We start from the raw sequence: 207,596 nt of genomic DNA on the forward strand, positions 1-207,596 counted from the left end.
TAAAGAAAGCACTTTGTGCAAAACACACCTACTGGATTCACCAGTCCAATTAAAACTGCTGATTTAGTCAATAGAACAAATTTTGGTCTTGAAAGTATTTGCATAATTTACTAAAAGCTGGACACACAGTGTTGATCACGGAGTTTATGGGCCTAATTAGGAAACTAAAGTCTTGATATGCCATGTGGCAAATTTACTGCACAGATAATTACCAAACTGCACACACTACTGCCCAGTGATATAGTAGAAAGTTAAATACAGTAAATAATGTTTATGCCTTCATAAAGTATTTACCTTTATGATTTTAACTTTGCTGCATTCTTAGGTGTTACATAGGAGAATACATGTTGGAGCTCTGCCATGGAAGGACTTATAGGTAATTAATAGGATTTTTAAATCAATTTGAAATGTGCTGAGTGTTAAGAGGCTTAAAGAGGACAAATACGAGTCTTAGTAAGGAGACTTTGCTTGGAGCCTGCCAACTGAAGATGATTTAAAAATGACTGTGTTATGCGAGTGGAAAGTGCATCACAATAATCTAAACAGGATGTGACAAAGGCATGAGCAAGAATGAGAAAATCCTTGAATAACCCGACTAACGCTCTGAATACCCAGCACGACTTAAGAGATACTGCAACTGATCACAGTCACTCCCCATCCATCTCCACTGAGCTTCAGCAAATCTGCAACAAAGAATGGGGCAAAATCCCAAAAATCAAATGCACTAAGCTGATACAGACTCGAAGCTGCAATCACAGCTCACACTGCATATAAAGACATTCAGAACTGTTTATGTATGTGGATGAGTACGACTTCTAACAGTTATCCTCACTGCCTTACTCCTTAAAAGATCTTACTGAACATTCATATAACATAGAGTTTAATACTATTTGCTTTGACGTACTTATTACTGAGTCACCAACCATGGGCCACTGAGAATTTGTATTCAACTTTTTACTTCAAAACACCCAGCAGCTGCTCTGGTTGGAGTGAAAATCTGCATATCATACAGACAGTTCTGCAAGAAATAGTCTTGTACAGTAGATACATACAGATGTACGGTGGATGTCTGTCAGGTACAGTGCTTGAAAAATTAGCTCGGGTGGCTTTATCTGCCCCCTTACATGTCTTTTTACTTTATCATCAGCACTAGCATTAGCATAGCTGCTGAAAGAAGGGAAGCTCAAGGCAATGTGTTTATGTAGAGGAATGGATCACAGTACTTTGAAATCATTAGGCTTATTTCTTCAAGTCAGAAAGTGAAAGGTATTTATTGTTTGCAGATGGCAGAACTGCTTCAGTGTACCACCATTTCTTTTCTTGTTGACATGATGAAAAACTATGATAATACATAATAGAAAAGAGTTTATTCCACTGGGGAGAAAAGTCCATTTGTCCATTACTATATTGAGTTTGTAATTAAACTGTCACATAACGGTCCTCTCAAACAAAGTGTCTTTGGAGGAAAGAGCAGCAACTGAATCAAAATGATATTTCGCAGAACAGATTGTGCGCAAATGGAGAAAATGATGAAATGAAAGTCTAAAAATCTGGTAATTAGGAAGCCATATTTGAGCAGCATGTTGGTAACCAGGGGGGAGCTAAGGTGCAGCAGCACAGATGAATATTAATGGCAATTTGATTAAACATTCCCATGTCTTTAACTGAATATCCCACAGGCAAAGCGCTCACAGAACAAAGCAAATGAGCCTGGCAATTTTAATTATCAATGTTCTGTTTTCTCAAACATTCCGATGAGATGTCAACAACAGATGTTTTTAAAGGACAGAACTAACATTAAGACTTTCTGCCCTTTGGCTGACTTTCAATTGATGCTCTCCATAGTTCACATTACCTCTAAAAATGTGAAGCAAAGCTAAGTCCATACACACTCTGCAGGATGTTTGATGTGATAATTTAATATTTCACTTTTATGTCAAATATTCAGTTAGGATTTTCAGAGAACTAAAAGTGTTTTTTTCCCATTTTGTTATTCTGCTTATGCAAGTTCTGCCAGTAGAAGCTGATCCCAGGCTAAATTGCTTGCAATCACATTCAACAGCAAGGCACTCTTTGAAAGCAATGTTTACTGCCAACATTTTACTGTGACACAAACACAAAGAAACAGGGGGGATCTGATGGTTTTTTAAATGCATATTAGATGTTCATCGAGGTCTGCATTATTTGTGTAAGCATTATTCTATTCTGACTGAGGGATTCACACTATTTTCCTTATTAAGATCTTTAAAGGTAGGTGTTATCTCAAGAGCAATAGCCTCAGTTCACATTTCTTATGTAACCATTACCAAAACCAGTCCAGGCCTGGCTTGAAACTTTGGCAGCTAACAGCTTAAGAAAACCTGTGGCACTCTTGTGTAGGCGTTGCTCTTGACATAGGTTGACTTGTAATGGCTTAGTTTGCACCCACAGTGATGTGCATAGTCACTACTCATAATTTTAGTGGAGTGATTCCACCTCCTTCACCTCATTTTATTTTTTTAATTATTATACCATTTTTTTAAGAGCAGGTAAATCATATGCAGGCCAGGAGCCCTTTTGTGAGTCACTTGCGCTGTGGTAATAACAAAAGGGTGAATATCCTTCACAACATTTGTTCATTCATTCACGCATCTAGTAAACACTGCCGACATCTCAGCGCCGCATTCCAAATTACACTGATCATCCCAAAGGGGAAGTGCAATTACAGCTCCAAACAAGGTGACTGATTGGCACAGGTGGAGACTTCATCATGCATGGAGAACGACATGTTTACGGGTGCTGTTTCGGAAAAGAGACCATGTGTCGATTATCAATTTCCTTCATTTTCTATAGACGTCTCCTTGAAGTCTGGCTTCGAGCTGTTGTTTTATTGATCTAAAACATTAAAATAAATTGATAAACATCAGAAAGGTAGACCTGCTTGTACTTGGCTTTGACTTAAGTATGATAGTGATTATTAATATAGGTTATAATTTTTCAAAGCTTTTCTAGTTATGATTTTCTTCTGTAACAAATCTTGATACATGATGCGCTGAGTCAGAATCCTGAGTGCATTTTTTCATCTATTTTTGTCACTGTTCAGAGGTCAGTACAATATATCCCTTAGCCTGCAGCAAAACATACACCAAAAGAAGACTAATAAAAATCTGCCTCATTTAAACCCACTATAGGAAAATAGGGTAAAGCATTGCAGTAGCAGTAGTTTCAAGACACTTTAGTCCACTGCAACCCTCCACCCGCCCAAACAATGCCCCACATTGCCTGCATCTATAAATAGGGTTACTTGGCTGCCTTTCCTCGCACTGCTCCTCCATGGCTGCTGTTCTACCCTGTAGCATGGCCTGCCACAGCAGCGCATAGCCATCCACCATGCTCCAATGCAGCATGCAGCACTGGTGGTCGACACCCCTGACTTACTGGATCACATCAACCTCAGACACAGATCCAAGTCAGCCCTGACCTCCAGCCCACAGGAACTTAGCAAAGATGTGATGCTGTTTGTTTGAAACAGTTTAATATCCAGTAAATCTAAAATGTTGTATTCATGTGAGGTCTGAGGATGTGATGTTCCTTGTGGCTTGTAATCCTGTAATCTAATCTAACAATGGTGTAGGAGTAAGTACTCAGGAGTACCCATTTTACAAGTTACTGAACACTAGGGTCAGCAAGTAAAAGGGCAGATTACTGGGATGTGCTAAATAACACATCTGAGGAGCAGTTTGTCCTTGAGAGAAAATGCATTTGTAGTAACTGACCAGTTTTAGGGATTTGTGCAGCGTATTCCAGTCACTGGCTGTAGCAAACCTGAATGAGGACTAGCCCCAAGAGGACTCCACTTTGAGGACATTAGGCAAAGTGTGACAGAACATATCACAGGCAGAGGATAGTTTCCCAACATTTCAGACATGTTAAGTCTGACTTTGGCTATGGCCAGCTAGTAAGGTAGAAACACAGTTTGTTGAGTGAGCAACAAGCTGTGCACAGTGCGCTGTATCCGTATTACTTCAACATAATCTAAAGGAAACTGATCATCTGGACCACAGAGAAGTTTAGCAAAGAGCGCTTGACCTTTTGGTTCCTTTTTGAGTCTCAAGATATTTGTAAAAATATGTTTCTGTGTTTCGTGTCATAAATATTTGATACAATTTTTTATAATAATAAGGTCATTAATCATTACTTGAAAATAAACCAATACTGTTGAGCAAAAGGGCAGAGTTCTTTCCACAACATCCAAACAGTGGAGAGAAACCTGCAGGTTTGGGCATTCTGATTATACCAGAAAAAGACGTAGGGCCTTGACGCAGACACTTGATGACAGGCAGGGCCGATGACGGCAGATGTTCTGATTTGACACGCTGCACTCTGACGGCACAGCATCAGCCTCACAACCACAGAGAGGAGGGTTCACACATACACACACTACAGTGCTTGCACAATCTATCAATAAAAAAAACAGCGGTCAGTGAAGCCAGTGTCAGAGAACTGGTTTATGGTCAGTGGTAATGTTACTACAAATATGAAAACAGCACTCTGTAAATATAAATATAAAATCAGGTGGCAGTCATTTGTTTGTTTGAACCATTTATTCTATATGCCGTTCAATGCTCAGAATTGTTCGGGAGCTTATCGATTGGTTTTTATTACGTCATTTATTTCATGTCTTGTCTGGATTGCAATGCTCTGCTAAATTATTCATCAGTTAACCACAGTGTTGTCTGGATGCTGTGCTACTCTCTCCACATTGCTGAGGCAATGAAGATATACACAGTAAATGCATTTACTCAGGCTTTATACCATAACTGTAACATTCTTCAAACACCCAACAGAACAACAAGTTTTGCATCTACCTGAGAGCTTTCCACCAGAATCCTGTTCTCATGTTTGTTTGCTGTTTGTGGGGAAACACAGTACAGCATTAAATTGTTCTGGACAGGTTTCCTATTCAGATTCATTTGCATTAATTAATCTGATAGATACTAAAATCCTTGTCTGTGCACATATCCATCCTCACTCACTTCCTCATCTAAAGTTGCAGGTAAGAAACACCTGCATAACCTACTGAAATCATATTGTTCTTCACTGTCTCCAATAATATTCCAATGAAGGAGCTGCCTTTTACAAAGTGTAAAGGCAAACAGATGATGGAGATCACTGTATGTGCTGCTCTCACCTTTGACAACATCGCCCTCTGCTGTTTTCAATCTGCACATGATTTGCTTTTAATAATTTTTGTTTTTTGCAGTCAGCCTACTTGATTATTTGCTGTCATGACTCACAATTATTAAAACTAAAGTGATATTAATATGATTGCTTCAAACATGAATTATGTAGGGTAATGCATGATGTGATCTTAAGTACACCTCAAAAAGGTAAAAGCAGGAATATTAAATTTGCAGTTATCCATCATGATGTATGTAAATTTAGACTACATAATTACTTCACTGTGTCATCAATGAGATTATTGATTTTTATATTAGAGCCTTGATATACAGGACAAATTAAAATATTCTCATGCAGTAACTGGCTGTTTTGTAAACTCTCAGGCACCAAATAATAAGCAACAGTGAACTACTGAAATCCAATAATATTCTTTAAAAAAGTAAATTTGCTGCATTAATCCTCTACTTGCCATGATGAATCACCTCTCAGGCCGCGAGTGTGTCCCTGCAAATTATTTTTGATGCTCTTAGAAAATAGAGTCGAAAAGTCTAGACTTTATTAGTATTTTCACCCGGCTCTCCCTCAGTCGCCCACGAGGTGTTTTTACCTAGAGGCTCCAAACTTTCAGCTACTGCAAAATTTATTAGCACTCATGACAACATGACAAATAGCACAATTATCTGGTTCATCATGATGTTTATCATCCTCCATAGGATGGAAAGTCATTTTAAAATTGACCTCTATAAAGGAACTTCAAATAGAAAATATTGATTTTTTTCAATATGAAATCACATGGGTCTTCCCAACTGTTCATGTGTTCTTTAGATAGAAACAAAGCAGGCTCACCAAATCAAATTTAAATCTGCTTTACAAATGTAACTTTCTCAGCTGACTCTATACACCTGAGAAACTCTTGTGTTTTTTATTCTTTATGCAAAAATCTAATTTTATTTTAAAAATCTAACTTATTGTGAAACTCTGACATCAGATGTGTTAGTTACTCTTCTTCATTTAGGTTTTGATGTCACTAATGGAAATGCCATTTACATAAAATCACGAATTTCTTCATCACTATTTCCCCTGAGACCATACTGTTGAAGACTGTGGAATTTGCACTATAAAAATACTTTATTATAGGTCACACTGAAAAGTAAAAAAAAAAAAAAAAACGAAACACTCTCTGCATGGCAAAGAAACACTTGGACCATCAAATTTCAGCAGTACAGACCTCTATTTACATTGGCAGGACAAGTACTGTGTCAGCTATATCTATATCTCTAAGCCTTCTCTTTGCTATCTGAAACTGAAAATGACAAATCTAGTCACATATTTGCATTTAATTAAGTCATCACCATCTGTGCAGCTATTTTTCATAGACATAAATTCTATTACTTTATCTGTAGTCATATATATATATATATATATATATATATATATATATATATATATATATATATATATAGTTTCTGCTGAACAGTTTTGCCTAAGTGTGATTTTAAATTTTAAGGCATTTCATGGATTCAGTGGGCAAAAATCAAACTATTCTCGGACTAGTTTCATGGGGAGTATCATTTAAAATGGGTAAAAGAAAGTGAAATGTGGAACATGGTCTTAAGCAAGAGGGTGAAAAACCAGACTCTGGAACTTAAACTGTGGATATTCACATAAACATCCAAATCTTTCATTTCACTTTGATTGAAGAGTGCCTGTGCAGCACAAGCATTTCTATGTTGACCAAGTTAAAAACTTTGTCCATTAATAAATTTCCAGTATTCTCTGTAATTAAAAGTCATCCTGAAGACATATGCAGAAGATGTATGAGCTTGAATTTAAATTTGTGTTAAATTTACGTATAATGTGTCTGCACTAGATACCTATTATTCTTTTTATGCACCCAGTAGTAATGTGACTTGCATGCTTTCTGATGTTTCACTCCAACAAATCGTTTCCAGTGACTGCATTTTCTAGGCTCTCAAATCATTATCACTGCCCACCTTTTGTACAAATTAAAGGTGTTCACACTGCCTTCAGTGACTCATCTTCAGGTATCAGCTGTGCAGACTGCCTGTGGATGGTCCCACGCTGTCATTCTGTCCCTCCTCCTCCGCAGAGTCCTCAGAGCTGTTTACCACTGCGGCACTGAGACTGTGGAGCTCCTCCAAAACAGACAGGAGTCTCTCTGACAGGATACAGACAGCCCGATGGTCAGATCAGTCATGGCTGTGTAAATGTTAGGACTTAAAAAAAGCATCTGATGCATGAGGGGTTGGGACACTTCTTACCATCTGCAGGTAGTTGGGCTTTTGCCCCCACAGAGCGACACCTCTCTGAAGGTTTTTGTCGTTGTTCCTTAGGAGCAGCAGAGTTCTGTGAAGCAGCTGTGTGAACTCTTGTATACTCACTCGCCAGCCCTCGCTCAGCAACGGTGGCCTGGAACAGATTCAGGTCATACGAGGTCATCCACTGAAATGAAGACAGAAACAACATTTTTCACAACTGTCATTTGCTTTAAAAAGTCTTACCAGCAGTAGGGTTTTGTCCTTCTCCATCTCCTTCAGTTGTTTATTCTGGACTTCTCTCTTTGTGCGTGCGCCCCCCGAATACTGAGTTTCTCTTATTTCGTCCTGTTTCCTCGCTGCCTCTTTCTCAAACTGCCGCAAAGTCATAACTGCAAGAGGCAATACAGAGCCATTGGGAAATGCTGCTATATAATGTGTAAACAATTCCAATCGTATTAGATCAAAGTCTGTGTTACAGATATGACTTCAGCCCCCGGTGTTAAGCTTCTGTTGGGCTGAGGTAGCATGGTGCTAATCCTGCTACCTGCTTTGGTGTGCTCTCTCCTGGCCGTACTGACTTGAACCTCCATCTCTCTCAGCTTCTCAGCACAGCGGTCCTCAATCTCAGACACCCTCTCCTGCAGGGCTGAAGGAGAAAAATAAATGCACCATTCTTGAATACAGTATCTGAGACACTGTGAAACAGAGTCTAATGCTATTTGTATGTATCTTGGGGGATAAACTAGTTCCTATTGCATCTGTTAGCAAAGACAGAAACACCTCTACAAACAGAGCTGATTAAATAAATTCCAGATGTATCAATTATTACACTGAGACCATGGTAGCACATATCAAAGTGGTGCACAGCAAAGTGGTGGTAGCATAAAGGTCGGGGAAAAAAATCTCTTTTTTTAAATTATAGCTGGTGGCAAACATTTGTTCATCTTATGATTCAGTGAAGGCAGAGATACAGTGGAGCATGTTAAGACCTGGTATTTAAAAGGAAATCAATCCAAAAGTGTTGGATCTGATGCTGGCATCATTAAAGTGGCTATAATCAGTGTTTTTTCAATTAACAATTAATCACATGAGAACATGTATATGAAAGGATTCACTCATAGTGACAAGCCCACAGAGAAAATTAGCACTAGACTTTATAGTTCCTCTCAGTTCCGTGGACTTTATCATCACTTTAGTTTTCTAACCTGCAACTTAACTGGTTTGGTTTACTCACGCTGTCCTCGTAGCACTGTTTTCGGCCATAGCAGGCAGCTGTTTTCAACGAGAAAAAACACCAGCTGTACACTATATGTCCAGCACCAAATGGAAGACAAGGTTGGGGGCTAGTTGGTGAAAACAGTGGAGCATTTAGCAGCTAAAGAGCCAGATATATTACCCCAGGAGGAGTTTTTGGAGATTGTCCCTGATTAACTACAGTCAAGGTGCTCTTGAGCATGTCACTTAATCTCCAACTGTACCAGCGAAGCTACTGAGCAGAGAGGAGTGGCAAACTGATCACAGGTGTGAATATAAGGAGACCGTGATGAAGGGCATTTCTGAAAAAGAGCAGGAGCGCTCAGCTTGCTTTCCCTGGGTGAGCCAAGGCTGAAAAACAGTAATGCGGCTTAAGGTAGCTGCTGCCTCACCCTGCTCGCTGTGCTCCCGCTGGATGAGCAGCTCAGAGCGGAGCTTCTCCAGGTTGACCTTGCTCTCCCCCAGCTGGGCCTGGATCTGCTGTAGGCTCTGCTCGGCCTCCTGCCTGCCAGCCACAGCCTGCCGGACCTCCGCCCAGCTCTGCTCCAGCTCCTGCTGCTGCCGCCTGTGTTTGTTTTCATCTGAGGAGGAGGTACAAAGTGAACTGAGAGGCACACATTGCCAAAACATGGACAGCCAATAGATGATGCATTATAATAAGTTGTCATGAGTTATAAGCATGCTCACACTGTTCTCTCAGATCAGTCAGAGCTTTCTCGATGAGCTCTGGGGTTCTTTTGAGCTCCTGTGTGAGCTTGTCTCTCTCTTCACACACCAAACTAAGCTCTGTCTGGAGGTTTGTGATGCTGCAGGGCAACACAGACAAGATGGCAGAGCAAATAAAGGAACAGAAAATCAAGCAAAGTAACTGAGAAGCAACTGCACAGTGTATAAGGAAGCCGGAAAGTGACTGCTTTTATCTGTACACTAATATAAAACTGTCATATTGTGATATATTGATTCTGTATGTGCCAAAATGTTTCTTAGCAATATCGTAGTATTAATTCCACCCATGATACCCTGCCCTATTTCCAGCCAAACAAAGTTGAAAGATATTTTCATTTATGTCCACTTCTTTTTTTATGTATGTTTTGTAGATAAATGTGCTGTTATTTGGACAGTGTATACATTAAGCATAGAACTGTAATTAGCAGGCTTGAATTAGCTTACTAATTATCTGAATTAGTGCTGAAAGATGTATTCAATGAAACACTTCTGACTAACAATGATTTGTTTAATTTTCATTTAATCACTGAACTAGTAAAAGAAGACCTTCTTCATTATACATTAAAAATTTAATATTTTGGATTTTGAGGCTGTTGATCAAAATAAATAGGCTCTTTCAAAGACATAACATTCTTCACTGGAATAAGCGCAATGTGCATTTGGTTTTACTTTAGGCATTACGAAGTAAATGAATGTGATCACTAAATTTAATATATATGAAGAAACCTCATATTGTACCTGGCAGCAGCCTGTTCTGCCTGTTTACTGGCCTGCTGAACTTTCTGCAGAGCCAGCCTCCTCATGATCAAACCTGTAAAGTAAAAACATTGCGGTGTGGTGTAACCTGTTTACCAGACACACAAATATACACTTAAAAGTGAGGCATCACAATCACCCCATCAACCTCCTATATGACTGCACCTTGGATTGTCTCCACTCGTCTTTTAGCGAAAGTTAGCCTCTGGGTGCAAGTGTAGAGGCTTGTTTGAGCTGCGTCCACTTCTGCCACCTTGCTTTCAAATGCCAGACTGAACCTGCAAGGTACAACCAAAACGTGTTTTATCTGTGATGAAACTTTCAACATTGGCAAGAATAGTTGTTTTGCTTTTTTCCTCTAATCTAATAATTTGTTTTACCTGCGCACTGCGTCTGTCAGGATTTTAAGTTCAGCCTCTGATTTCTGGCTCTGTGATTTAAGATGAGTATTTTCCTTGTGAGCCTGGGCCAAGTCCTGTTTCAATGTCTAGTGAGAAAAACACACATCTGCATGATAGATTATCTTGAACAAATCTCCGATGATGCACAGTTCTGAGCTTGTCTTCGTGGCCAGCTGCAGTTCTTAAAACCTCAACTGCTTTTGGAAACTAGCAAAGTTTTCATATAGTCAGCATCCTCTGCTGGGGTAAAAATGTACAAGTGTTTATCACTTTCCTAAGCAGCCCCATATTTATTGTGCATCATCAAAATTTCAGACAGCCACGTAAATCACATCACTTGCTCTGGTGCTAACCTCCTTTTCCACTCTCTCCAGGTCCAGCTCAGCTATCCTGTCATCCAGACTGTGTTGAAGGACACTAGTGCGGTGCTGCTCCTGCTGGAGCTGCTGCTCCATGGATCTGAACTAAAACACAGTAATACAGTACCACAATTTAAAAACTGTTTCAAACATGCTAGACATGTTTATGCCAAAGTATAATTACAAATGATTGTCATCGTACTTTTGAAAGGAGTTGATCCTTTTCTCCTCTTAATTCAATGTCCTTCGAGCGAAGCTGAACACATAATTTAAACACTCTCTCTCTCCAGAGCTGAATCATTTGAAGGCCTTCAGATCCATTCTTCACAAGCAGGTCTGTCGAGGTCTAGAGAAATACACACACACCATTTCAGCAAATACTCCATATGAGCATGGATAATTATTGCTTACAAATTAGCCATGATGTTTTCTGAATGTTAATAAAGCTTTTTTAAAATGATGAGTGCTTTTTCCCCTCCCTACAAATATATTAGCACACCACAGAGAGGAGTTTTCAAAACAGTCTCTGGTCTCAAATGCATCACCATGCAACAGCTGTGAAACCTCTGCCAAAAACTAAATAATACAAGTTGTTCACCTTTATGACTTTCTGCCTTGAGCAATGTTTTCAAGTTTCTGCAAGATGGTTTTTTTTTCCAAACTAACCAAAATACACTTTTAAAAAAAAAGAAAAAGAAAAATGAATTGAAAAGTGACACCTGCATGTCACCTGCAGAGTCATACTGTATGTGCACATCTAAATAGAGCACCTCAGCTGTAGTGTTCAGCCAACTGAATTACTCCTGCAGGGCTTTGCCATCCTGTCATCAATCTTAAACCCTATGTGTGGAACATGGTCGACATAAGTGCCTTCAGGATCCATCATGTGCGTGCATCAACACTTCTGAGCTTTTTTTTTCGGCTCATATCTTGCATTGTTATGTGAAAACAACCCACCTTTTTCACCATTTTCTCTTCTTGGAGGGCGAGTATTTCATTTACAGAGTTAAGCCTGACTGTCAGAAGCTCTGTGGTCATCTGAAGAGTTGCCTTCTCTTTGTTCAGCCTCTACAAAATGTGCAAGATTAAAATAAAGGGTGAATTATTATAACATGCATGTTCATTTGTAAATCCCGTACTCATTTCCTCCACTGTTCTTCCTTTACTCCACTGCGAAGAACAACATTTAAAAGTGTTTTCCCAAGCAAGTACTTTACAGTGGGCTGATGGCAGTCAATACTGTTTATAATGTCTCCACCTCAACAGCTTCGTTTAATTGTTCCTTCTCTCTTTTCTCTGGGGCAAGCTGGCCGATGTAATTTCTGAGGCTGTGCAGTGTTGCAGATTGTGTCTCAAAAGCTTGTCCCATTTGGCTGAAAAATAAACAACATTACCCAAAAAAGAATCAGTGAAATCTGACTACAAATGTAGATAGATGTTTAGCTCTTTAGCAGTTTCGGATAGAATGTGGCACCTTAAATGTTCTTTCAGCCCATCTCTCTCTGTAGATACCTCCATCAGAGTGCTTTTTAGCCGCAGCACTTCTGAGGTCATTGATTGAAGTCTGTCCTGTAGTTCACTGTTTGTTTTTCTTGCCGCTGCCAACTCTGCAGAGTGGGAGGCGTTCAACTGTTGCAGCTGAAAGTTAAGAGAGGCAAACAGTGGAAATTTTAAGACACATACAAATAATGATGTAATATCTTATTGATCCCCAAGGAGAAGTTCTCCTCCTGCTAGTTTCACTCCTGGGGGAGGTCAGAAAAGCACTGAGGTACGTGCTCAGTGTTCAGCTCAGAGATACTTCAGCAGAGCAGCTGCTTGCTGACATGGGCTCTGGGATGCTGGGCTTACAGCTTACAGCTTACAAAAGGTCACCCAAATCAGTATTTACAAGATTTATGATAGTTTAAATTTCTTTGCACACATACCTCCACCTCCTGCTTCCTTTGCATTTCCTCCAAATGTTCTGACAGTCTCAATGTCTGCTGTTTGGCCTCCTCCTCAGCCTGTAACCTGCCCATTTCAGCCTTCAGAGCAAGCTCCTGGGCTTCCTCCTTCCTCCTCTCTACATCTCTCCTCAGCCTTGCAATTTCCTCACCAGACTCACTCCTCAGTCTTTCGAGCTGCAAGAAATAGAACTGTTAAATATAGAACAATATTCATATGTGAAGCTAATGTGAATTTAAACTGTGAGGTGACTAGAAGCTATTATGAAGACTACAAGACTGTATTAAAAACATCAGACTACAAACTGCCAAAATGAGACACCAGTAACTCTCAGGTGAACTTAAGTATCAAAATGAAATGTTTTGTCAGTAAACAGCATTACCTGTGAGCTTATTTTCTTCGTCTGTGCACTGCTGTGAATGAGCTCGTCTCTGATTTGGCTGAGTTCAGACTTAGCCTTACACAGCTCCTCACGCATTGCTTCCAACTCATGGCTCTGTCTGTCGTATAAATAGTTATGTCACATTAAGCTTAATCAAAAATGATTCATCACTAAACCCTGAAATGTTTAGCTACATATTGAATGTCAAACCTAACTGTAAAAAATGGCTTGACTGCATAACAATAAAAGCATATCTCCTACCTGTTAAGGGTGCTGTCTCTGTCTCTCATATCTTCTCTGTGTCTCCCTGCACTCTCCTTCAGGGCCTCCACCTGCCCCTTCAACCTCTCAGCTTCAGCCTTGTGCTTCTCTATTTCCACAAGCCACTCTGATTCCCACCTGGCCCACTGCTCACCTCTCTCTGTAGATCTGTGTTTGAGGAAAAAGCCCATTTATGTACCCAATATGTCACCCACCTGTATTTGTGGCCATATATATAAATCAAACATATTGTGGGATACCTTGCCCTGAGGTCTGATGGGCAATCCACAGGAATCCTTCTCCTTATGCTGTTTTCTTGTAACATCATAATCTGCTGATTTTCCTTCCTCAGCTCCAAAATCTCCTGTTGGGCCTGAGTGATGGCGAGCCATGGATTGGCAGGACTGGGATCCCCTGACGGTAGTGATGTTAGACCTGGGTTTATCCAGGAGACGGATGGCGACGTCCCTGTGATTTGAACGCCTCTGTGTGCCCCAGCAGGCTGGACACTCGATGCAAAATGCGACGGGGGGACAAGGTCCTCCTGGACAATCCCTACATAACATGAAATCATGTTAACGTATGTGCATGTGTTAGCTAAACTAGCTGTCTGATGTTTCCTGCATAAAGCGTTTTCAAAAAAGTTACCAAGTTGACAACTTTCCTCCCTTAAATGCAACCTCTTCTTCTTATCAATTATTAGTTAACACTAGAGCATGCAGGTTAGCTGGGTTAGTGCGTCAAGCTAACTAAGTTACACTGTAGGCTAATGTCAGCTAACATTATCCTAACTCGACATTTGTTTGAAGTTATGAAAACATTTAAAAATGCGACCAGAGGAAAAAACTTACTTGAACCCGGCGGTGAGGTGAAGTCAGTGGGAACGATAAGCCTTTCCTTTCCCAAGTTATGTCTCTCCATATTCCACTAGGAACATTATAACCTAAATCATGAAACTATCCGGGGTTGTTTGGGTGCTCTTTTAACGTTTACACTCCCCGCGAGTCACGTCATTCCTCGTTGCCTTAGTTACGGGTTACAACGGAAACCTCCGGAGCTCGCATGGGGTATTTTTGCTAGTCAATTTTTAAATGCTCAAACTCCACGTCGGTGAAATCACACATGCCCACGGCATTTCGACAAATATATATGTTTGTGAACTTGATGTATTCAAATGATTTATCTAACATAACTGTTACACGCCCGCGCACTGCACCACGGGAAAGTGGAAAGAACCTGAAAAGACTCAGCAGTCCTTTTCCCTGAGTCAAGTCTTGCAGGGTGTTCCTCCTCTCAGACTGCCTTCAAATCTCGCAAGAGCGTTTCAGTGGTCTCAGTCATACATGTTGGTTGATGCAGAGTACAGCCTATTAAACCGACTGTACTTCAAAGCAGGGGAAATAGACATTGGTTGATGTTAGATATTGACAATGAACAACTGACACTGGTTGGGGAATCACAGTGGAGAGAACAAAATATGCCACTTAAAATGATCTGCCAACCTGTCCCTGGATGTGGTAAACTCCACTGATAAATACCATTCAGAGGATCTATTTTAGTATGTGAAAGGGGTGTCAGGGGTGTCCGACAACAACACCATTTCTGCAGGTTTTCTCCAGTCTTGCAGTAAAAGGAGCACCAAGCATGCTTACAGAGCAACAACCAAGTGTAGATTTGAGTGGTAATTGGTGACAATTTGGTTATGTAACTGCATTATGGGGTTGAGTTGCATCTATTAAAATGTAATCCCCAGTTGAAGAATTATAATCATATGAATCATTTATTTGCATATTTTGACAGGTTTCTGTGTGCTCACTTTCCTCCATCTGCAGTGGCATACATTTTGCACACACTGCATTTGTGCTGTAAATCCACAGCCTTACATGCACTCACCTGGAAGTGAGGGACTGAATCCGTTGCTTGTTGTGTAAGTGGCTTCAGTGAGCAATATTCACTATCACCACCATATTTTTATGTATCCTGTTATTTACTCTCCTCTGGTATCTTCAGCAGCCATTTGTGTTTGCTCTACAGTACATGTATATCCTCCTCTCTTACAGCTACATGACCCACTTTCCCCTGGGGTTCATTAAAGTTTCATATAATATCATCTAATCGAATCTATTTAAGGTGCATTCAAAGAACAAAGTAGACGGTGTTGTTTGATTAATTCATGAATAAATACATACAGTATATCAATGCAACTTGACAATACAAGAAGATAAAATAAATGCAATAAATGATCGTGAAAATGGCTACATAAATACCTCAACAAATGACAAAAAAATATATATGGGACACTGCCAAAAAAGACAAGGTATGCCAGTGAAGCATCAAAGACTGTGGATCTAGTATCATATCCATAATGTAGTGAAGTGGTTCTTTGAGCAGAACGATGGGAGTGCTGTGCATTACTTGGGCATGCTGGTACTGTATCCTCTTAGCTCACAGCAGACACTGCAGTAGGTCCTGATGAACAAAGCAGGGGAAAAGTGGGATCGGACGGGGCCACTGGGAATCCAGTAAACAAAGACAACACTGACCCTTATTTAAAAAGAGGTCAGAATTAAGATGCAGCACTGTTTCTGTTTTTAACGATAGCACAAATCAAGGTGGATCTTCACTGCCTGTAGTGCTTGAAACATATACACAACAGCTAAAAAAGAGCATTTTGGAAAAGGAAAACAGCAGATTGAGACAGGTTTGTGAACTGTTACCAGAAATGTTTGATATGGCAAATTGAAACTAGAAACAGGTTGCAGCAACAGCAGCAAGGTAGCTCCTCAGCTGTTTCCCTCCACGCCTCCTGAAGGATCCCGAGGAGTTAGCAGGCCAGATGGGATATGTAATCTGTTCATTGTGTTGCCCCAAGGTCTCCTCACAGTTGGACGTGCTAGAAATACCTCCATATGGGAGGAATCTTTGTCAGATGCCCAACACACCTCATCTGGTTCCTTTCAATTTTGGGAAGAGGCATCTCTACTCTGACCTTTTTTCAGATGTCTGATGTCCTTACCCAGTACAAAAATTTGGTGAGCCCAGACTTCCTGCTTGTGCTTGTGACCGAGATCTTAATTTTTAACACATGCTTGCAGTCACCGAGGCCAGTTGTAAGTTAGATACATGAGTTTTTCAAAGTTCTCCCTGCACCACTTGATTACAGTTAGTGAGGGTCAGCGCTTCAGTACCACTGCTGAAAACAGCTCAGACGTGACCTTATTTCCCCCACTGACCTATCTGACAGTTTTCTAGTTTTCTGCAAGGACAACTGAAAGTATCTCTGCGTGGCTTCACCAAACTCCTCCAACACACTTGAGTTTGCCGTCTCTAAAGATCTGAGTGGTGGCCCAAGCCTGCAGCTACAGGACTCAACAACACATGGACTCATCATGACAAGTTAAGTTTATTGCCATTGCATTCCCATTTGAGCCATTAGGAGACAATGGGGACTCTAGCAGATTGATCTCTGCAATTTGGTACATACAAGGCAAATTCTGTAAACATGCCAAAACTGAATACATGGTGCCTGTCAGATTGATATGAATTTGTATTTTGAGGCCTGTAGCACCATGGCAACAGTTCTCTGAGTACAACTGGTGACATGTCAATTCAACCCCAGATGTGAAGCTTTTCATTATGAAAGAAAATGAAAAATATTCTCTCATTTGTCACCAAAGGACAATGGATGTCCTGGTACACCCATGGCCACAGAAGCTGTTTTTTCTCTCTCTCTCTCTGTCCCTAATCAAGCTGATTCAGCCCACACTTAAGCTTCCTGAGGAGAAACTGTCCACGACTGCAAATATCTGAACTGGAAATTGTGTCTTTAATTAAAACGTGTTCCTTCCAAAATGAACTTGTTGGACTTTTTACATGCCACAAGGGTAATACTGGTGAGCCCACTCCACAGAAAAAAAAACTGTCCTTAGTACTTGTGGAGTCATACCACCCAGCTAAAACCACAGATGACCTGAAATGCATCAGCTAACTTGTATACAAGAGGGTAATAATGCACATGCATTTATGATTCAACCTGCATCTGATATTCACCCTTTGTTTCCTTCTGAGGAAAAACTAAGATTGTTCCCTGCTTGAGCCACACACAATAAATGCAGGACATTGTTTTTTGGATTTTTTTTTTTTTTTTTTTTTTTTTTTCTGTGAAAGGCTTTTCTCGCTTCTGTAACCCAGCTTGAAACAGACATCATTAGGCAGTATCTCTCTGAAGGACTGCAAAGACAATCCCTCTGCTCTACACAAAAAGCACAGCATCACAGCATCACAGCTATGGCCACTGGGCATTTTAAAAAAAGCATATGTGGGGAAAATGTTTGCTCTGTCAGCAACTATCTGGATATCGCTTCATACTGTATACTGTATGTTAGTGGATTTATGGTGTGTGGTTAAAGCAGACTCCAGTGTGGCACTCACATTTTCATTTTTACCTAGAAAAAAAAATAAAAAGCTTAGCAGGCGGTGCATTATCAACAACCTCAAATCCCTAAATGAAGATTGCTTAAAATAAACACATCTGTCCAATGATATCCAGCAGTACTTTACTTATTCTAAGAAAGAGGCAAGTCCCATTTTCCTGTCCTGGAGTAATTTCCTGCCACCTGTGGTCATTTTGCCACACAGCACTGCCTATCCAGACTGCTTGTCAAACATGGACCTGATGTTTGAGGGCTGTCATTACAGGGCTCTTCAGCACTGCTTTTTCCCCCTCCTTCCTTTCTTTCTTTTTATACAATTCCCACAGTGGGATGAGTGAATTCATATTGTTTAGACTTTGCCACAAGGAGATGAGCTTATTAGGAATCAAATTTAAAACATATTACAAAGAAAACTAGGGGGGCACATTGGAGGACGGTTGGCAGTTTTTCCAGCGTTTTCTTAACCTACCCAATTTTGCCACGGTTGTCACAATTTGCTAAAAAAAAAAAATTTGTTTATCCCAGTGAAATGTATAATCTACTCTAAATGCACATCTTCTCCCCATCACGCAGGCCTGCACACTTCTTGAATAGCCACTTGTTTATCTGGTCATAGGTAGATGGGTTTTTGCCCGAGCACAAAGCGTGTGAGTAGGTGAGTGCTGTCCGGGGTTAAGGTGGTTAGTTAATGGTTTCTAAATTGGGATTTTGTCGGTTGTTGGAGGGTGAATTTAATGCACTGGCGTATCCCGGCGGTTGCCTAGTAACGCGCTGGCAGTGGGCGCCGTAGAGAGATCTCTATGGTGGGCGCTCCATTAAAACCGTTGGCGCTCCTGACCTTGGCGTCGTGAATGCGCAAAGCACACAGACTGTGCAAAGCAGGAGATAAGAGAGTAAAGATCTGTGTGTTTGATACTGAAACCGGGGACATATTTCACACACACAGCCCCCCATTGTCTTATAGCGAGACTGACGGGCATGGTATGGAGGAAATCTCGAGATGGAGCGCGTATCAGCTTCTGTAAAAGCAGGTGAGTTAACCCAATGATTCTGTTTTTTCTTTCTCTCTCTCTCTCTTTCCATGGGACGAAATCTTTGTTCAGATTGATCACTGGGCTAATTGTTTGATTTAAAGCGAATCCTCAGCGATAGATTCTGTTTGAACATCGCCAGTCTTTTTTTCCCCATTTTATCCAATATTACACCGTCCTAGACCTAGATTAAACAAGCTTCCCAGTCACAACGTGAGGCAGCGCACACACACTACAGCAGTTTGTCGATGCTATCTGGGCTGTGGCTTGGTTTTCTCTGTGGCTCTGGATCCTTGCATTAATTTACAAAGCGCGGATCATGATGTTGACCGCTACCTGCATGTTCTCTACGAGGTATAGTCTCCTCTGCATCAACCTCACCCCCTCTTTATTGCACTCCTAAATTAGGGGGGGATTTGGGGGAATCCACTAAAACGGTTTTGATTCATACCAGTCGAATTACAAGGGCATTGGGAGCCCAGTATGTCTGACACACTAGGCTCCTTCTCAAACTGCTTTCATGTCAAGGGCCCCCAGGCTACCAGAACCTAATCGATAATGTTGTACCAGAGATTTTTATTAGTGGTGAATTGGTGTTGAATTGTGTGCCTGTCAATGATGTAGGTGTAGAGATAGTAGCCTAATGGAGGGGGTGAAACATGATTACAGCAATCATTCTAATAGCTCTGCAACTGGGATCAAGTCAGTCAAATGGGAATTAAAGTATTTGGGTCCAGGAAACCCAGGAGACCCAGGTCTTTTGACCCAAAATACCACTGTGATGCATAAACATCTGACCAGTGCAACACTGTCTAATAGAATGATGTGTTGTGGTTGTAAAACATTCAGATTTTTGAACATATCACTCAGTTGCTGAGTTATTGCAAGCGTTTAATTGATAAGAAATATTTTCTCCATGTTTTTTTTCCCCCTGTTGCCGGGCATGTTGCCAGTCTAAATGCCCCCCCCTCCAAAAAAAAACAAAAAACCTTGCAGTATATCAAACTTGACTGAGTGATGGCTCACTTTTATTACATGGCCCATTTGGTGTAAGCTATAAAGCTTTTATCCACATCTGTCCCATCGCTGACCATAAGTTGGGAAAAAAGAATACTCTGCAGCCCAGCTGAAGGCAGTATTCAGCTGCTTTGACTGTCTGCAGCACAATCACTGAAACAAAATGAAATACTCTGTATCAGGTATGGCCATCATAGAGCTACTTTGCCTTTGTTGCTTTGGATTAAATTAGACGTTTGATTTGATGTCAAATAGCAAATAAATATGCTAATGTATCAGTACTAATATCATGAATGCATGTGTAATTTAAAAGGAAATGCCGCTCATTTTAAGAATTCATGTTATGGCTTTGATCTACAGCAGCCCCAGCGGTGTCTTATTTCTTTCTTTTTCTTTTTTTTTTGCTGCCAGGGCTGCTTCTTAAGCTGGAGACAACTAACCAAGTCTGACTGGTGATGCCCACTGTACAGCCTGTTACTGCTAATATGATAACTGATATCCATTTCACAGCAGATTTTGTGAACAGATGATTTTTGCCAGATGATTCATTATCAATGTCAATTCCAGAAGATGTGCCCACATCTACAGGGGAAAAAAAAGAGAAAATCAGGTTCTCTGTCTTTTCCATTTTAATGTCTTGGGAGCCGTACATCATTGTCACATAGCAGATGGGGATGGAACAAGTTTTGTCCTTTTTTTGGCTATGGGGAAGTGTTAATTAATACAGACAAAGCTGGCCTAGGGCAGAGATGTACAACATCTCTCAAATGAACCTCTGTGATACCACTGTTTGAGAATATAATGTGTCTGATTTGTCTCATTGCTTGGAAATTGACAGTGGAATGATGTTCACAGCAGGTAATGTGCTGCATCTGTGAAATGGAGAGCGAGCCGCCTTTATTTGTGTTTACGTTCCTGCTAGGGTAAACAAAATGTTGCAGGGAAAGAGAAAAGCCAATGCACCACATCTGTGGCTAATTAGTTTCTCAAATTCTGAGGAAGAAATCGTCCCCCGTCTTAACAGACAGGTGCGTCACATTCAAAGAGAGCTGTTTAGCTGCAGTCTTTCACAATGCTTGAGGTAGTACTCGTCAATAAATCTGATTAGGTTAACAAGCTTGTTTTTGCTTTGTTCATTGACAAGCCAGCGAGAAGCTTGTGTTGAGTGTATTATACTTAATGCTGTCCTAGACTATGAGGAGTTGTTCTCTGTAGTTTGCCATGAGTGAGCCTACATTTGATACCTTATTTGACCAACAGCATATCTAATTACGCGTGAATGTGTATTCTTCTGTATACTGAAGCGTGCACGCGCTGATAAACCAGTTTCCTCTTGTCATTTGCGCAGAAGCTCTGGTGACTGCAGTTGGGTTCAAACAGATTATGCGTAGGTAAAGGAAAAGTTTGGATCTTTGCATCAAGCAGCCCAATATGACTGGAATGACTAGCAGATCCGAGATCAAGGAATTCTTCCACTTAGAAATAAGAAAAAAATTAAATCAAAAGGATTTCATTTATTGCTTCCATTACATCTATTTTGTAAATAGGCAGTTATGCGGTATGTTGTGAACTTATTTGCTTAAAGAAGTGAAAAGTGAGGAGAAAAAGTGGATTGCGGCTGACGTAGACTGCAACAAATCTGAGTCTCAAAAAGAAGTGTCTGACGATCCTTTTCCTCTGCTACTGAACTCAAATGGTCCATTGCTGCCTATAAGCCTGCCTCAAGTCTTTCAGTTAACCTGCAATTACTTTGCTTTATGAGGAGGGTTTGGTGCTAGTGTGGTCCCATCAGACATGTTTGTTCTGGGGATGCTCAACACTTCCATTATGCATCTTCAAGTCAGCTGCTGACAACTGTTACTCAGATTTAAGCAACAAAAAAGTTCCCTATTTTATATTATATATATTATATTAAACACTGAAAACATCACAATGAAATCAGAGGTTTCTCTCCCAGTGAACGTGTCTTTCTAATCTCTCTTCAATAAATATTAAAGATTTGTTGTTGCTATTCACTTTGTTGCTTTTACATAAGAAAAGGGATGCTCAACACCTTTTATCTTGAGATGCTTTCACAGCATCACTCCAACATCACAGCAGATGGGTTTTTCAGATTCCTCCCATTCACCTCCTCCACTGATAAACAGAGATCAGTATTCAGTGATTTGTAGATGTAAAAGCATAAATTTGCTCTTTTAAGACAGCAGTTTGTCCCAAAAGCTTATTAACATTAAAGTGTTACTGTGGATGTGGCATACTGATATTAATCTGATATAAATATATGTATCAAGAGCCCCAAGATACTGGCCAATATTTTTTTTTTCTAGTCAGCAGTTTTGATATTCCATTGATGATCGTTTTTCTAATCATGTTGTTTTCAGATCTGTGTGCACTGCAATGAAAAGAGGAAGTGGAGGTGGTCCATACCTGACTGAGGTGTATTTGGATTTGAAAATCATCGGAGTCAAACGCGCAGTGAGTGATGTCTGTCTGACAGGGTTGGTGCAGCGGGACTGAGCAGACACTACAGTGTGCATTTGTGTTGTGCAAAGGGCACTGTCTTGCCCAGACCATGTGGCTGGTTACATTCAGAGACCATCTGTTGCCTGCACACCTGCTACATCAGCAAGGGACTGTAACCATCACCCACTGTGCTCTTCTTTGGTGGATATTATGTTCCTGCTGGTCATTCACCAAGGCTACAAGCCAGAAATTCTACCCGACAGTCACCACCCAGTTTGGGAAACTGCGGGGCCTCAGGGTTCCTGTGCCCAGTGAGGTGCTCAGGCCCGTCGATCAGTACCTGGGGGTCCCCTACGCTGCTCCGCCCGTGGGTGAGAAGCGCTTCATGCCCCCAGAGCAGCCCTCCTCTTGGTCAGGTATCAAGAACGCTACCCACTTCATGCCTGTGTGCCCTCAGAACATCCACAACACCGTGCCAGAGATCATGATGCCCATATGGTTCACCTATAACCTGGACACAGTAGCCACTTACATTCAGGATCAGAGCGAGGACTGTTTATATCTAAACATCTACGCTCCGACAGAGGATGGTGAGTTGGTGTGGTGAAATGGACAGCAATGACCTCCCATGTCCATCGATCACCTTTATCGTGGCCCTGATGTCGTGCTGTGATTATCATAAAGCATGCGTGTGATCCCTCCCCCTGCTCATGTCATTGCTGCCACCAAGGGCTGATTTACCATCCAAAGCAGTGTCATCATGGACTCACGTGTTGCAATCATATTTCATTTGAAATAACAATCATGTCTCCACTGATAAGCAGGAAATTAGTCTTGTGTTGGTAGTCATGGCGGGTTGGAGACATTGCCCTGATGCCAATGATTGTGTGTAGATCCACACAGAGAAGCGTAAGTAAACATAAATGTATGGAGGCATGTGTTTTTTTTTTCTCACTAATAGACCTCCAGTAAAATATTGCTGAGGTAAGGTGTTGTTCAAGTATTGGTACACCCAAACTAAGCAATAAAAGCAGCTTTAAAATGATGAGCCTAGCATATTTGGCTGTCACCACCGGGCATCAAAGGTAATCATGAAGAATTACTTAGGAGATCTAGTAAAGCTAGAAGTGCCACCTTTCTGTGTTTGTTAAAAATGACAATTTCCTTATATTTTACAGAATTGTTGCTTTGCTCAGACAGTGTGTCTGCTGGGGGCCAATTAGTGAGGTATAGGAGTCAACTGTCTGTTGCTTGCTGAATCCTAACCTATTTTTGCATCTAACAGAGCTGTGAAATGAACCAGCAAGGGATCACTTTGTGTCTCTGCTGTGAATCTGTAGATTAGCAGAACAATGTCAACACCACAGTGATGCTGTATCTTCCCTGAATCAGGTGTTAACAAACAGATTTCTCTAATTCAGGTTGCTTCAATACACCGGTTGAACATGGTCCCAGAGAATATACTGCCACCCTCTCAGGCATTCAGTGTGATACAAAACATTCGGCATTCAGGGTTTAACCGTGTTCAGCTCGTGTATGTAACACGCTGCTCTTTGACTGGCTTTTCTGTGGTAGCGTAGCAACAGCAGATAAACAGCCTGCTCGAGAGGTAGCTGTCCAAAATGGTGTAGCCCACGTTTTACAAAGCCCCCCGGTCTGAGTGCTGCCCAAAGGCCTTGTCACCCGGCACACAAACAGGTTAATTAAATTTCACATTTGCATCCATATTTCAAGGGACATAACTTAACCTGTTGGTCCTACACATTTTTATATCTTCAGACTTTGCCATTGTTTTTTTTTAAAGAACACCTCGGGCATTATGTGACTTTATTTTTTTGTCTAACTGATGTGAAGCCTTGGCTGTTTTCACTTTTGCTCATCTCCAGCAGTCTTTTTGCCATGTCAAATTAAAGAGTGCGTTTTTGAAATTCCCACTATTAAATATTTATTTTGTGGCTTAATACCCACTCAACTCAGAGTTTATTAAATATTCATTAATAAACTATATCATCCTGCAGTGGTTCACCTGAAGAATGAACGTGAAAGTTTGTGTAAATATATAGCTGTAAAGAGAGAGAGAATGTGTTTCTCCAGTCAGTGCGGAGGCAGCTGGGTCACTACGAAGATAGAGATAATCAACCATTCAAAGGTAACAGTGTGTGTATGCGCATGCTTGCGCGCACATATACCCACACTGTGCCACTTTTCACAAATATAACAAAAGACAAGAATTTGTTTGCTTGACTAAAACAGAATTACACCACTTATTATTTTGCAACTCTAACTCATAATATAAATGTGTGTAATTGTGTCATACATCTCTAAAGATTTCACATAATGTCATCTACATCTTGTCAGAAAGCAATTACAGGGGGAAAAAAGTGCAACATACTGCATGTAAATGGGCTAATCTCCTTTTTGCCTATAATTTATGGGTCCTTTTTCTCCTGATTCTGTCAGTTTGATTGGGCCGAACATTAGATAAGAAGCACAGTCAACCATGCTATTTTGAATTCTGTACTTCTTTTTTTTTCCTTATGTGAATCCCAGGGAGCCAACACAAGAAAAAGGGGGCGGCTTTCTCACATGCTGAGACTCATATATCTGAAGGTATTTTTAAGAGCTTAAAGTCTTGCTGCATGGATTCTTTTAGTTTGAGTTTGGTAGATAAAGATCTTACAGTTCTTAGTGGTTACTTTCCTGAGGAACCATGGGGGGGGGGGGGGGGGGGCTTTTGTTTTGGGTGGAATATGAAAACAGCTGTTATCTGATTTCTGATTACATAAATTTGCTGTTACTGCACCTCATGTCTTGAGTTGAGCTCTGTTGCGATGCTTTCAGTAAGTGCTACATTTCACATTGATCCAGAGATTGCATTAAATACTTATCTGTCTTATAGTACCTTTTAAAGCCAGTCGTTAGTCTGTGTAACAAATTGGTCTGAAAACATGAAATTAGAGATTTTCTACTGTTTCCATTTTAGGTTATGCTAGATAACAAGAGCTCAGTGGGTTACTTTTCAGTTCAAGCCTGCACATATAAAACTTGTTTTTTGTGCTTGTGCATGCATATTATATGTTGAACTGTAAAATTTGGTGATTACATAATTTCCTTCTCAACTGAGATCAAATCACAAGTCAAATCAATAGTTTTTTTTTTCCCTCTCTCTATTTTGAGAATTTCAGATGTGGTGCAGAGCACAAGTATGCTCTGTTGAGCGCTTACACACGCTCTAAAACAGTTGTTAATTATATTTGATCATTTTATTCATACACCCCGTGTCAAAATGTATTTACCATGCATTTTCTGAATGTCATTACAGCTTCCAAACCACAGGCTACTACCACTGCTTCTAAGCATCTTTTCTAAGCAGTCTTTACCCATACCTCATACTGAACAGTTGGGATATAAAGTTTTAGTAACAAGTGCTCCATTAACTCTCCATTTCATTGCTGTTGTCTCTGCAGTTGTTTGCTCAGCGTGTGTGTGTGTGTTGACGTTGCAGATATAAGGGACTCTGAAGCCCGACCTGTGATGGTCTACATACATGGAGGCTCCTATATGGAGGGCACCGGGAACATGATGGACGGCAGCGTGCTCGCCAGTTATGGGAACGTTGTTGTCGTCACACTCAACTACAGAATTGGAATATTAGGTGATTACAGAGTCTCAGTGTGGTAGCTTTTAACAGTGTTTCAAATGGGGGTATTTAGCCCTTTTTAATCTGGGGGAATAAAAAGTAATATTGGTCATTAATTTCCACTTATGTTGCTGTAGTCAACCTATAAAAAGAAGCAGACATGACAGAAAAATGTGAAACAGTAGGAGAAAATATAGGTAACCGAGATCTCAGCAGCATGGCATTTGCATACAAATGTTGTCCTCAGAGGTAAAGTGATGTAAATAATTATCATGCCTTGTCCTTGTTGCGTACAAGCTGTTTTATACCCATTCTGAAAACACAATTTATCTTCTTTAGATGGATTTATCTAATCTGTACAAGATTATCAGCCTTTGCCATTCTTGAAAGAAAAAAAAATGATGTAAATACAGTATTGGGGGTGGTTCAGCACTCACAAGGTCAAGACTTTTTCGTTTCACCATGTTTAACATTCAAAACAGTATGTTGTTTAGATGAGACTAGACAAGGGAATAAGTTATAGCATCAATTGTAAGAGCACCAGTGACCTCTGTGTGGTTTTATGAAATTCATTTAAAGAAATTGGCACAAGTGAAAGATTTATTTATGCATGCTGAATCTTATGAAGTCACCTCTGCGAGGAGAGCATTCAGATTTGATGAGCAGAGCCCTGATCACTTCCTGAGGGGCACCGCTGCTTGGAGACTATTACAAGGAGTTGACTAAAGTAGTCGAGACACAGCAGGAGAGAGCAAAGGCATATTTGCACCTGAGGGAAAAACGGTGTCGGTTCATTCGGATGCCCTGCTGGGCTACAACTTTAGATCAAAGCTGTGACATATACTGTAGATCTCTATTTCAGAACTGGCTGTGTTGTGTCTTTATGTACCTCAGGCTTCCTGAGCACTGGCGACCAGGCTGCAAAAGGAAACTATGGACTCCTGGACCAGATTCAAGCTCTTCGCTGGATCAGTAAAAACATTGGTTACTTTGGTGGAGACCCGGGCCGCATCACAGTGTTTGGATCTGGGATCGGTGCATCCTGTGTCAGTCTGCTAACGCTGTCCCATCACTCAGAGGGTAAAAACCTGCCATAAATGATCTCTGATATTAGTGATTAATGCACGTAGGAAGTAATGCACAGGAAAATACAGCAATGCAAAAGCAATGTCAAAATCCACAAACTCCAGATACAGGATTCCATATTTTCTCAATCAAATTCATTTCCTATCTTGAAACTGTCAGTGTTACTTTTTGAACATTCATTTTTAATCATTTTGGAATCCGTTCTTTGTTTCAAGTGCAGCTCTAAATAGTCTTTCCAAGAGATGAAGTGTTATGATATGGGAATAGGGTAAAGGGGGTATTCGTTATGTAAGTGATTGCTTTTGTTCCCCTCTACTCAATCTAATCAGCCTAAAAGCTTTGCCTCTTAAAATGTGAAGCTCTTAAAGAAGCCTACTGGCATTATAAAGTTTTCAGCATGTCATCACGTTCACCTGTGTCCATCGTTTTTTTACCATTCCAACTGATCAATATTATTGTTTACCTTGCTGCACTGTGTGGTAAAAGTTTGTCTAAAAAATATCAAAATTACCATTGATTTTGGCATATTCTCATATGTAAGATTATTTTTAAATAACAATATGAAACAATTTAAATGAAATTATATACAATATACAGTATCACAGAAAACTGGTATCTGATACCTGAAAAATAAAATAGGCAACATAAAAACATGCTATTTGGTAAACACTTAACTAAAGCTCCTTGGAAGAATCAAAGGTGTGTATTTCAATAAGGGGTGGCCCAGTGGGAATTGAACCTCTTATCTCTGTGGTATTATTGCGCTGGTCTTCCCATTGATGCTGGACAGAATCACAAGAAGGGTAGAAATTGTGTGGGTTTTTTTTTTTTTTTTATCAGTGCCAGGGAGGCTGCGGCAACTGTCCTTTGTGAGGCTTGTATTTGATGCCCTGGCCCGGCTGCAGCGAATGCACAAAGATCTCCGACTGTCTTTGAAGTAGACTAGCTAGCTGCTGCCCAAAAAAAAAAAAAAAATTGAAATAAATGACAGCAAAGGAAGGAGAAAGTGACACTGTCCCCGCACTCTTTTTCCAGCGACTGCAGTGCCTTAACCTCGGCAGAGTATTTTTGAGTTGATACGTATCACTTGTCATTTTTAGGTTTAGATGCAAAATCCCTAGAGACAGAGGTGACGCACTGCATATAAACAATTCAACAGAGCAGCGTGTTTACTGTATCAACATTGAAGGATCAGGGTTACTGCATATTCAGCTCCCTTGCACAGACCCTCAACCGCACAGTTGGCATCAGCAGTGTAAGCTATGCAGCTTGTTAGACGCACAGTATTAACAATTCTACAATTACTGTACGTCAGTAACTGGTGTGGAGAAAGCCACCTCTGCATAGAAACAGTGCCGCAAATTGATCATTAATTTGACATGTGTTCACCCTCATCTGCATATAGCAATGACACCACATGAAACAACTAAGAGGATCAACAGAGAAAGCAAGTATTTTTGTCTTTTTTCATCATTATGATAACAATAGTAGGAACCAGCATCCTATTACCAGTTCATTTCTTCTGCCAGCTGCTTAACTGAGCAGCTTCTCATCAGCAAGGCTCAACTATCTGGCTTGTTCACTATTTGTACTGCTTTATCTTCCTGGCTAGTATGCAAAGTACTTCACACATGTAGGCTTGTTTGCGTTTGTCTTCTAGCAACCCTTTGATTTAATTGTTAATCGCAATTAGTGTAAAGTGAGTCATGCATTTGCTTAGGACAGTTCAGAGAGATCTTAATAATAATGATTTGGTGAGCTAAAGCACTAACCACCATTCTCTGGGCCTTTGTCCTGTGTCTTTTTGTTCTGTATTTTGCATCCCAAGGATTGTTCCACAGAGCCATCATCCAGAGCGGTTCAGCCCTGTCCAGCTGGGCTGTCAACTACCAGCCAGTCAAGTATACCCGCATGTTGGCCGAGAGGGTCGGCTGCAACGTGCTCGACACCGTGGACATGGTCTCCTGCCTGCAGAAGAAGAGCGCTAAGGAGCTAGTGGAGCAAGACATCCAGCCAGCCCGGTACCGCGTGGCTTTCGGCCCCGTCATCGATGGAGACGTCATCCCGGACGACCCAGAGATCCTGATGGAGCAGGGCGAGTTCCTCAACTATGATATAATGCTGGGGGTCAATCAGGGAGAGGGACTGCGCTTCGTGGAGAACGTGATGGACCTGGAGGACGGTGTGTCTGGCAGCGACTTTGACTTTGCTGTGTCAGACTTTGTGGACAGTTTGTATGGCTACCCAGAAGGGAAGGACACCCTGAGGGAGACGATAAAATTCATGTACACAGACTGGGCTGACAAGGACAACCCGGAGACCAGGAGGAAGACCCTGGTGGCTCTGTTCACCGACCACCAGTGGGTTGAGCCTTCAGTGGTGACGGCTGACCTACATGCCCGCTACGGCTCGCCTACGTACTTCTACGCCTTCTACCACCACTGCCAGAGCCTGATGAAGCCTGTGTGGTCAGACTCGGCGCATGGAGATGAGGTGCCTTATGTGTTTGGCATCCCCATGGTGGGCCCGACTGATCTGTTCCCATGCAACTTCTCCAGGAATGACATCATGCTCAGCGCTGTGGTTATGACTTATTGGACCAACTTTGCCAAGAGTGGGTGAGTAGCAAATCCAAAGTACATGTTAAGATGAATGTGCCTCATTGACACATATTTACCATGCAGTAGAATCAGCGCTTGGGTATAACTAGTCTCGCATAACCAAACCTATAGGGTATAACACAATTGGCCTTACTTATGCAGATCTGATTTGTGTTGACATGTTCAACTTCCTGTCTACATTTACCCTTCTCTTATTACCCTGATTAAATGACCGTAGGATTCAGTAGTGTCTCCTAATTAAGTGCAGCCCGAACTCCCACAGCCTTATCTCCTTTTTTCCTTCCTCACACATAAAAGTCTGTGCTTCAGCTTTTGTCAATTAATATGAATTCTTTAACAAACATCAAAAGGCTATAAATTGACATGTCTCACTGTATGCTATGTGTAAAAACAGTTTGGTTTTGCACCCATACTTTTGACAAATACTGGCACTCAATGCCAAATGCCAAAAAAAAAGACAGGTTATGCTCCACTGTTTATGTGATGTTAACTGAAAAAACTGCAGAGTCCACACAATCCTGTACAGGCTATCTAATGAAAGCTGTGTCTTTCTAAATGCCAAGTTGTCGCTTTTTTTTTTTTTTTTTTTTTTTCATAAAGAGCCAGTGTTGTGTTTAGGCCTCTGTGAAATCTCTCTTTATGCACATAGCAAACTTTCATCACTTTGGGCAGACTTCCTAAAGGTGATGGATCTTAAAATTTACAGCTTAATTCACATAAATGTTTAGAGCAGTTCCTCACTGTTTAACAAAAAGGTTATATTTAAGAGAAAGTTTGAAGAGGCAGTTAAGATGCACTCCATAAACCTTGCCCGACTTTTACTGTGAGTTTTGATTTCAAGTGGGGTTGGCACAGATAATCAGTACAGAAATATACTGCATATATACTGTGTTTTCTTGTAATATACAGTATTCGTACACTGGTATCAAATAACATTGTCTTTATTGAAGGTACTGTATAGATTTGATTATGAAGCCTTCAAGCTGCTGGTCAGACAGAGATGAACAATTCACTGTGGAGATTTCTTTCCCTCTGGCTGTTGAGTATTTATTTCGGTTCTACAGAGAAAACATATCTATCTGTATCTATCAATAGGTTTCTTTTGTCATTTTAAAGTATTTTAAGGACAAAAGTAGACTTTTCCAGCTTAATAACATTTTCCAATTTTCAGCAAATGAGTTTATTATATAAAGACAAACCATGGTCTGATGTTGACCTGATATTACACAAACACTGACTCAGAGCGGGAAAAAACATCCAGTTGAAAGTGCAACAGAGTAAAACTCCACGGCTCTCCTCCTGACAGCTTGCTTTACAATTTGTGATACAGCGACAAAGATTTGCTGTGTGTGTTTTTGAAGATAAGCGATTTGTACGTGAGCCGCACTGTAGTGGAGGACTCCACTGCTGCCCCAGTGGAGTCTTCCTGCATATTGAATGCACAGCTGCAGTGGTTCTTTGTGCACAGTGACCCTAGCAGTAGGAGGAAGCACAGCACAGGTCACTGTAGGCTGCTGTGTAGTGTCAGTGTGTAGGAATGAGGGAATGCTGAGCCCTTGAGGAGAGATGGTGATATTACATTGCGTTGACCTCCTTTTTTGCCCTTATATTGGTGAAATTCCTCTGTCTCCACGTGTTTGGAATGGCAAAATTACAATTATACCATGCAGGGCCGAGCAATGTGGGAGAAATCATCACAACATTAATGCAGATATTTCCTGACAGCAGTATACATTATGGTATGGCAAACGTCAGCAAATTCACATCCATCCATTCATTATCTATACTGCTTATCCTTATGGGACACGGGGGGCTGGAGCCAATCCCAGCTGCAAAATCACAGTAAAAAAGCAAACTAACTTCAATGCAACAAACAACTATGTATAGAAGAAAAATAATTAATTCTGAATCGTTCATTTGAACAACAGAGTCTGAGAGTTGATAAAAAAGGTACTCATTTATCAACCGCTCGTAGTTTTCTTCCCACACAGTTATTTTTTATGACCCAAGATTTCTGTGATATGTCCATAGGGATCCTAACAAGCCAGTGCCCCAGGACACCAAGTTCATCCACACCAAGGCCAACCGCTTTGAGGAGGTGGCCTGGTCTAAGTACGACCCCTACGACCAGCTGTACCTGCACATTGGCCTGAAGCCTCGTATCCGTGATCACTACCGTGCCACCAAGGTGGCCTTCTGGAAACACCTGGTACCCCATCTCTACAACCTCCATGACATGTTCCATTACTCCTCCACTACCACCAAGGTCACCCCGCTGGATCCCACCCAGTCCAACGGTAGGAGGTCTGGCGGCACCGGGCGACCTCCTGTATCCACTGCGCACAGCGACGGCGAAGGGGGGAGGGAGATGGGTCCTCTGATCATGCCAAACCCAAGAGATTACTCCACAGAGCTCAGCGTCACCATTGCTGTAGGGGCGTCACTGCTCTTCCTCAACGTCCTGGCCTTCGCCGCTCTGTACTACCGCAAGGACAAGCGCAGTCGGCAGGACACATCCCAGCAGCCCAGTCCCCAGCGTGACAGCAAAGGCAACAATGTGAGCCACACCACCACTGTGGACGAGACCCTGTCTTCCCAGCAAAGGAACCAGTGTGAAGCCCTTCACAATCCTCTTCACGTCTCGCCCAGCTTGGACTACTCGCTCACCCAGCGCCGCTCCCCTGACGACATCCCGCTGATGACCCCTAACAACATCACCATGATCCCCAACTCCCTGATGGGCCTCTCCAATATGAGTCCTTACAGCACCTTCCCGGCCGGTTACAGCTCTGCAGGCCTGCCCAGCACCCATTCTACCACACGGGTATAGCCTGGCACGAGATGGAGATGAGAAATATGACGTACGTAAAACATGGAAAATGTAAAGCTGTATTTAGGATGTGTAGGTAAAATAGGATTGAGTATGTTTGTTCTGTCTTTTCCAAAGGTGTACAACGCCAACATCCTGCCTTTGCTCTCTCATAATAGGAAGTCTAACTGCAGAGTCATTTTATAATACTCATTTTAAAAGGCAGTCAAAAAGAAAAAAAAGTGCATTTCATTTTCCACTTTGGCTTTTTTGGAACTTTACCTAGCAAGAACTTAGTATAATGTTTATACAGTTGGATTTGTATGGGAAGCTTTTTCTTACTCTGTGATATCTATTTTGATCTCGTGGAACAAAGTGACATTACAACTCGTGGTGGACAGAGATGAGATCTGGGGAAAAGCCGAAAAGCAGTATTATTATTACTATTATCAAGCTATTTTATACATATTTCTCATGGTACATTGCTTATTATGAAAATGTATTTTTACTGTAATTACTTTAAAATGCCTTGTAACTCGCTCACATAAGAAATTACTGTGGAATCATAACAACAATTGATCAAAAATTTACTCAAATATTGGTAAAAATGGTGGTAAAAAATGTCCAATTTATCCAAAATATTTCTATCTGGTAGTGCAAAATATAGCACCCCTGTGTGTGTGTGTGTGTGTGTGTGTGTGTGTGTGTGTGTGTGTGTGTGGGTGGGTGGATGTGTGTGTGGGTGAGAAATGCGCTACAAAACATGTAAATTAGGAAATGTTTGAAATTAACCATTCAGTTTTGCATATGTAGTGTTGTGTAATCTATTGTAGTCTATTTGAGTATCCTTGCTATATTTTTGTTTCACGTGTCCATAATTTTTGCTTAATTCATTGTAGGACTATAACTAATGCTTCACTATAAAAAAAGAGAATCGCTTAAAATGTGTTTTCCTACTCTAACCAACTCATGGTTCTTTTGGCTTGGCTTGTTTGTACAGAATAAACTTAGACCAACATTTTATTTGTTGTTTGTTTATGAATACTGTAAGGTCTTCAGAAAGATAACTGTAATTACATTGTAACTGTATGTATACCAACTTAATTATTCACATTTAAAAAGGAGTTTCATGAAACTTACAGATTATTGCTCCTTCTTTAAGTGGTTTGGACCCTGTGCATACCAAGTTATATCCAGGGGTCGTCCTTTACTGAATGGACATGATGGACATCAAGCTTTGAGATTTGATTTCTTTGAACCTATCATAATGTTGTTTAATCTAAATGAGACAACTATTAAAAGATTTTTGGAACTAAAGATGAGTCTTGTCAAAAGGTGGGGTTTCATTACAGTTTATTTGTATAATAAGTGTCTGTAATGTGTCCTTAAGAGTCTACAGTGTCAAGAGAACTTCATAAGCTTTATATAGGTCTTGGGGAGTTCTACTACATATGTGGAAAAGTTGTCTAGAGCCTTATGTGGCTCTAGAGGAAGCTGTGTGAAATCTCATATATTGGCTGTAAATATGTTTGCTGGAGCCCACATGCCCGAAAATGAAAAAGGTCTGGGGGTGTGGAGTGAGCTGTGGAGTTAGGCATGACTATGCAAGACTAGAAAGAAGTGGGCTTACCAGACCTCTGTAGTCCACTCATCTCTGCATGAGACAAGTGACTCACGGCTATATTAGCAACTATTAGCATAACTCACCCCAATGTCCAACCAAACTGTCAGTGGTCAAGTTGCATAAAAAGATGATATCTCTGGTTCTGCTGCATCAGTTTTGTGTGTAATGCTAAAGAGGTGGAATATTCTTTTAAGGTATAAACAGAATCTGATTGGGTTTATTTGGGGAATTAAATGGCATTGGGTGAGGTTTAGTTTTTAACGTCTGAGTTGAAGCAAACTATTTAACTTTTGAAAAAATAAATTACACAGACATAAAGTTAAATTCATAAGCAACAAAGTGAATCTTTGTTCAATTCCATACCCTCAAGTGTTTTACCACTATGGTCTTGCCTGGTGCGGTATGACCAGTAGCTGGTGGCTTAGATTAGCTAATGTTAGTAAACTATACACAATTTTTGCTTGATTAGATTGTCAATGTGTCAGATTAGGCATCTGGAGTCACAAATTCTTCTTGTGACTTTGCCATGAGACAATACAGCTGTGGGTGTATTGCTAAGCGCTAAATTCCCCAGTGCTAACAAAATCATTCCTATTTTGCTTCACCACATGCTCACTATGTTCCTATTGGTCAGTGTCAGGCTGGAAAATGTTGAGGCTTCCCTCAAAGGAATTGTGATATGCTACTTTTTTTGTTGGGATATTGTGAACTGTCCCAGATGCTGCATCAGTTGTCGTCCTCTATGATAAACTTCACAGGATAAAATTTTGCCTGCTTTCATTCCCAATGCCCTACATCTGTCTGGTCGGGCCATTATCGGGCTGTAGCCTGAACACACAAGGCTATCAGACACAGTCATGCACCGAGTAGTCATGTGATACTGTTGAACATACACTATTGGTCAACTTCTTCTATGGTGTGGTCAGAATAATGTCACTATCCAAATCCCATGTTTTTGCTCATCACCCACAATTTTATGTGCAGCTACCTCCAGCAACAGCACAGTCCTCTTTTTCCAGCTTTTCTCAGTTGTTCCTCTAACTGCTGTTGCTCTGCTCCTCCTGCAGTTGAGGGGGTTTTCTTTAAAAATGTTGAAACCCAGTGGCTGGTTGCAGGTCCCCAGGTTTCAAACACACAGCAGAGCCAGCAGAGTCTGAGATTATCCTGAAAGACAATCAAACACGCAAGCAAGTAAACACTCGGCTAGAGAAGGGCTCAGTCCGTCCTCACTTAATCATGCGGTAAAACAAATAATTTAGGCACTCACCGTGGGAGGTCATTGCCATTGAATTCATTTTCAACTGAGCCTGACATGTTTTTTTGTCCTCCAAGTGCTTGCTTGTTTGTTCGATGGCTGTTTGTTCATTTTTGTCACAAGATAACACACATTACCATAACAGGGATAGGAGATGGTGCAAATATTTTTACAGGGCTTCCTCCTCCCTTTTTATCAACACATGCATATTATCGCGTTCAGTGCGTAAATATTGGCAAGTCTATCGACCATACAGCAAACAGTTATAAAAATGACTCACAGATAGATCACTGTGCCATATCACACATGCACACTGCATACACAGTCACATACAGGGCACTGATATATATAGCGCACTCACAGTGTTACCACTGCTGTCCATGATATACATACCATTTTCTATCTGATTATGCAAAATATACTTTGATATATGAATCCTAATAGCATTTGTAACTTAGCTGAAAGCTTGTAGGGTAATGTGTTTGTTCAAAATCAGTTCATGCATTAACAAATGACTGTTAGGCAGTCTTATTAAATGTTACCCAATAATTCATCATCTGAGCTGCTCACATCCCTGACCACCATCTGCACCCGGTTTTGCGGAATATAGTTTATTCATAAATTCTCTTTTCATGTCACCCAAGCCAGCGAGCCTCTAAGACTTGTCCTCCTACCTCATGCCGTCCTTTGATTGTCAACATTCTTGCTTATTCACGTTACACAAGCAAAGCTGACAACCATTATACACATTCACATACAGTGCAGAGGTTAATTAATGCCTCTCGTCTTTCTCTCTCTTTCTCTCTCTTTCTCTCTGGCTTGGTTTTCTTTGAGATTTCAAAGGCATCATTCCTCTGCACTCTTCACTTTCAGCTGAACAAAGCCAGTGTCATTAATCCGTTCTACATACTAATTACTTGATCTGTTATTGCTCAGGGTTTTTAAGAGACAAAAGGCTGGGACTGGGAACTCAAACCAAACAATTTACCAATCCACAGGGCTATTATATTTTTAAACCCACCATCTTAAGAGGAGCAAATTCACATTCAACAATAGATCAGTCCCTCAAATGTCCTGATGTCTGAAGGGATGTTTAATGATTATTGTATGAATGTTTATCTATAGACCAGTTGGTAAATTGGCAGTGTGTCTGTTGCTCCCAAAATAAACTCAGGGTTAGTGATGGTAAAGAGTAATCTGTTACAAACACTGTTAGCATTTTATTCAAATTAATGCAACATAATAATGTAATATAATGACTATATTATTAACATCTTTTTTATAACATTCAGTTATGTTCAGTTGTTTGTGATGGGTGTAAAATGGCAAGTAAAAAATAGGATGAGGGCTTCTCCAAAAAAAAAAAAAAAAAAAAAAAAAAAGTGGTGTTTTCTCCTGCTTCACACTGGCCCCTTTGTACTGAACCCAGCTTTGACATCAACTGGGTCAAACATGAGGGAGGGAGGGAAGGAGGGCAGCAGCTGGACCCGACCGTCAATGTCACCCTTGTTGGTCAACTTCATCAATGTCAGTCACTGGCATTTCAATCTATTTCACTCTTTTGTCTGCGCATTACCTCTTATCTCTGTGCGTTTCTAAAGATGCTGCCCTGAGTACCCTCTGAGATGTTTATTGTGACGCGCTGATGTGCCGCGTGTGTGTGCAGACAAACGATACATGCATGTCGACTGTGAACAGATCAACTATTGAAAGTTAATGAAAAGTAGAGCACCCTTCAAATGAATGTGCACAACAATTTAAGAACTATGTGGTGAAAACTTGCTAAAATCACCGAATAGTTGTGTGAGTTAATTTGTACTGTGTAGATTTAGCTAAAGAAAACACATTTTTGTTTTTAAAAAAAGAGGTGAAAATGATTTTAGACTTGCCAAAGTGTACAAAATTAATATATTTTCTAGCTCATATATTCTATGAATTTTTGCATCCAAAAACTCCTAGTCTTTTAAAATTATTTGAGTGTAATCAAAGTATTAGTCAGAACAGCTAAAATAAACCAAAAAGCATCACAAACCAAGAAAACAAAGTTCATGTTAGACTTTGTGTCCCACTCTCTGTCCTCAGTCCTGAACCCATGGCTCCATAAATAATGACTGGCAGCTGAAATGGGACTTTGTGACTTTAAGATGTGACTCGGGGAGATGTGGTCTATCTATTGTTGATGAGACAAAAGCGCGAGTCAGATTCATATAGGAGTGGCGGGGAATAACTTCTCATATCCTCAATATCACAGTCACAAAGCCACCCAGCAAAACTTCAATAACCCCCACACTTCTCTCTGGACATGGGTGAGTGCACAGAATTTTTAATAACTCTTATCATCTATTTTTAATGTGATTTGAAAATGTGAATTTCAATAACTTGCTAATGTTGCCTTTAATATGTCCTTTCTGCCCTTAGACATCATGTTGCCCTCATGCACTGTGGGCAAGATTTGCTGCAAATGAATCATTTATCAAAAGTATTTTGATATCCACATATAGATTATTGATCATTTCATGTGGATTGATTGGATTATTGACCATCAGTGATTAACCCTTTGCCCTTGTTTTTAATATATACCATACTTTAACATGCAATAATGATTTCAGGGCACTGAAAAGAAAACAACAGATGGTCTCAGCCAGGATTATTTACTTTTCAGTAAAGAGAGAAATGCTCTTACCTCCCCTAACCCCTTGTAACCATAAGCCAGACTGGAATCAGAGTGGCTGACAGAGATGGGCTCTCATCATGCCAAGGCCATGCCAGGTCACTCATGTGAAAGAGGTCAGAAACTCCCACACGTGTCACGGGTATAAATTAGCAACTTTCCATGAGAACTGTGGACTCAAACAACTCGTGCTAACAATTTTTTCTCACTTACACACAACTTATGCACTAACTTTAACATTTATTTATTTATTTATTTTTACAAAGCTTTGCAATCTAAATAGATTTTCTGGCACCTACTGCAAACTGCAATGATGCTTTTTGCACTGACTCTAAGTGGAGGTTAAGACGGCCTGTATCACTCTTCCACTGTATCACTGTTGTAGCAGGGCACAGCTGAAGCGTGGGCGTCTGCAGGCACTATCATTTTTAGGACTCTAGCAGTCTTCCTGCTGTTACTATTTATACTTTAGTGGCAGTTTGTTTAACTCGCAGCCTCTGTTCCTTCCAACTAAAATCCAACAATTTGTGAAATTATCAGACTGATTTCTCACAGTGAGATAGTCACCTAAGGCACTTAAGGATTTCACAGTGTGTAGCAACATAATTTTGAGTGGGGTTGTTGTTGTTGTGAAGATATTCAAATTGCCCCCTCTCGTTCATTATGCTTCCACCCACTCTTTGAACACTTGAACCCAGCCCCCGCTGGCATTGACACTCAGTGCCATGGTACCAGTGTCGTCCAGCTGTGGATGGAGGATGGCCTGAGTAGTGACATTGCCAGTGGTGTTGAGACGGTCCTGGTGATGGTCCCCCCACCCCACCCCACACACCCTGCCAGGGCATACTACTGTGTGTATACTGTGGCACTATGGTCTTTGTTTGTTTGACATCGCTGCCCTTTGTTCCTCTCTAATCATGGCAAAGACAAAGGATATTGTATCTGCAGCCACAAAGAGAAGCTCTTTCTTCGGGGCCCTGAGGCCAGTGTTTCACCACCATCTCTCACTCTCCTGGTGACGCCTGTGTCCGCTGGAGAAAGAGGGCTGGACCAGAGTTAGTATAGGGGTTGAGATGTGAGGTGTTGGTACGAACAGAGGAGATTTCACATACGGATGAAATCAGCGCAGAGAGGCTTATTTTTACAGTAGCAACACCTTTGTAGGCAGCACTGTACATCACCGGTTGGCACTGGGATCTTTCTTGTTGTGGAGTACAAGATCAGAGGCAGCAAATGTTTCCGGTCAGGCAGCCTTGGCTTTGCAAAGCCTTAGGTGCTTTCCTCTATCCCATTTCTGCCAATGCTTTTATTAACACTGTGGATATTTGCTACCCGCTTCCACAGCACAGCTTACATTGGAGGAAGTGCGTGAGATTGTCGTGAAGTCAGTGGTGACTGCTTTTGTTTGGACGCTTTATTGGGAATCGCTGCTTGAACTCTTGTTTATCCCTGCTGTCTAATTTTTTTTCTGTTGCTTTCTTGCCTGTTGGTGGGGTTTTGGTGTATGCTCATGGATTTGCAGACAGAGCGAGGCCTTTTTCATAGTTCTCCCGACGGGGCGAAAGAGTTCCCCACCGCGGCGTAGATGTGTTGTGTGGTTATATGTGCGGTGTGTGCCGCCTGTTTGCTGATATATTATGCCCCCTCAGGTTGTTATGATTGCTGTATCCGGTGCATTGGGGCAGTGCCCTACCCATCCCTGGTGGCCACCTTACTGTGCTATGCTGGCATGGGATTATTTTGCGGCTGTGGGCACGAAGCGTTGGCCCAGACCGCAGTCCTCGTCGAGACTTACTTCGCCCGCAACGTTCAGGACTATGAGATCATGGCTTCCTTGTGAGTGAATCTGCATTTAATTCTCTTAAATTGTGACTTTTGACCTCTCAAGAGTCGCTTCCTTTTGCTGTTTTACTGACTTCTCCCCCACCCTGTGACTATCCCAGTATCAAATACTTCCAGTATGTGATCTATGGCCTGGCATCATTTTTCTTCCTCTACGGTATCCTGCTGCTGGCTGAGGGTTTCTACACCACAAGCGCCGTCAAGCAGACCTTTGGTGAATTCAGGAGCACCCAATGTGGCCGCTGCCTCAGCCTGACGGTAAGGACAGGGGGTGGGGGAGGAGAGTGGAGGAGAGTGGAGGAGGTGAAGAGGGAGGGGAAATATGATGTCAGGTCACTGTTAAAATGCTGAATCCTGGTTTGCTCCTAACCTCAATGAAATGTTCCTTGTTTCTGCGATTTCTGCACAGAATCATGAATTATGGTTGATAGCTGATTTAATGACAGCACATTTATCACACTGAGACCTGAGCTTCCGCGCCACGTTTCTCTGACCTTATATACTGCACTTGTTATCTCAACAGTTTATCATAGTGACGTACATCTTGGCCTTCATCTGGCTGGCGGTGTTTGCCTTCTCTGCTATCCCGGTCTTCTTCTTGTTCAACATGGAGCAGACCTGCCACAACATCAACATTCTGGCCGAAACAACCCCCAGCATTAATCAGCACGGCTGGATTTGCATGGACGCCAGGCAGTATGGTGCGTTGTTCTTATAATGACTGACCGCATGTCCACCTGATGAGAATGTTAATGCGTCCTTGAAAGCAATGAATTAATCAGTGCGGAGTGGATGCAAAACCAGCTGTTGAATTAGTTATGAAATAATGAAGATAACTGTGCCCGTGTCTTAATTCCATCACTGCTGTTTCCCCCTTGACGTGCTGTATGCAAGCAGGAACTCAAATGCATCATAACTCATCATGATTCAGCAATGGTAAGGGACACATCACTTACGTCATGTCTTCATTTAAGGTCTGCTTCCTTGGAATGCAATGCCAGGCAAGGCTTGTGGAATGACCTTGGCATCTATTTGCAAAACCAGTGAAGTGAGTACAAGAATCCAATATTCCTTCACTTTCAAATCAGTGTGCAGTTCTAACTTACAAGCGGATGGCTGTGTGAGTGAGTGTTTTTATATGATGGGATGACACAATATATAAAATACAGAGAATTGGTTCAGATCTCTGAATATAAGTTAAACTGACCTGTGTCTCTTACATCTTACAGTTCTACGTCACCTATGACTTGTACATAGCTGCATTTGCTGGTGCCGGAGTCACTCTCTTAGCACTGGTGAGCGGTTGTTTTCTGGTCAGGTTGAATATAGGTTCATTTTATGTATTTAAGCTCCTTGTGTTAACTACCAGCAATGAAATCACATTTAAAGCATCTGTTCACCTAAATTATAAAAAAGGGATATTCAGTGGTATTTAGCCACCCAGATTTGGTTTTGTTTAGTCACATTTCACAGTATCTGTCTCTGAGATTTTGGCTGCCGTCCCAAGACAATGGAAGCGAATGAAATTTAGTTTATGGTGCTTTGAAAAGTGTTGAAAAATGACTCAAAATCTCTCTCCCAAAAACACAGTGTCCCTGTCGCTCTTTATGATCCACAGGCCTTGCTCTGAACAGTCTTCAGCAGTTTGTAGCAACTATTTTCTACTGAAGAAGTATTTCCTACCGACACTGTTGACAGCAAAGTATGCGAATTATCTAGAGTTGCAAGGATGCTGTCAAAGTCAGTTTCCATTGTGAGCACCACAAACAAAATCCCAGTCGCCTCAGTTGCATTGTAGTGGCAGCAGAAATACCAGACACTGATATCTCAAATCCTGGACAGCTCTAAACTAAAACTTTCTGTATGTCTGCCACTAGGTAAATATATTATATAATATATAATTTTTTATAATTTGGGTGAACCAGCCCTTTAAAAAGATGATTCTTAACCTTTGTAATGGAGCCAAATGAATGTTACCTGTTTGCTTTCCCATGCTGTTTCTAATTATCCCAGCACAAATCTTCCTCCCTCTATATCAACATTTTCCTCTGCAGTTTCTGTATCTGGTTGCCACCACCTACAACTACGCAGTCTTGAGGTTTCTGGGCAGGAAAGGCATCCGCTAAGTACAACATCTCAACCCTGTCTTCTGGCTATGAGATGGACACTCAACACATTTCCAGCACTAGATCTCCTTTTATCCTCTTTGGAAACAGCGACTTCCAAACCTGGATCACCCGCTAGTATTTCTTTAGACCTATACCAATAACAGACATATGTTTCTCATCACTATTTTGTATGAACAACAGGCAGAGAGATGAAGATAATTCACCAACCTCAGCAGCTCTCTCTGGCCTTCACCTCAAATCTTCCTCTCATATGATTCTCTTAGCTTTGTTGTTCATTTTCCTCTTTCCCAGGTTGCATTCGTCATTTTACTCTATTTTTTGTCTGAGGCTTCACTGGTGCCGATGCTGTTGTCAGATTGTGATGCATGATGTTTCATGAATTATTAAGAGTAATGACAGCTTGCCTTGCGAATTGTAACTGCATGCACACTGTTCCGTATTTACTGATGCATACTGTATATTGTCTCTGAATATGATTTTGTTGCTGCCTCATTTTCACCATCTCGTGTGGACTAAAGCAAGTGAAGCTGAATGTACCAAAGTCTCTCTGCAAGGGTTAAATGCATCCTCCCATCTCCCTGTTTGCGTTCACTTACAACACATGAACTTTGCATTTGCTCATAACTCATTTTTGCTTTGTTTAAATGCCACTTTGCAGGCGGGGGAGGGACACCATACTTGTACCATTTCATCCTGGAGGTTTTTCAGTTACTGCTTAAGATGAGCTGTTTTTATGTCACTGAGGTGTGGATGCTTCAATAACTTGCCTCCAGGTGTTTGATATGTAGCCATGCTACTTAGTGTTGTTGTGCTCATTTGAAATTTAAATCATTCATTCATATAAATCTGAGGCATTAAAGTGTGGTTTTATTTTAACCATATGCAGTATGTTGCAATAAAATCATTCATGCTTATTGTGAAGTACTTCATTTAAGTGTCTTTGGCAGTTCGAGTAATACATTTCTTACATACATTATGTCCTTCAAAAAAAACCTTCAGTAGAGAAATTGGTTCAAAAGACAGAATACAGAGTCAAAGCAACAGCGGTGAGATTCTCAGCCTGTACAACACATTAATCACTGTATGCATTATATCTCCTGACAACATGTTTGTCCCAGTTAGGCTTCAGATCTTGTGAGCTATTTCAAAGCAGCACCCACAGTGGATCACTTGGTCATGCAGGAATATGGGGTTGAGCATATCTCCCAGGACCAGGGCACACACACCACACTGCAAAAACATACTCAGCATTAACGTTATGCAGTGACAAGGGCATGTCAATCAATATACATACACAGTACATGGACAGTATGTCTCCTGACTGACACAACAGACCTTCAGACAGTCGGGGTGGCAGGTCACTGGAGGTTCGCTGAGTGTGATTTTGACGTTTCCATCAATTACTTGGTCACAGAATGAACAAACAGCCCTGCTCTCTACCTCTCTGAGGTAGAGAGAAAGTGAGAAACAGATTATCACCCCTGTAATCTTTGTGTATCAACTTTGGATGTGTACCATAAAAATGCAACTGACTTAAACTGCTTATTTTTGCATGACTAAAAAATGTTTGAAATTCCAAAATTATGTTGTCTTTAAAGTGAGATGTTACCTGGTCACTTTCAGAGTGTATGTACTTCGTACTTCCTCCTTGGGCTTTTGAAAGATTTCAGTGCTACAAAAATACAAGTAAAAAAATTCAGTAGAAAGTGTGAATATTATATGGAAAAGTGAATGTTCAGTTCAGTTAAATAAGAGCTCACTTACGTGTTGGTGTCATCAGACTGGTTCAGTTTTGACTCCTCTGAGTGGGATTGCTTTGGATCTTCCACAGACTCAGGAGCAGCTTCAGTTGTGGGTGGCTCCACATCTAATGCATCAGTCAGTTCAATGGCTCTGCCTGATAACTTTTCCTGAACCGCTCCAGCTTCTGAAGCGGGCACAGGTTCAAGAGCATCCTCGATGTTCAGCTCCATCCCACGATCTGCTGCGTTCTCATGTGCTGGCTCAGCACTTTGCTCGACAGCAGCATTGTTAACAGGCTGGACTTCACACTCAACTACCTCTTCAGCTCTGGTCTTCAAAATCGGTTCTGCTGGAGCTGCAGACTGAAGTCCAGGCTCTTCAGACTCGACCATAGTTTTGGCAGCAGATTGAGCAGGCAGTTCAGATACAGCATGTACAATTGTTTCCACAGGGCCTTGTAGAGCAGCCTCTTCTCCTGGTGTTGCATTATTTACAACAGGGGCCTCAGGTGATGACTCCACCACAACCTCACCTACAGCTTCAATAGTTTCTTCTGCACTTTGCTCTGGAGGGCATCTCTCACAACTCCCCTCTTTAGAAGTTTCAGTATCACATTGTGATTTGGATTCTGCCTCTACCAATAAGTCAGGGACTAATTCCACACTGTTTTGGAGAGAGGCCTCTTCTCCTGGCGTTGAATGAATCACATCATTCGAATCAGGCATTTGTACTGACTCCACCACAACCACAGGTACGGCTTCATAAATTTCATCTGCAGGTTGTCCAGTTGAGTCTACCCCAGCATCCTCCAAATGCATCCTCCAAATGAGTGCATTTGCTGGCTGTGTTTCAATTGGAGGTTCCTCTTCAGGCTTCGGTTTAACTGCAACAACAGCAGAAACTTCAGCAAGGTCTTTGCTCTCCCCTGTACCAGCCACGGCAGAGGTTTCTGCTACAGGATCTTCCACGTGATCACCTGCAAAGACCTTGGCTTCACTGTGTTCTATGTGTGACTGTTCAGCTGTTGTATTGGCATGTTCTCCCTTGTTTTCTGCAGCTGTGCTGGCGACAGTTTTTTCTGGTTGTGCCTCACCATTTTGGATGGGGTTTTCTGTGGGTGCCCAGGGCCTGTCACAGAGGAAGTCACTTATCACCAGCTATACATTAAAAAATCCCAACACTCAGCATCTTTAAATTTTCTACTTGCATTTACAGCATCATATACTAACTTTGTATTGTCTGCAGTCTCCACCGTTGACCCCTCAGGCTCTGGACCTTTTTGGGGAGGAGTAACTTCACCATTTGTCTGATTAGCTGAATCACTAAAGTAAAGAGCAAAAAATAATAAACTTGCAATATAAATTCATCTGGTATTAGCATTCAATTCGATGGTTTAAAAGTTCAGGCTTAACTGAGATTAATAATGCAAACCTTGAAACAAGTAGATTTGCAGAAGAGTAGTAAGTAGTGGCTTATGGTTTGCTCAGTTATTTTCAATTAAAATTCAGCACATACGTACCCTTCAGATGAAGCAAGCTGTGTCGTTTTCAGAGGAGGACTCACTGGAGAATCTACTGATCTACCGGGTAAGAAAAAGAAGCACACCTTGAAAAGAACCTTGGCATTTATAACCTTATCGCAGACTACAAAACAGTAGCAAATAATATCTCGCTAATGAATTCCACACTACCAATGAAAGATTTCATCAGCTTAGAATTTCTTTGGCTTAAAATTGCCATCAAAGCCAAATGTTCCTCATTAGGAGAGTTTTCAATTTCAATGATGCAGCTGGGATCTGACTTTCAGGTTTGTGCAAGGGATAAAGAAAATGTACTTTAATTGTACGACAGCTAACTTGTCTTTTTTACTTTCAGTTTCTTCTTTTATTTACATGAGAGGTTCATCTGTGTCTTTCACCAAAAAAAAGTTCATTCTAAAAAATCTGACCTGCGTTATAGAGGATGAGTACAACTAGTTACACATGGGTCTACAGGACACCAGCATGTGATCTGAGTGGTTAAAATCAAGCCAGCTACTTTGATTGATGAGGCAAAGCTGACAAATAGAGCCTTAAATGTCAACACAATGGGTATTAACAATGAAAATATCACCAAACACGTTTCACTGAAGTGAGGGGGTGGAGCTGTTCAACGAGGAATGTGATCCAGTTACATGCATGAGTCAATTTATTCTCAGTTTGTGCTTCTCATCTATTACTATTGCTGTCAATACAAGAGAGGCACCCAAACATGGACTAGAGTTAATTATGCATCCTGATAATGATGTAACTCTTAATTTGTCTGCATTTTGACAGCAGCTAATGGTCCACCTGCAGCTTTAACACTGAAAGTAAGGAACATCAAGTGTCACTCATTATTAAGAAAATGAGCTAATGATTCAAAAATGATAGTCATGATGTCTACTACTCACATCACATGGTGTCCTCATAAATGGCATATACATATTTGTCCTAATTGGTCCATCAGTGTTATTGTGTTAATGTCATGCCGTGTTATTAATTATAAACATGGAAATGTCATATAAAATGCTCTATATATCTAATGCTGTGGGTAACATGGTGTTAAATAACATTCAACACTAAAAAATTTGGAACAATACAAATAATGTTTTATAAAAAACTTTAAATTTAATTGTTTTATTTTTCTTTTTTTTCTCGTTTTTACAATTTTCACATGATCTTTTTTTTACATCTTTAGTTCAATGTCATTCGAGCAGTGTAATACAATTTATTAATTTTATCTGCACATAATGTACAATTGGACACTTACTTTGGTAACAGGAACTTTAATACTTTTATTTTGAAGACAGCTTCACTAAGCTTCCGGTTCTGTTCCGCTCTCTCCGTTGGAGGAGCAGCGCCTCATGCTAGTCAGAGAAATGCCTGGTTTAAGTAAAGTGTAACCGCTTAATTTCAATTTTTTGTTACCGACAGTCATGTAACAGTGAGTGTAGATTAAACACCGCCATGTGGTTTTTGTGTTTGAGCGTAATTTTGTCTCAAAAACATCCAGCCGTCACGTTATTGTAGCGTTAGTTTGCAAACAGTAGCTTTATGGTGCGCGGCGTCACAACAAACAACTACAACCAACACACTAAAACTTAGTGCGACGACTCCCCAAGACCAGTAAGTCAGTGGGCGTTTTAACAGTTTCTCTACGTATGAGGACAGTTTTGTCTGTGGCAGAAAGTAAACGTACAGTATCATTGTTAGTAGCTAAATTTACCGGTGCTGCCATCAGGAACCCGAGGTTAAATCAGCTTCGCGAGTTAAGGAAAAGCTCAAAGACCCTGTTTTACATTTGAGACGATTCCTCTTTGTGAGAGAATAAAAAGTTCAGTTTTTCTACACCTAGGCAACGATCAAGTGCAAATCGATGATTTAAGTGAATTTGGACAATAATAATATGGAAAGTCAATAAAGCCCCTTTGTTTTAATAAATCACATTTTTGTCTAACAGATCTGAACAGGCTCTAAAACAGTTTTCATACACGACCTGTTGATCCAGCTCTAGTTTGACTTGTCTGCATTGCTGGTACTTTACATCTGACATCTGTGGCCTGGATGAAGAAAATGCAGAAAAATCATATTTTTGATTTAGAGCTGGTTTGTGTGTTATGGAGGGACTAAAAGTAAAGCGCAATGATTGCTTGTCTGTCTCCATAAACTGATAAGACATTCATCCAAAACGGGGTCCGGATCTTAATCCCTGTTTGACAACTTTGACTGGTGTAACAGCAGAGAGTCAGCTGAGAAATGTTCCCAATAGGTTTTATTTAAAGTCCCCTTAAAACAGATGCCAACTTCAGCCTTATACATCCATCCATCCATTATGCAGTGAAAGTGAATGCTGGGTGCAGGATATCCTTGCCCTGGTTCTTTCTGTCTGCATTGCATCAGTGAGCCACAACAGATAGGACAGCCATCTTGTTAACAAAACTTGGATCAAAATGAGGCAGTGACATAATCCCTTTGCAAGACAGGAAAAATGCCAGACGGAGCTGATAGTTTTTTGTTGCTGGCAGGGTGAAAACATGGGCATTAGTTTAATTAAGTGATGTGGATTATTATATATATGTATTATTGGTTACATTTGGGTTTGTGCTTTTGATAATACATATTTATTGGTTTGTTGCTCTCATACTGGTTTAACACCTCATTCATGCCTGCATTTCCTGTGCCATCCTAGACAAAATGCCATCGAGAAATCATCTTGACAAAGTTGGGAGGAAGAAGAAGAAGAAATGGACAGAGGAGGCCATGGAGCGTGCACTAATCGAGGTGAAGTCAGGGAGGTGCACAGTGAGACAGGCTGCCAAAGAGTTTGGAGTCCCTAAATCTTCACTGGGGGACAGAGTCAGCGGAAGGGTGACACCAGGGAGTCGCAGCGGGCCAGCTCAGCTTATAACATCTGCCGATGAGGAGCTGTTAGTGGAGTTCTCCTTATACATGTCCAAGCATGGATTCCCACTTACCAAGCAGCAGCTGGTGTCCTTTGCCTCATCCATTTATAAGCGGCAGCATCGGAGGGTGGCATTTTCCAAGCTGGGCCAGACCTGGTGGCTCAATTTTAGAAAACGGCAAGAAAAGAATATTACCATTCAGCCAGCAGACAATGTTGTCCGTGGGAGGACAGTATGTGTGAGGAAGGAAGCAGTGGATCAGTTTTTTCATTTGCTGAGCACGGTCATCGACGCTCATGGTCTCAGAGACAAGCCTCACCAAATCTTCAACTGCAATGAGACAGGCTTTCAGCTGGGCAGGAAGAGGGTGATTCTCCCCAAACCTGCCAGTCTGGGCTACAAGCCAATGCCAGGCTCGAGGGACCACATCTCTGTCCTGGCTTGCTTTAGCGCAGCTGGAGAGGACATTCCTCCATTTATTATCTACTCAAAGGCCTATCCAGGGGGAGTATGTTACAAGACACAAGGGCCACCACATGCCCTCTACGGATGGTCAGATTCTGGGTGTGTCAACTCTGACCTCTTTAAGAAATGGTTCCTCAAACATTTTCTTGTGCACGCACCCAAGGAGCGTCCACTGCTGCTGATTTTCGATGGCCACAAGTCACCTGTGAACCTGGAGGTGGTGGAGGCAGCTCGTAAGGAGGACGTCATCCTTCTGTGCCTTCCTCCTCATTGCTCCCACATCCTGCAGCCGCTCGACGCCGGTCTCTTTGTGCTCCTGAGGCAGCGTTTCGCTGCGCTCATTGGTGATGGCTGTGCCACAGATACGCACTTTGCAATAAGCAAGAAGGAGTTCTCTGGTGTATTTAAAGGGACGTACTATGTAGCAAAGGAAGAGGAGGGTGTCAGGGTTGTCAAGGAAGGCTTTAGGAAATGTGGCATCTATCCGCTGAACCACTTTGTCATTAACGAGGGTCATTTAATGCCATCGCACAGCATGGGCCCAGCAGCTGATCCATCCCTGTCCGCATCAACGCCAGGAGTGCACACCGTAGGAGACCTCACAGCTGCTGGACCCTCCTTGTAGCTCATTACTACCCAAGACTATCAATCAGCCATCAGTACCTCTGAGCTAAGAGCCTTCATGCAGAGTGCTCTGCTTGTCAGCTCGCGAAGAAGAAAGGGGTGTGCTGATATTAATTACTTGTCAAAGTTGTGCACAGATTTAGTAATTGAGTAATAATGTTTTAATGCTGCACAACAGTGGTTCCCAGCCTGTGGGGGTGCCAAGTTAAAACTAAGAGTCAAAACAAAAGGATTAATAAAGAGAATTATAGGCTGTGTTTCTGCTTTACAAAAGTATGCTTTCTCTTTTCTGAATATTTGCTAATTGTTGGATATGTTCACCTCTTAAGACCTCAATCAGTCCTTTAGACTCAACTATCTGAGAAGGAAAAAACACTTTTGCTTTGAACTTTTCTCAATTCATGTTTGCATAAAGGGCCTAAGTTGTGTGTCAGAGCCTTTCTCAACAGCATGTCATGAAGCTCGCTTCTTGTGTTTAGATAAATCTTGTAATTTTTGAGAAACAATTTAATATCATTGTTTATTTAATATTTACATTTTTAGCTGCTTTTAACACCATTTCCTGTAAGTTCTAGACGTTCACAAGCTAAATGTCACGTGTCAACAGAGGGGCGAGCCCATGAACGAGTGGAGGGGTCACAGCTAGCTCAGGCATGTCTGTAATAACAACAGGACAGAGAGGAGTGAAGGCTGTACAAGTTGTTAGATTTCAATGATTTCAAGAAAGAAAAGAAGAGAGTTGGTGAGTTTTACTGATGTGGAGAAAACCAAGTTACAAAAGCGTAGTACTTTTTGTGGACTCACAAAATAATCATTGAACTTTTTTCAAACTATGAAGGTCTTGGTTTCTCATAGCAAGTGTTTTAATGGCTGATGCCGATTCGTCTTAGAATATGGAAAGTAAACCTCAGGAATGAGAGATTGCATTTAGTTTCAGGAGCTGTGTGAGGCTAAGCCAGACCTGATGTCGGGACTTTGACTCTGTTAAGGCCGTAACATGTCACGAGGGAAATCACAAGCCAGAAAGGATAGCAACTACTGCTGTATGACAAATTTACCTTCAGCTCTGTCATTTCTCTTGTATGAGAATGGTGGTGAGCCAGCACGTTAAGCTAACTAACATCAAGCAATATAAATACAGACAATGCTTGATTTCTATTACGTCTACAAGCTGTATGCTCTGAACTAGCTTTTTAATTCTTTACTGATCAAACAAGTTGTTTACCCATTCAGTGTGTATTTATTGATCCAACAGATCTGAAATATGAGAACAGATTCACCTCATTTCCCTTAAAATACTTACTAAGATAAAACCTTATCCACAATATTTAGTGTTTTTTTAGCTTGAGACACTTGTGTCACATTTATTATGGTCCAGTATTCACGCAGAAGTTCCAATTAAAAATCGTGATTGTGATATGTGATTACTCCTTTGTAGTGTTCAAGCCTGCTGTGAAACACACTGACAGAACAGAGGAGTAAACATGTTTTTTTTTTTACCCTGACACTGAGAGGAGAAATGATAACATGTCTCTGAAACAGCTAACTCACTTCAGTTGTGAATCTTTTATTCCTTTGCTGGAGTACTCTACATGCATTTGGTCCATTGGATAGTTACAAACGGAATATATTGTCTAAAATATCTAAGCGCTATTGAAGAAAGTCAAGCCCTTTTATGATTTTGGGCAGCAGTGTCTAAATACATAAGTATGTTCAACTACATAATGTTTTCTATTCTCTCAGTAGAAAGGAGCCTACAGTGTGACCTCAGGGAGAAAATCCACAATAAAGGATTTTTTAAAAAATATTTTGCAGCATAAATGTGTCCATACTCTTAATAATTCACTAAAGGGGGCTGTACTTGTGTGTATGTGTGTGTGTCATGTACGTGTTAAAGTCAGGTGATGTAATACCAATGCAATGCTTGACAACAATAGCCAGGCAGGGATCGGCAATGTATGTATTAATAATTATAATTAGTGTTCAAACAGTCAATGAATGTTTCAGAACATCTTTACGGTCTACTTAAACATAAAGTAGATGACTCTGAATGCAGCTTTATTCATTTATGATTATTGAATGCCATTTTACAGAAATTGATTGATCTTTTTTTATCCTCCGCAAACTAATGAGATCAGTGTTAAACACAACTGTGCCACGATCACTAAGAACTTAAGGCTCGTGAAATATTTGTGCAGCTCACACTGGGGATTCTTATTTTTTATGATGGTCATTAGGAAGCTAAAAGGAAACTTAAGAAAGGAGACAGTTAAATCAGTTGTGTGTTTTTATGTGCCCTGAGGTGAAATACATTTACTCGTTTGCTCAAATACTGTGGGTGAGATTTGTATCCAAATTAACAGCACTTAGTCAACCTGCTAAAGCACAGGTCAGCCTGCAGCATGCTGCAGGTCTGTACGGATACAGCAGAGCCAAGGTAATGTTTATGTATGTTAATATCACAGATGGTGATTTGTGACTGAAGCCTGAAACATTTTTAGTCATTATTCGCCGACACAATAGAATCAAAAGACAATTTCAGTTTGACTTCCAGAACTGCCACCATGTTGTGTCATGTCGAAATGGGTCTCAGCAACATATTTCAGAAACACTGGAGATATGTATGTCAGACTGGGGTCTGATATTTAATATTTATTTATCACATGGTTTCATTTTTTGTTCTTTTGTTGCTTCATTTTATCTTGTTGCCATATTTGTCAACCCAAAAGTCAGGGTTAATTAAATCTTTAAAAGAATGACTGCTGGTCAATCACTTGTGAATTTTAGTGTACCTACATCAGACACAACTGTTAAGATTTAGTTTGCTAAATATATTTGATATATTTTACTCATATATTTATTGGTTTTTATTCATTTACTTATTATCTTTTTTTTCTCATATTAAAATTACTGGTTTTTACACATTCTTGCACCTGTGGTATCTCAAGTATGTTAATCACTTCTTCTCTAACACAATTTTGATACATTTTTGTCCTTTTTTAAAGAATTTAAGATTTGCATTAATGTTCACATTTGAACATTTAAACTGTAACACTCACTCAAATATCTTGGCCGTGGACAGGACGTATGACTTCTGCCTGACTTGAGCAGGTTTGGTCTCCACAGCGTGGTCCATCCTGTAAGACAGAAGTTGTTATCAGTGTGCATGTGCAGTTATGAGTGTGCAGCATGTTGCACCATTTCTTTTGTCAAAAAAAACAGTGCTTGTGATGTAGTATTATTAGAAAAAACTAGACAGATCTAAGAGGGACCCCATAGCTGTCATGTTGTTTTTATGAAAAATCAGTAGGAGTGATTCCTTGCGACACCGCAGCACATCAGTAAGACTCAGAAAAAAAACATGACGACTTCAGCTACTGCTTTAAATGAACTCTCTGTTTTTGATGTTGCGCCTTAGCTGCTGAGTATACCGTGCTTTGTCTTGCTTCTCTTTTTCCTGTGTAGATTTGTGGATCCAGCTGCCATCGTTCTTCAGTGCAGTCCGCACCCTGGTGGTTTTAAACACCTGGCTTCTGTCAACATCTACAACACACACACTATGTCAGGGTATTCTTAGACACCAAGAATGCTTGCATGATATATTTAATCTCACAAGATGGTGAAATATTAGATTCAAGAGTGACTTACCTTTTGACATGATGCTAATATTTTCTCAGATGTTCAACCTGATTAAATTATTTGTAGATGAAGTTATGTCAGATTTGTTTTTTTAAACATCAATTGAAGCAGCACATTACTCACTGTGTGCAGAGCTGTATTTGCTTCCTGTCTGTGCATTTTTCTGTCTGTCTCTCTCCCCTCTCTACTGACTTCAGACCTGTTTAATGACCCTGCATCTCACACACAACCCGTAAAACTGCATTCTGCATGGAAACAGCTCACGCAGATTGTAGAAGTGACAAGTGACAAAAACTATTTATCTTTTGTCACCAACCCCACAGGACAACTGTGTTCTGTTGAATCAGAATTTAAAGCATAGATAAACAATGAAATGACAGAATGGTTAATCTCTCTCCCAGTGATAACCACATTTTATGTGAAAATAAAAGCAGTATATATCATCTTAGTGTAAACAATGTCATCCTGTTATGTCACGGTGCTCAAAATCCACTCTTTCTCTGAATGTTAACCCACCTTGTGTTTACAGTGTCATGTCCTGTCACACTGTGCATCTCATCTGTGTGCTCTTTGAGCTCCTGTTAACATTTTGACCTGCACTGAGTGTTTTAATCTCTTATGATGAATCTTTCTGGAGATGTGCCAGTGCCAATTAACCAGGTCAAATTCATTATGCACAGAAAATGAGAGCAATTCAGACTTTGTAATGAGCCCTCACCCGGCACAGTCATTGAGCATGAAATCAGAAACAGTGCAAAGTCCACTCCTGATCCATTTTGTGTTCTCACCTGTTAAGTCAGCTGCGTTAGCACCGTCAGAGCGGAGTGGTGTCGAGCCCCCTCTGGATCTATGTCTGGCACAGTTGGGCAGGTAGAGACATTTCAACCTGAGCCCCCACCCACTGTCATTTCAGATTCCACCCGTTTTTAGTCTGAAGTGCTCCACCTGGATGCTGCCATGCAGGTCGATCAAGTGGGTGGGTGGCTGGGTTGCTTTTCACGCCATTGGTTTATTGTTGATGTTTCTATGAATGTGACATGACACATTCCACAGCTGTTTTTGAGCAAGACTTTCACAGTTGCACTTTCCTGAGAACCAGACTGAATGAAATAAATAGCTTTCAAGCATTATTCTTCCTGCTTGTCTGTGTGACAGGCTTACACTCTTTAAACCAACCCTACAATTTTGTACATAGTGGTGTTTTTCTTCCAGTGACTTAAGCCTTCTACACTACACTTACTACACTTTAAATGTGACTAGAAATGAAAGCAGCTCATTAATTAAGGACATTTCATATGAAACTGGCTGTTCCAGCTGGGATGATGCTAGGAATCAAGAGAGACCTGATCTTTAGCTCCTTGGAATTTAATCTACCACCTTATCAGAACCTTCCAGTGTCATTTACACTGAAATTCATCTGAGCGAAGTGTGCATCTTCACCAGTGAAACTGAAGCAGGCACACACACATTAAACTTAACCATAGTCTTTTATGTTAAGTGACTGAAAATTTAAGTATCAGGGACATTGTCTGTCAAACAAAGAGGTCAGGAAATCATAATCACTCTGCCAATACCATTGTTTGTATTTGGCAGGGGTTTTGCATCGTGCCATCACTTTTCAGGGTTTTATTCTCAAGTTTACACCTGGCAAATAAAATAAGACCTTTTAGAAAACATGATATTTGAATGTTGTTTGGAATCCAGCAGAACCTCCTCCGTTGGTTTTCCTCCTTGAACCTCAGCCAACATCTTCAGTAAAAATTCTTAGTAGTCCCACTGCATGTTATCAAAACAAAACAGAGGCTTTTAAAGTGATAAATCACATACAGTACACACAGAAGTGACATGGTGGAATGAGAACAGGTGCATTACATGATAAAAATTGTTGCAAAGACACTTGTGGTTTTAACAGCGTTTTTGTTCTTCATTAAACTGCATCCTGTATACACTGATATGTGCTAAAGTGAAAAGAGGAAATTTAAAATGATATCATTCTGTAAATCAGAATATCAATATCAATAAATTTTCCAGATGTGATCAAATCTGAGATTATCATACAGTCATTGTGACTTCATGGCAGAATTAATATATAACAGGCATCAAATGTTTAATTGTGTGTGCTTTGATTTGATTAACTTTCAACTTTTTCTGTTTTTCTTTTTTGAATTTTATTATGATTTATGTAACTTATACTCAAGTATGCATGTGTTTGGTGTTTCACCTCGCTACATGACCAATTTCCCCTTGGGGACAATAAAGTTTAAATTGACAGCTGAACAGCCTTGTTTTCCTGAGGCCATTTTCGTTCATGGTTCGAGGTCATTTATTGTCATGCTAGTTCTGAAAACTGGTCATGATGATTTGATAATGTGAGACCTCATGTTAAGATATTAACACTGGCCTAAGAGTGCAATAAATATAAAGTATTTAAGTCTCCAAAATCCATGGAAATTTCCTTTACTTTGTCCCTGGCCTATCTCCACCTCAATGTATTACTCACATGTGTACTGCATTGCACCTTATGTATAATTTGATCATAATACAATCCCAAATACTCTGCAAATTAAGGATGCAATGCAGCCAAAGTGGGTCTACTTTCAAGGCGTCTGAATGAAAAACTGCTGCCATGACCGTGTACTACACACAACCCCACAGACTGAACTTGAGTACTGTATGTTCAACTTAACTAACAATGGCAACATGCCAGCTTTTAACTCACTGTGCTATAAGATAAAAGAAAAACATCCTGACATGTAGGAACTGGCAGGTCTTTTTTTAAGGACTGAATGCACCTCCTCACTCAGCACGGGACGCAGGCGTTAGGCAAAGGGTTTGTTGTGGGGGTTTTTAAATGCGTCGTCTGATACCATGTGCCCCCTACCTTCCTCACAACTAAACTGCACATTAATGTGAAGGCACTTCACTTGTTCTCACTGGCAAAGGTGAAAACAAATGAAGCTATAGAACTGTTCGCTTAACATGTTCTCCATACCCTGATCACAACAAGACATGTCTCGAGTATTAATAAATCTAATATCTTTTAGACTGATACGAACAACTACGAATGTATTGTAATGTAATTAGTGGGTATAATTATAAGAGTGTTGTCTCAGTTCTGAGTGTTTGTGAACGCACCTTTTCTACAGGAAGTGACGTATATCGTTATTCCTGCTCTTCATTTTTGTCGTGTGGTGTTAGCAGCTTCGTGAGTATTTTTTGTTGTAAATTAGTTTTCTAAATTGCCAATTATTTGAACTTTGGTTTTATTTAAAGATATATAATTTTCTGTAAGAATTAGAACTTTGACGATATACAGTCGGTCGCAGAGGTGAAATAGTTTTGTTTTTTCTCCTCAGCACCGTTGTTAAATCTGGTTAGCCTGGTGGTTAGGCTAGCTCTGTAGCTGTAATGTTAGCAAGCTAGCTTGTGTTGTGTACTCAATTATTCACAAACAGTCGTATCTGTTTAATATTATAAATTATATGTCAACCAAAGACATGATAACAATAACCTGGGTGTTGTTTTGATGCGACCCCTTAGAATTCTTATTTACAGAATTAGTTGCTTAGCTTGGTAGTTAATGTTCTTCTGTTATTTCATGTCTGACGCTTGATCAAATTAAATTAAGTTACATTTGATTATTAGTTAATGCATTGACTGGGAAATTGGTGACTTCAGTAGCATAATCCCTTATGTGATTTTATCTCAACTGCACTGGTAGAACTGCTACACTGCAACACAATCAAATTACTTGTAAATTATAAGGGGTGTTCCCCTACTCCGATTTTTAGTCAGCAGCAGAGTCTGCTTAGGTTCCACTGTCTAATACATAGAAGGGGAATGCAAGATAAGTTTAAATGAAGAGATGGGGATGAGGATACTGCCACTCCATTATGGAGAGATTGTTTGGTTGCAACTAAGGAGTACTTGCATTAGCTTTCATAGCTTTTCTTCTTTCTTTTTTTACAGTGATGTTTACATGTTTGTTTTCTTTTCATGTGTATGCCTCAGCAGAGCCACCCAAGATGACTACAGCTGCAAGACCAACGTTTGAGCCGGCGAGAGGAGGGAGAGGTAAAGGTGAAGGTGATTTGAGTGCTTTGTCTAAGCAGTATTCCAGCCGAGATCTTCCAGGTCACACCAAGATCAAGTACAGGTCAGCAAATCAAACATGAATGGAGTTAAATTTTGGGTTGAAATCCGTGTGTCTCTGAGAGCACTGCTGGATAGCGATACACTGATTTACATCCTGTAAGATACTCTATGAATTTTTATCTCTTATCTGCTCACTCTGAAGGTGGATATATGCTGGAAGTTAAATATTTGTTAATTTTGTCTCTGTTTTTCATCTTCCCAATGCTCTCCCATCCTCAGGCAACCTACTCAGGATGCCCCTGAGGAGGTGCGTGCCCGTGACTTCCGCAGAGAGCTGGAGGAGAGGGAGCGTGTCGCTGTACGTGAAAAGACCAGAGAGAGGGGACCAAGAGGTTGGTTTCTCTGCAGATGTTAAACTTGATGATTATAAAAGATGTCTCTCTGTGTATATTTCTGACCAAGTCCCTTATTTTTATATTAAGTTTATACACATGGAAACCAGTTCTTAAAATACTGTACTGACCACATTTTTGCAGAGCACACCACATCATCATCATCTTCATCGTCATCTTCAAAGAGGCCCAGACTGGATCAGATCCCAGCAGCCAACCTTGATGCGGACGACCCTCTCACTGATGTAAGTGCTTGCACTGCAAGTCTTCGTGAACGCACGGTGATTAACTCTCATTAAACTCCCTCACTAATGATGTTTGTTTGTTTATAGGATGATGAGGATGAGGACTCTGAGGAGGACAGCGATGATGATGACACCGCAGCTCTTCTGGCAGAACTGGAGAAGATCAAGAAGGAGCGGGCTGAAGAGCAAGAACGCAAAGTAAGTTATTTCAGACTGATGTGTTTGTACCTGCTGTCTAATGAATGGCTGACAGCCAAGATCAGCAGGTTCTGGCATGTGTCACATTTGAGAGGAGCGAAATGTTACCCCATTTTGTTTGGTGAATTTACATCTTTTCCCATCTTAGGAGCGTGAGCAAAAGGCAGAGGAGGAGAGGATTCGCATGGAGAATATCTTGAGTGGCAATCCATTGATTAACCTGGCAGGGCAACAACAACAACAACAACAACAACAACAGATGAACCAGAGTCAGACTACATTCAGAGTCAAGAGAAGGTACCTCACATACAGACACTTACACATGCATAGTACAAGTGTTGTATTTGAGAAAACAAAGTTCTCTTCAACAATGAATTTGTTAATATCTTTTCAGGTGGGATGATGATGTTGTGTTCAAAAACTGCGCCAAAGGAGTGGATGAGGCACGGAAAGAGAAACGCTTCGTCAACGATACGCTGCGCTCTGAGTTCCACAAGAAATTTATGGAGAAATATGTAAAGTAAAGGACTTGGTTTGTGTTTATTTTATTGTTTGTATTTTTTAAATTTCATTTCTTTGGTCTCTCCCTTCCAGTTGGTAGATGGCATTCAAATACATTCTGCATTTCAATTAATTAGTCTCTGTACAATCAACAGGTAAAATTTGTATATAAATAAGTTACATCTTTTGAATAGCTCAAAACAAGATGGATTTAACTGTTAAATGTGATTCAGCATTTGAGTCTTTCTGCAGCTTTTTTCTTTTTCCTTTAATTTCAATAAACAAAAGTTTGTGTTTGAAATGGCTCCCAATTTCTGTGAAGAATGATCTGATTTTCTAATATTTATTCTACATTTTGTTTAATTTTATCTTGACTGGGCAATGAATTTGCTTATAGTACAGTTAGTGAGGAACATCTTAGAATAAATATCAGTTTTAACAGAATGGGTTTGATTATATAAATGAAAGCTTTGTGAACCTTGGAAAATTACGTTACTTGAACCTGGGGATAGAATAAAAAACGGACTTCAGAACCATATTTTTGTAACTTTTATAGAATACAAATGATGCTGTATATCCACAAAATTAGAATGAATATCCATTCTGCATATATGATTACTAGCATAACCTGATGCTGTAGTGTAATAATTACCGTGCAGTAAATGCGGTCTGTTTTATTAAATCATTTATTTAGCAGCGAGTAGATGACACAAAACAATAGAGATACAAGATATATGACATTTATGGAACTTTATGGGACAGGGAACTTGGAGACATGTAAAGATGTACAAAGTAATGTATGTGTATACACCACGGTTTCACAAAAATAGTCATTTATACAAATTTCTATTTATAGCAAATTGTGGTTTCTTTTATTACTCTTAGATTTTCTGGAACAGCAGTCACAGAACAAAAGAAAAATGCCAGAACGTACGAAAAACTGTGAAGGCAACATGCCACTGGTCGACATTGCAGATGGCCGATAGGGGGCGCCATGTTAAAAATCCTTTTGACAAGGATTGGGAGGCTGCTGGGAAAAGATGGCAGCTTCCTTTTGTTTGTACGGATTTGCAGTACTCCGAAAAGGTCTTTAAGGACTTTCTTCCGTAGATACACGGGCTTCTTTCGCTCACTCGGGGTTCACACAACCAGTTGTCTAGACACTTCAACCAGGAGAACATGGAGAAGAGCGGGAGCATCGACAGTTTGGGCTCGAAGCGCTCCTCTTCCCGACAGCCAAGTGTTGATTCATTGTCCAGGTAGCTAAACCCACCACAACACGTCGCTTTTTAAACTAGCAAAGTTATGAAATAAACGAGAGGTTTAGAGATTTATAACTAAAGTTAACGTGTTTACTCAGATTGCACTTTTTAAATAATTCTTCAGAAGTGACAGCTTTACCACTTATAATGTTGTCCGGGTTACTAACTGCCACGAAACGACCACTTCGTTCGTTAACAGTAAATAGGGGCACAGTTCAATGGCTGTAGTCACTATCGGTTAATAGCCATGTACAAGCGATTAATAGGATATTCGTTGAAACTCTGTGAAACATTTTGCAAATGTCAATCATAAGTTACAGTGTACTGAATAATTGCATGCAGTATACAATTTGCTCATGTAGTCTGACCAAAAGCTAAAGCACTGAAGTAGCTTCATTTATACATTTGCTTACTCAGTCTGACCAGCAGTTAAAAACCCTCAGTTTGCTACTCAGCTTACACACATATTCAATAAGTTAGAACAAGCTGAACCAGTATATGGTTGGTATATTTTCCAGGCAAGTATCTAACAAAAAGATGAGTAATTATTTAATCAAATAATGGCTTCATTACCACTGCAATAACACTGAAAACAACATTAGGGAAATGAGATAAGAAATGGCTGCAGTGTTTTGTCTTTATCATTAATCACCACATCTTTCAACAGTACGTCCACCTCTCGCTCTGACCGGTCTGCCCAGGCCAAGCCGCCCTCTGCAATGTCCTCTGACTCAGTGTCCACCTCTGCAGAGTTTTCCCCAGAGCTCAGGGTCAGTAGCCTGCACGTAGTACAGTACAGATCTCTGATGCTTCATTACAGCAGCTAATAATAATGACTGAAGCATGACTGTCCTCTTTTCTGCACCCCTCAGGTCAAACCCAAAGCTTCTGCCAAGGTATGCCATCTCATGAAGTGCTTACCGCCCAACAAATTACTAACCTTCACAGCCCTCATGGGTTTAAGTTAAGAAACTGCTCCACATTTAGTCTAATTCACATCTTATGTCTTCAGATGGTGCTTAGAGATTCAGACAAAGAAGAACCACAGTTAATTCCAAATGAAACTGTGCAAGACATGGGTAGGTTTTCTCAAGGCTGCAGTCAGCACTCTAATCAAAAGAAGCACCTTTTTCAGCTCTCCACATCAAAACAGTTTGTAATATATTTGATGTATTTGGCTGTTTTGTTCTGCAGCCCAAGATGTCACCTACTTCTGTCCTTTCACTGGGGCACTGAGGGGAACAGTGATGATTACAAACTACAGACTATTCTTCAAAAGCATGGACAGGGTATGCTTTGTGAATTTTTTAAATCAGTTTATGAATATGTGGAGGAATCATTTTGTTTTTGTTAACGTGCAGTCGTTTTTTAGGAGCCAGCATTTGTGCTGGACCTTCCCCTTGGGGTGGTGAGTCGTGTGGAAAAGATTGGAAGTGCATCAAGCCGTGGTGATGTATCCTATGGGCTGGTTTGCAAGGTGAGAAAGCTGTGGAAATGGTGTGGAATAACTGCATTTATTTTCTCAGACGTTTACAGATGAAAGATGGCAAAGCAGATGACCGTTATAAGGTGCATTGGCTAAATCGCAGAGGACAAACCTCTCATCATTGCTACTGTGTAAACAGTCAACCACTGTCAGTAACACTGTCACTGCAGTATATCCACAATAGCATACGTGGTAATAACTCATCTGTACATACTGCTGTTGACCCCTGAAATTGACCATGACCCGCTGCTGTGACTTTCTGCAGGATATGCGTAATCTACGATTTTCACACAAACAGATGGAGGACACACTCAGGAAGTCCATTTTCGAAGTGCTGATAAAATTTGCGTTTCCTGTTTCCAACGGGCTGGTGAGTGATTCTCAGCCACAGTCTCTGACACTGTAGCTCTGTGCTGACTACCAACTGACAAATTTCTTCCCCACTTTCCATAGCAAATCTTTGCCTTTGAATATGGGCAAGTCTTTCCTGAAAATGGATGGAAGGTGTATGACGCTGTCTCAGAGTACAAAAGACAGGTACTTAAAGATGACTCTGACTTAGCTAAATGTTAAAGGAAGCTTATAACATTGGTTGTTTTTGTGTTTCTTTGAAGGGTATACCCAATGAAAGCTGGAGGATAACAAAAATAAATGATCACTATGAGATGTGTGACACCTACCCATCAACTCTGGCAGTGCCTGTCAACATACCAGACGAAGAGCTGAAGAGGGTAGCGGCCTTCCGAGCAAAGGGCAGGATACCTGTGAGTGACCACTCCTCAGCATGAACGTAACCATCCTTTCCTGTGCAGCTGGTTTGTGGGACTGTCTGTGGTAATATTGTGCTGCACTCCCTCTGTAGGTTTTGTCATGGATCCATCCAGAGAGCCAGGCGACAGTGACGCGCTGCAGTCAGCCCATGGTGGGGGTAAACGGGAAGCGCAGCAAAGAGGATGAGAAATACCTCCAATCCATCATGGACGTTAATGCTCAGTCCCACAAACTCTTCATTTTTGATGCCAGGCCCAGCGTCAACGCTGCAGCGAACAAGGTTAATTCTCTAAATCTGATTTTGTAAGCAATGTTTACAAAGAGGAAAGGAAATGTCATGTCATTGCCCCCCCATAGGACAACATACTGGAGCTGGTAGAAGTTTAGGTTTTGCTGATCTGTGCCCAGTGGATCTTAATAACCCACCTGTTCTCCCCTTGTTTCCTACAGATGAAAGGGGGTGGATATGAAAGTGAGGATGCTTATCAAAATGCAGAGCTGGTGTTCTTGGATATTCACAATATCCACGTGATGCGGGAGTCACTCCGCAAGCTTAAGGATGTGGTCTACCCCAACATCGAGGACTCCCACTGGCTTTCCAATCTGGAGTCCACTCACTGGCTTGAGCATATCAAGGTGAGCATAATGATTCATCACTGTAGAAGGAAAGAGGTCAAACTTCCCAGGCTCCTGAGTAAGTTGTGTGTGTTTGTAGCTCATCCTGGCGGGAGCGCTGCGGATTGCTGACAAGGTGGAGTCTGGGAAAACATCAGTGGTGGTTCACTGTAGTGACGGTTGGGACCGCACGGCCCAGCTCACCTCCTTGGCCATGCTCATGCTGGACGGTTACTACCGCACCATTCGCGGCTTCGAGGTGCTGCTCGAGAAAGAGTGGCTGAGCTTCGGCCACCGCTTCCAGCTGGTAAACAATCTTTCACACACTTTTTGCACAGCATAACGTGTGGTGGCCTTTCCAGTTGCATCACTGATTGTCCTTTTTGCTTTCTTCCATTTCTTACAGCGAATCGGTCATGGTGATAAAAACCACACCGACGCAGACCGTTCACCTGTTTTTATTCAGTTCATTGACTGTGTCTGGCAGCTGACTCGTCAGGTAAGCCATAAATGGTACTGATAATCTACAGAATAACATTGTCTTTTAAGGATAATAACAAAGCGGTTTTTGTCTTAAGTTTCCTGCAGCCTTTGAGTTTAATGAATACTTCCTGGTAACCATCCTGGACCACCTGTACAGCTGCCTGTTTGGGACATTCTTGTGTAACAGCGAACAGCAGAGGTTGAAAGAAGTAAGAGGATTTTGTTCCTCTAAGCATTTTAATACTATGGTTGCTGCTGCAAAATGAGAAGTTTGAAAGAGTGTGGGGTGCAAAGTCTGCTACCAGTAAGAAGGGTTGTTGTACATTTAGTGTTATGACAAATACATCTTTGTCCATTGTTTTTCATTCTCTTGTAAATTTCCCCACTGTGGGACTAATAAAGGATTATCTTATCTTTATTTTACAGGAGATTCCCAAGAGGACAGTATCGTTGTGGTCTTATATTAACAGCCAGCTGGAGGAGTTTACCAATCCTCTGTATGTGAACTACTCCAACCATGTGCTGTTCCCTGTAGTCAGCCTACGCCACCTGGAGCTTTGGGTTGGCTACTACATCCGCTGGAACCCTCGCATGAGACCTCAGGCAAGACCCAGACTCTGCATTTTTTTTTTAAATTGTTAGCACACTACACATACTCTAACATTTTGAGCTCAAGCTTTACACATTGCTTTTTTCTTCCTTCTTTTGCCAGGAACCTGTTCATCAGCGGTACAAGGAGCTGTTGGCGAAGCGAGCGGAGCTGCAGAAGAGAGTGGATGAGCTACAGCGAGAGGTGACCAATCGCTCAGCTTCCTCTTCCTCTGAGCGGGCAGGCTCCCCCACACGGTCCATTACCCCAGTGCAGACTTTTGTTTGACACAACTTGACCCTCATTACAGTTTGAGAAGCTGAATCCTACCTGTGAGAGGGTGCTGTACAGTTGTAATGAGTAGGTCACACCTGGCTCCTTGAAGGACCTGTGCACCAAACTGCCTCTTTGGGTGACACACCTCATTAATACACAACCACCAAAAGTCTGATTAAGCAGATTACTGTATTTGCATCTCTCACAGGTCATGTAGAATCTGCTTGCAACAGAAGAGTGTCTGTCTCAGACGACTAGACTACAGCCATATTGTACTCCTCCTCTAGAGTCGAGAGGACACGTAACCAGAATATTGGGGACTGTTTAGCACATCAACCTACCTACAATCAGTGTTGATAGTATCTGAAGTACACTAAAATATTATACTCTGGTGAAATATGTATGCCTTATACACATCATATGAACACTCACTTCATTCCTCCACACTGCACGAAGATGTACAATGCTGCACATTTTATTTTGAGTTCAAAACTCTAATCCAAACACCAACTAAAAGTCAGTAAGTACTGATTTAAAAATGTAGCTGAAGGGCTGTTATATTAGCTTCTTCTAATATTAAAAAATAATCATAGACTGCATTAAAAAAAGTTGGCAGGTTGTCTTCACAAGTCAGTACTTTTAGACTGTTGTGACCAAATATCTACTTTTTTTTATATAAATAGAAAACGTGTCATATATTACATTCCTGTCATTGTGCGATTTAAGTTTTGTAAGTTTCATTTTTCTAACTAGTCAAAGTTATTTATTATCTTTTAGTCCACACTTGTATTTATGGCTCACAAACACACTCTGTCTCATGTCATACATTTATTAGAAATGTTCCCGTGTCATGTTAATAAGCTGCACAGAATATGCAATAGTTCAGTAGTCCCAGATAAAGGTCATCTACTCAGAATGTTTATGTGTGAACATTTCTTGCAAATGCTTTTTAAAGCTAGTATTAGACACGTTTTTTGGGATTTTTTTAAAATTAACAGCAGAAAGTGTAACAACTAATAGTTTCCTTTGGGTGATTTTTTTAGTTTAAGAAATATGAAAGAATATCTGTGCCTTGCAATGAATGATTGGGAGAATAAGAAGAAAATTGTGTGCAAGGTTTATAAATGCCAAGGTTAAATGCTAAATACAGTGTTAGTAGCCTTTCCACTGTATATGTGAATACATGCAATAAACACAGGACTCGACTTCAAGGAGTCAGTATGGTTTGTTACATGAGCATGATGTGAACACATCACCCTCCAGTCTATTTTTTGGGTTTAGCTGTTTGAGTTTGAAATGATAGCACAGTCTCAGTGACATTAGCATTAATTATCTCTGGTTATGACAGTGATCTTGCCATTAAATATAAAATAAAGAGTGCCTTTCATTATAAATGAAGAAATATAAAAGTCTTAAGACTGCAGTGGCTCTGAAAACATTATCATGGCTGTACTCAGTCTTTTTTATTGTTGTACCTAAATATTAGATGATTAGCCATAAATTGGCTTAAAGGCATTTTTCCCCATTAACAGACTTACTCCCATGACTTAATGTATTTCTATGACTTAAAATACATTTGTATTGCCACTTAAATTAAATGACTCTCCCTTTAAAAATGTAAAGCTATTTAAATAAGACCATTTTCCCACACAGTTGAAGTGAGGCTGTAATACTTACTGTCAAATGTCAGAATGTATTAAAATTATTAATCGATTAAAGTGCTGATGCTATGTAGTCAAATTTTGTGAACTCTGGGTTTTTTTTATTGTGCTAGTAAAACAAGGGTTTGGATTAAACACTATTTACATATGTTCTGCATTGGCTTCTTACAACTTCACAGTGTGATCCAGCAAGGTTTTATGAGAAATCAATCTTCTCAAGCACCTCACGCCAAGATGTCACAGGAAGCCACACAAAAGTCACATTTTCTCAGTTGTCACCCACATACGCATCATGATTCTTCTGATGTTGCACCAAATCGTTTAAGTTGATTTTCAACTTAGAAATCTAATGCTAACCAGGAACATCTTCACTGGATACATTACAGAAAACAACAGTGTATTCTTTTTACGTAGAGCTATCCAGCACATGTAGGATGAATGGCCATGTCCAACAGCAAAGTCACAGACAGGGTGCACTGATAAAACTAGTGTCTTCAGTGCTGTGTGACTGAAGTGTCAATGATGGCAGTCAAACTAGCTGAAACAGTGTAGGTTGTTGAGATGATTAGACATGCTGAGGAGCAGACCTGAGCGATAGCAGACACGTGATTGGCTCGGAGCATTTCAAACTGTGAATCCCGCGGACGGATGTTGTGTCGCGATAGGTTTCCTTTCTTCTTCTGGAGCAGTCTGCCACTTCCGGTTACATGACGACGACGGCATTGATACAAAAAAGAGAGAAGGAAAACAGGAAAATACCTTTCTTGGCGAGAACAGTGGAAACTTGATACAAATAGCCAGATCTGTGTAAACGGATCGCTTATGCAGCGGCGTAACTAACGATCGATCTCAAGTCGGTCTGGTCGTATAACGTACGAGCAGCGAAAGCTCCGAGATATTTGGAGTTTATTGTTCTTCGCCTGCTGCCTCAAGCTAAGCTATTTCTGTGCTGCCCTGCGCTGCCTAGCACAGCCAGCTAACGTTAGCTAGCGCTGGATGCCAGCACAGTGCGTGTGTGTGTATATATATGTGTGTGTGCTCTTAGGTCTTAGCAAGCGGCTAGAAAGGAAACGGCGCCGTTAATCCGTTCAGTTTGCAGCTGGACTCCGCCAACCCTCCTCCGAGCTCGGTGACATTAGTTTGGGCGAGAGAATGGCAACGTCGGCTCTGTACGCCTGTACGAAGTGTAACCAGCGGTATCCTTTCGAGGAGCTGTCGCAGGGCCAGCAGCTGTGCAAGGTTTGGGAGTGACTGTAAACAAGACACAAACAACACTGAGATTCAAAGAGTGTGGAGGTGTGCGAGTGTTTTTGCCGTCGGGGTGTGATGGTGTTAACGACAGGCACCAAGTTAGCCAGGCTCGGATTATGTAACAGCTTTTATCTTTTCAACCTGGACACGCTAATACAGCCACTGAAACCTTGTTTATCATCACTCCACACGACCATGCTGTTTATTAAAGAGTAATGGCACGGTCACAGTGTGTATTATATGTGTGTAATATGTCATGTTAAAAATCACCATTGCTGTACACGCTTGTCAACTTGTTGCTCCCGTAGAGCTTCACATGTTGAATCGCACTGTACAGCTGGGGAACAGACATATTTGTTCTGTAAGACAATAGTGTTGTAATGAAGGAAGAAGGAGCCCTCTGTTCCCACTGTTATTCACCTCACAGTCTGTCTGCTCTGATTCATATTTTAATAATGGCAAGGGGAGCAGACAAAATGGATAGAGTTATAACTGTAAACCTCAGGCAGGACTTGAGAGACTGTTTTCTCCCTGAATATGCAGAAAAGTTTCCTTTGCACAGGATAGTTAAAGGTCAGCTGATAAACACCAGGATGCATGCATTAAATTAATATTCAAGAATAACTGCTTAAAGTTTTATGAGCTTATTTCCTCCTATATTGCCAAGCCTTACTGTGATAATGTGCTGGGCTGACTTGAACAAAAGCAGTGATAATACATAGCAGTCTTTACTTGATATATACAACCAGATTGCAAGGCTCTGGTATTTCCACAGCTGTTGCAGCCAAGAGTTGTCACACAACAAACAGTTCAACAGGCGGTCTTGTTTCTGAAGTGTCTTATGGGACATCATGTAAGAAATATTTGTCAGCTTTTGCCAACAAACGCTCAGGAACATTTCTTTTCTTGCTATCGTAGGAGTGCCGCATCGCGCACCCAATCGTGAAGTGCACATACTGCAGATCTGAATTTCAGCAGGAAAGGTGAGACGCCACCACCTAATGATGGATTTACGCTTTTATTTATGCAAATATAGTGAATTTCTTTGAATGTCATGTTATTTGTTTTGGATGTAAGCTCCCTGTTTAATTCTTTACAGCAAAACCAATACAATCTGCAAGAAATGTGCCCAGAACGTCAAACAGTTTGGAACTGTGAGTAACAAGTTGTTACTTGTATTCACTTATTCAAGTCGGACTTAGTTGTTTCAGGCTGCATCATGTTATGCATGATATATGACAAGAACATCATCACTGTAAATCAGAAAATACTTTTCCAGTTTCCCATCTGACCACAACACTAACAAATAAAAGGCATTTTTATAGAGAGCAAAGAAAAAGATTCAGTGCAGTACTAAAGACAAAAGGACACAATGCAACACTTGTAATGCAGTCATTTGTAAATACACTTATAACTTTGTCCTTTTTGTGCCTTTACAGCCCAAACCCTGCCAGTACTGTAACATCATTGCAGCTTTTATTGGTACAAAGTGCCAGCGCTGTACTAACTCAGAGAAGAAATATGGACCTCCACAGACCTGTGAGCAGTGCAAACAGCAATGCGCCTTTGACCGCAAGGAGGAAGGCAGGAGAAAGGTATAAACCACACACACACACACACACACACACAGACATCCAGTTTAATTACACAATGAATGTGTAACAGCGAGTCTTACTGGCTGCTATCTCCTGCCTGTCTTACAGGTGGATGGGAAGCTGCTGTGCTGGCTCTGCACTCTGTCCTACCGCCGTGTCCTGCAGAAGACCAAGGAGCAGAGGAAGGGCTTTGGCTCGTCCAACTCCTCGTCCCTCAACGAGAAAGACCACCACTCCAGACCGCACCACCACCACCACCACCACCAACACAGGCACAGCAGTTCTCACCACAAGTATGTTCCCTCTGTTGTTGTGTCGCTTCTCCCTCCTGCGGTCCTGTCCCCCGGCTGCTCAGCCAGGCTGTTGATTTTTGTGTCTGTTGTATGCGGTCATTTGCTAAACTTTACCCGTCTTTCACAGACTGAGTGGGAGCTTGAGTCCTGAGCAGGAGCAGGGACTGTGGAAGCAGAGGTAAACCTTAACTTGTCATTTCACCCACATAATGTACCTCAGAAAACTGTGTATTGGTGGAGTATTGAGGCCCTGACTGTACATTACCATCTGATTTTCTTTGCAGCCATAAATCGTCTTCAATCCAGAAGGAGACTCCAAAGAAGAAACCAAAACTGGAGATGAAGCCATCCAATGGGGACAGGTATGATTCACATTGTTGTCTGCAAAAAAAGTCCTTCCTTTTGGTTTAAATCCGTAGTCTGTTCATCTCAGCATCAGGCTGACGCTCTTTCCTTTCTCCCATCAGTAGTTCCATCACCCAGTCAATGGACTCTGGAGGAACAGACAACTTCATTCTCATCAGCCAGCTGAAGGAGGAGGTGATGTCACTGAAGAGACTTCTGCAGCAAAGGGATCAGACCATCTTAGAGAAGGACCGAAAGGTAGGACGTGGTCAGCCTCACCTGACCTCCAGCTCTACTGAGACATACTCTGCATCACTGCTGTTTGCTCTGATTAGTTAGAGTTATTGATCTGTAAAACTCTCCTCTAGCTCACAGAGCTCAAAGCGGACTTTCAGTACCAGGAATCCAATATGAGAGTGAAGATGAACCAAATGGAGAAAGCGCACAAAGAGGCTATGGAGCAGCAGCAGGTAGGAAACTACATATACACACAGGGTAGGCGGTGTGGTAACATAACATCATCACTAAAATATATGTTTAATTTTACTTCTTTCCTTTTCTGACTTAACACACATGCACCTGGCAGGCCAATGAATAGGAGTAGACACCCCATTCTATATCTCTGTGGCAACTAAACAGTTAGAAGTAATAGTAGACTGGTGTAATTAACATTACAGTAGTCCTCAGTCATGATACGTCAGGTGAAATCATTTAACATTATTAGGAAATAATTGCAGAAAATTGTTAACAGTATCTGGACCTACTGTATACCAGGATTTTGGCCCATATGCGAGCCAGCGTGATACATGGATGATTCACTTGTTGCATAAGTTTGCAGTCTGTTGTCATGGATACAGTGGGTGCATCAGTTGAGCCATTTTCTGTCAAACTGCATGGTGTTAACTTTTTACTGTGGTTGTTTTGTAAGTGTGAGTCTGTGGCCGATGTGCTCCTGATGTTTGATGTAATACACATATTTTCATCAGTACATCAGCAGAGTCTGTGCATTTGAAGGTTAAGTTTGTAGCATCGGATGAATGATGAGTAAGAGGTGTAATTTCCAAAAACCAGCTAGTATGTTTGATTTTGTTCAGGTAAATTGCAATATGCACGTAACGTGATTTTACAGATGCTTCCGCTAAGGTGGAAAAAAATAGCAACTGCTGTATGTATTTAAATTCTAACACATTTAATCGTTTGTTTTCACAGTCTAAGAACAGGGAGTTGATGAAACAAGTGGCTGCTCTCTCTAAAGGAAAAAAGTTTGACCGGACAGGAAGTTCACTGCTGTTGCCCTAACAATAGGCCAACCAGCGGGTAACAACACAGAGCGGCTTCATTGTTGTAACACTGTGAAAGTCTCCCTCCTGTGTTCCCTCATTGCCATCAACATCGATTACTTCTTAATTGGTAAAGCCAGAGACCATGTTGTACATGGAAATCAATTGTTGAATCAAAGAACCCTTTCTCTAAATGTCTACATATTTTAGATATTTTACGGCGACTTTTCCACTGGATCATAGGATGTGACTTTTGGATGGAGAGTGGAGGATGGAGCCCTCGTTTTTAACACTGCCGGGCCAAAACAAAAAGCATGGTGTGCATATGTGGATAGCATTCTGTCGACTCAGTGTATCCACTTAATTTTTATGGATGTCATACAATTTATTTATTCAACTGTATTTCTTAGCTTTTTTATTTCCTCACAACATACTCAGAGAACATCCCACATTTTGGGGTTTTCTTCAATAGCAATTAGTTATATTTTTCTAAATGGATGCGATTGTGGAAGACAAGTTCTCCTTAGTGGAGACCCTGCGCAACTTTACAATGTATGCAAATGAGAGAAAGGTGACCACTGAGCTGCTGCTGCTCAACAGTAGAGAACTCTCTCAGTAACAATTCATAAAACAACCAATGAACACTTTGAAAGGCTGTCTGATGGAGAGACACCTCTCGGCTGCCCTCTTTCTCACTGTGTGACAGCTGTAGTGCTTTGCTGTTTCTCTTTAGTGGAACGATTGTAATACTGCATGATTTTACTGCCAGATACCGGATGGCATTGTGGTCAGACTTCTTCCCCCCCCCCCCACTCCCTTTTAATTAGTTTTTTAAGAATCACTTGTAAATGTATTACTGGGGTCAGCCATTGTATTTAAACTATTGCTTGTATCTGTTTTAGTGAGTACAGTATGTGTATGGTAAGGCCAGTTGAAATTAACATGTCTGTAGAAGATGCTTTTTAAAGGAACACACCTTTCACCTTGCATTATTGGGCTGGTTTCATACTGTGGCGTCCAGGATCACTTTTGTACTTTTTTCCAAACCAAGTGTTTTAAAACTATTAAAACTGGCTAAACTGTTACTGTATGTTTGTTTTTACTTGACCGTATGGGTCCTAAACTGTTGATTTTTGGTCTCTCTCTATAGGAATGATCTAATAATACAAGTTACATGGAACAATGGTAGAAACTCAGTCATTTTCATCACTCAAAGATTACAAATACTAACTGTACTTACATTTATTTCATTTTACCATACTTCCTGTCACATGAATTTGAAGATGTGTGATGAGTGCACTTTGGCAGAAATCCACCCTCATAAGTCAGATTTGGGATTCATCGTGAAGCCTGTTGACAAAGGAAAACTCTTTAGAGCGGATAGGATCAAGCCCAGACTAAGACATACAGTGTGTGGCTTGTAAAGGTCTGGTAATTTTACCATTATAATTTTAGCTTTCAAACATGCAATATACTCTGATTCTTAGTATCTGCTAATACAGGGCTACTGAAAGGGCACGTTCTTCAGTCTAGAGGTTAAGTAAATAAGTAGGATTAAGTATTTTAGAGTTCTAACTCCTGCAAAATAAATAAATCACAACACAACATCTGCTTAATATCTGGTGCTCACAAGTCAACATCTACCTCCACAAGAATAAAAGTACAAGTAGTAATTGGTTCATGTGTTCTTTGTAAGACTCTTTTTTTTTAGTCATTGTAGCAGTTCAGCAAACACGCAAAAAGTGAAACAGACTAAAAATGTCTACAGCTGTTGAGAATTACATTTTCAGTAATAAATGAATAATTGCTGGTTTACTAGCTTTGATTGTGCAGTTCTTTACCAGCTCTGATTAAAAGACACAACAGCTAGATGAATAAAGTATTAACTTATGGCATGAAACTCACTGAGGAAGTTAATAAAGAGAAGCTGTAGTCAAACATGTTTCTTACCCTCTGTGTAGGCTGATGGTTATCTTGTAAGACTCAGTGCATGTGTTCCTTTGCCTCCTGCTCCAGTGTGAGTTCACTAACACTGACAGAGGAATTTAAGGGGAAACTGTGGGGAGCACTTACATGCTGATGTTAGTGTTGTCTGACTGCATGTAATGATGCTCGGGTGCAGACTGTGATTTCAGTTTGGCTAAAATAAAAGCAGTACCTCAATGGGGGTTTAATGACCAAAATGCTCATGGAGTAGTGAATGTGGAAAGTAAACCCTCAGATGACACCGCCTGCCTGAATAACAGCATCATCTTGTGGCCTCTTTGTGTTACTATAGGTCCTATTGGTTATCCAGTAAATACAGCTCAGGGTTTAGCCTTTTAGAAGCTACAGTAAAATCCAGTTTTCCAAAGTTAAAGTCAAAATTGAGTGACCCCCATGATGTGTTGTTCCTTAAGATGGCTGTGTTAATGGCGATAAAACAGACGATGCCTTTGTAACTGGTTCTGTCTGTGTTAGAAGACACCATGACACAGTCCATATCATCCAGTTCATGCATGGGTAGGACCAGGTGAGTGAGCACATGGTGACACATATGAGAAAAGTTCATAAAATAATGTCCATGTTACAGCAGCAGCAGCAAAGTAATGTTATCCAAGCTGCAGGGAAAATGCTATTATCTAGAGATGTTCTCCAAGATGGTTTAACTTAAGAAGGTGTGTAACTTAAACTGCAATTAGAGCTGAAGAATCATGATGAGAACATTCAAAATAAGAAAACAGCAAAGCATGAAAGCCTTAAATTGCCTGTTTTTGCAGCCCTCCAGGTTAACTAGGATTGGAGGGAAGTTGTCAATGAGGACGTTGCAGATTTCTTGCTGCAAGCCAGTTCACATGGAGGCAGAAGATATGTGAAAAGAGACCATTTATCAAAGTCATCAGTGTCTAAACACAATCAAAAATGGAGCTTGTAAAGTTGTTAGAAAGAACAGCCATAACCAGGTCCCACAATATAAGTCCATGGCCTAAACAATACACAGTCTACGGCCCTGACTCACGCAAAGGAAGTGGGGAAGGTCCAGCATAAGAAACGTAATGTCAAACAGTGACAAAGACAGTGGGGTAAATGCAACTTAAAATCCACTTTCATGCCTTTAATGTGACATCCCTGATCTGGTTTCAGCTTTTATGATATAATATTGGTTATATTTGCTGTCCTTTGTGAAACGTATTGAGTTTTGAAAAGTGTTCTACAAATGATGAGATATGGGGAAAAATTCGTTAAAATTAATTGCAGCATAATTGTATATTCATAATTGTATATTCCATTCGAAAGAGGCGCTCGGTGTATACTTGCGTACTGCTAAATAATAATGTTTAGAATATATCTGAATTTTTCGAATATGAATATTTCGCCAGGGATACTTTCTTCTTTATGGCAAATTTACAACGTTACAGAGAGTACCTGAACGCGGCATTTTTTCCATCCGGGTCACTGAGATTTTCCACTAGCTAGCTATCGACTCTGCAGCCCGCTGTGGTGTGTGTGACTCTCACAAATAAAAACAAAGTTTATGCTGAACCCGGGTGTGTTCGGGTGCATTAAATACATTTGTGTTTTTTCCTTTTGGAGTCATAAAGGTGACGGAGGGACAGGGGGAAATATGTTTACAAAATAGAGTTTAGTTAACGTATTACAAGTTAATTGTTGTAGCTAACATTGAGCTAACTTACTTTACCAGACTGAACTGTAGCAGCTTAGCTACATGTACTTAGCATTCAGTAGATGTATAAAGCTGGATAAAACCAAAGCTTACTAACTCTGAAGAGAAGTCACACGAGGTGAGTGTATGTTGCACTTATGCATTTTCTGTTTGTTTGTTTTTTTGTTTTTTTTTATCATACAACGCTAGCCTGTGAGCTAGCTAACTTTGGCGAATGTAAGTAGCATTTCATTGCAGCACAGCTAATGTTAACGTTATCAGGGTTATCTGTTAGAAATCCTCAGGTCAAAATTTGCAGTGAACAAGTTTATTATCTCAGCAGTCCTTTAATTGAGAAGAAAGAAGAAAACTTAGTTGCTGAACATACAACTAACATGCAATACATTACAGTTTTAGTTACGATGACATTTGCGAGTAAGCAGCAAATTTGGGAAGAGGTAGGGGGTGATATTTCGATGGCCTGTATAGGTGTTTGATCCCCCATCCAGTGACTGTAGTGACGAACAGAGTGAGTGAAAAACACCCGCTTTAAATCAAGAATATTATTATTACATTATTTTACACCTCTTCAAAAAGAGAAATAACTGGGCATTTCTAGGTACAACATCACAGCACACCAATTTCAGTGGTGGAAGTCATACATGATTTTCTAAATACATACTCATGCAGTTCAGACAGTAAGTAAAAAAACTTGAATAAATGTAGTATCCATTATTTTATTTCAGGTTGAATATGCACAGAACAGATAAAGTCTGGACTGTACATGCCAAAATCTAAAGTTGTTTTGTACAATATGCAGAAGACAACTTGCATATAATATTGCAATCTTAAGTTTTCTGAACATAGATTTAAACCTTAATTTTGCCAAGTCATTTGATGCATAGACAGGAGTAACTTGTTGTCTGTGATGAAATTCAGTATCGATGCATCACTTGTGCCTGATCATTCAGGGATTACAGTGATGTCTCACTAATGTTGCAAGTCACTCAGGTTAAGGAGATGAACCAAATGCCTATACTGTCAATGTCATGTCTCATGACTTTTCAGGATGTCAGACTCAGACAGTGATGAGGATCAGGATCGCCCTTTCTCTATAACTGGCTTCCTCTTTGGAAACATCAATGAAGATGGACAGCTAGAGGATGACAGCGTTTTGGACAATGTAGGTGTACTTTTCTACTGCAACATTTTTAAGAAGTGTTTATTTTGTGTAGCATTTAAACTAAGATTATAATTTTTGATGTAATGTTCTGCTGTGTTTTTATCCTTACACCAGGAGTCCAAAAAGCATCTGGCTGGTCTGGGTACTCTGGGTCTAGGCTCCCTCATCACAGAGATTACTGCTAATGAGGATGATGATCAAGAAGAAAACAGAGACTCTGGTAGTGTGGATGCAGAGGGTGAGGGTGAATATATATGAAGGAGTTTTGCATTAACGTAGCCAGGAACATAATGGGGTGACACTTTTGATATTTTGCCTCATCCAGGTTGGGTGAAAAGCACTGAAGATGCAGTGGATTATTCTGACATCAGTGAGGTTGCTGAGGATGAGACAAAGAAGTACCGTCAGGCCATGGGGTCTTTGCAGCCCAGCAGGAAAACAGGTGATCCCCTTATAGCTCCCAAGAATCAAATTTATTTCAGTTTTTTCTTGTTTAAACTAAATTTTTTTCCTTTGAAGAAGTATACATTTTGTATTAAAAATTAAAATTCAAAAATGTATAGATTTTACAAATGTCACACTCTTTTTTACTTTCTGTTTACTCTTTTATTTATGTATAAATTTGAACCTTTCAATATTCCTTAATCCTAGATGACGAGGATGACTATGATGCCGACTGTGAGGATATTGATTCTAAGCTTATGCCTCCTCCACCGCCACCAAGTCTTCCTACATCTGCTAAGAAAGACGAACCCTCCTCTCAGAGCACAAGTGGTAAGGACATTTTAACTCATAATTAGTCCCTGGGGAGGAGGTTGTGTTCAGCTTACCCTCTTCCACAGAGATTTGAGCTGTTTACAGAGCTGGAACTGTGCAGTCTGTAAGGAAGTGGATTTACTAAGAGTATGAGGGTCCATGTTACTGTTACTGTCAGTTTAGATTGGCTCTAAAGAACAGATAAGACACTTGATTATGAAGTCAGTGTAATAGCAATTCAGGCTAGGTTTTAGTACTTTAGATCACAAATATCTGATGATGAAGTTTGATTGTCTCTGCTACTGCTGTGATCTGTTACTATCATTCGTTTTAGTTGGAGAAGAGGGTGATGGCATCATCCTTCCCTCCATTATTGCGCCATCCTCCACGGGTGATAAGGTTGACTTCAGCAGCTCCTCAGACTCTGAGTCAGAAACTGACCGTCCTCAGGGCTCCGGGGCTGGTAGATCCCCAGACAGGCTCAACCTCCCTCTTGCTGGCATCATGCAGAAGGATGCTGCCAAAGCACTGCCAAGTGTCACAGAGCTCTTCCCAGAGTTTAGACCAGGAAAGGTAAAGCCTCTTCACTGATCTGAACTTAATCATTAGGCATACTTGAGGTTTATTTTATCATCATCATTTTAAAATCAAGGCATACACTGACACCCTGTCTTGACTGTACTACTAGGTACTTAGGTTCTTAAGGCTGTTTGGGCCTGGAAAGAGCATGCCATCAGTTTGGAGGAGTGCCCGCAGGAAGAAGAAGCGGAAGCACCGGGACCCTCAGCCTGGGACCCCTCCTCCAGAGGGAGAGTCTGCAGAGCAAAATCAGGAGAAGAAGTCTGGATGGATTTATGAGTATGCAGCACCTCCACCCCCAGAGCAGTGTCTCTCTGATGATGAGGTAAATCTTCATGTGAGACAGGATACAGCAGGCTCTCATAATGTCACCTGATAATAGTCTGACACTATATAACTGTGTTATCTAGATAACCATGATGGCTCCAGTGGAATCGAAGTTCTCACAGACGTGTGGTGATGGGGACAAGGAAACAGAGACTCGACCTAAAGTGGCAGAATGGAGATATGGTCCAGCTCAGCTCTGGTATGACATGCTAGGCATACCTGAGGACGGAAGCAATTTCAACTACGGGTTCAAGCTAAAAGAGAATCAGTCCAGTGAGCCTCAGGAGCAGGATGCACCTAAAGAAATAACAGAGACTGCTCAAGAGGTACATAGACATGGACATCTGCAGCAATGCCACAGTGAAGTTATACTGATTGTTACTGATATTATGTATAATCTATCTCCAGTTTCAGAGGCAGGACGACGACGACATCGAACATAACAACAATGATGAAACTGATAATGATGATTCTGAAGATAGAGATAAAGACAGAGCAGCCCTTGAGAATGAGCTCTTCCTAATGGTCACTCAGCTGCAATGGGAGGATGATATTATCTGGAATGGAGAGGATGTAAAACACAAGGGCACAAAGACTCAGCGAGCCAGCCTGGCAGGATGGCTGCCCTCTAGCATGACCCGTAATGCCAATGCTTATAATGCTCAGCAGGGTAAGATGCTAGGAAAAAATACACAAATAATTCTAAAATAGCTAGTGTACACTGATAATTTATGGTGATAATATTTTTGTTGTATCTCACAGGTCTGACAAGAAGTAATTCGCAGTTGGTGCCACCTACGCCTCCACCCATGCCCAAGGCTTCTTCAATCTCTGGCTCCAAGCGGGAAAAAAACAGCCATGATAATCAAGGTGTTTATTTTTGGGTCACAATACAAATTATATATTGACCAGACCTTTTAATCTCAAGCTAGCTTCTAATTTTCTGTGTTCATTTGTTTTTGTTCCTTCACAGCCTCTCAGGAAGAAGACTGTCCCTGGTTCTCCATTTTTCCCATTGACAATGAGGAGTTGGTGTACGGACGCTGGGAAGACAACATTATCTGGGACGACCAGGAGATGGATCACTTACTCATACCACCTGTTCTTACACTGGATCCCAATGATGAGAATATCATTCTCGGTATATTCAAAAAATCATCTCATTAGGCTTTATGTTCACCTGTGTTCTGCTTTATTTAAGATTACCATCTTACAGCGTGTTACCCTCAGCTTATTTTTAGTCTGCTTATTTTGACCCAACTGTCTCTTGCAGAGATTCCTGATGAAAAGGAGGAAACAACATCCCACTCCCCATCAAAAGAAAATAAGAAGGAAACTGCAATCAAAAAGAGCCGCATCCTGCTGGGGAAGACTGGGGTGATAAAAGATGAGCCACAGCAGGTATGCCGTCTCATCAGGGCAGGGGAAGGAACATGGTTCATTATGAGAAATGGCAGATAAAAAACTGTCCTTATTCAATCGAGATGTTAGTCATTTGAAACAGGAAATGGTACAGTATTTCTCTAATAAGGAAGATCAAGGTGACATAATGAGTTGTATGGTAGATGAATGGTAGTTAAACATATCAGTTAAACAGAGATGTTTTGAATGACATTACATTCAGTTGGAAATATCCTTCCTCTCAACTCAGAACATGTCCCAGCCTGAAGTGAAGGACCCCTGGAACCTTTCCAATGATGAGTTCTACTATCCCAAACAACAGGGCCTGAGGGGGACTTTCGGTGGAAACATCATTCAGGTAAGCAGTGGCCCATGAAAATAAACATTGTGATGGAGTTCTGACAAATGTTTGTATAAATGTTACAGAGTAGACACAGAGCCTTAATCTGTGAACATGAAACCAGTTGAGGTGTAGAGTGTCTTGTAATTGATTAACTTTTGTGTCTTAAACAGCACTCCATCCCAGCACTGGAGCTGAGGCAACCCTTCTTCCCCACTCACATGGGGCCCATGAAGTTACGCCAGTTCCATCGACCAGCACTGAAGAAGTACTCATTCGGAGCACTGGCTCAGCCGGGCCCCCACGCTGTCCAGCCACTGCTCAAACACATTAAGAAGAAGGCCAAGGTGGAGCCTTGCTCAAAACAAGCATTATTACATCATACATTAAAATATACAGAACCTCTTTTTCCTCCGTTTTTGTATTAACGTCAGTATGGTTAAAAAATTTTTGTATAGATGAGAGAGCAGGAGCGGCAGGCATCAGGAGGAGGAGACATGTTCTTCATGCGAACACCACAGGACTTGACAGGCAAAGATGGAGATCTGATCCTGTCAGAGTACAGTGAAGAATACGCCCCTCTCATTATGCAAGTCGGCATGGCCACTAAGATCAAAAACTACTACAAAAGAGTAAGTCTAGTCTTTGTTTTAGACTCTCATGACATTGCATAGATCTTTAAAAATCATAAAATGCCACAAATAGCAACTCAAAAACCTGGAACCCTGAGCCAAATATATTGGTTTTGTTTACCAAGAAATCCAGACTTGTTTAAAAATAGGTGTGATTGTCACATTTATTTTATTCATATTTAATTCTGGTGTTAATTTCAGATCATCACATACAATTTAATGAAACTTGAAGATTCAAAATGTTCTACTTGTGACTTGTTTTGCTGTAAAGAGTTGTTAAACTATATCATGGCATTACTGTATTCTTCAGAAACCTGGAAAAGATCCTGGAGCACCCGACTGTAAATATGGAGAAACTGTGTACTGCCACACATCCCCTTTCCTCGGTTCTCTGCATCCTGGACAGCTGCTGCAGGTCAGCACCGTCACAGGCACAGATTCAGTATTAAGATCAGGTAGAGCATCACTGATCTGTTATCATGGAAAACTGTGAACTTTTTTCCTTTCTTGTAGGCGTTTGAAAACAACCTTTTCCGTGCTCCAATCTACCTGCACAAGATGCCAGAGACTGATTTTCTGGTTCTACGAACACGACACGGCTACTACATCAGAGAGATTGTGGACATTTTTGTGGTCGGTCAGGAGTGCCCCTTGTTTGAGGTTCCGGGGCCCAACTCCAAACGAGCCAATACCCACATCAGAGACTTTCTCCAGGTATTTTTAATGTACCAACCCCTCCCAGAAACCTGAGTTTTTGTTGATGCAAATGCTGAGCTGTCACGTCTGTATTCTGTAGGTGTTCATTTACCGCCTGTTCTGGAAGAGCAAGGATCGGCCCCGGAGAATCCGCATGGAGGATATAAAGAAAGCCTTTCCCTCACACTCAGAGAGCAGCATCAGGAAACGACTAAAGCTCTGTGCTGACTTCAAACGTACAGGTAGACCTTTTGTCATTCAATAATTCTGCACCCTGTGTGTTCACTACTCAGTGATCATCATGACTTGTTGGACTAACCTAACTCAGTTGTTTTGTATCAGGGAAAGTTGAGGTTATAAAGAGATACTGTGCTGTTTGAAGCTGCATGAGCTCAGCAGTTTTTATGCCTTGAATTGCCAGACAGGAATCTGGACAGGGAAAGAGCTTTTTACGCCTACTATGGATTTTATCCTAGAGGTAAGATGTAGTCTAAGGACAGTATGAGGTCACAGGGAACAATTACTATACTGGAAATAAGAACAAGAATTGTTTTTGCTTATTCTACTGCATTCTGTGATCAAGAGATGAGATTAAAAGAAAATTCCCTTATCCTCATGCCAGGGATGGACTCTAACTGGTGGGTGCTGAAGCCTGACTTCAGATTACCAACAGAAGAAGAGATCAGAGCCATGGTGTCTCCAGAGCAGTGTTGTGCTTACTATAGCATGTTGGTGGCAGAGCAGAGACTCAAGGTAACCATGTTTGCCTCCAGATAACTTGATTTCGATGGTTAACACAATTACGTTTTGTGTCCGAGGCTTCACCATAAGTTATTTTGCTTCTTCAGGATGCTGGATATGGTGAGAAATCCTTCTTTGCTCCAGAGGAGGAGAACGAAGAGGACTTTCAAATGAAGATTGATGATGAGGTATTGATCCAAGTGTGACTTGAGATAACAAATGCTTTTCAGACTTTCCGACACCACGCTGATCCTGTCTCACACATCCTAGGTGCGGACAGCTCCTTGGAACACAACAAGAGCCTTCATTTCTGCCATGAAGGGGAAATGCCTGTTGGAGGTTACAGGTGTGGCTGATCCTACAGGCTGTGGAGAGGGATTCTCCTACGTCAAAGTGCCCAACAAGCCCACTCAACAGAAGGTATGGCTCTATATATCAAAACTCTACCACTCTGTGTTCTGCTTTATGTATGTATAGAGGGTGAAAACTTTGATCCTCTGTGATTTTTCAGGATGACAAAGAGCCACAGCCTGTCAAGAAGACAGTGACAGGGACAGATGCTGACCTGAGGAGACTCTCACTGAAGAATGCCAAGCAGCTGCTGCGCAAGTTTGGTGTTCCAGAGGAAGAAGTGAGAACATGGCAGATATGCAGACACATGAAATTGATGTAGAAAGGTCTAATGAAAGAGACTGTCCCATAAAAAGAGTTTGGTGTCCATTCTCCCTTTGATATGTTTTTAGAGATTTATTTAAGTTGACAAATGTAAGAATAGCACGTGACTTTTTTCAACTCATCTTTCAGGCTTGTTTGAGTGATTGTGTGTTTGTATGTGTGTTAGATCAAGAAACTCTCTCGCTGGGAGGTGATTGACGTGGTGAGGACCATGTCCACCGAGCAGGCACGTTCGGGCGAGGGCCCCATGAGCAAGTTCGCCAGAGGCTCTCGTTTCTCTGTTGCTGAACACCAGGAGCGCTACAAGGAAGAGTGCCAGAGGATCTTTGACCTGCAGAACAAGTGAGACTCTTATTTAAGGCTGTATATATTATTAAAATAATGTCAGAGCACACTTGGGAGTCATTTTCCTTGTTGCATCTCCACTACAGGGTGTTAGAATCGACAGAGGTGCTCTCCACAGACACAGACAGCAGCTCAGCAGAGGACAGTGACTTTGAGGAGATGGGCAAGAACATTGAGAACATGCTGCAGAACAAGAAGACCAGCTCCCAGCTTTCCCGTGAGAGGGAGGAGCAGGAGAGGAAGGAGCTGCAGAGGATGCTGATGGGCGAGGAGAGTGACCGTGACAACAAGGGACGCAAGGAGCGGCGCAAAGGCTTATGTACTGCTCATAATAATTTCTCATTACACACTAAAGACATCTGTTAGCTCCGTAAAGTTAAAAAATTAAGTCTCTCACCATAAACTTTATTCCCTTTGGCTCTATAGCCAGTTCCTTGTCCACTAGCTCACACAAGGATGACGACACATCCTCCGTCACAAGCCTAAACTCCTCAGCCACAGGACGGAGACTCAAGATCTATCGCACCTTCAGGGATGAGGACGGTAAAGAGTATGTCCGGTGTGAGACAGTACGCAAGGCTGCAGTCATTGACGCCTACACCAGGATCAGAACCACCAAGGATGATGAATTCATGTAAGTCTTTCCAATTAAACTTAAACTCTTTACAGTAGTATTTGATCCTAGGGAGTAGCCCAATAGACTTTTTCATACACTTTTTCATTTCATACTTTACGTGCCAAGTCAAGCTAAGATCTTGTTGCTTGGTGCTAAGATGGTGTCAGTTAAAGTATTTTGTACCAACCAAGTCTGGTCCAGCCATGTCTAATTAATAGGATATAGCAGGTCAGTATAACACTGGATTCTCTAGAGCAGATTAATGGAGCTCATTAGGGAGAAAGCCAGAAGTCTTGTATTGTAGAAATACCACTTGATTAGGTCAATGCCATCATCACATATGGGTCATATTTGTGCCTGCAGACGAAAGTTTGCCCTCTTCGATGAGCAGCACAGAGAGGAGATGAGGAAGGAGCGCAGACGTATTCAGGAGCAGTTGAGGAGACTGAAGAGAAACCAAGAGAAGGACAAGATCAAGGGACCCCCAGAGAAGAAGGCCAAGAAGGTCAAAGAGAGACCAGACCTCAAGGTAAAAGTAAGCTTGCCAATTCAGTACTATACTTCTCTCACTTCTTTCACTTTTTCCTCACCAGCCAAATGCAAACCTTAGGCCATTTTGCTTTCTTTTGGTTTAGATATTATCTCAATATGTAGTATTGTTCTTTCAGTATTACCATCACATAGTACAAGTATTTGTCGTGTTCCTTAATGTTTGCCTCTTTTCCCTAGCTAAAGTGCGGCGCATGTGGAGCCATAGGGCACATGAGGACAAACAAGTTCTGCCCACTGTACTATCAGACCAACGCCCCACCTTCTAACCCAGTTGCCATGACGGAGGAGCAGGAGGAGGAGCTGGAAAAGACGGTCATCCACAACGACAACGAAGAACTGATCAAGGTGGAGGGTACCAAGATCGTACTGGGCAAACAGCTCATTGAGAGGTAGTGGATTGTTCTTGTTCTTTCTGTTGTCTTGTGCAGTGTTTTCTAAACTTGGGTCCATGGACAGCAAGAATCTATCACATGCAGTATCTGAGGGAAAGCCCCTTGTAGTTTGTAACCATTTTCTTCTTCTACAGTGCTGATGAGGTGCGCAGGAAGTCCTTAGTGCTGAAGTTCCCCAAGCAGCAGCTCCCACCAAAGAAGAAGAGACGCGTAGGCAGCGCTGTGCACTGTGACTATCTCAACGTAAGCAATAGCACTGCATGGCTTGATTTAACGCTTTCTGAACTCCAAGTCCCTTTAGCTGATCTTTTACACTGTTTCTGTTCACAGAAACCACACAAGGCCATCCACCGCAGACGCACTGACCCCATGGTGACCTTGTCCTCTGTGCTAGAGAGCATCATCAATGACATGCGGGATCATCCCAATGTAAGGAGCACATTCAATCACCCCAGCATTTTATTCTTTCCATACACTTCCCTTGTGCCTCCACAGTCTTATCGGCACTACTTTGACCTCTTTTACGCAGACATACCCATTCCACACACCAGTCAACGCCAAGGTTGTTAAGGACTACTATAAGATCATCACTCGGCCGATGGACCTGCAGACGCTGAGGGAGAATGTACGTAAGCGAATGTACCCATCGAGGGAGGAGTTCCGTGAAGCAGTGGAGGTTATTGTCAAAAACAGCGCCACCTACAACGGTAAAGTTATAGGAACGTGTTAGGCAACCTCTTAAGCTCAGAAAGTGACTCAACTCGTACTGTGGGTTCTTTTTAAGTCTGTCAGTGCGTTAAGATGGCTTTCTGTCTTTTCTCTACCAGGGGCAAAGCATCCGATAACACAGGTAGCACAGTCCATGCTAGACCTGTGCGATGCTAAACTGAAAGAGGTGAGTGTGAATGTAAATGTTTGTCTTATTTCACATCTTCACGTTCTTCTGTTTATTTCCACATTAACTCTGAAACGTCTGTGTATGTGTGTATGTGTCTAGAAGGAGGACAGGCTGGTGCGGCTGGAGAAAGCCATCAACCCTCTGCTGGATGATGACGATCAGGTGGCCTTCTCCTTCATACTGGACAACATTGTGACCCAGAAAATGATGGTGGTTCCCGATGTGAGTCACACCTTTTAAACATTTCCTTACAATAGCTGTCATTTTAGTTTTTTATGCAGGTCAGATACATCCAGTAAAAGAAATGATCTGCATCTCATTCTCAATCCCTCCCCTCTCTATAGTCATGGCCGTTCCATCATCCTGTCAACAAAAAGTTTGTACCCGATTATTACAAGGTGATTGTAAATCCCATGGATCTGGAGAGCATCCGTAAGGTGAGGATCAACCAAGGTGTCAAACTTCAAACAAATAACTTTTAATATCAGCAATACAAAGATTTAACAGAAAATTTCCTCTGTGTCCGTTTGTCAACAGAACATATCCAAACACAAATACCAGAACCGAGATGCTTTCCTTTCAGATGTCAGTCTCATTCACACCAACAGCATCAAGTACAATGGTAAATGTGTTAACATTACTGTTACCGCGACTTCTATAGTCTGTGTCTCCAAAGAACAGTGTGAATAACTATAATATAAATATATAAAAATGTTGTTACTGCATAATTAGTTTTGGTGTCTTTCACAGGTCCAGACAGTCCTTACACCAAGACAGCCCTGGAGATTGTCAATGTGTGCAAGCAGACCTTGGCAGAGGTATATTGAGTCTAGTTCTTAGTTTACTGTGTAGTTAATTACATTTGGCTGGTCTTTCACATATTATCACAACAGCTGCAAAGCAATGCTTCGAACAATGCAAAGGGGTTTTAAAAAATAAACCTTTATAATAAATTTATGTAATGTGCTGAATGAATGGACCCCTCTGTTTTCACCTGTGATCGGAGAAAATAGTTTAAGAATATATCTACAATATTAATATAGTGTAAATTTATACAACACAGAGGATTGTTACAGAAATTAAAATACAACAGCCAAATGTATAGTAGTAGTAGTAGTGTTATTATGGGCAGGGAAAAACACTAATCAGTGTTGTAATAATCGTCTGTTTTTGCATTCCAGTACGATGAGCATTTGACCCAGTTGGAGAAGGACATCTCAACTGCTAAAGAAGCTGCTCTGGATGCAGCAGACCTGGAGAGTCTGGACCCAATGACTCCTGGGCCTTACACACCACAGGTAGGAAAGCAGCCAGGACTCTGTTTTTATTTACTAGCTTGGCAAATGGTGGTTTCCTGGGTATCTTGCTACACTGACAAAGGACTTAAGGCCTCTAGCAGTTTATAATATGCCACATCAGGTAGTGATATGTAGGTATATAGGTATGTACAGTAGTCTCCTTGCCACACCTCGCACTGCTCCTCTTGCCTTTGTTTTTTTTCACTCGTTCTCTGCACTAAATCTCCTTTCTAGACTTTTCACGTTTCCTCTCTACAATCTAGTTTCTTCACTGTAGTGTCCTCTTTTCTCCCAACCTGTTCTTCTCCCTCGCTCCTGCCGTCATGTCCTGTCTCTCCCTTTGTGTGTACCGCTCTGTGTGGTGTTGGCCAGCCTGCTGATCTGTTTGACAGCGGGGCTTCAGGGAGTCTGCCCAGAGAGCCCAGCAGCCTTTTCTCTGAGGGACCTCTAGTGGTTGCTCCAGAGAAGAGAGGCGGGCAGGTATGGAGAGAGACAGAAATAAGGCTCGAAACCACACGCCACCTCTCCTCAGACTATCCTCAGAGCACCAGGCTTGTTTACATGCCTTGTTGTAGTTCATGTAAAATTTCTTACACTAGAGGATTACAGATAACATTAAAGAGTAAAGGAGAGTTGAGAGTTGTTATTTTGCCTCTGGCTTTTGTCGCCGCTCAGATTTTTATGATTCTGTTTCTCAGGGACGTCACATGAGAAGACCTGGGGAGGAAGAGTCAGATGTGGACATTGAAGGCTTTGAGGAGGAAGATGATGGCAAACCCAAGACTCCTGCTCCTGTAAGATACATTTATTGAAATATCATGCATTTCTTCTGAGGTCACCACTGATGCACATGAATGAAAATGCACCAACTTGCCACCAAGTACATTTACATATTTAGGAATGACATGAGTGTTTTAGCACAATTCTTTATTAACAAATTAAAGGAATGTATTCATTTAATTCAAACACTGTTGTTCTTTTATTGACTTTTATCTACATAATTATCTTGCTCGTGGTTTTCTTATTTCTATCTCAATTGTCTGACCTGTTTCTCCAGGCAGAGGACGCAGAGGGAGATCTGGAGGACGAAGATGACGAAGAGGAGATGTTGCTACCGCCTCGCCGAGGGGTGCACGACCACGAGGACGAAGAGGAGGAGGAAGACGACGAGGACGGGAGATCGAACCGCCCCGCCCAAGCCAGCGTGCTGTACCAGGACCTGCTCATGTCTGACGGCGAGGATGACGCCAGTGAAGAGGAAGGCGACAACCCTTTCTCCTGTAAGTCCCCCCGGAAGGGGGTCTTTTACAGCAGGAAATGGTCACAGCTTAAATACAGAAACACAACATCTTATGGATGGCAATGAGTAGTGGCATGACATATAAGCAAAGTAGTTTTTAGACAGTAAACAAGACCATGTGCCACCCTCCATGTTTGACATATGCCTTGATACGTTGTGCGTCTGCAGCCATTCACCTGTCGGAGAGTGGCAGCGACTCTGACAGAGAGATGGATGTGCGACCTCCACCTCCACGGAGAGCTCAAGAGACGGCACGCATGGGTATGGAGCAGGACGAGAGCATGATGTCATATGATGGGGATGGACCTGACGAGCCTCACATGGAGGACAGCAATGTCAGGTACAACAGACAACAATAAGATTTAAGTCTGTCAAAGTTTTACAAGCAAGTATCTTATTATCTTATTGTATTTTATCTTTGAACTTTCAGAGTAGATTTTTCTTACTGTTAATATGTTGGTGGATGCTTCATTTCTGAATCAGATTCTCAAAATGTTGTTGTCGCATGGATTGCTATACTTGAATCACATTGGTTGTGGTGATGCAGGTCTTAAACACGTCTTTCCGACTTCCCCTCTCCTCTCTATCAGTTACGGCAGCTACGAGGAGACAGAGAGCCGGAGTCAGATGCAGCCCTCTAGCATGGGAAACGGAGAAGAATACGGCATCAGCGAGGAGGAGGAGGAAGATGAAGAGGATGAAGCACGGAGGAGAGGCCCAGCTGTGCTCTCCCAGGTCCAACTCAGTGAGGATGAGGAGAGTGAAGAGTTCAGGTCTATTGGGGGAGACAGTGACATGGACTCTGACAACTAGTTAACTTTTTTTAATACATAGTATCAAGAAAACATTGTTTTAAAATCGAGAAATTGAGATTTCTCTGGTAAATATATTGTAAATTTCTCTTATTTTGTAAATTATGCTTTCTGTTTATAGCTTCCTTATGCTCTGTTGTAGCTTTAGCAGCACAGCACATTCAAAATTTCAATTTGCCTTTTATATGTTGGATGAAGATTGTGCACAATGATGTATCTTAACATTGAAGTGTGTGTAGGTTGTTTTGTACTGTTACAACTTGTTCACGTCACAAAAAGCTCAGCAACTCTGTTTCTACCCACTGCCAACTTTAAAATAGAATAAACATGCTGAAGATTAACAAACAGCTGTTTTTAAAACCGATAAACATCCTGTTGCAGTTAGAGACTATACCTTTTCTTCCTCCCCCTCTTCTTGTGCATCGAAGTGACATTACGTAGTGCAACAGACTGTATGTTCATAATACATTTTGGGCAAATGAGTGACCAAACACAGGTGAGCATGTTCATAAACACAGTGAACAGCAGAGGGGACTCCAACACCACACTGCACTTGCAGTATACAGACTATGAAATATCTCTGTTCCTGGTCTGACTGCATTTGAGTAGTTTTATGTAAAGAGTGGTAATAAGCCAGCTCCCAAAAATGCAGATAAAAGAGCTTTGGTCATAAGTATACTCTGAACTAGCGTAACGTACTGATTTCATTTCCTGCTCATTATGATACAACATTTGTACAATGAGGCCATCCCTTGAACACTTTCGAACACTATTTGTACTCCATGTTGGGCTTATTGGATCCCACTCTGGCACAAAACAAGACAAGCGATCAAAAAGAACTGAAAATAATTAATAGATTTGCCATGAATACATGAAAAGCACAGCAGTGTAAACAGCACTGGACTTGAGATGACATGTAGGAACAAAAGACTGTACTTCCCTGAGACAAGTTACAACATGTACTAGACCTGTGCTATATATAAACATCTAAAGGCTTTTCTCCTTAGATAGTCACATCATGTGATGTCAGGTAGTAGTAATAGTACTTTTGAAAAAAACTGAGGGAAAACAGTTGAAACTGAAAATGCATTGGTTCGGTTGAACTGCATCATGTCAGCACAAAATCATCAGCAAAATGTAGCCACTGCTGAGGAAGTGAATGACACTGAATAAGTTTTAGGAAGACAAAAAAACCACACCTCTACTTCCTGGTAAGAAGCGAACTTCCTATTATGCAGAGGTCACCTGTTTAGTTTCTTTTATGTGATGGCCAACTGCACACTTCCTGTTGCAACAGCTCTGCAGAAAAACAGCCCATCCTGCAATCTGAGGTGACGTTTGACTGCACTTCCACGTTCAAATCAGCATGTACACAAATCAGTTTGTCACCTACACCGATACACTTTAAATTCATCACACTGAGCCACTACATCTGTTCACATATTATAAGCTCCCTGCTGAGAATTAGTGGAGCTTATGCACATGCAGTGTGGCATGCTTGCAGAATTGCTGATAGTACAGAACATGCAGTACTGATTTCTGCAGCACAGCACATTATTCCTCACTTTCATTATTATAGTGGCGTCTCAGATGGATGCAGTTATCACGAGAACAGGGCTACTGACATTTTCTACATTCTTATGACTTCAGCGCTAGTCCACATTATGTAGGTTTTTATTCAGACAACACAAAAGGGTGTTTTGGTGTGTAAAAATCCAACCCCACAGGATGCCTCTACCAGGTGCTGCTTACAACATTGCCAGTTACACATCTATGTCTACAACCTGCTGGACTGAAAGATGACATGTAATGGAAACTTCAAACAGATGCAGCATGTACAATATCTTCCCCCAAGATTCAAAGTGTCCATGCCATGATGCAGCTACTAATTCCTTCACAGCCTTTATGGTTACATAAGCATGCAGGCTTAGCAACCACACAAGTAAAATTATTAAAGATATGATATGAATGTCTATATGTTATAATTATATGTAATCATTGTATTCATTAATTCACTAGTGACGTCTTCCTCAGGTGAGCGGATGGTGCATTTCTGGCCCAAGCCACAGTGGTCGGCCTCTCGGGAGAGGCAAAAACACGATCACGAACAGTCAGGTATCCCTTAGCCGGGTGAGGAATCCTGCAGGGGCTGAGAGACTGAGACCTCTGCACCCTCTTCATGGCCGGCACCTGGATTGAGGAGCCTTTTCCGGAGCGCAGCGAGACACTGGAGTTCATGGATGCTGCTGAAAGTGATGGAGACCAGCAGCTTGAGCCCATTCTGGTAGATGATACACCTGGGGTGGGGTGGGGAACAGTGGTTTCAATTGCTGTAAGTTTTGCCTCTCTAGTGACAAGCTCTCATCTAACATTACCAGAGAAAATCAGTTTGGACTGCTTGTTGGTACCTTTCTTTTTTTTTTTTCTTTTTTTTTAAATGTGAGGAAACATCCAAACCTGATGACAGATGAAGGATTTGATCGGCAGGGTGGCAGTCGTCGGTTTCTAAGCTTCGGCTGTTCCTAACGGCCTGGAGGGAGCGGAGACTGGTCCGTAGAGGTGACCTGGTCCTGCCTGGTGATGTTGCTGCAAAACACCGCAGCATTTTAATCAAGTTCACATACACACTTATTCTATCTCGCAACGCTGGTTAATGTGCTACAAATTTAGAGAGATTCTAAAGTGTGTTTTTAGGGATATTTTGTCATGGTTTAACCAAGCTGGAAAAAATATGTATGACAAACTTAATCATAAAAATAACTTTTATCTCTCACAGCGTCACAGCTTGTAAATGAAAATAAATAGATATAATTTCATTGACATCCTGTGTTTGGAAGTGAAAATATATAACCAAAAACAATTCTAGGAATCATTAAGAATCTAACTACACAAACAATCTTTGTGTTTGACTGAGACCTCCTCCCTCACACACTGAATCTTATCTTACTAAACACCTTACACCACCCTAATGAGGCCTCTGATTATACAGTAGAGTGTTAATGAAAACAGAATAGAAAATGTCTGTAGATGTCAGACTGTGCATGCTCTGTGTACCTTGATTCTGAGCGAGTTTAAGCAGCTTGAACTGGGTGACTTGCTGCTGAAGTCTGGCCAGTTTTGGACTTTGGCAGTTCTGCTTAGCAACGGATGTTGGTGACTGGCAAGAGGAAGAGCTTAGTGACGACAGACCAGGCTGCAAGCCAGAGGAAGATGAAGCCTCGGTTTTATTTCCTGGAGTGAAGTCATCAAAATTTTCGGCGGTGGTGTTAAAATATGAAGGAAGCATCACTGGTGACTCAGGGCTTCTCCGAGGTGATGCAGCAGCAGGGGTAGAAACATAGTCTTTTCGTAAACCTGAAAGATATAGATTAAAGTTATCTCTGTTCAAAGTTCATTGAGTGTGCAGTGTACAGTAAAAAAATCTAAAAGTCTCCTTTATACTCACTGGCCTCTTGTATGCGAGCCATAATGTGGACATCTGTGATGTCCGCCAGTCTGTCGTTTGTGTTTATGGAGTCATGGGTGATGCTCAGCTCATTGTTATCTGTGCAGATTAATAAATACAAGAGAGGTGTGACCAATAGACAATTTTTTGGATGAATATAAAGATTATTTATGTGTAGAAATTGATTTTGTTGCACAGATCAGTGTTGAAGAATTATGAGATGTATCTCAGGTTATTTTGTATGAAAAGAAGTTGAGGATCTTGAGGCTGTTGCCAGTACAATACCTAAACTGCCAGAGGTACTCTGTGTTGTACTGACAGTTGATGATTTGTCCATAGGGGAGCCCACAGTAGCATTGGCAGTGTGATGAAAAACTGCAGGACGTCTGTAGAACTGACTGCTTGATCCTGACAATACAGAGAGAGGACATAAGGTAAACCTGTGACCAAACTCACTGCCCTTGGAAGGATCTTTTTAAATGAAAACAATATTTGCAGTGTAGAGAATGAGCCTGTGCTTCTTCCTGACTTTGATCCAATCTATGTATCAGAAGGCAACATGCTGCCTCCATCTCAGGACTGGGGTTATCCAGGACGTGTCGACACCATTTGAGAGCAGACTCTGTTTTCTCCACAACCACCTGCTTCTTTGGAGGCTCATACAACCTGTGAGGATTAAGACGATACATTCACTAAGAACATGTCCCACTCTGGCTCTGGGTAAAGTTCAGAACTGTTCAGAAGTTAGCTCTCCTGATCAGCATCCACCTCATTCTAGATACTTTCATTGTCTGAGCTGACGACACCTACCATCTCTCTTCATCCTCCACATCATCCTCTACATCCAGGAGCTCGACCAAGTCCAAAGCAGACTCTTCTTCTCTTGGCTCGCTGTCCCAAAGGTCTTCTTGACAGTTATACCTGTACAGTGTCCCATCCATGGCACAGTAAGGCAAAGGTGAATTACTCCCTGACTTCAAATTATCTAGCCTTATCCTAGCATCCATGGCAAATGAACGACTGTTACAGCTCTTAAACCTTGCTGGTTCAGTGTCCATCCAGATGCTGCAGTATGGATCTGAACCGCCCTCCAGCCTCACAGGGTTGCTTCTCAGCTCACCATAGAAAAGGTGGTGGTTTGCACTTGTATCAAGCTGCACCGGTGGCTGATTGCAAAAATACAGACTCCAGTCTCTCTTCGGTTGTTGGTCTTGTGGTTCCATTTTCTTGCCAAAATCCTCAAAGCCTCTCACTTCTTCAAGCTGTCGTCCAGTTTTGGTTTGTTCCACCTCGGCGCTCCACGATGAAGATGTTCGCTGTGGTCAAATCAGGATCTGGCAAAATCTTCATTTTAAAATAATGTGATTGTCATTACGCTCTGCACAAACAGAAACTGTGTAGCTTCACTGTACCATATATTGACCCACATTTGTTGAGGGTTAAGTATAGACACCCAACAGATTGGATGGATTTAAAGAAGCATCATGAGCTTATGTGGATTAAAGAGTTTGTGAGCTGCAACTAAGAAAGAAAAAAGAGCCACTCCACATCACACCATCAAGACTAATACAGACAATACATATATTTGCTTCCTTTCTTGGTTTAGTCACACAGTGTGTGTGTGTTGTTGTTTAGCCATCAAGGACATTTAAACTCTTTATATTCAATGCACCAAGGAGGAAATTCTCTATCTGAAGTGTTTTTTCAGTAGATATTATATTGCCATTGATGTTCTTCAATGTGCTGCTGCTTTCTTTGACTGTCATATTACATGCGATAACTGAAATGTTTGTGGTTGACTGTTGTCAGATATACCTGCTTGACGCATAACACCCAAGGAAGTTGCATTGACAAGTGTGGTCAGACTACTTCTTCTCTCTCTCTCTCTCTTGCTCTTTCACACACACAAGCAGATTAACACAATATTTACAGCTTCTCTTACAGCCATTAGAAAACTAAAACTTTGAACCTTTCTCACCCAAACCACAGAGATCAAGTGCTACTTTGTTGTTTTTTTCTTCTGAGAGAAGAAAAAACAGTGCAAGAGATGTTGTGCATTTATTATAGAGTTCATGTATAATGTGTTCACACCAAGTCTCATCTGTTACAAATAATCAGATATTTGTCTGTTTCCTTCCAATCTACAAAATTTGTTCAATAATTTATGTCATTTATGATTTGTACTGTTCACATTTTCAAAACTGGACTTTATAATATACATGCATAGACAGATGAAAATGAGCAAAAGAATATCAATCAGCAAAATCACAAATCAATGAGTTCTACTTCAAGAGTAACTGCACTTCACCAGGTCTTGTATAGAAGGTAAACATTGCTGCAATGACCTCTAGGGGTTGAAAGGTAAAAGGTTTGTTGAATCAGACTATGCCCATGATCCCAGCTGGGTGTGGTCAGGTGTGGAAAGAGCATGTCATCAGTGGAGGCACTGCAATAAAGTGTTGTTTGTCAAGAATTAACTCCAGCATGTAACTTCCACTAAAACAACAATCTGTTGTCTTTACATTTCTGTGTATGTATGGGTTAAAGACTTTCAGGTGTTAATTAGTGAGCTTTAGAGGTACTGGTAAATGTAGTTTTTAAGTTTGGACAGACCCAGTCTAGCTGTTTCCATCTTAACGCTAAGCTAAGTTAGCTCCATACTTATTGTGAGACCTGAGTGTTGTGTAAAAGCCTGATCACAGCTGCATGTGAAACAACAAAAGTTTGCAGTGAACCATAAGCATTGTCGAGAAGCATATTTCCCCAAATGTTACAACTGTTCCTTTAAAAGAGGAAACAGAAATAGCATTTCAGATGAAGTGTTATCACTTGAGTTAAGGTCCATGCATTTAACAGATTATTTTGTTCTATAACCTGAAACTATTTTTAATTGGCCTGTTTCCAAGGTCAGCTCCAGTAAACATATTTTAGATGTGTGTCCTGTGTGTTCATGAGAAATAAGTGTTGTTGCTTCTATTGGTGGTAAGACCCAGGATCCGTATTGCTCATCATATAACTTGCATAGACAGACTTTTTTTTTTGATGGAAACAAAACATTTCACATTTACTTTTCATATGAAAATGAATAGTTTGACAACAATCTCTTAGAAACAAAACCCCAGGTTGCTCCCCATGGCTCACTTCACTTGCCCCTCCCAGAACATCCTTGAATCAACCTTTCCCTCATTTTAGAAAACACAGCAGGTCAGAGGGAGGAGGAGGTGTCTTCTCCTCTTCTGTGTCTGTGCTGCACCTGCGCCCTGCCTCCCTGCCCTTCACCTCACCGCCCACCGGTCTGTTTCCTATCGTCATCGCTGATGTCTCTCTGCTGTGTTACTCTCGCGTAGCGTCGACCGACCGGTGCTTCTTCACCGGCCGAGAAAACTACAACAACACGGTGCATCTCTTTTCTATTTAAAAGAAAATGTGGACTACCGAGCGGTGAATTAAACAGTAAAAGCGCCACCTCTGCCGGGGGAGGAAATGCAGGACCAAAGCGGCAAAGCACCACCCGGGAGCCCCGCTGTAGCCGCCGCAAACACAGCGCAGGTAGGAGCGGAGGTTTTGGGCTCTTCACCGCTGGGTCAACATCAAACATATCACTCTGGGTGGGTTTAAGAGACATGTTAGACTCTTTAAGCAAAGTTAGCCTCCCCTACTGGTGATTTAATTTCACCTTTCGGGGCCCGGGGCTCTCAGAGGTGTACACTGGTCGAGGCAGGAAAGATAAAATTTCTTCAGGTGAAGCAGTCTAACCTGTCCGTCCACATTGCTCTCAGCTCTGTGGCTTGTCTTCAGCTAGCTGTACACAGTGCAGAGATAAAGCCTGAGCCGGTGTACTTACTCCACAGATGTGTTTGCCCAGACTTTTCTCAACCACACAAACAGATTACGGCTTATCCCGTATCCTGTTATTCAATATTATCACGGCAATTTACCAATTTACCATTTTCCTCAAAGCTTTACCTTTGTGCCATTTAGACATGCGATACCCATTTATGTTGTACACGCTGGTATTGTAGGTATAGAAAGTCTTTTCAATTGAGAAGTAGGCTACTCGCAAGATATTTATAACAGGCGATATATATATATATATATATATATATATATATATATATATATATATATATATATATATATATATATATATATATATTTTTTTTTTTATTTTTTTTTTTTTTCCCTTTTTCCCCTTTTTTTCCCCCCTTATATATATATATATATATATATATATATATATTTTCCGGTGAAACAAAGGTACATACATGTATACAATCTATTAATCATAAATATTAATTGATTAGTTAATTATACATATATATTTTAATGATTAATCAGTTGATCATTGAGGATAGAATCAGGGTTTAATAAGTTTCTAAGTTAGTAAAGATGTACTGCTTCTTGTGTTATATTCACAAGTGATCTTTTACCAGATGATGATGGTGAAGATGATGATGATAGTTCTCTTTTTAACACAGCCTTCAATGCTGATGCATTGAATCTCTTACTTTACTCTCATCAGTGAAGTAGGCTGAACATACTCCTCTGTCAACACAGCTACATTGTGCAGTACTTCAACTTCCTAGTTCCTATATCGACGTGTGTATGCTGCCATGTGTTCACATGTTAATGTTATGTTATCCTTGTAGATTTATAATGAAACTATGGTTGTTGTATTTGTGTCACTGATGGATTGTTAATGTAAACATTTGACAATGACAGTAACAGCACAGTAAAGCAGAAGCTGTTATCTTAATCAGACTTCCTCCCTGCAGCCTGACATGAGAGAAATGGTTCCTCTGTTGTTTAGAGATGGATGGCTTGCCGGAAGGAAGAAGGAAGAAATAATTTAGCTGACACCTCATGAGTTAGAAAGGCAGGCAGGCGGACAGACAGACAGGGTAAACCTTAACCAAAAGCTTGTTTTATGGTTGAAATAAAAGATCACCTACAGTACCTCTGAGCTGTAACCATGCTTGGTGTTTTTACTTGGTACTGTGCCTAATAATGAATTATTAGAACTGATTAATTCTCTGTTGCTTGACTAATGATGAATCACTTTTGCAATATTCTGTATAATCCACATATAAACATCTTTGACAACCTTATCATGAAAAACAAAGAAAATTGATCAATTCCACATTTGCTCTGATGTCTGTATTACTGTATATTTCCTTTCCGATATCAGTTTTAACAGTGTGTGTATTTTTTTCTAGAATTCAGTTCATTTGAACGGACATAGCATCTCTCAAAATGGCCACAACCCATCAGCTGCGCCTGCAGCACAGTCACAAATTGAATCCAGACCTTCAAGTCCTGTACCCACTCCAACTGCAGTTATTCCCAGGGAGCAGTGGGGAGGGAAGTACGAGTTCCTGCTCTCCTGTATTGGATATTGCGTGGGGCTGGGGAACGTGTGGCGGTTCCCCTACCTTTGTTACCGCAATGGAGGAGGTGAGCGGTCTGCAAGCATGTCCATTTCCCTCTGAAGTCTCAAATGCTTTAAATGCCAGGGCGTATGTCTCTAATGATTTGTTACACCTATGTGGGCAAGAGGCACTCTTCGCCCTGCCCTTGGGTGTGCCCTGTCCTTCCTAATCATGCTGGCTTATTTTGCACACTCAGTCCAGAGCTCTCCATGGCAGCCTTTGGTACTTGGAGCCAGAACACAAAGCATTTACTAATCCTATAAGTAGAGACAGTGTGTTTTTCCTTGATTACACACCAGACATGTGGTCTGCCTGTGTATCCCAGCTTTCCACACTCTGCATCTCCATCTGAAATCAAACAAGTTGGAGCTTGACTAACAGTAAAGCAGAATAACACCTGTCTGTGAAGCTGCCACCTAGACAGAGGCTGTATAAGTTAACCTGCCTCTGCAGGCTGTCTGCTTGTTTGTAGCTGCACAAGCCAAATCATCATATGGATGTTTCACCCAGCGCCACCCTTCCTCAGTCTGACCTATTTCTGATCTTCACAGGTGTGTTTCTCATCCCCTACTTCATTATGCTCTTTGTTACGGGTGTCCCGCTCTTTCTCATGGAGCTGAGCTTAGGCCAGTACGGAGCAGCTGGCCCCATCACTGTGTGGAAATGCTGCCCTTTACTCAAAGGTAATGACCCGCTCTGTCGTGCTTCTCGGTCCAGTAATTACACACTTGCATACACCGTAAGCCTGTGACACAACCATGGAAACTTTTAGAGGTAATTATATCAGTGTAGTCACTTAATGTGAGGTTATACATAATTCTAATTAGCCAGACAATGTTAAATAGTTGAACAATATCTGATCACAGCTCTATGTTAATTACCTTGGTATCTTGAGCATCCCGTTTGAACCGTATGTAATCATTTGCGTGAGCAGGAACTCAAGATGACATCAAAATGCCTGTGTCACCAGTCAGCCCGCACTAGCATTGTATTCCAGGAAAATAACTTGCTGACTCACATCAGCTTGCTACCTCATTATCACACGTCACGCAGCCAATCCTAAACATGCTGCTCCTCAGTTGCTAAATATAAGCATCTGATAAAGAAACCTGCAGGAACTGTGTAAGAGCCAAAAAAACACAGCCAGAAAAGCAGGTTTTTATCGTGAAGGTAGTTTATGTTTTGAATGGAAAATGCCAACATCAACTTGGCAGGCTAAATTAAGAGAGAGTTGAGGTAGAGTTTCTCCAAGTGTTACAGAAGGTATATAAAGAAAATGCGGTTAGCTGTCCCAGCATTGAATGTCTGGAATGCTGTAATTATGGAGCGATACGCTCTGAGGTGTTTATTAAATATATTCTGTGCAGATATTGTTTCTGCAAGTACAATATCTGTACAACAGGGTTCATACAGCAGCTTCATCTATATCAGATGGATCCAACTGATATCTCATGTACAATGTCTGATATAATAGTTTATATCCTGAGATACTTAAGGCCTTTCTTCTGTCATTTCTCATAGGTATTGGCATTGGGATGCTCTGTGTGTCCACACTGGTGTGTCTTTACTATAATGTCATTATAGCTTGGACGTTTTATTACCTGGGCAGCTCCTTCCAGAGCCCTCTGCCCTGGTCTTGTGATGCTCTAGCCAATGCAGCACTTTGTGGTAATGCCACCACTGGCAATAGCTCCACTGGTAGAGCCCTCAGCCCCACAGAAATCTTCTGGAAGTAAGTGCAATTACTGATCTCTCTTATGTGAAGAAATCAGTGTATGTGGATTGTTTTCTTAACTTATGCTTCTTTGGACTGTAAACTGTAACCTCTTGCCATTTTATGCCTTTTATTTTCAGAGAGGGTGTTATTTTTCATTCCTTTTTAACAGATTTGTAATTTGCTCTGGCAGAACACACAAGCCTTGTGCAAATACTTTGACTTTTGTCAACAAACATCACTATTGTTCACAATGACTGGACACCTTAAACTGGTTAAACTTTCACCTTTATATATGACCGAGAACTTAATGGCAACACCTTACTGTGTATGATTCCTGGAAACATACTGTATAACATCTACATCATGCAAAAGACTTCCAGTTTCCTAATATAAACCATTTTGACATCTTATAAGAACAGTTGCAAGGCATCATGATTATATTACTTTCTACTTTCTTTCTATATCACAGTTACTCCTCAGTTCTTTGAGTACATCTTACATGAAAGGTGTATGGTCTTGTGAACATAGTGAAAAAGCCACAGTGCCATGTTGACAGCTTACTGTCTGCTTTGGGTGAAAGAAAGGGTTTATTGATACACAGCAAACAAACCAAAGGGCTCAGACTGAGGCCAGATATAACATCTAAGTCAGACTGATTGTTGACCCTGCTACCAAACTTAGTTTCAAAAAAGCATGGTGGGCTGTTACAAAAGAAGCAATACATTATATTATGCTTATAATGACATAAATACCTGACTTCCTGTGTAGACAATACGTTACATTACTTTATAAACTTTCATGCAAAATGGGTAAAGCTATTGATATTGTATTAAGCCACAAGTATTCTAATCATATCTGCAACCCCCTATGACTGGTAATACATAGTATGTTACATTATACTGTGCATTATACATTGTACATTATTAGGGCCTATTACAACTCTGACAAAGCATTATCCTTGTGTTACAACACATTATCTGCACAATGCATTATAGATAAGGACCTAGAAAATATAACATATTCTTCTTCCTCTTCTTTAGTGCTACTCTCTTATAGCACTTACAGCTCGGGACTCAAATGTTGCACATGCTACATATCTGCTATGCATTCTAATGCAAAGAAAAATATTTGAATAATGGTCATTTTCTTCTGACAAATATCTTCATGTTCAGTTACAAATCCAGCCTAACAGCTGAGCTCTGTTTATTTTGAGTCAATTAATGTTTAAGTGTGGCAGAAGGTGTGGTAATAGTCGTGCTCTGATATATATGTTTGTGTTTGACTTGTGTGTCTTGCAGTGAGCAGGTACTGGGTGTAGTACACAGTGAGGGTCTTCACAACCCGGGCCCTGTCCGGTGGCAGTTGGCCCTGTGCCTCCTGGCTGCCTGGATCATCATCTTCCTGTGTATGCTCAAGGGCATCCGCAGCTCTGGCAAGGTGAATCTACACAATGTTGTTATTGTCAGTTCATACAAAACACACACACAAACACTCGTGCCCTTTGCTGTCAAAACTTGTCGGTCTAATACTTGTCTGTGTTTTCAGGTGGTTTATGTCACAGCCACCTTCCCATACTTTGTGCTCATTGTCCTGATCATCAGAGGCGCTACACTGGAGGGCTCTCTTCAGGGTGTTGCTTTCTACCTCACTCCAGACTGGGGCCGATTAGCCAATGCACAGGTACTTCTGATGGTAGACTGGTAAATATGAGGATGTAGAGTCTGTGAACTCAGTGCTTTGTTATTGTTATAGAAATAACAAAAGATTTTTTTTTTTTTTGTCTATAACATTGCAGGTGTGGAACGACGCAGCCTCACAGATCTTCTACTCCTTAGGTATTGGAGTTGGAGGGCTGCTCTCGATGGCCTCTTACAATAAGTTCGACAACAACGTCATCAGGTGTGTTTGCGCGCTGCTCTAACGTTCGCTCTGTCACTGCACTCACAACAGCTTCAGTCTTTTAATCATGGCTCTTTTGATTTCAGGGACACTCTAGTTATCACCACAGGAAACTGCTGCACCAGCTTCTTTGCAGGATTTGCCATATTCTCAATCCTGGGTCACATGGCATGGAGGAAAGGAGTACCCGTTAGAGAGGTGGCAGATACAGGTAGTTACTTAGTCCAGTTGAAGAAATAAAAATCCTTTCATATTATGTTGTTTTGAACTGCATGTATTCCCATTTTTTGCCTTTAGGTCCTGGTTTGGCCTTTGTTGCTTACCCAGAAGCCCTTGCTCTACTGCCAGGCTCAGTGTTTTGGTCCATTATGTTCTTCCTAATGCTCTTTATGCTGGGAGTCGATACACTGGTAAGGCTGCACACTTGTGAGATTGACACTGGCAAAAATACAATCCACACCCACATATATGATGTCCTCTGCTCTGCTGCCTCACAGTTTGGCAACATGGAGGGCATCACCACCGCTGTGCTCGACGAGTTTCCGCAGCTCAGAGGGAACACGCTGCACAAGTCCTTGTTCTTGGGCTTGCTGTGTTTTTGCTTCTACCTGATGGGTCTCTTGTTGGTGACGAATGTGAGTGTGTTTTTTAAATGAACTGTAGTGAATGAGGAATGTGGTTGCAAATGCATTTTCTCTGTGATCAGACTCACATTTCCCATGCTGTCTGTGTCTTCATAGGGAGGGATTTACTGGTTCACTCTCATTGACTCCTTCAGCACTAGTTTCGGCCTCATCATCATCACCCTCTTCATGTGCATTGGCATCTCCTTCTTCTATGGTAGCCCATCTCACTCCCCTAACCCATCGCATCAAACTCCTCTAACACAATATTGTTCCTCCATATGTGTCTCAGTCATCCAGGACACTGATATCAAGCAGTTTAACTGCTGCATATCGCATCATTTCACCAACTTGTTGTTCGTAATAATAAATTGAACACATTTTCTGTTATATTCTGTTGTCCCATTGGTATCTTGTTTTTTCCAGGGTTCCTAATATGCACCCCTTAATGAACTTTTCTTATTAGGAGTCAACCAGTTTTGCCAAGACATTATTGATATGATCTGCCACTGCCCTCCCTGGTGCACCAAAGTGCTGCTTTACTTCAAAGCATGCTGGGTTTTCTTCACGCCATTTCTTCTGCTGGTGAGTAAACACGTGTAGTTTTGATATTTGTTACTGGTAAACGAAGGTACAATGTGACATCAGTATTTTCAGAATACGTATCAAACTTCCAGAAATGTGGCTGGCTTATTGTGTTATCTGGTTGTTTTCTAAAAACCTAAATGCTTTGACATTCAGGTAGTATCTTTCTTAGTATAATTGGGCAGGAGTGGCTACTGTTCATTAGAGCTATTTAAACTAGAGCTATTTAACTAATGAAAATTAATCAATGAAGAAGTTTCACTTTGTTGAAACAGTGAGCAAGGAGAACAGCATATTTGTCAAGTGTATTTATTTTCATACAGTCTGACAGTTTGGCTCATCTGCTTTTGAGGCTGAAATTTCCTCAGGGGTCACCAGTGAACAGCCAGTCCCCTCCTTTTATTCTTCCTTTTTGTTTGATCCATTACGTTACTGATTTTCTTTAAGTATTTTGATTTGAATATTGGATGCAAATCAATACAGCCTCTGTAGAGCACCTCAAACTAAAAATCCTTAGCTTGTTTGCTTAGGACAGGACAAGGAACATTATTTTTTAGATTATGTGAGGTTAGACACAAAATAAACATTTTTATTAAGATTATTTAGACAAGAACTATAACTATATTATAATGTCCAGTTATGACCTTCACTACCAGCTTGTGTTAAGTGTGCTGTTGAGCTAAAGCACATATCATATACACTACATAGAGTATTGTTGGTTTGTATCATTTACACAAGCTGTGTTACATCACTCCCTCTCTTATTTCTCCTGCTCTTTTCTATATGTTGCCTGAGGCAGAATTACCATCTACAGTAAGGCTGATTGATATTGAAATACCTATCTGATGACACCTCTATTGTCATGCATTTCTGTACTTTCAGTAAAAGGGTAATTTAATGAGGGGTGAGACAGCATGCTCTCTCAGAGATATATCTATATAAATATCCCGTTAAATGACTGAATTGTTTATCAGAAGCTGAAGGAAAGTATGATAAATTGTTACAAAAGGTCAAAGAAACTAAAATATCACTCAGTGTAGCCAACTGTGCTGAAATCTTCACAACAGAAGTGAATAATTCAAAAGGAGAAACCGACATTCAATCTGAGTTCCCCCTGCAGCATTTCTCTGCTGGCCTTCTCAGCCTCTCTTCTTCTATTGCCATTGTAGCTTTTTGTTAAGTTGAAACATTCCTCTGTTCACTCTGTGCCTGTCCCCTTGTGGCTCTAGTTCATCCTGACATACATCTTCATTGAGATGTACAACACATCACTTCACTATGGGTCCTATGTGTACCCCCGGTGGGGCAAAGCGCTGGGCGTGTGCATGGGTGCGACCTGCTGTCTACAGATCCTCATCTGGGCCATTGTGGCCATCTGCAAGGAAACTGGAACACTGAAAGACGTTAGTATCACCACTATGTCATTCTGTCACTGTGGAGTCTGGTTACACCTCTCCCAACAGTCACACTAACAGCATAGCTCCACGTGTCACTGCTGTACCTGTTAGAATCTGTCTCTCGCTTCTTTTTTCACAGCGTTTCCAGAAAGCAATCCGACCTTTGAATTCCTGGAGAGTGAACAACTTGAACAGCGCGGGGAGAACGGAGGAGCACGTGGAGCCCGAGAGGGTTGAGGCTCCGTTCACTGTCACGCTCACAGACATGGACTTTACTGCGATGACATGGGAGGCGTGAAGCCAGCCGTCGCAGCGTGGAGAGCGGTGATGAGCGCACAGCGATGAGCAAACTATGTTGTTAAGAGAAGGAGGAATTTATCATTATGTTATTTGCCCCAGCTTGGATCTGGTGGCTGAACAGACTGTGAGTCCTGCAGGGCAGTGTGGATTATTTGTTTTATTTATACTGTTATGTATGATTGAATAGTGTTTTTTACATTTTTTATTTTTTACAGCTTGTAGAATACAAGGTAACAGCTGAGTCTGGATCATCCTCATCTTAGATGACATTGTAGCATCTTAGAACATTTAGATGAGCATATTTCTGATGGTATTTATTGTCCTAATAGTGTAGTGCAATGAATTTTCACTGACTGCGGTCAGCAGCAGCTGGAGGACCAGATTTTGTTTATCTTGTAGAAGCAGGAGGGACAAAAAAAGCTGCAGAGACTCTTGACTGTAACCCACCACACCACTGATAGACCAGGAGAAGTGAGCCACAAATCATCAGCCTGTCTAACTAAAATGGTGTTGATGACACAGCCTCACTAAGTCAGAACCACTTTTAAGTTATCTTAATTTTTAAAATGAACAACTGCTAAAAACAATTATTGCTAGAATGAATGAATGAATTTAAAAATTGCTTGCCAAATGATCTGATATTTTTCAAGATACTGTTTTGTCTGACCGTCTGTATTTCGCATGAACAGTTCCTGCAGATTTCTGCTGAAAATGTAGCAATCAATTTACTCCTAAAAAAGATTATATTGTCACACTTAAAACTACATTCTGCACTAATATTGTGGACAGGCTTTTAAGTGGGACTTTCTGACTAAACTTAGTTATCCATAGCAAAATATAATATATAACAGATAGGGTATCTATTTACACATATAGTAGGCTTCTGTTTTGGTTTTTTTTGTTCACTGGAATTTTGCTTCCCTCAGTTTCGAATTTCCATCCTGCTGTTTATTAGCAGCTAATAAACAGCAGGATGGAAATTCCTTGGGTCACTGTACATGATTGGTTAAATATATTATATGTAAATATATTAAATATATATCAGGAGAGGCATTCGCCACTTAAATCTATTGTCTATTTGAGGACATGATTATTGTGATATCAGTCTTTCTAACTTTTCTCACAACTTCCTGTCACTCTGATCTAAGGTCCCACTTATAGAAAACATCAAAATTGGTTGTGAAAATGTTAGCTTTTGGCACATTGGCTACACTGCTTAACTTATGATATTAAACCTGGGACATAAAGGAAAGAATAATTACAAAAAGACCTCCCCTAGATGTGACAGCTTACCTGGACACACTGGTCACTGATTAATGTGTTGTTTATTTCCTGAAGCGGCTGCCTAAAATAGACTGTCCCAGATGAATCACATCTGTTAACCATACTAATTGCACTTTTCTCACAGGTTTTGTTGTGTGTGTGTGTGTGTGTGTGTTTTTTTTTTTTTTTTTGTCTATGTTTAAACATTTTATTTGGGGTAACTGATGAAAATTCCCCCATTGTTTTTCAGGCTGTTTACTCATAAACTGTTTTCATGGGCGTATGTGCTCACTATTGCATTCATGTTGCAAAGAAAAAGGCTGTGGATCTGCCAAATCTGCACTAGCTGCATTTTTAAACCGTTTCAATCACATTAAACTTTTAATTCTGTGTATATTAATATTAAGGGGTGTTGTTTTCTTTCTGTCAAGCAGGATCACTACTTTAAAACTGTATTAAGAACAGAAATTTTTTTATCATCCTTTGTTTTAGGATTGTATGTCATGTCATAAAACTCCTCTTTTGCCTTTTTAACGCCTTGTTGCCATTCTTGTATATATTGCTGTGCATAATGATTAAATATTCTCAATGTCTTCATATCTTAATTTAACTATTGATTCCTTTGTCATTATTATTATTTGTGATTATACTTATTGGTGATTTTTCTTTTAAAGATGTCTGATGGAAAACTATTTCCATCTGTGAGATGGCTATTAATATAGTCTTACAGTTTTATTTAACTTTAAAAAAAAAAAAAAAAAAACTTCTATCACTCTGAGAATCCCCTCTTGAATGTTAGTTTTGAAACAATAAATTTATGATGAACATAACAGTCAGTGACGTGGTAGTATGCAGGTGAGTGGGCTCAGTAAGGTCAGACTCATGTCCAGTACACAAACTGAAAAAATATGACATCGCATTTCAAGTCTGACCATGTCTGACCGTGACCCAAGGTTTTCTCAAACTGTAGTTGTTTGAAATAGCAATACATGAATTGTACCTCAAGGGGGCAATGGTGCACATTGATTAAATCACAGAGTAGGCGTGTTTAGTCCAAGGTTGCACACTTGCTGTGACCGCAGAGGAAATATTATTTTATTAATAATATTGATGCAAATAGTATTTGAAATGGGTGTTGATGAGTGAAAAGGGTGATGACGTGTGAGCGTTGTAACTTGTGACAATAACTGAAAGAAGTTAAACAAAGTGAACGTATGCACAATCTACATCACCGTAATAACTATTTAATTACATTAGTTGAAATGATGGGCCGCCAGCTTCTCCACCCTGTACGGGACGGAAGAGTGCCCCTTTGTAACAGGGCTGGGTGGCAAAATCAGTATGCAAATGAGCGGATGTGGCGTAATATTTTCCCGCGTTTTCATCTCGTGAGTTTGGGTTAGTTCGTTTTCGTTTTGTCACGTGACCCCGGCAAGGCACACTGCGCCCAGCCTATCGTCGCCGGGAGCTTAAGATGCATATAAAGATATAAGCGGGTTATTCACCGATACAGTTGACCGCACTCGGCTTAAACAGAGATAAACGGTCACAAAAAACTAATGAAGACGTTCATATTCACGGGATTGTGAGCGCTGACCGTGGAGGGCTTCGAACAGCCGGCACCGGCAGCCCGCCGGGCAACGCCGAGTCGTAAATCGAACATCCACGCCTTTCAGGAAGTCAGTGGGGTTTTGTTGTATTGTTGCTACGGAACTCGTGGAGTGGGCTTTAAACTTAGTAAACAGTATTTGCCGCCTGTAAAACATAGTTTTATTTTTAATTTTTATATTGGTCAGTTAGCTGTCCGTATACCACGATGCCACCTAAAAAGCGCAACTCTGGGACGACACAGAGCAAAGGTCTGAAGCCCAGTACTGAAAGTGCCCCTCCAGACAAGAAGGAGAGTCCAGAGTTATCTCTTAAAAAGTAAGAGACGTTTTTGTACCTTATTAAGATCTCAGTAGCTAACAAGTTAGCTGCTCTGTAAAATGTATTTACACTGTAGCCTTCATGTTTACCTAACGTTGGTTTGTGCTGGTATTTCGTCCTTGTTAGCAGTGAGTAACCGTGAGGCTGACTAAGCTAGCTGCTTCAAACGAAGCCAGGCCTGTATTCAAGGCTAATACCACTTAGTTTTAACGCCCCTCAACGCCACACAACTGCCCACAGAGTATGACCATTCACTATCATATTTAGCATGATATGTAACGCTCACATTCAACTCATCATCTGACACGGACTTTGGCGAGCAGCCAGGGAAGTCCTGCACCGGGAGACGTGTTTTGATGTCCTGAAACTGTGTTTTCGTTCTTCATAATGTTGATCTATGGTCTCCACCCCCTAGACACAGAGACAAGGATGCTGAGTTTGTGACCCTGTGCAAGAGCCTTCACGTCACAGACTTGGTGTGTGACCGTGCCTGGACCCTGTGGAAAAATGTTCAAGAGTCCATGGATGAAGTCACTGTATGTATTGATGCATAGTAATATAGCGGTATATTTGTAATGTTGTGATCCTGTTGGCTCTCCTATTGAAAAGGCATTAGTGGCAACTGTATCGGTCTGTTTGAAAGCCTGCCCTACCCCTATAATAGAACAAAGGAGTCCCTTTTGGATTCAGCTCTCTCCCTGTGTTTGTACAGAGACCCTAACCACCATGGCCTGACAACCAAACCCTCTCATGTCGGTGATGCTTTTCAGAAAACTGTAACATGGCACAACTGTACAGTGTTTGTCTTTCAATCAGTAGCAGAGTACAATATCATAAATTGTCTCACAGCATTCAAAAAGTGCAAGTAGATGAAAAAATTTGTTGGTGGAGAAATAGGATGCACTGCACATATATTAAGCAGACAGATGTCTCTTACACTGTCACAGGTTGTATGTGAGTATGTATATATGTGAGATCAGATGTAAAATTTGAGATTAATTAGTCATACCCTAGTTGTACGCAGCATATCCCCCCCAAAAAAAATTACTGTATTGGCTTAACATTTTTCTTTATACATTTTATTTCAGGACAGTCAGAAAAGGCTTTGGGGTGCTTGCCTGTTTGTGATTGAGACAGACATGGATGTCGCCTGTTTCACCTTAACTCAGGTTCTGAAAGCAGTCAGTCTGAAGTAAGTACTCACCATGCAACTGTACTTCAACTTGTATTGCCATATCCCTGAAGTGACCTCTCACCTAAATTCATCCTTACTTTTGTAGTGTTAAGCAGTTTATGGCACTGGTGAGGAAGTTGGATGTGAACATGGATACAATCAGCACCAAGGTAAATTCAGCACTGACGCGACTGGAGAAGAAGTATGATGTGACACTGGCTCTCTACCAGAGGTTTGAGAAGTGAGTGAACACATCCATACAGCACAGGTGATTCATGATTCATGTAGAACTGTTTGTGGCAAAATTGTAACACTATATAATATTTGTTTTGTTTCAGGACTTGCAAGAAAATCTTTGCTTTGGTTTCCGATGGGAAGTAAGTTTGAGACTTCATTTCCACATGAGTGAAATGCATTTGCCACACTCCTATTTTAGTATCTTATAGTCTTGTGTTTTATAATTGGGTGCTTGTGATGTTAGTGTGAGGTTAATGGTTCAATGTCTCATATTCAAGGGAGAGGGAGATCATGCGGAGCTGCTGGACAATGTTTCTTTTGGCCAAAGGTAGGTTAAGCCTTTAACACATCACCAACAACAAAAACAAGTTAGATCAAGCTGTCATCACACTTGATGGAATAGTTTTCATGTTGCTCCATCTTTCCATCCTTCCTTCCTCCTCAGTATTCAGCTGTAGAGCTCAAATGAATTGGAAAGTTTCCCTCCTCGTTGTCACAGTTCTGTTGTCTCTGGTCTGCAGCAGTAGTGTTGTGATGGTTCTTCTCATGTGCTTCATCTCTGGTGTCTGCAGGAAGGGTTTTGCAGATGGAGGATGACCTGGTCATATCATTCCAGCTGCTGCTTTGTACGCTGGAGTTATTCATCAAGCGCTGCCCTCCAGACCTTCTGCAGCCTCTTTACAGTAAGCCTCTGGCTCATTTACTCAGCCATCTGTCTTTATTTAATAAACATCCATGACTTCTTACTGAACAACCATGTTTGAAAGTGTGAAAAGTGGAAGTGGAAGAAATTCTCAACAAATAACTGGAAAAATGTTTTCGAGTCATGATGTAGACATGACTGCACATTTATGTTGCTGTAGCCCTGATGTGTTTTCAAGATATCATTTGCTTAATAGGCATATGCATAGTATAGTAAGTATGGTATAATGCTGTGCATACGTAGTATAGTAGTGGTTCTGTCAGTTGTATTTGCCAGCCATGGAAAATTGAACTGCAGATTCAGATATTCTGTGTCATGAAAAGATTTATTGTTTGATTTATTGTTTTTCTCTCAGAATCAGCCATCAGTAAAGTCCAGAGCCCCCCAACACGAGCGTCTCGTCGTAACCAGAGCAAAGCCAAATCCCGACCTCCTGAGCCAGAAGTGGATGTGCAGCTTCTGGAAACCTTGTGCAAAGAGAATGAATGCAATGCAGAAGAGGTCCGAACCCTCCTCTTTTTATAGTTCTCACAGTCATACAACACATTTCTCTGCCCGTTGCATGTTTTTTGCCTAATTGGTCCTTTATACCAACTGTATTTGCAGGTGAAGAATGTGTACCAGACCAGCTTCTCTGCTTTCCTGGACTCACTGGATCTCTCTAGATCCCAAGATTTTCCTCAGGTAAGGGATGCGATTGTCACAGCATCTGCTCTTCTGTTTGGTTTCTCTCTGTCAGCTCTGCACTTACAGTTTCCATTAGTTATCTCCTCCTGCTTGCTGTCACCGTTGTTAAATGAGTGTCTGACAGCTGCTGGTTGTTCTCTGTGCTGCTCTTATATGTTTGTTTTCACATACATGGTGTCAGGAAAATGTGTACTCAAGCAGGGTATCCTTTGTAGTGTGTCAGGGTGGTATATTGCAGGGCAAGTATGACGACAACGGAGACAGGATGCTTCTGTTTGCTGACAGCAACACACTCCTCTGAAGAAGGATAGGGGGCATATTTATTTTACTGTTACATTATCCCAGTAACCGACAGGTGGTGCACATTATTTACAGTGTCTTATATAAATAATGAGCAAGTATCACCTTATTGATCTTACTCATGAGGGACCTGGGTTAGTTGGAAAAAGTTAAAAAGATTTTGGGCAGATTATTTTATTGCACAGACGTGTCTGACTCTGTTTTCCTGATCTCTTTTGCATACAAGTTGGATCCTTGCTTTGTTTCCATAGATGTTTATGCTTTTATTGAGATCTGGTCAGGTACAGACAGATTCTGTCATAGTTGTAATCACACACTCTCTTGACAGTCTTGTACAAATACAAGGACTGCAGACTACTCTTGTACTGTGAGTTGGCTGAATGTACAATGAAAAGATGTCTGTGTGTCTGACTGCGATTAAAGCCAAGTTGTTGTTTCTACTTTTACTCACTCAGATGATTTTATATATGAAATCCCTGCAGATGTTAGTTCTTCAGTGTTTGATTCCTTATCCCTGTATGATGTCTGTGATTACAGAGGTAATTCACAGAATAGAATTTTACACCTAAAACATGCTTTTAACTAATGAAATCTGATGGTTTGTTTGGGCTCAGTAGGAGGAGCAGTAGCCTATGTACAACAGTGAAATAGATCTTTTACAGTAAGCTATGGCTGTAATCCTATGATTTTGTCTGTTAATGTAAAAGATGTGTGTACAATGCAACAATTATTCAACACTGTGATTGGAAGCATACAGTGCTGTTTTTCATACTTAAGTACATTTTAGCATTTAGCACTTTTTAATGTAAGTGAGTCTGATATAGAGAACTTGATTGTGAAAATTCAAACTGTTGGGCACAAGTGGAATACAGTGATTGTTTTTGTTTGTGGGGAACCACTTAACTGCAAGTAACCTCAACCTTTAATTTTCACCCTAGGTGAATGACTTTGACCAACAATATGAAGAACACTACCTCAAGAGCAGAGACATTGATGGACGGCTGTTTTTTGATGGAGATGAGACTGTTCTTGTGCCTAAAGTCGAAATGTAATTTCTTTTTTCACTATTCAGTGTTTTCATGTTGATCTTGTCCATCAGATGATAAAATTTAGAGAGAAGTGTTCAGTAATCTCCTCCAACATTCAGATCACAGGTGGAGAGAACGCCAAAGAAGAACCTGCCAGATGAAGACACTGCACTCATCCCTCCACAGACTCCAATCAGGTCAGCAGTCAATCACCTGTTCTTCACTGTGTGTTCATTACTCTTTACTCAGGGGAGAACGACTGATGCTGCCTTCACGTCATATCGTTTAAATATATCGTTTTGAGTAGGACAAAACATGTATGTCAACTTCTGACTTGTAATTCCAAGGGATATTGGAAAATGCTAACATCAATAATATCTCAAAAGCGGGAGATATGTCAACACACCGTTAATCCACCACTGACGTACTAAATTACAAACAACTTGGTTAAAAAGAAAGTTTTCAAATCTCTCCAAATTATTTATAATATAATATATTGCATGAAGATAATGGCATTTTTCTAAGCTTTTTTTGTTGTGTGTTTCATAATTTTCACAGCTGGTGTGAGAAAGTAATTATAAAAGTTTTACTCTATATCTTTTATTGGGCATATTTATTTGTATAAATTGTTTTGTCCTTTGGCACAGAGAATGGGTCTTTTTCAGCACTCACACTTCAGCAGTCTCATTTTCATTTTGTCTCCTCAGAGCTGCCATGACCTCCATTCAGCAGTTGAGGGGCGATCTCATCTCGACTGGGGACCAGCCATCCACTAATCTGGCCACATATTTCAAAGTGGGTCTCTAGAGATGTTGCCACTGAATAATATGTCCCATGAAACTGCATCCTGCCACCTTTATTTGACATATTGCCCCCTTTCTCCTTTCCTGTTGTCAGAATTGCACTGTGGACCCAACGCAGGATGTGGTCAAACGGTTGGAGACTCTCGGACAGACGTTCAGCCAAAGATTTGGTCAGGCAGTTGGCCCACGCTGTGTAATACTTGGCAAACAGGTATGAACTCACACTCAAGAAGAAAATGAGCAACAACGATAACACATGCTACGCTGAAATGATTGAAATGCCTGACTTTTTTGTCTTTCAGAGATTTACCCTCGGTGTCAGACTATATTACAAAGTCATGGAAGCAATGTTGGAATCGGTACAGTAATTTTTTTTATTCTATGTCAGTAACCCCTTTTCCTATTGTTTAGCTAATATTTGGAGGCTTAAGTGAATCCAAAGTTAGCACTTCCCAGGTTTGCCCACAGTAATGTATCTTAAAAAACCACAATTGATAAATCTTCTGGATATTATCAAATAAGTGACATTTTCCAGTAAGTTTTTTCACTGTCTATGCTACTGTACTGTGCAGCAGAGGTTCTCATACTTTTTCACTCAGCATACTTTGCTGTGCCTAAAATAACTTGGATTCATGTTTTTGCCTCTCAGTGATAATACTTTTATTTTTAACTCTGTAGGAAGAGAAGCGACTGTCTGTGCAAAATTTCAGGTATGTGTGTGTGTGTTTTTTTTTTTTAAGTCAAATCACCAGAAAATTATGAAGCCAGTCAATGTCTGTGTATGATCATTTACTTGTTATTTTTCTTGTTTTGATGTGTAGTGAAGCATTATTCGCTTTGAGTTAAGTCACATGATTTGTATTCCAGTAAACTCCTCAATGACTCCACATTCCACACATCACTGTTGGCCTGCGCTTTGGAGGTGGTCATGGCAACATATGGAGGTGTGTTGTTAATAATTAGTAAATAATTAATAACATACGCTGTTGCATATCACCTCTTAGAAAGCGGTGGTGTATCTTACAGTTCAATAATCAATAATACAGATAAATGTTTAAACCTCTTGTAGATGTGTGACAAGTTGTAATAATGTCATTTGCTCCTGATCCATAGAGAGCAGTTTTAAGGCTGGAGGATACAGCCATGGAGGTGGTGGTGGTGACACAGCTGAGACTGATGTGTGCTTCCCCTGGATACTGGATGTGTTCAGCCTCGCCGCCTTCGATTTTTACAAAGTCATCGAGAGCTTCATCAAGGCTGACCCCACTCTGAGCAAAGATATCGTCAAACATCTGGAGACGTGTGAGAACCTCATCATGGAGAGGATTGCATGGAGGACGGTCAGTTTTATCACACATTACTGCTACAGTATACATAACACAGCAATAAGACATAGATACTATAAATATATCATCCTTATATATTGTTTATTGGCCTATTAAAAGAAAACTCTACTAAAACATCTGCAAAAAGTATTGATTATTACTTCAGTTCAAGAATAAGATTAACATATAAACTGCTTTCTTAAAATCATTCAATATGAATTCAACATTCACTCTATATTGCTATCTCACAAACACAAATTACATATTGAACACGTACAGAGTTATCTGCAGTATCATGTTCAAAGAAGTGAACACAGTATGGGTAACAGAATACTGTACATGAATTGACATAGTCCTGCTTAATGCTCTTGAGAACGGTTTTCTTTTTTTAGTAGTTGTATGAAATGAACTGTGTCACTGGCTGCCACTGCCTCCACCACCAGGTGCTTCTCTGTGCACCAGGCTGCTGGAGAAATAGTAGATGAGTGGATTGAGGCAGCAGTTGGAGCTGGCGAGGGACAGCATCACTGGGTGAACAGCTTTTGTCACCTTGGCCAGGCCACAGTGGGGCAGCAGCCCCACATGTGTGAGGGTGTATCCCAGCAGGTTGATGTGATAGGGGAGGAAGCACAGCAGGAAAACAGCCAGTACCCAGTAAATGACTGTGAGAGTATGCTGGCGGCTACGGTGCTGGCTGCGAGAGCGGTGTCTCGGCTGGCGAAGCACATTCAGCACTCTGCTGTAACTGTAGAGAAGTAGTATAGCAGGCAGCAGAAATGACCCCATCACTAAGCCCAGGGCTGCCAGTATAATGGTTCGGTGGCGTTGCAACGATGGGTCCAACAGACAGGGCTGGTGTTGGCGAGCTGCTGCAGAGCGCAGCAGAGGCAGACTCACACTCAGCCCCAGCACCAGGCACCAGATCCCCCCACTTAGCAGCTGTGCAACACGGAGCCTGCGGAGCGTTGAAGCCAGTGGGTGCACTACAGCAAAGTAACGGTCCACAGCAATACACACCAGGAAGAAGATGCCCCCGTACAGGCTGATGTATTTGAGGGTGAAAGTGAGGTGGCAGTATGCCACTCCAGGAGTCCAGCTGGACAGGTCTCCTGTGTTGGAGGACAAGGCTCGAGCCTTTTGGTTGTAGTAGTAGATTCTCAGAGGTAGAGAGATCACAAAAAATAAGTCGGCAGCTGACAGGCTGACCATGTAGATGGCTGTGCTGTTGATGGTGCAGGGAGATATACACAGTTTGCGCAGAGCCAGGCTGTTGGTGGCCAACCCTACCAGGAAGATGACACTGTAGGACACTTGATAGAAAGTAAATCGGTAGCTGGTGTCCACTGTGCAGTTAGACAAAGGTGAGAACGGCTTGACTGGTACGTCAGTCATATTCCACAGCTCCATGTCTCAAAATGATTTGCTGCTCCAACACTTTAAATCACTGTGTCGCTCTCATATCTGAAGGACATTAGGTTGGTTGAGGTTAAGATAAAATGGTGGAAGAAACATGTTCAGTAGCCTCTGCTGGAGCAGTTAAACCTGTAGCAAGTAAAAACGTAATAAACTCAGAATGTCTCCTGTTTTTCCTGTTTTATGGAATGTAAATTTGCTGAGGTGAATATGCTACAACGACTAACAGAGCTGAATTAATGTTTGATATGCAGGACGACAGTTGAACGAACCCTGTCAATAAAGTTTTAACTGCTAACCCCTGCTCCCATAAAACAAGCAAACATTTGGTTTCATTACACGCAGAGTGGGGAAAAAACGCAACACCTCACAATGTAATACTACTACCTGGTAGTAAATACACATTTAGTGAAGTTAAAAGTTTATCTTTTGTCAAGATTGTCAGAGGTGTTCATTTAACTTGAGAGTGATTTATTTATTTATTTATTTTTTTAAATTATTTTTTTTAGGCTGTAGTTTGTAGCGCGTGAGTAAATATCCAGTTAGGCATCTCACAGTCAATATCAGGGAGGGTCTGATTGAAAGCAACCTTTACTAATGCATTTTTCATCATGGGTACTTTTCCACTGTCATTTTATATAATTTAGCTTTTTTGTGATCAGGCTCTTGGAACAACTCACAACACACTCTAGTCATAAAATGACCGTTGAGTTTAATCAATACCACTGACTGAGGAGCTTTTCAATTTCAAAAATACAGTGGTGAAATTTTTTTTTGATACACACCCATTGATTATATCAGCTTTCAAGTAGAGTCTCAAGTAAAAAAATTCCATTCTCCATAACATTATTTCATGAGGTGTTTTATTTTATTTATTTTTTTGTTTAATGTAATGTTCAGGCATTTAAAGCAAACTTTTCCTCTCCTGGCCCCTTAATTTTGTCTCACATTCACATTTAACACCTAATTATGAAAAACCTCTTGACATAATTTTGACCTGCTGCAGTTGTTAAACTGAAGTTGATGTGATCAAGAATTGCAAAGCATGCAGCAGTTTTGTGGCTCTTAATGTTATCCTATTGTATTTTTTCTTTGGTTCTTTCCCTGTGAAAGACAAATAAATGATAGAATATCACATATTATATATGTAGTATTAAGTTTTGTTTCTGCCAAACTCTGATAAGCTGATACAGTTCATTTCTGTCTTCATTTTATAAAAATAACATATGTTAGTCCATGATATACTGTACATATAAAAGTCACAGAGGAGAATTATAAAAAACAGATAAACTTCATCACTCACCAGTATCAGGATCTCATCAGTGCAGTGACAGTGTGATCAAGTTATTTTTCCAGTCAGTTGGCGTTGAGCAGCAGGATATCTTGTTAGGATGCTATAGCAGGGCATATGCTGCTGATTGGAGCAGTTCACACCTAGACTCGCCCACCCCTCTCTCTTCCTTTTACTTATTCTATCTCCCCACTCTCTCCTTTCCTACACACACGTGGTTTATTCTTTTTGCCTAATTTTTAGCTCATTAAGTCAAATAGTTTAGAGAGCTTTAAAAGTCCTGATCACTAGTTTGTACTGACGATTGACAGATGTTAGCCAACAGTTCAGAATTTAGTCATCAGTCTTACAATTAAGCAGAGGTAGTTTCATTACCACCACGGTGGGAGTTATGTTGATGGCTTAGTGTTAAAAACCTACAGGAGTGACTGGAGTTAATCATTAACTGCGTTTGTCAGACAGCTAATAGAGCAGCAGCAATAATTCACTTGGAGAAGGTGCTGTAACTACATAGTAGTGCATGTTTGTGGGTAGTAGAGTCAAAGAGAAAACCAGAGAAAAACATTTTTGATGCCATATATGTCTTAATTAGCCAGAAAGTTAAAGCCTTTATCTTCATCAATTATCTAGATCAGATTTTTATGTACACACCATAGTCAGACAGCTAAATGTTGCCAATTAAATTGATATAATTAAAACAGAGTTGAACTAATTTCCCGTTAGTTCCCATTTTAATAATCTTAATTTGGAGAAAATTAGACTGCAATGGCACATATGACATAGCTAGACACCTTTTTGCCCTTGATACATAAATCTGAATTAGATGGACAGAATTACAACATAAATGAAAGACACAAGGCTTGACTGCAAAATGACTAGTTATGATTTATTCTCCTGCGTGCATAAAAAATAAATCCTGCCTTCATGTTACACAATACCATTACAGATGAAAATTAAGTGGTGTTTTTACTATTCAATAAACCTGCTTAAAACAGTAAAAAAATAAATGGACCAGTCATCACTATAATTATTGTTATTTAACATATTATTGAAGTGACATTCTTAAATATTGTAAGACCGTGTGATTATCATGTCATCTTGAGTCAGAGTGACTTTTTTGCACAAAACCATTAATCAAATATTTTGTTTGTGCTCAGTGGACAAAGTAAATTTTCATCCTGATAAGCCTGTTTGTATTACATGTAGTGGTGTAAGGAGTCCAAACATGGCAAAATAAGAGTTTAGAAATTGCTAAATGTTTTATTTATCCTGAGTATGGCAATTTTAAATTAATGCTCTGTACTATTCACTGGGTCTGGGTTAGAATTGTAGCAACCACCTCTGTGCTCTAATTTTCAAATGTTCTTCTCCCTCACAAGGCACGTTGCTGCTCGCCTGCTTTGGTTTCACAATCTTTCTCATCAGTGCATAGTGATGATGAGGCTACCCTTGTCAGTGCAGATCCTCAGGCTAAGCCTCTCAGCGGGAATGCAGTAGTGCTCGGTCTTGCAGCACACAGCTTTTACAAGAAGGAACAAATATTTCACATACATTCAAGCTTCATAATATTCCATTTGCACTGTGAGCTGTGTTTTCACATTTAGTTAGTCTAGCTTAAATGCCTCATTTTTTCTTGATTCCTATCAAATTCTTCTTAAACTTAATTAATTAAATCTAATCTGTGAGTTGAGAGTTGATGGAAAATTCCTTGTGTTGCAACTCACCTTGAAATTTGTTTCCACTTATTTTTGTTGTATATGCAGAAATACATGTTAGATATGTATTTATATTTTTACTCTCCCCAGATTTTCTATAGAAATGGCCAGGTATCTAGATAAGGCCATTGGCAAAGGTAATGCAGTGTTGCCTGGTTAAATACAACTGTCAATTATTGACCACACCTGTAATCTGTATTTGAATTTATTGAGTCATTGTGCATTCATGGCATTGGCCAACAACAATACCTGTAGCTGTGATGTTAGTACTTGTCTAATGAGTAATGAGTCTAGACAAATCATTTGGTAGCACCCTAAGAGACACATGGGTACCTGATACCCTGATATTGTCAAACATTTCACAACACCCTACTCTATTAAACAAGTAGTGAATTTAAAACTCCAAAAAGTTAAACACTCTTTTATTTGCTTTCAGTGTAAGGAGTAAATGTTGTTATAGAACATGTTGCTCTAGAAAGTGCTTAAAAGCCTTAGTGAGGCCACAAATATATAGAAACTATACAGCACAATACATAAAAAGCTGTAATACTGGTTCAGCATAGCCAAAGACTAATTTTTCCAAAGAATTTACACTGATGAATAACACTACAATTACAATGTCTTATGTATAAAAGCTGAAGTTATTTTCAGCACCATGGACCTGACTGTGGCTTACACTCCTGTCATTTCCACTAATGAACATTATAATCTCATAATTTATTCGCTAATAGATTAAAGAGTTTTCTAACTGCGTTGTGAATTGTCACCCTGATAAAGGTATTTATGCTGCGACACACACTTTTACAGTTTTCAGATGTTTGACTGGCTTTACTCTTTTATTGACTGAATAGAAATCTGTGTCATAAGTCTCAGTCTAAAGTCTCTGTGGTGTCCAGTAGACACTGAGTGACTCCTTAGTAACTACTGTGTTTATGTGTTGTTATGCTCACTGAATTATCAGTCATGTCACATAATAGAGTTGACATTAGACTGTCGACTCATTGTTAAACATGTTTGTTCTCAGACTCCTTGGACTACTTTGTGTGCTGTCCATCTGTAGTCTGTCGAACAGCTTGGCACCATTTTGCCACACTGTGGATTTGTGTCTGATGGAGCTCTGAATGGTATCCGACGTAAAGTAGTAAATAACTGGATCAAAGCAGCAATTGGTCACTGCTATGCACAAAGAGATGGGGTAGATGGTTCTGACCACATGTTCTGCATAACATCCCTTCAGGACGTTAGAGCGGACCATGGAGTAGAACATGAGGTTGACATTGTAGGGAATGAAACAGAAGCAGAAGATGAACAGATGCACGAGGATCATCCTCAAAATTTTGGCCTTGTTAAGGCTCCCTCCACGGCTGATGGTTTGCGGTTTCCTCAGTGTCCGAAGCACCATGACCGAGCAAAACACATTGACCATCAACGGGATGATGAAGCCCACGGTCTCAATAAACACCACCACCTTGGACAGCTCAGTCTTCCACTGGCCTTTGGAGTAGTTTTCAAAGCAGAAGTTTGAGGAGTGGTTTACATTTTTAGGTGAAGTGGTGTCCAAAAGAAACCCTGTGGGTATACTTCCAGAGAGAACCATTATCCACACTGTACAACAGGCCAATTTGGCATTCCTCTTAGTTCGAATAGTCTGGGACCGGAACGGGTGCACAATGGCCAGGAAACGGTCAACACTGATGCACGTGAGGAAGAGGATGCTGCCATACATGTTGGTGTAGAAAAGGGCCACAGAGATCTTGCAGAGCACACTTCCAAACATCCAATCACGTTTAATGAAGTAAACAATCCGAAAAGGCAAGCTGAGAACAAAGAGAGAGTCTGAAACAACAAGGTTGATCATGTATGTTGTGGTCTCATTTCGCAGTTTCAGTGTACACCAAAAAATATACACAGCCACCATGTTGAAGAAAAGTCCAACCACAAACACCAGGCTGAAAACCGAGCTGTACAGAGGGTACTTAAAGTCATCATTCTTAACACATTTACTGTTATCTGGAGTGACACCCAGTGCACTGAAGTTATACGCTTGTAGGTTGCTATTATACATCTTTAAACCAGGGTGGTAAAGAATATTTACAGAGTGAAAACGACCTCCTTAGTCCAAGTCCAGCTTGTCAATACAACCATGTGCAACAGGCTGGAAAAACTTCTGTTTCACTTATAAAATACTGCGAAAAAAAGTATACAGCAGATCCACAAATTGCCAGTATTGGTATCCACAGTTCTTTACATCAGTTTTCCTTATGTAAAAGCTCTCCTTCAGGTTCAGTATTGGTCATTTAAGTCCAGTTACCAGTCTTTTCAATTGTCTTCCACGGTTGAAATATTTATTCCCTTTTAAAGAAGAATCATGTGTCTCGTTTCAAGTCTGTTAACAGTTGAGTGGGTCTTCACTTCTCTTGTTCTCCTGTCTGTTCCTGCAGCAGCCCTCAGGATAGGCATGGTGCCTGTTACTCTGCTTCTGCCTGATCATAAATCAGAAAGCTCATAGCAGGCTCCAACACAAAGAACTCACTGGTCTGATGAAACACTGAGGGAGGAGCCTCCACAGGGGACAAAGTCCTCCCATCGCTGCTTTGCTTTTGCATTTACCTGAAATTTGAATAATGAGATTCTAGCAGAATTTGGTGTGGTCCATGATATTCACAATTTCTGTTTATCTACAAACTTAAATGAGGGGTTTCTTGGTTCTTGACTGCTACAAGTGTGTTTAGATTAGCCTACCAAATATCACAGTATTTTGTTCAGCAAGAGACTTGTTGTCTGCCTGCTTGCACAGTATATGACATAGCTTTATCATGTTTTCTTTTTATGACTGTGACTGTTTGGCTTGTTTCACTTTGAATTTTCAAACAAATAGCCAGGTAAATTTAGAGATCTGAAATTAAACAAGAATCTATAGTAGACAATGAACACAGGACTCTTATCAGTGCAATGATTTTACATAACCTGACTTACTGTTGCAGTGTTGTTACCAGTCACGTATTATACATGACTGAATGCTGTTTAAGTAATCTCTTTCAAAGTGTACTTTTGAAATGTGCCAGTGGCGTCAGCCGGGCGTGGCACGTATGACATGAAGAATGTACTAACAACATGTCTGTACCTGCAGCCACTGTGTAAACTGCCAAGTAGTAACCACACCTACTTCCACTGTATGATCTCATCTCTGATTTTTATCTCAGTGTAAGATATTGTATTAGTCTTGATTTTGATTTTTAAGATTAGAAAAGCTTTCTCTCTTTCCTCCCATGGTTTCCTCACATCACTGAGACTGTTACAGCTGAAACAATTAGTGAATTAATCGATTAATAGTAATCCTTAATGTGATTTAGGTGCACATGTGATTAAAGGTAAAAAATCATCATCATGCTTGTGTCTCCACAGGGCTCCCCGCTGTTTGAACTGCTGAAACAGGAGCATGAGGGTGGAGCGGCTGAACAGGTGGAGACCCCGGCCAGTTTCAGCCAACCACTGCAGCACAACCACACTGCAGCTGATCTGTGAGTCTGTAATCAGCAATCTGTCTGTTTTTCAGCTGCTGGTATGCGGCAGTTAAGAGACCCCAAAACCCTTATACCTGTTGTGAAACACTGTGAGTCACAATTACAAGAGCTCGTCACTTTGATTAAGTCATAGATTAAAAAAAAGATATCTGTTAAATTCCATGACTTATTCACCATGAATTTTCCCCCTTGTGTAACTTTAAACCTAGTCTGAACCCTTTAATTATCTATAGCATGTGGTTTACGTTTAATGGAATTTTTTTTAAGTTGACGGTGTAACTGACAGGGCCCACTCGTTTCTCCGTTGTCCTTACAGGTATCTGTCCCCCATGCGCCCTGGTCTTCGTGTCTTGCCCCATGAGTCCACAGCCACAGCCTCTTCTCAAGCTTCCTCTCAGGCTCCGGCCCAGCCTGCTAGTCAGACTCCACGACACCGAAAGTCCAACTCTCTCAGTCTCTTCTATAAAAAGTGTAAGATGTCGTTTAAGCTCTCACTCACTTATTTCTGATTAGTACAGATTCCTGTTAGTTAAGTTATATTTCCTGCTAAACATTAAGTGTCTCTGGCACTTTGGATGAATTCTGTAAATTCTCTGTGATAAACAAAATTTAATGTTGCAAACAAAAATTCAGTGATTTTTGTCAGTGATAGATTTTCTTTATAATGAAATGGAAATTACTAAAATATTAACTTGAGTCAATACATTTTAATAAGATTGAAGAAAGTATTAGAGATTACTATAGTAATCCTTCAGGTTTTTTCTCCAGTTAAATCACAGTTTACTGCTGTTTCTCTCTGTGCCCAACTGTCTCTATGGTTTTCTCTCTGTAGTGTACCGCCTGGCCTATACAAGGCTGAAGATGCTCTGCTCCTACCTGCTGTCCTCCCACCCTGAACTGGAGCCCATCATATGGACACTCTTCCAGCACACTTTGCAGCACGAGTATGAGCTGATGAGAGACCGCCATCTCGACCAGGTAACCCGACAAGATGCTGCTCTCTTCTCTTGTTCTCTCACCATTTCTCTCCTCATGTGTTCTTTTTTTCTCAAACTGCTTCTCATTGTTCTTGCAGTTGATGATGTCAGCCATGTATGCCATATGTAAAGTGAAGAGTGTTGACCTGCGCTTCAAGACCATTGTCACAGCATACAAGAACATGCCCAACACTAACCAGGAGGTGATGCAACCTTTTAAAAATGTCATTAATAACTTTGTCATCCTTTAGGCTGCTTTTTTTTTTTTTTTTTTTTGCTGCCGTGCCGTATGTTGAATTATGATATAAAACAGTTTTTAACGTCACGTCTCTTTGTGTCACTGCATGTGTTGCAGACCTTTAAGCATGTGTTGATCACTGAGGGCCACTATGACTCCATCATTGTCTTCTACAACCAAGTGTTCATGCAGAGGCTGAAAACCAACATCCTGCAGTATGCATCTACCAGGGTGAGTCACCTTCCCTGTCAGGAGCTACAGTTTCATTTTTAATACATTTACAATCAGATAAATGTATATATACCTCCTATATCCTCTCATTGTGGCTGCTTTTTTTTTTTTTTCTTTAGCCGCCTACCCTCTCTCCAATCCCACAAATACCACGCAGCCCCTACAAGTTCCCTAACTCACCTCTGCGCGTGCCTGGCAGCAACAACGTGTACATCTCCCCCCTCAAAAGCCCACGCATGTCCCCGGGTATCATGACTCCTCGCACCAGGTCAGTTCTTTACATTCCCTGCAGTTCAGCCACATTTGTGAAATAGCATGACACTGTAAATTGATTTTGACAAAAGTCTCTTTGCACATGCTTTTTTCTCATTTTCATTTTTTTGCCTTTACAGAATGCTGGTATCGATCGGTGAATCGTTTGGGGTAAGTATTAAAGGAAAATCTCAATTGAAGAGCCACAATGGCAGTGATCGTTTCCTCACCGACTCTGATGTTTCTGTTTTGTTTTCATCTGCAGCTGTCCGGTCGGTTCCAGAAGATCAACCAGATGGTCAACAGCAGCTCATGTAAGAGGGCTCTGGATCTTGGCCCCTCTCCAAAGCCTCTGAAGAGATTGCGATTCGATGGTGATGGACAGGATGAAGCTGATGGCAGGTCGGTCACAAATGGTGTTGTACTAGCCATGGAATACTAGCCCCCTGATTAACTAACTTTATATCAAAGTAACACAACACAAGTGAAGAAAGATATCAGGAGTAAGGAGCTTTTTTCCAACTGTAGAGCACACAGTAGAAATTAAATTAATATTACAGGTCATCTGAATGGGTGTGGTAACAAAAATGTATTGTACCAGCCTGTGCACAGTTAAATAGTTGCTATAACAGTCTAAATTGTTTTCATGATAGATGGATGGAGCTCACTTTATATATTTTAATTCACAGCAAATCTGGTGGAGATTCCACACTGATACAGAAGCTTGCAGAGATGAGTAAGTAAACACTGCTTTACATGTTCAGTTCCATATTTGCCTCTCTCTTCCTCTCGATGTATTTGTACTGTCACTTGTATATATTGTGTATGTATGTTCCTCTGTTGATGATTTGTTTCATTTAGGTTCCACTCGCAGTCGTATGCAGGAGCAGAAGATGAAGGAAGAGGAAGCAAAAAAAGAGTAACTCTAAACCCTACTGAACTGACCTGCACTGTTTGTCACAACGTGAACACTAGCTTTTGTTCACACAGAAAATGAAACATAAGTTTCTCAGTTTCTCTGTACATTTAGCATTGGATTTTAGTTTTAGTATTTAACTTTGTGTTTGAGGAGTAATATGTGAATATGGAGGACTTTCTCCTCTCTTTTCCTTTTTTGTTGATGCTTTAACTGAGTGTTTTAACTGAATAATGATTGACTTCATTGAATTTGATTTGAATTTGACTTATTGGAGATTAAGTATGTTTGTTTTTTTTAAAAAAAGGTATTAATTTGTGGATGTTGTAAGAAATCAATGTTTTCACTCTCAAGACTGTTCTCATTTGTCAAAAGCTTTGTAAGGACACTGCTGGTTTTCTTGTTGTCACCAGTTGGTTGAGTCGTAACCATCGTCGGGACCTTCACATGCTGACCTTTTTCTTTTTGACAGAGTCATTTCAGATTTTTATTTTTCAATCATGATGCAACATTTTTAGTGTTAAATCATGATTACCCTCCTCAAAAAAGAGTAAAAGTCAGCCTCAGAAGGAAATTCCTTTTGGATATCATACTTGAACTTGTTTAACATCTTAAGAAAGTTTCATTTGTGCCATAAAATGAGAACTATGAAACAATCAAATATCATCTAAAGGAAAATCAGACATAATTTGCACTCAACCAAAATTCATTATTATGTAGTAGTTTTGTTACAGATGATGTTTCTCTCTGGTGTAGTGTATAATTTTGTAGTAACTTCTGCTTTATTTTTGGGTGGTAAAAATACTTCATACATCAATTGCAAACTCCTAATGTGTTTCAACTGAAGGATTTTTTTTATGTTTGCAGTCACAATTTTCTACAGATAAGTTAGTAAATTTTAGGTTTTGAAAATGGGTGTTGGAGGATTTGGTGAAATATTGCTAAAATGTCAACTACCAGAGTTTTTAAATTAAAATGTGTTTATATTGTACTTTATTGAAGTAGCTCGTTTACATAGTAAATATTTCTTTTGAAAATATAATTTTGTTTTTGTTCTTTTTTGCATGGAGGTCATTATATGTTTTTCTCTTTTTTGCTAATAGGTTGCTATGAATGTAATGTTGATTTTCTGCAGCCAGCAGTAGCCAAAGCCCGTTTGGAGTAAGTGACCATCTAATGGCCTGAAGAACGTTTAACTGTTTTCTGGTCTTATTTTGGTTTGTGTTTTTTCTTGATACACCGACAGTGTTGTTAGATTTCTCTGATTGTTATCTGTCAGAAAGTATTTTTAATTTCTTTCCAGCTTCTCACAAAATAGATTTTTAAAAATTTCCTGTTGTGTTGGCTAAACTTTGGAGAAATATGATTTGAGTATTTGTTATGGAAAAAGATGCCACACTCTCTTTATCAAGCTGTATTGTCCAGAACACTGTTTCACAAAACAATGTCAAAGCTAAGATGATTGTAACATCCATTTTAGGAACCCCAACTTAACACACCAACACTTTCAACCTTTCAATCATCCATTATCAGGAAACTGAACCCATATGAATGACAGTTTATCTCATCTCACAGTTCTGATTTTCCATCACATTCTTCTTAGACAGAAAATAGATTTTGGAATTGTATTTTATTACCTCCTGCGCCATCAAAAGAATTGCAGTCATGTCAGAGACCTCATCTTAAGGTCCAACATGGTCCTTTCCCTCCCTCTGCTGTGGAAAAAATGTGTTTACAGCTGCAGCCTGTCGGGGTTCATTTCTGAACAAGATTAATGTTCAATAAGATAACTGACAAATCAATTAATTCATAAATTCAATTATCAATATCATCAATTATTATGATCCCCTTCACTGTGGTTGACTGAAATAACTGACATTTGTTAAATGTAAAATGTATTAGGTCTTTGGTGAGTCCTGCGTCATTAACCGTCATGTTGTCACACATTTAACACTAAAAGAAATACACATTTGTACTTTACAAGAGCCCGGAACCTGTTGATGACACTTATGGTAATGGTGAATTTAAATTGTGTGGTTGTGTGATTCTGCTCTGATGAAGAGCCAATAATAATATCAGCCAAGTTTCTCAAAACCATAGCAATAAAGGCAATCCAAGCTTAGGGCTATATTAAGAGATGTTCAAGGCAAGATGAAAGAGACAAAAACACAAATGTGTAATTTTAGTAACGAGACAGAAAATGGACTTCCACTTGCTGAAAAGAGACTAGTGAAAAATAATCAGTAAATCTTTTACTTGCAGCGCCTTGTTTTTCCCTTTGCAGTGAACTCCCTCCAGCTCCTCTGGGGGAAAGTGATGACAGCTGCTGCCTGTTCAGTAACAGCTAACTTAATTGTATCGTGGCACTGTTTCCAATGGGGAGACCAGAGTTAATTCCTGTTTGAATGCAGAAACAGTTTGGTAAGGGCCCAGCCAAGCATGAAACACTTTGAACCGGTTACATTTTAATTGGCCTTGCCCCATGGGGGGAACTGAAGTGTGTTATTGAGTTTGTGGGTGCTGGTTCCATGCAGTCAGCTGGTAGCACATGATCGCAGAACACCAAAGTGCTCAGTCTTCCTCTGATTGGAGCTGCTTGTGAAATTACTGATATCTCGCACCTTCATCTCTGAAGCTCAAAATAGCTGGCAGAAAAATATATATTTCATGTCTCCAGAGAATGTGATTGTGTTTTCATCTTAGGATTACTGCTCAGAATTGTGTTGTTTTGTCATCGGGAATGGAAAACCTCACGGTAAGCGGAGTTTTATTTACACATGGCTCTCTGAATGCATCCAAAATGTTGCTATGAGGGTTAAGATTAGACATAATCTAAACTACTGTTCTCCAGGTATTCTCCAAATAGCTTTATTTTATCATCCAGAATATATTATCTAAAATGTATTACTCTTGTTTTCCCTTATGTCATAATATGTAATGTGCTTATTTATAGTATTTGTTATGTTTTTGTTTTTGTACATTTTTATATGTTCTAGAGAATCTTAACATTTAATCCAGCCTTTAATTTGCCTCTGAAATCAAATTGTAAGATGTCCTTTTCCTTCATTCATTGGACATTTCTTTCATAAATATATGGGCGAATGGACTTCTAATACTGCTGCTGTACTCCTGTCCTGTCCCTCCCCTCCACAGCCAGAGCAATGGCGCGAGATCATGAACAAGAAGATGCAGTTCCCTCCGGAGCTCATCAGTGCCATTCAGGAAGGGAAAATAGAGCTGCTGTGTGGACTGTTGAAGACCGGGGATGGTATCATCCGTCAGCTGGATGAATCTGAGGACCGCCAGTGGAGAGAGGCCCTCAACCTGTCCATCCGCCTGGGCAGTGAGGATGCCATGGACGCCCTCCTCCAGGGGGTCAAGTTTGACTTCCGTCAGATTCACGAAGCCCTGCTGGTCGCCGTGGACACCAACCAGCCCAGAGTGGTGAAGCGTCTGCTGGACCGCCTGGACCAAGAGAAAGGCAACAAGATGGACGTACGCTCTTTCTCTCAGGCCATTTTTGACCACTCTATCGACAACTCCCAGTTTGCCCCCGGCGTGACCCCTCTGACCTTAGCCTGCCAGAAAGACCTGTATGAAATAGTCACCATGCTCAGCCAAAAAGGTCATGGCATCCCATGGCCACATAAGATATCCTGTGCCTGTCTGGAGTGTCGTAATGGGAGGCAGTATGACCTGCTGAAGTTCTCCTTGTCTCGTATCAACACCTACCGCGGCATTGCCAGCCGCGCCTACCTGTCCGTCACCTCTGATGATGCCATGCTCAGCGCTTTCAGTCTCAGCAGAGAGCTCCGCAAGCTCTCACAAAAAGAGCCAGAGTTCAAGGTCTGACGACATTTCTCGATAACCCCCCTCAGCATACTGTTTGTGTTAGGTGTCTTGTGTTGTTGCTTGACTTTGGCTGTGGTGCCTCTCTCCTGCAGCCTCAGTACCTAAGCCTGGAGAAGCTTTGTCAGGAGTTTGCCGTCGAGTTGCTGGGCATGTGTCGCAACCAGAGCGAGGTGACCACGATCCTTAACAGCTGCGGGGACGAGAGCCAGGATGAGTTGGATGAGCAGGCCTTCGAGGAGGGAATACCCAACCTGTCACGTCTGCGGCTTGCTGTCAACTACAACCAGAAGCAGGTAGCCAGATGCAGAGACTGCTGTAAACCAGAGATGTGTAGAGGAAGACATAAACTTGATCCATTTTTTCTTTCCTTCTGTGTGTGTTTGTTCTCCTCTAGTTTGTGGCGCACCCAATCTGCCAGCAGGTACTCTCATCCATCTGGTGTGGGCACCTGGCAGGGTGGAGAGGCAGCAGGACGGCCTGGAAGCTATTTGTTTCCGTGGGGATCTTCCTCACCATGCCCATCCTCTGCCTCGTCTACTGGATCGCACCAAAGTCAAAGGTCACATGGCCCAAAAATCTCCAAATGTAGAGACAACTGGGCAGTGTTTTAAATCAGACTGTCATGACAGACATTTGCTATAGAGTTTCCTAAGAAAATAGGAAGCTAACAATGTCTTTTGTGTTTTCACCAGGTAGGAAAGATCCTAAAGATTCCTGTGATCAAGTTTCTCCTTCACTCAGCCTCCTATCTGTGGTTTCTCATCACATTACTTGGAGAGTCAATAACGATGGAGCTGTATCGAGACAAATTTGCTTCCCGGCAGCAGAATATCCTGCACAGCTCCTTCCACATGGTGTGGGTGGTCGGTAGGTTCACACTCTCTGTTTTAACTCACTAATCACACATAAAGTTTTAAATCAGGCTCATACTCTGCTGTCGCACGTAGGATTCTTTTGGTATGAGTGTAAGGAAGTGTGGATCGAGGGGCTGCGGAGTTACTTCCTGGACTGGTGGAACTGCTTGGACATGATGGTGCTCAGCATGTACCTGGCGTCCTTTGCATTACGTGTGCTTATCATGCTCAAAGGTTACTTCCTCTGCCACGACCATAACCTCGCAGAGGAGTGTATTTATTTCACCCAGACTGGTGAGAAAATTATGTCACATAATTTGTTAAAATTCATCGTTGGTAGTCTTTTTAAGCTCTTCAACTGGTCTCTTGCTGTGTGAAATTGTGCCTGCAGTGCGTGACGACTGGCACCAGGAGGACCCCCAGCTGATTGCGGAGGTGCTGTTTGCAGTGACCAGCATGTTGAGCTTCACACGGCTGGCATACATCCTGCCAGCCCATGAGTCTCTGGGAACTCTGCAGATCTCCATAGGAAAGATGATTGACGATATGATGAGGTACGAGCACTTTTCATTTGTTACACATCTCCATGTATGAATATTGGTCATTGCCTGGAAGGGAGTTCGGGGCACATGACAATAGCCAGTGAGAATATTTTTTTTTCTGTCTTTTAGATTCATGTTTATATTGATGATCATTGGAACAGCCTTCCTCTGTGGTATCAACAATGTCTATGTTCCTTATGTCATCTCTCCACATCTTGGCAGGTAGGAATCTGTACTGACATGTTTAAAGGAGTGGTTTGAGACTTCAGGACGTACAATTATGTGGCTATTTTCCAAGCGTTAGATGAGGGGAATGATAGCACTTATCTCTGTATGGTAAACACAAGGGTGGACCCAGTGGGCGATTAGCCTAGCTTAGCATAAACAAACAACTATCTTGACTGAGTCCAAAGATAACAGATGGCACCTATAAGCACACTGTAATGGAGAGGTAATGCTGGAATTCTTGGCCAGTAGCAGTGACTTCCTGGAAATACACTGTCACCATGGTTGTCACTGTGAGGTTGCCAGGCAACCAGCTTAGATTTATTTAGGGGATTCTCAGCAAGATGACATGCAAGTTTATCCCAAAACCAGGTTATTTATTGACACAAATTGTTGACATAACACAGTAAGTCAGCTTAATCATGCTAATTTGAATGATGTACAGAAATTGGATCTTAAAAACAAACTGGCATGTTGATGTGAAATCTGTGAAAAGTGCTCCCAGAAATTCTAAATACAGAAGTCTTAGTGTTAGATACAGCATGCTAACATCCTAGCCATGGTGAGTTAAATAATGGTATTAAAATAGTCTCATCATGACAACACTCTCTATTGCACTGCTACAGGTTTAACGAAACCTTCCACTTCTTATTCTGGACCATGTTCGGTGTGGCCAACCAGGACTATGTGGACATGCCACGGTTTATGTTAGCAGAGTTTGTGGGAAGGATCCTGTACGGCATCTTCACACTCGTCATTGTCATCGTCCTGCTCAACATGCTTATTGCTATGATCACCAACTCCTTTCAGAAAATTGAGGTGAAGAGATATTTTCATATTATGTCATGTCTGCAATATAAATAGAAACACTGCCAGTGATGATCGCTAATATCTCACCATTTTTTATCTCAGGATGATGCAGATGTTGAGTGGAAATTTGCTCGGTCAAAGCTGTACCTGAGTTACTTCAGAGAAGGCCTCACCATGCCTGTGCCCTTCAACATCATCCCCTCTCCCAAAGCCATCTTTTACATCATAAGGTGGGCTCTCTCAGGCTTCAAAGACACACTAAACCTGCATTGTTTTTGTATTTTTTTTATTTTTATTATTCATTCAATTCAATTTCTGTTTCAGAGGTATCTTCAGACGAATCTGCTGCTGCTGTACGTGTAGCTCTGAGCAAAAATATCCCCCTATAGCTTCTATGGTAAGTCAGTGTGACTGTAGTAAAACAATTATTTTCTATAATAATTATTTGATCTTTGCAAATTTTACCCTGTGCTGCAGTGCATGATATTAAACATGTTTATGTTATCTGTATTATATAATAAGTCCAATGAAAAGGGATCAGAAGAAAGCCAGTTACCTTACCGGCAGCAAGTGATCAGGGCTCTGGTGCAGCGCTACATCGAGTCAGCTCGCAGGGAGTTTGAGGAGACCAAGAGGAAAGGTAACTGTGACACTTGTGCCAGGCTGTCAGGGCTTAACACTCAGACAGTGGTGAATTAAAAAGTCCTGCTGGCTCACACACCTAGTTTACTTGTGCGACCTCCCCTTTCTCTTCCAATTTTCTAGTTTGCCTCTTATAAAAAAAAGTCTAAGTATATATGCTATAAGTGTAATGCTTTTGAGTGGTTTGGAGTAACATTTACTGTCTTGAAAAGTGACATGAGAAATGTTACATGTGGTAATTAGATTTATAAATGTAATTCTGGAAAGAATAATTGACTTGACAGAAAATATTTACATTTTTAGGATTAAAAATAATAAATTAGTCATGATACAACTGCTCTGAAAAACAAGTTACATGAACTGATAGACAAATAATTAATGTAGTTTTTTGCAGCAGTGCCCAGCCCTCCTGTGTGTCTCCTATAATTATGGCATTTGAGCCAAAATTCACCCAGCCTGTAGAACCTGAATAAGAATATTTGTCATTCAAATGTCTGAATGCTGTGTTGTGATTGGAGGATTTTCTCTTCCCACAGATATCGGTAATCGCATCACTGAACTGAGCAAAGCGGTCTTCAGGATACACAATGATATGAAAGTGATGCATCAGCTCCTGTTGGATGATGGACACATGGTGACGACAAATGATGCTTTGACCAGGGATGGCTCCTCCATACTGGGGAAATACATCATAGGTGCCAAGAACAATTTCAGAGGTTTTAATAGCAGACAAGAGGACAAAAACACATCGCTTAAAGTTACAGTGCACAATGAAGAGGAAGAGGTGGATAAAGGAAAGGCTGACTCAGATACAAAGCAGGAATCAGACACACCAGAGAATCAGGTGGGTGAATGTGGAGCAGAGGAAACAAAGAGGGCAACAGACTGTGATGTGGTGAAGATGGAAGAAGGCAGAGCTCAAGTGATGCCAGGAGATGAGAAGGAAACTGAGAAAAAAGAACAGGTGGAAGCAGACAAAAATGAAAATACTGTCAGTAAAGTGAGAGAGGAGGAGGCAGCAGGAATGAGTTTAGATAATGTTGAAGAAAAGGTGAAAGCTGAGGCCGTGCAGGACGAGGCAGAAAAAATAAGGGACGAGGAGATTAGCACAGGGAAGAAGGAGGGTGAAAAACACACCGAGACAACCACTGAACAAGCTGAGAGCGCCAACGTCAGCAGTGAGAAGACAAACACCAAAAAATTAGTAAACAGGTTCAAAGACATAGAGCTGCAAGAAAAAAAAGTGGAGCCGAGATGGATGAAGGGTAGAAAGTTCGAGCATAATACAGCAGAGAGGTCTGGTGTCAGGGAGGGCAACGAGAAGCCTGGAGCCAAGAAAACCATCCCCTCTCCAACGGGCAGCAGCAGCTCCCAGGACACAGGCTTTGGCTCACAAGAAGGGGAGGGATCGATCGATGGGTCGATAGTGAGTCCGTAACCTTAGTGATGTCCCATTTAAAAGATCGCACTGACTTTTTAAGGGTTTGGCCTTTTGGTCACCTTATCCAGTGTTTGGGAAGAGGGTTTGTGCTACAGCTGCACAAATAATCAGCGACTGCTTGGAGATAAGTGATTTCAACAGATAGCAGCAGTTTGGGTTTTCCCATGGCATTCAGCTCCATAATGAGATAGATCGATATGAATAGTTTTTACAGTCTAGTCTAGACTAGAAAAATTTCCTTTCAAAATTTCCCCTTGGCCAACGTTTAGTGCCAGAAAATGAAATCTCAGTTTAGTATACAGGATATTTTAGAATCATATCAGCCCATTGTCATGAAAGTTGCCATGTATATTCATTCCCCCAGGAGGTTTGGTTATAATAATTCATGCTTTCATATCATGAGGTAATAATGAATAATGCTGTTTCTTGCCTCTTTAAGTAAAAGTTCAGTGTTTTGGAAAATATAGTCCAGCACATAACCCACCATAAAACAGCAAACTGACATTTTTACACTTATAAGATTAACATCCTGTGTGAAACAGAAAAGGTTCAAAAAGAAGAGACATCTTATGCCCCCCCCCCCCCCCCCCCCCAGAAATATAGTCTTTAAAAGTAAATCATTATTGTGCTGTTTTTCATTTAAGGCCATATTGTCTAAACAACAGATTTAGATTTGGATTTAGTCATAATAAAATTTTCATTCTGCTTTAGAAACAAATTGCAGATTAGATTTCCTTATTTTTGGAAAGCATGCTTATCTCTTGTAATTACTTTCCAATAAAGAGATAATTTTGTTGCCAGTCTTCTCATCACGTGATAAAATGACTAATGGCTTTAACTCCAAAAAAGTCAGTGTGCAGCCTGAAGAGATTAGTTTACAACTTTCACTAGTACACCTTGATAAGCGTTGATGGCAGTAAATTAAAGATACAGTGCCTTGTGATTAGGAAATTCACTAACTAGGCCACCTAACACTAAGAGGGGTGGGGTTAATTTGTCAGCTGATTAGGTCAAGTCTGTCACAGGTAGTTGCACTGCTTGTTAACACTGGGTATCTCTGTCCTCCTCACTGCCATTTTCCAAGTTCACTGTTAAATTAAGATTCTCACTTGGTCACTCTGGTTTCTTGTTATATGATGTTCAGATATCACAAGTAAATAGCCTTGTGTTCAGTTAAAGTTTTGCACAATAAAATTTTCCTTGTCAAAAAAAAAAAAAATTATAAAATGACATTTGGCTCTCTGTCTCTGTATTTCATGAATTCAGTGTAGGGAAACGTTATCTCTGTGTTGACTGAGGTTCTGAATCAACACTGCTGTAGTGTTTCTTTTCAGTAGGCGGCAGACCTGGACCTGATGCTACAGTGTGACAGTACAGGTCTCAGCTTGCTTCACACATACTGTTCCCATGGGGTCGCATGCATGAACACACTAGTTCATTAATTCATCACCTGCAGCATCTCCTGCCCCCAAGGCACACTGTATCCAGTCTCCTCCACTGGAAAAACACATTGGGATGAAGCTCTTTGTTGCAGTGTTGCATGACTGATGTCATCACCATTTCCACTTTTTGGGTATTGTGAGCCTGTTCTTTTGTCCTGATCTGCCAGCTGAACTCACTCACAGAAAGTTAGAACATATTCCATCATTATTCATCAGGAAAAATGAATTCATCTTGTACTGGCATGTTGTATCACCATCACGATCACTATTCTGAAATACTAATATTAGCATGCTGACTCCCATTCTTATTTTGCAAACTATCTATGTAGATTTTTTTTTAAATCTGTGGTTCTTGCTTCAATAAATGCAGATCTAAATATGTATAACATATAACAGATATGTATATATGCTCAGGTTCTCAGGGATAACCTAAGATTGACATATTCTTGACAAAAATATAGTAATAAGACTTATATTACCATTATTGCATAACACGTTTAATTTTCCACACACCTAAAATACAGACCAACATGGGGTTTATTAATGTGACCCACTTATTACAAAACTATATTTATATTTTTAAAAAACTAAGGGTGATTTAATTCATTGCACCCTCTTAATTCTATACATACAACATACATTACATGATGAAAATTCAGCAAATATTAAATAAAAACTGCAGAGATTTGTGACTTGAAGACAGCGGCATATGTAAAACACTTGTTATGACATCAAATACAAATAAAAAGCACCGGGTGTATCAAAAAATAGATTTTTGAAGAGGAAACTGGTGGTTATGAGGAAGTGTGCTTGTCTGGGTGAACATTCTCCTTAGGAACCACACATCAGGCATTCATCTTTGTTTGCTAAGGAACACACCATGGCAGCAGTGTTGCGCTCTTTGGTCTCCTCCTCCATGCTCTCAGCTGACTGGGCCTCCTTTAATTTCTCCTTGTTCAGGGTGAACTGAATGGGGTTGGCAGCAGGCTTCGTCCGCAGGTAGTACATGCCAGTTTTCAGGCCCTGCAGGGAGAAAAATAAAGGCTTTAACATGCTGTTTTCTTGGCCCTGTAATGCCACATACATCAAGCGTGCATTCACTTGGCCCTCACTCACCAACTTCCAGCCATAAAAGTGCATGCTGGTCAGTTTGCCATAATTTGGCTCAGCAATATGTATGTTGAGGGACTGGCTCTGGTCGATGTAGGCACCACGATCTGCTGCCATCTTGAGGACGGTCTTCTGAGAGATTTCCCACACAGTTTTATACAGCTGCTTCAGATCATCAGGGATCTCTTGAATATCCTGTGCACAAGACAGACATTTAAACAAAAATATTTAAAACGTTTAGAGCAGTGATATAAAATGATTTAATTAGTTTTTATTATGATTTTTTACCTGGATGGACCCATTCTGAGCAATCAGCTGGTTCTTCATTTCATCACTCCACAGTCCTCTTTCTGTGAGGTCCTTCAGCAGGTGAGGATTTACAATCTATAGGAGGCAGAAAATACACTTAGCAATCCTTCCCTCTATGGACACATGACTCTGGAGGCATGAATGCAGCGAATGTATTCAGTGCTGACCTGAAACTCTCCTGAGAGCACCCTACGTGTATAGATGTTACTGGTGTATGCCTCAAAGGACTCATTGTTGCCCAGGATCTGGGCAGTGGAAGCTGTGGGCATTGGGGCCAAGAGCAGGCTGTTCCTCACACCATGCCTGAGAACACATGGGGATGGGGAGGGTACAAGACAGGGATGAGCTCCACAAACAGTAGCTATGAGATGAAAAACATCAAGAACAGAGACATTCAGTAAGACGTACTTGGCAATTTTCTCCTTCAGTGTGTTCCAGTCCCACAAATCTGTTGGGGTTTTACCCCACATGTCATACTGAAGGATCTGGAAAACAGAAATCAGTTAGGAACCGAATCCAAACTGCTAAACCGTATCTGAGGATGAATTTGAGACATTGTGAAAACTACTCACTCCCTTGCTGACAGGAGAGCCAGTGTAGGTCTCATAAGCACCAAGCTTCTCTGCTAGCTCACAGCTGGCCTCCAGGGCAGCGTAGTAGATGGTCTCAAAGATCTGAATGTTGAGTAACTGGGCCTCCGGGCTTTCAAATGGGTAACGCATAAGGATGAAGGCATCAGCCAGACCCTGCACACCAATTCCAATCGGCCTGTGACGCTTGTTGGATCTTTCAGCCTGTAAAGCAGGACAGAGGAGCTGTTTGTTAATACTGAGCACACAAGATCTGGTTACATGGTTGATAGAGAAGCATCACTGGACAAGAAAGCATACCTCAGGCACTGGGTAGTAGTTGATGTCGATAATCTTGTTCAGGTTCTTGACAATGACTTTGGTGACAGATGCAAGTTTTTTGAAGTCAAAGGTTTTTTCTGGGGTGACGTACATGTTGAGGGCAATGGACGCTAAGTTACACACTGCAACCTGAGTTAAGAAAGAGCAGATACATTTTAAAAACAGTACTGACAAAATTATGTTGTGGCTGAAATAATGTTTACAGGACCAACAAGCTAAATCTATAAGTGCCAATATAATATCTTCTTCCCTCACCTCGTCTGGGCTTGTGTACTCTACTATCTCTGTGCACAGATTGCTGGATTTGATGGTGCCCAGATTCTGCTGGTTGCTCTTCCTGTTACAGGCGTCCTTGTAGAGCATGTATGGTGTGCCAGTTTCTGTCTGTGACTCAATGATGGAGTACCACAACTGCTGAGCCTTCACCACACGCTTAGTCCTGCCCTCCCTCTCATATCTTGGGACAAACAGGATACACAGGACAAGTTAGCACTGAGAAATGAGTCGTTTGTTGAGAGCAGAGTTTGATGTGCTGGTCTTACCGAGTGTAGAGCTCCTCAAACTCCTCTCCCCAGCACTCCTCTAATCCAGGACATTCACTGGGGCACATCAGAGACCAGTCCTATGAGAACAGCAGAGGAACAATAAGACTTTTCCCAAAACTTTAAAACTCAACATTTTGGCAGAAAACATACAGTAGATTATAAAATATATTGTGTGATTCAAACTCAGTTAGTTAGTTAGGTGAATTCTTCTGGTGCTTACCTGATTGCTTTCCACTCGTTTCATAAAGAGGTCTGGGATCCACAGGGCAAAGAACAGGTCTCTGGCCCTCTGCTCCTCTTTACCTGTGTTCTTTTTCAACTCTAAGAACTCAAACACATCGTAATGCCACGGCTCCAGGTACACAGCGAAGGCCCCGGGTCTCTGAACAGGTGAACAGGCAGAGTCAGAAGTGTCTCTAACGTAACAAAGTCAAGCTATATTTTTGTTTGTATCATAAATCTTAGTCTTTACCTTGTTGCCACCCTGGTCAACATAACGCGCTGTGTTGTTGTATACTCGCAGCATTGGAACCAGCCCATTGGAAGTGCCGTTTGTCTGAAATACACAAACCACTGTAAGTAGTACAAAAAAATTACATGGTTTAAGTTAAACCTCGCCCGAATCTCTGTGATTTTAATTTCTGTAAAGTATGTTTTGCTCACCCCAGCAATATAGCTGCCTGTTGCTCTGATACAGCTAACTGCCAATCCAATACCTCCAGCTGATTTGGAGATGAGGGCACATTGCTTCAGCGTGTCGTAAATACCATCAATGCTGTCGTCCTTCATGGATAGCAAGAAACAACTACCAAAACCCAAACGAAGTAGATTAGGACAAAACAAAATTAAAGAAGTTTAAAGGAAAGCATCAGATGTTTTGCTGTCTTTGCTCAGGGCCTACAAATGTCAACAGTTTTGTAGTCCTTACCTGGACAGCTGTGGCCTGTTGGTGCCAGCATTGAACAGTGTAGGTGAGGCATGGGTGAACCACTTCTCTGACAGCAAATTGTAGGTCTCAATGGCTGCATCGATGTCTCCTTTATGTATCCCGACAGCCACTCTCATAAGCATGTGCTGGGGTCTCTCAGCAACTGTGTAAACAGAGGTTGATTAGCTATCAGACAGACAATAAAAGTCATGCTTCTCAAGAAGTTACAGGAAAAAAATAAATAAAACAACTCTCACCTTTGCCATTAATCTTCAACAAATACGATCGCTCAAGAGTCTGTTGGAGCAAAGGGAAAATATACAGTTTATATGCCAAGCAACTGAGTGAGATGTCAAATGTATGACTTGTGAAAATTAGTAATTACCTTAAACCCAAAGAAGTTGTAGGAGAAGTCTCTGTCGTAAATGATGGCTGAGTTGAGACGCTGCAAAGCACAGAGGACATTACTTTAGGAAATGCAAAACATAATTACAGTGACCTCACATTTGAAAACATGAACAAAATATATCATCAAAAGTGACATACAGCCTTGTTTTCAAGAACAATGTCGAGCGTCTCTTTGGAGATCATAGGAGAATGGCGCTTATTCAGTGGGTTGACATAGTTGTACAGGTCTTCCATCACATCTACAAAAACAAAAAAGAAAGAAAGTGTAATGTCAGTAAAAATAATTGAATCACTTAAACAGTCAGCAGTATACAATGAATCATGTCAGGGTTTCTTGCATAGTTTTACAGCAGAAAACAAAGATAATAAATAAAATAATCATAATACATCTTAAAGAAGTTCTATGAAGTGTTTTAGGGGAGAAGATTAACACAGCTTTGGTTAATGCTGTCATCTACTAGTTAAACTGATTACAAGATGAGATGCATCAAGATCTGGGTCACTAACTACCCAGGCTAGGCATTTTCCTGAGGGAAACCATAACACCACAATGTGCAGCACTGCCATTTACCAGAAATGCTGCACCAAAAGGTACCATGGTGGCTAAATTAATGTATAGGCCATCAGTGATGTATATAATTGCACAATTTGTCATAGAGCAGTATATTTTTTTGATGGTAGATTAACGCTTTTACTCACCACTAAATATCTTCTTGGTCTCTTTGTGCAGGTTAGACACAGCTATTCGTGCAGCAAGGATTGCATAGTCAGGGTGTTTGGTGGTGAGGGTGGCAGCAGTCTCCGCTGCCAGAGTGTCCAGCTCCACAGTAGTGACTCCACTGTACAGACCCTGGATCACCTTCATCGTAATCTGGGTCTGCAGAAACAGAGATAAAGGGTTAGGCTAGACATGGTGTAATATCAGTGGTCTGAAGCTAGCCTGCACCCTCAGTCCAGAATGTGATATTTTTCTTTTTATTGAGAGGATTTTACAAAGTTTTCTTCAAAGTGGTTTGAACTTACAGGGTCCACAAAGTCAGAATTGAGTCCATAGCAGAGCTTCTGGATGCGAGAGGTGATTTTATCAAAAGTAACTCCTTCCTGGCGCCCATCTGAAACACAAAAAAACAGCACAATTATCTAATAAATAAATATCTAATAAAATCTTATGTGGTCACTTGAAGTACAGTAAATTTCCAGGGTAGCTGATGAATATAATTACAGTGGTAAACACACCAGAATCATAAGCTGCTAATTGGATTCCCTCAAATGATTAATTAACTCAGCCCGAACGGAACACCTGTCTAACCAGTTACTAAGGCAACAAAAGGAGACACTTTACTGCTTCGCGCCATTACAACAGCTGCTAACACCTGCCAATAATAACCCTCCTCTTACACATAACATATAGAGGGAAATTTGTGAACACCTTTACTTTGCACCAATCGCTAAAGAACAAAATATATTAAAGTCTTAGCTGTGTCGCTATTTAAATAGTGTGCTCAAAGTTAAGTTATTCTTAAAATGAAAATAAAACAGGCAACAAACGTGCAAACTGAGAAAAATTAACTCAGCCTCTGTTCTTTCATAACTCTTTGTCTGCCCTTTGTTTGACGTCTCGACGGAAAGACACCGCGCAAAGAAACAAAAGACATTTAACATGACTGAAACTGAGCTGAGGACAGGCTAAACTTTGTGTGGCATTTCTTTTATAGTTGCATTCATAATAGCTTAGATACATTTTAGGAATTTCCCAGGGCTGCACGTCTCCCTAACATTGCATTATCTGACAGTCTATGACAGCAGAAATATTAAAGTTATCCACTGTACCTCGTTTAATCACATGCATGTTGGCAACAAAGCAGCTGATTTCCTCAGGTTTCCTCGTTGCTGGTGTTATCCTCTCGGCTGGACACTTGAGAAGAATAAAATTAGTGCGGTTATAGCAGGTTATTACACTGTGGAAACAATCCACCAGCACAGTTGAATCTCAAACTGAGGGCGCCAACAACTCACAGGCCAGTTACTCTGCTTTGTGTCAGCGGCTCATCCAATCAGAGAAGACTCCGGCAGACTTTTAAACCAATCACAAGCGAGCACTCAGGCCCTTTACAATTTCCGGTCGCCTTTTCCGGGTGAAATCTGGCGGGATATTTCCAAACAACAGGTCTTTTTGTAACATGTAATCATCTGCCTTATTTAATCATATGTGCTATTTGTTGCACTATTACTACATTACTACTACAACAACATGTGAGTGTTAAGTTGTGACTCAGAATTTGAGGCATTTCCTTGATTAACATGAAATAACTACAGTATATAATGCATTAAAAAAACACTAAATGTAAGTAATATCATTGGGGCGACCTCCATAACAATTAGAATCATGAGCAAGTTTCAATGGCACTTCAGAGAAGACAAAGTTGCACATTCAAGAAATGTAAATACAAACTTGAAAAGTTTAAAGTTAAGTATAACAATGAGTTGTACATATGTATTTCAATATCAAATGCAAAGCTTCAACACTGCAATGTTTTGTTTTTTCCTGCTGTTATGAATAAGATAAGATAACACTTTATTGACCCCCAGGCTGGGGAATTTGGGCGTCAACAGCAGCAGGTGAGGATTCCAAGTTAATAAACAATAAAAATACAATATAATAGGTGTGCAATATAATATAACAGCAATTACATTTTTGAAAAGTTGGTTTGAATGACACATTCAGCATTCAGTTGTGGAAAGTAACTTAGCGCATTTACTCAACTACTGATCTTAAGTGCATTTTTGAGGTACTTGTACTTTGCTTGAGTATTTCTGTTTTATGCTGCTTTATACTCCTGCTGTATTACACTTCTGTGGGAAATATTGTGCTTTTTATGCCACTACGCTTATTTGACAGAGTTATTCTGATTGTTGATACATAATATAATTAACAGATGGTTTGTTATGATATATTGTTATAAATTAAGCACTATAGAAAGTTTTTAAAATTAGCCCTACCTTTACCAGCTGCAACAATAAAGTGATACGTACACATTAATGCACTTTAATGAAGTATTTTTACTATTGGTACTTTAAGTGTAGTTTGCATGACTTTTACTTGTAACCGAATATTTCCACAGTGTCGTGTTGTTATTTTTCTTAAATAAAAATCATATAAATAATAATCTGAGTACCTTTTCCACCAATGTCAGCATCTAATTTTCATTCACTATTCAGCTTTACTCACAAGCACATCAAATTTTATCAACTGAAAAACAACAAACTGTCTCGTAATTCAGTAGACTGTCCAACTCTAAGCATAACCTGGAAACCATGACTTGACTTCAGACATCTTGACTGAAGTTACAGGCTTAGATTTGACCTACATTCTCTCCGAACTTTATTTTGAAGGGAACAAAAAGACAAACAAGACCTGAGCAGGTTAGTTTCAGCAATATATTAATATAGAATGATTTTGTGTCGGCCCTTGCAGGCATTAAGACAGGTTTAACCAGAAATCATCAGGATCTGATTAATGAAAACTTGTTTGCTATCACAACCTGGGAAACGAGATCGCTGGCAAGTTCGCAATCTTTGGCAGTCATAGTGGGTAAATCAACAGTGGCAACATCATTGGGATAACATGTTAAAAGGGAAAGTCTTTTAGATCAATACTATGAGGCTGACACAGCTAAGCATATCCTTACACCATGCAGGAAATTTACACATGAAAGACGTGGATGCATTGATGACACGATTACGGAACATAGGGCGGGTGGAGGACTGATACAATGCGGAGTGGTGCCCAAGGGAGGGAAGAGTTACTTAGTTTTTTAAGGACGACTGGACTGAAAAAAAACCCCACTTTAAATGAATGGATACTGAGTGTGAATAAAATCCAGGGTGGCCATATTTGCAACATCGTGGATGCGAAGCACCGTAGAAACCCCAAAGAAGAGGAGGAGCTTTATTTTGAAGGAACCAAAAAGCCAAACAAGACCGGAAGTGACCGTCTTAGGTTTGTTGCTAATGCTAATGGACCCGGAACGGTAAACCAGCACTCCGAAGATGGCCGGGGTGTTTGAGGTGGAGGTTGATGGTGTAGAGCACGACCATGGACTGGAGCATCACAATGAACCGAATCAGGTGAGAGTAATGGGCCATATCGAAGTATTATGACAGATAAAACCGACGGGGGTGAGTTTAGACTGAGAGGCTAGCCGCAAACACGGAACTCTGTGTCTGCTGCTACTCGCAGGTTTAGCATAGCGTCAGCACATAGCCACTGTCCCACAGCCATCTGCTACCAAGCGCAGGGATGGTGCCTAGATAGGTGCGTCGTACACTGAATATACCTGGTTGTGTCTCGCTCAACAAAAATAACCGTGCAGGCGAGAAACGCCCGGAGAGCCATTTTGCAGTGCTAAGTTAGCTAGCCGGTTCAAGTCATGCTTTTAACTGGTTAAAGTAGCTAAGATTATATATTTCAAAATAAAATGAGAATTTATCAGAGCATCTTCCACTTTCGTATAAAACAGCTACATCCATAAATGTCAGATAGCTCGATTTTATTAACTCTACAAATAAAGCTGATGTGGCTGATCGGGTCAAAGGTCACTTACTGCCTTTTGTAAGGGTCAAGTGGTTTTTCAGCGTCAAGTCAGGGGAGGCAATCAAATCACTTCCTGTGAGTTTTCAGCCTTATAGTCACACCGAACCTGAATGTCAAACATATGTCAGAGTGGGTGCTCACAATGTTACAGAGAGGCCGCAAAAAGAACTGAAACCAGTGTTCAGGGCTATTACAGTATGTAATGTGAGGTGTAGTGGGTAACCGTGCATCAGAGGCTGAATGAGCTGCATGGCTGGTATCACAATTGGCTGTGAAAATACATAGGAGATCCTTGTGTTTGGTCCAGTGATGATCATGTGTATGTGGGTTGAATGGAAGTGTCAAAATAGGAGACTTATAAGTCATAAGACAACATACAAGTACTCCACAATGTTCTAATCTCTGAGTGAAACAGATTGTATCTCAAGTAAATGTGGAGAAACTTTCTGTGTCTCACACAGTCATGTCCTATCAATCCATGGACTGGTAGCTACTCCCAGTGTCATACTTGAACATTTTAATGATGACTCAAATGAAAAAAACATTTGGCTGTGTATACAGGGTGTGTGGTTTCAGCAGTAAATGTGTGTGAACCCAGCTTTGACAACCAAACATAAATGTTTTCATTCAGATTGTTCTTTTAGCTGCTCTTTAATTAATATGCGACATAGGTCCTGGAGGTTTAAAGCCAACTATGTGAGAGGTGATGCCTGCGCAGTGGTTTGCTTTCATTATTTTGTTTTTAGTAATCAGCTGTGACTGTCTTGTTGTACAAGATTTTTAGAACTCCCAACATAACTTTTATTGTTTCTGTGTTTAAGTAAGGTTTATACAGTGTACTCTGCTAAGCCGTACTACAGTATTCTCTCCTTCTTTAAGTGTGTAAATGTCCTCAAAATGTCCAAGCTGCATTTTCAGTTTGTGTGTCAACAGGAGTATTCATTACCTTGTTTTATTCTGCCTTCAGTTTGATGTGTCCAAGCTTTCACCAGAAGAAAAGTGGAGGTCAGTGTCTTTACTACACTTATAATGGATCGTACATACATTTTTGTAACATATATGATTATTTTCTCTCATTTCTTTGCAAGGATTTTTATTTATTAATACAAAAGGTTTTGGTAAAGATAAGAACTCCATATGTATAGAAAGTTTTTGTACTCATGACTCACTAAATAATGAATCAGGAAATATAGTGAACTGTGACAAAGCTGTCTGTCCAGAGAAGCTTCTTTCACATTAAATCTTTTGCCTGTCTCCTCTTATGTATTACACATAGTCTGACCATGAGCGGCAGCATTTCTTGGTTTCTGGGTATAAAGGTTCACATTTCATTTACAGTTCCCAGTGATCACCATTGGGAGACACCAGTGCATAGAGTTGTAGAGTTGCATTTCTAAGGACACGCCTCTCCTGCATTGTTATGAATCAACAGATTGTGTGGTGCTTAGCTACGTCACATTAGTAGAGTATGTTCTTCTTTTTATACAGGGTGGAACATGCAAGAATGCATGCCAAACACAAAGGCCACGAGGCCATGCACGCAGAGATGGTGCTCATCCTCATAGTCACCCTGGTCGTCGCCCAGCTAGTCCTTGTGCAATGGAAACAGAGACATCCAAAGTCATACAATGTAAGACACAAAAGGCTCACAGGGAAAATGTTTAAGTTTTGTATGCAAAGTTTAGAAATACCCAAATGTGAAGACACATAATTAAAAGAATTTGTATGTTTTGGATACAGAAACTATGCAGGTATGAGCTGGGGGGGTTGTGTTTCTTGTTGTTTACAGTAATGGGGAGAGATGGGATGGGAGAACATGTACTGACAAGTCTACATTGTTCTTTATTTTCTATGTAGTAGCATGTGACTGTATTGATACTTGTTTCCTCAGTTAAAGAGAAATGTGATATTTTCATTCTTGTCCCATGCTATCCAAATATGAAACGTTGTCCGTGGTGTCTCTGTTTTTATGTTTACACATTGTTTTTGGTGGAAACTTTTCATCTCTGATGCTCATGCATTTCCTAACACGTACGCTCTGCTGTCTTGTAGCTGGTGACTCTGTTCCAGATGTGGGTAGTTCCTCTCTACTTTACAACCAAACTTCACTGGTGGAGGTTCCTGACCACATGGTTTATCTTCTCTGTCATCACAGCTTACATTTCCTACCGTGCCACTCGCAAGCCGCTGGCCTGCACCACACCAAGGTATAACCATTGTTTAGACTTTATCGTGCCAGGTCAGTGATCTGCTTTTCTGGTAATGTGGATTGATCTGTTCATAACATTCTAACAAATTCCTTTCCTTGGCCTCTGTAGGTTGGTGTACAAGTGGTTCCTCCTTCTGTACAAGATCAGCTATGCCACAGGAATAGCTGGCTACACTGTCGTCATGTTTACACTTTTTGGTATTAATCTAATATTCAGGTATGTATCGTCAGTCCCACAACATTTCAGTGGTGCTAAATTAATAAACTTTTCCTCAGTTCAACTCTGAACATAACTGTTCAAATATTTCAGTGGTTGTTAACTGTTAAACCACTGAAAATAAGTTGCTGCCATTTTTTCCAACTTTTTAAAACCCTTTTTCGTCATTACTCCCACAACATTCGCCAGTCATCTGAATACCCAGGCGTTTTACTCACCTTTTTTTCCTTTATTTTCTATCTTTTAATCTTCCTCTGTGGTTGTCTGCTTGCTGATATAAGCACTGAAGCACAACACAGACAATGAAACAAAACCCATCACCTACTAGCATTATAGTTTTTCTGACTGTCACAAAGAAAGAGCAAACAACACTCTCTAACTGCCTGCTTCGTGACCTCAGGTGCATGTATTTAAAGGTAAACTTTGGTCACATGACAAGTAGAGCAAACATTCATATAAGTTTAAAAATATGTTCTCGCTGCAAGGTCTTACAAATGGATGCAGTTAGTACAGAAACTTCCATTTAGACAAGGAAATGACAAATCTGTTTTCTGTCTGTTCCTAATACCCAGGCAGAGATGATTCTATGTTTTCTGCTTTCTGACACAAAGGCTACCGGAGGAAGTGAAATTCTAATTCTAGCTAAATTTATAAAAAAGTATAGCTTCAGTGGGAAATGACGCTATTTGTAATCCTGTGACCTTGGTAATAATATTAATTTTAGATTTACTTTTTTAAATTTAGAGATGGAACTGAATCTTTGTCATTTCAAGCAGAGCTGAAACAATTAGTCCATGATTAGACAAACAGAAAATTGATCTGCAACTACTTTGAGAACAGATTAATTCAATTTATTTTTTAAAACAAAAAATCTGCGGTTCCAGCTTCTCCAATGTGACCATTTATAGGGACATTTACCTAGACTTCTGTGAAACTGAAAATCTGTTGGTCCGTTAAAATGAGACAATTGAAGATGTCATCTTGAGCTTTGGAAACATGTGATGGACAACACTGCTTTCTAACATTTTATAGACCAGTGACTAATATGTTAATCAAGAAAATAACCAACAGAATAATTGATAAGGAAAATAATGGCTAGTTACACCCTTGATTTCAAACACAGCTTTGGCAAATATTAACACCACTATAGGTGTACTCCATCTGTAATAAGATTAAAATCTTCTGATAATAGTGTATTGGTAGAGCTTTAAAGTGAAGCTGTGGAAGACACACATTAGTGAGTCCACTCCTGGATGAACAAAGGGCTGCGTAAACAGGAAACTTTAAATGCAAGAAAGCTTCTGACCACCCTGGTGGGACCTCCATAACTAGGATACATTTTTCTGAGTTTCCTCTCTCGACTGTAGTTCACAGAACCTGAGTCAATGTTCAGTGCACCATCATGCAGCTGCACCTGTGTTTTTTTTTTAGTACTTGTCCTGCTGGTTCAACAGATTATGTAGAGACTGAGCAGTCAGTTCATTATTGACAAAGATTCCTTAACAAGATCATTAGTTTAATGAAGCTGCACCCTCTAAGTGATATAAATCTTGATGCCATTCCAGACATCACTGACTGCACCTAAATAAGGTCACATGAGTCTTTTCTGTTCTCAGACTAAGTTAATTGAAAATGCTACATATGCATCACATATAATTTGGTAAATTTGAAACAGGGATTTATTCTGATCATCATCAATTTCTTAGTTGATGTCACAGTGTGCCGCAGGATTTTCTGCTCCACCAAAAACCTATGAATGCTTTTTAAGGTCAACAAGAAGGTAACTTTAAAGCCTCCTGTGTATCCCTCCTGAATGACATGATCTAAAAATGTTCCACTTGCCACCTACAAGTGCCACCTAATTTGAATACTTCTTTTCCTTTTGTCTTAGATTTCCCTCTCTGGAATAGCCAATTTTCAACCTTTGAAGGTTGAATATGTAAAAGCAAAAAACAAACTCTTATTTTAGCATGTCATTAGCACCAAATATTAAACAGACATATCTGACCTAGGGGCTAAACAAAAGTTGACGTTGGACAGTGCTGCAGCAAGATTAGTCAGAGCTGTGATTTCCATACAGTGCTTTCTCTGTCCAGGATAAAGCCAGAGGATGCAATGGACTTTGGTGTTTCACTACTATTCTATGGTCTGTACTACGGGGTCCTAGGAAGAGACTTTGCAGAAATGTGTGCAGACTTCATGGCTTCAACTGTTGGGGTAAGTGGACTGATTGCAGGCATTTTATGTTTCTGTACTGTGTTGAAGGTAATGACTGTGAGCTGAAATTTAATTATGACTGTTTTCTCTCTCTCTTGTTGTTGTAGTATTACAGTGCATCTGGCATGCCAACCAAGCACCTCTCTGACAATATCTGTGCTGTGTGCGGTCAGCCCATCCTTGTAGATGTCAGTGAGGAAGGGATTATCGAGAACACATACAGATTATCCTGCAACCATGTGTATCCTGCCTGTCAGTTCTAGACATATTTTCATGCTGCTATCTCTGTTATCAGTGAAGGAGAAGTTATGGTACATCATGGAGAATTTCATGTCCATAAAAGGTATAGTCAGGGACTTGTGTCAGAGCTGTACCTGCAGTAAATTAGTAGCTCAAAGGGGAATTGACAGTTAATTTGACCTTTATGTCAGACTGTTGATGTTATGTCCGAACTTTTAACTTCCCCTGCTCTTGTAGACTGTAAATGGCATGCAGCCTTATCTAATCTCACAGTGGTTTTGTGTCGGAATTTTTCATACCTATAGTCTTAATTTATTTACACTTAATTATTAAACTCGCATATTTTTTGGTGCTTTCAAATCTGCCTCTTGTGCAGTTGAATAGAGATGTGTCAAACAAGGCAGAGATCCCCAGTTACAAATATGAATAGAGAATTGCATAGTAATAAATAGAGCACAACTCTAATACACTATCAGCAGGCCATTGTCATTGGCTGGTATTGGCTAATCACAGTATTATTACCATAAACCCTCACCAAGCACTTTATTAGGAACACCATATTAATATGGGTATGGCTTCCTTTGCTCTCAAAATGGCCTCAGTTCTTCGTAACATGGACTCCATAAGATGTCGGAAACATTCCTTTGGGATTTTGGTTCATGTTGACATGACTTCACTACATAATTTCTGCAGATTTGTCAGCTCTACCACATCCCAAAGGTTGTCTATTGCATTCAGCTCTGGTGACTGGGGAGGCCATTGAAGTATACTGAATTCATTGTCACGTTCATGAAACCAGTTTGAGTCGACTTTTGGTCGACATGGTGCATTATCATGCTGGAAGTAGCCATTAGACGATGGTAAATTGTGATCAAACCATGATCAGTTGGTATTGAGGGGCCCAAGGTGTCCAAAGAAAACATTCTAACACACACTATTACACCACCACCACCAGCCTGGACTGTTGACACAAGTCAGGTTGGGTCCATGAATTCATGCAGTTGCCACAAAATTCTGATTCTACCATCTGTATACCTCAGCAGAAATCCAGATTCATCAGTTACCTTTTTCCAGTCTTCAGCTGTCCAGTGTTGCCCACTACAGCCTCAGATTTCTGTTCTTGGCTGACAGGAGTGGAACCTGATGTTTTCTTTACTGTCGTAGCCTACCCACCTCAAGGTTCAACAGGTTTCAACCACAATTGAAACGGGTGGTTGCTCTGTCAGCTCAAACCGGTCTGGCTGTTCTTGTCCGACCTCTTTCATCAACACATGCTGGATGTTTTATATGTCTTGCTCAATTCTGGGTAAACTCTAGAGACTGTTGAGTGTGAAAATCCCAGTAGATCAGTGGTTTAAGAAATACTCAAGCCAGCCTGTCTGGCACCGACAATCACAGTCACTGAGATTACATTGGTGCCAATATGCAATAAGTATTTGCAGTACACTTAAGTTTTATCGGCTGCAATTCTCAGAACATTCGACAGCTTATTTACATAATTCGAGTTGTATATATTTTGTCTGATTTATTTTTTACAGTACTTGAAGTAAACTTAAAATTTTAGTAGTAAATTACTAAAATTAGTGAATTACATTTTGGCCCTGTGTATTTGTTTGAACTGTTGCTCGCATGTTCCTCTGCCAAGCCTTAACTCCATATCCAGGTTCCATGAGTTCTGCATAAGAGGATGGTGTATCGTTGGGAAGAAGCAGATGTGCCCATACTGCAAAGAGAAGGTGGATCTGAAGAGGATGTTTAGTAACCCGTATCCTTCTTATTTTGTAATTCTCACAAATGAGATTATCTCAATAACTTCCTTACTTGATTGGTGTTCTGTCAGAGATCAAGTGATATTCATGCACAGTTTAAAGGATATGCAAAACAGGCACCACACAGAGAACAATTATTCTGAAAGTACATTTGGATCTAAACATGAATTGGGTGTTTTCAGCCACAGACATCTAATCAACATGTGGGAAACCTCGTCATGACAAGTTACAGGAGATGGATGACTTGATTGTAACTGAGAGGAAGTATTGCCAGTGTAGGCGAGTTTTTCAGGACGCTTAGGCAGTTAGCAACAAGAGACGAGGCATTTATAGGTTGTATACCAAGTTCCTGTTCCTTTTTGTGGTTCAGTATTAACACTTCAACTGTTCAGCTCCTTTCAATATGTAATACTTGCACAAAAACCAAAAAGACATCATCTTAGTCATATGCCATCAGCTGTATATTAGGCTTTACGTTGGCATAGATTATCACCACTTATTAACTATTTCATATTGCTGTGGAGAATCTTTTTCCTTAACCCACGTTTTTAGCTGGGAGAGGCCACATGTCATGTATGGACAACTTTTAGACTGGCTTCGGTACCTGGTGGCTTGGCAGCCTGTCATTATTGGATTTGTGCAAGGTATCAACTACATCCTGGGTCTGGAGTGACCTGCGATTGGCAGAAATGGACATAACACACCACATGGAGAAGATGTGCACTGGCTCAAAAGACTGAGGGCCTAACATTGAACTAAAACACCAATAAAAAAGTGTCTATACTTTTTGTATATATTTATAGGCACATATTATCTGTATTTACGGTTTATTTGAATTTTATTAGTTATCTGAATTTGGATGTCTGTGTCAATTTCCCAGGATTTGCTTCACACAGCGTTATACCTTAATCATTGGTTTGTGCATCTTACAACCTAGTAAAGCAGTTCTCAAAATTATTAGAGAGGTGCTTTTTACTAATTTATGTCTTAAATGTGTGTTAATGCTTAGTTAAAGGATCATGCTAGAGTTTTTCACCCTCATGTCGTGTAATAAATACTCAGCGCAAATCAAGATAAATCATTTCTCCCTTTGCCTTTTAAATGCACCAACCCAGTATCCACTTCCTCTGGAGGCATTTTGCAACTGCGTCACTTAATGTAATCACTCATATAGCTGTTTGACCTGCATGACACAGATTCCACGTTTTGGGTGAGAGTTTCCTAAGCGCTCAGAGTCACGCACCATGTGAGTGGAGGCCTCGTCATCAGGGGGGTAAAAAATTGGCAAACATACATAAGCAGAGGATTCCTCACACGGTGCTTGTTAAGATGAAAATTTTTATTACTGGATTTCAGAATGTCCCTGTTGTTTTCATGGACACTCATCCTTACCAACTTGCCAAAACAGTCTTTGCTTTGACTGTTACCCTTTGAGCAACATCTCGCTTCATTAAGTTTGTGTGATTTGAATTGGAGGAATTTCACTGTCTACCAAGCAGCCTTCTCTGTGTGTGCACAGGATTGACTATTTTTTTATTAAAAGGTCAGTTCACTTAAATTACAAAATGGAAAAAAAAAAAAAAAAATCAGCTACAATTTCTCATTTAGCTGTAGGTGTATCAGGCCATGCAGATAGTTTTAGTTTTACTCTGTCAGCTGTTTTCTTTGGAACTAATTTCTACTGAAGAGATAGTCGCTATGAAAATGTTGACAGTGTGCTCTGTAGATAATTCAGAGTTTCAGGACAGACACATTGCTGTTACATTTTTAAATCTTTTTCTATGCTGTTGGCAATACTAACTATTTTATTCACCTCCATTTTATTGGTGTGGCAGCAGAAAACCTGGCCTGATAAAACCCAAAATATATCTGCATGGCTAGATACTGAAGTGAGAAAACATTTTCTTGTAATTTAGGCTAAAGGTTCAGAAATTGGAATGACCCAGTAAGCTCAAACCAAAGCTGAGATACCAGCAAGCGACTGGACTAAAACCATTAACTGTTCAAACGAAATCTGACTCGGCGAGGAAAGAAAACATCCTAGAATGATCCTTTAACCTGGTGAGAGTGCTGATGGTGCCAGTCTTATTTTAATGTGATCTGTTCAATCTGAGGTCCCACAGGGACTGTGTACAACAAAGCCAACATGATCATTTTGTTTTGTTGTCAATGTTTTGATCAAGATCGGTTAATAAATGTCACATGGTTTAGATTTGTTGTGCATCATTATGTTTTATCTGTGCATCCCTGAGGTTTTTCCAACATTTACAACCAGCTACTTTTTACTGATACTGTATATTGCCGTAATTGGAACTGCATGACTGAGAGCTATGATGAAGTAAAAATGCTTGTCTTATGTAACAAATGTATGTGTCAACAACCCTACAGGAACATGACTGAGCCAGTTTCAGAGGAAAGTCCCATGAACTGGTGTATTGGTGTATACCCATGCATAATGTGTTTTGAGTGGGTGTAGGGGAAGTAAATTCTGTTTATATAGTAATCCAAACAGCAGTGAACAGCAAAAACCTCTCACTGCAGGAGACACCATGAAGCTGTCATCTGTTGTCAAAGGTAAATAACACTGACCAATTCATTTTCATTGTATTGTGGCATTGGCTAATAACATGTTGTGTCTTTGCGGCAGCCTTAGGATCTCTGTGTCTGCTGCTTGCAGATGGACTTCCAGGTACAGCATGTTCTGTGGGTGACAAAATTTTATTTTTGTGTGATTGCTGTTTTTTTGTGCTAACCTAAATTTGTTCTTTAGTTAGTGAGGATAGAGCTCCAAAGATCATTGCACCAGATCACAACAAAATGAAGACTCAGCCAGGTAAGACACATACAAATTACCAACTGCTATGAAGTATTTTGTGATATTTACAGCCTATTACAGCCTGTTGCTGGGTGGCAGCTAAAGATTTTTTGTTTTGCACCTATTTATAAAGGTTTCTGTTCATATATTGAAACTGTGTTTGTGGTCTTGGTGTGTTCTTGCTGACAGGTCAACAGCTGTTTCTTACCTGTGACGCATTTACAAAAAGTGAAGATGATGCGACACTTATCTACTGGCTCGTCAATGACTCCTTCCCTGAGGACCTGCCCAGCAGTGACAGAATAGTAGAAGAGGAGAAGTAAGTATTATGACTGATATCAGTACAGTAATCCATACACAATCAATTAGATTTCAGGCTGCAGTGTGTCCTTTGCTTCAAATTTAGTCATGTTTTTAGAAAGCAACGTAGATGATTACTGTAACAAACCTGTAGCTGGGCTGTAATGATTATGTTTGTTTTAGATCCACTCTGAAGGATGGTGCAATTCGTAGACGTTTGCAGTTGAAGAATGTCACATCCGAGGACTTCAAATCCAGCTTCACCTGTGTTGTGATGAACACTGCTGGAATGGACCAAAGGCACATAAAGCTAGTAGCAACAAGTGGTGGTTCTCATGGAGGAAAAAAAAGAAAACACTCAGTGTCAATACTGTAAAAATCTGGGATCTGGAATATCTGTGAATTTACTATTATATATTACGCTGCTGAATTGAATGACAAAATGTATAAAATTTGAGGTGCATTTGGTTCCACAATAACACATCATTTTCCTTTGAAAATAATGCTACAATGATGATCCCTCTGATCATTCTGGGAAGGAAACAAAGTGCAACCAAGAGCAACTGAAGGATATTATTACCCTCTTCTAACATAAATCTGATGTAGCATTTTGAGGATCCCCATCTTTACATAAGGAAAGACAATGTCCAGAGGCACATACGTTTTACATGGAACTGAATGCGCGCTTGATAATTGTGGTAAACTGTCTCAATTACTACCACAAGTCTACCACAAAGGCACAATCTCTTAGAGAGAATACTGTAACCATTTATTTGCTATGCTTGTGTATCATTCCAGTCTGTGTGTTTGCTGGTGATAAGCCATTTTAAATTTGTATACTGTCAAAGCATTTGAAAATAAACTTCATAATGAGACAAAGTTTAATCAGTCAATTCAACCACAAGTATGCAGTACTGATGGAAGCCTGTGGTTTATTTATTGTTAATCATACCATTTATTTTAAGTCTTAAGCATTTATTTTAAGTCTTAAGTACTTTAAGTACTTTAAGAGACCAACCAATGTGTGGCAGTGAAGTAAACTACACAGCTTAGAGTACAGATGCTTTTCAGCTGTGTAGAATAAACAATTATAGAACTACAGCTCCTCAGTGTGATTACTGCATTAAATACCAAACCAATGCACAAGACAAACAAGAAATAAATGATATGCAAAACATTAAAGTCCAGAATAATTCAGTTTTCAAATATATACCAATTGTAGTTGGGCTTAGACAAAGTCATATTTGTCATGACAGTGTTAATAGTGCAGTTAAAGGCAATATAAGTCATTTCTAGCACAAGTAGACTGTCTTGCAACACTAAATAATTTATAATGTATAGAAAACATCTTTGATTGTATATATATTCTGTAAAAGCAAGAAAAACACTCTTAAAATAAGGCCACTTTAAAACTCATAGCTTCTGTAAATCCATATTAACACACATGAAAACACACCATCCCACTTTCCTTAAAAGATGCTGTTCCACATTTCTGGTACATCAGTGTAACTGTGGAACTTAAGTTAGTATGTTTGGCTCTAAATGCTTTTGGGAGCTTTACTTCATTAGTGAAAAAAAATCATTAGATAGTTGAACAAGAGAGAAACATGTTTCTCCATCAGGACAGGCACATCTTGTTCAGTTTTTCTTCAACTGGTACTCAGCGGAAGCCTTGACACATGTTTTGTAGTGAAATAATGTTGTGCAGTGATCAGTGTTTTAAAAGAGTCAGATCAGGAGGACATTGCCTGTGATGCTAATACGCCCAGCTCCACCAAGCAGCACTGCAAGTTGTCATTCCTTGCAGGATATTGATTTTCTCTGATCCTCTTCCTGATGAGGGCAGTAATGTCTTCGATCACTGCTGGCCACTTTACAGAGGAGGTGCAGAATGGCTGGAGGAGCTCCAGGTTGCTCTTAAGTGTCATTCCAAACAAGAAACGCAGGAAAAGGTCCAATTTGCCATCCTCATAGAGCAGGCTTCTGTCCACAGCGCTCTTGTACAGCTCCATGGCTTTGTGTCCCTTGAACATCCCCCTGACCTTGTCTTTCAGCTGCTGCTCAAAAATGTTCTTACCCTGGTTTCTAAAGGAGAGAAACGCATAAAGGGCGGCCAGGTACTCCTGCATGGTGGGGTGGATAAAGCTCAAGACTTTCTCATGAAACAAGACGTATGGCTTTGTGACGTATTGTGTGCAAAGGCCACTGTTAATCACTGCCTCCTCGTCACTGATTCCGGTTTCTTTCCAGTCAGACTTGGTCATCTTGAACTGGCCTTTCTCCAGCATGGTAAAGGCCAACTTTCCAAGTTTCATCAGGAAGTCTCTTTCTTTTTCCGGGCTATGATCTGGAGCTCTAAATGTGCGAAGTTGACCAGTGAGCACTAGCAACAGCTTTGTGTACATGTAAGTGATGCTCCTGGGCAGCTCGGTCTGTGTCCCCTGTTCCCTAAATATGCGATGGCACTCATCAGCAACCACTGAGCAGAACAAAGGCAGGTGGCACATGATTCTGAGGGTTTTGAAAGAGTTGATGTACGCTATAACTTGGGCTGCTTGATCTGGGTCCTTAAATCTCCTCTTAAAGTACTCATCTTTTTCAGGGTCGCAGAATCCACGCACTTCTATCTCATCGTAATGCGTATCCCAAGGGATGCACCGCTTAACTTGCGGCCGAGAAAAGACCAGGAAGAGGCCGCGGTAGAGCAGCCTCCCTCTGAGGAGGTTGACCACAATGACGTTTAGGGTGGTGGGATCTGTGTGGTCACCGAGAAGCTCTGTGTTTTCAAAGTCAAGCTTCCCGTTGTACTCGTCAAGGCCGTCAAAGACAAACATCATTTTGCAGTCTTCGCATCTATAATCCTCCTCCCTCAGTTTTTTTGTTTCCGGGTAGAGTTTGTGTATAACTTCCAACAGGGAGACCTTAGAACCCTCAAACTGTTTGAGTTCTCTGAACGGCAAAGGAAACAAAAAAGCCACGTGTCTGTGGGACCGCTCTTCAATCCAATCGAGGATTAACCTCCTGACCGCCATTGACTTCCCTGACCCTGCCACTCCGGTGATCAATATGAGCTTTATGTTGGAGTGTTCTAGTCTTTCAGCGCTCAAAATATCCTGAGTAGAAAGAAGTTTCCCTGGTTGCCGGTTGCTGTCCAGTTTTTCTATTTTCATGACCTCATGTTCAATATTTGGGCCGTTATCACATGTTGAAGTTATATATAGTTTTGTAAAAGCATCGTCAAAGGGCCTCCTCTCTTCTTCACATACCTCACAGTACTTTCTCCTCAGAGTCTCACTTAAATCATGACGCACTTCATCTGAAAAAAGCATGATGTGCATGTATAAATATACCAATCTGTTAAGATTAAATTAATAGTAATAAGACGTTAAGACATACAGGAATTTACTTACTTCTAATGCACAAAGTCTGGAGATAGTCAACCATCTTTTTCTGCCCCATCTCCTCAAGAAGTGTTTTGGTGATCTGCATAGATACTTCGAGGCTGAAACACTCGAGCAACCGGTCCACGAGGTCCACCATATCCATGCCTTGTGGAGAAGTGTTGAATGACTGTGGGTAACGCTTCCACAGCATCCCCTTGAATCTCCTGACATCCATCTCTGACAGCTTTCCAAGGGTATTACAGATAGCCTAATTCCAAAAAAGGATGAAATTCAGTGCTTTTGTTGTCAACTGAAGGGTATTTTGTTCTTAGTTTCATTAAAACTGATACAAACAAAACACAAACTGACCTTGAAAGTGAATGCCACGGTCAGAGAAGGATGCCTAATCTCATTTGGGTTTTGGATTAACTCAGGTGTTTCAGAAGGCTCTGAGACAATATCATCTTTGGTTTTAACCCTGGTGAGGCCACAATGGAGAGGCCACAATTTATTAGTGTCAATTTAGTATGTAATCACACACAAATGTGTTAGTGCCTTGCCATGGGTGTATTTCTTACTTGAGGATTCTCTTTTCACAGTCATCACTGTCAAAGGAGTAGCAGCTGGAGTATGAATCTGTTCTGTCCAGCTGGACCCTAAAATCAGGCGGACAAGACGATTCATATTGTAATTAGTGTAACTACACAATATCATTAAAGTTCTCCTTGGATACAATAAGAGTAACAATAAGTTACAGTATATTGTTAGGCACAGATGCTTCTTGGATTTAAGCTTTGCTGAATGCTTTGTCTTGTTTGTACCTTGTGGAGGATCTGTCTTCGTCATCCATTTCGACTGAGCTCTCTTCAGTTTCCAATGATGTGTAGCTAAGAGCTGGAGGCAGTGCCTGTTCTACGTAATGCCTGAAAAAAAAGAAAAAAAGAAGGAAGGCAGAATGACAGTTTGTTAATTGCTTAGTGGTCACATAACAAGCAACCGCAGGCTTCCATAGTACATGTCAGATAAGCAGTCCATTTAAAGCTCAGTCGTTGTTCACAAGCAGCATCAAGACCATCAAGTCTTGGGTATCTGAATTAGAGGCAACAAGAAATTTGCTACATTTTTCATAACACTAAAGGGAAAAGAAAACATTAAATCCAGGTATCTAACACCTGATTATCCATATATCTATATATGTTACTGACAATACAAGGAAATTCAAGGTGAAAACAGATCTGATGAAGCAATAGTTCCTCTTTCAGTCCACTAGGGGAGATTGCTGAGCTGCTCTTGCTTTCACATGTAAGGTGTAGGTGATATTTGTTTCTCATTGTACAGTAATCTCTGCAGACAATGAATGATAACCCGATGGCTTCTGCCGTAGACATACAGTCTATGGTCTCTGTATCATTATTATTTTTCTGTTTGAGATATATACTACTATGTAAAACATTACTCTGAATTACTACCCATTACTACCCAACAGTGGCAGAGAGGACCCCTAGGGCTGGAACTAACTTACAAATAAACTAACTACAGTGAAAAATCAAATTCAATGTGTGTACCAGTGGCTGGTATCCATTGGGCCCGGTCCCAGATCCAGAGACGGTCTTCTCTGAGGAATGTAGTAGAGCCCGTCATCTTCATCTTCCTCAGGCACGCTCTGTCCTCCTCTACCAGACACTGCTTCCCCAAGGGAAGAGCTGCCTGACGGCGTGGCCATCGCCTCCATTTCTGTATCGTCCATAATGTCACAGAGAGGGTCAGACAATGACTAATATGACAAGCACAAACAGCGATCACTTTTTGTATCCCAGGAATGGTCTTTGGACAGTAACCTGTCTGTACCTGCAGAAGGACAAACATGGAGCAAAACAGAATATCAGTTCTCAAATTCTCTCTCAAGGTGTATAAAGACCTTTACTCCAAACCAGCTTTTCTTTTTTCTGTTGGAAGCTTATTCAGCCCATTTCTTCCCTGATGCCTGATACTGCATTACCTTGTCAAAAATATGTGCAAGCCAAATTGCTAAATTCTTTTGAACGCAAAATCCAGTGCTTACATACAAAGTGCAAATAAATCACAAGCTCAGAAAGTTCAAATTCTTGCTACTGGATATAAGGATCAGTAAATGAGCTGGACATGTGTTTGTGAACATAACAACATCTCAGTCTGACTGGCGGAAACAACGTTAGCAGCTTTAGCTAACCTCATTTTTTTTTTTTTTTTTCACTTTTTTTGGTATTTCAGCTTCACTCTTCCGCCTTGACTGTTCAAGGAAAGACTGTGACACCTGTCTCAACAACACCAGCCTCTCCACCTGCTCTCCACCTGACAAATAATGTCAGCGGGATTTATAATTTCTCGCTAACCGAGGAGGTTAGCTTAAAACTTTGAACTCAGGGGTAGACTGACGATCCAGGAAAGCTCAAACCAGGAATTAGGCGAGTGAGCTCATCGCAGACTCATAATATTGCTAATGGTCAATAATGTAAATGAAACACTGTGGTAATTACATAAACACATTATTACAACTTATGATTTATTTCATGATTAACTTACCAGCGTTTCACTCGAACTCGGGAAGCCAAAGTTTCTTCTTCTTCTTCTTCTTCTTCCTCCTCCTTCTTCTTTTCTTGTCCAAATATGTGAGTAGCAAAACACAACAAAGCAGATTCTGCCCCCTAGTGGTCTGAACTGTGAATAACATGTACTCAGACATGAGACAGTTTTTCGACGGATTATGGCGGAAGAAGTAGCCAGCTCAGATCTATACTTACACAAAAGTAGAAATGCCACACTTTATGCTGTAGTCTATTACAAAAAAAAAAGTCCTGTAAAAGTACTCACACAGAAAAGATCCCCTTATGATTTTATATTTTATAACAAGGTGTGCAGCATTTTGATGTTAGCTGATGTTAGTTTAATGTTGAGCCAGTCTAGCTGGAACTAATATTAATTATTTTAAATAGTGCTGAGTAGTTTAATCTATAACAAGGCATCATATTTTACAAGATAATTCTATATTTTTGGTGTATAATATTTTTTGTACAGTCTGACAAATGTAGGGAAGAAAACATACAATACTGACTTCTGAAATGCAACAACTAATGATTATTTTTATAATCCTAAAATTATTTTTTAGATTAATTCCAAAAATTGTCAAAAAAAAAAGTTTGCTAAGGTGAGGGTGATGTCTTCAAATGTCTTGTTTTGTTAAAAAAAAAAGAAAAAAGTCTGGAATCCACAAATATTAAACAATCAATCTATTGTCAATAGTTGCCCACTATGTTTCTGTCAATTGACTGGTTTGTTCATTGAATTAGTAGAGTTTAAGTATGGTAAAGTGGAAATACTCATGTAAAACACAAGCACCTCAAAACTACATAACAACAATAGCTGCATAGTTAACTTAATTACAGTTCCAACAGTGTTATAGTAATAAATCATCATACCCAATTCTTTCAAGATAAGCTTCTTTGGTCACTAATTAGGCCTAATGTGTAGCAGCTGTGCAGCCTCTGTTTTCACAGATAATGTCCAGGGCATTTATCTTACTTCACTTTGAAAACAATGGAAAAAATATATATCAAAATTGGAGCAGCAGAAACAGTTCATTTGGAGATTCAGGTGTGTGATGCTAGTTGCAGCTAGCCTCGAGCCTCTAGCCTGAGGCAGGATAAGGAGCCAGCCACAGAGGACACAGACTTGAGACATCACTTGAGTCAGCACACATCACTTGAGCTCCCTCTGAAGCCACACATTGTCTTCTATATGCAACCTTTTCCACATATGAAACAACTGTAAACAGACTTTAATGTGAAAAACCAACAGTTCCTCTTCAACATTCTTTATAATCGGGGAGGTTGTACAGCAATTTATAAATATTTAATCAAAGTCTTCTGAACATTAATGAGGAGTATTGATTATAATGAGCGTGGTTTAACATTTTTTAGGTAACACACTGCATATTGCGTCCCTTAACAGGGCCAATCTTTTCATCTTAATTCATATCACCGCACAGCTGTTATACAAGACAGATACTTTAAGTCAAATGTAACTACTGTCAGTGTTTGTGTGCATGGCCAGTACAGTGCTGGAATTTCACTCTGGCTACTGCAAAATATGATTAATAAAGGATAAAAAAAAAAAAAGGCTGTACAGCTGATATAAGAGCTGTGTATTTGCTTGTATATCATTATGTTATTTTCATTTCTATGCAAAAACATATTCACACTTTATGCCTGTATGGCTCTGTATTTATTTATGATTATTGATTGGGACTTCTGCTGCATTGGCCCCATATAACTGCTTGTTTACTGTGGGAGATACAGTAAATTCTTGGTTAGGGCCATGTCTCTTCTTGTTTTAGTCACATCATGTTCTTTATCCATTCCCTGGAGAATTAACAATTTTAATGTAGCCTATTGATTTGATTGTGAGTTAAATGAACTAGTCTTATGTCACCTTTAATCATTTATTTGTGCTGTTGAATAATTGTTAGTTATTCTAAGTGTGCAGTATTTGATTTTTGATCTATACTGCATGACATCCAGTTTAAATATATTTGCTGTTAAATAAGTGCCCACGCAGTGAATACAGGCTTATACACCCTGAAGCTGTTTACCAATACATGGGGGAAAAAAAAGCGAGGCGCATGTCAGCATCCCCGTCTCGTTGGTGACCGACACACCACCGAGTTTCCACTACACTGCGCTTTGTGTGACGGAGGCGTGAGCAGCGACAAAGACGGCAGGAGGAAACAGTGGTGTGTATGAGGGGTGATTAGTGCCCGAGGGGTTGGGGAGAGAAGCAGAGGAACAATTGTTAGACTTGCCATTGTGTTAAATTGATTTATCAGTGTCTATTGTTGTGTTGACATTGTTGCAGTATGCAAAAGACCAAATGGACTGCTCTGTCCTTCAGATTATCTTCCATTAGTGCCTGCTGTGCAAGAGCAAAGTTGAAATCATGCAACTGTTTCTGCCTTATGAAAATCAATAAAAGAATTCACCAGCAACTGCATAGATCCTTGCTTCCTGCTCGGTCAATTCAAAGTATCCATGGATGGGAATCCAATCCATTAAGGGATTACGTCTGTCACACTCTGACACTGGAGGCTCCTCCTGGTGGGTCAGGGCTCCTTTGTGGAGGGAGATGGAATCTGTAGGCTACAGTGGCCCCACGGGCACAAACTTAAAAACATCTGACAACTGAAAAGAAGTGGGTTGGTTCAGTGACATCAGCTGGTAGCCACTGTAAGATTACTTGAGAAATGTGCACACGCACCAGCTATTAGAGACGATTTGGATTTTATAATTCAGGCAGTCACAACACATCTCATACACAAGGATATAAAATCATATAAACTTAGAAGCTGCTGTTTTTGTGTATTTCAAAATTCTGTTTTATCCATTATCCATATTTGTGGGACTAGGCTGGGATTTAGAATCAAACCAAACAGGGATTAATAAAGTAAATTCAATTATAAAAAAGGCAATTGACCAAAATTAGATTAACTCCTAACTGGTCCAGAGAGACTGTGAGGCTGTGTATAGCAGGCAACTTCAACACCACTACAATGTTATAAGAATATTATGCACTGTCGCACTTTCCCCTCCTTATCTCAGGTATTGTAGCCCCAGTCTACTCTTGTTAACACACTTCCTTTCATTCGCCACTTATTCTCAACAACATCCAGCAGAATTGATGTCATTAATTCCCATCTCCTCCTCCTCCTCCTCTCCCTGCCTCTTTTTTTTCCCTCCCCGTGGCATGAATCACCCCTCATACATCCATACTTTGCATGATGAGGGCTATGACTCCATGTCTGTGTATGAGGGAGGATGCTCAGAGCGCTCCCAACCTTCCCAGACACCAGTATGACCGACAGTCTGCGCGTTGTTCTCCTCTGCTCTGGATGGTACTGGGATCTATTTTGGAAGGGGGGTCGGGCAGCAGCGACCCACCAGCATCACCGCCACTGAGCCTGACGTGAATGACAAGTAAAGGAGCTCTTTCAAGCGAGCAAACAGCACAGGAATGTGCAGAAGTCCGCTGGGCTGCGCTCAGGCTTCTCAAAGCGACATTTTGGACCTTTTGGACCTACCTCTTCTTGTTTGTAAACACCCAAACCCAGCAGAGAAAAAATTAGAGAGCCCTTGAATTGATTTGCATTTGTTTCCTTTTAATTTCAGAATTTATTTTTTGAATCTTTGAGGTGGGGGGGAGTGGGGTTGTTGGGAGTGTTTTTCTTTTGTCAAGCGTGAAGAAGACAAACTTCTACCATGGCACTGGTTATGGAGCCTGTGAGCAAGTGGAGCTCCAGTCAAGTGGTTGACTGGATGAAAGGTAAGGCTCCAGGCACGATGGTGGCCATATAGAAACAGATATTACCAAACTGCTGTGTTGCAATGAATGTAGTGTTGTGCTCTGGGTCGAAACGTATCTCAACGCAGATTCACTCGAGATGCCAAAAGAGAACAAAACACCTGCTGAGCCTCGGGGTCTATAGGCTTTTAATTACACCCTTAAATCGATTGATCGATTTTTCTCAGGCAGTTACAACACGGAGACGACTTGTCCTTATAGACCCAACGTGTTCTCCAGAGACTAACGCACAAGACGCTTTAAAAACCCTTATTGTGTCCTGCGGTGGTTATTGTTAACGCGGGGCTGCCTCGCAGGAGGCTGGGAAACACAGCGGAGATCCAGTAATTACACACGAATAATTAACCCTTCTCACTGGATCTGGGGTCAGAATCTGTATTTAGAAGAAAGATCCGAGCTTTTACATGTGCAAGAGCTATCACAGCAGTACAGTATCATAGATTTGTACGGCCATCTGTGCGAAATGTTGATCCACAGATGCTCCAAGTCATTAAGAAGTCACAGCTGACTTAGAGGAGCATCATGTAACACTAGATTAAATAGTTTAAAAACCTCACAGTGCTCTGTAACTTAAGGTGGGGCCCGTCCAGTAGTATTCATTAGCTTGTAATTTCAGACATTTATTCAGATACAAGAACATTTTAGTGTAAATTAGAACATCTCTGGGAAACATCCTTCAGAATAATGAGGTTTAAATACACATGCACAGATAGGATTCAGTCTGATAATGAAGTACTCTTAAGGCCAGTTGTCACTGTGAGAGAAAGTATTGTTTGTAGTGCAATTACTGAAGAGGGTCTGGTCATTCAGCAAAACTGATAAGTTGGATAGATAGATTAATATACAGCTGTTAAAATAAATGAATCATTCAGAGGATTTGGTAATCATGTTTGAAAGAGAAGTTCCTCAGAGGAAAACTGTCTGCTTACTCTGTCTCCAAAGACCTCCATTATAAGTGGCTCACGGATCAGGATTCTTTCAGGGCACAGATTACTCATTAGATTTGCTGCTTTTTGTCTGTTTGCTTTACAAAATTACGACTGTAGGCAGCCTGTTCCTGTCAAAGATAAACAAAACGAGGAGGAAATGTTAAGCTCAGTACGAGGGTGCTACCCAAGTCTGGGTAATTGTCTGTTAGCACTGTCATTGTTTCAGTATTGTTGTGTGTTGTTTTGCAGAGCCACGTGCTCACGTGTCACGCCACAGCCCTTCAGAGATGCTTCAGATGCAATGTACACATACATACATCTTTACTGCCTCAACACACACACACACACACACACACACTCAGTCATAATTCTAAGCCTGCAGGCCTTTTTCTGCTTGCTCAGATATATTATGATTGAGTGTGGAGTGGAGTTGTGTGTTATAAATGTTACCTGAATCTGATGCTGCCTTTTAAACTGTTTTTTTTTTGTTTTTTTTTTGCTGTTGTTGTTTCCGAGTGTGCTGGGTCAGTAAAGACACAAAATGCTTGTGTATATCTTCATGGAGGATTTATACAGACAGATGAGAGGGATGTGGAGAAAGGCAGAGACAGAATGACCACAATAGTTAAAATGAGATCTAAGAGGATCTTTAAATAAGCTGATAGCACAAGTGAGAAATGTAGGGAGCAAGAAGCTGAGATTGGATATGAGCGAGGGCTCTTCAGTGTCCCACATCTGACAAGTGGAGCAGAGACGATTCTTGCGCCCAGAGCCCAGTAATGGTAATTTAAAGTGAGGGACAGAGTGGCACTGAGAGACACTGAGAGAGAGGAAACGGAGAGAGGGGCGGTGTGTTGGAGGGTGTGGGGTGTGGGGGGTTAATTCTAGTCTCATATCCATTCTCAGCTCCTGAGGAACGGCAGCATTTTGTCGTTAGCATTCACAAGTTCCATTATTAGAATGCCGCGCCGTGATGTCACTGGCGGCCAAATAGGGGCACCCTGTGACCTTCCCACAATCCCACTCTGCGACCCCCCTCGCTGTGAGTGTTTTGTGTGAAGAAGATGCTCTATTCCCAGCTGTGACAAAGCAGCTTTAAGGAAGAGATTCTCATTACAAAAGAGAAAAGAATTCCAGCTTCGACTGGAAATTTGTTTTTGACAAGTGCACGGTGGCTGCTCAAACACATATGATATGTACATTTTCACTTTTATTTATTGTCTGTGTGTTTTGAGGCACAGACCTAATGCAGGCTTAGTATAATCTCTTAACTCTTCCTGACAGCCTGCATTAGTATAATTCATGTTTTGTGAAGTACATCAGTTTTATCTTTGTGCTCTTTCAGTCCTTCTTGCACCCTCCCTCTCTCCTTGTCTGACACACACGCTGACAGTGATCAATGACAAGTCAGATTAACACAAATCCATTATAACCGTGCTAACAGCCTTGCATATCTCTCTTACCTCACATTACCAGTGGATTATCTAGAATGGAGATCAGGATGTGTCAGTGCTGTGCTTTTAATTTCTCCTCAGCGTGCCTGATAATCTGACCTGCAAATGAAATGGACAGGAAAATTGATGTAGCAGGAGATTACTTAGTGCAATCAGCAAAGTATTCTCCACCTACAAGGGCTTTCTAATTCATGGGGTTCCTTTCAAATGAGGAGAATCGTGCAACAAGATATAGCAGCTCAGTTAAACCCACCAAACTTAAGCATTCATGAACAGATAATTTGACTTTTTGTGTCACTCTTTGATGTGAGTCTTAACTCTCCCATTTCAATTATAGTAATAACCTTTATTTATACAGCACCCACCAAAAGAGTGAAGCATGATGCTTTACAGTGACATTTAAAAAATGTAAAATCCTGTGGGAGGGTTTGAATTATTGGTAATGGAATCAGCAGACAGCTACGTTAGCTCACACTTTCATGCTACCATTGGAAAGCGCCATGTCCTCTCTTCATTTATTTCTTCATTTTGTCCTGTGGTGAGGGAGAATCCCTGCCAAACCCCTTGCTTCGTGGTTTCTATGGCAACATGGGGAATACTTCATTGACGTAATGAGTCTCAATTAATTTGGTAAAGAGGCTGATTAGTTAAGCCTTTAGATTGTATGCAAAACCATGAAACTCCCTATGTTTCCCCTCCACCGTTTAGCTGCCAGCTAAACCCGATGTGAATGCTTGATCAGGTTTAGGCACAGCACTGAGTCACATGTATATGATTGGTCCACTGCGATGAAAAGACAAGATGAGCAAAGAGTTGTCTGTGTGTGCTTGTGTGTGTGTGTGTGTGTGTGTGTGTGTGCCCCTCACTCACACACAATGGAAACAGACCGAGTGTATAGAAGAAAGCCTTACAGAGGCTACTCTCTCTGTCCCCACTGGTAAAAGGATAGCCAGTTAGCATGCAGAGCACTTTCTAGTGACATTCAGCTGTGACATATATAAAATTAACCATTAGTTTTTCCACCTAATTAGTGTGTTTGCTTGCGGATATAACTGTAAATAAAATTCTTGAGTCAAGAAACCCTGATGCATCATAATCAGTTATCAAATCAAAATGTATTTACAGAGCAAATATCTATTTGCTATCCTACAACATTACCCAGTTGATCTGGTTTCAGCATAATTCTGCCTGATTAGGGCAGAGTACAGAGGGCAGATGCAATATTACTAACAGCTGTAAAAAAAAAAAAGAAAAAAAAAAAAGCAATCCAATACCATATTCCTGAAGTCAATACCACCCTGAAATTTTTATTGACTTCTATGTCAGAAAGGGGTTTCATTTAAATCTGTGGCAGTTCCTGAGGGATTTCTTAATGATGCCGTTGTATTAGATTGAATTCTTTTGTAAGAGGTCCTGATTAAATGTTTATATGCTATACCTGTACATGCATTAGCACAGTTTCCAGTCATAAAACTCAAAAATCCTTGATGCAGACAGGAGATGCAGAATCAGTCAGTTTGTTTTAGTCTGCTGCACTTCATCAACTGCTTCACTGAAATACTTCACACCTGCTCCAGGAGTGAAAGATGTAAAACAAGCTGAGCGCCGACACACAGGTCTTTTTTAGTTGAAAGCGTTTCCTAGTTTAAAGCTGAAAATGCACCTCGGGACTGTTGACGAGGAGGAAGCTGTCAGATTTCTTGTCTGACACAGAGTGTTTCGAACAAAACGCAACCTGTTCTCACACTTTCCAGATTCACAGCACATCTTCTGGCAAGGAAAGCGATGTCAAGCCCTATTAGAACACAAAATGCAAATAGAGGTTTCACAAGAAATCATAAAGTCTGATACCACCGGCAAAACAAAATTTTCACCTTGTCGCACTGTGCTGAAAGTTCTCCTGTCATCCTGTATGGTTCCCTCAGGCCTGGATGACTGCCTGCAGCAGTACATCAAGACCTTCGAGAAGGAGAAAGTAGGGGGGGACCAGCTGCTGCGCATCACCCATCAGGAGCTGGAGGATTTGGGAGTGTCCAGAATTGGCCACCAGGAGCTTATACTGGAGGCTGTGGACTTACTCTGTGCTCTGGTGAGTCCAAGCTTCCCACGCTGTCTTCCCACTACTTTGTACTGTCACTTCAAAGAGTCACGGACCACTGCTGTCGAAGTTTCTATGACACATTTGGTGCCTCCTCATCTTATCAAATACTTAAAAAAATGTTGTGATCAAGTGAGAAAAAAGTTGTTTTTTTAGTCCTGAAAAATCATATTTTAAATATGTAAGGCTTTAACTGATAGTTATGATATCATCATTTAACCATGTCAGTCATTCCAGGAATGATTACATTTGGTTGCTTTACCAAAATAAGTGCAATATATACAAATGTCACTTAGGGCTTTAGACTTCACAGCAGAAAGATTGCTTTAGGCCTCAGTTTTTAAACATCACAGCAAATCTAGCAGAGTTAATAATCTGGCCAAAATATCCTCCACTGGCAAATCTTGGAGCTGTCATTAGCACTGACATGGATTACAGCCTCCTTTTCGTCTCAGAAACACAAGTTTTGTGTGTGTCAGCATGATAGACTGCTGTTCTGCTGATTGGGCTAAAGTGCTGCTGAAATAGTTGGAGCGTAATATTAACCATGCAACATTCACTCCACACGCTGCTGTGGTGACCTATGTGACCTTGTGATCCAAGTCACCTGGTTCGCAACATTAAAAGAGAAGACAACAGCAGTTTAGCCTCTTTTTCTGGAGAGTTTCTTCCTCCAATGTGGAACCCAGCAGTTCTAGCCAGAAGATTGCTACACTATCAATTTAAACAGAAAGATATGTTTTTCTCTCACTGCAGAAAAACAAAATGTCCACTTGTCTTTGAATATGTTCTTCTTTCCAAATGCTTCATTTACAATGCATTAACTCAGAAAATCTGCAGTAGAGTCAGATCCTTTTTTCCTTAAACTTGCAGTAACAGAGGAAAAATCCTTACTCTGGAAACATTTTCTGTCTTTTTCCTTTTTCCTTTTTCCACTATTTTCCACTTATTCACTGGTCCTCCTTTGCAGTTTGGGATCTTTGTTAGTTGATATAGGCATCTGCTGTCACAAAACGTCAAAACTGATATGTCATCTTATTTGGCCTGCAAACACAGATTGTTATTTTGTCAATTAAGTGATTAATCGTTTGGTACATGGGCAGAAAATAGAGGAAAATGCAAGGTGACATCGTCAAATAGCTCATTTTGTGAGAGCAACAGTCCAAACCCCAAAAACACATAAAGCTTACAAATATAAAAGCAGCACATTCTAACACAGAGGAACTGAAACTAGGCAATATTTGGTATTTGATTAATTATCTGATTAATTTCCTGAACAATGAATCAACTCAACATGCATACATGTTCTGCATCTAATCGCCAGCTCCTGCTACAGCTACACTGTCCATTTGAGACAGTAGAGGTAACAACTTACCAGTTAAGGAATTTTCTCCTTCACAGCTGTTAACAGTGCAGTTTAATTGATTTTCTATGTAAAGCTCTCTTTAGTGTATTGTTTGAGTAGTTTCATCCACCTGTAGCACCATGCTGAATCATTTCTTAAGACATTGTAACAGGATTTGAAAAATTCCTTTTTGGATCTTATCTTTATTCAAAAGGACAGTGGAACAATCAGAAAGTAAACATTGTTGATCTTTAATAATACACGGCGTTAAATACCCATTTGCTGCTTTTATACCAGAGTCTATTGTGGTGTTAAAAGCGTGACGCACTCAACTGTCAGACTGAGGGAAAATAAAAGGAGAAGATGGGAAAGGATGAATGAGAAGTAGGAATGAAGGAGAGAGGGTGGAATAGAGATAAAGATGGGTATGTGTTAGCCCAAGAGACACGTAGAGAGACTGGATGGAGATTTAGTGGACTGAGGTCACAGATGCAATCTGAATCTAAAGTCCTCTCATCCTCCATTGCTGCACGGGGGGCCCTGCTTCAGCCCCAAAGCTCCTTACATAACTGGGATTTAGTTTTAAGTCTCTCAGGCACTGCTGTATTAAATATGATTAGTGGCCCTCCTGCCGCGCTCTCTCCTCCCAAGAAACTCTGACGCCCACAGGCCCGCACGTGCAGTTTGCCGTACAGGCTAATGAGTGTTCTGCTGTCCCTAGACATGCAAAGTGACAGCTGGAGGAGAGCGAGACTGGGTGGATGGGTCACTGGTTTTATCCCTCACATGTTCATCATATGAGCAGCATTTTTGGTAGTGCGACAAGGTGGCAAAGCAGTGTTACGAAGCAACTCAGTTCAAAACAAACACTGACAAACTGGTCAAACAAAGTGAATTTACTTTCCCCTCTCTTCTAGAATTACGGGCTGGAGACTGAGAATCTGAAGACTCTTTCTCATAAGCTCAACGCATCTGCCAAGAACCTGCAGAACTTCATCACAGGCAGGAGGCGCAGCGGGCATTACGATGGGCGAGCCACTCGCAAGCTGCCCAATGACTTTCTTACCTCTGTGGTGGACCTGATCGCTGCAGCCAAAAGCCTTCTGGCATGGTTGGACAGGTGAGATTTGCAAAAAGGCGCGCCTGTAATACATTTAAACACGTTAAAAGGCATGTCTAAACACTTAATACACATAAATACACACATAAATACAGTACATGTTCATGTACATTCATGCAAACACAGAGTTTTCCCTTCAGTTTTTATAGCAGCACTGATTTTGATTAATTTTGTCTCAGATTTTGCAACTCGTTTATTGAAAACTTGGTCCTTTGGCATTTTTCAGCCCAGAAGTCAATCTTACATTCATATTTAATTTAAATATATTAACTCTTGGTTGGATTGGATACAAAGGCCTATTTGAATCTTCTCTTTACATTTTATGCTGGTTGGAAAAAAATGTAATGCAGCAGATTAAATATAGAAAAACTGGCTTCAAAATGGACGAGGCAATCTTGTTTATCTGGCATGATGCGTTGGTTGTTGTAGTGTTTTGTGGAGACTCCAAATCTTATCACATATGGACCAGTTTTGTTTTTTATGTTATGTCCATGACCAATCAGCTGACAAGAAAAGATGAGTAAAGGCCTTATATAAGTAGGTTTTGACAGGATGGCCAAAAAGGCACTGAGCAAGTCTATTTATATGTTGCTTTATCCCCTTGCTTCTCTGTGGGATTGTGCCAGTGTGTGTGTTTGCGTCTGTTTGAGTCTGTGTGTTTGATGAATTTGCAAGTTCAAAGCAGACAACATTCAACAGAAATAACAAAGTGATTTCTTTTGATTTCTTTTCCCTCATAGGCAGCCATATTCTACATCATCCATTCTAATTAAACTTCAGTGACTGTGTTTCATTATTGTTTGAAAATGCATAATTGTGTTGACTAAATGACACTTTACAGTTTAAATATGGTCGGTTTGTGCTCTGGAGTACAGAGGAAAAATATGGATTTTTAAAGATGGAAATTAAAGTGAAAATTTGTCTTAGTGTTATATTTGAAATTCATACCCAGAGTATTGAGGGAAACACTTAACATCTTTATTCTGTGCCAGCTATTGTTGGCCTTTCTCATATTTGATGACCAAATATTCCGTTTTTATATACTGTATATATATTACTCACTTAATGTTGCATTAGTCTCTAAAATCTGACTTAATGTCCTGTAGAAACTCTATGACATGGAAGAATCCCAATGTGTGTGTGTGTACAGATGGACATGATTGTGTGTTTGGAAATGTTCCCACAGATTTACCAATGATTTATTCTCAAACCAAGAATGATCTAATGGTTCATTCCAGGTGCTCCTTCTTTTTCAGGTCTCCATTTGCTGCAGTGGCAGATTACTCTGTGACCAGAAACAATGTGATCCAGTTGTGTCTTGAGCTCACGACAATTGTACAACAGGTAAATAAATTGTAAAATATAGTCTATCTATAATAAAGTATACAGCTCAAGTCCTTTTTATCTCAATTAAATTTTAGATCAAAATACCTCCATAGGGCAAGAATAACCTCTTTTCCCACATGACAGTATTATGTCTCAGTTGAAAAGTAGGCTCGTGCACAAGTGTCCAAAAATGTGTTTATATATGTTTAATAATTTTAGAAATATTTGTACATGATACTTAGATTGTATACTGCATGTGCCTATGTTCAGATGATGTGTTATGCTTGATAGAGAAAGAAACTGAAGCAACATTTTACTTAAGTTCTTATATAAACATCCAGTCTACAGCCTGTATGTCCACATCATAACACAGCTCTTATTTTTCCCATATACATTTTCTAACAGGAGTGTTAAAGTTTGACTTGTTTTCCTGCAGTCAGATAGGCTGTCTCACAAAACATCAACTCATTCAGCTGCAGCTGAAAAATGACAATCTGCACAACCCTGAAAGATCAGTAAATAATGAGAAAAATTACAGTTAACATCTTCTGGCATGGTCACTTTGGAGGATAATGTTTATATGGAGTTAAGAGTTTAAGTGGGAAAAATTAAATGTGGGTGTGAAAGAGGGCGAAAAGGAAAGCGTTGAAGGCCGAGAGAGGAAGACTGGCAGAGAAAGAGAGAGAGAGAGAGGGAGAGAGAGATGCCTCCGCATTGGTGATTCATTTGTTTTGTGTTTGTGCATGCCTGTGTGGGAGTGTTGGGGGTTATAGGTGCCAAGCAGCTCGGTTTTTGCTTATATCCACCTACAGCAGAAATGCCAATAATAACTCCATTTTGACACATTCTCTTGAGGTAACAGTGCTCTCTGAATGTTTCCCAGGACTGCTCTGTGTATGAAACAGAAAACAAAATCCTGCATGTGGTGAGTTGCTGACTTTATTCTACTGTCTCTGATGACTATGAGGCTATATTGCGCACACTTGAAGGTTCTAATCATCCCTAATATGTCATCCCCAGTGTAAAACTCTGTCTGGAGTGTGCGACCACATTATCTCTCTGTCCTCGGATCCCATGGTGTCCCAGGCTGCACATTTGGAGGTTGTGCAGCTAGCCAACATAAAATCCACTGAAGGACTGGTAAGACTGTCCCTCAGTCAGACTTAAAGAACCACGCTCATGTTTCTCATTGGTCATCCTACCCAGTATGTCATGAGAGGATGCTCTGTGTGTTTCTGTGGTGTTACTGAGGCTCAGTAGCTCTGTTTTCTGTATATACAGATATCATTCACATGTGAAGTAATTATTTGGCTTTGGTTGAAAGATGAAGGAACTTGCTGCAGCTCTGAGATTGTGCAGTTAGTTGGTGTTACTGATGCATCTAAACCTGCAAAAAATATGTCAGAAAAGGAGAAAATGAGCAAAGTTAGGTAACTTTTTAAATTACAGGCTGCTTGTACCAGCTAGCTCTTCTTACTAAGTAATGTTATCTGACTTCATGTTAACACTTATCATAACTGCTGCCCAGTTCCAGTTCAACACCACAGCTTCCATGATAAAGATGTGTGCTGTTATTATAGCTACTGAGAAATTTCACTATAACTATCACAATTACCGTAGTTTCTTTGATATATGCTGCAGATTCCATCCACACACAGAGACAGACAGCCAACAATCATTCACACTCACATTAACACCTACCTACAGAACTGGGGTTTGAACCAGAACCTTGTGGCAAACCACTGCACCACCATGCCATCCCATTTTGGCAAGACTCAGTAAATGTAAACACATTTCTCTTTAATAACCTTTTGATGGCCTGTAAAGTGTAGTGTGCAGAGATTATTTGAAATATACTGCTAATTGCCATATAAAGAAAAAGAAAATAGCTACTATGGCCTGCAAATTGTAGTTAGTTTGTATATAAGAAATTTACAATAAGAGATACATGCTACAAAATTGTATTGCAAATCCCCCCCTATGGCCTTGCAGTAAATGTGTTACTTAGCAGCCTGTGAATTAAAAGGTCACCCAAATTTAGCTGTGGCAATGATAAAGACAGACATTTTGAGATATGATAGATCTATGTTGTTGAACATCCAGTCACAAAACATGTAGTAAAACATGCTGCTGTTCACTTTTAATTACTTAACAACATCACACTGCACAGACTGCACTCTCTCATGGTAAACACAACAATCTATAAGAAGCATACAAGCCCACTACACTAGGTGGTATATGCACATGAATAGGCTTTCAATATCATTTTCATTATACTTGAATATGGTTTATTAAACTTTAAATATCAAAGATGTTAAATTGTTTTCCAGGTTTGATGAAATGAACGCAGGAAAAAGCAAAAAGTAAAGTACAAAACTACTAATAACACTGGTTGATGGTGAAACCTACTAATTACAGAAATCACAGCAGCATGACTCTTGACAGCATATTGGCTTCTGTTTGATTCAGATATGGCATGTGCAAATTATATTGCAGCATGTATCTCACTCACTGCAAAAATAGTTAATTCAGTTGCTCAATCACTAATACTAACTTTATTTGATTTGTTTATTCTTCTGATTTGTTAAGTGCTTTTAGAAATATTACAGCTGTTTCCTTTTCTCTCCTCCAAGATTCAAACAACACACCTATATAGGTTGTCTGGAGACAGAGAAAGGTCCAAGTACACAAAGGTCTGAAATGGTCAAAGGGTCAGTTGACCCAAATTACAAAGAAACTTGCCTGTAGTGCCACCACGCCATGCAGATAGTTTTGGTTTTATTGCAGAGGTTTTGAGTAGTTTTTATCTGAGATCCCCAGCACAGTGCAGGTGAACTGAAGTGTATTCGAGGTGCTCACAGCACTGAAAAAATGCATTTGAAAAATCTGAAACATCTCTTTCCAGAGACAGTGCCCCTGTTATTTTCATCTGGCTATCCAGACTATCCAGTATGTTGTGTCTGGAATCACAAGTGACTGTTGATTTTTTAAACCTGCACTTTAAACATCAGTTGTGATATTATTTCACATTTCAAAAATAGTAAGAATATTGCGGTAAAGCTGCTGCTGCTGTCTAGTATTGCATGGAGGTCACTGTAGCTGTCCCAAAACTGGGTTTTGCTGAGCTGGTGGGCATATGAGTCAGCTGGTAAAAAGCAACATGAAAAATGCGAGTTGTGCATGTTAACATGAGCAAACAGTTAAAATGTGTAAATTACAATTCATCAACTGTCAGTGTATGCACTTTATTTTGGGATAAACTGTAGATGCTGTGTTAAGTAGAAGAGAAGATGCATATTTTTGCCGCCACTCTCTATCCATCAGCACTTTGTTGGACTCCATCTTCCCACTGACCTACACTCAGGCACGAGCTCCCTGCTTGGGGCCACAATAAGAGCCCCACCCCCACACAAAAGCTAGCAGGGGGGCATGGAAGTTCTCTCATCCGTTCAGTGCAACCTGAACACAACAGTGGGCCAAGTGGCCTAAAAATAAACCTCTTACACTCATCTTGAAGACTGGCATGCTGCTTTGGTGTATCTGTGTGATTGTGTGAGTATATGTGTACTCATGCACAATTGTGTGTGAATGTGTGTCTGGGTGTGTGTTTGTATGTTTGTGTGTTTGTGGTGCACTTTAGACCCCTTTTAGTGGAAGCTTTGAATTTTAGCCTTTTTCCTTTTTTTGCAACAGACACACAGTATTTGCAGATAAATAATCCTCCATGTTTGATTCAATCTGCTTGGTTCAGCATTTGAGTGGGACTCACTTCATGACATAAAGTCTGTGCTGACAAGGTACATAAAAACTACACCTCTATGATATTTAAGGACCTCCCTGTACTTATTTAAACATTTTCTCTGATTATCTCAATATAAACACTCACATATTTCACTGCTGCTAAAAATAATCAAGATGAATCCAGATTCATACTCATTTTGCACAACAAGCAGATTGAAACAAATGCTAAGATTTGCAGAAATGTTACGACCCTGCTTCTGTTCTGCAAACGGCTGTGTTGCTGAGCTGAGATGCAATGCTTTTAATGGGCCTTGTGTTTGAGTTTGCTTTAAAATGTAAATGTAAATTTATATTCCTGCTGGCTTCCCACAGGGCATGTATATCAAATCAACATATGATGGGTTGCATGTAATCACCGGGACGACAGAAGGAGTAAGTACAATCCTCTTTTACATTCACGCATGTAGATCTTTGCCTCACTGCTCATTTGCTTGTGGTGTAATATGGAGAGTTAGGTGTTTCATTTATGGTCGTATCACAGTAATCTCTGTCATGGCAGTGAAATGGAGCAGCACTTAATGACTCTGCCTCTCTGTCTATGTAATAGTCCCTGGCTGACCGCTGTAAGAAAATCCATGCTGGAGATGAAGTCATTCAGGTTAATCATCAGACAGTGGTAAGACCATATTTTTTCTCTCTGGCTTATTTCATGTGTTTTACATGAATTAGCATATGATTTCATGTTTCATTTGTCTTTTTCACTCGCATATTTTCAGGTTAATTCTGAATGTGTCTGTTTGATTCATACATGTTGGTTTTGCACACAAAGACATACCTGCCTCAGACTGTGCATATGCTGTGCATGTGTATGCAGCTCCCATCTACACATTCACATCTGTGCTGCAGTACATCCACAGTGAGTCACTGCAGCTCCACTGCACCTGTTGTTGTCTAAGTGGCTAGCTGTAGTGTCTCTTGTAGTTTTTGAGGATGTGGATGTGTTACTCTGACTGGATGAATATGGTACTTTGCCCATCACAGCGTCTGTCAGATGGTCAGTCATTTATCTCATGTTCGCAAGAGCACTTCAGTTGATCAGGGGTATCTGTTTAGGGCCCTTAAACTGTAGATAAAAATCACAGCTTTCAGTGTGATTTCTTTGGCTAGCATTCTAGTTCCTAGACACTCATGGTACACCCACAGAGGTGTTTTTACTTACTAATTAAACCTCTTCTCACAACTCCAATCTTAGAATCTTTGTCCTCCTTTTATGTTGTGTTTTAGGGGCATTTTTATTCCTTCATTGGGGATACACAGTAGAGGGATAACAGGACACAAGAGAAAGAGGGATGTGGAACAACATGCAACAAAGGTCTATGGTTTGGCTTGAACCAGGGACTTTGCTGTTCATGGTCGATGCCTTAAGCCTCTTAACCACTGGAGCACCCCACATTTGTCCCTCTTATTTCAATATGAGGGTCTGGAGACCTTGTATTACTCTCAACATAGCTACTTTAACTGGAGCAAAGTCCTAATCATCCAAAATAATCTGGTTTTGAGACAAAACTGCACAAAGGTGCACATGGCATTGTACAAATTCAGTGAAAATGAAAGCAAAAACATCCTGCGGTGCACAATTTAAATTTAGAAACCTTTGTCTAAAATAATTGCTACTTGTGTGTGGAAACAGCTAGACATATGATAATTACACAGATCAAGTCAGGTTCATTTCAGTCAGTCATCTCACCCACTGAATGCAGCCATTTTTTGAAGAGAATAAGCGCAAAAACAGACTTTTCAAGCCTCTGTCTTCTCACTGTAATGTGTCGTTTGAAGGCTGGCAAAAGTGAGAATAGGGAGGTGTCTTTGCACACTTCTTATGAGACCTTTTTCACAGCAGACATTTTGATTTGTCATAGGAGGAAAAGTACAGGTGTAATTCATAACATTAATGATGGCTCAATAGGTCTGGCATGCACAATACAAGGATCCTGGAAATTGAAACGCCTAAATAGAGCAGAGGCATTTTATTATATTATTATGTTATTAATTACACCTGTACTTTTCCTCAAAACATTTAGGTCTTATTTACAGTTTGAATGACAGCAGCTTTTTTTTTTTTTTTTTTGGAAATTCCAGCTTGATTGACATCTGTTGGCACATGTCTTGTATCATCTGATGTTAGTACAAAACAGCAAAATACATTTGTTTTATACTAGCTGAAAAAACAGTCTAAATGTTGTATTTACTGTATAGTATTAGTATGTGTTATGGAACTGAGACACAATTGTTCACAGGTGGATGCTGGAGGGGTTGTAGGTTATGGAAAGATGTCCTGCTGTTGCTGTAGCTGAAATGAGCAGCAGCTGAGTGAGTCTGACAGCTTAAGTAGGTGATGTCAAGCTGTAAACTCAGTTGACATCTCTGCTGATCCAAAGCTGCACTGTCACTCATAATGGCTGCCATAACCAGCTTAAATATAGTTAATGCATTTAATGTAGTGTGACCCATAGTTAAGAAGAAATTCTTGATGGTTGATTGTTCATGAATATCCCATTGGGGGGGAGCATTAGCCAAAGAGGAGAAACAAGGTGGTTGACTGCACTGAACACTAGATGTGTGGCTCAGGATTTCTTGCACCATCTCTTCTTGCAAGAAGATAACAAACCAGTGGAACCTTCAGGCTTGAGAGACAGTAGAACAAAAAATACCACCAAGGAAAGAAAAGATGTTTGAAACATACCAGGGATTTATAATTAGGGCAACTGGGAAAAGTCCAGCAGTAAGAAACAGACTAGTATTAACTGGATTTGAGCATCTTTTTCCAGACATAAGAATGTCTGCTGTGGCAAAGGAGTTACACTGACCAAAGGAAATGAATGAAGGAAAACACTGTGTGAGGCAAAAGCTTTGAAAATGTTATAACATGTATTACAAGCTAAAGAAATAGAAAATTATCTGAGCACAAGGCTGGAAGGCTGTAAACAATAAAGACAGTGTGTCAGAAATAAATAACTCCAGGCAGCAACGATAGATTGAATTTCTGCCGCAGGAATGGTCAATAAATGGGGATGGCTTCAAACACATAAAAATGTTTGATGCAGGACAGTAAATTTTAACACTGGAGAATGTTACCAGAGTCTGTGGAGGGAGATGAAACAAAAAGAAAAAACAGTGACATGAGGTTTTATAAGAAACACCTTAAAGCAGAAGATTTCAGGTGGCAGAGCAGTAGATAGTTTGGAAAAAAGACTAATAATTAGGGGTTTAACTGCTTTAAATAAACATGTTCTGGCTTGACATGGCAAAAAGAATCTTTTTATCATTGAATAAAGCAGTTTAGGGATTTTAAAAATGTCTGTTTCAGCCTGTCTGTCTCTTTAATGTACATCCTGTGTGAAGAATTTCTGTGAAGTGGCTGTCAAGGTGAAAAATTACATAGAAAGGTACAAAGTGATTGGTAGGTCAGAGCCTGAAAATGCCTTGTTTCCCAGGCTGCATGGGGTACATGAAGATGTACTGAAATTCAGTAGAGTCAGCCGAGCAAGAGAGAGATATTTCCTCCCCAAACTGGACCTGGCATATTTGGTTCAGCAGCAGACCGTGTTTCTCTGGGCGGGATGTTTTTTGTGCCAAATGTCATCAAAACTGGGTTAAAGACTATTTACAAGGCATGCCGCTGTTCACAACACAAACACATCGGAGCTTACCGCATGGTGACAGCGCCCGCAGATTGATGTAACGTGAGGTATACAAGACGCCCTTTGGCATCCAGCTTTGCATTTAACATCCTCATCAACACGAGCCTCAGAGGCTGCGGGATGTGCTGCAGTTCCTAACCATCAGGATCCACATGTATTATTAAAATAACGACCACAACAGCACCTTGAATAAAATGCATAAAGTGGGTCAGGCGTAATGAAAAGTCATCCGAATCATGTATGAGAGGAAACTATGTGAAAAACAAACACCCTAAATGTAGGTTGAATCCATGTACTGGACACTAAATGGAAGTTGATATTGAAATATCAGCGTATTATTTCTGTTGTCAGAGTTTGTGTGTTGAGGAAATGCCTTTCACGCCATTGCTGTTTGTTAGGTGGGCTGGCAGTTGAAGAACTTAGTGAACTTATTGCGGGGGGACCCTGCAGGTGTCACCCTGACGCTGAAGAAACGCCCACAGAGCACGCTCACCTCAACCCCTGCTCTGCTCAAAAACATGAGATGGAAACCGTTGGCTCTGCAGGTACGATGCCTGCTTTCATGCCTCATAGATACGCTGGTCCATGCCTGTTTCTGTGTGAATATGAACTCTGTGTTATAAGTGTATATATTTGTGCTTGTGTCACCACACATGTTAAAAATAAGACTTCACAGACTCCTGACACTAGACACCAAAATCCTGGGTCATTCTATAAATGGCTGAGACAGAAAATAAACAGAAGAGTGCAAAGTGAAAATGGGCTTTCAGAATAGCATGCAATCTAAAACAAGAGCCCTGAAACTAACATTTGTGTTGTAAAACTCATAATGTCCATTTTCATAGAGATAATTTTGGGCTGTGAGCCATTATACCATAGCTTTGCGATTCGAACTGTATTGTACAGGTATTTCTTTTATTGCATCCACCTCTTTATTGTAACAAAAGTTGTTACTAATTGGCTTAAGGTTCCAGCACCATCCATTCACAAGTTGATACTTCAGCTCTAAGTGGCATCTGCTGTCCTACTTTGGCCAAACCAATTACATTATTAGGACCGTGCGCCTGAGCCAGAATGGGTGGAAATGAGAGGGATGTGTTGTATTAAACCAGCCCAGCCTTTCTTTGAGTCCCAGGCCAGAGAAAATGTTTTCTCCCCCCTGAGGCCCTGAAGCGCAGTACCGCTCAGCCTCCTCCCCCTTCACATCCTCACATTCATCTTCTCCACCTAAATCGAATTTGCTCTATTGCCAGCAGTTTTAAGGACAGAAAAGGGGGGAAAAAAGAACATAGAAAAGGTAAGCTGTTAAGTTATTGAAGAAAACATTGTGCAGTTGAGGCCCTGTAGTAACTCTGACATGCATAATGGTTTTATGATGGAGCAAATTTCTCAGTAATACATCTCTGATATTAGTCAGCTGCGAGTTATGCAACGCAGTGACAAATTAGTATTTTATAGCTGAATAAATTTTAAAGGTCCATGTTTTGTCACTTCAAAACAGGCATCTTGCAATTGGATTACATCTCTCTGACTATTCAAATTAAGTTGATGATTTTTCAGCCCCCTATGTTGATATCATGAATGTGACAAGAAGGTGATTAAAATGACTTTACATACACATTTTGTTAAAAAAGATATGAAAAATGAACAAGGACCAATCTATGTCCATGTACTGTGTTTAACAGACTATATAGGCTATGACCAGATTTTCCTTGACCTGAATGAGAGGGACGACTAGTCTGCACACCAACCTGTCTTCCTGTGTGCACCAGTTAGAACTGGAACATTGGAAACATACAGTACACTGCTCATTTCACGGTTGAGATGCTCAGCAGCACAGTCCAAACCGAAAGAACTGCCCCTGACTGACTGACTAACTGACTGAACTGCTGTGAACTCCAAATTTTCAATGTGTCAATCCTTGTCACTGTCCCTCTCACTCTATCTCTCTGTCTGTCTGTCTCTCTCTCTCTCTCATTTGCACATGCTCACACATCAACACACACACACACACACACACACACACAATCACTCAAACACAGCCAATCTTCCCTCAGAGCCCCGGCAGCAGTGTCGCCACGCCCACCAGCACTTTAAGCACTCCATCCAGGAGGAATAGCTGTGCCCTGCAGGACCTCTACATACCCCCCCCTCCAGCAGAGCCATACACCCCCAGGTGAACACACACTCACACATAAAACTTATAAAAGTTCACACATAGTGCTTACTTTACCAGATGTTAAAGGTACTCTGTGGAGTCTCTGATGACTAGCAGCACAATGGAACAACGTGTTTTACAAGTGGGTCCCCATTTTATTTGCACAAGGACACACATGCACATGAGCAAGCACACGGGCAATTCTCGTTATTCCACTGATTGACAGGTGGTGGTGGTAACTCGCAAGGAACTGTGACATTGCACTCACAAAGGCAGTGAAGAAGACAGATACTGCAGTGCACAAACATGTAAACTATGCTATAAATTTTAAATATTTTGAAAATTGTCTTTACAGGTGTTTTATGCTGGACGAAGACCCGTCTGTACTCTGCCTCTGATTGGCTTACCCCTGATGATTTTTTACCCTAAGCCCACCAATCATCATTCTTCATGCTTAAACATAACCAACCCAACCAATGGAGGCAAAAAGTACCAGTCATTCAGAGGCAGGGTAGGGATAGGTCTTTATCCACAAGGATGCCAAAAAAAAAGGTGTATAATGGTACAGCCTATACCCATGCAATGTTATTTTTTTCACTGACTGCAAAGTAAGGGACTGAGCTAAAACCTAAGAAAGGGACTAAAACTTTTGCACTAGGTGACATGCTTCTTCACGATTAATACATCCATACCACATACACCATCCTACTGCAAAAACACTCACCAGAGCACCAAATGTGTATTCATTTGCGGCAGAAAATTGTTCCCAACAAATGCTCTATTTCCTCTTGTTTGAGTATTGCTTGCTAAATACTAAAGTGCCCCACTGATCAATCTCTTTTTAAAATAAAGGAATGAATGGACCTGGGGCTGAGAGCCACAGACAGGCTGGAGAAGTGAGAAGGCATTGAGAGATAGACTAACACATTGTAGGTTTTGGTCATTTCATGGGATTTGTTGACAACAAATGGCTGTTTTTTTTATTTTCAGTTTATGTGCTGAAGATGTTAAGGTTTCACCCCACAGTACATTCTAATGGTGACCTTTTCTCTTTTCTCATATCAGTGCAGATCCTCACTGACATTAAAATTACTCCCTATTTTCCGTTACGACAGAGATGACAAGGGAAATCTGCCCGGTGACGACCCTCAGTCGGACGTCCATGTCGCAGAGGGCTCTGAGTCACCAAACTCCTACCTGGACCAGGAGTGTCGGCGACGATTTCCTCTAGTGGAGGAGGATGCTATACTCTACTGTTACGAGTACGACCAGAACCAAGATGTGTCATCAGTCCGCCGGGGGAGTACACCCACCTATGGTAAGACCTTGCTCCCCCCCCCCACCACCACTCTGAGGACTCCTCGCTGTAATCGTGAGCGAAAAGAGCTCGAAGCCCTGCGTGTGTGACGTCTGTGTGTTTTGGAGATGTTTTTGAGACGTCTACAGCTGTTTGATGTGTGTGCGTGCCTGTGTGGGCAGCTGTGTGATATTGACATTCTCTGTGCTCCAGGCAGGCTCAGGCCCATCTCAATGCCAGTGGAATACAACTGGGTGGGAGACAACGAAGACCTGGCCAAGCTGAAGAGAGAGAGCCGGAGAGGTGAGTGGGAGGCAGTGGGAGAGAAAGAGAGAGAGGAAAAGAAAGGGAGGCACAGAAAGAAGGAGGACAGAGAGGGACAGAGGGAACTGAGGTGAGTGGGTGGATATCTCATAATATGCTCACCCTCTCAGAACCCCGAGCCAAAAAGTAGAAGGATGAGCTGGCCTGTCAAACCTGATAACATGCTGGATATCAGTTCCTGCCTCTATCTCCTCCGTATGTTTGTAATCTATCACTGCTCTTTTCTTTCCCTTCATCCCTCTCTCCCTGTTTCTCTCTTTCTTGCTCTCAGTTTTGCAATTTCTCTGTGTTTGGATATAAAAAGTACACTGTTGCTTTGGCAACAGTAGAATTCCCGAGATTCACATTTTGTTGGTGACTGTCGAGCTAGGTGGTAAATGGAGTGGGAGGAGACTGAACTGCTTTATTTCAGTCTCAAAGACAAACTTGAGTGATGTGTTTGTTTCCTCTGGGGATGGTGATGATGTGTTGCTCCTTTGGGCTTTTCAAAAAAAGAAAAAAAAAAGTGATGGCGTTATATTTATCTACAAGAGACAGTATTTGGAAAATTTGAGGCCTTCCTGCCTGACAACAACCTCCCTCTGTAGATTTCTCAATGCCTTTCAAATACTCTAGTAGAAGTCTTTTGAAATGTCAGCATCCACTTATCACAGGCAATTGACTGGTCTTACAGTATATTACAAAGTTTTATCAGTTCTGTGGCATCAACTGTTGGAGTGACTAATAAGTGGTGAGAGGTCCCTGTTTTTTATAGAAGTTTCAGGTGCCTCTTTAGGCTACTGAAATGGTTCAGCATCTTATGATACAGACATGGTCTGTGGAACTGTACAAAGTATTTCATATTAAAATGATTCTAAAGAATACTTTAATTTCATGAAATGCATTTAGTACTGAGTTTGTCTCTGTTGCGTCCCTCCAGAGAATTCTTTGCTGCGTTTTGCAAGTGAAGATAAAACACCAGGAGAGGACTTCCTGCTGGGACGCAGCCTGAGCCAGAACAGGAGGAAGACTGAGCGAGGAGGCAGCCCCACCCACTACACGCTGGTCCCCGCCCTCCAGATGGAAGTCTCTCTGTCCACGTCCAGCTCTGACTCTGCATCTCTCTACCATGTGAGTCCCTTGTGTCTGTGAAAAGTCAATTTATTATTTTTTTGCAAAATTTTGTCGTGAGCTAGTGAGCTAGTGTAGGAGTAGGAGCATGTCCTCATTCTGTTTTGTTTCCCGTTGCAGGTGTTTGAGCGTTCCTCGCTGCTGTCAAGGTCAAAGAAGAAGAGTAAAGGTAGGAGCATTGGTTTATGGAATTTGACTTGAGAGCTCATGTGTATTCAAACCCAGACATGAGCAGGTGTTTTCATGAAGAGTGTTTTCTGACCCCCTTGTCTGCTCTGCCCACCCCCTCGGCGCCTGCAGCTGAAAGCCCCATGTCTTCTTCAATCAGTAAGCGGCGGATTTCCTGTAGGGACCTGGGTCAGGGGGACTGCGAGGGTTGGCTGTGGAAAAAGAAGGATGCTAAAACATATTTTTCGCAGAAGTGGAAGAAGTACTGGTTCATCCTGAAAGACACTTGTCTGTACTGGTACATGAACGAGGAGGTGAATATAATCATTTTTACAAAATAGCAAATCACAGCATTAAAGCTTTGTTCATGATGTGGTGCTTTGATTTCACTCTCCCTCTGTTTGTCACAGGATGAGAAGGCTGAGGGCTTTGTCAGCCTCCCAGAGTTCAAGATAGATCGTGCCACTGAGTGCAGAAGGAAGTTGTGAGTAATGATTTTCATCTGGGCACCAAAGATAAAGCTTCTTCGATTTGCATCGGTTTTCCATCTGGCCTCAAGACAAAATTTGATACAAAAATCTTGAATACAACTCAGCTAACAGCAGAGACTTTATGGTGCATATTAAGATACAATGCTACACTGTGTTGTCAGTGCTAAGGTAATCTTGTGCAAATTGGTTCTTGGCAGAAAAGGGGGCATATATATATTTAATATCTCATACTGACCATGCAAAATGGGCGAATTACAGGGGGTGCCTGACTCACAAACAGAATGCACTTTCACTATGAACCTGCCATATTTTAGTATGCAGACAGGAGGACAGCAGATGCATACATTTATGGCTTTATTGTAATTTTGTATATGATAATTTAAATCTTTGTTTAAGACTTTAGAGCTATAATAATATAGTACTAATAATAGTAGCAGTGGAAGACAGAAATGATGTAATGTCAGTGGGGAGGGCTATATGAGTGTTGATGCCTTTAGTGATGGAGAGACTGTAGTAAGATGGAGAGGTTGATGAAGTTTAATGAGTGAGACGCTTTTGGAGGAATGGCAATTTGATACAAATCCCTTTGCTACTTAAGAGAGACAGACTACTTGTACCACATGGGAAAACTGGAGCCTAACTACCTTCTGTGGCTTTACTGTAATGGCCTCAGGCTTGAGTTAAAACTAGTGGATGTGAGTTTTTGAGGAAAGCCTAACAATTATGCTTTTTAAACTTTAATTTAAGAATAACTAAAGAATGTTCTTGAAAATCCCACACAGGCTGTTCAGTAAGGTTCAAATAATAGCGATATGCTACTGCATACATATACTTGTTGACTGCTGGGGCATTATGTTTCATAATTATAGTGTATACTTATATTAAACCTACTGAAAATAAACAGAGCAGTTCATCTTATGATGCAAAGTCTTACCGTTTTGTGTCAATCTGAATCACCGTATGTGTAATCCTGTGCCAGTTTCTCTTGGCAGTCATCTATATTCATATGCTAATGTGTGCTATATGTCCCTGTGCTTGTGCGTACATTTGATTAAATATACCCTCGGTTCCCTTTCAGTGCTTTCAAGGCTTGCCATCCGAAGATAAAGACCTTCTACTTTGCAGCGGAAAATGTAGACGACATGTCCCGGTGAGTTAATGAGGCTGTGATAGTCACAGTTGCTGTAAACTCTCTGCAATCTGCAACCACATTTAAACCTCCACTGGCCGGAAATTGAATCCCTCTACCGGACTGCCCACTCTCCTTAAAACAGAGCAGTTTTGTAAGGTGATTGGTCAAACGGGGAGACATGCCCGCACAAGCGCAAGATGTTTTACTGGATGCCAAGCTGCTGTGCGTCATGACTGATGTTCTCCCACACAGGTGGCTGAGTCGTCTCAGTATGGCAGTGGCAGGCTACTCCGAGCAGGAGAAAATTCACCAGGACCAAGGTGAGATTAGTCATAGACTCTGTTCTTGGTGCTGCAAAAGATTCTTCATCTGTTTCAGGTCGATGGTCAACAGTTATGTAAAACTGTTTTTTTTTTTTTTTAAAGCAGTGAGACATCACGCTGTTGCTCTTAGATCGAGGAACCATATATAAATAAGTAATGACGAATGCATGGATAGTTATTTTGCCTAGTCCTCACTTGATGAAGTTTTAATTTGCTATCACAGGTTCACAGCAGTGATTTTCCATCACAGTACATCTGTGCCTTCAGCTCCATCTTACACAAGCAGCTCAGAGCTACAGGTGTCACAACTTTAACAAACAACCAACAAAATAAATCTGCCTATTAGTTAATTTTAGCACTTAATATGTCTCTAGAAAACACTGTGCCTTAGATAATGATTGATACATGAATATTAAATGTGGTATATGACCAAACTGCTGTAGATATTTTGTCAGGTCCAGTCGGTATATTAAGTGTGCATGCATTTCAGCTACATTTGTTGCCCCTTTAGTGCACTCTCTTTAAAGTGAAGATTTGGGGGGCTACTTTTTGTCCTGAGTCTTTCCGTCGACAGATAAGCTGTCACTCTTTTCAAGTTTCAGGTTTAATGAATATCGTTTCCTCTTTCCTGTTGGTTGATTGTCAAAGTTAATAAGGAAATGAATGTGGAATTGAACTGCTTAAATTATAAGCGTGGCTCATATTGTGTGATTTAATGCAATAACCTGGGAAAACAAGTGACCCGATGTAGAGAGCTCAATAAATAGATCTTATTTCCAGATCAGCAGCAGAGGCTTTTAACACCTGGCCCCACTTTCACTTCACATCTGATTCCAACTTTGTACTCTACAGGATTACTAATTTTAGGGGTAGAAGGCATGCTTTTTATTCTCTTATACTGGTCTTCTTTGGCTTCTTAGAAATGGACAGGAAATAATACCCCCTCCCTACCCCTGAGCTATTTAGAGGAGCCTATGTAGGATCTTAGCAAAGGTGGGCGGCTGAGAGCAGGTGTGTCATTGGTTTTATCAAGAGGGGGCTTCTGCCTTCACAAACAAGTTGCTAAATTAGATCCTTAACACCTCCAGAAGACTTAATAGGAAGTTCTCACATCTTAGACTCATCCTCAGCCTCAGCAGCACCCTCAGACTTGGACTCATCTACATCACACCTACGTTACACCGACACTGCAGCTACACCTTTCAGAATACTTATCTGCAGGCGGGTTTGATCATTATGGCTTGACACAGCAGTTCAATTTCAGTCAGAAATTTGACATGTCTATGATTTGTACCAGCTATAAGCATCTGAATTATAGTCTCATGGTCCTTTCTGCCACATTTAAATAGCTTGGTTTTGCCTCTATAATAGAAATAATACAATAATACAATAATACTGTTTGTTCATGACAGATTACTGGAGTGAGAGTGATCATGAGGACATGGAGATGCCCTCGATGCCAAAACAGGACAGTCCGCCGCCACCATATGACACCTATCCTAGAGCTGCATCAGTGAGTCTTTCAGCCTGTAGTTAAATAGATACAGTAGATATCATCCTATGTGGCAGACACTTGCTAACTGTCTGTTTGTATGTAGGTGAGTCCGTACTTGGAACCAAAACGTGGCCATCTCTCTTCCTCTGACACGTTCCAGTCCCGTTCTTCTCATGAAGAGTTCCACTCTGAGCCTCAGGAAGGCAGCAGCAGCAACAACAGCATCTCCCCTGGGCAGAAGACGAGCAGCCATCGAAACTCATGGCAGGACCAGATGGAGAGCAACACGAGGATGCACTACCTCCAGACGTTTCCCGTGGAGGAATCCCTGCTATCTGAGGACAGAGACCAGCTGGCGATGGAGTACCGCAGGCAGTCCACCCTGCCAGCACCGCGCAGCCTGCTGCAAGAACAATACAGAGCCCTGCCTCTGCCCCTCAGAGCCAGTATCGATTCAGATACAGGAGGGAAACCACGTAGTTTCACGCTACCCAGGGACAGCGGGCTCCACGCAATCCTGGCAGCCACCGCCGCTGTATCAGATCCAAGAGAGACACAGCACTACCAGCCGGACCGGGCCAGAGACACAGGTCAGACTCACATTTACCACAAGCACAGACATTAAAAATTTTAACCAAGTTTAAGAATATATCGCATCATACAAGAACTAAAACTATCAGTGGACTGATTAGCTGATCAACAGAAAATTAACTGACAACAATTTTGATAGTTAATTATACAATTCAGTCATAATAAGAAATGTGGTCACTTTGGGAAATTGTAATAGACTTTATTTTATCCACAATTATCCACAGGATACATTGATTAATTTCAAAAAATAACCAACAGAAAAAAAATAGCAATTGTAGTGATTGCACATATAATAATGGAGCTTTTCTTTTAAGGTCAGAAATGTGCTCACACTTGACCACTCATTTGTGCATACATGTACTTAAGGGGGGCACTCATGCAGTTCCAAGTATCTGTTGTAATCATCATGAGCACATATGAAACATGAAGTTGTGTTGATGAGGGGAAACCTTAGCTAATCTGACTGCAGTGGACCAAGGTATCACACACTTAACAATATCACTGAGCTCATCATGACTTGCCCTGATGTTAGGACCTCTTCTGATAACTATTATTTGTAGATCAGTCTTTTCATCTGCACAGTGTTGAGCAAGGGCACTTATTTATTGTCAGTTATTTTATTGTGGCTGCTAACAGAGCCAGCAAATGTCAGAGGTTGAATACTGGCTATTATTGCTTTATTGGATTGGATTTGAAGCCAGCCCATTTGCCGCCACTCAAACACCTCCAGGGCACTTGTCTAAGTGAGATGAAATTTAGTGTCTTATTTGATACTGATTTATCTTGGCAGTCCACTCTCTCTCTCACACACACTCACGCTCACTCTTTCTCTCGTTTTTCTCTCTCTCTTGCCTGATCGAGATGTCATTGTGCCTCTTGGCATGGTTTGGATGGTGAAGCGAGGAGGAATCCTTTCAGCCCGTGTTAATGTTGAATTCTGAACAGGATAAAGAAACACGCCCTAGGCTCCTCTCTTCTTGTCCTCATTTATCTATTGCCCTACTGTTCACTCTCTCCACCACTGCCTGTAAGGACGAGAGACAAACACAGAACAGGCGGCAAATAAAGCATGATACATTTCAAAGCACAGCCCCAAAGCTTTGGAACGTGCCACCCTGCTTCCAAAACACAAGATAGAGTGACCACTAACAGATTCAGAGCTCTAGTGTAATGTTAGTACCATGCCAACAGAGGGCAGTGTATGTAAACAGGAGACAAGAGGGGTCCTGAGTGATGTAAGCTGTGTCTCATATATATATATATGCATTTCACACTATTTTTTGAAATTACACAAATTAAACAACCAAGAAAAAAAACCCTCATTGCACAGTAAGAATAATCAATAATTGTAGTCCCGTATTAAATATATAACAATGAGCTGCCCGTCAACCAACTATTAAGGTAAAATGCTAAAAAAGTACATTTCCTAATTTTAAATGATCTGGATACTTCCTCCACCACTGACCAAGACAGATTTTCATCTCAATCTCTGCCTCTGGCCTTCAAATCAACAAAACCGCCTCAGGGTTGAATATATGTCATTTTTTTGTGGCGCTCACAGCATAGAAAGTTACATTTGAAAAACTCAACATGTCTTTCCAAAAAAATGTTCTTGTTAGTCAGGGCAATTCAATGACCTTGCTGTTAGCTTGCTATATTTTTGAGTCCCTTCACCAGGCACTTATTAGCTTCGGCTGTCTGCCATTTCATGCTGGGCAGGTAGCATACAGTCAGTTTGTGTGAATGTGTGGGCAGAGACAGGCTGCCTACAGCTTCATATGATGGAGTGGTGAGAGATTCACTGCTATAATTATGTTGTTAAAGTTAATATCTCTGAAGTATGTTTATTCATTTTTTAAAAAGTAGAATTCTCAGGGTGCAAACTCTTCAATTGTATTTTGCTGTTTAAGGAAAAAGTGAGAAATCTCATCCGTGAGTTCAGTTTTATTTAAAAACTGTTGTTAATCATTGCTTTTCCTTCTTGCCAGGTCATGGACGGGACTGCAGGATGCAGGCAGACTCTCTGGGGGATTTGTACCGGGCTCTGGAGCAGACAAGCCTGTCCACCTCAGCTGACCACAGATCAGCCAGCCGCCTGGAGTATAAGCGCTCATTTGTCCGCCGAGTTAATGACCCCCTGCTTAATGACAAGCTTCATCGCCTCCGGATCCTTCATAGCTCACTGAAGGTATAACAACATGTTTTGAATGTATGTATTTTTCCACACGTGTTGTATTTGCCGATTACTAATTAGTACCTTCATTTTCTTGCAGAATTTCCCTCTTCAAGACACAAACCGGTCGTTGGGTTTTTTAGGGTAGCCTGTAAGGATCAGTGTGTTGATAAAACCTTTACCATATCGCCTCTGCCTGTGCCTCACACAGCCAGCATCCCCTTGCTGGAGATAAAAGGCACCAATACTCATCTTTTACCTGCTTGGCTCTCCATCTCCTCTCCTTTTACTGCTCCTTCAACCTCACTTACTGCGCACACTCGGTTCCCCTCTCTGTCCGATCTCACTCTTTTAAAGATGAGGGCTGTCACAAAAGGCAAAAAAGATATCTGGCTCGGTAAAGTAACTTGTAGACTCACAGGGTTTCTGACCAATAAGCACTTTGTGTCCTCGTCAAAAACTTGTCGGAGAGCTTTGTAATTCATCGCTCACGTGCATGGCCACCTCCCTTTGCTTTTGCTGAATTGTTTTGAACAGTATGCTGGAGTTGTGTACAGCCGCTCAGTAAGGTTTGATGGAGGAATTAAAAGCAAAGCTATTTTGGATGTACACAACATTTTGTTATGCATGTGTGTATGATCAGTGGGTATGTTTGTTCTATGAGTGTACAGGGTGTTAAACATACTTATATATATATACATATATATATATTTAATATTACATTACTATAACAACAGTGACTACACAATGTTTTGGGGTATACAAATTGTAAATCAAGTGCTGTGCCTCAGTGATTGTGAATGTACATTGTACTTTTTCAAGAGAGATGAGGGACGATATAGAGAACAAGCTATTCCTCAAAACAGGGGCACAAAAATATAATGCTTGGCAATAATGAACTAGTATTGTAAATTACAAAGGAATGATCAGAATAGTTGTCTATTTTTGTATGCATGCCGTCTACCTGATTGTTTGTAAAACAGTTTTGTATTTCTAAATGTGTTTGGTCTGGAGAACAATGGTGTCTGCCCCTCTACCACATTGTGTTTTTCAGACTTATTTTACAATTTGCCCCAGAAAGGTTGATTTTTTCAAGTGTTCACCACAAAAAGAGGAAAAAACTGTATTTATTAAGTGTTTAATGTACAAGCATGCTTTGTATAACTAAAACACATTACCATGCCATTTGAAATTGACTGACATTGCTCAAGTGTGCCATATTGTAGCTACATTACTTTTTTATTAAATAAAGTATTGAATGGGCACACATAAGACCCACTGTTACATGTGTTTTTTCTCTTAATCGCATTTAAATGACTATTTATAGACACTACTCCCACCAGGCAGTCAAACAAAGGTTGACTCTAATTATATGCAAACATAAAACACACATTCCTGTTATATACAAAGCCTCAGGCCTTCTTATAGGACATGGTAAGTGTTATAATTAACAAAATAATACAGAGAAGAACATTTTCAGTGCTAGTGATTTTAGATGATCAAAACATACTGTATTTGTAGAAACCTTGATGAACTTGCTGCAGGCCTCCAACATAACTTTCAGTCCAGAAATGCAGAGAATGAGGACAACTGCACCGTGTCAGGCCCAGATATATTAATAACACAGAGAGAACACACATTTATCTTCTCAGCCCAGGATCCACTTTTACATCACTGAATGATGGCCTCATTTACAGCTGCCTTTAAAACAACAAATCCAACAGATAAGATCAAGCTTTTCTAGATGTGTTAAAACGGTAACTATTGTTCAGTGACTTCCTGGATGACAGCAAGTAATTCTGATTACCAGAAATCACACTCTACATAGATGATTTTAAATCAGAGAAATTTTGTTGCATATATATGAGTGTCCTCATTATTTTACAGGTGTTAAGTGTCCTTTATTTTTCTGTGGAACTGGTTTATTATTTACTTTTACTAATTGTAGCAAATGATAGAAAAAGGAACTTCTGCACATAATTGAAAGTTAATTCTTGTTGTCAAGTGACTGTGGCAGTCAAATTATCGACTGGACAGGAAGGACTAAAAGAGTATATATAACAACTGAAAACACTGAATTCAACAGGATAATTAAACTAAGTGGTGATTTCAGAGTTTGCAGTGCCGGCAGGAAAAAGTGTGAAACATAGAGATGTGTTTTAAAATTACAGTGGTACAACATGTGTACTCCAGCAAAACAGATGAAATTAAAAATACAATATAATTTACAACATTCCTGCATTATAATCTAGAGTCCAGAGCAGAACCGACAAACAGACTGAAACTCAGTACATTACTGGATATACACAAAGCCTGAGCTTCAGCCTGCTAATGTTCCAGGAATTCCACATGGCATGACATGAATTTACCATTCCACATGTTTTTCTGTGCACTGGCTGGTCTGGTCTTGTTTTAGTAAATGAGACAGCAAATATGATTAAACACCAGGGAGAGACAGGAGATTATATAGCCCATATTATGTTTTTCCCATTGGCACAAGTCTGCACAGTACTATGCAGGACACTCAGTGCACAGTAACAACAGCCCACTTGGCTACATCATTTGTACTTGCCTGTTTTTTCTGCTGAAAAACTTGAACAGGTGGACTCTTATGATTTGGATACTCATACCATAGATTACTGGGTTAAGGATGGGTGGAAATATCAAAAAGTACAGAGATAAAAACAACTTGACTTCATAAAGCAGGTAACTAACATTGAATCGACTCAGCGCTATTTCAAAAAAGCACCCAAAAGAGTAATTAATAATTGCTAAAAGGTGGGGGGTGCAAGTCCGGAGAGCTTTGAGGTTGGATTTGCTGAAAGACAATACACATATCCTTAGGATGTGTGCATATGAATAAAAGATCATGACAAGCTGTGGAAGCGTGTATAGACCTACAGATAATAGGCCAATTATGTTAACTATAGATGTATCTGTACAAGCAAGTTTCACCAGTAAGTAATTCATACAGTATGTCTTTTCTATGGTTCTCTCACAAAAGCGTAGGTTAAGAGTGAAAATGAGAACAATTAAAAATGCCAGCATGGGGTAAAGCCACATGAAAGTAATGAGTTTAACAAGTCTCTGGGACATGATTGCATGATATGGCAGTGGGTAACAAATAGCCACATATCTGTCATAACTCATCACTGCTAGAATTGTGAATTCAGTGATGGCATATGTGTGTATAGCATAGATCTGTGCCTGACACAACGGTAGTGATATCTCATATGAGTGTGACAGAATATTGCCAAGTAATGCGGGCAGCAAGGCAGTGCTTCCATACAAACCATTCAAAGCCAGGTTACACAGCAACAAATACATTGGCTCATGCAGGGTTTTTTCACAATAGACCACTCTGATTAACACAACATTTTCAACTACAATAGTTATATATATAATCAGGAACATGCAGAAGTAAACTGGCTTCAGGTCCTCCATTCCATAGTAATCAGACAGATGGAAAGATGTTACTTCAGAGAAATTTTTCATGCTGACACACACTCTTTAAAAAGCATATGAGGTATTCAGAATGAGATGAGATGAAGCAGGTCACCACCCCCCACCTGTGTTTAACTGCACTGAGCAGCTTTTGTACACTTCATCTCTTCTCCTGTGAATTGAAGTCACATGGTCTCACCTACATGCCAATGATTTCACAGGATTCATTCAATTCATGATTCATGTCAAATCCTGCAGTTCACAATTGTAAAGTGAGGGCATTGCAGCATGAATCTGTTCTGCTCCAGTCTTTACCAAATCGTTCAATTCACCAATGTGTTACTAATGTTACAGCCAAATTTAAGCTCACGTTTGTACTTTTCTTGTGTTTACCTGACTCTTATTAAACTCTGTGTTTACCTGTGCCTCAGGTCAATCATCAGTATACTTGCCTTGCCCAGCACCTTGCTGGTCTGCCCTCCAGCCCACAGTCCTGCTCCCCTTTGTCCTCCTTGGTCCACCTTTTAACTCTGGCTCAGCTCCCCAAAACCTCATCTCATTAACTGCTCAGTAAAACTGCTTTTGAACTGTTGGAAGCCTCTTGCCAGAGTTTTATTTTGCTAATGCAATTTTTACTGTGTGCATTCCTCTTCCTGTTGTATGATAACCATGATACAATTTAGCCAGTTGGAGTTTGACTTAATCATTGTAATTTTTAAGATGAGAACTTCTCTGTAAAATCTACAAAATGCATGTGTATCTTTTGTTTTACAATTAACACCACACTGCAAAATTTACAGAGTGACAAAAAAAGGTCAAAAATGGTAATGCAAATGGGCCAGTTCATTTAAAGGACAGACACAACACACACTGGCCACACAAAATGACAGCAGATACTCAAAAAGTTCTGAGATGGTTCCTGTTGTGAACAAACAAAGCACTGCATGATAAATCAGCATGTGCGAGATATAACTTTCATGAGTCAGTGTTCCACATTACATTGCATGATCAACATCAGGACCAGTGTTACACATGTTTTTCTGACCACTTGCAGGTGTGCTTTTGCAATTTCACTATGGAGCAGAAGCAGCACTGCACCAAGAGCATCAACAATAATGAATGTGGGATACAGGTTTTAAGAGCATTGTGTTGAGATTCTCTTGACAACTTCCTACATACTCATGAAATTTGTACATAAGAAAAAACAATCATCAGAACCTGAGGAAAAACAAAAAAACACAGGAAATGCAAGTCCCACAATACTTATGTATGACGCAGCAGAACATGAATTTTTGACCAGTTCTATGTATGTTCATACAGTATAATTTTGGCATGACCTTTCCACAGAAGCTTTCCACAGAAGGGCACACATAAGACCCATTGTTAAATGTTTTTTTTCTCTTAATTGCATTTAAATGACTATTTATAGACACTACTCCCACCAGGCAGTCAAGCAAAGGTTGACTCTAATTATATGCAAACATAAAACACACATTCCTGTTATATACAAAGCATCAGGCCTTCTTATAGGACATGGTAAGTGTTATAATTAACAAAATAATACAGAGAAGGATCAGCACAGGAAACTGGTGCCCTACCTGCTTGTCAGGATGAAACACAAATAAACATTTTCAGTGCTAGTGATTTTAGATGCTCAAAAGGTACTGTATTTGTAGAAACCTTGATGAACTTGCTGCAGTCCTCCAACATAACTTTCAGTCCAGAAATGCAGAGAATGAGGACAACTGCACCGTGTCAGGCCCAGATATATTAATAACACAGAGAGAACACACATTTATCTTCTCAGCCCAGGATCCACTTTTACATCACTGTATGATGGCCTCATTTACAGCTGCCTTTAAAACAACAAATCCAACAGATAAGATCAAGCTTTTCTAGATGTGTTAAAAAGGAATCACACTCTACATGCATGATTTTGACTTGACCCATGACCTTGTTGATAAAAGTAGTTGACTAGGGTGAGACTCTTAATCCAGTTATATGTATGAACAAAGGATGATGAAAGAATTATAGAGGGAGTTTTTTCAACAAGAGGCAAAACAGAAGAATGGAGGGATGGAAGGAAGAAACTTCTGCACATCAATGAAAGCTAATTCATGTTGTCAAGTGACTGTGGCACTCAAATTATTGACTGAACAGGAAGGAGTAGAAGAATATATATAAATCCTGTTAAAACTTGGAGGAGGATAACAGACATTTAATCAAAACAATACAGTAAAAAAATATTATTTATGATTTTAAATAAAACTGCACAAGGAAAATACTTTGAAAGAGATGGCAGCCAAATTTAAATCAGGAGAGTTTTTGCTTGTTCTAGGCACAGTCTCTGAACTTTTTGATTGCACCTTGTATTCTCTCTTTCAAAGAAGTACAGTAGCGTGATTAAAACCTATGTCCAGCTTTGTTAAACTATGCACAATCCTTACAAACTAAGACAAAATATTAACTTAAAAATTGTTTCAGCAATGGTTTATTGACTTGCAGTGAGTACTGTGTTCAAAGTTCAAACCAGCAGTTCATGAACCTGCATTGAATTTCCTGGATCATAGTAGCTGATAGCAGATGTTTTCAGGATTTGCATTTCAGATAAAAGAAATTAGTCTATCTGTTGTCTAAGTGTTGTTACACTGTGACAGTCAGGCAGTGTCAGGTTTGAAGCCTTGAAACTAGGTTGACACTAAACCTGCAGTTGATTTAAGGGATTAACTGGTGTTTGGTAGACCAAAATCTCATTCAACTGAATTGGTATGGGTAACCTTTAAAACATGTATTAAATGTTATTGTTGAACATGTGTCGGTTGATAAAAACAAATTCACAAAAATTCACAAAACTAGAATATATTTTTTATTTCAGGTACAGTGGACAATTACAGATGTAAATTGTAGGGACAAAGGAACTAAAAGAGGGTGAGAGGAACTCATGAGTGCCTTTTACCATTTACATTATGATCCTCCCAAAAACATTTTTTTCCACCATGTGTCCATAACTGAGAGCAACCACAACATCAGACAACAGTTTCACAAAGCATTCTTTCTGACATTTGAAGCCATATTCAATATTCAATATGCAAACACAGAGATATATAACCAAAAGAAGATTTCATGTAATCATGACTAAAATGTACAATCATCCTGCCTCATGATAATAATGGAAAAGTAAACACAATCCTCTACAGTAAACAATGATATATTGTATATCTTTTATACAAATTTTCTGAAACAATAATTGAACAGTAGCATATCTTAGTAAAGTGCCCACGAGAAATATGAACTTCAGAATTTAAACCATAGCTTTGAATGAAGAGATCTGTAACTATTGGTAGCTTTGTTAAATATAAAGACTCAGCGAGCATTTCTATTAAAAAATATCATTATTAAATACAATTTGATACAATCCTAAATTATCAAAGAAAAAAGAAAGGGGTTAATGTTTCTGAAATTCAAATAATTACTGACAACAAAATTTAACAATTATTACCATATTATTATAATGCATAAAATGTTAAGTCTCCACCTATGCTACAGTCACTGCCTTTGCTAACAATGTTGGCAGGATCTTATATCTAATAAACAGTTTCAGTAATTGAACTCTTACTTTTTGAGTACCGAGTCCATACAGCACAGGGTTGGCAATGGGTGGAAGGATAGCAAAGTATAAAGACAGGAAGATCCGTGCCTCAACAGCTACATGACTCATATTGAATCTGGTTTGGATAATTTCAAATAAGGAGGCGATGGTGTAGTTTGTCAATGATAATAAATGTGGGATACAAGTTTTAAGAGCATTGTGTTGAGATTCTCTTGACAACCTCATACATACTCTTGAAATTTGTACATAAGAAAAAACAATCATCAGAACCTGAGGAACAAAAAAGAACACAAGAAGTGCAAGTCCCACAATGCTTATGTATGATGCAGCAGAACATGAATTTTTGACCAGTTCCATGTTCACACAGTATAATTTTGGAATGACCTTTCCACAGAAGCTTAGCTGTAAAGTTAGTGAGTAAAAACTTCCAAATACGATGAGTGGATAAAAAACTGCTAATGCAATAAGCTTGCCTACCTTTGAATTAGACATGATGCTGTGGTAATGTAATGGGTAACAGATGGCAACATATCTATCATATCCCATAACAGCTAAAATACAAAACTCAGCACTTGCATATGTGTGTAGGAAATAGATTTGAGCCATACACCACTTCACAGTTATTTCATGTGTCTTGGCTAAGAGCACAGCCATAATTGTGGGTAACAATGCAGTACTTCCATACATTTCATTGATAGATAACACACATGTGAATACATTCATAGGTTGCTGCAACTCCCTGTTTTGGTGTATGACAGTAATGAGCAGTACATTCAAGATAATAGTAACGAGATAAAGCAGAAGGAATACAACAAACATGCAATGCTTGTAGTTTTCCATGACAGCGTATGCAGTCATTGTGAATGTGAGTGCTGTTGTATTGTCCATCCTGAAAATGAAAACAAATATTAACACAATTTTACTCTCCTAAATTATATAACACTATAGGACATACATTGTGTAATATGGTCTGGAAAACTGCATTAAAATAGGACAAACAATGCTTTTATAGAAATAGAAATTAGAGATTTTTATATGGTAAGTTTATGACTTTGTATATAGTATATAGTGTAGTATAAGTGACTGGATGGTACCAAATATCACCTAGAAACTTTATGGTTCTGTAAAGCACTTATCATTTAGATTTTTATTACCAGATAAAAGTCTCACTGAGATTAAAATCTTTTTTTAAGACTGACCTGGCCAGAGGGGAAGCACAAACATTTGAGTCTAAATTGCAGGCATAAATAAATTTAATTACTAACATATCTGTGAAAACAACTGGTTTAGGCAACAGAAACACATTTAGGAGCTCTTGTTGTGTGTGTTGTTACCTGTGTGCTCGTCCTCCTCTCCATGCAGTGGAGTGTGCTGCCCAAGCTTGGGTCATCTTTTATCATTTCTCAGGGTGGACTAGTGGTGTCCTGATGTCACTTGCTAAGGTGTGTTTCTTTTCACGAGGGTTTCCAAAGTTACCTTTCCTGAACTGCTTGACAGTAACAAACTTAAGTCTTTGGTACATGCAATACCAGAATATGTTTTATATCTTAGATTCTTCAAAGTGGCCACCATTTGCTTTGATGACAGCTTTGCACACTTCTGGCATTCTCTCAATCAGCTTAAGGAGGTAGTCACCTGGAATGGTTTTCAGTCAACAGGTGTGCCTTGTCAAGAGTTAATCTGTGAAATTTCTTGCTTTCCTGAGGTGTTTGAGACCATCAGTTGTGTTGTGCAGAGGTAGGGTTGGTACATTGTTCTATACAATGAATAGGCCTACTACTGTTCTAATCTGTATTATGACAAGAACCACTTAACTACGAAAAGAGAAACTCATGAGAACCGCCCCAGGAAAGGAAGGCCAAGAGTTACTTTTGCTGGAGAGGACAAGTTCATTAGAGTCTCAGAAACAGCAAATTAACAGCACCTCAGATTAGAGCCCACATAAATGTTTCACAGAGTTCAGGTGGCAGACACATCTCACCATCAACTGTTTAGAGGAGACTGTGTGAATCAGGCCTTCATGGTCAAACTGCTGCAAAGAAGCCACTACTGAAGAAGAAGAACAACAAGAAGATAATTGCTTGGGCCAGGAAACACAATTAAAAGACATTAGACAAGTCCAAATTTGAGATTTTTGGTTCCACCCACCATGTCTCTGCCTCCAGGCTATGTACGGGCTATCTGACCAAGAAGGACAATGAAGGCAAAGCAGCCAACAAATACTCAGCAGCTCTGGGAAATCCTTCAAGACTTCTGGAAAACCATTCCAGGTGACTACCTCCTGAAGCTGATTGAGAGAATGCCAGAAGTGTGCAAAGCTGTCATCAAAGCAAAAGGTGGCTACTTTGAAGAATCTAAAATATAAAACATATTCTGGTCTTGTTTACGACATAATTACAGATGTGTTCCTTCATAGTTTTGATGTCTTCAATATTAATCTGCAATGTAGAAATAATAAAAATAAAGAGAAACTATTGAATGAGAAGGTGTGTCCAAACCTTTGATTGGTGCTGTAGACCTGTACCTTTCCCAAGGAATTGTACATCAAATTAAGTTTTATGTTGAAGGTTGACTTGCAAATTGGAGATTTATTACTTTAATATTGTCAGAGTTGCATATCAGGTCTATTGGAAAATCAGTCCTTTATAATTTTTTTGAATTTTTAATTTTAACCCCCTTTTTAATCATTGTTGTCAGCCAGCACTATCGATGACAACCTGTGTTTATACTTATTTCATCACATTTACACCAGGGTTATTCTCCAGGTATTGTCCACAGGTATTATGGTCTTAGTCTCATTGTGAAGCACTTCCTAATTGCTTCCAAGGGGATGTGAAACAGTGACCGCTAATGAGCATATTCATCTGTTTGGCTGCTGCATCCTGGTTTTCCTTGCTAATACACACACAGTGATAAAAGAATTCCAAATAGTGATAAACTATGTGAGAAGAATTTGACTCAGTTTTAAACAAAGTATTGGCAACTGTTAAAATGGTGTGGTCATGTAAACTGACAAAACTTAAAGTGTGGAATTTATTTATTTTACTAAACTAAACTATACTAAACTAAACCAGCAACTAAGCTAAGGCCTTTGTTTCTATTACTGGGTTAGACACTGTCGTAATATAAAGGCCTGCAAATAGTTTCTTACAGGGGCTTAGGCTTCATTTATTTAGCAATATTAACACAATTGTGCATTCCTCTTCATGTTATATACCAGCTGGCCAGTTGGACTTGGACTTGGCTTTATTGCTGTAATTTATGTTTTACAATTAACACCACACCAATCCTCAACATTTACAAATGACAAATAAACAAAATGAAATGAGAGCAGACACAACACCAACTTTACAAAATGATGGTAGAATTGTCTCATCTAAGGAAGTACAGTGTGTGAATAAAAACTATGTTCAGCTTTCGTACACATATTTAGGCCTTTGCACATACTTTGCAGACTAAGACAAGATATTAACTTACATGCTCTTTAAGCATTGGTTTATTGACTTGCAGAGGGCTCTGTTTCCAAAGTTTAACCCACTCACGCATCCAGCCACTTGCGTCACTGAAGGTTTGGACCCTGGCACGATCCTGTGCTGCAGGACACTCTGACCAACCCCAGCCTTTTTGAATCATGGTGTTCAGTGAGGTCTACCCTGATCACAGATAGTAGGAATTACGTCTGTCCCACTGTTTAAAAACTGTTCAGCTTTCTCTTTCATTCGCCATAGAAAACCACCCTAACAAATCCTCTTTACAGTCTATTTTCAACTTCATCTCACTCACTGTCTTTAAGTTTTCCCATGCTACATGCTCAGGTCTAACTTGACTTTCTGGATTACAAGTTTCAATACTGATGAAAAATATCTAACATACTTTATGTTTTTGATTGCAATCATATAATATTGTGTTATTCTGGGGTAAAATGACTCCATTCCATTCATTTGAATCCCATCCAATGCTAGAAATGCTTTTTTATTTGAGTGTACATGTGCCGAATTGAGCTGTTGAATTTCAGCTGCCACTGCAGTTGGTTCTGAAAGACGTTTGGGATTTGCATAGTGTATTGTCACTTCATTCATTATTCCATAATGTGAATATTATAAAGTAATTCTAACAACCTTGGAAACTTGGCTGTCTACTACAGTATGAATACAGCATGAATAAACTACATGCTTTGTGCTGTTGAAGGTAGTACATTGTGTGCTGTGACAGTCAGGCAGTGTAAACCAAGATTTCGTTGAACTGGGGTGATACAGGTGATATTAGATAACCTTTAAAAGTGAAATCTATCAAATGTTATTGCTGAACAATTAACTGCTCAAACAAAATACAGTTCTGATAATTTATTTCCTCATGAAACACGTACATATATTTATGTGTTGGTTTAAACGATAAACTCACAAAACTAGAATATTTTTCCTTTTATTTCAGGTTAAACAGACAACTACAATCTGTGCGCAAATGCAACAAAAACAGTGCAGCAATTTACAAACAAATGTTGAATGACACATGAAATTAAAAGGACAGGATGAATTAATGATTCTTACTTTCTGTCGCTGTTAATGATGTACAAACCTTTTGATAACATTATATTAAACTTTATATCAGTGAAACGTGCTGGAATTTACACAGGGAACATAAAGAGGGTTTAAAAAAACTCACGAGGTACTTGCTGACACAGTATGAAACTATAGCTGTCGCATTTTGCCAAAGTACCTTTTACCATTTACATTATGATCCTCCCAAAAACATTTTTTTCCATCATGTGTCCATAACTGAGAGCAACCACAACATCAGACAACAGTTTCACAAAGCATTCTTTCTGACATTTGAAGCCATATTCAATATTCAATATGCAAACACAGAGATATATAACCAAAAGGAGTTTTCGGTAGATGATGACTAAAATGCACAATCATCCTGCCTTATTGATAATTACGGAAAAGTAAACACAATCCTCTACGTAGTATATCTTTCATATGGTAAGGGGTGGTAAGGTGGTGCAGTGGTTAGTACTATTGCCTCACAGCAAGAAGGTTTGTGGTCTGAGCTCTGGTTCACCTGGGGCTTTTCTGGTGACTCTAATTCTGGTGACTCAGTATAGATAGCAGTATAGATAATGGATAGATGGATGGATGGATATTCATTCATTCATTATTCATACTGCTTACATGCACTTCAGAATTTAAACCATAACTTTGAATGTCAAGATCAATGGTTATTATTACTTCCATATTGTTATTGTTATTAATGTTATTAAAGACTAAATGAGCATTTCTATTAAAAAAGATATCATTGTTTAATACAATATAGATACAATCCTAAAAAAAGAATTGTCATTGTAATTAATGAAATTCAAATAATTATTGTCAAATACTAACTACTATACTATACTAACTAACAGTACAATATTAGTACAGAATGCATAATATGTTAGGTCTCTACCTACACTATAGTCACTGCCTTTGCTAACAATGTTGGCAGGATCTTATATCTAATAAACAGTTTCAGTATACGCACTCTAACTATTTGAGTACCGAGTCCATACAGCACAGGGTTGGCAATGGGTGGAAGGATAGCAAAGTATAAAGACAGGAAGATCCGTGCCTCAACAGCTACATGACTCATATTGAATCTGGTTTGGATAATTTCAAATAAGGAGGCGATGGTGTAGTTTGTCAATGATAATAAATGTGGGATACAAGTTTTAAGAGCATTGTGTTGAGATTCTCTTGACAACCTCATACATACTCTTGAAATTTGCACATAAGAAAAAACAATCATCAGTAACTGAGGCAGAACAAGAAACAGAATGAGTGCAAGTCCCACAATGCTTATGTATGATGCAGCAGAACATGAATTTTTGACCAGTTCCATGTTCACACAGTATAATTTTGGAATGACCTTTCCACAGAAGCTTAGCTGTAAAGTTAGTGAGTAAAAACTTCCAAATACAACAAGTGGATAAAAAACTGCTAATGCAATAAGCTTGCCTACCTTTGAATTAGACATGATGCTGTGGTAATGTAATGGGTAACAGATGGCAACATATCTATCATATCCCATAACAGCTAAAATACAAAACTCAGCACTTGCATATGTGTGTAGGAAATAGATTTGAGCCATACACCACTTCACAGTTATTTCATGTGTCTTGGCTAAGAGCACAGCCATAATTGTGGGTAACAATGCAGTACTTCCATACATTTCATTGATAGATAACACACATGTGAATACATTCATAGGTTGCTGCAACTCCCTGTTTTGGTGTATGACAGTAATGAGCAGTACATTCAAGATAATAGTAATGAGATAAAGCAGAAGGAATACAACAAACATGCAATGCTTGTAGTTTTCCATGACAGCGTATGCAGTCATTGTGAATGTGAGTGCTGTTGTATTGTCCATCCTTCCAAATTCTGAAGAGACTCTTGTTGAATCTAAAGTTACCTGTGTGATCGTCCTCCTCTCCATGCAGTGGTGTGTGCTGCTCAAAGTTGGGTGGCCTTTTAACATTTCTCAAGGTGGACCAGTGGTGTGCTGATGTCACTGATTAAGATGTGTTTTTCATCAGTGTTTCTTGTCACCATGGTTACCAAAGTGAGGAGATTTTCTTTTTTGTCTTGGTGAGTAAAGGGCTGAATACAATGCAGTCATTATCTCAACATATTACATAGTCACCCTTTCCTCAAGAAATGAAATTTCACGATGGGTGGTGGTTTTGGAGCTCCATTCAATTTACAGAGCTCCAAGTCTCTCTGTGTTACTGTCCTCCATGTTGTTGTTTCAATGCACAGATACTATTTCATTACTGTCTCTCCCTTTTTCAAGTGTAGCTGCTTCCATATTTTCCAGTTTTGCAATATGAGTATCTTATAGGGTAATGATAAAAAAAAATAATTTACCATCCAGTTGGATGTCTTGTTTTTTCAGCAGCATAAAAGAGAAAATGCATTGGTGAAATGCAATTGGTTAAAATGCAACTTCATAATTTCAAGTTCTTGAAATCCATTTTCCAGTGTTCTCAAGTCTTTCTAATTTTCTTACAATACAAAAAGTGCATATGAAGGAGAAACTCAAAAATTTCAAATTTCAAATGTCAATCTCAGCAGCAGGTGTCAAACTTTGACTTGCCCCTTATTTTTCTGTTTGTCCAAATGGCTCAGTTGAAACAGCATAAAGGGCATTCTTGAGCTTTTTTTCTACTTTAGGGAAATGGTTCTGAGAGAATCTGTACATACTTATGCATTTGACAACTATGATTTTTTTAAAAACATATTGATACATTTCACCCGAAAGTCATAAATCTCACACAGATAAGATAAACACACACAGATAAAGTCAGTCAAAAGCTTTTTCTGCATCAACTGCCATTGCTGTTAAATACTTTTTATGCTTCTTTTCTTATCATATTAAGGGTAGACATATTGTAGTAGGTTATTTGTTTTTAAATCTCTGTTTAAAATAAATCTTTTGTGTTAATCTATTATGTCTGGATTTAGTTTGTTTTTTTTTTAATGACAGTTGATTAAATAATAGGCCTCAAATCTGAAGGCCTATCACACTGCCTGCCTACAGTATTCTAGTCTAGTCAAGTCAGTTTTTATTTATAAAGTACCAAATCACAACACAGGTTATCGCAAGGCACTTTTCATATAGAACAGATCTAGACTATACTTTTTATATTATTACAGAGAGAGACCTAACAATTCCCACCATGAGCAGCACTAGGTGACAGTAGCAAGGAAAAAACCTCCTTTTAGAAGGCAGAAACTTCAAGCAGAAACAGACTAAGGGTGGGTGGCCATCTGCCTTGACTGAGTATTATAGAAATAGTTGCTAAAGGTACATAATTTGTGGGAGAGTGTGATTTTCCGGGGGCAGAATTTACAACAAGAGGATTAATGCTTGACCAAGATGTTGTATATAACGCTACTGGAAATAGTTACTTTGTTCAAAGATATATTTGATCTCTTTAGAATCTTTTTGAATAATGACGTTACTTGTTAACCTAATTATTGGCTGAAATATAATTACGTTTTTGTACGAGTTTTGTCATTGGCTTTCTTGGATAATAAACTGTCCAATTTTAATTTCTGTTCCTACAGATATGAATGTGTTCCTGCAATGGATTTATTTCATTATCCATGTCCACTTTCCTTCTTGCTGCAAACCCTAACATTAATCCTTTTATATACGAGGTATGGCTATTAAATAATGAGACTGTGCTTATGAGGATAAAACCAGGTGGTTCACAGTCACACTGAGTGTTATATATTAAAGGTAAGGTAGCATAACTGCTGTAAGTTTTCAATAAGTGATGTCTTCACTGCTACCTACTAAAAACTAATCACAGTGCTTGATCACATTCCCTATTCACCTGAACTAGTACCGTGTGACTTTTTCCTAAGATCAAATCTGTGCTCAAAGGAACACGTTTTGAGTCTGTGTCAGAAGTTAAAAAAGGGACAACAGAGGTTCTGAGACAACTGTCCGAAGAAGATCTACTGCACTGCTTTGATCAGTGGAAGACCCGAATGTAGTAGTGTGTTAATGGAGAAGGGGAGTATTTTGAAGGAGTTCAATAAATTGTATTACAGCATTAATCTCATTATTGTCAGGGTTTGAATGTTTCCTGTTTTATTTTGGTATTTTTGTCTTGTCTTCCTGTTTCCTGTCCCTTGGTTACTCCAGTTCTCTTTACTTCCTTGTCTTGATTACTGTCCCCGCCCTTATGTGTTTCACCTGTGTCTCGTTGTCTAGGTGTATTTAGTCAGCGTCTCTTCTTCTTGGCAGTTGCCAGATTGTCTTGTCCCTCGTGTCAGCTTTCCAGCATTGTTTCCTGTTTTTTGACTTCTTGTGTTCCTGACCGTTGCCTGTTTACCTGATTTTGGATTTTCGCCTATTCCCTTTGGACACTGTTGCCTTATCGGACTGCCTACTCGTGTACTGGACTTTTGCTTGTAATAAAGAACCTGAACTTTGATTGTGTTTGAGTTCTGCATTTGGAGTCCTGTCCTGCCGTGTGCTTGATAGTACAATCTGGCCACATTATGGACTCCGCAGACTCAGATCACCTCCGGTCTGCCCTCAGAGCCCAGGGGCAGCGGATCCTCCATCAAGAGGAACAACTTAATGCTCTCCGTCAAGAGATGAGGGAGATGACAGAGCACCAGGGGCAGATGCTCTCGGCCTTGGGGTCTCAGCTAAATTTCCTGGTCGACCATGTTCAGCGTGGGCCTCAGTCATCTGATTCTCCTAGTTCTGCTTTGCCCCCAGCTACTCAGGATGCAGAACCCCAGCCATCTTCACCGCCTCCAGGGTTGGGATTGAATCCCCACGTTCATCTCTCCAGCCCGGAGAAATTCTCTGGGGATTCGGGAGATTGTCGCTCGTTTCTTGCTCAATGTGAACTTCACTTTGAGTTTCAGGCGGCCTCCTTTTCTACAGACAGAGCCAAGGTTGCCTATATGATCTCCCACATGTCAGGGCGAGCCGAGGCTTGGGCTACTGCTGAGTGGAGTCGTCGCTCAGCAATCTGTGAGTCTCTTCCCTTGTTCATCCGGACTCTTACACAAGTTTTTCAGACTGTTTCTCCGGGCCGTGAGGCTGCCAGGTCCTTAGCTGCATTACGGCAAGGGAGGCGCACAGTTTTAGATTATGCCGTTGAGTTTCGCACTCTAGCGTCTGACAGTGGGTGGAACCAAGCTGCTCTGTGTGATGCCTTTTTTAATGGACTGTCTGAAACACTCAAGGACTATCTCACACCACTGGATTTACCCTCAGAACTCGAGGCTCTCATTGCCTTGGCCTCCAAGATGGACAAACGACTGAGGGAACGGCAGAGATCTCGCCTCTCTTCCCATTCATTTCCTCACTTCCCTCAAGTTCCTAGTCGTCCTCAGATGAACTTTGAGTCCTCCAGGACACCACCTGGGTCGACGGAGGCACCTATTGTTCCCCCGGCAGAGCCCATGCAGATGGGTCGCACCCGGCTTTCCTTGGAGGAACGTCAGCGTCGTATGGATGAGGGTTGTTGCATCTACTGTGCACAGATGGGTCACTTCCTCGCCAATTGTCCCATCCGTCGTGGTGGGGCCTCTAGAAGTCGTGAGAGCCTGGTGAGTAGCACACTCACTTCTACTAAGACAATGCGGCTGTTCCCCACAGCCACTCTACAGGCTGCCTCTGTTTCCCTTTTGCAACCTGTATTAATTGATTCTGGGGCTGACGCTAATTTTATGGACTATGAACTGGCTAAGAGACTGAGGATATCTCCTGTGTCTCTAGATGAACCCCTCGAGGCAAGTGCCCTAGATGGACGCCATCTTTTCCAAGTAACTCACCACACTCCTGAGATCTCGCTCTCCTTCGGCAATGTACACTCGGAGAAGCTCTCCTTCCACCTGGTTAATGCACCCCACCATCCACTTCTTTTAGGACTTCCTTGGCTCAAGACTCACAACCCCCATATTGACTGGTCCTCTGGTCAGATCCTCTCCTGGGGTGATGCCTGTCAACATTACTGTCTTTCTGAGAAACAGGCTTTGCCCGTTCCTGTCACAGTTACTGAGGAAACTGGTAGTCTTCCTGTGGACCTGGCTGGTGTTCCCTCCTGTTACGCGGATCTACAAGAGGTTTTCAGCAAGACCAAGGCGGCTTCATTACCGCCACATCGCCCCTATGACTGCGCCATTGATCTGCTACCTGGTACCATGCCACCTAGAGGACGTCTTTTCTCCCTCTCCACACCTGAAATGAAGGCTATGAAGGAGTACATCGATTCCGCACTGGCAGCCGGAATCATTAAACCTTCCTCTTCACCAGCAGGGGCTGGATTCTTCTTTGTGGAGAAGAAGGATAAGTCTCTTCGGCCTTGCATAGACTATCGGGGGTTGAATGAAATCACTGTTAAGAACAGGTATCCCCTTCCCTTGATTTCCACTGCTTTTGAGTTGCTGCAGGGCTCAAAAGTTTTCACTAAACTGGACTTGCGTAATGCATATCACCTGGTTAGAATCAGGGAAGGGGATGAGTGGAAAACAGCATTTAACACTCCTACAGGACACTATGAATACCTTGTGATGCCTTTTGGTTTAACCAATGCCCCTGCCGTGTTCCAGGCTCTTGTGAACGATGTCCTTCGAGATATGCTAAATGTTTTTGTGTTTGTGTACTTGGATGATATCCTCATCTTCTCTCCTGATGAGGAGACCCATGTCCAACATGTTAGGCAGGTTCTTCAGAGACTCCTAGACAACAACCTTTTTGTGAAAGCTGGAAAATGTGAGTTTCATGTGCCTACTGTGTCATTTTTGGGGTTTGTTATTTCTGAGGGTGTGATGCAGATGGATCCTGAGAAGGTGAAGGCAGTGGTCAACTGGGTCACACCTACCTCACGGAGAGAGGTTCAAAGATTCCTGGGTTTCGCCAATTTCTACAGGAAATTCATTAGGAACTTCAGCTCCCTGGCCGCTCCTTTGCACCAACTGACCTCTTCCAAGAACAAGTTCTCCTGGTCCCTTCAGGCTGAGCAAGCCTTCCAGATGCTTAAGCAAAGGTTTGCCACTGCTCCAGTCCTCACCCAGCCAGACGCCCAACGGCAGTTTGTGGTTGAAGTGGATGCCTCCGATGTGGGTATAGGAGCCATTCTCTCCCAGAGGTCAGTAACAGACAACAAGTTGCATCCCTGTGCCTATCTTTCTAGAAAACTGTCTTCAGCTGAACACAACTACAGTGTGGGTGATAGAGAGCTCCTGGCCATTAAAGCTGCACTGGAGGAATGGAGGCACTGGTTGGAGGGTGCTGAACAACCATTCATCGTCTGGACGGATCATAAGAACTTGGAGTACCTTCGAGCTGCCAAAAGACTCAACTCCCGACAAGCTAGGTGGGCTCTCTTCTTTTCCCGTTTCAACTTCACTGTTTCATATCGTCCGGGCTCCAAGAATGTTAAGCCTGATGCCCTTTCGAGAGCCTTTCCCTGTTCTTTAGAACCCAAGTCGGAGGTGCCAGTTCTGCCCCGTTCCTGTGTGGTGGGAGCCATAACTTGGGACATTGAAAGGAAGGTGCTGGCAGCCAACCAGGGTGGTGCTCCTCCCAGAGGTTTGCCACCCAATCGCCTGTTTGTTCCTCCGGACCTACGCTCCAACGTTCTCCAATGGGGACATGCTTCGCTTCTCACCTGCCACCCTGGGGCTCGTCGCACTCAGTTTTTTATCGCCCAACGCTTTTGGTGGCCAGGTATGAAGGGCGATATTGTGGAGTTTGTTGCAGCATGCCCTGTTTGCTCCAGCAACAAGACTTCACGGCAACCTCCACACGGTCTCCTTCACCCCTTGCCAGTGCCCAAGCGTCCCTGGTCAGACATCTCCATGGATTTTGTCACAGGCCTGCCCCCCTCTGAAGGTAATACCACCATCTTAACCATTGTGGACAGGTTCTCAAAG

General features: G+C 40.6%; 23 protein-coding genes across 31 annotated transcripts; 13 read left to right on the forward strand and 10 right to left on the reverse strand.

Annotated features, from left to right (window-relative positions):
• Positions 1-4,564: 4,564 nt before the first annotated feature.
• On the reverse strand, positions 4,565-14,729 carry cchcr1 (coiled-coil alpha-helical rod protein 1). The gene is made up of 19 exons (XM_018692596.2): positions 14,377-14,729; positions 13,786-14,080; positions 13,526-13,693; positions 13,265-13,382; positions 12,864-13,058; positions 12,410-12,573; positions 12,194-12,308; positions 11,893-12,003; positions 11,138-11,281; positions 10,930-11,040; positions 10,556-10,662; positions 10,341-10,453; positions 10,158-10,230; positions 9,381-9,499; positions 9,086-9,274; positions 7,984-8,085; positions 7,683-7,828; positions 7,443-7,590; positions 4,565-7,339 (listed from the first exon to the last, which is right to left on the reverse strand). Exons 1-19 carry the CDS (start codon positions 14,444-14,446, stop codon positions 7,209-7,211), a joined length of 2,619 nt encoding a protein of 872 aa, XP_018548112.1. The 5' UTR covers positions 14,447-14,729; the 3' UTR covers positions 4,565-7,208.
• Positions 14,730-18,637: 3,908 nt separating this feature from the next.
• nlgn3b (neuroligin 3b) lies at positions 18,638-33,942 on the forward strand. 2 transcript variants are annotated; one of them, XM_018692443.2, is made up of 7 exons: positions 18,638-18,989; positions 22,388-23,059; positions 25,020-25,079; positions 25,975-26,124; positions 27,004-27,189; positions 29,024-29,813; positions 31,848-33,942. In XM_018692443.2, exons 2-7 carry the CDS (start codon positions 22,579-22,581, stop codon positions 32,644-32,646), a joined length of 2,466 nt encoding a protein of 821 aa, XP_018547959.1. In that variant the 5' UTR covers positions 18,638-18,989; positions 22,388-22,578; the 3' UTR covers positions 32,647-33,942. The 2 variants fall into 2 exon arrangements, with proteins under 2 accessions (XP_018547959.1, XP_018547960.1); XM_018692444.2 differs by lacking the exon at positions 25,020-25,079.
• A 3,726-nt stretch (positions 33,943-37,668) lies between these two features.
• Positions 37,669-43,060, forward strand: plp1b (proteolipid protein 1b). Of its 2 annotated transcripts, none has more exons than XM_018692221.2 (7): positions 37,669-37,810; positions 39,825-40,011; positions 40,119-40,275; positions 40,541-40,718; positions 40,992-41,065; positions 41,247-41,312; positions 42,072-43,060. In XM_018692221.2, exons 1-7 carry the CDS (start codon positions 37,807-37,809, stop codon positions 42,141-42,143), a joined length of 738 nt encoding a protein of 245 aa, XP_018547737.1. In that variant the 5' UTR covers positions 37,669-37,806; the 3' UTR covers positions 42,144-43,060. The 2 variants fall into 2 exon arrangements, with proteins under 2 accessions (XP_018547737.1, XP_018547736.1); XM_018692220.2 differs by lacking the exon at positions 37,669-37,810 and adding an exon at positions 39,147-39,448.
• On the reverse strand, positions 42,944-54,036 carry si:dkey-125i10.3 (fibrous sheath CABYR-binding protein). The gene is made up of 10 exons (XM_051078519.1): positions 53,828-54,036; positions 53,049-53,086; positions 52,832-52,943; positions 52,460-52,537; positions 45,409-45,468; positions 45,119-45,211; positions 43,911-45,017; positions 43,756-43,818; positions 43,482-43,590; positions 42,944-43,376 (listed from the first exon to the last, which is right to left on the reverse strand). Exons 2-10 carry the CDS (start codon positions 53,056-53,058, stop codon positions 43,272-43,274), a joined length of 1,737 nt encoding a protein of 578 aa, XP_050934476.1. The 5' UTR covers positions 53,059-53,086; positions 53,828-54,036; the 3' UTR covers positions 42,944-43,271.
• On the forward strand, positions 46,741-51,207 carry si:rp71-1d10.8 (uncharacterized). Its single transcript, XM_018692217.2, has 2 exons — positions 46,741-47,034; positions 48,098-51,207. The coding sequence occupies exon 2, from the start codon at positions 48,103-48,105 to the stop codon at positions 49,399-49,401; it is 1,299 nt and encodes a 432-aa protein (XP_018547733.1). The 5' UTR covers positions 46,741-47,034; positions 48,098-48,102; the 3' UTR covers positions 49,402-51,207.
• Positions 54,037-56,164: 2,128 nt separating the features above from the next.
• Positions 56,165-58,771, forward strand: cwc15 (CWC15 spliceosome associated protein homolog). Of its 2 annotated transcripts, none has more exons than XM_018690959.2 (7): positions 56,165-56,244; positions 57,054-57,195; positions 57,414-57,526; positions 57,671-57,771; positions 57,859-57,969; positions 58,118-58,266; positions 58,364-58,771. In XM_018690959.2, exons 2-7 carry the CDS (start codon positions 57,065-57,067, stop codon positions 58,491-58,493), a joined length of 735 nt encoding a protein of 244 aa, XP_018546475.1. In that variant the 5' UTR covers positions 56,165-56,244; positions 57,054-57,064; the 3' UTR covers positions 58,494-58,771. The 2 variants fall into 2 exon arrangements, with proteins under 2 accessions (XP_018546475.1, XP_018546476.1); XM_018690960.2 differs by having other exon boundaries at positions 56,169-56,244; positions 57,051-57,195.
• Positions 58,772-59,423: 652 nt separating this feature from the next.
• mtmr2 (myotubularin related protein 2) lies at positions 59,424-65,157 on the forward strand. Its single transcript, XM_018692188.2, has 16 exons — positions 59,424-59,729; positions 60,400-60,502; positions 60,605-60,628; positions 60,745-60,811; positions 60,927-61,021; positions 61,105-61,209; positions 61,484-61,588; positions 61,672-61,755; positions 61,833-61,982; positions 62,081-62,269; positions 62,440-62,625; positions 62,705-62,911; positions 63,011-63,103; positions 63,183-63,296; positions 63,514-63,690; positions 63,800-65,157. Exons 1-16 carry the CDS (start codon positions 59,650-59,652, stop codon positions 63,962-63,964), a joined length of 1,944 nt encoding a protein of 647 aa, XP_018547704.1. The 5' UTR covers positions 59,424-59,649; the 3' UTR covers positions 63,965-65,157.
• Positions 65,158-66,250: 1,093 nt separating this feature from the next.
• On the forward strand, positions 66,251-71,462 carry fam76b (family with sequence similarity 76 member B). Its single transcript, XM_018692189.2, has 10 exons — positions 66,251-66,852; positions 67,783-67,847; positions 67,964-68,018; positions 68,304-68,459; positions 68,568-68,752; positions 68,880-68,930; positions 69,037-69,114; positions 69,220-69,355; positions 69,466-69,567; positions 70,307-71,462. The coding sequence occupies exons 1-10, from the start codon at positions 66,766-66,768 to the stop codon at positions 70,394-70,396; spliced, it is 1,005 nt and encodes a 334-aa protein (XP_018547705.1). The 5' UTR covers positions 66,251-66,765; the 3' UTR covers positions 70,397-71,462.
• A 2,352-nt stretch (positions 71,463-73,814) lies between these two features.
• Positions 73,815-87,908, forward strand: taf1 (TAF1 RNA polymerase II, TATA box binding protein (TBP)-associated factor). Of its 3 annotated transcripts, XM_018691922.2 has the most exons (41): positions 73,815-74,159; positions 75,089-75,203; positions 75,318-75,441; positions 75,529-75,645; positions 75,855-75,977; positions 76,294-76,532; positions 76,648-76,863; positions 76,949-77,191; positions 77,274-77,535; positions 77,628-77,735; positions 77,839-78,006; positions 78,139-78,266; positions 78,517-78,624; positions 78,780-78,953; positions 79,065-79,238; positions 79,549-79,653; positions 79,752-79,952; positions 80,035-80,176; positions 80,557-80,687; positions 80,783-80,863; positions 80,946-81,095; positions 81,187-81,306; positions 81,517-81,692; positions 81,782-82,014; positions 82,122-82,329; positions 82,675-82,840; positions 83,041-83,252; positions 83,390-83,498; positions 83,586-83,684; positions 83,785-83,962; positions 84,083-84,150; positions 84,253-84,375; positions 84,498-84,590; positions 84,691-84,775; positions 84,904-84,971; positions 85,335-85,451; positions 85,824-85,931; positions 86,150-86,245; positions 86,509-86,731; positions 86,920-87,091; positions 87,342-87,908. In XM_018691922.2, the coding sequence occupies exons 2-41, from the start codon at positions 75,090-75,092 to the stop codon at positions 87,562-87,564; spliced, it is 5,985 nt and encodes a 1,994-aa protein (XP_018547438.1). In that variant the 5' UTR covers positions 73,815-74,159; position 75,089; the 3' UTR covers positions 87,565-87,908. The 3 variants fall into 3 exon arrangements, with proteins under 3 accessions (XP_018547438.1, XP_018547439.1, XP_018547440.1); XM_018691923.2 differs by lacking the exon at positions 85,824-85,931 and having other exon boundaries at positions 82,675-82,846; XM_018691924.2 differs by lacking the exon at positions 85,824-85,931.
• Positions 87,909-88,039: 131 nt separating this feature from the next.
• Positions 88,040-94,171, reverse strand: LOC127143706 (SLAIN motif-containing protein-like). The gene is made up of 7 exons (XM_051078801.1): positions 91,819-94,171; positions 91,538-91,674; positions 91,294-91,416; positions 91,009-91,107; positions 90,618-90,917; positions 90,021-90,149; positions 88,040-89,860 (listed from the first exon to the last, which is right to left on the reverse strand). The coding sequence occupies exons 1-7, from the start codon at positions 92,229-92,231 to the stop codon at positions 89,571-89,573; spliced, it is 1,491 nt and encodes a 496-aa protein (XP_050934758.1). The 5' UTR covers positions 92,232-94,171; the 3' UTR covers positions 88,040-89,570.
• Positions 94,172-94,323: 152 nt separating this feature from the next.
• On the forward strand, positions 94,324-104,831 carry slc6a7 (solute carrier family 6 member 7). Of its 2 annotated transcripts, none has more exons than XM_018691926.2 (14): positions 94,324-94,557; positions 96,225-96,462; positions 96,989-97,120; positions 97,959-98,169; positions 99,453-99,591; positions 99,700-99,834; positions 99,950-100,053; positions 100,140-100,264; positions 100,351-100,463; positions 100,551-100,688; positions 100,794-100,893; positions 101,143-101,261; positions 102,491-102,664; positions 102,798-104,831. In XM_018691926.2, exons 1-14 carry the CDS (start codon positions 94,492-94,494, stop codon positions 102,954-102,956), a joined length of 1,953 nt encoding a protein of 650 aa, XP_018547442.1. In that variant the 5' UTR covers positions 94,324-94,491; the 3' UTR covers positions 102,957-104,831. The 2 variants fall into 2 exon arrangements, with proteins under 2 accessions (XP_018547442.1, XP_018547445.1); XM_018691929.2 differs by having other exon boundaries at positions 94,472-94,616.
• An 818-nt stretch (positions 104,832-105,649) lies between these two features.
• On the forward strand, positions 105,650-124,949 carry rb1 (retinoblastoma 1). Its single transcript, XM_018692318.2, has 27 exons — positions 105,650-106,147; positions 106,566-106,686; positions 107,239-107,342; positions 107,431-107,565; positions 107,663-107,701; positions 107,840-107,889; positions 108,134-108,244; positions 108,620-108,765; positions 108,871-108,948; positions 110,190-110,299; positions 110,399-110,476; positions 110,987-111,074; positions 111,177-111,293; positions 111,385-111,441; positions 111,761-111,792; positions 111,950-112,026; positions 112,196-112,422; positions 120,232-120,347; positions 120,667-120,821; positions 121,183-121,328; positions 121,426-121,530; positions 121,683-121,796; positions 121,916-122,064; positions 122,189-122,219; positions 122,314-122,450; positions 122,738-122,784; positions 122,910-124,949. Exons 1-27 carry the CDS (start codon positions 106,038-106,040, stop codon positions 122,969-122,971), a joined length of 2,742 nt encoding a protein of 913 aa, XP_018547834.1. The 5' UTR covers positions 105,650-106,037; the 3' UTR covers positions 122,972-124,949.
• Positions 112,491-115,162, reverse strand: LOC108893881 (lysophosphatidic acid receptor 6-like). The gene has a single exon (XM_018692320.2). It carries the CDS (start codon positions 113,812-113,814, stop codon positions 112,822-112,824), a length of 993 nt encoding a protein of 330 aa, XP_018547836.1. The 5' UTR covers positions 113,815-115,162; the 3' UTR covers positions 112,491-112,821.
• On the reverse strand, positions 115,972-119,869 carry LOC108893880 (lysophosphatidic acid receptor 6-like). The gene has a single exon (XM_018692319.2). It carries the CDS (start codon positions 118,889-118,891, stop codon positions 117,812-117,814), a length of 1,080 nt encoding a protein of 359 aa, XP_018547835.1. The 5' UTR covers positions 118,892-119,869; the 3' UTR covers positions 115,972-117,811.
• A 1,100-nt stretch (positions 124,950-126,049) lies between the features above and the next one.
• On the forward strand, positions 126,050-131,916 carry LOC108893141 (short transient receptor potential channel 2). The gene is made up of 12 exons (XM_018690985.2): positions 126,050-126,810; positions 126,909-127,109; positions 127,211-127,375; positions 127,509-127,683; positions 127,764-127,964; positions 128,062-128,224; positions 128,342-128,434; positions 129,064-129,256; positions 129,350-129,477; positions 129,572-129,644; positions 129,770-129,887; positions 130,426-131,916. The coding sequence occupies exons 1-12, from the start codon at positions 126,058-126,060 to the stop codon at positions 131,325-131,327; spliced, it is 3,165 nt and encodes a 1,054-aa protein (XP_018546501.1). The 5' UTR covers positions 126,050-126,057; the 3' UTR covers positions 131,328-131,916.
• A 1,326-nt stretch (positions 131,917-133,242) lies between these two features.
• LOC108894047 (ribonucleoside-diphosphate reductase large subunit) lies at positions 133,243-139,122 on the reverse strand. The gene is made up of 19 exons (XM_018692605.2): positions 138,814-139,122; positions 138,007-138,095; positions 137,683-137,860; positions 137,122-137,222; positions 136,961-137,020; positions 136,833-136,872; positions 136,576-136,738; positions 136,311-136,452; positions 136,120-136,203; positions 135,868-136,029; positions 135,645-135,724; positions 135,358-135,559; positions 135,082-135,231; positions 134,764-134,985; positions 134,600-134,676; positions 134,359-134,494; positions 134,171-134,266; positions 133,889-134,077; positions 133,243-133,795 (listed from the first exon to the last, which is right to left on the reverse strand). Exons 1-19 carry the CDS (start codon positions 138,830-138,832, stop codon positions 133,604-133,606), a joined length of 2,382 nt encoding a protein of 793 aa, XP_018548121.1. The 5' UTR covers positions 138,833-139,122; the 3' UTR covers positions 133,243-133,603.
• A 1,772-nt stretch (positions 139,123-140,894) lies between these two features.
• rnf121 (ring finger protein 121) lies at positions 140,895-150,441 on the forward strand. The gene is made up of 9 exons (XM_018692077.2): positions 140,895-141,111; positions 142,545-142,582; positions 143,066-143,207; positions 143,630-143,784; positions 143,896-144,003; positions 146,100-146,220; positions 146,328-146,461; positions 148,124-148,225; positions 148,782-150,441. Exons 1-9 carry the CDS (start codon positions 141,034-141,036, stop codon positions 148,900-148,902), a joined length of 999 nt encoding a protein of 332 aa, XP_018547593.1. The 5' UTR covers positions 140,895-141,033; the 3' UTR covers positions 148,903-150,441.
• Positions 150,442-150,584: 143 nt separating this feature from the next.
• LOC108893753 (interleukin-1 receptor type 1) lies at positions 150,585-152,223 on the forward strand. The gene is made up of 5 exons (XM_018692078.2): positions 150,585-150,803; positions 150,877-150,918; positions 151,000-151,062; positions 151,234-151,363; positions 151,528-152,223. The coding sequence occupies exons 1-5, from the start codon at positions 150,779-150,781 to the stop codon at positions 151,718-151,720; spliced, it is 453 nt and encodes a 150-aa protein (XP_018547594.1). The 5' UTR covers positions 150,585-150,778; the 3' UTR covers positions 151,721-152,223.
• Positions 152,224-152,259: 36 nt separating this feature from the next.
• nlrc3l1 (NLR family, CARD domain containing 3-like 1) lies at positions 152,260-157,380 on the reverse strand. Of its 2 annotated transcripts, none has more exons than XM_018692076.1 (7): positions 157,290-157,380; positions 156,293-156,461; positions 155,549-155,650; positions 155,306-155,383; positions 155,097-155,205; positions 154,755-154,995; positions 152,260-154,660 (listed from the first exon to the last, which is right to left on the reverse strand). In XM_018692076.1, exons 2-7 carry the CDS (start codon positions 156,457-156,459, stop codon positions 153,078-153,080), a joined length of 2,280 nt encoding a protein of 759 aa, XP_018547592.1. In that variant the 5' UTR covers positions 156,460-156,461; positions 157,290-157,380; the 3' UTR covers positions 152,260-153,077. The 2 variants fall into 2 exon arrangements, with proteins under 2 accessions (XP_018547592.1, XP_018547591.1); XM_018692075.2 differs by having other exon boundaries at positions 156,293-156,575; positions 157,290-157,366.
• A 3,163-nt stretch (positions 157,381-160,543) lies between these two features.
• Positions 160,544-189,365, forward strand: LOC108893962 (connector enhancer of kinase suppressor of ras 2). Of its 2 annotated transcripts, none has more exons than XM_018692474.2 (22): positions 160,544-161,078; positions 165,426-165,589; positions 167,861-168,063; positions 169,320-169,407; positions 170,273-170,314; positions 170,410-170,529; positions 173,503-173,562; positions 173,738-173,806; positions 177,230-177,376; positions 178,874-179,007; positions 180,105-180,307; positions 180,500-180,589; positions 181,530-181,720; positions 181,841-181,889; positions 182,021-182,202; positions 182,299-182,372; positions 183,458-183,529; positions 183,764-183,831; positions 185,247-185,347; positions 185,433-185,919; positions 187,909-188,108; positions 188,194-189,365. In XM_018692474.2, exons 1-22 carry the CDS (start codon positions 161,015-161,017, stop codon positions 188,239-188,241), a joined length of 2,856 nt encoding a protein of 951 aa, XP_018547990.1. In that variant the 5' UTR covers positions 160,544-161,014; the 3' UTR covers positions 188,242-189,365. The 2 variants fall into 2 exon arrangements, with proteins under 2 accessions (XP_018547990.1, XP_018547991.1); XM_018692475.2 differs by having other exon boundaries at positions 178,889-179,007.
• Positions 189,366-190,646: 1,281 nt separating this feature from the next.
• LOC108893172 (olfactory receptor 4K5-like) lies at positions 190,647-191,588 on the reverse strand. The gene has a single exon (XM_018691030.1). The coding sequence runs from the start codon at positions 191,586-191,588 to the stop codon at positions 190,647-190,649; it is 942 nt and encodes a 313-aa protein (XP_018546546.1).
• Positions 191,589-195,072: 3,484 nt separating this feature from the next.
• Positions 195,073-196,035, reverse strand: LOC108893173 (olfactory receptor 52D1). The gene has a single exon (XM_018691031.1). It carries the CDS (start codon positions 196,033-196,035, stop codon positions 195,073-195,075), a length of 963 nt encoding a protein of 320 aa, XP_018546547.1.
• A 4,557-nt stretch (positions 196,036-200,592) lies between these two features.
• On the reverse strand, positions 200,593-201,555 carry LOC108893174 (olfactory receptor 52D1-like). The gene has a single exon (XM_018691032.1). It carries the CDS (start codon positions 201,553-201,555, stop codon positions 200,593-200,595), a length of 963 nt encoding a protein of 320 aa, XP_018546548.1.
• Positions 201,556-207,596: the final 6,041 nt, after the last annotated feature.

The sequence above is a fragment of the Lates calcarifer genome, linkage group LG20, assembly GCF_001640805.2.
Source record: "Lates calcarifer isolate ASB-BC8 linkage group LG20, TLL_Latcal_v3, whole genome shotgun sequence".
In the NCBI taxonomy this organism is placed as follows: domain Eukaryota; kingdom Metazoa; phylum Chordata; class Actinopteri; family Centropomidae; genus Lates; species Lates calcarifer.

What these genes read in the sequence shown, in the direction of transcription:
- LOC108893753 (XM_018692078.2), top strand. Translation starts at nt 150,779, where the DNA reads ATGAAGCTGTCATCTGTTGTCAAAG. An exon ending in GCTGTCATCTGTTGTCAAAG is followed by an intron (nt 150,804 to 150,876) that starts GTAAATAACACT and finishes TCTTTGCGGCAG; the next exon opens with CCTTAGGATCTCTGTGTCTG. An exon ending in AGAATAGTAGAAGAGGAGAA is followed by an intron (nt 151,364 to 151,527) that starts GTAAGTATTATG and finishes TGTTTGTTTTAG; the next exon opens with ATCCACTCTGAAGGATGGTG.
- LOC108893880 (XM_018692319.2), bottom strand. Translation starts at nt 118,891, where the DNA reads ATGTATAATAGCAACCTACAAGCGTATAACTTCAGTGCACTGGGTGTC.
- si:dkey-125i10.3 (XM_051078519.1), bottom strand. An exon ending in TCCACGGCCAAGATATTTGA is followed by an intron (nt 45,469 to 52,459) that starts GTGAGTGTTACA and finishes CTTACCCGGTAG; the next exon opens with ATCAGTAGATTCTCCAGTGA. An exon ending in GCCACCCCGACTGTCTGAAG is followed by an intron (nt 43,377 to 43,481) that starts GTCTGTTGTGTC and finishes ATGTTTTTGCAG; the next exon opens with TGTGGTGTGTGTGCCCTGGT.
- rb1 (XM_018692318.2), top strand. Translation starts at nt 106,038, where the DNA reads ATGCCACCTAAAAAGCGCAACTCTGGGACGACACAGAGCAAAGGTCTG. An exon ending in GCTTTGGTTTCCGATGGGAA is followed by an intron (nt 107,702 to 107,839) that starts GTAAGTTTGAGA and finishes CTCATATTCAAG; the next exon opens with GGAGAGGGAGATCATGCGGA. An exon ending in CCTTCTGCAGCCTCTTTACA is followed by an intron (nt 108,245 to 108,619) that starts GTAAGCCTCTGG and finishes TTTTTCTCTCAG; the next exon opens with AATCAGCCATCAGTAAAGTC.
- mtmr2 (XM_018692188.2), top strand. Translation starts at nt 59,650, where the DNA reads ATGGAGAAGAGCGGGAGCATCGACAGTTTGGGCTCGAAGCGCTCCTCT. An exon ending in AGTGTTGATTCATTGTCCAG is followed by an intron (nt 59,730 to 60,399) that starts GTAGCTAAACCC and finishes ATCTTTCAACAG; the next exon opens with TACGTCCACCTCTCGCTCTG. An exon ending in GAGCAAAGGGCAGGATACCT is followed by an intron (nt 61,983 to 62,080) that starts GTGAGTGACCAC and finishes CTCCCTCTGTAG; the next exon opens with GTTTTGTCATGGATCCATCC.
- LOC108893174 (XM_018691032.1), bottom strand. Translation starts at nt 201,555, where the DNA reads ATGGACAATACAACAGCACTCACATTCACAATGACTGCATACGCTGTC.
- cchcr1 (XM_018692596.2), bottom strand. Translation starts at nt 14,446, where the DNA reads ATGGAGAGACATAACTTGGGAAAGGAAAGGCTTATCGTTCCCACTGAC. An exon ending in GGGCTGAAAGAACATTTAAG is followed by an intron (nt 12,309 to 12,409) that starts GTGCCACATTCT and finishes TTTATTTTTCAG; the next exon opens with CCAAATGGGACAAGCTTTTG. An exon ending in CTGACAGACGCAGTGCGCAG is followed by an intron (nt 10,454 to 10,555) that starts GTAAAACAAATT and finishes TGTACCTTGCAG; the next exon opens with GTTCAGTCTGGCATTTGAAA.
- LOC108893141 (XM_018690985.2), top strand. Translation starts at nt 126,058, where the DNA reads ATGGGCGAATGGACTTCTAATACTGCTGCTGTACTCCTGTCCTGTCCC. An exon ending in ATGATTGACGATATGATGAG is followed by an intron (nt 128,225 to 128,341) that starts GTACGAGCACTT and finishes TCTGTCTTTTAG; the next exon opens with ATTCATGTTTATATTGATGA. An exon ending in ATCCCCCTATAGCTTCTATG is followed by an intron (nt 129,645 to 129,769) that starts GTAAGTCAGTGT and finishes TTATATAATAAG; the next exon opens with TCCAATGAAAAGGGATCAGA.
- cwc15 (XM_018690959.2), top strand. Translation starts at nt 57,065, where the DNA reads ATGACTACAGCTGCAAGACCAACGTTTGAGCCGGCGAGAGGAGGGAGA. An exon ending in CAGAGAGAGGGGACCAAGAG is followed by an intron (nt 57,527 to 57,670) that starts GTTGGTTTCTCT and finishes ACATTTTTGCAG; the next exon opens with AGCACACCACATCATCATCA. An exon ending in ACATTCAGAGTCAAGAGAAG is followed by an intron (nt 58,267 to 58,363) that starts GTACCTCACATA and finishes ATATCTTTTCAG; the next exon opens with GTGGGATGATGATGTTGTGT.
- nlgn3b (XM_018692443.2), top strand. Translation starts at nt 22,579, where the DNA reads ATGTGGCTGGTTACATTCAGAGACCATCTGTTGCCTGCACACCTGCTA. An exon ending in CTACGCTCCGACAGAGGATG is followed by an intron (nt 23,060 to 25,019) that starts GTGAGTTGGTGT and finishes TGTGAATCCCAG; the next exon opens with GGAGCCAACACAAGAAAAAG. An exon ending in TGAGACTCATATATCTGAAG is followed by an intron (nt 25,080 to 25,974) that starts GTATTTTTAAGA and finishes TTGACGTTGCAG; the next exon opens with ATATAAGGGACTCTGAAGCC.
- LOC127143706 (XM_051078801.1), bottom strand. Translation starts at nt 92,231, where the DNA reads ATGGAACCACAAGACCAACAACCGAAGAGAGACTGGAGTCTGTATTTT. An exon ending in GAGTACCTCTGGCAGTTTAG is followed by an intron (nt 91,108 to 91,293) that starts GTATTGTACTGG and finishes TAATCTGCACAG; the next exon opens with ATAACAATGAGCTGAGCATC. An exon ending in AATCCTTCATCTGTCATCAG is followed by an intron (nt 89,861 to 90,020) that starts GTTTGGATGTTT and finishes ACCCCACCCCAG; the next exon opens with GTGTATCATCTACCAGAATG.
- nlrc3l1 (XM_018692075.2), bottom strand. Translation starts at nt 156,474, where the DNA reads ATGGACGATACAGAAATGGAGGCGATGGCCACGCCGTCAGGCAGCTCT. An exon ending in GAAGACAGATCCTCCACAAG is followed by an intron (nt 155,384 to 155,548) that starts GTACAAACAAGA and finishes GCCTGATTTTAG; the next exon opens with GGTCCAGCTGGACAGAACAG. An exon ending in CCGTGGCATTCACTTTCAAG is followed by an intron (nt 154,996 to 155,096) that starts GTCAGTTTGTGT and finishes TTTTGGAATTAG; the next exon opens with GCTATCTGTAATACCCTTGG.
- LOC108893881 (XM_018692320.2), bottom strand. Translation starts at nt 113,814, where the DNA reads ATGGAGCTGTGGAATATGACTGACGTACCAGTCAAGCCGTTCTCACCT.
- taf1 (XM_018691922.2), top strand. Translation starts at nt 75,090, where the DNA reads ATGTCAGACTCAGACAGTGATGAGGATCAGGATCGCCCTTTCTCTATA. An exon ending in AAACAGCCATGATAATCAAG is followed by an intron (nt 77,736 to 77,838) that starts GTGTTTATTTTT and finishes GTTCCTTCACAG; the next exon opens with CCTCTCAGGAAGAAGACTGT. An exon ending in CAGAGAAGAGAGGCGGGCAG is followed by an intron (nt 85,932 to 86,149) that starts GTATGGAGAGAG and finishes TCTGTTTCTCAG; the next exon opens with GGACGTCACATGAGAAGACC.
- LOC108893173 (XM_018691031.1), bottom strand. Translation starts at nt 196,035, where the DNA reads ATGGACAATACAACAGCACTCACATTCACAATGACTGCATACGCTGTC.
- si:rp71-1d10.8 (XM_018692217.2), top strand. Translation starts at nt 48,103, where the DNA reads ATGCCATCGAGAAATCATCTTGACAAAGTTGGGAGGAAGAAGAAGAAG.
- rnf121 (XM_018692077.2), top strand. Translation starts at nt 141,034, where the DNA reads ATGGCCGGGGTGTTTGAGGTGGAGGTTGATGGTGTAGAGCACGACCAT. An exon ending in GACATCCAAAGTCATACAAT is followed by an intron (nt 143,208 to 143,629) that starts GTAAGACACAAA and finishes GCTGTCTTGTAG; the next exon opens with CTGGTGACTCTGTTCCAGAT. An exon ending in GGTATTAATCTAATATTCAG is followed by an intron (nt 144,004 to 146,099) that starts GTATGTATCGTC and finishes TTCTCTGTCCAG; the next exon opens with GATAAAGCCAGAGGATGCAA.
- LOC108893172 (XM_018691030.1), bottom strand. Translation starts at nt 191,588, where the DNA reads ATGAAAAATTTCTCTGAAGTAACATCTTTCCATCTGTCTGATTACTAT.
- plp1b (XM_018692220.2), top strand. Translation starts at nt 39,409, where the DNA reads ATGTTTCCGGTCAGGCAGCCTTGGCTTTGCAAAGCCTTAG. An exon ending in TTGGCTTTGCAAAGCCTTAG is followed by an intron (nt 39,449 to 39,824) that starts GTGCTTTCCTCT and finishes ATGCCCCCTCAG; the next exon opens with GTTGTTATGATTGCTGTATC. An exon ending in CTATTTGCAAAACCAGTGAA is followed by an intron (nt 41,066 to 41,246) that starts GTGAGTACAAGA and finishes TACATCTTACAG; the next exon opens with TTCTACGTCACCTATGACTT.
- fam76b (XM_018692189.2), top strand. Translation starts at nt 66,766, where the DNA reads ATGGCAACGTCGGCTCTGTACGCCTGTACGAAGTGTAACCAGCGGTAT. An exon ending in CACAGCAGTTCTCACCACAA is followed by an intron (nt 68,753 to 68,879) that starts GTATGTTCCCTC and finishes CGTCTTTCACAG; the next exon opens with ACTGAGTGGGAGCTTGAGTC. An exon ending in AGGCTATGGAGCAGCAGCAG is followed by an intron (nt 69,568 to 70,306) that starts GTAGGAAACTAC and finishes TTGTTTTCACAG; the next exon opens with TCTAAGAACAGGGAGTTGAT.
- slc6a7 (XM_018691926.2), top strand. Translation starts at nt 94,492, where the DNA reads ATGCAGGACCAAAGCGGCAAAGCACCACCCGGGAGCCCCGCTGTAGCC. An exon ending in CCCACAGAAATCTTCTGGAA is followed by an intron (nt 98,170 to 99,452) that starts GTAAGTGCAATT and finishes TGTGTCTTGCAG; the next exon opens with TGAGCAGGTACTGGGTGTAG. An exon ending in AAACTGGAACACTGAAAGAC is followed by an intron (nt 102,665 to 102,797) that starts GTTAGTATCACC and finishes CTTTTTTCACAG; the next exon opens with CGTTTCCAGAAAGCAATCCG.
- LOC108894047 (XM_018692605.2), bottom strand. An exon ending in AACGAGTGGAAAGCAATCAG is followed by an intron (nt 135,725 to 135,867) that starts GTAAGCACCAGA and finishes CTGTTCTCATAG; the next exon opens with GACTGGTCTCTGATGTGCCC. An exon ending in AGTACACAAGCCCAGACGAG is followed by an intron (nt 135,232 to 135,357) that starts GTGAGGGAAGAA and finishes TTCTTAACTCAG; the next exon opens with GTTGCAGTGTGTAACTTAGC.
- LOC108893962 (XM_018692474.2), top strand. Translation starts at nt 161,015, where the DNA reads ATGGCACTGGTTATGGAGCCTGTGAGCAAGTGGAGCTCCAGTCAAGTG. An exon ending in TAAAATCCACTGAAGGACTG is followed by an intron (nt 170,530 to 173,502) that starts GTAAGACTGTCC and finishes GGCTTCCCACAG; the next exon opens with GGCATGTATATCAAATCAAC. An exon ending in TCACCGGGACGACAGAAGGA is followed by an intron (nt 173,563 to 173,737) that starts GTAAGTACAATC and finishes TCTATGTAATAG; the next exon opens with TCCCTGGCTGACCGCTGTAA.